Source organism: Eschrichtius robustus, chromosome 20 (genome assembly GCF_028021215.1).
Source record: "Eschrichtius robustus isolate mEscRob2 chromosome 20, mEscRob2.pri, whole genome shotgun sequence".
Taxonomy (NCBI): Eukaryota; Metazoa; Chordata; class Mammalia; order Artiodactyla; family Eschrichtiidae; genus Eschrichtius; species Eschrichtius robustus.
The window spans coordinates 1,763,768-2,025,088 of NC_090843.1; the positions used below are offsets into that span (position 1 = coordinate 1,763,768).

The 261,321-nt window shown below is 47.5% G+C and overlaps 5 protein-coding genes and 1 pseudogene across 15 annotated transcripts; 3 read left to right on the forward strand and 3 right to left on the reverse strand.

Moving 5' to 3' along the window:
• Positions 1–11,135: 11,135 nt before the first annotated feature.
• Positions 11,136–52,103, forward strand: GNA13 (G protein subunit alpha 13). The gene is made up of 4 exons (XM_068530289.1): positions 11,136–11,550; positions 13,939–14,165; positions 41,512–41,562; positions 46,596–52,103. Exons 1-4 carry the CDS (start codon positions 11,268–11,270, stop codon positions 47,166–47,168), a joined length of 1,134 nt encoding a protein of 377 aa, XP_068386390.1. The 5' UTR covers positions 11,136–11,267; the 3' UTR covers positions 47,169–52,103.
• Positions 52,104–76,455: 24,352 nt separating this feature from the next.
• On the forward strand, positions 76,456–84,741 carry AMZ2 (archaelysin family metallopeptidase 2). 8 transcript variants are annotated; one of them, XM_068530060.1, is made up of 9 exons: positions 76,613–76,634; positions 76,998–77,086; positions 77,379–77,468; positions 78,011–78,293; positions 78,608–78,781; positions 78,867–78,995; positions 81,594–81,757; positions 83,094–83,270; positions 84,477–84,741. In XM_068530060.1, the coding sequence occupies exons 4-9, from the start codon at positions 78,011–78,013 to the stop codon at positions 84,648–84,650; spliced, it is 1,101 nt and encodes a 366-aa protein (XP_068386161.1). In that variant the 5' UTR covers positions 76,613–76,634; positions 76,998–77,086; positions 77,379–77,468; the 3' UTR covers positions 84,651–84,741. The 8 variants fall into 8 exon arrangements, with proteins under 8 accessions (XP_068386160.1, XP_068386166.1, XP_068386167.1 ...); XM_068530059.1 differs by lacking the exons at positions 76,613–76,634; positions 76,998–77,086 and adding an exon at positions 76,456–76,543; XM_068530065.1 differs by lacking the exons at positions 76,613–76,634; positions 76,998–77,086 and adding an exon at positions 76,456–76,543 and having other exon boundaries at positions 84,495–84,741.
• Positions 84,742–87,194: 2,453 nt separating this feature from the next.
• Positions 87,195–205,849, forward strand: ARSG (arylsulfatase G). 4 transcript variants are annotated; one of them, XM_068530576.1, is made up of 12 exons: positions 87,195–87,507; positions 132,245–132,916; positions 156,266–156,453; positions 158,864–158,911; positions 159,970–160,081; positions 162,962–163,099; positions 171,840–172,036; positions 173,474–173,554; positions 182,743–182,851; positions 189,811–189,931; positions 195,357–195,447; positions 203,108–205,849. In XM_068530576.1, the coding sequence occupies exons 2-12, from the start codon at positions 132,699–132,701 to the stop codon at positions 203,380–203,382; spliced, it is 1,578 nt and encodes a 525-aa protein (XP_068386677.1). In that variant the 5' UTR covers positions 87,195–87,507; positions 132,245–132,698; the 3' UTR covers positions 203,383–205,849. The 4 variants fall into 4 exon arrangements, with proteins under 4 accessions (XP_068386677.1, XP_068386678.1, XP_068386680.1 ...); XM_068530577.1 differs by having other exon boundaries at positions 87,195–87,340; XM_068530578.1 differs by lacking the exon at positions 87,195–87,507 and adding an exon at positions 95,982–96,060.
• On the reverse strand, positions 98,828–115,673 carry SLC16A6 (solute carrier family 16 member 6). The gene is made up of 6 exons (XM_068530580.1): positions 115,534–115,673; positions 108,554–108,792; positions 106,097–106,240; positions 105,078–105,206; positions 102,208–103,023; positions 98,828–101,020 (listed from the first exon to the last, which is right to left on the reverse strand). The coding sequence occupies exons 2-6, from the start codon at positions 108,783–108,785 to the stop codon at positions 100,770–100,772; spliced, it is 1,572 nt and encodes a 523-aa protein (XP_068386681.1). The 5' UTR covers positions 108,786–108,792; positions 115,534–115,673; the 3' UTR covers positions 98,828–100,769.
• Positions 205,850–206,401: 552 nt separating the features above from the next.
• On the reverse strand, positions 206,402–234,656 carry WIPI1 (WD repeat domain, phosphoinositide interacting 1). The gene is made up of 12 exons (XM_068530581.1): positions 234,489–234,656; positions 229,929–230,011; positions 228,329–228,498; positions 224,292–224,388; positions 218,084–218,181; positions 217,342–217,434; positions 216,583–216,653; positions 215,343–215,450; positions 209,474–209,638; positions 208,574–208,681; positions 207,835–207,953; positions 206,402–207,409 (listed from the first exon to the last, which is right to left on the reverse strand). Exons 1-12 carry the CDS (start codon positions 234,566–234,568, stop codon positions 207,288–207,290), a joined length of 1,314 nt encoding a protein of 437 aa, XP_068386682.1. The 5' UTR covers positions 234,569–234,656; the 3' UTR covers positions 206,402–207,287.
• Positions 234,657–243,940: 9,284 nt separating this feature from the next.
• Positions 243,941–244,693, reverse strand: LOC137754993 (AMSH-like protease pseudogene; annotated as a pseudogene).
• Positions 244,694–261,321: the final 16,628 nt, after the last annotated feature.

The following is a 261,321-nucleotide window of genomic DNA, read 5'->3' on the forward strand; positions in this document are numbered from 1 at the left end:
GGCGCGGAGCGTGGGGGGTGCGTGGAGGGGTGCGTGGAGGAGCGGGGCGTGGAGGGGTGGCGGAGGTAGGTCGGGGAGCTGTCCTTTCCCTTACAACACAGCAAAGCCTCAAGTCACGTTAGAAGTCATGCTTTCCCGGGGAGGGTATGAGGGGGATGAAAAACTAGCCAGGGAGCCGCTGCAGCCTCCACTTTTCCTCCAACATCTGAAGTCTTTAACTCGGCTCCAGCCTGGACCCAGCACCTCAAGGAGTTCCCTAGAATTAAGGAGTGTCTTTCACAATCTCAGAGACTCTGGGCAAAGTCCAGGGTCACCGTGTGATTCAGAGGGTGGAGTGGATGTTATAAATCATATATTTGCTTAAAAAAATAAAAAAATAAAGAACAACAGTCTCCTGGGCCTGGGCTCAGCCATTTGTCTTGGGCAGTTGCTTTCTGATGGGCAGAAACACCCTGGTTCCTTAAACCTCTCAGGGTCAAGCCAGTCTCCCAAGCAGGCAAGCGGTCCCCAAGCCTGCCAGCAATCTCCGCCTCTGTCCTTGCCGTCACACTAAAGAGGCTCGTGGCTTTCCAAGTCCTGTGGAGGCTGGCTCTGAGGAGTCTCCGGACGGTTCCGTTCGCTCTCACGCCAGCCAGGTACTGTCACTGCACACCTGAATTACTGCAGCCACCTCCAAGCTGCTCTTCCTGGCTTGTGCCCCCTCTCTCTCGTCCCCTCATGGACACCAGCGCCAGGTGCACCAGCCTAAAACTGCACATGGCACCGGCCCCTGCTCAAGAGTATTACCGTGCTTCCTGCTCAGCGACGGAATAAAATCTCAACATTGTGACCTGACACCACCATGCCTCGTCAACCTAACCTGGCTGATTCTCATCAAACCGACGGCTCCCACCGTGTCCTGGCCACATGCCGGGCACCTGCCTGCAACGCCCTTCCTTTCTTTGCAAACAATCATTCCAGGCTTCCGTCCACTTCCCATGGTTTGGCCCAGGAAACAGCCACTAGCTCCAAGTAGCTTTTGAACACTTCAAATGTGACTCGTGACACTGAGGAACTTAATATTAAATTTTATTTAAATTTTAATTAATTTAAATGTAAAGACTGAAAAAAAATTCGACTCAGGTACTGGGAAATGTTTAAGTATGTTGGGAACAATTTGGTTTTGTGACTCTATTTTTTCAACTGTAAATTTTATGAAGTCTAAATACAGGCCAGATGTCCTCAATGAAGAATTTAGCATCTGAGTTGAGATCGCTGCAAATGTAAAAACACACACTGGGTTTTGGAGGCTTAGTCCAATAAATAAGAATGTAAGATATCTCTGTAGTAATCCTTATATTGATTAGGTGTTGAAATATTTTGGATATAGTGGGTTCCATAAACTCTATCGTGAAAATCAATTTCACTTTTTTTTTCTAATGTGGCTACTAGAAAATTTAAAATTACGTCTGTGGCTTGCATTATATTTTTATTAAACAGCCATGTTCAGAACTCTAGATTCCTGAAGCAGTGATCAGTAGAGTACATTTAAAACTTAGCACACACAACCTTGTATTTTTTTAAAATCTCTATATTTATATAACAAAATCATTAACCACTTTCAATCCCCAACACCTAGCAGCAAACGCTACATTATCTGACACCTATGTGGGCCAGGCAGTTTGTCAGGTTACTTTACACGTTACCATCATACTGAACCCTCTCAGCAACTCAGTGAAGTGTGGGCATAATTAGCTCCATTTTTCAGATAACAAAAGCGAAGCTCAGAGAGTTTAGGTGGTTTGTGCCAGGATTCTCATGGTAGATGCATGAAGCAGCAGAGCTGGGATGTGATCCCACCCCAGCCCGGCTCGCGCTGCTGTTCTTTGCGACCCCAGCTCACGTCTGATAGGAGTGGGCAGCCATGAAGGATCTGCTGCTGAGAAGGATGAGGGCTCAAGTTCTAGTTTCTCCTGGCCCACACAGGCAAACCCTGCCATCCTGCTTGCCCGCTGTGAGCAGGCCACTTGACTGATGTGCAGAGTGTGACGGTGTGTCCTAATCACCCCCCCCCTCCGTCCCATGCACACCCTTCGGCTAGTTCAAGTCACTTAACAGCTCATAATGTGGTAGTATCTGGCAGTGCCAAGTTAGAGCACGCGGCACGATCTGGGACCCTGCTTCTGACAAGTGGGGCTGAGCCATGAGTCCCTCTGGTCACCGCACACGACCCTCCGGTCCTGGAGGGCTGCAAATCCAGCTGGCCGCCATCAGAAATGCGGGAAAACAATCTGGGAGTAGGCAGATGGTGCCTACTGATTTAAATTACCTGCTTTTAGGGAGCCTTTAGCATACGACATGCTAGATGCTGAAGGTACCAGGGAAGTTGGCTGTGTCCCCTGTCTCGGGGGCCCACATTCTGGTGCAGCGGGTGAGGGAGGGGACAATTACAGTCCACTGTGACCAAGGCTGGGGTGGGGGATGGGGGGTGAGGCTGCTGTAGGACCTCAGAGGCCGGGTACCTTGATCAGCCCGGGGAGACTGAGAGGGGAAGGAAGGGAGGGAGGGAGAGAGGGAGGGAGGGAAGGAAGGGAGGGAGGGAGGAGGGAAGGAAGGGAGGGAGGAGGGAAGGAAGGAAGGAAGGGAGGAAGGAAGGGAGAGAGGGAGGAAGGAAGGGAGAGAGGGAGGGAGGGAGAGAGGGAGGGAGGGAGGGAGGGACGGAAGGGAGGGAGGGAGGGAGGAGGGAAGGAAGGGAGGGAGGAGGGAAGGAAGGAAGGAAGGGAGGAAGGAAGGGAGAGAGGGAGGAAGGAAGGGAGAGAGGGAGGGAGGGAGAGAGGGAGGGAGGGAAGGAAGGGAGGGAGGAAGGGAGGAAGGAAGGGAGAGAGGGAGGAAGGAAGGGAGAGAGGGAGGGAGGGAGGGAAGGAAGGGAGGGAGGGAGGGAGGAGGGAAGGAAGGGAGGGAGGAGGGAAGGAAGGAAGGAAGGGAGGAAGGAAGGGAGAGAGGGAGGAAGGAAGGGAGAGAGGGAGGGAGGGAGAGAGGGAGGGAGGGAGGGAGAGAGGGAGGGAGGGAGGAGGGAAGGAAGGGAGGAAGGGAGGGAGGAGGGAAGGAAGGGAGGAAGGGAGGGAGGAGGGAAGGAAGGGAGGAAGGAAACAATGGGCTGTGGGACGGAGGGCAGGGAAGGAGAGGGAGCAGGGGAAGGAAAAGAGCTGAGATAGAGGAAGATGGCCTGCGAAGCAAAACAGGGAGAACTTTGGGTGTTTTCTCCCACTGCCGGCCAGTCGACAAAAATGGCTGGCACTGGTTTGGGATGGGCATGAAATTCACCAAGAGAGTAGTGTGTCAAAAGAAACATCTCCCTAAGAAAATGCCATTATTCCATGAGAGGATTATGCTGGGAGATAGCGGGAAGGCTTTTCAGAAACACCCCTTAGTTCCCGGATATTGATAAAGTGCCCGCTACTATTTGTTCCCTGGTTTATGGAGAAGATTAAATAGTTAAGAATAGGGCCAGGGAGGGCCAAATCTTTTGGGAACCCAAGACGTAAATGGACACACATCAGAACTCACTGTGCTTTCCCTGGGGAGTTAAATAACTCCCCAATCCCAATTCCTTAATTGGGATTATAACAAATTATCCAAATGTCTCTGTGATCTGCAGGATTCTTACTGAGAAAAGCATCTAGGGCAATAGGTGTCAGTCTTTTAATATCTGAGCACGTCGCCCTTTCTGCCCTCCAAAAAGCACACACAGAGCTCCTAAGTTACAGAGGATGAGTTTTGCTTGCAGAGCCTCACATCCTGCCTGAGGTGGTCCCACGGAACCCCATGTCCCCTTGGAGCTGGCTTTAACTCCTTGGGGTCACTCCCTTTGCTTCCCCTCAGGCCCTGAGCAGAAATCCAGGGTAAGGGAAGAACTGAGGTTTGGGCCAAAGCACGTCGTGTGTCTGTCCTACAGAGCGTTCTTTGACCTCTTGCCCGGGGTGGCCTAGGGAAGGACGGCGACGCCCCAGAACCTTGGCAGTTTCTGCCAGAGGAGCACAGAAGTCCCCAGCCAGGGACTAGCTAAGGGGTGACTTCTACGCGGTATCTCGGCCGAGCATTCGCGTTTCCCCGTGGGGACCCAGTTCAAGGGCCTGGGGAGTTGGAGGTTTCTGAGGTCTAGTTTAGGCCCCATGTCTGTAAAATGGGGCAATTTAGATGGTATCTTATTATACCCTCCCTAGCTCCGGGCAAGAGAAGCCCCCTTGCCCCCGACCTGTGCTTTAGAAGGTCCTGCTCTGACCCTCTTCTGCTGCAGTCCCTACTCACAGGGTGAGGCCAAGGGACCCACCCATAGCCTGTGCTCCCCCCCAGACCAAATGCACCCACCCCTAGGGCGAGGGGTGTCCAATGGAGGCTGCAGGGAGGGGTGTGCACAGAGCATGGCACGTGGGCTGAGGCATCCCCTCATCCCTATGACCTCGATGGCGCAGCTGTTGCTTTATCAGTTGGACAAGCAAATACTTTTGACAGAAGGAAACATGGTGACACAGACTAAAAGCCTGCTCTGTCGTTTTATATAACTCCCCCCCAATACTCTGAGATTATTGCACCCACTTTACAGATTAGAAGACAAAGCCCATGCTCTGAATGCACTGTGCTGACATCTCCACTTGAACCTCTGCCCTCTGGTTGAGGTGATTCCTTACCTGACACTCCTGGTGCTGGTGAAAACTAATAAACCCCGCCCTTCTTCAGAGTTCAGATTTGGGGGACAACCTCCAATATGCATGTATTTTTCTCACTGTTGTTGTCAACAGACCCTGTTGGGGAAGAGAGACATCAGCGTCTGTGAGTGAATCTTAGCACAGGAAAGAGAAGAGATTTTTTTTTTGTTTTCTTCTTTCTTTCTTTCTTTCTTTTTTCCTTTTATTGAAGTGTAGTTGATTTACAATGTTGTGTTAGTTTCTGCTGTACAGCAAAGTGATTCAGTTATACATATATATACGTTCTTTTTTTATATATATTCTTTTCCATTATGGTTTATCATAGGATATTGAATATGGTTCTCTAGAAGAGAGATGTTTCAACCATAGAAGGAAGAGCTCAGGAAATACCTGGGACAATGTTCTGACCAGGACAATATTGCTAAACCTTCAGAAGGTTTTTAAAGAAGTTTGGTGGCTTCGTCCTCAAATAATCTAAAACTGAATCTCTCATGTATGGGCTGAGATGGAGTGCATTTGTTCTATAACTTAATCCTCAGGACATATCGCTAGGTATCAATACTCCCATTTTACAGATAGGAGAGGCAAGGCTCGGATGTGTTAACTGAGTTCTCCCCAAGTTCCCGTACTCTGCTCCCTCTCTGGGAAACGAAACGACTAGCAAACAATCTGATATGCTTCGTATGGTTTAACCAGAAAAGCGGATGACCTCAACTTGCTGCTTGAGGGACTTTTTCCTATTACCATTCTGTGTATTAGCAGAAAAAGGGAAAGCAATCACAGTACAAAACTGCTTGCCACACAAAGAAATGCTCCCTCTTGCTTTTATCTCCTCCCCGTCTTCTCATGTGTGGGTCTGGCATAACCCTCCCACGGATAGGGGACAGGCTGCAACTGAAGCGAGAGAAGGACCTCTGGGGCCGGTGCTCATCTTCCAGACCTCTGACTGTGATTCTGATTCAGCAGTGGGTGCCTTTCCCTGAGTCCTGCCATGAGCTAGCCCTCCTTTTCCTTAGCAGCTGACACAGGAGTTTGGAGACAGATGCGTTGATGGCATTATTTGCTCCAGGGAGCCAGGATGTCATAGTCTGACAAAGGCAACACGGACTGTTTCTCAGTGCCCCTGGGTGAGCCCTTACTGCATGATGGTCAACACGTCCTGGCATTTATACTGAGGCAAAGCCTAGGTCTATAGGCCATGACGTGTGAGGATGCCCGGCCAGCCAGCTAGCCGGGAGCGTGGTTCCTGCTAGTACACGTTCCGAGGGAAAAAAACCACGCAGCAGCTGGGCTGGGAGCAGAGGATGTTAAGATACAGGTATCAGCTGAGATTTTGCACACTTAAACTTCCTTGGAGAAACAGAACTTATGTTAGAGGACCTTTACCTGTTACTGGCAAGGGGCAGCCCACTTACAGGCAATAAAACATAAAAAGTCATCCTCATCTTGAAAAGCTGCAAGGGAAAAGAAAGGCGAGAGATTGAGCTAGGATGTTTTGAGTTTCCCAGAAAGAGCTTCAGATTTCCAAGCAAAGCCTTGTGTTGAGTGTTATATAAATAGACTGCCCATAAATGCGTCCGAGGCAGCAAGCAAGGTGTAAGCGTTTCTACGAGAGCTGGTGTGTGTCTTTCAGACACAGGCTTTTGACTTTGGAGAAGCTGAGTGAGGTCACAGCTGGTCAACACCAGCTCATGGATCTTTCTCGGAGGCTGAGAAAAATACAACCAGTAATTAAAATCATGTTCTCCTTTAATAACAACAGCAACAAAGCCCACCGACAACGCAATTCCACATGCCGAGTTTCATACAAAACTTTCCCCATGAGAGGCTTATTCTGGTAGGGGCACCATCGCATTTCATAACAAAAAAAGTTGCCTTTTCATATGGAACTCACGTTAAGGGAACATCTGGGGCTTCCGCCACCATGTAAATATTGCCAGAAGCGTGGCTCCTCTTTTCTTATTTCTACATCAACCACCTGGAACATTTTACAAACCAGAGCCTGAATTCCATCACAGAACATCTTAGTAGAATCAGCCTAAAAGCTGGTAAACTTTGAGGTGGCAGTTAGCCCGAAAGGGGCTGGAAAAACAGACCAAGCAACCACCCAACAAATAAACAAACTTAACTGTTTGTTCCTTAAATTTGAGATCTTTTTTTTTACACTTGGGCACTCGGGGAACTACCGCTTTTCGGCATATCAGAAAGAGCCCTGGGTTCAGAGTCAAAAGGGGGGATTTCTTAGTTCTGGCTCTGCAAGTGGCCAGGCTGAGGGAGGCTGTGAGTAGTACATCACTTAGACCTTTCTTCCCTCAGTTTCCTCCTGCTCTGGGAGTGAGCTTAATGCTGGGTGTTCCTGTCAGGCTATTGTGAGCAGAGAACGAGATCAAGTAGGTCAAAGTGCTTTGCGGCAGTTAAAACATTACACACACACACACACACACACACACACACACACAACTGTAAGGGATTTGTATTATGGGAGGACTAGGAATTCCCTTCCTTTCCTGGGACAGAAAGGAAGATATGAAAAATCCATGCCTGTTTGACCTGTACGAAAGAATTAGAATCCACCTATTTATAACACTGATGATGAGACAGAAGACAGTTTAGTAACGAGAACTGTGGATGTGTCGTCATCCTTATTAGAAAATAAACACATGGTTTCACCATCCAGTAATGTGACTGGTTTTTAAATAAACATATTTAAAGGGGTGTGGTCCTGTCCTGCATAGAGAGTAGTCACCTTGGCAGGTGAAACACTTATTTAAATTACATGTCCCATCATTCCAAAAAAAATTTTTTTGTTTTTAACTCTTTTTTTGGAATTGTTCCTAGAGCTTCTGGCACATTCTTTCGAACATGTCTGAGGGTGACAAATTTTTGTCCTTTGTGGAAAATACTGATTTTTGTAAACAGCCCAAAGTTATTTGGCATGGAGTTTGGTAAACGGGCTAAGTAATGCCACTTTTTAAAAAACTGTGACTATAAGATAGGAAAACTTTCTTTCAGTTCCAACAGCAAGTTACAAATAGTTGGAGTTCCCTGGTGGTCCAGTGGTTAGGACTCCGTGCTTCCACCCTAGGGGGCACGGGCTCAACCCCTGGTTGGGGAGCTGAGATCTGCAAGCCAAGCAGCACAGCCAAAAAAAAAAAAAGGAACAAATAGTAGATTTCAGGAATCGACAGTATTGCTAGAAAGGATCCTTCATAAGGTGCCCACATTAGAGTAGAAAAGCCATCTGGAAATGCATTTCTACAATTTTAGTCACACCTTCATTATTTATCTAGTTAGACTGTTTGCCACTAGACTTAGAGTTTCCAGAAAGAAAAGAGCACTGCAACTAATTAACTGTTAAATCATTTTATCACAGCTCCTCTGGGCATCTGAACCCCTCATTTGCATATGGATTAACTGGCTAATACAGATGTTTCCAATGAACTCACATCTGGGTCTATTGAAAATGGAGTAGCCAGCCAATCCAATTCCAACCAACAAACTCTATATTCCCTTAAAAAGTTTAGAATTTTTTTTGGTTATGAAACTATCTGAAAATTAGAATATCACTAATATCATTACAACGTAACCTGAAGCAACAGCTAGAGTGGATTTGCTTCTGGTGCAAATAATTTAAACTGTTAGCATTACTTTAAAATAATCATAATCAGGGAATTCCCTGGCTGCCCAGTGGTTAGGACTCTGCGCTTTCACTGCTGAGGGCCCAGGTTCAATCCCTGGTCAGGGAAATAAGATTCCACAAGCTGCACGGCCAAAAAAAAAACCCCCCAAAACCATAATCACACTTTTATTCACTGACTATTGCACAGTGTTAAATGAATCCAAAGACTTTTATGGAAACTATTGTTTTCCCTACTTCATTTTTTTTTTATTGTGGTGAAATTTACATAACATTAAATTCATCATTTGACCATTTTAAAGTGTACAATTCGGGGGCATTTAGCACATTCCCAATGTTCTGTGAATGAACCATCACCACTACCTAGTTCCTAAACATCTTCATCACCCCAAAAGGAAAGCCTGTACCCATTAAGCAGTCACTCCCTGTTCTCCCCTCCCCCTGCCCCTGGCAACTACTAATCTGCTGTTTCTACGGATTTGGTTATTCTGGGCATTTCATATAAATGGAGCCTTACACTGTGTGGCCTTTTGTGACCGGCTTTTTCACGTAGCATAATGTTTTCAGGGTTCATCCATGTTGTAGCATGTGTTAGTACTTCATTTGCTTTTATGGCTGAATAATTGCGTTGCATGGGTACACTACATTTTGTTTATCCATCCATCCATTGATGGATCTATGAGTTGTTCACCCCTTTGGGCTATTCTGAATAGTGCTGCCATGAACACAGGTGTACATTTTTTTCTTTGAACACCTGTTTTCAATTCTTTTGGGTATATACCTAGGAGTGGAATTGCTGGTCCATATGGCAATTGTATGTTTAACTTTCTGAGGAGCCACCAAACCTCTAGCTAATTTTAATGCTCACGTTTTCAAGGTGGCTTGATGACCAGACAGTTAGAAGCAGTTGGACAACTGCAGCCAGACTCCAGGCTGGGCCCAAAGAGGTGTCTTTTTTTCAGAAACACTGATTAGAGCAGCTGGGCTTGATCTGAGCCAAGCTTGTTTCAACAAAAGGTTACAGGCAGGGCTTGGAACAGCTTTCTCTGCTGCTCTACGTGTCACAACATGAGCTGGCAGGGCGGGAATACCTTCCTGCCTCCTAGGGATCCTTGGTTCTCCAATTGTGTTGCACACACTTCTGGAAAAAGAAAAAAAGATGTTACCTACCTAACTGATAGGCCTCTCTCTTCCTGCTTTTGTAGAATTCAAATTAGCATCTGAAGTCCAGGTAGAAATGGGTGTTTGGGGGCCAATGCTATACCCCTGTCCTGGGCAGAGGTCTGTCCTTTCATGGTTGGAGAACAGAGCTTCCCAAACACTAGCTGAGGCTACAGAGAGATCTTGCATCCCAGGTGGACTTTTACCATCTATTTTGCCTGAAGGCACGGCCTAGTGATTCTGACCCTATCAATCCACAGATACTGGAGTTGAACCGACCCTACTTTGTATATTGCAGCTTATCCACCCCTGTGGGCTTGGCCAGGACAACAGGAGATAATCCTACTGTAGGTATTGTTTACTGCAGCCAATTTACCGAGTCATGAGGCTCCTCAGCCATTAACCCAACCCGGCCAGTAAACTGATTAGCACTGATTTTTAAATTTAAACGTGTTCATGAGCCTCTCAGACTGCTGACCTCTTTCTCATCTCAGTGCCTGACACATAGAAGTTTCTGAGCCCCAGAAGCCCCAATCAAGGAGCATTAGGGCTGCACTGCCATAAACAGAGACCGACCCAAATGCCTTTTTCCACTTGAAACTAGAACACTAAGAGAGAAGAAGTTGGCTTCCGGGGTCCTTGCGATGCAGTCTGCCAAGCCAGCTGTCACTTGTCGCTTGTCTCCTGGCAGCCCTTCAGGTGTCCTGGCCTGAATCCGCTATTAAGATAGAAAAAAAGTCCCTTGGCTGGTCATATCCTCTGCAATCTGGCAGGAAACCTAAAATTTGCCGGCTCTTGTCCTCGGTCTGTTTGCTTATCTGCTTCCTTCTAGGGAAGAGCCTGCATCACAGTGTCCGGTGAAGGGGGATTTTCACCATGACCTCACCCTCCGGCAGCTACCGTCCAGATTTCAGCGCGGCAGCTCGGGTGGGAACCCACATCAACGAAACATCAACAATCGCTCCTGGCACATCTCAGAGGAACGGCAAGGTCTGAGAATGCCGAAGGGAGCTGCGGGTGGGGCTGGGGGAGGATGGATGACGTCTGGTCACCGTTCTGGGCTTGGGAGAGCAGGATGTCAAGGAACCCACTTTAAGAAAATGCACCAAAAACTTTCCAAGCTCGCGCTCGCTGTTTGTATAACTTCGAACCAAAGACTTCGAAATTAGGTGACAGCCGGCGGCGGGGAGTAACCAGGAGTAAGAACGGCGGGAGCGGCTGGGGAGCCCAAAGGGCAGCGCCCGCGACCTGGTCTCCGGCCTCCCGGGCCCTCGGAAGTAGCCCTTCCACACCTAAGTGGGTGCAGCCAATTCAAGGGCAACCGAAAGTCCGGCTCCCCAGGTGCCTGCCCCGGGCGGAGGCGCCCGGCCCCGATTGAGGTCACGTGACCACAAGACCCCGCCCAGCCGACCCCTCCCCGCGCGCGCCCGGCGGCGGTCGCGGGCTCGCGAGAGAACGTGAGTCTCCGGCCCGGGGCGCGAGTCGGGGGAGCGGCCGCGGCGTGCGCGCGCGTCCCCGGGAGGCTGCGGGCGCGCGCACGCCCCGGGGCCACCGCCCCTCCCGGGCCCGCCCTCCTTCCCTCCCTCCTTCCCTCCCTCCCCGGCTAGCCTGGCCCACCCTGCCCGGCCCGCCCTGCGAGTCAGTCCGCTGGCTTCCTCCCTCCCCCAGCGCGCTCGGGCCGCCGCAGCGCTCCGCGCCCTCGAGCCGCCGAGCCGGAGCCGCCCGCCGCCCGCGGAGGAGGCGGAGGAGCCGGAGGGGCCCGCCGAGGCGGCGGCGGCGGCAAGATGGCGGACTTCCTGCCGTCGCGGTCCGTGCTGTCCGTGTGCTTCCCGGGCTGCGTGCTGACGAGCGGCGAGGCCGAGCAGCAGCGCAAGTCCAAGGAGATCGACAAATGCCTGTCGCGGGAGAAGACCTACGTGAAGCGGCTCGTGAAGATCCTGCTGCTGGGCGCGGGCGAGAGCGGCAAGTCCACCTTCCTCAAGCAGATGCGCATCATCCACGGGCAGGACTTCGACCAGCGCGCGCGCGAGGAGTTCCGCCCCACCATCTACAGCAACGTGATCAAAGGTGCCGGGGATCCCGGGCCCGGGGGGCCGGGGGCCGGTGGGTCGCTGGGCCCGGCCTCGGGCCGCGGCGCGGGGCCGGGCACCGCCCTCGTTCGCTCTGTGCCTGGCGAAGGACCGGGCCCGGCGGGCGGGAAGGGGGCGCGGCCCGGGGGAGAGGATGCCCGGGGGCGATCCGTTCCCTCCCTTGCCGCCCGGGCAGGGGGTGCGGCGGGTCCCCCACCCCCAACCCCGCCGCTGGCCTCGCCCCCTGCGAGAGGGAAGTGAGGCGAGCCGGGTGCCCCGGAGCGTGGGGTGATCTCTCCTGTCCTCCCTCCGGACGAGCCAAACCCAGACCGTCCATCCTCACCCCACGCCCGGGCGCTGCCCGCCCAGCCTCGCCGCCCCGGGTGGTGGGTGACCCGAGTCACATGGGGTCGGGGCTGCTCCCAACTCCTGAGCCGGGGAGTTCTGGAACCGCCGCAGTCAGGGAACTTGTGCCCGAGACCCTGGTCGAGGGCGAAGGGTGACAGGTCTTGGGCCCTTTGGGGCAAGGATATGAAACTTGAGGCTGTCCTACTTACTGTGCTGCTATCAGGAAAGAGTACACCATACAGTCAGCCTAAAAAAGTTAGCGGTGGTTTTTCGCCCCAGTGTCACGGTCGGGCAGGATGTTTGCCTGTAATCACCATGCAGCACGTTCCACTCTCCTTTTGCTTAATAATTGGGGGCGGGAGGGAGGGAGTACCACACTTGCTTCTACTACTTAAATGAAATCGTGTGTTGATACAAAGAATCTTTGGCCTAAATGTGATGCGGCGCCTGTACAGGTTGAGTCAATGAATTAGTGTTGGCTTAGACCATAGGCTCTGCTGCTGTTTGCGGGTATTTTTAAAATTGAGGGTAAGCTTTGTTCTCAGGTGAAGAACACACAAGAATTTTAGTTCTGGGCTTCTAAAGAATTACAGAAGAGGGGATTTTATTTTTTGTCATTGGAGCAATAATTAGCACTCATTTTTCTTACTAGCAACTATTTTGTACTTTATAAAAGGCATTTTGGCAGAGTTGAGATACAGAGTCTGGTACTTCAGGTGCATGAGGGCTCTCTATTGCATCTGGGTAGCAGTTATATAGGAGCTGGTTATAGATTTCAAGCCTTTCCAAACATCGTTTTTTTTAAGGTTTTTTTTTTGTTCAGGAAGTACTTAAGTCACTCTTTGGTGTCACTTTTTTTCTCCCGGGATTGAGTAGAGGAAAACTGCTTGGGGGGGGGGGGGTAAGGACGGGGGAAGGGCACTGGGCCAGGAGCTCACAGACCACAGCCAGCCCTAGTACCTCTGAAGTTAAGCTGTAAAAAGTGGTTGTATTTATCCTGTTTTCAAGTTTAGAACCAAACTAATTAAGGTCTCTTTCAAGGCCGAAGACTGCCTAGCCAGTCCTTAACCGAAGGTACCTTTGTATCCCCATGCAGCTGAACGATGCAGCTGAACCGAAGGGATTCTGTCAATGAATAGAGCCAGCATGTTAACTGATAGTCAGCCAGGTAAACACCTGGTTCTTCACGTGCACTGGCCCCTACGTGTGACCTACTTCGAGCATTGGTGATGAGATGCAATCACTAGCCATCTGCATTTTTTGAGTTGGCGTGATCAGAAAATTGACAGCAAAACGGTTTTTCAGTTATCCAAACAGATGACCTAATAGTCCTGTGATTGTTAAGAGGGACGAAAGGTAACAGTTTAGTGTTAGAAATAATGGGTTTGATTTAATCTCTGTGAGTTGAAATCTCAGTTTCTACATCTTTTTTGCAGTTGGTCTTCCTCCTTCTAGGGAAGTCTGACTCCATTCTCGGCCTTACACTTATTTGAAGCTTGAGATGGGAGACGTTTCTGAGCTTTGAATGTGTTCCTGGAAGACTCAGGGTTAAGCGGGGTGCTCAGGGACCAAGCAGATCACAGGGTGATAAGTTTGGTTCTTGACGTCTCATAAATAAATGTCTCTTTGAGAGACTCATAAAATCTTGCTTGCAGATCTTTCTTCAGAGCCTGGACATCAGGCTATGCAGCATAATTTCTTTTTCCTTTGCTAGTTTTGGTTCTCTTGTGACTGCCTTCTACCCAGGAGTTATGTTATAAATTAGAACATGTTAAAATCCTTCAGGAGGAGCACTTGTGTTAATTGTATTTGCTTTTCAAGGCTCTAATTTTATGACTGTGAACAACTGTTAGTTTTTTTTTTTTTTTTTACACTCTGAGAAGTTACTCCTGTTTGTCTTGATGTTGGTCTCCAGTTTTGGAGGCACCAGGCCTGGAGTACTTAAGAAGTTTAAGGAAATAATACTAGAATCAAATCTCTGAGAATATCTAATGACTCCCGTCACACTTTTTTTTTTTTTTTTTTTTTTTAAACAAAGGTATGAGGGTGCTGGTAGATGCTCGAGAGAAGCTTCACATTCCTTGGGGGGATAACTCAAACCACCTCAATGGAGACAAGCTGATGGCATTTGATACGCGGACCCCCTTGACGGCCCAGGGAATCGTGGAAACTCGAGTTTTTTTACAGTATCTTCCTGCTATAAGAGCATTATGGGCAGACAGTGGTATACAGAATGCCTATGACCGGCGTCGAGAATTTCAATTGGTAAGAGATTTGGTTTTTTTTAATGTTGTGATTTTATTTTAACGGCATTTATTAATATCTGATTCTAACACACCTTTTTCACTGACTTCCACAATATAATGTATCCAGAATTCTAGCCTCAGAAACTTGGATTGCTCTAGAGATGAGCTTTTTAAACTAAGCAAGATAAAAGTAAGGTAAACCCCACAGGTTTGGTGAAGTTGTTATAATTAGTTGGTCATTTTTCCTTTTTGAAAGTAAGATCATAATGATTTTCTCAGACACTTTCAAATTATTAATTTTTTTCTCCTTTTAGAAGTAATCTCCTCCCAATTCCAGCAACAATATTGATCTTTCTAAAAAACTGACCTTTTACTCTTGGATTAAGAGTTCAGTAACCTAATTGTTCAAATGTGCTCTTTACCTTTAGTCTTTAGAGGTATTTGTTTCATGATTTAGATTAATTTAGTCTATAAAGAGGTTAAAATCCTTAATAATGTTTAACAGTCATGCTTTTTGTATATTTGCATGCTGTGATTTTTTAAGGCTTCTAAGCACATTTTACAAAATGTTCCTTCTTAAAAAACAAAAATAATCTGTTATTTTTTATACCTCTGTTTCACATGGGAATCACCTAGAATTTATTTTACATTTATTATATCTACTTTGTCTTAAACGAGACTCCCGTAAGACTTTGTAGCTATTACACAACATTGAAGAGAGAGTGGAAAAGGATCTGATATAGGTTAAAGATACAAAAATAATGATTGAAATAGATTTTTTTAATCAAGTGTTCTGTAATTTAATTGTGAATGCTTTGATTGTATTCAGGGTTTTATTTGCCAAAGACCGGAAAGATCCCAGGAATGATAGCCATCTAGGCTGTATGCAGTTTGGAGGGAGTTCAGATCTGAAGTGTTTTACTGTAATGTGATCAAAATAAAGTGACAGTTAAAAGTAAAACTGCTTAGAAAGTTGTTTGATGATGTCACTGGCATTAAAGCAATTCGCATTTCTGGGTGTGGCTGCAAAATGCTGTGCAGCCAGCAGTCCTTGCTGTTACAGTTTGTGCTCAGCAGCAGTCTTGGCAATTGAAAGTTCTAGAAAACTGTTCACGTTGGCTCTTGATAAAACTGAGACCTGAATCTTTACTTTCTCTGAATTATGGCCCCGGTGTGTAACATACAGCCTAGCACTTGATTATGTATTGTCTGGTATAGTTCTCTTCTTTGGTGTGTGTATCTTGTCTGTTAATTTATCCATTAATGAGGGGCAAGGGCAATCTCACGTAATTGTTAAAATTGAGTAGCTGGCAGCATTATATGTTGAAAATTATGAATTAACTTGACAAGTGACTGCCATCCACTTCTCCGACTTGGGGTTGATTTTTGTCTTCCACACACCCCTTCTCATCTCCCTTTACCCTCCCTCCTGTTTTTAAGTGCTGCTTATTCTCTTCTAAATTCATTTTCTCAGCAAACCACACTTTTCACTATGAATTTTCTCAGGATGTTATTCGTCCTTCCAGGTCGGGGAAAAAGCATCCATCTGTAATAGCACACACTACATGTTGATTCAGTGAATAAACAAACGGCTGTACTGTAAAGTTCTCTGTGAGGAAGTTCCGTAAGTCCATTTAATTGAAGTTGGACCTCACTGACACTTACTGAATTTGAACGTTCACATCTTACAGTCTCATGGTCATCGTTGTTGAGAAGGCATTCCTGAGGATTTATTCGCCATTAAGAACGAATGGGTAAAACCACTCAGGCTGAGGACCTGCAGGTTCTTGACTTGAGCCAGCTGATGCTTTCAGAGCAGAGAAGGCCTCACAGACAAGGAGAGACGAGTTCCAGAAATACTTCTTTTCTGATGAAAGGTAGAGACACAGGGAAAGAGGAGCAGGGAGAGATCTAGTTTTAACTCCTGGAGGACAGGGATTTTTTTTCCCGTGTGTCTCCTCGGCATTGTTAATGGTACCTGGCACAGGTAGTAGGTGCTCAGTGAGTACGCTGGATCAGTGGCTCTCAGGCTTCAGGATGCCCCGTGGTGCTTGGCGTGCTGTTGACCCTGGGAAGGCACTTCAACTACTCCAGCTTTTCCTCGGAGGCCTCTTTGGTTCCTTCTCCCGCCCACACACACAAAGCCCCGAGTCCTGTCTTTTCTGCCCCGAAAAGTCTCTTGCATCAGTCCCTCTTTTCCACCTTTGCATGTCCTGGTACCTCCTGCTTGGACTCCCAGGTGATCTTGTCCAGACACGGCCAGGTCTGCTCAGCAAGCTCTGCGTGTTCTCCACAGCTTCTGGAGCAGAGTGCAACCTCTCGGTGTGAGTCCGGACTCCAGCGGGCTTGCCTAGGATTCCACTGTCATTAGACCACATCACACACCCTATAACCTCTCCAATCCCACGTGCCCTGGGCTTCTGCATCCGTGGCCGTCTTCACAGAGTCCCTTTGCCCGGGTTCTTCAGGCCCGTATCTGGTTACTGGGTCTCCCCCTTCACTTAGAACAGCACCAACCAGATTTTAATGTGACTGCATGTGGTCCATGGGCCCTTTGCAGCAGATTCAGCCGGAATCATTGCTTAACCAGAACAGAGCAGTTTCCTCAACTCCCTTCCTTGCCTGGGGAGCCTGGGGGGAGCCCCGTGGTCCGCATCCGTGGCAGGCCGTAGGCCGTGGGGTGGCTTTGCTCCGGGGCCACTGTGCCGCCGGGCCCGACCTCTCTTGCGGGGAGCCTTCCCTTGTCCTCCCGCTGGACGGGGATGCCTTTCCTTAGCCTGCCTGCCTGCCTGCCTGCCTGCGTGCCGACCCCCATCTAGTGCCTCACCTGGTGTTTTAGCTCTTTCGTTTGTGTTTGCTTCTCCCTCTAAAGCAGAATCTCCTTTGGTCTGCCTTTTTTTGGTCTTTTTCTGTCTCATTAGCATAGGGCCTGACACATTTTATTTCCTCATTTTTTTTAGACGATCTGAATTATAATATTCTTCTAGAAAAAAAGAAACAGTCCTCATTTTTTTCCTGGGAAACATGAGTGTTTCTGTATGCTAGTTTGTTAATTTTCCAGGAGATGGGAAGTTCTTGTATTACAGAATCAATTTTTCTTTTTTATGTTTAACAATGTAGTATATTCTTGAATCTTGGATAGAAAAAGTAGTCATTGGGGAAATGAGAGGAATTAGCAGATAAAATAACAAAAATTAGCCTTTTTGGTTTCAACTAACCCTTGATTATTAAATTTATTAATGCAAATTTAAATGCAAAAAAATGGAGGCAGTTTTTAAGCCTCCCTACGGCCTTTTTGCTTAAGATGAATGACCGCCCTTTAATCAGTTTTTGGGACGTGGGTAGGGTAGTGATATCACAGCTTTGGTTTTTAGTTTTTAGCAGGCTGTTCGTTTGTTAGTAATAACTTTGGGTGCAAACATGAAAGTTTTCTTTCCCTAGTTCCCAAAGGCAAACATTTCCTTTTCTGGTTAGTCTCATTGTGGGTAAGCTAAATAGCTTACTGTGGAAAAAGAAAAGTCTAAAGATTCACGTTGTTGTTACAGCTTATGGTGCCTTTCTCGTTTGTATAAGCTAGCACACTGAGGACAGTATATCCTAAGAAGTGGTCTCTTCTAGGTCTCAATTAAATGTTTGTAATGCTCTGCCTCGGCTGTACATTCACCATAGCCTGCCACTGTACTGAGGAGATACCCTCTCTTTAGAAAAACTCACGTGACGGTAACTAGGGAATTTGCTAACTTAGAGGACTAAAGAGATGGCTGGGAAACAATGCAACTGGGGATGTGTAGCAGGAGTCACTGCCGGTTAGATTGTTCTGGACTGTGTGACACAGTTACTTGTTCAGGAATGTAAGCAGAACGCATAGCCCTGGTTACACAGGACAAGAAAGTGTGTGGCCCTGGGAGGAACACTGCTGCTTTCTGTACACACTGTAACGTCGTCGGCATTAATACAGTTCCTGTGATGGCCAGGCTTTTCTTCGCAGTTCCTGTGACTGAAACCATTTTCTTTGTTATCGTGGTACCTTGGGTTAGACTAAATTTTTCTTACTCAAGTAGTACAGCTTGTGCTTGAGGACAGTTACACTTCTCCAAGCTGGTGAGCTAGTTTTCTCATGAAGGCAGTGCTTCCCTCAGTCTGTGTAACAAAGTAACTACTTAGCCTCTTGCAGTGGGCTGAAAAAAGCAGCTGAGCCTCAGTAAAACGGGAGCTTCCCTTTGGGCTGAGAGATTTGTTTCTTTGTTTGCACTGCAGTATGGATTTGAAATACTGTAGAGTTAGAGGCATTTGTTTGTTCTTTAACACTAGATAGGATTTGCTTTAAAGGGTGAATTACTACTTTCAGTTGTAAACTATTTTCAGTTTTCTGTTGGAGAAGGGTTTCGTCCATTTTCTTTATGAATAAAATCATAGAAGGACTTTGACTTCAAGTTGCTAAAAACCTCCTGATTCTAGGCTTAGGGTGAAATATTTCAGCCTGTATAACAAGGATTATATGTTACATTAGGAATTGTAGAGATTTTTAAATTTAGGTCTATAGAATTTGTTCTTGGTAAACTTGATCCAGTGTCAGAATGGTTCCATGTTATCCAAGCCTTGGAAACCCAGAGCTGTACTACTGTTTACATTGAAAACAAAGAGGTTGTTTTGGCATGTGCTTATAGTTTTAATATAACTTTGTGAGATTTTGTGTGTGTGTGCATGTGTGTAACACATATACATGCACACCTAAGTAGATCTCTTGATTTGTTATATCAAGTTGATGTGTTCATGTTTACATGATTTTATTTTTGTGGGATATCCGAACTCTGGGTGCTGAAGAGGAATTGTAAAATACTGTGCTGCTTTTTATATTACCTTTTTTTTTTTTTTTAATTTTATTTATTTATTTATTTATTTATTTTTGGCTGTGTTGGGTCTTTGTTTCTGTGTGAGGGCTTTCTCTAGTTGTGGCAAGTGGGGGCCACTCTTCATCGCGGTGCGTGGGCCTCTCACTATCGTGGCCTCTCCCGTTGCGGAGCACAGGCTCCAGACGCGCAGGCTCAGCAATTGTGGCTCACGGGCCTAGTCGCTCCGCGGCATGTGGGATCTTCCCAGACCAGGGCTCGAACCCGTGTCCCCTGCATTGGCAGGCAGATTCTCAACCACTGCGCCACCAGGGAAGCCCCTATATTACCTTTTATTGCTCTTCTTTACTAGAGTGTGGATCTAACTCAGGAGAGAGACTTGTGAGCTTGCTTTTAAGAAAAGCATAATGGCCCAAGGACTTCGTGCATTGCATGGTCCCTGTTCTTCTTTCACAGATACGCAGCAGCCCAACCAATTTGCCGTATCTTGTCATATTAGCCCAAAACAGGTGCCAGCTTCTTTCTCCAGAAAATTACTTCAAGTGCTGATAATTAATTACATCACTTTTTAATACCTTATGTTTTACAAAAATTGCTTTGTACTTTTCAGAGTACATTAATTATTTCTACCACATACACTGTCTTTTAATCCTTAAGTAAAAGAAAACAAACGGAATGTGGGCTGTTGTCCTCATTTCACAGATTAAAAAATTCAGAGGCAAGGGGGTTCCTTCAGCTCCCAGAGGTAGTAAACGATGACAGGATAGACCCTGGCACCTCAGCCTGCTGATTGCCCGTCGGCAGAGCCCCGTTTCGCAAGCCCTCCAGCGCTCTTTCCTCTTCTGAGCAACACTCTGCACTGATAGTTAACACTCCCCTAGTTAAGTTCTAGCACGTTATTTTAAATATATGTAAGGATTTCTTACAAATACATAGCACTGCACCGGTACGCACACAGTTGTTTTTAATATTCTGAACTTTCCATAGTATCCTTGTGCCATTCCTTTTTTACTTTATGAACTCAGATTATAGTTACAATGGTAATGGTAATAATCTTAAATGTAATGGTAAATATACTAAGTTAGAGAGATACAGTTTATCCTAACCACCATACATCAGGGTGAAGGCTGTTTGAATGTTCACCTCCTTGAAAACTAAGTACTAGTGCCCTCAACTGATGTTTCATCAGTGAACATGGTTTTTAACGTACCCTGAAACATAGAAGTTTAATGGCAACCAGTTATCTGAAAAGCAGCCATATATCTTTTGCAGGAAAGTGACGTTTTGAAATGGGCACGTATCTGGTATACAGTTGCCCAGATTTGTTCTTGGTTTGGAGGAGGTATCAGAGCACTCTTATTGTTATTTTTATGAATTCCTTTGCAGTGTTTCTCATGTAGTTGTCACATATTTCATTCTGCTTATGAGCATGCCAGATTGTAGTTTGTTGCAAGTTTTTGTTCCAGTTAGAAAGTACCTATTTCTGGAAATTAGCAGCGATTTTTATTTCCTTTTTTGAAAGTATTTTGTTTTTTTTCTAGCTGTATGACAATTCACTTCAGTCTTTGTTGTGAACTTCTTTTTTTTTTTACGAGATGCCTTTTTTTAAGAGATTTTGTTACATCCACATTAGCAGAGCATTATTAGAATGAGCTGATACGGATCAAGGAAATAGTTTTGTTTTGAAAACTAGACTTCAGTGGCCTTGGCTACATTTACCAGTCTCTTTCAGCGATGGTAGTTGTTTATCTTAATCTTTCAAATTTAATCTCTTCTTTTGGCAAAACGAATAAAAAACATTTTTAAATCACTGCAGTGGGTGAACTTTTTCCTACACAACTAGTCTACAATAGAAGCAGAATACTTTAGTAGAATTACCCTTCTCTGATTTATTTTGGTTTTTGGTCTAAGTCATAAGACTTGTATACTTGGTTTTGCTACATGGAACTTTACTTTGTATCTTCCAAACAAATTAGAAAATAACCGTGTTCAAATCTATTCATTTATTTTCCATACTGTAAAACATTATTACAACTGGTTTTAATGTGGGGACCTTAAAATGTGATGTGGTTTTCTGCTGTGCTGTGCGATAAAGTGGAACTAAGTGGCCAGACAGAACTCGTGTTGGTTCTGCCTCTCACTGTGTGAGATTGAGCGAGTCCCCCAGGCTCTCTTTCTCTTTCTGCGACTGTGAAATGGGGATGATTCAACTGCCGTTGTTAGTCGTTGTAGGGATTACATGAGGTAATCCATGTAAAGCCTTTGACACAGTGCCCGACACACATTAATCATTTTATTATTGTTAGCCATTAACAGCCCTAGTATATGCCATATCCACAAGCCATAAGTAGTTTCCTAAGAGATAGAGTGCTGTAAACTTTGATTTGATTAACTCTGTGAACCTGATTTCCCGTATAAAAATCCTGAATTGTAAACAGTGCAGAATATGACTTACAGTCTCATTAGACCGTTTGGCATCTCTCATGAAGGCAGCACCAAAGAGAGGTTTGAGGTTTTCATTGCTAACGTCAGTTCTTGTTTCCTTTCCAACGTCACTGTGCTTTGTTTCCAGATCGAAAATTCATGATGTGGCTCTTCATTTCTTCATAGTACCTTTTTAACATTTTGTGAAAATGGGGATGATATGTTCTCAACTTTTAACATTAGAAACATTAACCCCAAGTATCCCACCCAGCGTGACGTCCATTTGAAAGTCTGCTCTCTACTTATTTTATATTGACTGTTTTTCTCGTACATAAATTACCATACTGACCCAGATTAGCTAATTTTACCTTTATCTTTCACTATATTGACTCTATAGTTTCCGTTTCCTTGACAAATATACAAACTTTTTAAAAATGTTGCTTAATCTGTCTTCCTGACAGCTATAGCAATGTCAGTTCGGAAAGCCCTTTGCTTATGTATTTATTTTAAACAAAAAGCATTTTATAAATGACAGGTTTATATCTTTATGGTTAGTCCTTGTATATATTTGTAAATGATTTTTAAAACACAATTTTAAGGAATCAAATGTAATAATGACAATTAAAATGCTTTGAAAATAAGGCAGCCTATAGATGTGTGGTGAGACTCACCAGTACTGATCTTTCCCGTTTGCACTGTGAGATTTCTAGCCGGAAGTATTTAATTTGGATAACGTGCTCCTGAGACGCTTCAGATGTGTGGTCTGAATTAGCCAAAGTTGTCTTCCTGCCGGCGGCGTCGTGAGGTCACCGCGGCGAGGGCGCAGGTGCTCTGTGACTCTCGCCAAATGTGCCGCTTTCTGTCTTTCCCTCCCCCTGCTCGGCTGTTTCTGGCGCCCCTCCCGCTGCACACGTGTATCCTCTTTCCCTCTTTGCCGTTTCCTGTGCCTCTGGCCTGGCAGAGGTGTTGTGAGGACTCACGTTGAGGAGGGTATTTGGGCTTCTTTTCCAACCTAAAAAATTCCTTATAGTCATAAAATACTGAGTCATTTTTTTTTTAAGATTTCATGTTACTTTTTGAGAGATTTTAGAACTACTGACCATTTGTTAAAAAAAAAAAAAACTGAAAACATTAGTCTAAAAGAATAATGGAGCAAAATAAACAAATTTCAATTTTACTCCCCTAAAGAAAACGAAATTTTAATTTTGCCATTTAAAAACAGTGCTAGCCAGCAAACAAAACTCTTGTATTATCACCCCCGTCCCCCAAAATAACCCAGTGTCTTTGGGTTCTTTCAACAGCTGCATTTAGCCTGTTAATAGGACATTTCTCTTCTCCCTTCTAGAAAGGTTAAACAAGAAGTGCTGGGGTAATGAGCACTGTCACGGGGGTGAGAGACTTTCGCTTTCCTTTTCAATATCCTGGTTACCATTTTTTGATCCCTGGGTAATCTTTTAAAAATTATTTTCCTGTTAAATAGAATGAACTGCCTCACTAGAAATTGTATAGAGAATCTGTCCTCTTATATCATGTGACTTGCATTTAGGCTTCACACTGTGTAGTGCGGTGGTTTCCATTTATTGATATTAAGTAAAAGAAAAACTCACAGAAGCCGCTGGCAGCGAGTAGTGGCGCTAGCTTCTCCGGGTCGCCAGCGAGTCGCTCATGAGGGGTTTCCTGGCCAGCTTGGCTTCGCGAGGCCTCGCAGATGAGAGGATGCACACACCTGTACTTCAGGCAGGTAAACTTGTCTGCTGTTCAGACGTCCGATGGTCTCTTAAATTCATTTTTAGTGATTCTTTTTAAACCTAAATAATTAGATGCTTCATATTCACAAAGCTGCAAATACCATATATCCTAGTTGAAATATTTTTAAAAGAGTAATGTGATTTAGCCTACTGAGTTAAAATATTGCAGTACAAATGATTTCCCATTTTTAACTGGTACTGACTTGCCACATTTGCAGTAAAACTGCCTTTATTAGCTACAGCTTCAAAAATGATGGGGACACTGAATCGTCATATAGATTATATACATTCAAGTCTAGGCTAGGGTAAGGAGAATTATACTTAACTTTTTTCTTGACTTTTTAAACTGTTATGTTATGATCAAATGTTGCAATCAATTTTAAGATGGCGTTACAATCTAGTAAGAAACCAAGGTTCCCATCTCTTGTATTTTGCACATTTGGCCTTAATGTAAGATAGCTTTCTTTTGAAAAAGGTGCTTTATTAAAAAAAAAAAAATTCATTCTGTAGAACTTTATTCTTTTGATAGGAGTATACATACATATCCATTTGATATTTTTATATGTAACTATTTTATACTATGCGCAGTTATTAAGGTTTAGGGCATCACTTCAGAAGTATCCGTTTTTCATCATGATAATCTGAATTCTTTTCTTCTCAAATGTGAAAACTGAAGAGCAAGTGTAAAAGAGCAAGAAGGCCTTGGGTAGCACGTTTCAGGAGACATATTCCTCTTTAGCAAGAGTTAAACCTTAGTGAAATCATGGTACCTGGCAGCTTTCAGCAGCTGTTCAGGGACATGTTACCGGCCACCTGTTAATGAGTCAGGTGCTTTTCTGCAGGCTGGGTACTTGCTAGCGAACCACATGAGAGTAATCTTTGTTGCCGTTGATCTTGGATGCAAACAAGTAAATAATCCCATCTGTGATAAATGCTCTGGAGGAGGAGAAGAGGAAGCAACAAGAGAGCAAGAGGGCAGTCAGAAGAGGTGACATTGAAGTTGAGACCCCAGGGGTGGGAGAGGGTCAGCCAGGCCAGGAGAGGGGAGAGTTGCACAGGCAGAAGGAGTGCCGCGTGTGCAGGGCCTGCAGTGGGCCGGGGCTCGCCTGAGTGTGGGAATCCGAGGGAAGGGAGGAGGGCCTTTGCGCTGTCCTGGGGGCTGAGCAGCCCCAGAGCTGGGAGGCTGCTGCAGAAGGGGCCCCTCCTTGTCAGGTGGTGGCCGTGGAGCTGCGTCGGGGACACTTGGGAGGGGAGTCACGGGGCTGCCGACGGGCCGACTGAGGGGAGGGAGAAAAGCATGAGTCAAGAGTGACGTGGATTTCTGGTTTGACAGCCAGGTGGGCAGTGGTGCTTCTTGCTGAAACGAAAAGACCGTGTGAGAAGGAAATTTGAGGGGGAAGAGTAAGGCTTTAGTTTGGGTTTATTAGGTTTTGAGCTCTCTGAGACATACAGGAGGAATCAAGTAGACAGTTGGATATATATGTCTGGAATCTAGAACAGAGCTTTGGGCTAGAGGGAGAAATTTCAGAGCTGTTTGTATTCAGGTGATATTTAAAGTCTTTAGAATGCATACAGTTACTCAGGGAAAGGGTGTAAAATAAATTAGGGCTCAGGAAAGAGTCTTAAGGAACCTTCAAACTGTTTGAGACTGTTTGGAGGAGGAGATGCTAGCGGAGATGGCCAGAAAGGTAGAAGGCGTTCAGGAACGTGTAATGCCGTGGGAGTCAGGAGAGGGTTTTAAAGCAGAATAAATGGTCAGGGGCACCACGCGCCGCTGAGAAGTCTCGTGAGGTGAACACAGACGTGGTCATTGATTCTGGACGACGGGAAGGTTACTGCTGACTGTGGCAGGTGATGTGAGGGACAGGAGGTGAGGAAGTGGAGAAGGTTCTCTTGAAATCAAGCTGACTGTTCTCATTTCCCTTCTGCAGTACTTTCAACCCACCTGACGTACTAGGTTGGGTTTTCTCAAGCCTTTTTAAAGTTTAAGAGTATATTGTATTTATATTAACCAATTTCTTTGAATCTCGCTCTCAGAAGAAGAGTTAATATCAGTTAATGATAGTGTTAATCTGTTAGGCCAGGCAAACACAAATAATGTTTACTTGAGACCATTGCTTATGCAGCGAGGGCAGTAACTTAGCAGTGATGCCGCGTGGCGCTCGTTTGCTCCTTCCCTCCTTCAGCAAGCGTGTGTCGAGTATCTGCCCACACCGTGTGCTGGGATGAGTAGGCCCTGGGGCTCAGGAGCTGCCTGGCTGGCCTGCCTTCATGGAGGCTCTCGATCCAGTGAGGAGCAGATAAGTCACCCAGCGGTGGCTGCAAATGATACAATAAACGGAGTAGAGTGCTGCATTTGTAGCCTCTCTTCCAAGAGTGCAGAATCAGCAAGTGTTTACTGACTGAGAAGAGGCCTAGGAGGGCAGGTAGGCCAGTTCGCTTGGCTTTGTACATTTCGTACATTTCGTTTTGTACATAAAACCCAGGTCCATCGAGGTTAAGGTCGTAGCTAGTTTGGGTGTGAGAGTCACAATTGCTGCTGTGCTTCCCTGTGTCCCTTAATAACACACTTAACCCCGTAGTGACTTAGAAACAGGAATTGATACTCCAGCACACGTTACGAGCTGTTACCCACATTCATCAACATGTAAAACATTCACAGGCTGCATGTCTGTCTTTGCTGTCTGACCTGATTGATCGGAGGTGAGGGGTGGCGTGCGGAGCTTCTCTGCTGCCGAGCGGAGCTTCTCTGCTGCGGAGAGTTTGGGGTGATGGCTTGAATGTGAAATCCATCAAAGTCTGGGTTTTCCTGTCACCTGCGGTGTGATATTAGGCATAGAATTACTTTGTTAATTAACGTGGATTATTGCGTAATGTTTGAGTTGTGGGGATTTCAAGATGGCATTGCAGCACATCAGCCCAGAGCAGAGCTTTCCATCTGGTGTGCGTTCACAAGGACTTCTGGGTGTTAAAAAGTGCTTGTATGAGCCCCTCTATTTAGATAGCAGGGGAATTGAAACTATATTTGGGAAGTTATGTCTTATGTTGGAAAACTGCACATTCTTTTTTTTTTTTTAACAATTGAGGTCATTTCTTTTAGAATTCGAGACATTTCTTTATATGCTGTTGGGATTGTGTATGATTGACCCTTTTCAAAAAAGTATTTTAACTTTGAGGAATTTTTCAGGGTTCAAAACTCTAAGCTTTTTAGTGTTATCATTATGTGAAAACTGAAAAACAGGGAAGTTGTTTTTCTTTTTGTTTTTTGACTTGAAATAGGCTCCAGAATCTAAATTAGCTTTTTTTTTTTTTAATTTAGATTTTAAAACATGTGTATGCCCATTGTAGAATATCATCTAGTTAACCACCATACCTGCACCCCAAGACATCTGTGTTGACAATTGGGTGTATTTTCTTCCAGTATTTGAATACGATATTGGCTGTTGAGTTAAACTTTTCTGTAGTTTCTGTACAATTTTATATCCTGTTCATTTAATGTTGTGCCATTAGCATTTCTTGGAGGAGGTGATTTTTCTCAGAGGACTGGTAAGGCATTCTTCTAGAAATGGATGTGAGTTTTTGACTTATATGGAAAATTCTTTCATCTATATGTATTTATGAATAGTAGGGTGGTAGATGGTAACATGGAAATAAATACTTCGGTAAATCATACCGTGTTGCCGCCGTGGTGAGCGGCAGCTTACACCATGTCAGAGCTAGCCCGCCTCTGCAGTGTTAAGCTCCTTCCTCACACTGAAAAGGTGTATTTAATCTTTCAGGGAATAAGATTTTATAAAGAAATGCTGACTGCCACTCTGAAACCTGTATTTTAAAGAAGGGGCTGTAATTCTTATATAGGGTTTTGAAAATAATTGATACTTTAAGATAACAAAGTTGAACACCATATAAGTGTAAGACATAAGCACCTATAAATGCTTATTAGACATATGGCCAAACTCTTTTTTCTGTCTCTCCAGGATGAAGCATTTTAGTAAAATAAAGGCCTTCTTTTTTGTGACATCTGTAGTAGAATTATTAAACTGCATTTACCTTTTGGGTTATATGTCAGTTGGAATTTGGTGGGACTACAGGAGTACTCTTAGAAAACTAAGATCATTAGCTTTGAATCATTTTGGTGATAAGTCTAATTAGAAAACTTGATATAAAAAAGAATTTATTAATTTGTGAGCAGTGGCAAGAAAACGGCAATTTACAAAATAAAGTGCTAACTTCTTTCCAAAAATTTGTGATTACTAATATTGTGCACTAGTTTGTTTTTATAGCTTATATGCAAGAAAAATCTGAAACTAACTGTTTAGAGGTATTCTTTCTGAAATTCTGTTTAGGCTATTATAAACTATCTTAGTTTGGAGAGGTATTTAATTTGAAAAATATTTTCAAATGTTTGGATGGTTTTTAATGTAACTGACTAATTTTGGCTCTTTCGGGAGTTTTGAGTGATGTACATAGAAAATGCCAGCAAGAAATTTGAAAGTGCATTCAGTTGGAGTCTACTTAATTTTGACCTATCTACAGAACAAAAGAAAATAGCTTGTATTTCTTTGAATATAAGTAAACACTGTCTTTCTCCTCGTGAACCAAAGAACAGGCATGAGTGGTAGTACTTTATGCTTCAGTGATAAAGATGACAGTATCCCCTTATTAAACATATGCTGTGTGTCACTTCAATACCTTACAATGTTTTTGTCCAGAGAAAAATGAATAGAGAAAGTCATTTAAAAAAAAAAAAAAAAAAAGGTAGGTCATCTCAAAGATAAGAAATAGTAAAATAGGTCCTTTGTGAAGACCAGGCAGAACAAGAATGTTGGAAGGGCAGGTGAATGAAAGCAGAAGTGAAGCTGTGCATGGCGAGAGCCTGAGCACCAGGAGGAGAGTTTCATGCCTGCCCTGTGTGTGGAGCTCGCCAGCCTCTCCACTGTATTTTATTTTGAAATAAAAACTAAGGAGGAAAAGAGACCCAGAACCCATCCAGTAAGAAGTATTACCTTCTGTCTCTGTTACTAGCCACGTCCTTATTGAAATGAGGAGTCTTGATTCATTAACCAGCTTTGACCTCAAATGTTTCCATTTTGTACCTTACTTATATTTGACATTTAATTTTTTGCTGTAAACCTTATATATAAGTAAATGCTAGACGGAAAGGCTTATATTACACAGAGTCTATTCATAGAATATTTAAAGCCTCCTTATTTAGATGTGGCTTCACCAGGATATTTGCAGGGCTGAAATTACAAGTGTATACAAAATATGAATTATTGATTAAAAAAGAAAAACAACCCTACTTCTAGGTCACTTTTAAAAGCAAGTTAATTAGTTTCCTATTGAATAGATGTTCTCCAAATATATGCATAGTGAAGCCTGCCTAATGAATATTCAGAGAACATTTCTACCTGGCTTAGTTTTGGGATTATAAGACTGATGAAAATTAAAGGCACGTTATAGGTATGCAAAAACCTTACTACGGCAATCAAGGCAGCACCATATGGCAGTTCAGTTCACAATTGTAATCAGTTTAAGGAGTAAACAGAGATTTGTAATTTTATGTCTTGATTCTTTTTCCTCTTTGAATATTCCAAACTTGCAAATGGAAGGACTTAAAGTGCATGGCAAGGGTGTGAACCACTTTAAACCGTTGGATTTAGCTATTTTAGAACACAGAGCTCTGTTTTGTAGTTTACTAGTACTTCAGGAAGTGTTTGCTGTTTGTAGTACTTGGCTAGTGGTTGCTTCTCTATATAAAGAGAAACTGGATATTAACTTCGAGTTATGCCATCATTTTCAGAATCACATGTATACTTACATTTCAAAAGAGAATCTCTCACTGCTTAATTGTCTTGGTAATATAGATTTCCTTTGAATTTTAATATTTCTTGTACTCTCAAGAAATATGTTTACTCTTAAAAAACTATTTTAGGTAATGCTAATCTCATAACTAAAAGGGCCTCCACACATAAAAATGGGATGCTTTTTTTTTTTTTTTTTTTAATTTATTTTTGGCTGCATTGGGTCTTCGTTGCTGCTCACAGGCTTTCTCTAGTTGCGGCAAGTGGGGTCTACTCTTTGTTGCGCTGTGCAGGTTTCTCATTGCAGTGGCTTCTCTTGTTGCAGAGCACGGGCTCTAGGTGTGCAGGCTTCAGTAGTTGTGGCTTGCAGGCTCTAGAGCGCAGGCTCAGTAGTTGTGGTGCACGCACGGGCTTAGTTGCTCCGCGGCATATGGGATCTTCCCGGACCAGGGCTCGAACCTGTGTCCCCTGCATTGGCAGGTGGATTCTTAACCACTGTGCCACCAGGGAAGCCCGGGATGCTTTTTAATTCACTTATTTTTTTCTAATTGACTTATTTTTTCACAGTGAATTTTCTGCCATTTATAGACTGACCTAATCAGCCTGCAATTAAATTCCAGGCATTTTACAAGATTAAGCAACGGTAGTTCATTTTAGTAGCAAACTAAACTCCACTGCATTACTCATAGTTTGCATTTGATTGAATTTGGTTGCCTCTTGTTTCATTCCAAAGTGTAATTTTCACCTGTTCACCAGGTAAAAAGAGAGTGCTCCTCATTCAACACTTTGCATTGCTTTATTTACCTGTCGCGCAAAGTTTCGGTGTCTGTTGCAGAAGCAAATTAATTTTATAAGTTTAATTGAGGTTTTAAGTTCCTTAGGGTCCTATTGCTAAAATATAAGTAGCAGTTCTAATACTTGTTCTCATTTGTGCTTTTTTTAGCTGCTTAGCAGTGTTACAGCTAGAGTACCAGGTTCATTAATGTTTAACCACAAAAATCTCTGGGAGTTAAGCTTTGAAGGCTGTGGACTGTGTTGGACATTTGAAAATGGGCTCTAGGAATATGGAGAGGAAGGCTGCTAGAACGGTAGTAACACAGGAAATAAAGTGTGCCTGAATCACCAAGTCAGTTTTTAAAAAAGAGAAAGAAAGCTATTTGGGCTTCCCTGGTGGCGCAGTGGTTGAGAATCTGCCTGCCAATGCAGGGGACATGGGTTCGAGCCCTGGTCTGGGAAGATCCCACATGCCGCGGAGCAACTAGGCCCGTGAGCCACAACTACTGAGCCTGCGCGTCTGGAGCCTGTGCTCTGCCACAAGAGAGGCCGCGACAGTGAGAGGCCCGCGCACCGCGATGAAGAGTGGCCCCCGCTCGCCGCAACTAGAGAAAGCACACGCACAGGAACGAAGACCCAACACAGCCAAAAATAAATAAATAAATAAATAATAAAAATTGAAAAAAAAAAAAAGAAAGAAAGAAAGCTGTTTGTGGACTTAATTCTGCTGTTCATGTCACAATTCAAATATGTCAAATGGAGGCCTGATGCTTTTCATGTGAGACCTAGTTGAACTCAAGTAAATATTGCTTGAAACCTACTTTTGTAATAAGATGAAGCTAAATAAGTTTCTGATCTGGATTCTTAATATTCTTGGCATTTTTACAAAGCTTTAAAAAAAAAAACCCTAGCTGATTTGATGTGATCAGTATCAAAAGGTAAGATTAATATGAAATCCAGTTTTGAATAAAATCTGCTGTCTGCCGAGATCTGAACTGATGCCAGAGTCGGCTCCTCAGGGTCGCATCTCGTGGGCCTTGTGGGAAGTCTGGTTTGGTAGAATTGCGGTAGGCCTGGGGATCTTTGTCTTCAAGGATCTCGTTAGGTGGTTCTGATGCACTGCTGAGATTAAGAACTGCTCGGCTAGCACAGGAGTCAGAAGACTTTCCGTAAAGGGCTAGGTGGTGTGATATTTTAGACGTCACATGCCAAGAGACAAAAATCAGCGTAACAAGAGCAAGTTTGCACAGATTTTTTTATTGACGAAATTCAGAACATAATAAAGTTGTCTACGGTTTTTTGTAGTATAGGTTTACTAATGAGAAGAATTGTATTCTTTTGGAAGGGGGATAACATTTTGCTTACGTAGGGTTCAGGGTTTTGGTGTTCCCTGTTATCACAATCAGGTGCAAATGTTCATCCATTAACGATTTTACACGTTCCACCCTTGGAAGTGTCTTTGCACACAGATGGGTACTGCCAAGTGAGCATTTGGGGGGGGGGTTTGTTTTGTTTTGTTTTTAATTTTCATTTTATTTATTTATTTATTTATTTTATTTAATTAATTTATTTTATTTTTATTTATTTATTTTTATTTTATTTAATTTATTTATTTTAGTAGTTGCGGCGAGCGGGGGCTACTCTTCGTTGCAGTGCGCAGGCTTCTCATTGCGGTGGCTTCTCCTGTTGCGGAGCACGGGCTCTAGGCACGCTGGCTTCAGTAGCTGTGGCACGTGGGCCCAGTAGTTGTGGCTCACGGGCTCTAGAGCACAGGCTCAGTAGTTGTGGCTCATGGGCTTAGCTGCTCTGTGGCATGTGGGATCTTCCCGGACCAGGGCTCGAACCCGTGTCCCCTACATTGGCAGGTAGATACTTAACCACTGTGCCACCAGGGAAACCCAAGCATTTGGTCTTAATTGAGCATAGACTTTGCTTGGAAGACATTTAGAGAATTCTGTTAGCTTCTTCCCCATGTTTGCCTCTGGGCATGTCATTTACATTGCAGGTTTACCATTTCCAGTCGTTGCACAGTTAAATGGATTTTGAAGTATGGACTTTTTTTTTTTACACACGTGTATTACAGTCTGAAAGATGTTGCTGGAACTATAGTTTGATTTTAGAAATGTATATCTGCTGCACATTTGCATGAGAATGGAAGCCTACTGTTTTAACTTGACAGCAAAGGAAGTGTATAAAGCAGTTGGACATTGCTTATGATTCCAGTAACACTAATTGTCAAAATGATTTTACCACAGTATAAAGTTTGCAAAAAACTGTTTTGCATTTTAGTTTTGGATTGAATTCATTATGAAATGTAATCAAGTCTTCCCTAAAGCTGATTTTGAAAAGCCATTCAGTGTTCTGCATTAATGGTTGAAGGTGGTTCTTGTTCGGAAAAAATTCGATTTCATCCATTAGTTCAAAAAACCTCAGTAAAAACTTACCTCTGCTAAGACATCGAACTGGTGTAATAGGGCGAGTCAGCATATTTAGCTTCTGTTTCTGACAAAAATTCATGGAACTGGTGATGGTCAAGTCCATGAGAGTGAATTAAATTCATCGTTAACAATAGTGGTTCAGGGGGCTTCCCTGGTGGCGCAGTGGTTGAGAATCTGCCTGCCAATGCAGGGGACACGGGTTCGAGCCCTGGTCTGGGAAGATCCCACATGCCGCGGAGCAACTAGGCCCGTGAGCCACAATTACTGAGCCTGCGCGTCTGGAGCCTGTGCCCCGCAACAAGAGAGGCCGCGATAATGAGAGGTCCGTGCACCGCGATGAAGAGTGGCCCCCACTTGCTGCAACTAGAGAAAGCCCTTGCACAGAAACGAAGACCCAACACAGCCATAACTAAATAAATAAATAAAATAAATAAATAAAAAAAAAATACTGGTTCAGTAACAGTATAGATTTAATGTATTTCCTACAAAGTCCCTGCTGGTGAAGAATACATGATGTAACCCATCTTCACAATCTGTAAATTTGTCCCTTTTCTGCTCCACACATTTTTACCACCGTCCGTTGTAATACACATCCCAGTTCAGGTTGTGCTGATTTAGTGTTTTCTCAGCTTCCTTGAAAATATTCTCATCTGTAGTTCTTCCACACAGCCTATTCATACAGGCTTATTCTTCAGTCACTTCACCCTTGGCGTTGATCCCTTGAGTAAACAACCGCTGAGCAGTCCGTGGCAGTCCTTGCTTGGCTAACAAATACGAACTCCTTGGAAACTTGTCAGCTATCAGCTACAGTCTCATTTTCACTTTTTTCCTCTTGTGAAGAAATTCTGTGATGAGCTATTCCATTTAAAATTTTGTAATTTTTCTGACTGTTGCTTTTCTGTAGGAGTTGGGATTATTTTGTAGAGTGCTTAATCTGGTAGTATTGATGTCCGTGTGTACTTTTAGCGCAGCTGTAGGGTCATTGCATAATAAACACAGGGCTTGGCCATCTCATTTGATATCAAAATTATCCACATTCCATTGTGCCTTAAAAGCGTGACACATGAGGTCCTCTTTTCTGCTTGTTTTGGTGGACGTGCACTTGTAATAATAAAAAACAAAAAGTCATGATGTTGCACTGCTGATGACACTTGGGACATTTTCACGTTACAGCTGCGTCCGCGCCGTTCGTGGTGCAGAGTGAAGAGCACCACGCGTGGCCTGTCCCGGCTGCTTTCCTGGCGGCGGCCGGGAAGCAGCTGTAGGCAGTAAGGACGTAAACCAATGCGCACGGCTGTGCTCCGGTGTGGTGTTATTTATGGACACTGAAATTTGAATTTCATATCATTTTCAGATGTCATGAAGTAGTCTTTTAACTTTTTTTTTTTTCCCAACTACTTAGATGGGCCACACAAACACAGACAGTGGGCTGGGTCTGGCCTGCACGTCATAGTTGGAGGACCCTGGTCTAGAATGTATGAAATGCAATAAAGGAGTGATCCAGTGGCTCTCGACCAGCCTTTCCTTCTGCCACCGTAGGCATTCGCCGTCGCTCTTGTGCTGCTCCTGCAGCTCTGAGATGTGGGTCATTTCTACAGCTCCTGTTACAGATTACCAAATTGCTTTCTAGAATATGCATGCCTTGCTTTTAAAATATCTGAAGTTGGGCCTTATCTCTGTAGACTTTAGAAATTTAAATAAGACTTTGAAGTTAAAATCTCTTCTAGGTTGTACAAGTAGAGTTGTCCCCTTCTTGTTGCTGTAAAGCTGCCAGTAAATGCGTATATTCTTCTAAAAAAGCAGATAATTTCTTGTGTATTCTTTGGCTATCTAGCTTAAATTCCACATCCTTTTTTTTTTTTTTTTTTTTTATTTATTTATTTTTGGCTGCTTTGGGTCTTCATTGCTGCGCACAGGCCTTCTCTAGTTGCGGCGAGCGGGGGCTACTTTTCGTTGCGGTGCGCAGGCTTCTCATTGCGGCGGCTTCTCTTGTTGCGGAGCACGGGCTTTAGGCGCATGGGCTTCAGTAGGTGTGGCACGTGGGCTCAGCAGTTGTGGCTCGCGGGCTTTAGAGCGCAGGCTCAGTAGTTGTGGCGCATGGGCTTAGTTGCTCCGCGGCATGTGGGAATCTTCCCAGACCAGGGCTCGAACCCGTGTCCTCTGCACTGGCAGGCGGATTCTTAACCACTGCGCCACCAGGGAAGCCCCTCCACATCCTTTTAAAGTGGTACATTCTAAATCCTGTCCTTTATATATTTCAGCCGTGCAGAAGAGGGTGTTGAGTAAATCTGTCACTTGTTTGATAACTGTGCAAATAAACTGCCAAGTCTCCCTGTGATCACGCATTTGTTTAATAGAAGTTATTTTCTAATTTGTGTTCTCAGCTTTTCTGTTACCTTCAAACTCAGGGCCCCTGACCCATTTTGTCTCTGCAAGCAAAGACAATCTTTCTAACACATGACTCTTGTAAATGGGGACAACATTGAAGCCATTCCTAGTTTAGGCTCAGCTCTGTAAAGCTGACACAAATTACGGTTCATAGAACTACTGGGATTCAATTCAGAGGGATGCTGGAGCTAATTAATTTCATCTGTCATTTTATTTTTATCCTTGAGTTAAGTTCACCAGGGTTCCCTGGCTTTGTCAATAGCAGAGCCTGTCTTGCGAGTAGAACCCAGGCCCACTGGCTGCTCTGCCCTTGTTTAGGCAGAACCCAAATATCCACAGGTTAAAGAAATATGGAAAACTTGCAGAGTGCCGTGCCACTTTGGACTCTTCAGCCTTGCTTCAATAACCTAGAAAGTTATCTCAGTATTTCAAACAGAGAAAAAAGAACTCTTTTAAGGGATGACCTAAAACATCTTAAACTTAAAAAGTCGTAAGTGCGAAATGGCTTTTCTTTGGAATTTTATTAAAAATTCCCTTCAGTAACATAAAACATACTGAGGAGAGTTACAATAGCTCTCAAGTCATAACCAACAGAGTGAGTCTTAAACCCATGGTCTTTCTTGCCCGATACATGAAATTGTTTACTTCTGTGTTAGCCAGGAGACTAAGCAACACAACCTGAATAATGAGTCACAACAAAAGTGACTTTAAGGGTAACAGGCATGTAGATAAAAGGAAAGAAGAACTTAAATTTAAACCAGTTGTACAAACTGAAATTGTTGCCTGGGGCAGAGCGCTGGTGATTATGCATTGAACCACGCGACTTCCTTGTTTTACTGACGGTTAAATTGAGGCCCAGAGAAGTCTAGAGACTTGCAGATGGCTCAGTGTTAGGGAAACGACTAGATTTCGTGTTAATATTAGACAACCAGAAGATTTCGATCACCTCTGAACCGGTTAGGGAAAAGGATTTGAGGGGAATCATCCCCTGGTTATTCACACTTCATTCACCAGACACTTGGGGAGGAAGGAGCCAGGCCGCCAGGTGCCAGGCACCAGGCACTGAGCAAGGTGTCGGATTTGCATGAGGGCCTAACGCTCAGACAAAAGGCCAGGGCAGAAGCTCTCGGTTACTGAGAACAGAGATGCCATTATTCACTTTCTATGTCCTTCGTGGTTCAATTGCAAATAACACACATTTTATATTTTTTAGTTTGGTGGTTTTTTTTGTTTTTTGAGGTTGTGAAAGATTTTTTTCTCTCTCTCTCTCTCTTTTTTTTTCCAGTAAAGGTCTTTAAAGCTACTGTAAGAAATTTCCCCTAAATTACCTAATTCAGAAAAGTATTCATCCTTTTATAGCATGTGTGTGTTCGCATATGCACATGTGCGTTTGCACGCGTGCGTTTAAAACTGCTTTGTTTCAGAATAGGTTCATTTGGCTAAACTTCTTCTCTTAACAGTAAGAGTTACCACCACGTGCATTAAAAGATGATTAAGATTATTCTTAAGTCTCCCACTTTCAGTTTCCTCACTAATGCAAAGATTAGTAGTATCACCTATGATGTAAATAGCTTTTTTTTGACTGAGGAGTTATTTTAAACCAAAATGTGTTTTTCATAGGAATAATATTTTAAAGCATTTATAGTCCTTGAGTCCTGGCCGAGTGATGGGGGAGAAGGCAAAGGGCACTTTATTTAGGACTTAAAATATTAGGGATAATCCACACATTTAAATATGTGAAATGTATTAAAATGTTTTTATTTAGATTTTATACAGTCTCAAGTGCACAAAGGACTTTGTAAATTACACTGATGAAACTTTCTTCAGTAGAAGTAGAAACTTAATAACAGGAACATGTGCATATTTGTGTTATATTATTTGATTTTGGTGAGATGATGAATTCCTAATAAACAAAGGTATGTAATAATTTGAACCCCAAAGATCTAAGATCCCCTCTTAGGGAATGCAGTTAAATCGGGAAGCTTCAGTGAAAAGAACTTTTTAAATACTTTTTTATATTTATATTGTAATACCAAGAGAAGAACAAATAGGGATGATTTTTCCTTTTTTACTTTTTTGAAAAGAGAATATAGTCACTCACAGAACTGCAAAGTTACCTTGTCCATATTTTAAATAGCAAAAATCAAAGCATATGTAATGCAGAACTATTCTTATCATAAATCCCCGAGTCCGCATTTATTAATGGCATTAAGAATTTTTTGGATTACAGATAGATAATATAATGCATGTACTGTTTATTACATAATCTCCACACTTCTTTTTTTTTTCTATTTATTTACTTATGATTATTTTTTATTGTTATTATTTTTTGCCTGCGTCAGGTCTTAGTTGCGGCACATGGGAGCTTCCATTGCGGTGCTCAGGCCCTTCGTTGTGGTGCGCGGGCTTCTCGCTAGCTGTGCTGCACAGGTTCCAGGGCGCCTGGGCTCTGTAGCTGTGGTGCATGGGCTCCAGGGCGCATGGGCCCTGTAGTTTGCGGCACACGGGCTCTAGTTGAGGCACGCGAGCTCAGTAGTTCTGGCACACGGGCTTAGTTGCCCCACGGCATGTGGGATCTTAGTTCCCCGACCAGGGATCGAACCCGCGTCCCCTGCATTCATTGCAAGGCGGATTCTTTACCACTGGACCAGCAGGGAAGTCCCTCCACACTTCTTTTGCAGCAAAACATTTGAACAGTTTCACTAAGTAGGAGAAATAAAGACTATGTAAAGAGTCTTAGCCACTTCAGGTCAGGTTTTGCTGCCAAGTGAGTGTAGGGGTGAGCATACAAGCAGCGTGTGGTAGGGTAAGGGGTTGCGGAGCTTAGCTTTGTCAGCCCCTGCTTTAATTTAGCTCTTAATGGCATACATATTTCATACGTAGCGATTATATCGAAATAATTGTTACCTGATGACTTACACTATGTTGTTATGTTAGTGTGCCAAAATTTATTAACTCATTCCCGTAGTAAGTGGAAAAATGAACTTCCAAATCTTGCTATTATAGGTAGCATCAAGTAAAATATCATTTTGTTTGTGTCATTTTATGTTCAGTAAATTCCTTAGAATGTGCAAAAGTTCATTGAAAGTTTTATGAAGTGTACTACTCATAACTTTCTAAAAAGTTTGTGTGAATTTGCAAGGTCGCTAGAATGAGTATACCAATTTCCCGATACCCTCAGAAATGATGAGTTCGGTGTAAGCATTTAGTTTTTAAAGGGGGGAAAGAGGTTTGCTACTTTCGATAATACGTTCATCTTAGGGTTACTTTAACCTTCGTTTATTTGACCATTAGTTAAACAGTAATATTAATTGAAATAAATTTTTGTGTAGTTGAACCTTTATTGTCAATTTGGCCATGGAACGTGTCATTTTCTCTTTTACACAGAGCTCCTTTGCTCTGGGGTCCCTAAAGTGATAAACATCAGCCAGCACAGTGTGGGGCCTCTGAGAGTCTGCATTCTAGCTTATTACAGAAGCATCTGTAAAACACTCTCCTGTGATCTTGGCTTATTTATCGTCCTCATAGCTTCACTATTCATATACTCAGTGTTGTAACTGTTGTGTAGGAGAGAATCAATAGGACCTGTGTGTCAGTGAGTAGTAGGCGTATTAAAATGTTGGATCTCTTTGCCTTAGTAATTCTTCTGAGATCATTAAGAATGTAATTCAAGAGCACATAAAGCTGTTTACACAACATTATTTATTTTTAAAATATTAAAACCTTATTTAAAAGGTGGAAATAACTCAAATATCCAACATTAGATTAGCGGTTTTAGTTAACTTTTTAGCATATAAGTACTGGGAATTATTTTGACCATTAAAATGTACTTAGAGTTACGTAAGTGAAAAATAAGGATGCAGATTTGTCTATATTATTTCAACAGTGTTAAATATACAAAAAGTGATTGGAAGGCAATCTCTTCAAGCGTTAACTGTAGTTATTTTTGAGCTGTGGAATTAATGATTATTGCCTGTTTCCTTCTTTCTTCCTTTTTCTAATTTTCAAGTTTTCCACAGTGAATTTTACTAATTCTAATATCAAGAAAAGTCAATAAATGCAACATATAACACCAGTCAAAAAACACCCTTTTGAAATGTTTTAAATTTCATTTAAGGTATTTAACATTATGTAAGTATTCAATATGCACATTACTGAAAGGGTAACAGTTCTGTAAGTCTTACTCATACAGAAACAGAGTGACTACTTTTTATCACATTTGTCCAAGAGACTCTACCGTGCATACTTCAGTGTAACAGGATTGGTAATATTCGTTTGAATTTTACTTTTTAAAGTACTTTAAATATATAACCTCATTTGGGTTGTGCAAACAACTCAGTAAGTAAATATCGATGTTATTTAAAGATTAAGCCCAAATTCCCTTTGGCCTATATATGTTATCCATCATAAAAACAAAAATATTATGTTTTTCATTAAAATGGATGAAATAATGCAAAGTACACCTACAGGCTTGACCAAATAATCTCTTCATTACCCCAGAATGAATTTTTTTGAAACTTTTTCTTTTCCCTTCTCTTAAAAATCATCTTTAGGTGCTATAAACACTGTACGAATATTCCAGGTCCAGAAAAAAGCAGAATCATCTGCCACTGCTGCTTTGCAGTCACGAGGAACTCACAGCCAGGCCTGCCCACCCCACCATACCCAGCACAAGCACACACACCTGTGTACGCGCTCTCCACCATGTGCTTTAAGGCAGCAGTTCGCCAAGTGCGGTCCGTGGACCACTGGGGATCCCAGAAACCCTTTAAAAGGAGTCTTCATGTTCAGCACTCTTGAGAGTGTCACTTAAGATGTTCTTTCCCTTCATGAAGCTGACACTCGCACCGATAGCACAGAATAGCAGGGCTGCAGCTGCCAGCCAGTGCCTGAGCGCAGATGGGGTATCAGCCCCAAACACACTACTAGTTGGCGTATTCGTCACTGCTCTGCATCTGCAGTTTAAGACACACACACCAGTTTCACTGAAGATGATCCTTGATTAAGCAGTAAAAATTGTTTTAGATCTCAGTTTCAACAGCTCTGTACTACTCTGTATGATGGCTTGGGTGGCACCCTGAAAACGCTTCTGCAGCAGGACCGTGGTCTCCGGGGAAAGCCCTTTTGTGACGGGTTGTGTCGGGAGCTGAACTAACTGTGTTTTTCATGGAACACCATTTTTACTTGAAAGAAACAACCAACTTACTCAGACTTGGGCATTTGACAGGCAGTTTTTTAGAAAATGAATGAAGTTAGCCTGCCAGTTCAAGGAAAATAACAGTATTTGTTGCCATTTATAAAATTTGAGCTTTCAAGTGAAAATCTGAATTTAGGAAAACTTGTATCTGCCCACCACTGTTAGGTTGTCAACTTCCCAAGCCTTAAGGCTTCTTATGAGATCATTATGATATTAATGAATATGATTTTCTTACTGTTACGTCATGAAACATGCCAACATTTGGAAGATCTGTATACTTAATTGCCCACCACGTTCCGTGTGGTCAGCGCTTGGTGTTACAAAATTGTGGGTGGGTGAAAGACCCATTCAAAGTACAAGATAGACCAGTGAATTTTAGTGTCTGTAACAAAGTGCAAAAAGGTCATTGGTAGGCTTTCCATTCCACAGGGACGTTACTTTTAAGAAACTACCATTTGTCAAATTCTGGTGTAGAAACAAAAATATCTGCAGTTACAAAGGTTATTAAAATGCTCCCTTTTCCAATGAGCATTCTTTGTGAGGTCAGATCTTCATGTGCTACAGGTGAAACGACCTGTAGTAGCAGTTCAGATGCAGAAGCAGAAGTGTCTCACTGGCTTTTATTAAGCTACACGAAAATACATTAACATGAATGGGTTTATTATCGATATTTTTAAATGAATTAATAAGTAAAATATTTGTTACAATGTCTCAGTTTTACTTTCTAATGTGGTAAGTATTGGTAGCTATAACCCACTTAAACAACGTCTTTTCGGGATCTTGAAGAATTTTAAGATGTATGCAGGGATCCAGAGACTAAAATTTTGAGAACTGCTGCTTTAAGGCCTCGTGACTCAAACTGTGGTCCCAGAAATCACCTGAATTGCAGAAATTACGTGCCCCGCCCCTGCCCCCTCAGAACCTGCAGTCAGACAAGATCTTCAGGGGATTCTCTTCTGTATGAAAGAAGCACTGCCTTCTGGAGCTCGGGGTAGCAGTTTCGGGCAGGACAGGTGCTGTGCTGGTAGAAACCCAGCAGGACAGGGAGAACCCTGGGAGACTTAGGACACAGCCCTTCTCTCTGCAGCCGGGTTGCTCTCACCTGCCTGTCCTTTGTGCGAGTGTTTCCTCTCAGGAATGTATTCCCATATGCACTTTAGACGGTGGAAATTGCCTGAGGTCTGATAGAAATCTGGGCTCAGAGAGAGTAGGCTGATCACTCAGGTAGAGAAGACCTGTTGGAGAGGTGAAGCCTGCAGCGTTTTTCAGGGTTCAGGAGCAAAAAGGCGTGTCTGTCTAGGCACTTGCCTGTTAGGTGTTCTCACCTCATCCCTGCTTCGCTCTTGATATAAACTTGATTGAAAAATGTAGACAGAAATAATCCCACCTGAATTGTAGTTGTATGTGTATCGCAAAAGCAGTTTTCACCTTTTAATTAACATCTTCCCTTTGGATACACAGATATATCGGAACACGTACATGTGATCCTGTCCTAATGGATGGGTGCTTGGGATATCGCTTCTGTAAAGACTCTGTGAACCTCACCAGGCTGTAGCACTTTGCCAGAGGCAGACATTTTATACGTCTTTAGTGGGGTTAGCTGCTCAGTCTGAGATTGGTGACTAAACAAAGTATGTTTGGATTTGGATTAAGTGTACAACCAGACAGTTTAATATAAACTGTTGTAACAAAGTCTTCCATTTCTAAGCCCTAATAACTATTTATTTTCTTCTTGTTTTCAGGGTGAATCTGTAAAATATTTCCTGGATAACTTGGATAAACTTGGAGAACCAGTAAGTTTTCAGACTGAATGTTTATGTTTATTGCCATTTGAAAGCAGTAGTTAGGATAAGGAAACTTAGAAAAATTATGTATTAAGCTATTTCCTTTTTCCTGGTGGCAGTATGCTGACTGTTCCTGCTTCATTTTTTCTCCCTCTCCTGTCCTGACCTCTGCCATTTCCTTGAGGAATGCCCTGTCCACTATTCTGTGAAAGTAAAACTCTTTATGGAAAGAAGTTTATGCTTGAAAATGAGATGGCACATTAACTAGCCTACGTCAGTGTCTTTTGCTTTTCTGTAAGTGGAAACTGAAAGAACGCGGTGGGCTGATTGATTTCAGAACTTTTCAGCAAACGGTATTTTCCAGTTCAGGACCCCCACGTGTTGGGTTGGAGGGTAGGAGGCTGGATTCTCAAGGCCGTGATGTGGGAGGAGTCGCCCTTGCAAAGGAGCTGGACCATCGGACTGTCCTGCAGTGCATCCCTTGAGGCCGTGGCCGACCGGTGAGGGCTGGTGCTGGCCACTCTCCGTGTTGGACTTGTGCAGAGACTTCACTGGAAGGAAGCTTTGTGCTGCTTAGAAAATGCTTGAAAGCCATTGCCCTAGCGTCAGTGGTGACCCATTCAATTGAGTATAGCTTCGTATGCCTCCTCTTAAACCAGATTTCTGTTGTAAAGTTTAATGTGGTTTTATGGGTTCTTTGAGATGTTTAACTTTAAAAATAAAACAGAAGGAAAGCACAAAATGAAACCTTTTGCAAGTAGGAAAGTAGCATATGTGTGTCTAGAACGCTATGTTTTGCATTTTCCCTTATTTTTTTGTATTTTGCTAAATTGCACTTGTCTGCCGTTCAGTCAGTATGTGTTTCTCCTACCTGTTTCGTAGACACAGGTGCTCTAGAAGTTAGGCTCTCTGTATTTGTCTGTTTTTGTTCACTCAATCCACATCAGTAAGACTTTGTATTAAGACTTATTTCATTGTCACTTTTCCATGTGGTCAGATTGCAATAAGCCTTAAGAAAAAGTTAAGTATAAGCCAAATGGAGAGAAGCTTTAGTAGATAAACTAATTTTTTAAGAGTTATTTCATGTTTTCTGATCCAGAGAGTGTGCATTTGACCCGTTCTTCTCAATTTGCCTTTTCGGATAGGCCTTCCTTGAGCAAACCATTCAAAGTGGGTCCCCTCCTCTTGTCTTCAGCTTCAGCTCTGGCTCTTTTCAGGCTTCATTGTTCTTATTACAGTTGGTCTCTTCATTTATAGGTTTTGCTGGTCTTTCCCCCGCCTCTTTCCCTAAGGGCAAGGACCTCGGGTCTTGGTTGTGAAGGGCTGAGTTCTTGCTGCCCGGTGACAGTGCCTGGTGCCTCGTAGGCACTCAACAAATAGCGTCAGAACGAGTGACTCGGAGCCAGCCCCAGTCAGTTTGTACAGGCTGCTTAGAGTCTTACGTTGAGAACAGTTTTGAGGCCACATCTGGAATAAAAACAAAAAAGTGCCGTGATCAGTAGGTAGTTGTAAAGGCGAGGAGAATAAGTGTGGGTGGCTGCAGACGGGCCGCCCGTTCTGTGCACATCACACAGGCCACGGGATTGCGTTTGCTTCGCCGTCTCTGACCGAAGCTCTAGGACCATGGAACCCCCGCGGTGTGCCAAGCCCCGTGACCCTCTGGGAGGTGGAACCACAGGGGTCAAGGACAGGGCTCTGCAGGCAGACCACCAGAGTTCCAATCCCAGTTCCATCGCAGGCTGTATGACCTTAGGCATCTCTAAATGTTAGTTTCTTCATCCATGTCATGGGCATAGTAAGAGAACCAACCTCGTCGGGCTCGGGGGTGATTACATGAAATAAACCCCATGTCTCAAAAGTCTGCTCAGGCTGCCATAACGAAATACCACAGACTGGGTGGCTTAAATAACAGACCTTTATTTCTTGCAGTTTTTGAAGCCAGAAATCCAAGATCAAGTTGCTAGCATGGTCGGTTTCTCGTGAGGACTCTTTTCCTGGCTTGTAGACTGTGGCCTTCTCGCTGTGCCTTGACGTGGCCTTTGCTCAGCACACACACGTGCAAGAAGTGTATGGCCTCTTCTTTTAAGGCCACCAACACTTACCTGATTAGGACACCGCCCACATGACTTCATTTAACCTTGGTCGCCTCCTAGAAGCCCTGTCCCCAAAGACAGTCACACTGAGGGTTAGGGCTTCAACCCATGAATGCAGGCGGGGGTGTGCGTGGACGGTGCAGGGACGCAGTTCAATCCACAGCTCCCAGTAGGGTGTTCAGATTGGTGCCTTGCGGTTGTAATAACTGCTCGTCGTTAGCTGTTTGGTTCTTTGACCTCCGTGTTTAAGGAACGCATTCTAGTCAGAGACAAAACTAACATGCATAAGACAAGCAGAGGGCGATTAAATGAGACCGATGGTGAAGACGGTACTGGTTCATGGATGGAGAAGCTGGTAGCCCGTGAGAGGACGCGAGCCTGGGCGGCCGGGGGCGGCGAGGAGACGCGCACAGCGGGCCATGCCCGGGGTCCGGAGGCGCGTCTGTCTGACAGAAGTGCGTGGCTCTGACTTACAAGAACGGACGTGAGGAAGGCAGCCGCCAGGGTCTGGACGAGCTGTCGTTGCGCCATCACACATCACGCCGACTGGCCGCGCAGCGCTACCAGGACATGAGGCTGGTGCGGCCCTCCACGCTGGGCTCTGGGGAGCCCGACAGGGGGAGCAGAGGCTGCCGGGCCCGGAAAGCAAGGAGTAAGGAGGGTCGTGGAAGCCGGGTCCACGTGGATTGGTCTGATGCAGGGAGGGGTGGTCTCGGGGGGCTGAGAGGTGGACCCAGGAGGCGCGGAGGACCAAGGGGGGCAAGATGGTGATCCAGGCTGAGACGTTAAAAAATGGGGGCGGTGAAAATGAAGAGGAGAAAGAAAATGTGAGGAAGGTTCAAAGAAGGAGCAGCGGGATTTGATACAAAGCAGGAGGTGACGGAGAAGGTCCACCGTGACGGGGAGGCCTGGGCGCTGGCGGGGCGGGACGCGGCGGGAGAGCGCCCCGGCGCACCGGGGGCTGGCGAGGAAGACGGCGCGTGTTCTCACTGAAGAGGCCGCGTCCGGGGAGGGCTGTCGGGGGCGCACGAGTAGGGGCGCCGTCGCTGCCGAGGTTTCCCACTCTCGGCAGCAGTGGTGGCAGTGGGAACTGCTAGACAGTAACACACGGGCCGAACCCGGTTCTTAAGCGCTTCACCCACGTGCCGTGTTTAGTCCTCACAGCTCCCCTGTGGGTGCTGTTGTCTGTGTTGTTCACAGGTGAGAAAACTGAGACGCAGAGAGGTTACGTGATGACTTGTCCCAGGTCACCCAGGTAGTATGTGGGGAGCTGGCTCTAGAATCCAGTCCTAATCACCGTGACTCTGCCAGACCCTTGAGTACTTGATTACCTCGTCCTGTGTTTGCGCTTTATATGAATTAGCCCTTAGCTCCTAACTAAGGCAATAATAAAGAGCTTTTTATTTTTATGAAATTAGAAAATTAAAAATTACCACTCGGGGCTGGCATGTTTCTGAGGCGGCTGGCACACACGAGCACTGTGAACTGGTCCCCACCTTTCTGGAAAGCAGTTGGACATTAAGTGTCATGAAAATCTTCACAAGCTTTGACTTCATCACCATCTTATTCCTGGTTATTCAGTTTCAGGAAATAGCCCAAAAGGGGAGAAAAGAAGAATGTGCATGAGAATTTTAACGGCAGCATTTATATTAAGCGAAAGATTGGAACCAACCTAAATGACCACTAGTAGGGGAATATTTATGTAAATGATAGCACGTTAATCCATTTGATGTATGTTGTGCTCTTTTAAAATGAAATGCAACCGTATCAGCATGTGAAACAGTTCATGATTAAATGTTCAGCCAAAAGCTGGGGGCGGGCAGAGAATCGGGGCGGTGCTGATTACAGGTGAGGCAGGTGCGTGTGCGTTTACGGGAGCTGGGGGGACACGTGCGAACCCCAGCGTGTTTCATTAGAGCCCTGTGGGCACTTTATACATCGCGGTGGGTTGCAGACAACTGAGAACTGCTGACTGTTTTTTTTTCTTTTTTTTTTTTGATTCTTAGCTACACTATTTTAAGGAGATAAGTATCCACACTGTAATGAAATTTCAAAATCATAGTGTTTGGAAAGGTATAAAATGCAGCATTGTGAGTAACAGTTGGCATTGTTTTAAAATCTTGCCTTGATTTAAAAAAATTGTGACCTTGGTGATGAGCATTTGAAGCCTTCCTGTTCAGTATTATCAAAAAGCTCCATCAAAGTTCTGGAAAAATACTAAGCTGAGAAGAAAGAACCAGTTTCACTGCCCAGGGGCACTCACCGTCGGCGGCAGCCGGGGGCTCAGGAGGCCAGCAGCTTCCGCCCGTCCGTCCGTCTGTCCAGGGTCTTGGTGTAGACCCTCCCTCCGAGGCACCGCTGTGTCCGGGCACGGGTGCCGGCAGAGGGGAAAAGCTGGGGCCCTGCCACGGAGACGGCCCCCCGCAAACAGCTGGGAAGCCCCGCAGGGTGAGCTCGGTCAAGGGGGCAGAGCAGAGGCCGCGTCGTGCAGTGACGACACAGGCGGCCCGGGTAGAGCTGTCGGTCCTGCAGGCGGGGGCGCGGAGCAGGGGCCGCGGGGGGCGGAGGACCTTGACTGGGGGCCCCGCCGCTGTTGACGGAGGGGCGAGGAGCAGTGACCATGGCCGTGGACACGCGGCGGCGGGCGGGTGCTGGCACGGTGGGGCGTCACGCGTGGACGGACATTCGGGTCGTCCGGCGGGGCTGAAAAGATGATAGGCGCCTTCATTTGCAGCGAATTTTGAACCAGTGCAGACACTAACATTGCAGTGTATCTTGCTGTTTTATGATGAGAATCACAATAGCATTGATGCTTTAATGTTACCAGGAGATTGTCATTTAAAAGATAATTTTGTTTGCGTATCCATTCACTAGCCCAGTTAGTCGTACATTAAAAATTCTCATTACTCCTGGATTACTGAGTAGGAAACGATTTTTTTTCTTTTCCAGGATTACATTCCATCACAGCAAGACATTCTGCTAGCCAGAAGACCCACCAAAGGCATTCACGAGTACGACTTTGAAATTAAAAATGTTCCTTTCAAAATGGTTGATGTAGGTGGTCAGAGATCAGAGAGAAAACGTTGGTTTGAATGCTTCGACAGCGTGACATCAATACTTTTCCTTGTTTCCTCAAGTGAGTTTGACCAGGTGCTTATGGAAGATCGTCTGACCAATCGCCTGACAGAGTCTCTGAACATTTTTGAAACCATCGTCAACAACCGGGTTTTCAGCAACGTCTCCATAATTCTCTTCTTGAACAAGACAGATTTGCTTGAGGAGAAAGTGCAAATTGTGAGCATCAAAGACTATTTCTTGGAATTCGAAGGGGATCCCCACTGCTTAAGAGACGTCCAAAAATTCCTGGTGGAGTGCTTCCGGAACAGACGCCGGGACCAGCAGCAGAAGCCCCTGTACCACCACTTCACCACGGCCATCAACACGGAGAACATCCGCCTTGTGTTCCGCGACGTGAAGGACACCATCCTCCACGACAACCTCAAGCAGCTCATGCTCCAGTGACGCACAGAAGCCTTGCGGCCTTTGTATCTTTCTGTCTCTTTGATTGTTTTCGGTTTGTTTTGTTTTTTTAAATAGAAGTTTACAACAGGAATTAGAAAAATCTTGATTCTGTGTTTAACTTCTTGGGAATCTCAGTCCTTCCTCTGCGGCCTTTGGTTGTGGCTGAGAGCTGCTGAGTAACACACGGCCGATACCTGCTGAGGCCTGGCTCTGATCTCCTTCGCTCCGGCTTCCATCGGGGTGGAGTCGTTTCCTGCCAGACCTCAGCACGGCATCCCTCAGGCTTTACATTCTTCCGCTTTTCGCACTGAGTTCTGCTGTAGTGCCAAGTATGGAAGGTGCCCTTGATGTTTGTAGGTGTGAGGTGAAGAGTGTTCGGCTCTGGAACGCGTAAGGCACCTCTGTTCGCCCTGCGGTGGCCGCCACACTTGTGCCCAGCTTTGTGGTGGCCTGTTTTGAAAGGGCCGTTGGAAAAATGTGTGATCTAAGGAATGGCGTTCTGTAGCTTCACCCAGTTTTAGCCTTCACGGTTTTCTGATTGCTTATATACACAACAGTTGTTTTGTTTTTTAAATTTCTGTGGTTTCTGAAGGCAGTATTCTGGCGTGTTTAAAGTTTCCATGAGGCTCTCTGGTCTGACGGTAATGAAAGCTCACAAATGGTCCAGGGGGGGCACAAGGCAGGCGCGTGCCGTCCGTAGTGTTCTGATTAAAAGTCATGAGTGAAATGTAATTTTCCCTTTGCATATTTAAATAGCATGTAATCAGTGTGCCATACGGGAAACATTCTGGCCATAGCAGCAACTAAAAAAGTGCAAGCAACCTGATAACAGAACTTTCTAAATAAATACACCCTTTCCCAAGAATATTATGTGTTTTACTCTCAGACTTTGAAATCCTGTCTCAGATGATGTGTCCTTACGGTGGGATCACTGCTGCACCATCACAAACATCGTTCTTTTGCTCTCCTGTCTGTTCCCATCAACTCCAGACGGTGGCATTTATGGGATTTTTTTGTTTTTTTGGAGCTTGCCAAGGGCAGTATTTTCCTGTCACACTATTCACTATTATTTGAGATTCTTATTCATTCTTGGTGTGTCTCTAAAAGAGTATGTATGTGTTTGCAACATTATTGTTTATGAAATTCCAACTTTCTTGAGGTACATTTTGAAGGTTTCAAGGATACTTCCAAGAATAAGTAGTAATTTTTTTAGTTCATACTGAAAGGTGATTACATTTGACCTCCTCCACCACTTACCAAATTAAAATGTACCCATGAAGTAGCTTTGCAATTACAGATACATGCATAGTGAACTCGGAGTGGCTGGGTTGCAGGACTAAAAATACTGCCCTGTAGGTCGTATGTAGTGTCAGAATTGGATTAGAGAAACACATGTACAAGACTGGTGACAGTTTGGAAAGTCTGACGGCTTTTCTTCCTTTCCTGAAAATTGTGATTAAGACTGTGATATCTTTCACTTTACTGTATAGCTGACTGTGTTCTCAGGTATTTTATTGGCTAGAAAGTCCTTGAAAGATTGGTCAACATTCTGGATCACCCAGCCTTTCCAAGACAGTGGCTCTGGGTCTGTCTGTCTGTCTAGTAAGAATAGGGCTTTGCAGTGAACTGACCAAGGATTGTTCTCAATGTACCTGACTTTCCTTGCATGTGAAACTCCACCATCATTACACCCATAACTGCCAGTGTTTTCGTGTCGTCGTAACACCTGAGCTACTGACACGTAGCCCTATGTCATGATGCAGGCGTCCACAGTACAGCAGAGTTGATGCGCGTCAGAATAGTTCTGTATCTAGTGCTTCTTACCAGAAAGAGTGCGTTGCTTAATCCACAGAGAATCATTTCAGGGCTGAGGGGTATCTGAGTGTGTGCACAGTAACATGGAGGCTTTGGTGGAAAGTCTGTGTGTAAATTTAGCAAATGGTCCTACCGAATGGCCAAACATCATTTCACTCCAGTGTAAGTATAAAGAGGAAGGATACTCTCAGTTAAGTTATATTTCAGATCCGTGATATGAACCATAAATACTGCCTGACAGAGCACCATTTTGACTACCACAAAGAAATGTTAAAACACCAAATAGATAGGATATTACTTTGGGCATTTGAGATTTCCTTTCCTGATGTGTGTGAAGTCTCAAAGTCAACTTTCTTTTAAAATAAAACCTAGCCTATATTTTGAGGCAGTAAATTACTTACATTTAATGGCAGGCTGGTTTAGACACTCAGTGGAACTTTAAGTTTCAATTTGAAGGCTTTAGTCCACATGTTTTATATACTGTACTTTTAAACTGTTTGAAGGAGTCCTATACCTATAGCATGAAAACCAGATCCTTTTGAAATACCACTGTGTGAAGAGGGAGATGAAATTTAGTGGACAAAGTTGAAAGGGTGCTCATAGTTTTCCCTATGCCAGTTTCCCCCCAGTCTCTAAAAATGTAATTTGGATTTAAAGCTGTTCAGTGTGTTTGATTTTCTAAGTCTTCATGGTTATGATTTGGAATAAAATGTGCCCAATTCTCTATTACATTCTGTTCTTAAGTCTGAATGTCTTCTTGCTTAATTCTTAAGAAATGTCACACAAGTGTCTTCATTGATCTTGAAGAAATTTATAGTATACAGAGTTGCCTTATAAATCAAAGAACAGCACAGATTTTTGCCTTGATTATTTTATAGGGAAGAGGTTTTGTCAAATGTTTTTCTGAAGATCCAAATAATTTAATGCCTCTGTCACTTAAATATTATTTTTAATAACCCGTATCATTGCTTGCTGCCAAATATTATATTGCATTGAAATCTTCTTTTCAATTGTATTGTCTGGAAAGGGCATTTGACAGCTAGAGCACAGCAGCAACCAAAGAAGGCAATGTGGAGTGAAAATGATTTGGCTTGGTTTGGTTTGGTTTGGTTTGAAGCTGCGCTGGCGTGTATTTTACATGGTGAAGGTCCTCTGGTTAAACTCCCAAGAGAGGTTGTTGAGGGAGGCCCTGGTTCAGTTGTTGGCAGTGGTCAGTATAAAGTAGAAGAAAGTGAGATTCCCTTAATACCAGAAGTGATTAGAAGTGTTGATTCAGACTCACAAAAATCATATGCCCCAGAATTGTTTGTAAGCGGGAATGAGTAAATCTGAACTTCCAATGTATACCCAAATACTTGTATTTATGCTTTTGGTAAAATGTATTTTCAGCATTAGTACACATATCCGGTGTTATGCTTTATTTATATGAAGAATAAAGTTACCAAGTTATGTTCTGTTATGTTCTGAAACTAAAATCACTATCTGAGAAACCCTCAAATTGGTGCTTTCATTATATAATGATACATTTAGACAAAACCCCAAACCAAGCCATTTGAAACAAGATTCTCTTCATTGCAATTTGTAGCAATGTTATTTCTGTATATGTAATGAGAAGGCTAAATATCAGTGTTAACTCTTAATTTCTTGTTTGAATCCATGAAATCATGCCTGTAAAGCTCAGTCAAACATTTGTAATAAACTCCCTAATAAATCTAGAGACAGTCACTCTGTTACCTTTTCATTTCTTTTAGTTTTAATTGAGGGATCAAGAACAAATTTTGCATGTCTTTTTTCAGTTGGAAATCTGACTTTCTCTCTCTTTCCCATCATTTCAATACATAAAGTTACATTAATTACAGATGATCTGTCCATGTGTTTGTGCTGCTGGACAAAAAGTACTGTTTTTTTTTTTTTCTTTTTTTTTTAGTGATAGGACACAGATTGGCTTTTCAGTGTAGTAAACATGAGGAAGGGAGGGACTTGTACGTGAGTGGTGTGTACATGTCCCCCTGTTCCAAATAAAGCAAGTGATAGTACATACTCATTTTATGGTACGAGGTTAGGGCTTAATAAATTTATAGAGAGATTAAAGTGTCAGTCTAAACCGGAACATTTTAAACAAGTTGAACTTTATGGCCTTTTCAAGTACCATCGAGTTGATACTAGCCTTAGGCTGATAAGTGATTATTAACATAATTTGAAGTACCAGTGTTTGTACCACTAGCATTCTTATGTCTGTACTTGAATGTATAGTTAGCATTTAAATAACTCTGTTCATTCTTGTGGCATCTAGGTCTAACCATCTGATTTCAAATGCCAGAGCTCATATGGAACAAAAAAGTGTTAATGATAGGGCAGTAATTTCTGGGTTGATAAGAGATTTTGCGACCTTTCCAAAACCACATTACCTTTGATAATGATGAAAATGTCCAGATGGATGGAAGTAGGGACCCAGTATGCATACATTATCAATCAGTGAAGGTCATGATAGAAGTATGCTACTTGTTCTCTGATTTGGGTTTGTCTTTGGAAAGCTTGTTTATAATATTTCTTGCCATAGTAAAAGGGCTGCATTTGTTCTCAAATCATGCCTATTTGATGGCTCTAGGAGAAAAACAGAGAGGGGGCAGGTAGGGGTTAATTCTTGGAAAGTATATGTAACAGTGCAACAGACGATACCATTTACCCTTTCTTTACCTCTTACTTGAAAGCAGAATCGCAAAATGTTTAAATGGCTTTTCTCTACTAGTCTAAAGGTGGAGCTCATTTACCACGGAAGCCTTATCAAAAAGTCTATTTCATAACAACCTCATAGATACTGTACCTAACAAAACATGATTTGTATTAGCTCTGTATGAAAGTATTTGTGGCTTAGGATTTTTTATACATATATCTTTTTATAACTTTCCTGGAACTGAGCACATTATCTGATACTGTTGTAAATTTTTTTTCTGTCAGTGCTTTAGTTCAGGATTGGCAATAAATTATTTCTACAGGAGGTCTGAAAGTGGAAAGAATGGTTTGATTTGATAAAATGAGTTGCTAGTCATCCAGGCTTTTTACTTTTGTACATATTTTGCAAAAATTTTGCCTCTTGCTATTAATATTTGCTTTGTAAAAATTACTGACGTTTAATAAACATTTATAAACTATTCCATACTATGATGTTATTTAAATCTGATTAAATGTCAAGTGTAAAGCAGACACTTAATATTTGAAAGCAGAAGTTTCACCCAGTGACTGAAAGCACAGAAATCGCTCTTTTGTCAGATCTCCAGCGATACTTTGACTTAGTCTATAAACGTTTCCTCACTGAAGACGGAGATGTGGGCTTCAAGAACGTTCCCAAACACTTGTTTTGACGTGGGAATGGGGAACACCCACTTTTCTCTCTGCTCCTCTTAAAATCGCTGAAATTGCACTAGGGTGTCTCTGGGCTCACGGTTTGTCCACCTGCAGGAGTAATGCTGCTGTGTCTTTTGTCATCAAAATAGCGTTTTAAAAACAAACCAACATGTTACCACTCCTTTTCTTGTTTCAAGAAACTTTAAGATGATGATTTACAGAAAAATTGCAAAGATAGTAGTTTCCCTGTACTCCACACTGTTGGCAATAGTTTCCCCATTTACCGTCTTGCATTGTACTAATTAACATCTTGCATTATACTAATTCACCATATTGGTTCAAAATTAATGAACCCATATTGATAATTTATCCTTAAGCCCATACTGTCTTCAGATTTCCTTAGTTTTTCCCTGTTGCCCTTTTCTGTTCCAGAATCCATCCAGGACACCATCTTACATTGATTTGTCCTGTCTGTCTGAGCTCCTCTCGGCTATTACAGTTGCTCAGGCTTTCCTTGTTTTTGATGACCTCGGCTGTTTTGAGGAGGAGGAATGCTGGTCAGGTATTTTGTAGGTTGTCCGTCCGTTGGGATCAGCCTGGTATTCTCCTTGTGATTAGACTGGATTCTGTGTTTTGGGACCACAGAGGTAAAGTAACCACTCTCATGAAATCACGTCACTCATCTTTTCCCTTTGCAACTTCAGCTAAATTAGAAGCTGTTAAATAACGTTTGGTATGTTTCTACCTTTTCTTTAAGTGGCGTTTATGGGAAGCTGAGCATGTGCTTTTCTTCCCCAAAGCAGAATGAAGGGCCCTTTCCCACAATCAGAATTGCAAAGCAGGTGTGAATAAAGTTCAGTGGTGATGGCTATAATCCAGGACTGGTTGGTTCCAGGCCTTTCTGGCAAAATAAAAATTGTGTCCAAGGCCTCACCTTTACAGTGGGATTTCACTCTTGGTCCCAAGAAAAACAGAAAAATTGGGGCTTAGAGGTATTTACAAATCTACAAATACCTACAAATTTGTAGATTGGAAACAGGTCATAAAATTAGCCTTTGTTAGACTTAAGATCTTTTAAAATGGATACTAAACTCACTTGAGCATTTGAATTCCCCAAAGGAAACCAAGAAGTCTTTACCAAAAAAAAAAAAAAAAAAAAAGCTTTTCTTAGGCTATTGTTGGAACAAGAGAATATTGATTTGTCGGCGGAAACAGCTAAAAAACTATTGTCCACTAAAGTGCTGGGCACCATCACAGAGCCTTGGCATGAGATGCTCTCAAAATGACCTGTTCCATTGCCCACAATGTGGGTTGTTGAAAGAGAAAAGAGACTTTGGTCTCTTGAGAATGCAGGAAACTTGCAGTTCATAGGTTAAACCAGAGGTTTGTTTGGTGACGGGAAATTTGGCAAATCCTCAGAAAAGGAATGACTTGGGCATTGTTTTAAAAGACATATTGTAACTTTCCCTGGGAAGTGAGTGGGGCCCCTGGAATACAGCATCGCAGCTAGAGGAAGGGATATCTACCGAGCGCTGTCACCTACACTTCTCAAGCATCCATTTTCCAAGTCCACCAAGATGACCGAAGGCTCAGACAAGGGTTCCATACAACGTAACTATTCAGGGCAGAGGGTTAAGCTTCTGTGCTGGCCCCAAGGATACAGAGGGAAGTTATGTCCAGAGTGAACATTTATACTGAGTGGAGGTGTGTTGATTTATCTTTTCCCCATGAAGCAACATGATAGGGAAACAAGCTACAAAGTCTTTTTAAAAGTCGATCATTCTTTTGTAATTAAGTCCACGGCGGCTTTAGACTTGGGCTTGATTTCCCTCCCCTGTCAAACGTGCAAGAAGAGAGAGTTAACTCATAAGATGCCACGAGGTCAAACACCACTGACCTCGGGAGAGGAGAAGTCGAGTTGTTTTCTTTTTCTTTTATTCTCCATGGAAAATCCCAGTGCTTGCCAACTTGGGGATTTAAATCACTGGTTTCATTTAAGGCCGGAATGAGTATAGCGAAACTTTATCCCGAAAAAAAGAGCGTCACGGCGCCCAGGGCTCAGCAGTACTGAGGAAATTCCACATTCGAGCTAGTGTTGTCCAGGCTGCCCTTGCATTTCTGCAGCAGGTTATAGTTTGGGGGAAGATGCTATAAATCGGGGTAAAGGAGGATGACGTTCCAGACCAAGGGTGGATGCCCAACTTTATGGCAATAATGAGCGTCAGCGTAACACAGGTGCACTGGACAGCGTAGCCCTCTCGAAAGCGCATGAAACAGAATCATGTTCAAACCCCTGTCCAACATTCAAGGCATCAACCGCCCTCTCCAGCCAGCCTGCGCGTCCGGCTTCCTTCACACCAGCTGAACTAGGTAGCTGTTCTCCCCACGTCTCGCCTCTCTGGTTCTCTTGGCCGTGGGCCAAATCCTGCTCACCCTTTAAGGCCTGGCTCTGAGGAAGATGGCAGGATGTCTACCACCCCGAGGCTGGAGCCGTTTCTTCCTCTGTGTGCCCCTCCCACCCTACCCCTCTCTTCAGGGCACTTACTGTAGAGCGATTTACGTTCACGTCTTAATGCTTCTGCTCGACGGTGACACGAATCTGACATTGTTACACAGATGCTTTTGCTAAGCTCCCTGTGTGCCCGGCTGACATGTCTGACTGTTCCCAAGAGGCACCGACACAGGGTCTGCTCCTTAGAAGACACTGTCCAGTTGTGACGGGAGCCTGAGTGGAACCAGCCTGAGGAGGGGTGGCGAGAACTTGGCCCTCCCGTGTGGACAAGTGGCCCTTGAGTGGACGGTCACTAACTTAAGAAGCTGAAGATTAGACCAATTATCTGGGAAATAAGGAGCTTGAGCTCAATGGTGTCCACGTTCTTTACTACTTTCAGATTCTTGAAAACCTTCTAGAATATTCCCACTTGCAACAAAAATTGTTCATAACGTAATATAGTATTATAGTCTATAATACAAAATTCCGGGAATTCCCTGGTAACCCAGTGGTTAGGACTCAGGGCTTTCACTGTCGACGGCGCAGGTTCAATCCCTGGTCGGCGAACTAAGATCCCGCAAGCCACTCGGCGAGGCCAAAAATAATAATGATAACACAAAATTCCTATGATAAGGTCTTCAAATTTTCCTGAAAAGAAAAAAAGTAAAGAGGGACTTTATGGGGAAATTTTTAAGTACGTGTCTTTGAGGACCGTAAGGGGAACTCAGTAGGTTTTTGGAAAGGTGACCCCCCCAGTGTATTGTTATTTTTTTCCTGCACTCTTTTCCTCATGGGGAATGTCCTTGTAACAGGCCATAGATATTCAAGACTGTGGTGTTAGTCTTTCTGAGGTGTTGAAAGTCAGGATCTGATAGCCTCCAAAACTCACTGGAGCATTCAGATATGTGAAGGTCAGATTCATTCATTTTATGGTCATTATCTTAGTTCAGCCTGCTATAAAAAGTACCATAGACTGGGTGGCTTACAAACCACAGAAATACATTTCTTAGCGCTTGGGAGACAGGGGGTCAGAGACCAGGGTTTGAGCAGAATCAGGTTCCAGGGAGAGCCCTCTTCTGGTTTGCAGACTTACCCTCACTTAGCTGGCCTCTTCCAAGGGCACTAATCCATTCATCAGGGCTCCACCCTCATGACCTAATCACCTCCCGAAGGTCTCACCTCCAAATACCATCACATGGGGATTACGGCTCTGACATATGAACTTGGAGGGGATGTAAATGTTCAGTCCATGACAGTCATCATCAGGATTGGTTTCAATCCAGCTTGATTTCCGCCTTTTTTTCCCTCTAAGAAGGACTTGTTTTTTGTTTGTTTTCAGTGATCAGTGCAGGGATAAGAATCCAGCAGCTCCTGAGTATCTTCTGTCTAACACCTTTTTTTGGTATAAACTTTCTCCATATAATACCAAAAACTTTTGGTAAAAAGAAAAAAAATTGCCCCAATCTTACTAGGCTATCACAACCACTGTAAATAATTTTAATGGTTCTGTCTAGTCAGTTTTCCCTATATATGATTCATTAACATGTCATTAGCTTAAGTCCCAATGATAACTGTTTTATTTTTTTTTAATTTTATTTATTTATTTATTTTTGGCTGCGTTGGGTCTTTGTTGCTGTGTGTGGGCTTTCTCTAGTTGCGGCGAGCGGGGGCTACTCTTCGTTGCAATGCGTGGGCTTCTCATCGCGGTGGCTTCTCTTGTTGTGGAGCACGGGCTCTAGGCACGCAGGCTTCAGTAGTTGTGGCATGCGGGCTTCAGCAGTTGTGGTGCACGGGCTTAGTTGCTCCGTGGCATGTGGGATCTTCCCAGACCAGGGCTCGAACCCGTGTCCCCTGCATTGGCAGGCGGATTCTTAACCACTGCGCCACCAGGGAAGCCCACAACCAACCCATTTTAACCCGAGAATACATTAAGAGGGTTAAGAGGGTTTCAGTCATTCACTTGCTAGTAAGAATTCATACCTGCTTAGTTTGCTTTCCATCTAGCCTTTGTCTGATATCAACTGCTCTGAGGAAATGGAAGTCTGATTGGTCGGGAGGTTGGGAAAGGTGGGGAGTTTGAGGTCTCAGAGCCCCCCAGCAGGACAGCAGCCCAGAACAGATAAGGCAGATTGGGGAGGATGCTGTGATCCAGGGGGTTAGGACACTGGACCTGGATGCCTCGAAGGAGATGGGAAGATGGAAAAGAAAGTTAACCTGTGTTTAAACTGTGCTCAGAGCCAGGGCTCTATGGGGAGAGCAGGAGCTGACTTGTTTTCTCTCTCCTGCACTGCAGACAACCTGCCCTCAAAAACTCAGAGCCCAGGTACAGCAGGGGTTGGACTGTGTAATGACGCTGAGAACCCAGGCACTCTGGGAAGACAGTTTCTAGGGGAAACACATCCTGCATCCCAAACACCCAGCTTATAAATGATCTTCTGGACCCTGTCCTACTTGCAAACCAAGGCTTGATTTGCCCGTAATGGGCCAGCTCCGGCAGTGCCAAGGGAGAGAGGCCATTAGCAGAAATGAAAAGCAAACTAAAATCTTTTAGTCCATTAGGTTAAAAGGGGATTTTTCTAACTTTTATTATTTATGATTTGTGACTTCAGTTACTGTTTCCCGGAACAAACAAAATGTTACAGTTCTACTTCAACTTACTGGAGCAAATAGATGCTTATCATCAATCACACTGCAAATTGCGAAGCAGTCCGTCGCCACGGCCTTTGGTGCTGTGGCCTCTTTCTGTAGTTCTTTGATGTCTTGTCAGGCAAGTTATTTTCTGAGCCTCAGATAGTTTCCAAAAAGCTGCCACAATCTGTGTGTATGTGTGTGTGTGTGTGTGTGTGTGTGTGTGTGTGCGCGCATGCACGCATATATATACACACAAATGTGTGTCTATATCTATCTATCTTGCAAATGAACATAGTAAACTCAGTGAAATGAGCAAACGCAGACTTTGGTTTTTACTTTAAGAACGTCACTCCCTGAAAAATAGGAACTGGGGTCCCAAGGATCTCCTGTGGGTGGCATTTAGGACTCCTTGGGTGGGAGCTAAGAAAGTGAGCAGGAGGGGAGGAAGAAGGCCGGGTCCAGTGACCTCGGGACCCCTGGAGGATGCCGCAATCCCACTCCCACCCCGGCCACCCCACCCACTGCCCCGGCCTCTGCTGAAGGCGGTCACACAGTCTCCGTGCTGGAGCTGCGTCTGAAATTTACAGTTTTTCTTTCACGTTCCCCTTTTTCAGTCTCCAAGAAGGTGGGGGGGAGGGGATGAACGAGACACAAATGAAAGAGGAAGTGTCTCAGCACTAAGGAGACATCCAACACCCCACTCGACCAGTGACCTCGGTGGAAATACCGAGGACATCCTCTGTGTCCTCTTAGACCTTCTGGGGGCGAGGGCAGCTGCTGCCCAGAAGCAACCAGCTTCCCCCTGGCCAGGTCATCGGGGTCACCTGCCTGGAGGTAGAAGAAACTCTGGGGTGGGTGCGTGGGGCGTTGGGGCCGGATGTGCCCGAGGCGGGGAGGCCTCCTGGCCCCCGTGTGACCCTCAAGGCTTCTTCCCCACGAGCTGCAATCCACTGAGCTCCCGACGTGGGGAAACCAGGCTGTGCCCACGGAGGTGCCATCCGAGGGGGACCATGAGTCCAGCTCGCTCTCCAAGTCGGACAGCTGCCCCCCCCACCCCCCATGAGGGCAGCTGGTGCTAACTTAGGGACAGGGGAGGACTGACAGCCTCTGAGGGAGAGGACAGATGTGAAGATGGAGGGCAAAGGCTGGTGCAGAGGAAACAGGAAAGCATCGCCAGGGTGATGCCTGAGTGGTGAGAAAGCACACATTTCTTACGCCATGTAAAAATACGTTTCTACTGGAGGCCACGTAGCGAAAGACAGTGGTGAGACGTGCTTAGAATAGACACATTCGAAAGGACAGGAGAGTACACAAAGGAAGAAAATCACTCCTGGTTCTGCCCAGAAATAACCTGGGTGAACACTGGCTGAACCTTCAGACTTTTTCATGCTGTGCGTTTTCCAACATAATTGCAATCATCCGAGACCTCCAAACTGGTACAGACTGGCTTTTCAATCCATTTCTCTCTTTTTCCAGAAAGAATTCTCTGCCTCTGAGGATGTTCATCACAGCATTGTTTATAATCTGGAAAACCTGAAAAGCGAATGTTCATCGTTAGTGTTTCAGTCAAGCAGTTATAATCTCCCAGTAAAATAGAATGCAGTCATTAAAAAGATTGATCTCATGCTGTGATTCACATAGAAGGATGTTGCCAAGATCTGGCTGAATTTTTTAAAAAGTTTTCAAAACAGTATATATCACTTGAGCCCATTCATATAAAAACGTGGGTGTCTGTGTGTGTAAGGATGTTTGACAAAATATTAATAATGGTTCTCTCCAGAAGGAGGGCTGTCTGGCTGTTTACTTTATATATTTTTTGTACCATTTACATATTTTTTGCAAGGAACATTTACCAGTTTTATGTTTTTTAAAACTATTCATTTTGAGAAAAAAATTTAGGTAAATCTATACTTACTGATATCAAATATATCCACTATAAAGTGAGTGAGGGAACTCCCTGGTGGTCCAGTGGTTAAGACTTGGAGCTTTCACTGCCATGGGCCCAGGTTCAGTCCCTGGTTAGGGAATTGAGATCCCACAAGCCACATGGCACAGCCAATAAATAAATAAATAAATAAATAGATAGATAGATAGATAGATAGATAGATAGAGAGTGAAAATGAGAGGAGATAGAAAACCTATACACAATATGGTACCTTTTTGGTATTTAACATTTCTATACACAAATTGGCATACTTTATATATATAATCTGCGAGTACAAAAATATATACATTACAAAGGTTAAGTATGAAATTTACATATCCACTTTACATGTGTATAAAAGCAAGTTTGTTTTTTTTTAAATAAATTTATTTATTTTTGGCTGCGTTGGGTCTTCGTTGCAGTGCGCAGGCTTCTCATTGTGGTGGCTTCTCCTTGCAGAGCACGGGTTCTAGGCGCACGGGCTCAGTAGTTGTGGCGCACGGGCTTAGTTGTTCCGTGGCATGTGGTAGTTGTTCCGTGGCATGTGGGATCTTCCTGGACCAGGGCCCGAACCCGTGTCCCCCGCATTGGAAGGCGGATTCTTAACCCCTGTGCCACCAGGGAAATCCCTAAAAGCAAGTTTAAAAACTTGTTATTGTGGGTGCTTTTTTATAAAATCATGACACTGTGTTATATCTTAAACAATAACGATATTTCCACTGTGAGGGTGGGCAGTATTTCGGGCTGAGTCTTGGAGGAGGAAGACTGGCCAGTGCAGGACAGTCAGGAGTGAGGGAACAGCACGTCCCCAAGGAAGGCACAAAGTCACAACAGAGCGGGCGCGTTTGTCAGCCTATCGCCCCTGGCATCTGAAACCACGGAGCGCTCCCTCCTTCTGAAATTTCCTCCTGGCTTTTCTGGGTCACTGTCTTCTCTGGGCTGCAGTGGCTCCAGTCAACCAAACAGGCACTGGGGGCCCTGAGGGAATGAGGCACTGGACAGTGGCCTCGGTTGTGTCGGGCGGGGACTCTGTAGAGAACACGAGGATTCAACCGACCTCGTTCGTAACATCCTGGAGGCTCAGGCCTGGGCACCACGGGAGACAGAACCTAGAATCTGGGTCAGTGGACTTGCGCTCAAGGTGAGACACACCCCCTCCCCGCCATGGCCTGTCTCAGATGAGATACGCTACCTCTCTGAGCCTCAGTGTCTTTATCCATAAAATGGGACAATAAGAACCTTACCCCATAGGGTTGCTGAGAAGGTAGGATCCAAAGAAGCTGATTCCAGGAAGGACAGACAGCCTGACAAAACCCCAAAGGCCAAAACGCCAAGCCCTGACATTTCAACAGGTCAGGTTTTGCTAAAAAGCCCGTGCTCACGACAAGTCCTTGTGATACATCCTCGTGGTCAGACGTGTTGGTCACAGGTTCTAATTATGGAAACTCTCTGACAAACAGCCTGTTGACATGAGTCACCGGGTGGTTTAAGTCTCAAGGCCAAGGTCTCTCCTAAGAATGGTTTGCAGATATGTACATTCTTGGGAAAAGACAGCAGTGGTTCGTAATCGTTTTCATCCAGGAGGATGAATTTACAGTCCAGAAAGTAACAGCCTTCTGAAACACCAGGTGGTAAATGTAACGCCCCAGGGTCTCCCTCCTCTGACTTTCCTGACTTTCCTTCTCTCGTATTTGCTTCTGTTTGGAGTCCTTTCTTTTACGTACACACCTCTGTTGATTCAGGATCCGGCCTGGTAACCTGGGTAAATTATTTCAAATGGCAGTTCAAATAGCTTCAGTCCACTTGTAAAACACAAACGTGAGAAGAGTTTCCTTAAAGTAGGGGATTCCACGAAGGGGCCTCAGAAAGGATTAGGCTTTGGTCGATGGGCCCAGGTGGGGAAGGGCATGAGGACGTTACTTTCTCTCAAGGGCGAATATTTCTCCTTCCTAAATGTATGCATTTCCTCTCTGGAGGCTTCTTGAACTTGTTTTCCGAATTGTCACACTGAAGGCTCTTCTCTGCGGGATTCTGTGGCCTGGCTGTTAGAAGCATAGACATAGAAGATTCCCCAAGACCTGGCTGAATTTTCTTTTGAAGTTTCAAACAGTGTGTGTGTGTGTGTGTATATATATATATATATATATATATATATATATATACACACACACACATATATATAACTTGAGCTTATTTATGTAAAAACGTGGGTGTACCTGTGTTTCAAGAAGTTGTTTGCCAAAAAAGAAGCAGATCTAGAGAACAAACTAGTGGTTTCCAGTGGGCTCTGGGAGGAGGGGCAGTATAAGGGTGCGGGAGGGAGAGGTGTAGCCTATTGGGTGTAAGACAGGCTCAAGGATGTAGGTACAACACAGGGAGTATAGCCAATATTTTGTAATAACTGTAAATGGAAAGACCTTTACAAATTGTACAAAAAAATTTAAAAATTGTCCTGAAAACATGTTGGCCAGAATGTTAATCATGGTTAATAATCATGGGAAGCAGCCACGGGTTTACGTCCCAGCTGTGCCCCTTATGAGGGGTTACGAAACCTCTCTATTTCTTTGTCTCTGAAGCTGGATAGAGAGTTAGTGTGACGATTACGGAGCATAAAGGAAGCACTCCATCAATGCTGCCCTTGGACCTTGAAGAAACGGATGCTGCCCTTGGCTGTAGCAGAGACCCAGAAAACAGAGGGCACTAGATGAAATAAAACACAACTTACTGACATTGGACGTCCCATGGGGGTGACCCGGCGCGTGGAGAATGGATCAGAGTCAAGTTCACAGAGAGAATGGGGCGGAAAAAAAACCAATGTCATTTAGCTGCCACCCTCAGAGGTCATAGTTCCCAGGTCAGCACATTCACTCCCCATGAGGCACAAGAAGCCAAATTCTAACAATTCTTCCTGGGAAACCCGGGGAATCCGTTGGACGACCCCAGTGGCCCCTGCCACCCAGAGACATGAGGGGTCAGAGCCGCCCCGGACCTCAAAGTTGATTCTCCTGGACAAACTTGGAGAGAGTGACCAAAGCTTGTCTCTTTGACCCTCCACTTTCTGACTGGCCCATTCCTAAGCTATGTTACAAGAGAAGGTTTAAAGTGGTTTTGTCAATATGCTTTTCTCGTATTCTCCAATTACATCGTCTTGCTGAAGGACCCATGCTGACTTCTTAAGGTGACTTGACTTTGCTCGAATCCGCACGTGTTAGTTTCATACGTTAACTCTCCAGGTAGGGTTGCCAGATACGAGACAGGGTTCCTGGTTACATTTGAACTTCAGATCAACAACGAATAATTTTTCATGTATGAGTATGTCCCAAATATTGGATGGGACGTACTCAGACTAAGAGATTATTTGTTGCTGCTCTGAAATTCTAATGAACTGGGCATCCTGTCTTTTTCTTTGCTGTACATATCTGGCAACTCTCTGTCCATGGGAGATCTTATTTCCCTCCACCCAAGTACTAGCCAGGCCCGACCCTGCTTAGCTTCTGAGATCAGAAGAGCTTGGGCTGGGCATATTCAGGGTGGTATGGCTGTAGGCAGTCCTACTCCTGGGCATATACCTGGAGAAAACCATAATTCAAAAAGATACATGCACCCCAGTGTTCACTATAGCCCTATTTACCATAGCCAAGACATGGAAGCAACCTAAATGTCCATCAACACATGAAAAATAAAGAAGATATGGTAATATATACAATGGAATACTACTCAGCCATGAAAAAGAATGAAATAATGGCATTTGCGGCAACATGGATGGACCTAGAGATTGTCATACTAAGTGAAGTAAGTCAGACAGAGAAAGACAAATATCACATGATATCACTTATATGTGGACTCTAAAAAAAAGATATAAATGAACTCATTTACAAAACAGAAGCAGACTCACAGACATAGAAAACAAACACATGGCTGTGGAAGGGTAAGTGGGGGGATAAATCAGAAGCTTGGGATTAACAGATACGCAGATAATAATAGATTGTTATTATGTATATATAAAATAGATAATCAACAAGGACCTACTGTATAGCACAGAGAACTTTGCTCAATATTTTGTAATAACCTGTATGGAAAAAGAATCTGAAAAAGAATGGATACATGTATATTTATAACTGATTCACTTTGCTGTACACCTGAAACTAACACAACATTGTCAATCAACTGTACCCCAATACAAAATAAAAATTAAAAATAATAAAAAATAAAACAAACAAATAAAAATCTTATTTCCCTGTTTCCAAATTCTTGGAGGGGGTGACCTCGGGGATGCTCCTATAACAAATACACGGTCCTGGAAAGGTAAGCACGGTCATTCTTTACGCACAAAGACACATTTCCACACAAACAGCAAGTATTTGCCCATGCGAGGCCCGGCTTTGCTGGGTGGCTCCAGGAAAGAAGAGGCTGGTGGATCACAATCTTTGCCCTCAGGGAGCTCGCAGAGTAGACCATAGTGCAATTAACCACAAAAACCAGAGCAGAGCACAGGAGCCCTGCGGAGGTCTCCACGCCTTCCCAGTTCAGAGGAGAGGACATGGCATTGGCTTGATGGGGCCAGATGGAGAAAGACTCCTTGTTGGGGTGGCATTTGGATGCTCCTTAATGTCACTGAGTGGAAGGAGTGACTTAAATGCATGCAAAGTCGAGGGAGAACACCATGCATACTTGGTGGCTTCTTTGGGCAGAATATAGATGACATCAAGAGACAAAGAAGGGGAAGTAAGTCTGGAAAAAGGAGGTGAGGTTCAAGAACCACACAAACAGAAAACAAGCCAAGGAAAGAACCCAGAGTCACCCCCAACTTTTTGTGCGTATACTTTTCAAATAAGGAAGTATTCCCAAATGTTCTCTTGGGAGAGGAGGTGGGGGCTTACCTAGTCCTTCGAGGAGAAGGTTTCATCCCATCGAGAGTGAGTTCCTTTCACAAAAGGTTGCTCCTGTGGGTGAACTCATTCCTGGGGTCCAGCGAAGGGTATGAGAGAGAATCAGGTCTGGCCAAGTGACGTCTAGGCAAAGGTGGCCATGGAAGACCACATGGATATCGCTCACTTGACAGATTAGATACAGTCCAGAGAAGCTGGCCAGGAAATGAATTTCTGAAAAGTAAATTTATTTCCCAATTTTTCAATTAAAAAACGAGCGTCCTGGGCTCTCAAACCTAATTTGCTCATTTCTTATGTGACCTTTAATTAGCAAGTGTGTGAGCTAAAAACCCTGGTGAGACTCAGTTTTCTCATCTGTAAAATGGGAGTGTGGCCCAAATCACTACGTTTTCCTCCGACTGACCCAAAAGAAAGCTCTTGGTGAGGGAGGGGTTGGCAGGATTACAGGCCCGCTCGGAGGGCCCCAGGGCACCTGCAGTTCCTTTAGTCCCTTCTTGATAAGACAATGTAGATGAAGCAAGTCCTAGGAGCAAGCCAGCCCACAGGAAGGGTACTGAGGGGGAGAATAGCCCTCCATCCGCTGAAGAATGAGACTGCACCTGGAAAGATAAGGCACTTAGAGTGCTTGTGACAGTGAACACTACAGGCCTGCAATGGACCACACCTCCTGGTATTCATGGCCTCTCGATGTGCAAGGTACCCATCCTTGAATCTGGGCTGCTTCAAGCAGTAGCACGGGACAGGGGTGACTCTGTAACGGCTCTAGGCCAACATCTTAAGGAAGCTCGGGGGATTCTGCTTTTGCTCTTTTGGGAGACCTGAGCTACCACGTAACCTGCACCCTGTATCCTGTTGGAGAGGCCACGTGGAGAAGGAGAGGCCCTGGGCTCCGTGGAGAACTGAGGACCCAGCCGGACGTTTGCCCCTGTTACAGGCCACCCTGTCACCCCTCCCACGTCCCCACCCGACCTCCACTTCTGGGTCACCTGACACGGGAGCGGAGCAGCCCCTCAGACGTTCCACCCAGACAGAGACCAGCCACCCAGTGGCCTTGTTTAAATTCTCGACCCACAGATTTGTGAGCAAATAGCATCACCGCTATTTTCAGCTCTGATGTTTTGGGTGCAGCACTGGGTCATGAAATCCCACACTCACAGGAAAGGTACACCATCCCCCCCCAAAATATGTCAGGAATCTGTGCTGTCCAGCTGGTCGGGTTTCTCAGGGTCAAAAGAAAGGATGTGTAGAGTTTAAACCACAGGCAGGAGCACTTCCTATTGGGGACCAAACAAGAATTCCCTGAGGGCCCCAGGTTCCTGGACGCTGGGCTGGAAATGGGTGACAGCCCCCGGGGGGTTTCTCAGCTCTTGCTCAGACCATCCCTGGGCTGAGGGACCCGCCCAAGCTTTGTTCAACCCTGGCTGTGCTCCCCCAGAGAGACAAGGACACGGGGAGCTGTGTTCCGGGGAGGTTTGGTGGGGACCAAGTCGGGGGTCCCTCACCTCCTGGGAAGCAGCAAGAACGAAAAGAGATAGGAGGTGGGGAGGGGGGATGGGGGAGGTGGGAAACCACCCCACTCAGCAGCAGAGGCAGCTCTGGGGGCTCCTTCAGTCACCCCAGGACAGGAAGCAGGACAGAGAGTGGCAGGAGGGGACCCACCCGGATGGGGCCTCCATTCAGGGCCTGGACCGGGGGCCAGGGCTTCCCAGGCAGGGGCAGGCCTGGGGCTCTGAAGGCAGCTTACACTTCCACGGGGTCAGGAAGGGGCAGGATGCTGTGTGCCCAGGGACACCCCCGAAGGTGCAGAAATAGGAGCATGCTGCCTGGGACAGGCGGACAGGTGAAAAACGAGAAGGCCAGGCCAAGGTGGCATAGGGACCAGACTGCGATGGAAGGCTGGGCCTGGGTCTGGCCCATCACTGACTGTCCAGCAGCTGGCACGCAAGAGATGCTCAATAGATGTTTGCTGAATAGAGCCACAGAGAAAGGACGGGGGATCGTCCTCAGGAAGAACCTGACCAGGATGAACAGCTGTGGTCGGAGGGCATCTCCCGGGCCACGGGCTCTGGTCCAGCCTGGGCATCACATCGCCAGGTGACGTGGGCAAGTTGCCGCCTCTCTGCAGGGCTCACCTCTGTGTCTGTGAATCCAAGGTGTTAGGGGAGAAGCTTCCCTTCTGCTCAGGGACTTGGTGTCCCTGAGATCTGGTGACTAACGTCGAGTGTGGATAGGATGGTGTCAGGAAGGGAAGGCGATGGGAGGATCAAAGACAGTCCTGAGGAGGGGCATGGAGAAAATAAGGCAGCTGTCAGCAGAAACCGGAAGTCAGAAGGGAGAGCTGGGCTGGGGGGAAAAGGTGACATGTTTGCCATTAGGGAAGTTTAAAGGGGACAAGGGCACATCTTCAAATGGGCAGTGGAGGCCAAAAAATCACAGCCAACTAGAACATTCTCTCCATGGCTCCCCAAAAGACAGCCAAGTCCTAATACCCCCGAACTGTGAATGTTACCTTACATGGAAGAAAGGTCTTTGCAGATGTGATTAAGTAAAGGTCTTGAGATGGGAGATTATGCTGGATTATCCGGTGGGCCCTGAATGCCCTCATGTGTGTTCTCCCTCTTTTTTTTTTTTTTTTTGGCTGCGCTGGGTCTTCATTGCTGCGCGTGGGCTTTCTCTAGTTGCGGCGAGCAGGGCCTACTCTTCGTTGCGGTGCGCGGGCTTCTCATGGCGGTGGCTTCTCTTGTTGCGGAGCACGGGCTCTAGGTGCGTGGGCTTCAGTAGTTGCGGCATGCAGGCTCAGCTGTTGTGGCTCGCGGGCTCTAGAGCGCAGGCTCAGTAGTTGTGGCGCACGGGCTTAGCTGCTCTGCGGCACGTGGGATCTTCCCGGACCAGGGCTCGAACCCGTGTCCCCTGCATTGGCAGGCGGATTCTTAACCACTGCACCACCAGGGAAGCCCCACGTGTGTTCTTATAACAGGGAGGCAGAAGGATATTTGACACCCAGAGGAGAAGGTGATGTGAAGACGGAGCAGAGAGACATTTGAAGATGCTGGCCTTGAAGACTGAGGGATGCCGGCCACAAGCCGAGGAACGACGGCCGCCCCCAGGAGCTGGAAGAGGCAAAGAGCAGATTCACCCCTGCAGCTGCCAGAGGGGGTGTAGCCGAGAGACAGTGTTTTCAGACACCCAGCCTCCAGGACTCTGAGACGAAAGACTTCTGTTGCTTTAAGCCACCAAAACTTTGCGGTAATTTCTACCAGCAGCCACAGGAAATGAATACACTGGGCGTCCCCTCAATCACGGACTCTTAACTCACCGCCAGGTCCCTCACCTGGGCCCCAGGTTAAGTGCTTTGGGTATGTTATCTCTCACCCCTCTGAAGTGCCTGTGAGGCAGGAACTGTTAGAACCCCTGCTTCCCAAAGGAGGAAGCTGAGGCACAGAGGTCGGACAGCCCTCCAGAGGTCGCAGAGCTGGCGAGTGACACAGCTACACAGAGGTGGGTGACTCCAGGGGTGCTCCTCTTAGCACTGTGCCAGTCTCCGTCCCAGCTGAACTCATGCTCCTAAACACGCCACCCATGCAAGCTTGCAGGTCCTGGTCATCATGGAAGTGGTACCTTCTTCCTTCAGTGCCCTAAGTTATAAAGCTACTACGTATCACAACTGCACTTAGAGCTTGCTAGTCCCGTAATGGGGCTTTGAGCATCTATGTCCTGAGACATGTCACAGGGCAACAAACTGGGACCCTGAGAGGCGGTGGCTTGTTCACCGCCTTAAAGCTGGTCCCTGAAGTTAGAGCCAGAGTCAGAAGCTAATTCAGAATGTTCCCACCCAGCACCCCGGATATATTTTAGGAGCAAATTAAGCAGCTGAAATGTGAGAAGAAATGCTGGCTTGGTTACACGACCCTCGCTATCTAAGGCAGACCCAAGACCATGCTCCAGAACAAAGATCTGAAGTCAAACACACTCTCCTGACATACGTGTTCTGGGCACGTGAGGTGTGATGCTCGCCGCCCACCAGAAGGTGCAAGGGAAGTGGGACAGGGCACTTCCCGGACGACTGATTGCACGGGGTGGGGGACACCTGCCAAAATGGGCCCATCAACTGGCTGATTGATGGCCCATCAGGATGCCCTCCTACTGGGCGAGCAATTGGATTAACCAGAGCAGCTCCCTGGAGTGAATTGGAGAATGTGGAGAGGATTGACGAGAGACAGACAGACAGACGAGACAGAGCAACCAATCTCCAGAGCTACACTGCATCCTGGAAACTTTCCCGGAAGAGGCGTGCATACCCTCACCCCCCACCCCTGAGGCAGCCTCAGCGACTCTCCATTCTTCTGGGTGGATCTGAGCCTCTTGGGTAGCTCACAGGGCACAAAACAGAGGCAAACTGACACAATTAGCAGTATTCGCCCCAGTTTTTGTTTTGCATGTTTGCATTCAGATGAGTACATCTTTTTTCTTTTTTTGGCCATGCCACGTAGCTTGCGGGAGTTCCCTGACCAGGGATTGAACCCAGGCCCTCAGCAGCGAAAGCTCAGAGTCCTAACCACCAGGCCGCCAGGCAATTCTCAGATGTCTACATCTTTAATTCCTTTTTGAGGTGATATTCTTTTTTTAAAAATTTATTTTATTGAAGTTTAGTTGATTTACAATGTTGTGTTAATTTCTGCTGTACAGCAAAGTGATTCAGTTATACATATATATTATATATTTTTTCATATTCTTTTCCATGTGGTTTATCACAGGATATTGAATATAGTTCCCTGGGCTCTACAGTAGGACCTTGTTGTTTATCCATCCTCTAGATAATAGTTTGCATCCGTTAATCCCAAACTCCCAGTCCGTCCCTCCCCCACCCTCCTCCCCCTTGGAGGGGATAGTCTTATAAAATGCCTTCCTGAACTAATTTTGCTGCCTGTCACCCTAGCGAACCCACCTGGGCAAGTCAGATTTGCAAGGGCGCCCTCTCTACTGAGACAGGTCCCAGGAGGGCCCTTAACGGAACCAGCTTCAGGCAGAGACCACACTGTGTTCCTCTTTTTTCACGCTCTAGGGGCCAAAATGAGATGGGGCAACCTGGGACCCCGTTTTTTCTATACACTCTTGTCTGAATTAAAAATGTCCGAAAAATGAATGTTAAACCCTTCACCCGTGGAGGAATGTTTAGTATCTGCCTGAACACAATGCTAACTTGAAAAAATACCTATTTTGTGCTTGCCCATAGTAGAAATAGAGCTGAACTCTATGGGTCATTTGTCACTGATGTAGTACGGGTTTATACCTGTGTGCTCAGCCGATCGCAAGATCGGGGTCCGCGTGTACTGTGCTCATGGGTCCCATTCATATAAGGCTGAACTTCACCAACGGCACCCTCCTCCCCGCAGCCCGCCAGTATTGACAGGACTCCTCTCTCAGGGGACCTTGAGCTCAGGTGTCACCTTTGGGTGACAAAAATGTCATCACAGACTGAGAATTTTACACATTGGTTTCTGGTTTCTTTGGGGGAAAATTGTCAAGGTGAATAACAAAGGAAGCAAAAAGGAGGGCAAGAGGGAAGAAGGAAGACGAAGAAAGCCAAGTGAGTGAAAAGAATAACATTAAAAAGACGAAATAAAAAAATAAAAAAGATAAAAATAGTAATAGCTCCCCTCAACTCCCACCTGGTGCCTGGCCCTGTAGCAGTCTCTCACAAACGTACCACACAGGTGTTCTAGATGAGGCTCCCAGTGCCCAGAAAGGCCAAGGCACCTGCCTGAGGTCACACAGCTTAGGAAGCACAGAAGCCTGGATTTGAATCCAAGTTCATTTTACTTCAAAGCCCATATTCTCGTTTATCAAGCACAGAAGCATCCTCTAGTCAGTCCTTAAAGAATCTTACAAAATAGAAGGAAAAAGCACGGGAATTCTCTGGAAAAGTCATAATTTAGAGTTGAAAGGTTGGGTGAAAATGTAACGAGTATGTCCTGGGCTGGCACTGGCAGTTTAGACCTCTTGTGTTTTTGAGCAAAGAGGCCATTAAATAAACGAATCACACAAAGGCTGGAGGGAAAAGCACAGCCCCTCGGGGCTGCCTGGTAACCGGGCCACGTGAGGACCGTGGCTGAGATGAGAGCATCTTGATGTCATGGAGTTGGCCTAACTCAGCCCTGAACGCCTCCTGGTACAGACCCTACTCAAGTCTCGGCTTTGAGGCGGTTTAATACCACCCCCATGAGACTGTGATCTCTTTATTTTTTTCCTAACTTCTACTATGAAAGATTTCCAAACATACACAAAATTTAAACTAATAGCACAATGAACAATTCACATTTTGCTATTTGCTGTATCTCTCTCTCTGTCTCTCAGAGACAGTTCCTGCTGCCACCCGCTACCCCCCACCCCGTGAGTTCAAGGTCTCAGTGCCTTTGCACGTGCTGTAGCCTCTGCCTAGAACATCTTCCACATGCTCATCTTGTATCATAGCCTCCCACATTTTGTTCCCCGTACTGGGCAGTGAACTTCTGGGGTGGGGATGGTAAGGGAGCTGTTTCTCCTCTTTACTTCTAGTGCCTGACAGGAGAAGGCCCTCTCATTTCTACACTGTTCAGTCCATCCAGCAAGCAGCCGTCCTGCTCCTCGTGTCCAGATATGTCATCTTTGAAGGCCCAGCCCAAGTACCTTCTCTTCCACAAAAGCATCCCTGAACTGCATTATTATGAACTTTCATCAAATCTTTAACCGTGGTCATTTTTAAGTCTTTTGTCATTTACAGACAGTTCTGGGTGTACTCTGATGATTTTGCAAATATGTTCCTATAAAAGGGTTTCATCTTTAAGAAATTCATGGAAAAGACTCTGACAAGTACAGGTTTCTGGTAACTGACTGTACTGCTGAACTGAATGAATAAGCATTTTCAGAACTCTAATGAAAAACTGATGAGCTCATAAAAGTGCTAACAAAAGATCAAGATGAAAAAAAAATTAATTACATGGGACTGAGTGAACTGATGAGGATGAGTATAATTTTTGTGACTTTCTGTCTGAATTAAAAAAAAAAAAAATCCCACAAGGACTCAGAGGCAAAGAATATACAAATCAATTTTCACTGCAAAGTAAAGGAGCTGTTACAGTGGAGGATTACTGGACTGAATGTCAATATTATGACATAGTATGAGTGTGTTTCATGTTTGGTAATTGCAATCATTGTTGCTTTTGTTGTGGTCATCCATGTACAATGCTTGGTGTCAGTCTATTTACCTCTTGTAAAAATAAAATACAGTGTGTGTGTGTGAAAAAAAAAAAAAAAAAAAGAAATGCTATAGTTGACAACATAGTGTTACATAATTGAAATTTGCCAAGACAGTAGAACTTAAATGTTCTCACCAAAAACAAAACAAAACAAATAAACCCTAAATAGGTGGAAAAAAAAAAAAAAAAGCATCCCTGATTCCATCTAGATGGAAGTAATTGCCTTTCTCTGAAGGCCCCGTAGCACTTTATCAAGTCCTCTCGAGTGGTCGTTATTACTGTGTATCTTGGTTTAATTATTTATGCACCTATATTTGCTCCCCCACTAGACTGTGAGCATCTTAAAATCAATTCCATAAGTGGATCATTTTTCTTATCACCAGAAGAATCTAGCGCATAGGTGACATAGTTGACATTTAAGAAATTCAGTTAAATTGTACAGATATTTTTTTGAGCGTTTATATGGGCATACAGAGATGAATGAGGCAGACACAGCAATCTCTGCCTTCTGGGAGCTTACAGTCTATTCTAGAAGTCAGACTGGAAAGCAAGTAATTATGATGTGATGATGGGGTGAAAGGAGAAATAGATGAACCGTTTCAAAGCAAACACAGGGGATTTCCCTGGTGGCGCAGTGGTTAAGAATCCACCTGACAATGCAGGGGACACGGGTTTGAGCCCTGGTCCAGGAAGATCCAACAGGCCGCAGAGCAACTAAGCCCATGTGCCACAACTACTGAGCCTGCGCTCTAGAGCCCGCGAGCCACAACTACTGAGCCCGTGTGCCACAACTACTGAAGCCCACGTGCCTAGAGCCCGTGCTCTGCAACAAGAGAAGCCACCACAATGAGAAGCCCGCGCACCGCAACCAAGAGTAGCCCCTGCTCGCCGCAACTAGAGAAAGCCCGTGCACAGCAACAAAGACCCAACGCAGCCAAATATAAGTAAATAAATTTATAAAAGAAAAGAATATACATATATATATACACATTTATATGTGAATCACTTTGCTGTACAGCAGAAATTAATACATTGTAAATCAACCGTACTTCAATAAAATAAATTAAAAAAAAAAAGTAACACAAGAAAATCTCTCAGAATGTAAGGATAAGTATCTCAAGATTGAAAGGCCTGGGACTTCCCTGGTGGTCCAGTGGTGAAGACTCCCGTGCTTCCAATGGGGGCACAGGTTCGATCCCTGGTTGGGGAAGTTCTGCATGCCGTTGGCTGTGGCCAAAAAAAAAAATTGAAGGGCCCAATGAGTGAGCAACAAAATGAACGGGGGAAAATGTCTCAGGCCAGGACACATCTTTAAAAACTTTACAAACTAAGAGTTCTTCAGCACTCTAAGGATAGAGAGAAAATCGTAAGATCTTCCTTAAAAAAAGCAGGTAACATACCAAGGATTAGGAATCAAAGTGGCGTTACTGGAAGTGAGGAGAAAATGGAAGAGAGTTTTCACAATTCTGAGAGAAAATGATTTTCGACCTAAAATTCCACACCAATCCAGGGACACTCTCAGTCAAGGATGAGGGTAGAATAAAAACATTTTCAGATAAGCAAGATTTCCAAATATTTACCTCTATGCATCTTTATTCCCAAAGGTTCTGGGGGATGTGCTACAGCAATCAAAGGAGTGAGCCAAGAAAGAGGGGGACAAAGAGTTTAAGAATTGAAGAGACAGGGGATCCAACAGAGCAGAGTGTAGTTCCAGGGTGATACCTATGTAGCAGTCCTAAAGGGGACCAGTTCAGACTGAAACAGGGGGATGGAGAGCTCCAGAATAAAGATTGCCAGAAAAAAAAAAAAAAGCAACTAATGTGCTATGTAGAAAATATTATTGGCAAATGTATAACAGAGATGATGACGTATTTTTAAAAAAAAATTAGATCATATGAAACTAGGCTAATTAATCTTTTATCATTTAAAACAGAAAGTAAACTAAATAATAGAAATGAAATGATTATGAACTCCAGGCAAAAACAGAGTTCTACAGGAAACAAAGCATGGTCATAGTACACTACTTGACTTTGCAGTGAACAGTGTTTGCGTCATCGTAACATAAGCACTGACTAGAGAGTCAATCGAAATTTGTGATGTGCCCACATCAAGAGGAATGGGAGGGGGGGAGTGTGCGGATGAACAAAGAAGTCAAGTCCCCATCTATCATGGCAATAAGTCAGTAGATGCTACCTTTCATCAACAGATCAAGAAGTCTCATTACACACACACTGTGTACACATATGGAGATAAATACCAGGGAAAACAGCTGAGGAGCTGACATCAGGAGCCTCTGGGAAGCTGGCCAACGGGCTGGGGGCTACCCCTCTTCATTACAATCCTTTTCTTACTATTTGGCTTTTAAAGACACGTACTTGGAATATTTTCATAGATTTAGTAATTTTTAAATAAAATCAAAGAAGTAGGAAAAAGAACTATAGTTGATTGTTAATGCACAAGGATCTCTAGTGGAATGTCAGGGTGAGTAAAATTCGGAGATGGTAGGGAAGATGGACTGGGGAGAGGGTGAAGGGGTACAATTAAAATGAGAGTCCATACTGGTATGTTTTAATTGTCCTGTGGTTATTTATGAGAATTTACTTGGTTCTAGAAAATATATACTGAAGTATTTAGGTGTAAATGGACATCATGTCTGCAACTTACTCTCAAATGGTTCGGGGGAAATATACTTATATTATATTATATTATATTATATATTATATTATATTATATATAATAGAGAGAGAGAGACAGAGACAGACAGGAAACATAAAGAGAGACACAGAGGGAGAGAGAGAGACAGTGAAAGTAAATGAAGTAAAATGTTAATTGCGGAAACTGGCTGAAGATTACATAGGGATTCTTTATACTATTCTTGCCACTTTTCTGTAAGCTTGCAATTCTTTTTTTTTAAAGAATCAATTTTGTTTATTTTTGGCTGTGTTGGGTCGTCGTTGCTGCACACGGGCTTTCTCTAGTTGCGGTGAGCAGGGGCTACTCTTCGTTGCAATGCATGGGCTTCTCATTGCGGCGGCTTCTCTTGTAGAACACGGGCTCTAGGCGTGTGGGCTTCAGTAGTTGTGGCACGTGGTCTCAGTAGTTGTGGCTCACGGGCTCCAGAGCGCAGGCTCAGTACTTGTGGCGCACAGGCTTAGTTGCTCTCCGGCATGCGGGATCTTCCCGGACCAGGGCTCGAACCCGTGTCCCCTGCATTGGCAGGCGGATTCTTAACCACTGCACCACCAGGGAAGTCCCAAGCTTGCAATTCTTTCAAAATACAGTTGACCCTTGAACAACATGAGGCATCAGGAGCGCTGACCCTTTGCAGTCGGAAAATCTGCATATAACTTTTCAGTCAACCCTCTGTATCCTCAGCTTCACATCCATGGGTTCAACCAACCGAGGATCTTGTAGCACTGCCGTATGTACTTAGTGAAAAAAATCTGTGTATAGGTGGATCTGTGCAGTTCAAACCCCTGTTGTTCAAGAGTCAACTGTAAACAGTTTTGTCACTTGATCGATAAGAAAAAAGTATTGGAATGGTTTTCATTTTACTTTGAGTAAAGTTGAACCCTTTTATGTTAATGGATCATTCAAAGTACCTGTTCTTTGCTCGTTTTCATGTCATGATGTCCATCTCCTTCCTACTGGTTTGTAAAAGTCATTTAAAAATCCTTCATCTGCCATATACTTTGCATCTCTTTAACCCGTTCTGCAGCCTTCTAATCTTGCTACAAATTTTCTTTTTGGACAACTTGTATGATTCTAAATATGAGAACCTCTTCCAGAGGTTGCTTTGCAGCAGTAGGACAGGGGCTTGGAATGAAAAACAGGATTTAGGAGTATCTTTGAGTTAAGGCTGAGAGGGCAGGAGTCATGTCTGGGGCTGGCTCGGGGGGAGCTGGGCGTCCCTTTAGATGAGGTCGTGAATAAGGGTTTGAGGAAACAGGATTACAAAGGGCCAGATGTTCCCCAGGTTCCTTCCTAGGAAGCCGTCAGGACAGAGGGGCTGGTGAGCGCGGTGCGAACCTGGGGAAGAATGACGGGAGCTGGACAGAAAGGAGCGAGTGGGAGGCGGGGGCTTCTTCGGAGGCCCCCGCCTCGAAGGGAGGGGGACGCTGATGGCGCGGCGCTGTCGCCTTGGCAGCACTCGGTGGCCTTGGCCAGCCAGACCGTCCACGCGTCCCGACGTTGAGATGAGCGCTGGCCGCACGAAGGGGTAGCACACGGATGAGATGAGGGATCCTCCGCTTCGATCCCGCGACCTCCCAGGGCTGAAGGGGGCCTTCGGGATCGCAGCTGTCCCCTCTCGTCCCGCACACAGAGGCCGCAGAGCTGCTTCAGTCCTACCGCCCGCGGGCGCCTCTCCTACTTCCCAGCCCGTCTCCAGCGCCTGGAGACACCAGCGGGCGCATCCCGGGAGAAGAGAAGCGCCGCCGAGCCGCGTGTCCCGGACGCCCCCTCCGCGCCGCCCGCCAGTGGGCGCATCCCCGCGCCGGGCCGTGAGTCCACCTGCGGCCGCCGCGGACTCGCTTCCGCGCCGGTGGACTCTGTCACGCCGAGGGCTCTGCTCACACCCACGGCCAGCCGAGCACGTGCACGAGCAGCTGACCCCGCGGCGCGGGCGCGGCCGGGGAGCGGCGCCCAGGAGAGCGGCGCCCCCGGAGGGCAGGGCGGAAAGGCCGAGCGCGGGGCTGATCTCAGCGCCTCGTGGCCCCCTCGTGACCGCGCTTCGCTCGAGAACCTGGGGCCACGGCGGCCACTAGGACTCGAGCCCCGCGCCCCCGAGACTGCCTCGCGCGGCCAGGCGGGGCACAGAGCGCAGCGTGGGGCGCGACGGCCGGACGTGGAGCGCGACGGGGGCGGGGCATGGAGCGCGGGGCATGGAGCGCGGGGCAGTGACAGGGCGTCAAGGGGCGGGGCATAACGGAGCGTGCGTGCTACGGTGGGGCGTGGCGTCGCGCGAAGAGGCGGGGCACGGCGTCGGGCGCAGAGCACGGCGCAGGGCGGGTGGTGTCGACGCCCGGCGGGATGACGGTGACGGGGTGAGGGTGACGGGGTGAGGCTGGCGGGGTGGGGTTGGCGGGGCCGGGCTGGAGCCTCCGGGCTGGGGCCTCCTGGCCGGGCGGCCGGCTGGTAGAGGATGGAGACGGTCGCGGTCGGTGGGGAGGGAGGAAGATGTGGGAGGAGCAGCCGTGGCGGAAGCGGGGAGGACGGCGGGGGCGGGTGTGTCTCGGGAGAGCCAGGCCAGGCTTCCTCGGGTGGAAAAGACGAAGCGAGAGTCCTCGGGGATCCCCCAGGCCGCCCCCTACCGGGCCGGGTCGCGCTGGCGCGGGGCCGAGCCCAAGGAGCGAGTTGCTATGGACACCCGGCGGGGGTGGCCGTCCGGTTCCGGTCCCGGCGCGCCGGCAGCTCTCGGGCCCCCATCCCCCGAAGTGACTCCCACCTGGGAGGCCGAAGGAGGCCTCCTGACCTTTGACACCGCCTTTTTACTGTTAGGCTGAAGGCGCCACGCGCTCCCTCCCAGGCCCGGACATGCCGGTCCTTGTGAGACAGAAACTTGAGAGGGGGCCGTCCTCTCCCTGAAGGTGGGTGGAACGACAGGACGTTGTCCTGGAGGAGAAGTCGCATTTCGGCCCATTGTGGAGCAGTGAGGACGAGCCTCTGCTCGTAGGAGAGCTTTGACGAGAGAGAGCTTCGTTTTGGGGATTTCTTCCACACTCTGGAACTCCACAGAGTTCAGCTGTCCAGCCAGGACAGCCATTCGCTTAAACTTTCCCATCAGTTGTCTATCGTTGAAGTGGAGGAAATGTAGATAATTAGAAAATATGATAGTTCCAGACAGTGACGTCCAGTTCTTTCCTTTCCTCACTCACAAAGCCTCGCGGTGGGACAGCGGTCTGACCCGTTCAAAGGGAAGGATGAAACCTCTGCGCAGGCACGCGATGTGAATGGAAGAGGCCTGTCACGGTGGGTCTGGCTTTTAGTCACCTGGTGTCTTCCTCAGGGTGACACGACCCGGAGACGATGAACTTCAGTGGCTGAGATATATTACCAGCCCGCAGTTAAGTTACAGAAACGGCAAGATTTACGTTAGTTCTCTTTCCATTTGGTCGTGAGCATCTTTGAGTCGCACTGGAAAGGATGGGTATTTTTCACGTGGCCCTAATGAGTCAGTTCATAATATTATTACCCAAATGGCAGAAGGAAATGGGAAATCAGGTCGTGTCTTATGGTTACCACTGGGTTTTATAATAGGAGCAGGTTCCGTAAGAGATGGAGGAATGAATTTCATGGTTGTCTTTTCACTCTTTCAGAGACCCTCCCCCGAGAGATTGATTAGAGATGGGCAAAGCAAACAGTAATTTGGAGTGATCACTCCAAGGCATTGGCAATCAATCAGTCATTCCATGCTAGGGAGCAATAAAAGATGTCTGTGGAGGACGTACATTGATTAAAGTCACCAGTGTGGATATGCATTTTACATTTGACTTCTTGTGTCTTTCTGGTAGATGCAAACAGTACGGCACTCTGAACACACACTAAGGACAGCTCTCATCTCAAAGAACCCAGCGCTTGTGTCACAGTATGAGAAGTTAGATGCTGGGGAAAAGCGTCTGATGGACGAAGCCTTCCGGCCAGACAGTGATCTCTTTGGACCCATTACTTTGCATTCGCAGTCAGACTGGATAACCTCCCATCCTGAGGCTCCCCAAGACTTTGAAGAGTTTTTCAACGATCCTTACAGAAAGACGCCTTCTCCACAGAAGCACAGTATTTATATACAGTGCATTGGTATGTATTGGCTTTGGTTTGGTTTTGCAATGGTGCTGTTGCCAGGGATAGTTTGGCTTGTCGATCTCATTCAAGCGGGCAGTTTTTATAATCATTTTTGACGTTCATTCCCAAGGTGGAAGTTTTGTAGCCAAACTGCCTTAAAAGAGGATGTTTTGTTTCTTTCTAATTCGTATTCACCTCAGTGAACGATAAAGGTGTATTGAAAATTTGCAGTTGGTTTGTGTCTAATTCCAAATTTCTAATTCTAGACTGAGGTAAAGGCTATTTTAGTCATCTCATAGTCTGTCTTTAAATTTTCTTCCATATTATAGGATTGCTAGGAAACACCAGAAGTATCAGTGAAGAATATGTGAGATGGCTCAAGGGCTACTGTGAAGCATTTTTCTATGGCTTGACGGTAAAACTCCTAGAACCAGTTCCTGTCTCTGCAACGAGGTGTTCCTTTAGAATCAATGATAACACGCAGAACCTACAGATTCATGCAGGTGAATTAAACAGCTTCACGATGTGAATTGAGCTATACGTATATGTGTGTGTATATATATCACATGCGCGTTTCTTTTTATATAGGGCAGATCCTGAAGTTCTTAAAAAAGAAGAAACCTGAAGATGCTTTTTGTGTTGTGGGAATAACAATGATCGATCTTTACCCAAGAGACTCCTGGAATTTTGTCTTTGGACAGGCCTCTTTGACAGATGGTATTCCTTTTTGACATTGTTGGTAGACACTTCCTCAACTTGAGACTATTTGAAGATTTTGAAAGAGGGAAAAAATTCCAGCCAATTACAATTTTGATACTTAAGACTGTATAGTGTTTCTGGTGTGGCATCCTGCCGTAAGGGGAAGGATGCTGTTGATAGACCCCTTTGATCTGGGTTTCTCCACAGGTTGGCCGTTCAGTGCCTGTGTGACCTTGAAGCTAATAATACCTATTTCACAGTGTCAGTTTGAGATAATTTACATAAGAGTGCTCATCCGTAAGAAGTGTGTACATATGCCTGGCACATATATAGGCGTTCAGCACAACAGGTGGTAAATGTAGGTAATTCAGTGGCAAGGTGAACTAAATAAGTTAAGGATGTTTGAATTGCCATTAATATAAACGAAAATCTTGCTAATTGTTTTTCAGCTCTTTTAGTAATCTTGCACAGATGAGGTAGCTGTAGACTGATTTACAAGTGTGCTTCATATCCAGTGTCTCAGGACATTTTGTTATTTTATTTATGGTCAATTTCAGTCTTTGACTTGAAATAAAATAAACTTTGACTCATTGTGAACCCGCTTGATAACACTGGGGGTGGGAAAGGATCCAGAAGCAAATCATATTTTTGCCTATTTTGTGTTTTTTTTTTTGCCTTCTCCCCACCCCTCTGTTTTTGCTCTTATTTTTCTACCCTTATCCCCCAGGATCTAAAACAGGTTTGAAGGGGAAAAGTCCAGTAAACTAAGGGGCATGATTGTCCATTAGCGTTCTAGGGATGGGGAGCAAGTACCAGGGCCTGTATGAGTACAGAGGTTATAGACTGGCTGTTACATCAGCCCCAGGGTTTGCTGGGGTGGGAGCTCTCGCTAACAAATGTTTCTTCCTATTAGAGACACTCCTCTCCTCCCCGTTCATCAGAGGTGGGGGCCCAGGGTGCCGTGGAGCCTCCTCTTCCCTCCCAGCCCTTCATCCTCTCCCAGCCCTTCATCCTCACTCTCCATTTACATTCTTACAGCGCCAGACCCCCTGCCCCCATGACCTTACTAACACACGCTCTCGCAGACTTGGGTCACTGCTGTCCCCCTGAGTTTTTGTACGAGTTTTCTATCAGAAATTTATATGAGCTCAATCTTTATTTCCCCTTTTATTATTAACCTGATAGAGATGGAACCATTAAAAAAATTTTTAAACAATGTGTTTATCTAGATATTGTTAACGAATATATCTTAGGCGTTTGAGGAGGTCAGGAAGCACTCCCCCCAAATGTTTCTATTTCTTTTTTTTTTTCTCAGTAAGTTTCTTAAATATTGTGTGACGTAAGAGAAGATGTAGTAGGAGAGCAGGGTTGATCTGCCGTGCAGTGAGACAGTATCCTACTACAAGTGACTTCATTCTCTCCAAGTTTATAAAGATTGGTATTTTAAAATTGAGAAATATTTAATTACCAAAGGAAATAATCTGTTGGTAGGATTATTAGAAGAAAAAAATGTTCTTGCTGAAGGTACTATAGTGAAATACACCCACACTTGTTTGGTCAGAGGAGGTCACTTGTGACGTGAGTAGGTTTAGTTTTTTCTTAACTTCCAGAATGCTCTCTTCCCCTAAATCTCAAATAACCAAGGTGGGGTGAGGTGCATTCTTTTTGAATCAAATTAGGTTGGACAAACTTACTGTGAGTTCACTTCCTTAACACAAATGTTCCTTACTACTTTCGAAGAGCAACTGAAAGAGGCATACATGAAAGCGACAATGTAAACAAGTGGAATTATAAAGCAGTCAGTGCCCTTTAGAATGAGTGGTGCGTCAGTCTGTTGTCTGGGCAGAGGGGGTTGAAACTAGCCTAGGTGTCACAGGAAGTCAGTTACAGGGGTGTTTGTCCTGGTCACTGGCACAGCTGCAGAGAGAGTTGTGCTGTGTTTACAGGGGGGGAGGACAGGAGAGGTTCTTCTGTCTGAAGGCAGGGTCCAGACATGGTCACCAAGGCAGTGGGGCGGTGGCCGGATGTCTTCCTGTATAGCAGGGCACAAGGGAAGGACTGGACCCTCAGTGACATGCACGGCACCGAGATCTGTTTACCGTGATCTTCCAGAGTGAGGTCATGAGCCTGCAGTTCAGTCACTCTGTCGCTCTTTTTGGAGTACTTGATTTGGCTATTTAAGAAAATGACTTCTTTTTTTTTTTTTTTTTTTTTGCCACTTGGCTTGCGGGATCTTAGTTCCCCAACTAGGAATTGAACCCGGGCCCACGGCAGTGAAAGCGCAGAGTCCTAACCACTGGACCGCCAGGGAATTCCCCCCAAAATGACTTTTCTTTTGTGGGGAAAAAAACTCTCTGGAACTTACAGTTTCTCAAGAACTTGACGTCAAGATCATTGAGTTTTACAGAGCAGAGCAGATTGGATAGCGGAAGATTCTGATCGGGAAATCTGGGGCAGAAGTTTCCTTTGGGCAAACCTTAGCCGAGCTTAGTGGGGCTGCGGGCACTCACTGGGACCGATGGGCACTCCCCAGCCAGGTGCCCGAGCGGGCTCTTTTTTAGTCTTTTCTTCAGGAATCTTCCTCTTATTCTGTCATTGTTTGTCCTCTTTTCCTAGGTGTGGGGATATTCAGCTTTGCCAGGTACGGCAGTGATTTTTACAGCTCACACTACGAAGGCAAACTGAAGAAGCTGCAGAAGAAATCTTCAAGTGACTACTCAGTTTTTGATAATTATTACGTTCCTGAAGTGACTAGTGTTTTGCTGCTTCGGTCCTGTAAGGTGAGCCGTTCAAACCGTCCCCCAGGAGTGTTTCTTTTTTTTTTTTTTTCTTCAGGAGTGTTGTTTTAAGAGATCTCGATCCCCTGAACTTACGTATCCGCGGTCCTTAAGGTGGTTTCATAAATGAGTTTGTGTCATTTGTATACTTCTGGTGGATATTGCTTGACTGAAGTTACCAATAAAACCAGAATGTAAATGGTACCTTCATACTGAAATGTACAGTATCTGTGACAGTTTTTTGTCCTGTTAGTTACACGCGGCCTTGGCTGTACCCGTCTCCTGACCATTAGCTTAATTCCAGAATTCTGGGCGGGTAGGGACGCCGTGCTCGTCAAGTTGGGCTAACTCCCGGGGGCCTGCGGGACCCCTGCGCTCTGGCCCCTGGCGGGGAACGGCCTTCCCCTTGGGCTCCGGGCCGCCTACTGCAGCTGCTGGTTCCTCGTGGCTCCCCCTGCCCTGCTCTGTGGAAAGCCTGTCTCCTCGTTTCCCCCCTTCTTCATAGCCAGACGGGCTTTTCCGCTTTCACCACTGCTGTGTGTCGGGGTAGAGAACGACACCTGATGGAATGACGGTTTCAGAGTACAGCCGACCCTTAAGCGACATGGCTTTGAACTGCATGGGTCCGCTGCTGTGTGGTGTTTCTCACTGACGCCATAGGTACTGCCCTACCTCAAGGGCCCGCGGAACTGCGGATGCAGAGGGCTGACTGTAAAGCCAGAGCAGGTTCTCGACTGCAGGGGGGTCGGTGCCCCACCCCCGCTTGTTCAGGGGTCAGCTGTACGTTCCCTGCATTAATGTGCTTGTTAACATGCAGTTCAAGCTCCTCCCCTCCTACCTACCAACTCGGCATCTCTGGGGGAAGGGCCTCAGAATCTAAATGTTAGCAAGCACCCCTCTGGTCCAGAGCAGTGGTCTCAACCAGGGGTGATTTTGCCACCCAGGGAATATTTGGCCGTGTCTGGAGACATTTCTGGTGGTCACAGTGGGGGAGGGCATGCTACTGGCATCTAGTGGGTAGAGGCCAGGGCTGCTGCTCAACACCCTACCGTGCTCAAGACACCCCGCCCCGACCCCGCCAAGGAATGATTCTGTCCAACGTGTGAGTGGTGTCGAGGTGGAGAAGCCCTGGTGGGGAAGTAATGAAGCCCAGAGAGGAAGGCAGTAAGACATTCAGGGAAATGAGGGTCTAAGTCTTTGGGCAGACTGAGGTTTTGGTGGTGATGGTAAGGGAGCTCATTCCTGTGAATTGGTTTCTTGGAAGAGCATGCAAAAGAAGGGGGTGTACCTTGTTGCCGATGACCGTGGCGCTGTAAGCCTCCATGTGAATGTCTTGCAGACTTTAACCCATGAGATTGGACATATCTTTGGACTTCGGCACTGCCAGTGGCTCGCATGCCTGATGCAAGGCTCCAACCACTTGGAAGAAGCTGACCAGCGTCCCCTCGACCTCTGCCCTATCTGTTTACGCAAGTTGCAGAGTGCTATCGGCTTCCACCTTAAAGACAGATACAAAGTAAGTGGGGGAAGCCATAAAGGGGGAAGTGGTTATTTAAGTAGCAAACTACCATTTTCTATTAGGCCCTTCTCTGGAGGTGATTTATCAGAGGAAATTAGTGCAAAGGTAGGCAGGAAGCTGTGGTTTAAAAAAAAATGCAAAGAAATAAGAAATCTTTCTTAAAAACTTCGACTTGCCTTACACTTAAAATTCAATGAGAAATGGTGGCAGAGGTTTCTGTGTCTCCCATTCGTTTAGGGCCAGAGAGCTTGACTTCGCAGAGCAGAATAAATATTGATAAGCGAGGCAAAGTTCATGCTTAAAAATTCTATGAAGGGACTTCCCTGGTAGTGCAGTGGTTAAGAATCCGCCTGCCAATGCAGGGGACACGGGTTCCAGCCCTGGCCCGGGAAGATCCCACATGCCGTGGAGCAACTAAGCCCGTGAGCCACAACTACTGAGCCTGCGCTCTAGAGCCTGCGCGCCTGCAGCCCGTGCTCCACAACAAGAGAAGCCACCGCAGTGAGAAGCCCATGCACCACAATGAAGAGTAGCCCCTGCTCACCGCAACTAGAGAAAGCCTGCACACAGCAATGAAGACCCAACACAGCCATAAATAAATAAATAAATAAATTTAAAAAAAAATAATAATAAATTTACATTTAAAAAACCCCAAAAACTATGAATATGTGGAAGTGATTTATCTTTCCACATATGGGACAAGGGTATGATATTCATTAGGAGGAAGGCGTGATTTTTAAGAAGGAGGGAAAGTAATCTCGATGTGCAAGTGAATGTGTGTCCACAAACATAGCGACTGCAGTCCATGTCTACATGTGTGTCTTCACATATGTATATGTGCCATGCCTATGTGTACACTTAACAGGTGTATACATATCCCCGTCAAATTACAACCACGGTATATAATGCCTTGTGGAACACTTAGCAAGTTGAGAAAAGAAAATAATTATCGTCCCACCTTCAAAAAACTGTGAGGACTAAGTGTAATTCTTTCTAATCTTCTCTCCTGTGCATCCTCATGACTGTCCTGGGTGCTCACAGCTGGCATGTTTCTGGTGCGTGCCCTTTGACAAGCATGGTCTCACCTTCATGACCATCTTTATCAAATGGAACATCTCCGTGGGGTAGCATAAGTCACCGATGTAGATAGGAAGCTAATGTTTTTCTCTTGCCGAAGTCTGTTTTGCTGGGATTTGTTAAAAGGTGAACGTGTTTTTCAAGGCGCTGGTGAGGTGGGTTGATGCCGAGTCCACTGACACACCTACAGTTTCTCCGGAACGTAGCCGTGAGGATCCTCTGAGTTTGCCCAAACCTGTGGAAGCCTTTAAGGAATGGAGAGAGTGGATAACAAAATGCCTTGCTGTTCTTCAGAAATAAGAACCTTCAAATAGGAGTAATTAAACACTTGCACTTTATGCTTTCGTTTGGGTGGAGTACTGTACTGCATTGGAATAAACTGTTACACTGATTCTGCGCTGTGTCAAAGTAACAGAGTGGAATTTTTTTTTAAAGCACTGGAACTTCAAACTGAGGCTCATTTACAATGATAAAAACTCGAAACTCTTTCTCTTCTGTCTTAGTAGCCTGGTCTGTGGCAGCAAGCACAACATTTCCATTCTTCAGATACATTTATGTCTCCTGAGAGAGCTAGGGCCAGCAGTGAGTAGTAAGTAACAAATCCTGTAAAAATAGCTCTCCCCATCCTGAGAAAGGATTGCCAAGGAACATAATTTCCAGAGGAGGATTTCTGGTGGTTTTTAGAAAGAGGAGCTCCGGGTCTGCTGACCGGGCCAGGTCACTTTCTCCATTCACACCCCTCTGCTGTTCTGCAGACTTTTCCGCCCTTGGGCGCTGCCTTACCTCTTCTTTTCCTTTGCTGACTGTTAGCTCATCCCTGAAAGCAGCAGCAGCTCGCTTCAGTTCTAGCAGCTTAAACTATGCCCTCCTCTCAAGAACATTTTCCAGTGAAAATGCCCGTGGTACTTGCACTACGCCAGCCTTGGATGCTTGTGGGGACATTGCAGTTCTCAGCTTTCACAGAGAGAGCCCTTTGTGAGGGGTCTTGCAGATAATTTGTTGTAGTTGTTACCGAGTCCAAGGTTGTACCGCTGGCCGGCACAGCAGGCCAGTAAGTCGAGAGGCGAGTTTTGGGGGCAAGGAATCGTGACCTTATTCAGAAAGCCAGCAGACCGAGAAGATGGTGGACTAGTGTCCCAAAGGAGTTAGAATTCAGGCTGCTTTTATACCAAAAGGGGCGGGGGCGTGGTTGGTTGTTGCAAACTTCTTGGTGTCAGAATCCTTTGTTCTTGCAGCTGTCCCCGTAGGTCAGGTCACCATGTTCCTGTAAACCTCCAACAAGATAAATGTTATTCTGTTCTGCAGCTTTTCCTCTGTACATGAATGAAAAAGTGTTACACCCTTAAAGGTCAGAGCCTTGAGAATGGGCTCTTCTGTATATTTCAGGCTCTCGGCAACATTCTTCAATTGGAGCAAAAGCTGTAGAGCAGGAAGGTTAAAGTGAAAGATACAGATCCAGTATGGAGTCAGGTTTGTTCTTCCCTCTTACATACTGGTCCTTACGGTTGTGAGTGTTGCACTTTTTCTGTCGCATTGTTTCTTTGAGGGAGAGTGTTGGGTGGGGTTCCCCGTGGGTGTGCCAGGAATGCCCACCACAGCCTGTCTGGCTGGGAACATGGGCTGGATTCCCACCGTAGGGAACAGGGCGAAGACCTCAGACCTGAGAGCCTGCCTCAGCTGCATCCGCGTCTCCCGGAAATCTAGAAATTAGAGCAAATCGCATGACTGCATGCTGAGCAGAGTTCCCACTTCTCCTTTAATCTTGAGGGTGAAACTAAAGGTAATTTTTTAACGTCGATGCCTAAATCCTTTCACTGTTATTATTTATTGCAGTATGATTTAAAGCACATTTTAGAACCGAATCAACGGTTTCTCTTCCATTCACTCTCCTACTCAATTAAACCTCCCTGAGTCATTTAGAAAATGGTGGTTTGCTGTTAAACCTAACTGGAGGGCAGACGCTTGGTCATTCTGATACTGCAGAGCGAACCCAGTGCAGCGTGGACTTTGATGGATTGTATTGCGGGTTGTGTGTCTTCCTGGAGTTGTGTGCTTTAGCTCTTCTCCACTCCCGTTCAGTTTCCTTTCCTTTTCCTGCAGGGTAAGCACAGCTTTAGTCCTGTGGTCGGCGTTAGTTACAAGCCTAAAAGAACTCAGATTTGGCTGTGTGTGTCATTTGGGGGTTACAGTTATTTGGTCAAGATAGAAGCCTGTTTGCACCGCCTCTGCACTGTGAGACCAGGAAAAAGGTCTATTGAAACAAATCATTCACTCTTGTCACAGGTTGGACCAGCAGAAGTTTTAGGTCATGGGCACTTACTTAGAAATCATCACTGAAGTGTGTATAACCAATTACTGCATTGCATTTACTTTTGGAACATTTCTTAGGGTTAAATTACAAAAGATAATTTGTTTCCTGCAACTAAATTTATACACTGTAGGTAAATCTTTGTAGTTTTTAAGAATGATTTTCACTTAGTGACAAACAGAAACCTACGCAGCTTTTGCTCTGCAAATGCTGGAGGAACAAGGTATTTGGGAGTAAAGAGAGTAATTTTCCACGGGTGAACACCATTCTAGAAGACTGAATCTGGAGAGTTCACGGTGGCGCCCAGGGTCTCAGCAGTGTCTCTCGGGTCAAGGGAAGGGTTACTTTTTCAGTTCAGGCTGCAGAGACTAAAGCGGGAGGCCAAGCGCGGACCCCGCCCCACAGCAGAGATGCCCGCCCCGCAGCAGGGATGCCCGCGCCGCGAACGAGCGCGCTCCCATACCGGTCCCCCGACCCCCCTCCTCCCTCTGTCCCTCCTCCTCCCTCTCCCCCACAGGAAGCGCCCGGCAGCTTCCGCCCGGGGCTCCCCCCGTCCGGACCGACCGGACCGAGGGGCGCAGCGGGCCTCCCTGCTGCGGGACCGGACAACCGAGCGCAGCGCAGCCACGTGGGCCGCAGGCGGGGCTGGAGGCCGGCGGGCGAGGGGCGCGGGCGCAGAGCCGTGAGTGCATCCGCGCGGACCCAGCGGTGCCGAGGCCTGTGGAGCCTTAACCTCATTCCTTGCCTCGGTTCCGATGGGTGATCAGAGCGGCTCCGGCCGGTGTAACACAAGCCACTGTGGCAGGGCATGTTTCTAGGAGCCCCGTGAGAGCGTGCAGAGAGAAGCAGGTGAAATTAATGTAATCATGTAGTCTGCGTACTCCAGTACGTCCCGAATATTACCAACGGGTGATGGGTATAAGACTTACATATTTTGCATTCCTTGCGTGTGTGTGGTGTGTGTGTGTCTGGGAATAACTAAGACCTAGTCTTCTGGCAGGTTTGATGTTTATAATACGGTATTGTTGTCTGTGTCATCCCTGTACTGTGCACTAATCTCCAGGATTTATTTATCAACTAGTTGCGAATTTGGATCCTTACACCGCTTCGCTCTTGTTCGCCCTCCCCTAGCCCCTGATAACCACCATTCTCTTCCCTATTTGTATCAGTTCTGCTCTTGTAAAGCTCACGTGTATGTGATGTCATACAGCATTAGTCTTTCTCTGACTTATCTGAGAACTTCACGTTATTTTCACCTACTAAGTCTTCAAATTCCGCATGTATTTTACTGGGGCAGCGCCTCTCAGTTCCCATTGGCCGCATTTCAAGTGGTCAACAGGTCCCACGGGTCCTGGCTGCTGTATTGGACAGGGCGGAGCTCAATTAGGACCGATTTCTAGTCTGCATGGAAAGATGTCCCTATGAAGCTGAAGTAACAAGGGAGTGAGGCTTTTGAAAGGAAAAGGTCACGGGGTCTTTGGACAGTGTGTACATTCAGGCTGAAAGGTGGGGAACACTGTAAGGGCCTCCGGATTCCCTGTAGATTTGCTCTGGGGTCTTGGAGTTATTCCCTGTGGCGGATGGTTTTTTACTCTCTCCTCCCATTGCCAGGGGCCTGGTGCGTCCTTTCCACTTTTGGAAAGCAAAGTTGGGAAGTGTTTATGTGCAAACAAGCCCGCAGTAGCGAAGTAAACTCTTGTGTAGTTAGTTACGCCAATGGCAGAAATGGGACCAGATCTCCCCAATTTCAGGTTCTGCTCTGTTGTCACCGTGCTGTGTGACCTCATAAGAAGTAAAATACCACAAGCCAGACACCTAACCAATTTTTTTTCACATTGTTTATAGAAGAGCTTATAAGATTAAACTTCCTTTCAACCTCTTTTCTATTCAAGTTGGGCCATCTGGGGTTGCTCAAAGTCAGAGAAATCACAGTGCTTTGCTTTAGCACCAAAAAAAAAAAAAAAAAAGAGAGACTCAATATATAGAAAAGCACTTGCTACCAGTTGAGCCACTGGAAAAAAAAAAAAAAGCATCGTGAGGGAATTCTCTGGCGGTTCAGTGGTTAGGACTCCGTGCTTTTGCCGCCAAGGGCCCGGGCCAGGGAACTAAGATCCCACAAGCTGTGTGCGGTCTGGTGCGGGTGAGGGGGGAGGCATCATGAAAAAAAAGTCTACTGGAAAATAGGTTAAGTTAAAACAAATTCCACACCAGCAGTATGTTCAAACTCACAGCATTCCGTTCGCATTCAGTCTCCCTGTATCTGCAGGAGGATTGGTTCCAGGACCTGCCCCTGCCCCCAGTACCAAAATCTGTGGATGCTCAAGTCCCTGATATAAGATGGTGTAGTATTTGTATATTACCTATGCACATCCTCCAGTATACCTTAAATCATCCATAGATCACTTATAATACCGGATACAATATAAATAGTTGTAAGTACAATGTAAATGCTATTTAAATAGTTGCCAGGAGTGTGGGAAATTCAAGTTTTGCTTTTTGGAACTTTGTGGAAGTTTTTTTTTCCCAAATGTTTTCAGTCCTCGGTTGGCTCCTCAGATGTGGAACCAGCAGTTACGGAAGACTGACGTACCTACCCTAGTGGTGATTTCTTCCCACTGTTTGTTTAGTCTCTGATGGATTTATGTTTTCTTCCTCAGAGCTGACCTGCCCATATAGGACCTTACTGCCCTTTGAGACCCATCTCAGATGTTGGACCAGCGGAGTTTTTTTTAACAAATTTATTTATTTAGTTTATTTTTGGCTGCGTTGGGTCTTCGTTGCTGTGCGGGGCTTTCTCCACTTGCGGCGAGCGGGGGCCACTCTTCATTGTGGTGCACCGGCTTCTCATCGTGGTGGCTTCTCTTGTTATGGAGCATGGGCTCTAGGTGCGCGGGCTTCAGTAGCTGTGGCATGTGGGCTCAGTAGTTGTGGCTCATGGGCTCTAGAGCGCAGGCTCAGCAGTTGTGGTGCACGGGCTTAGTTGCTCTGCGGCATGTGGGATCTTCCTGGACCAGGGCTCGAACCCGTGTCCCCTGCATTGGCAGGCGGATTCTTAACCACTGCGCCACCAGGGAAGTCCCTGGACCAGCAGGGCTTTTTTTTTTTTTTTTTTTAACATCTTCATTGGAGTAAAATTGCTTTACAATGGTGTATTAGTGTCTGCTATATAACAAAGTGAATCAGCTCTACATATACATATATCCCCATATCTCCTCCCTCTTGCGTCTCCCTCCCACCCTCCCTATCCCACCCCTCTAGGTGGCCACGAAGCACTGAGCTGATCTCCCTGTGCTATGCGGCTGCTTCCCACTAGCTATCCATTTTACATTTGGTAGTGTATATATGTCCATGCCACTCTCTCACTTCGTCCCAGCTTACCCTTCCCCCTCCCCATGTCCTCAAGTCCGTTGTGTACATCTGCATCATTATTCTTGTCCTGCCCCTAGGTTCTTCATAACCTTTTTTTTTTTTTAGATTCCATATATATGTGTTAGCATATGGTATTTGTTTTTCTTTTTCTGACTTTACTCTGTATGACAGACTCTAGGTCCATCCACCTCACTACAAATAATTCAATTTTGTTTCTTTTTATGGCTGAGTAATATTCCATTGCCACATCTTCTTTATCCATTCATCTGTTGATGGACATTTAGGTTGCTTCCATGACCTGGCTATTGTAAATAGTGCTGCAGTGAACATTGGGGTGCTTGTGTCTTTTTGAATTACGGTTTTCTCGGGGTATACGCCCAGTAGTGGGATTGCTGGCTCATATGGTAATTCTATTTTTAGTTCTTTAAGGAACCTCCATACTGTTCTCCATAGTGGCTGTATCAATTTACATTCCCACCAACAGTGCAAGAGGGTTCCCTTTTCTCCACACCCTCTCCAGCATTTGTTGTTTGTAGATTTTCTGATGATGCCCATTCTGACTGGTGTGAGGTGATACCTCATTGTAGTTTTGATTTACATTTCTCTAATAATTAGTGATGTTGGGCAGCTTTTCATGTGCTTCTTGGCCATCTTTATGTCTTCTTTGGAGAAATGTCTATTTAGGTCTTCTGCCCATTTTTGGATTGGGTTGTTTGTTTTTTTAATATTGAGCTGCATGAGCTGTTTATATATTTTGGAGATTAATCCTTTGTCCAATGATTCATTTGCAAATATTTTCTCCCATTCTGAGGGTTGTCTTTTCGTCTTGTTTATGGTTTCCTTTGATGTGCAAAAGCTTTTAAGTTTCATTAGGTCCCATTTGTTTATTTTTGTTTTTATTTCCATTACTCTAGGAGGTGGATCAAAAAAGATCTTGCTGTGATTTATGTCAAAGAGTGTTCTTCCTATGTCTTCCTCTAAGAGTTATATAGTGTCCAGTCTTACATTTAGGTCTCTAATCCCTTTTGAGTTTATTTTTGTGTATGGTGTTAGGGAGTGTTCTAATTTCATTCTTTTACATGTAGCTGTCCAGTTTTCCCAGCACCACTTATTGAAGAGACTGTCTTTTCTCCATTGTATATCCTTGCCTCTTTTGTCATAGATTAGTTGAGCATAGGTGCATGGGTTTATCTCTGGGCTTTCTATCCTGTTCCATTGATCTATATCTCTGTTTTTGTGCCAGTACCATATTGTCTTGATTACTGTAGCTTTGCAGTATAGTCTGAAGTCAGGGAGTCTGATTCCTCCAGCTCCATTTTTTTCCCTGAAGACTGCTTTGGCTATTCGGGGTCTTTTGTGTCTCCATACAAATTTTAAGATATTTTGTTCTAGTCCTGTAAAAAATGCCATTGGTAATTTGATAGGGACTGCATTGAATCTGTAGATTGCTTTGGGGGTAGTATAGTCATTTTCAGAGTATTGATTCTTCCAATCCAAGAACACGGTATATCTCTCCATCTGTTTGTATCATCTTTAATTTCTTTCATCAGTGTCTTATAGTTTTCTGCATACAGGTGTTTTGTCTCCCTAGGTAGGTTTATTCCTAGGTATTTTATTCTTTTTGTTGCAGTGGTAAATGGGAGTGTTTCCTTAATTTTTCTTTCAGATTTTTCATCATTAGTGTATAGGAATGCAAGAGATTTCTGTGCATTAATTTTGTATCCTGCAACTTTACCAAATTCATTGATTAGCTCTAGTACTTTTCTGGTAGCATCTTTAGGATTCTCTATGTATAGTATCGTGTCATCTGCAAACACTGACAGTTTTACTTCTTCTTTTGCAATTTGTATTCCTTTTATTTCTTTTTCTTCTCTGATTGCCATGGGTGGGACTTCCAGAACTATGTTGAATAAAAGTGGTGAGAGTGGACATCCTTGTCTTGTTTCTGATCTTAGAGGAAATGCTTTCAGTTTTTCACCATTGAGAATGATGTTTGCTCTGGGTTTGTCATATATGGCCTTTATTATGTTGAAGTAGGTTCCCTCTATGCCCACTTTCTGGAGAGTTTTTATCATAAATGGGTGTTGACTTTTGTCAGAAGCTTTTTCTGCATCTATTGAGATGATCATATGGTTTTTATTCTTCAATTTCTTAATATGGTGTATCACATTGATTGATTTGCATATATTGAAGAATCCTTGCACCCCTGGGATAAATCCCACTTGATCATGGTGTATGATCCTTTTCATGTGTTGTTGGATTCTGTTTGCTAGTATTTTGTTGAGGATTTTTGCATCTATGTTCATCAGTGATATTGGTCTGTAATTTTCTTTTTTTGTAGTATCTGTCTGGTTTTGGAATCAGGGTGATAGTGGCCTCGTGGAATGAGTCTGTGAGTTTTCCTTCCTCTGCAATTTTTTGGAAGAGTTTGAGAAGGATGGCTGTTAGCTTTTCTCTAAATGTTTGATAGAATTCACCTGTGAAGCCATCTGGTCCTGGACTTTTGTTTGTTGGAAGATTTTTAATCACAGTTTCAACTTCATTCCTTGTGATTGGTCTGTTCATATTTTCTATTTCTTCCTGGTTCAGTCTTGGAAGGTTATACCTTTCTAAGAATTTGTCCATTTCTTCCAGGTTGTCCATTTTATTGGCATAGAGTTGCTTGTAGTATTCGCTTAGGATGCTTTGTATTTCTGTGGTGTCTGTTGTAACTTCTCCTTTTTCATTTCTAATTGTATTGATTTGAGTCCTCTCCCTCTTTTTCTTGATGAGTCTAGCTAATGGTTTATCAATTTTGTTTATCTTCTCAAAGAACCAGCTTTTAGTTTTATTGATCTTTGCTATTGTTTTCTTTGTTTCTATTTCATTTATTTCTGCTCTGATCTTTATGATTTCTTTCCTTCTGCTAACTTTGGGTTTTGTTTGTTCTTCTCTAGTTCCTTTAGGTGTAAGGTTAGATTGTTTATTTGAGATTTTTCTTGTTTCTTGAGGTAGGCTTGTATAGCTATAAACTTCCCTCTTAGAACTGCTTTTGCTGCATCCCATAGGTTTTGGATCATCGTGTTTTCATTGTCATTTGTCTCTAGGTATTTTTTGATTTCCTCTTTGCTTTCTTCAGTGATCTCTTGGTTATTTAATAACGTATTGTTTAGCCTCCATGTGTTTGTGTTTTTTATGGTTTTTTTCCCTGTAATTGATTTCTAATCTCATAGTGTTGTGGTCAGAAAAGATGCTTGATATGATTTCAATTTTCTTAAATTTACTGAGGCTTGATTTGTGACCCAAGATGTGATCTATCCTGGAGAATGTTCCGTGCACACTTGAGAAGCAAGTGTAATCTGCTGTTTTTGGATGGAATGTCCTATAAATATCAATTAAATCTATCTGGTCTATTGTGCCATTTAAAGCTTGTGTTTCCTTATTAATTTTCTGTTTGGATTATCTGTCCATTGGTGTAAGTGAGGTGTTAAAAGTCCCCCACTATTACTGTGTTACTGTCGATTTCCTCTTTTAGAGCTGTTAGCAGTTGCCTTATGTATTGAGGTGCTCCTATGTTGGGTGCATATATATTTATAATTGTTATATCTTCTTCTTGGATTGATCCCTTGATCATAACGTAGTGTCCTTCCTTGTCTCTTGTAACATTCTTTATTTTAAAATCTATTTTATCTGATATGAGTATTGCTACTCCAGCTTTCTTTTGATTTCCACTTGCATGGAATATCTTTTTCCATCCCCTCACTTTCAGTCTGTATGTGTCCCTGGGTCTGAAGTGGGTCTCTTGTAGACAGCATATATATGGGTCTTGTTTTTGTATCCATTCAGCAAGCCTGTGTCTTTTGGTTGGAGCATTTAACCCATTCACGTTTAAGGTAATTATTGATATGTACGTTCCTATTACCATTTTCTTAATTGTTTTGGGTTTGTGTTTGTAGGTCCTTTTCTTCTCTTGTGTTTCCCACTTAGAGAAGTTCCTTTAGCATTTGTTGTAGAGCTGGTTTGGTGGTGCTGAATTCTCTTAGCTTTTGCTTGTCTGTAAAGCTTTTGATTTCTCCATCGAATCTGAATGAGATTCTTGCTGGGTAGAGTAATCTTGGTTGTAGGTTCTTCCCTGTCATCACTTTAAGTATATCATGCCACTCCCTTCTGGCTTGAGATTGTCCTCAATTCTTTTCATTCTTTTTTCTTTACTCTGCTCTGCGGTAGCTATTTCCACTATTTTATCTTCCAAGTCACTTATCTGTTCTTCTGCCTCAGTTAGTCTGCTATTGATTCCTTGTAGAGAATTTTTAATTTCACTTATTGTGTTGTTCATCATTGTTTGTTTGCTCCTTAGTTCTTCTAGGTCCTTGTTAAACATTTCTTGTATTTTCTCCATTCTATTTCCAAGATTTTGGATCATCTTTACTGTCACTACTCTGAATTCTTTTCCAGGTAGACTGCCTATTTCCTCTTCATTTGTTAGGTCTGGTGGGTTTTTACCTTGCTCCTTCATCTGCTGTGTGTTTCTCTGTCTTCTCATTTTGCTTAACTTACTGTGTTTGGGGTCTCCTTTTCGCAGGCTGCAGGTTTGTAGTTCCCGTTGTTTTTGGTGTCTGCCCCCAGTGGGTAAGGTTGGTTTAGTGGGTTGTGTACGCTTCCTGGTGGAGGGGACTGGTGCCTGTGTTCTGGTGGATGAGGCTGGATCTTGTCTTTCTGGTGGCAGGACCACATCTGGTGGTGTGTTTTGGGGTGTCTGTGACCTTATTATGATTTTAGGCAGCCTCTCTGATGATGGGTGGGGTTGTGTTCCTGTCTTGCTAGTTGTTTGGTATGGGGTGTCCAGCCCTGTAGCTTGCTGGTCATTGAGTGGAGCTGGGTCTTAGCGTTGAGATGGAGATCTCTGGGAGGGCTTTCGCTGTTTGATATTACATGGCGCTGGGAGGTCTCTGGTGGACCAGTGTCCTGAACTCTGCTCTCCCGCCTCAAGAGGCACAGGCCTGACACGGGGCCAGAGCACCAAGACCCGTCAGCCACACGGCTCAGAAGAAAAGGGAGAAAGAAAGAAAGAAAGAAAAAAATAAAATAAAGTTATTAAAATAAAAAAGTTTAAAAATTATTAAAAATAAAAAAATTAAAAAGTAATAAAAGAAAGAAAGAAGAGAGCAACCAAACCAAAAAACAAATCCACCAATGATAACAAGCACTAAACACTATACTAAAAAAAACCAAAACAAAACAAAAAACGGACAGACAGAACCCTAGGACAAATGGTAAAAGCAAAGCTATACAGACAAAATCACACAAAGAAGCATACATATACACACTCACAAAAAGAGAAAACGGAAAAAGAAATAGAAATATAAAAAAAAAAAGGAAGAGTGCAACCAAATCAATAAACAAATCTACCTATGATAATAAACTCTAAATACTAAACTAAGATAAACATAAAACCAGAAACAAATTAGATGCAGAAAGCAAACCCCAAGTCTACAGTTGCTCCCAAAGTCCATTGCCTCAATTTTGGGATGATTCGTTGTCTATTCAGGTATTCCCCAGATGCAGGGCACATCAAGTTGATTGTGGAGATTTAATCCGCTGCTCCTGAGGCTGCTGGGAGAGATTTCCCTTTCTCTTCTTTGTTCGTACAGCTCCTGGGGTTCAGCTTTGGATTTGGCCTCTCCTCTGCATGTAGGTCGCCTGAGGGCAGACAGGACGGGGTTAAAGGAGCAGCTGATTAGGGGGCTCTGGCTCACTCAGGCAGGGGAGAGGGAGGGGTACGGAGTGCGGAGCGAGCCTGGGACCAGCAGGTTTTGAGCACAGTGCTTTCAGGCCGTCCAGCTGCTTCATAGAAGCACCAGACTCTTGAGTGTAATCGTAAATAGGTACCATTTTTTTTTTTTTGCTCTTGAAAAAGTCAATGAAAAATGAGGCACTCATTAACTCATCCCTTCAGCAGTATTCTTGGAGCATCACCTACAATGTGCCAGGCCCTGCTCGAAGCCTTGGGAATATAGTGGCGAACAAAACACTGCTATGCCTTAATGATAATAAGTGAGTAAACAATACTTTTATAACATCAGAGTAAAGGGGTAGAAACAAGTGTTGTTTTGGATAGGATATTCAGGCATGCCTCCTCAGGGGGGTGACTTTTGCGGGGGGGGGGACCAAATTGAAGGCTCATGTCATGTGCACATCTCAGGGAAGCGGGACCAGGCAAAGGGAACCACGGATGCCAAGGCCTGAGGCGTGTGATTTCAAGGAACAATAATAAAGCTGGTGCAGTGAGAGCCGGGCAGAAAGTACTAGGCTCAGGCATGTGGTCGTGTACGTTCATGCTTTAAAAGGATTGTTGCAAGGCTTCTGTCTGGAAAACGAAGGCCAGGGTGGGCTGGGGTACATGTGTGGCGAGAGCGGAAGTGGGCAAACCTGCTGGAAGACGATTGCAGTGATCGAGCGAAGATGACATTGACTCGGATCAGGGCTGCTGGCAGAGTTGGCAAAGGCAGTCAGGTTCTGGATATATTTAGAAAGCAGAGCCAGTAGGATGTGGGGAGGAGGATCAAGGCTTCTGCTGAGAGACAGGTTAAGGTGGCGTTGCTGCTCTCACACAGTTGGGAGATGCGCGGTGAAGTCGGGACTTAGCAAGAGAGTCCCCAGTGTAGAGAAGGTAAGGTTTGGGTCGAATTCTAGGGGAGTAAGTTGCTAGGATGGTCAGCGTGCTTGTTCTCTTCCTGAGTTGCTGGAAAGGTAGATAAATAATGTAAATTCATGGCCACAATTTGTTATTTTTTCCCCATAACCTTGGGTGAGCTATATTTTAAAAGCCTTTATAGATAAAGTGTTCTGGGGTATCAGTTTTGCTGTCCCATTTCCCCTCTAGGAGATCCATAGTCACTGTGGTCATTGTGATTTGGCCGTGAGAGTTTTTCGTTCGTGAAAAACGAAATTTTGCAAGTTCCTGACCTTGGCACTTCTCTTGTTCAGCACCCTCAGGTGGTCATGACGGACACTGAACACCAGGGGGAGCTGGTTCCCTTACTTATGCAACAGAGTCTGGCCCACCTGTTGGAGACTGTAGGCCTCCCGTGTATTAACCATAAACCTGAAACCCAGGACAGCTTCTCTTTTTGCAGTGAGGTGTATACTCATAGGAGTGATCTTTTAGCGTGTACCATGTCTGAATTGTCTTTAAATTGGTCGTTTTAATTAACACTCATAACCATTTAAAATTTTAAGGGCAGTGGCTTCTAAACTCTAAGTGTATTAGTGAGCCCCATATCTGGGAGCTTTTAAAAATAAGGATTCATGGGACTTCTTTGGTGGCCTAGTGGTTAGGACGTGGCGCTATCACTGCCGTGGGCTGGGTTCAATCCTGGTCGGGGAACTGGATCCCAGAAGCTTTGTGGTGCGTTGCGGCCAAGAAGAGAAAAAAAAAAAGAAAGAAAGAAAGGATTCATGATCATTTCTGATTTAGAATATTTGAAAAGTAGAGAAATCTAAATGTAATAAATACCTCAAGTGACTTGAATGGATGACTCGGCCATGGAACTCTGAGTTAGAATCTATATTTTATCACCAGGTATTGAGCTAAAGGAAAGGCAAATAAATGTGCAAAAGCTACCCTACACATTATTAGAGTGGAAAATTGATAACCTGGTTAAAAAGCTTGGAAACATTGTTATCTGTTAAGGATGCGTTTGTCTTAAAAGAACACATGATCTTATCTCATTTTTACAACTGGAATGATTTTATTTTGGGAAGGGAAGTGGTCTACATTTGTAGTGAAATTACTTCATCAGTAACGTGGAAGCCAAATCTCTTTAATCAAGGCAATGAAACCTGATAATGTGCTAGCAGCTGTTTGATCTTTCCTATCTTTGGCACCTGTGATCTAAGGCTCACTTTGACCACGATGATCCTTTCCCATCAGTTAGGACAGCTAGTTTACAGTTTTGCTACTGGTGGTACCTGTCCGATCAGTGTCCCAGGTGCGTGGAGCAGGCCCGCAGGCCCAATCCGGTCCACTGCCGATTCTTCTTGACCTCCTGCAAACTAATAATGGCTTTTACATTTTTATGTGGCTGAAAAAAATCAACAATATTTCATAGTATGTGAAAACTCTATGGAATTCAAATTTCAGTATCCATAAACTTTTATTTAGACAGCCATGCTCATTCATTTACATTTTGTCTATGGCTGTTTGCGCCCTACAGAGGCGGAGCTGAATAGTTGTGACCAAGCCTGTGTGGCCCGCAAAGCCTTAAATAGTTACCATCTGGACCTTTGCAGAAAAAGTTTTTGCAGACCCCTGGCATGGGAAGTCCGTGCTGTTTACTTACAGGTTAGAGCAGTTCTTAGGCCTGTTCTGTAACCACGTATGGTTAGTCTTAACTATTTTCACTTATTACTTTTGATAGGCTGAGCTATCTCTCTGTGGCCACCAGGATATCATTTCATTCATTTATTTATTTTTAAATTTTTTGCCATGCTGTGTGGCATGTGGGATCTTAGTTCCCCAACCAGAGATCGAACCCGTGCCCCACTGCATTGGGAGTGTGGAGTCTTAACCATTGGACCACCAGGGAAGTCTTCATTCATTTATTTTTCATTTATGAAATAATGATGTTCAACTAACACGTCTTGGAAACGTTTATGCGTCTCCAGTGCAGTTAAAAGATTTTGCACAAAAGGTTTTAAAAACGTTATTTGACATGAATCTTACTTGAGTTTTTATAACTTTAACTGGATCCAACAATGAACGCCAAGGAGTCAATAAAAAACCGCATCACTCTCTTTAAATAAAAAAGCCATATATTTATTGCAAATCTAGAAGTACCAGAATGTCACAGAATACAGAACAAATCAGCAATCCTGTTTTCGTTTTCTGCCAAACATTTAAAACCTTGATTACTGACATACTGAAATTGGCATACATTTTTTTTTCCATGCAATTAACAGAATGGACGTCTTGAGCAGATCGCTCTGAAACCAGATATAAATACTAAATTGTATTGAACATTCATAGTAAAAAATGCTGTAAAGTGCTGAAGTCATGAAGTCTGCAAAAGTGCCACAAGCTCCAAGTCCTTCTCTGGTAGTGACAGAGATTTGCTACATCCAACTTGTTCTAGGTGTGTCTGTTTTTGACAGACACGGTGTCATTTCCTCCCCAGCTCCTCCCCAGAGTTTTACAGATTGTCCTATTTCTATGGCTGATCAAACACTATACAAAAACGTAGCAGGTGGTGATGAACTATGCCACTTTCATTTCAGTGCAGAGAAATATTCAAGCTTGTGTGTACCTGTAACCAAACTAGGCAAACTAGGCTTGTTATATTTTTTTTCCCCCTGAGTTGTCATAAATTAACAGTAAATGAATAAAGATGGAGCAGCAGTACTGACCGTCACCTGTAAAGTGAGATTCAGGACATTATGAGTACGTAGCCAACCTGTTAACCCTCATACTTGCCCTTTTACAGAAAAATGTGCACATGAGAAATACTATACATGTAATGTAACTCCAAAAAAAAAAAAACAGTGACCAGTTACCCCGATAACTCTGGTAACATAGAGCAATCAAGGTTTATATGATATAACTCATGATGGTAAAATAAATGTCTCTGCTGTCCCACGTGAAATACAGAAATGCTTCAACGGTGAGATTAAAAAAAAAAAATCAGAAATGCTTCAACAATTCAATGAAATATAATTCTGATCAAAGAAGATCCTCAAGTATTCTTAGGTGATAAAACAAACCACTTAAAAAAGCTACGGCGATTTATTTGCTCCTCATCGTTGTGGCCCCCTTTAAATGACGCACGTCGTCTTTCATCAAACTGAAGAATCCTTACAACTTGGCCTTTTACGAGAGTCACTTTACAAGTTAAGAAGTATTCTTTCAGGCATGTAAAGGATTGCAGAAAGGGGGTAAAAATTCTGCTTATGTCTCAGATTTTCTTTCTTTTGATCACTTTATTCATTCTAGAATAACTTAATAATAAATAGTGGTTTAAATTAAAGACACTACAATCACATATTTCTGAATAATTAAAAGGAATAGGAAACACATTTTTGAATGCTGTGCTGTGTATTCTGTATTGAAATACTTCTGGTAGTGACTGGCCATAAAAAGAAGTGGTCATCTTCACATTTATGAAGTTCAAGTTACATATATTTTTAAAATTTCCGTTTACTAGCCAAATGTTTGGTCTCAAACTGTACTTCATTTCCATGAACTATGTGGAAAATTCAGAGGCCCTAATTTGTTAATGGAAACCTCAGTATTTTTCAAAGGGTTTTAAACAATTTGTTCATATTTCTGAAAATGAGAAATGTTTTAAATGATGTAAGATTCTTTTTGGAATGGCCAATTTCATTTCAATGGCCTTGGCCAGATGTCCTTTTCCAAGATAGTAGTTTATCACATGTGAGAGCTCTTAAAACCACTTTGCCAATTCATGTCACTCTTTTAAAAGCGGAATGCGAACCCGAGAGTCCTGTGCATCTTCGTATTGCTACTGAATACAGCCAGGTTGATGTACGGAAAGGGTGTTCAGTGGTTTTTGTTTTGGCTTAAAAAACAAGCGAAAAGGAAAACTTACAAGAAAAAAAAGAAGGATGTTGGTAGTGGTGTTCACGCATACATTCCCTTTAGAGTGTAGTCTGGAAAGCGGGTGGGTGGTCCACGTCTCTGCTGCCCTGGGTCCCCTGTCCCCCACCCTCTGCAGCCCCCAGGGAGGCTGGTGTGAATGACAAGCGTGTCACACGGGCTCCGTTTTCATAGGAGCTCTGTGCTCAGTCTTCCCCAGGTCCATTTCAAGAAAGTCTTCTGGGATGTCTTGTAAAGCTTTCGCACGGTGACTCTCGGCCTTCCCTTCCCCGGCTCGGGGCCGGCGGCACAGCCCCCTTTTACAGGGTCTCACGAGGGCGAGGCACACAGCGGCCACCAGCATCCCAGCCGCGCAGGAGTAGAAGGCTCTGCTGTAGATCCTGCTCTGGTCCACCAGCAGCCCTGCGGGAACATCGGCACGTTAGCCACGAAGACCCCACCCCCCGGCTCCCCCAGACTCAGCCACTTCTCAGGCTCTCTGCCTTCCTTGTTCTGTCTGGGGTTTTTTTGTTTGTTTTTTTTTTTTTAAGAAAAAAACACGTGGAAGGTAGGAGTCTTTTCTAGACGGGAGAGAAGATGTAGACAAACATACAGCCTACTTAGCACCTGAGAAAATTCTGTCACTCAGATGTTCTTCGTGGGCTGATCTGTCCTAGTTGACAATCTAAAACTTGGGAACGGTGAGATGCCCACTTCTTTGGAAAGCTGACATCCTCTCCTAAGAGGAAAGAGCTCTATTATTTTCACTCGAGTTCACTTCAGGTATCTTTTCACATGGAGTAAGATTTCTAATCACAATAACCTCAAGGACTTATTTCAGGGCTAAGATGTAAAACAAACCTATGTCCTTCCTACAGGGAAATATTCTGTAGTGATGAGTGAAGTTCTCTGCAGAGTGCAGCTCTAGGTTCAGTTCCCTAAAACCCCTCCCTAGGAGGGAAGCTGGCTTACGGAAGACCCTTGGTTCTGTTATCCCAAAAGTCAGAGGGTAATGAGGTCAGAAATCCAAGTGTTCCCCCCGCCAAGCATTTTTCAAGGCCAACTGGTAGAAAAAGCCCGGGCAGCTTGGTCTGCAGACCCAGGTTCTAATCCTGACTTGGTCACTGATTTACCATTGGGCTGTAGGCTGACATTCTCTGGCTTTCACTTTCCTCATATTTAAGTCAAGAGAGGTGGCTCGGGTAATCTCTATCCCAACACCTCTAAAATTCTCTGCAAGTATAAAAATCAATAGTTTTTTTTCTCATTCGACTCAAATAGGAAGCTGGCATTAATAAAAGGACAGCATCCTACAGGTGGAATCTAAACTGTGACACAGATGAACTCATCTACGAAACAGAAACAGACTCACAGACTTGTGGTTGAGAGGACAGACTTGTGGTTGCCAAGGGGGAGGGGGATGGGGGAGGGATGGAGTGGGAGTTTGGGGTGAGCAGGTGCAAACTCTTAGATACAGGACGGACAAACAACAAGCTCCTCCTGTAGAGCACAGGGAAGTATATTCAATATCCTGGGATAGACCATCATGGAAAAGTAAAGTATTGTAAAAGGATAGCAGACAAGGGTTTTACTTTGTGTATTTAACTTACCTGCAAGGGGCGGTCCAGCCAGTCCCGCGATGCTCTGGAAGAAGACGTAGACGCCAGCCGCTGAAGACATCTTCTCGATTCCCACAACGTCGTCCTCAGCGAGCAGTGGGATGTGGGTCCCTGCCACCGTCCCGACCATAATCCCGGAAAACACGCTGCAGGACATGAGACCCCAGAATTCAGTGGCAAAAGTGAAGGCGAACAGGGACACGGTCAGTAAGACGACGCAGATGAGCTCGATGTAGATCTTGCGGATGGGCTCTCTGTTCAGGACCAGCCCAGCCCCGATCCTCCCGAACACTTCTGCGATCGCCATCGCGGACAATAAGAGAGCAGCGCGGTCCCGGTCCAGGCCCAGACTGAGGCCCAAGGGGATGATGTACAAGGACGGGGCGAAGAACCCCAGGGTGACGAAGAGACCGAAAAACGCGTAGCAGATAAAACTTTTCTCTTTCAAAACGGAGAAGTCCAGCAGCGGGGCCTTCTGGCAGCCGGGCGTGGAGCCGGGCTGGCCCAGGATCTGCTGCAGGTCGGCCGTGGGCTCGAGCTCTACGGTCGTGTGACCAGGCACGTTTTTAGGTGAGGTAGTTAGTTCTACTCCTGAGTCAATGGAATCTATCGAGGTGCGGGTTTTCTCGTTCTCAAGCATGTATTGCGCTTCTTTCCGATTTTCGTGGGCGGTGGTTTTGGGGGTCCCGGGTCCTCTGATGATGATGGGTCTGAGCAGCGCCCCGCAGACCACGAGGTTGAGCTGCAGGAGGCCCACGAAGAGGAGGCTGTATCTCCAGCCGATGGTCTCCTTCAGGGCCGTGATGGCTTGGGTGGGCAGGAGCGAAGGAGAAAGAAAAGCCAAGGTCAGAAACGAACTCCAGACCGGGGGGTGGGGGAGTGGGGTGGGGGGAGAAGAGCGAGAAGAAACGCGGACTGGGAAACAGGTAAACAAAAGTTACTCGGCCGTGGGAATGCAGTCGACAGGCACTACCCTTTCTTCTAGGTTTGGGGGCTGTTAGGACTCGAGAAGGAGGAAGATGCACGTTTTCAGCCCAGGCCTCTGAAAGAGCTCTGGTGGGTGCCTTCCGCCAGGCAGAGACTCAAGAGATGAACTAAGTCCGTGACCCTCGTCGAGGTTCGGCAGACAGCCGTCTGCGGGCCAAATCCAACCCCCGCTGCCTGTTCTGGATGATAAACCTTGACTAGAACACAGCCGAGATCATTCTTTAATGTCGTCCACGGCTGCTTCTGTGCTGTCACCACAGAGATGAGTGGATCCGACAAGGACTTGTCCATGAAGCCTGAAATATTTCCTCTCTGGCCTCTTCAAAATAGAATTTCCACCCTCTGAGCTAGATCGTTCTCCATCCACTCCTTCAACCCTTAGTGGTAACAGATGAAGGAGAAGATAAACTAAGAATCTAAAAGCTCATAGGATTATCCTGGAATTAAGACAGTTATTTTGTGGCTACAGTACAGTCCTGTGCAGTAACTATATTGCCACAGTTCTCCGCTTTCTACTTTGTGGAATGTTCTAACTACCTTCCTGCCAGCCCAGAGGCAGCCCGGAGGGGAGGACTGGACCCTGGCTGGGGTCCTCTGGGGGTTGAGGGGTGTCAGGCCAGAGGGGGCTTCAAGCCCCCTAGTGACGATAGGATAACGCAGGCCCCACGAGACCTTCAGGAATTTTCGTCATCATCCCACAGAGGTGAAATGATGTTCATTAGAATTTCATTTCACTAGATTCTCATTCTCTGAGAGCTGACAGTCAGGTATAAGAGACATGGTAAGTTGGTTCCCTAGAAAGAAGATCAGCTTAGCAAGACAGCCCCGAATTCCGGGGCAGGGGGTCTCCATTTACCTTTGTAGCATGCTTTGCTCACACTTCTTTTCCCCCTGTTAATATGGAAAGCTCAGAATTGCAAAGTCTTTCAGGCTTGGGTATTTCAAAGTGCTTTCCCCGCCTCTGGCAATGATCGGTCTGCTCTTCTTTTCTCCAATTCACGTTCCTTGAGTGCCTGCCTACCAGGTGCCAGGGATGTGCTAGGGAACAAAGCCGACCAAGATGCAGTTTCTACCTTCAGGGCGTTCACACGCCACTGATTCTCCCCTCAATGTTTTGTTCTGAAAAATTTCAAACGGACGGAAAAGTGCGAAGAATGATACCTGCCTGCCTGCCCGCACTTCAGTGAATTTCAACAGTTAACGTTTTCCTCTGTCTGCCTATTTATAGGCAAGCATACATTAATTTTTCTGAACTATCTGAAAAGCTTCAGACATGACATGTCACCCCGAAATACTACTACATGTATCTCCTTTGAACAAATCTGCCGTGATCCACTGACACATTCACCAAGAAACGGCAGAGTAAGAGGTTAATCTGTCTCCAAGGTGATTTGTCTACCACTGGCTAGTGAAATTCACAGGTTCTCGTTAAGATAGGGAAATAAACCAGGGATAAAAATCTCCCTGTGAGATTATCCACACACGGTTAACGGTTAACGAAAGGGACTTTACTAGCACAATTTAAAGCCGCAGTGAATATGGCTCTTTTGACCAAGGAGAGAAATAGAATAATAGGAACAATCCGAAATCATTAAATCATCTATTTTGGAATGGCTGTTTCAAGCCTTACCACTGAATATGTGCCATTGTATATTCCTATTTATGTAAACTTGGACCAGTATGAAAATGTTTGAATTCCTAAAATCGGGGTTAGGGAAGACAGAGCCTGAAAATGTGCTGGAGAAGAGAAGACAATTAACCTTTCCTTCTGCACGCAGTCGAAGCTGTCAATCTATTAACTGACGGTTGGCAAAAATTAGTGTAGCAAGAAGAGCTAGTTCACGTGAACACGTAGACCGTAGTCATCCACTTACCTGGTGCAAAAGCAAACATAGCGAAACATTCTCCTGTAGAAGCAACAGCCGTGACCACAGAGCGTCTTCTGTCAAAGTACTGTGACAGAATGGTGACAGTTGGGAGAAAGCTAAAGCAGTATCCCAGACCTGTGATGGAAAGTCAAAAACGATAGAAAGGACCACATCCTCATTGATGCCAGAAGAATGCATTCAAAGATCTGGGATTTTTGTGTTCATATTTAAAATGATAAGTTCTGGGAGCCCAGAAATTCATTCTGGAAAATAGTGCTGTAGCAAAAAAAAAAAAAAAAAAAAAAACAGGTTTCATCAGAGGTCTGGAGAAACTGCAAGAGCTGTTTTGGAAAGCTAGGAGTTAAAAAAACAAACAAACCTGTTTTCTTTTTTTTTCCCCTACTTTTCTGCAATTTTTTTCCCCCCAAATTTATATAATCCACAATGGACAGAACTCTTATCGAATATAGTTTTTATACATGACTTCTATTTGGAAATAAATGAGTTTTGGTATGTGTAGAAATATATGAAAAGATTTAAAGTGTTTTGAAAGGGAAAAAAGTTTTCTCAGACCCCTAAGAATAAGTCCAGCACAGACCCCTCCCCTACAGCTCAGGATCCTCACAGCCCGACTTGGGAAATCTCAGCTAAAGAAATTCAAACCTTACTTTGTGAAAATGATGTCTTTTGGCTGCAAACTATCACAAAAGAGAAGTTCTCTTTCTCATTGGTAAATATTAAAAAAAAAAAAAAAAAATCAGAAAGTCCTGGGCATTGAGAAGAGGTTCCCAGGGGAATACCCTGGAGCCCATACAGCCCAGTTCAAAACGACTGATCTGGGACATTATTAATTTTAAAGAAAAAAAGAGAAAGGGAGAAAGAAATACACTTTGGATTTTATTAATTTTAAAGAAAAAAAGAGAAAGGGAGAAAAAAATACACTTTGGATTTGATTCCCTCCCCCCCCTCCCTTGTTCTAGAAGCTAAGTCTCTGGAGAATGAGGGAGCCCAGGAGAAGTGCTTACCAGAGATGATGCCGATGGCAATGTACATGTGGTAGACCTTCTGTGAGAAGGAGGCGATCACCATGCCCACGCTGACCAGCAGCCCCCCGACCATCACCACCAGACGGTGTCCAAACCCAATGCTCAGGACAGTGGACACAGGAGCTGCAGAAAGAGCAAAACGGGGTCTCAGCTCCCAGAGGCAAAAGCCTTAGCCTCCCTAGGACTCCTTTTTTAAAAAAATTTTTTAGCATCTTTATTGGAGTTTAATTGCTTTACAATGGTGTGTTAGTTTCTGCTGTATAGCAGAGTGAATCAGCTCTACATATACCCTAAGATTCCATCTTGTTTAATTTTACATTTTCTAACGTTTAGTGAAGTGTAGTTGGTTTACCACGTTGTGTTAGTTTCGGGCGTACAGCCGAGTGATTCAGTTATACATACGTGTATATGCACCCGTGTTTTAAAAATATTCTTTTCCCGTATGGTTTATCCCAGGATGTGGAATGCAGTTCCCTGTGCTACACAGTGGGGCCTTGCTGTTTCTCCATCCTGTATACACTCATTGGCACCTGCTCACCCCACCCTCCCTCCCCATCCCTCCCCCTCCTCCTTGGGAACCACACGTCTGTTCTCTGTGTCCGTGAGTCCATGGTAAGATTCCATCTTTTAAGCCTTGAACATGGAGGTGATGATGTAAGATACAGAATACATTTTGTGCAATGGTTCCTTAAGTCAGTTCAGGACTTATTTTACTATTTGCACAAGCTGGACAATATATTTTGGGGGCTCCTTGAAGAGAAATCAAGAGTCATAGTATAAAACATATCTTTCGTCTCCGATGAAAGATTTTGACTCACCAGGAGCCCCTATAAAATTGGATATGCATTAAATTTATGTTATTCTGTAATAAAAATGGGCTTTTCCTGTGATTGTACGAGCCTTTTTTTTTTTTTTTCTATACTCGCTGCTTTGGATTCTTTTTTAAAAGGCTCCGTTTAGGGTCAAATTCCAGCTAAGTTCCATTTGACTTTTTTGCAAGTGGTATGAAAGTATGGTGAATTCTGTTATGCATACCAAAAGGAGGCTAGCTATGGGATAGATAGTTCAAAGTGGCTGATGAATTACAGTTGGCGTAGCTTCTGTGCTCTGTATCCTCCAGGACCTTTAAATCTGGAAGATGAGCTTCCTAGTTAGATGCTACTTAGGCTCCCACTGATACTGCCTTGAGTACAATGAGATAAGGGAACCCTCCAGAGTTGGGGGGAGGAAGAATTTTGTTGGGGTTGGTGCATACCTATCTCTTATGTGAGTTGAATGTAAACTAATATATTAATATAGCGAATAATGAAATCACTAGGATCATTTTTAGGCAGTGTGTACCTCAAGGCATTAATGACTAGAATAACAGCATGAAGAACAATTATCTTCTGGTATAATAGTATTAGCTGGAAATTTCTTGTTGACTATATTATCTTTGGTTAGAAAACGGCTAAAAGTTCAGCTTTGGGATTTTCGTTTTATTTTGGTTACCAAATGTAAAATTTTGGTTCTAATTCATGTAAGTTATCTTTCCATGAAAGTAAACATCCTGCCAATTAAGAAATTAAGTATCTTAATACTCAAACCGGAACTAGGAGTACTTCCATGAACCGTGTAGGAGAGGGTATCAGGGCTAACGGGAGAAATTCTGACTTTACCCGGTAGCAAAGAACAATGGAGCTACCTTTGTGAGACAGTATAGGGCTGAAAACTAAGTACCTTTAAAGACAGGCTTAGAAAACTTCAGAGGCAATGGTTCCATGACAGGATATTAGGGTAAAGTTAGGGAAGCTGAAGTTCAGCCCCGTTAACTGTCAGCGGTGAGTTCAATGGCCTTGCTTTCTCAGAAGACCCTGGCGCGGCCCCTGACAGATGGATGAACCGTCATGAGACCTCAGAGATGTGTTGAATTAGGTCTGAATGGGACCAAGTGAAAATTAGTATGTTAAGAATTATACTACAACCCCATTCATCTGATGCTGTTGGATCTGGGAGCTGGGCAGACTGATTAGCCAGTGAAGTCCTTTAGGGAAACAGGTGTTTGGAATTCAGAATATCCTCTCTGGACAATATGGGTAGTTTTCCCATATACCCTTTTACACCTTCCATCTTTCTTCTTCATGTAGCCACATTTTCATGTTCCCAACCTGTTTCCTCAGCTTGTTTTTACGAGATCAGGACCCAGGATGCCAAGAACTTTTAATGCTGCTTCTTTAGGAAATGACCACATTCCCATTGAACCGGGGTTTGCTATTGTCCTCAAAATAATCTACAGTATCCTAAGAGAGTGCATACAGTAGGTGTTTAACACATGTGCATTAAATGAAGGCAGTCAAGTCTGGCAAGCAGACTTTTTCCTTCAGCGCCTCTTACATAATTAGGCAGACTGAAAGAGGCATATGCTTATATAGCTCTTAAGCTGGAAGATGTACTAACCTGTAAATGTTAAGACAAACACACAAATGGATATTATCCATGAGATCCTGCTATTGGATTCATCAAAACTGTCCATTAAGTCATTGAAGAAGACACCAAATGACTTGATGATGCCATAGGTGAAGACTTCAACGAAGAAAAAAGAAACAGCTACCACCCAGCCCCATCCTCCATCAGGCACTTGAGTATAAACATTGGCTCTGGAACAAAGCTGTGATTTCTTTTGGGGCATTCTTAATCTAAAAGAAAAAGTTAAAAAAAAAAAAAATTAGACCAGCAATGGCATGAGGGTGGATGATTCTAATACTCAACATAACAGATGAGAACTACTTACTACCTTTCTTAGGTTGATGAATATTTAAATCATGTGCAGTTAGTATAAAGTCTTTGAATAATAGTATCTATCTATCTATACATCTGTGTCATCTTTTATCTATCATCACATTTATATCATTATCTGTCTCTGTCATCTATCATTTTATCTATCCATCTTTATCTATCTATCTATCTATCTATCTATCTATCTATCTATCTAATGAACTAACTATGTTTGTATTGTATATGGAGCCCCTAAAGATTCTGGGAAGGAAGACTTCCAAGCTATGGCAGTTAAATGGAAAAACTAACCAAAAAAAACAAAGAATCTGGGCAGAATATTTAGAGGCACTTTGGAGGACAAAGAATGGCCACCAGACCAAGGATCAGTGCTGACCTTGAACCTGAAGACAAGTTAGGTAAAGGAAGATTGAATTGACCGTAAGGAATGTGGATCAGAAATGAAGCCTAGGAAGAGAGAGGCTCAGAGGCCACCTTGCAGGGGCAGCTAAGTGCTGGAGACGTCCTGTATCTCTGCTTGATGCCCCTGGTCATTCAGACCATCCTACTTCCTACTCAGCAACATTCTGATTATGGTCTGGGGTCCCATATGGCTGTACCTACGGGAACGGAATGTGGCTACAAATTAAAATTTGGGGATTCTGTCTTCTGGGTGTTGGTTTAGCATGAATGAGTTCCTCAAAGTCAGTCACCACGTGGTATATGAGAAATGGAATTTCTCCACACAGGACCAGTACTCTAGGATATAGTGACCAAATAAGGCACTACCAATTTGCGGGGTCTGGACAGCCAGGGAACTTAAACCAAGTTACTCCTGACCTCGCTATGCTTTTCCATTCAGGTTGCAACAAACATCAGAACATCAGATCCCTGTGCCGTATTGCCACTAAGGGGAAACAATATTTAACACTGGAGGCAGGGTCGTTTAAGGCTTCTGCGGCGGGCTTAAGCGCATAAAACGCGGACATTTTCAAAACCTCTGCAATTACATACACTTTGAAATAGTGATGTGTGTTTTTAACCCAACTAAAAATTAATACCTATAAATAACAAATGAGTCTGTGGTCTCCGCGCTCTTAATGGCAACGCACCTTGAGTTTAAGAATTCTCTACCATTATGCAGTTGTATCCAGGTGAACTTTCAGGATGCGTGGGTGGCCTAGCCTCGAGTTGTCGTGCTCACATACTAAGGCAGGTTTTATTGAAAATGGAGAGCAATTGAGAAATAACAGGACAAAACCTCATCTAGCCAGTAGACTTTCCAGTTTCTGATACGGGGATCCAGTATTCGGAACCTGCTCTGAGAATCTTACAAAGCAGCAAATCTGACCTAATTTCATATTATTCAGCCTATTGATAGCATGGTAGCCTAGTACTCTGAAAGGACTGTATACTCACTTTTTACTCTCTGTTGGCTACTTGGTTGCATAAATAGGGCATAAGATGCCTTAAGACGCTATGCTCCCTGCAGCAAAGGCCTCTGCATTTTGATGTGTGTCAACGTGTCATGCCTGAGAGCTGAGGGCAAAGGCGGGAAGAGCACTTAAGTGGCTCTGGGTGTAGGGTAACAATTACACACCAGTTTGTCATTCATGTTCCCAACACGGAAAGCGGCTGATTTAACATGGGAACCCCGAGCCCTCCAGCAGCTGAGGCTTTTCCCAAGTCCCCTCCTCCGTTAAGACTTTCAAAGTTTGCTCCCAAGATGAGGCAGCTGGGGCAGAGGAGCCGACAACGGTAGTGGGCTTAAGATTGAGAAGGAAAAAAAAAAAAGTACACGCCAGTGTTGGCTTTGGAACCGTGTTCAGCCCTAGGGAGCGGGGTAGGAGGGAAGGAGGGGGAGTGCGGGGGGGAGTCCCCAGCTCAGGTCACCCTCCCATCTCGCCCCCCCTACTGGGCCACTCCTTTGAGCTTCGCCTTGGAAGCCCAAGGCTCCTTCACTGGTCTCTCAACTGTCTGGCACGATCGATCTTTCTGGAATGCTGCATCGTCATGACATTGTTCTGCTCGGACTTTTTCAGTGGCCTTCCTCTTTCTGAAGGACAGAATCCACGAGCTCAGCTTGACTTTCAGAGTCCTTCCTAATTGGAAGCCCCTGCCCCCCACGGATCTCGGCAGCCTTCATTCTTCCTGCTCTGTCACTTGCCTGGCCAGCCACCTTGCCTGTGGCCATGCCCCTTCCCAAGGCTGGAGGCCCCCCTCCAGCTGGCGCCCACGAGGGCCTGCTCCGTCACACCCTCCTGCTCTGTAGGCTTCCTCTGATCCGCTCAACCAACCGAAGGAGCCCTCGTCACGTGACAGGCACCCCTTAATAACGGAGTACTGTTTACTTGCATGCGTTTATCCTATTTGCTCAGTTAAACTGTAAGCTCACGGAAAACAAATCTGGGGCCTATTTCTCTTTGCATCCCTTCCCCCCCGCCCCAGGTACCTTGCACACAGCTTTAATTAATTCTTTCCAACAAAGTAACTGCTGGGTGCCAGGGCCTACGCTAGGGGGGACAGTGAAAATAGAGAGATGGCCTCTGCCTCCATGGATGAAATTGTTTGTTGATGATAATGATAAGGAACCTTAAGACTGAAATCCCATCACGTTTTAAAACCATTCAGCCATGTCCTCCCGGAGCTCAGGACATTTCTGACAAGCAGTGGCGACTAAGTCCAAGGCCACATTGGCACGATCTGACACAGAAGGGTGCCCATAAGATCTTAGCATTTTAAGAGAGGGCTTGGGGCCAACCTGAATAAAAACACATTGGGCTAAAATTGATAAAGGCCCCAAAGAGACAAACAGAAGCCCTCTCTAGCCTAAAATCACTGCAGGACCAAGACACAGAATCTTTCTGTTGGGTTGCATTTTAGAGGATCAAGACCAGACTGCAGTTTTTGTACAAAGACGAGGTTTCCTACTATCAGAAGGCCCTGGGTGAGGCCAGCGCTTCAGTTCTGGTGATGGGTGCCCATCTCTCTCTTTCTTTGCCTGTTGCCGTTGGTGGTTTGAATGTGCAAGATGGGTGGGGCTGGAGGCCCCGGGGTGGGTGGAGTTAGAATTACAGAACGTTACAACCAAAATGGGATTTGGAGCCCATCTGGGTCCATCTCCTCTTTGTAAAATCCCACTCATTTTGCAAAATGGGGAAACCGACCCCCAGAGAGGGGAAGGGACTGGACCGAAATGGTCCAGCATCTGATCTCCTGTCTCCCCGGGGCCCCGCTGTATTAGGATGCAGAACAACATTCTGAAGCCCAGGGAGGGGACGTTTCCTATAGAGATTGTGAGGACTCTTTCACCACGTCACTGTGTGACCCGGAGAAAGTCACTGCACCTCTCTGGGCCAGAGTGCCTCACTCGTCAAATGAAGAGGTTGGCTTTGGGAATCCTTAAAGCTCCCCCAGCTTTGGCAGCTGACACTTCGGTATTCAGCACTGAGTTCTCAACCACCTGATTGCTCAGGTTAAACCTACTGGCCCAAGGAGAGCTGGGAGCCGGGAGGAAAAGTGCAAGTGCCAGGTGGTTCTTGCAGACGTGGGTGTAAAGGAGCCGGACGTTGGTTAGATCCGATCTAGGACAGCTGGCTCGAAGATGGCAGCTGTCTGACTGCTTTCCTTCTGTTTACTCTCTGAGCTCCTTCTGGGTGTTCAATTCCTTTGTTTCTTTAAACTTTACATCTGGGCTACTCCCCTGGAGCTAGATCCAAATATAACTCTCACCTGCATTCTTAGGTTTGGGGAGGACAGCTTTTTTATTGTTTTACTGGGATCATCATAAAAGAAAGATGACACCCCAGAACCCACTGATACTCCCAAGTTTACGCCTTCATCATCCTAAAGCATCCTATGCCCTGGTATATTGAGCTTTGAAGATCACAGTACAGAATGATAATAGAAGAACCGGGTTTCTGTAACATACGGTTGAGGACGCCTTGCACACAGGGCAGTCGCCAGCTCTTTCCAGACCCAGTGCCTGGCAGTGTGTCTGGCACATAGTATGTGCTCAATAAAAGTTCACTAAACAAAGTATTCGTCTTGGGGCGCTCCTGAAGCAATGCACGGCTCTAGCCTCCTAAAACCCAGTCATCAAGTGAGGAAGTCCCTGCTTGCAGAATAAATCCTTCCCCTGGACTCTTTCCTTTCCGCCATCCCCTCAGCAGGCCGACTGGCTTAACTAACGGGTTGGCCTCTACAAACGAAAGAGAGAAAGGCCTGTGGCTTCAAAGGCTCTAAGAATTCCAGAACATGGAAATAATCTGTTTTGGTTTTATGGGCATGTGAATTTCTCTGACGTGACGGGATGGGATATTCGTTTTACTGTGTGGGGATATAGCCAAGCGAGGAGCGACCCCACAGCCTTGGGAGAATCACCTTGCTCCTTGATTTTCAGTGTCAAGAGGTGAACAAGGGAGTTGAACTAGACGGAGGTGATCTCAGATCTCTGCCTGCCCTAAAAATCTACATTTCTCTGATAGCCTTTGACCCCCACTTGCTCCAAGTTACCCTTTCATCTTTCTCAATTCATTTTTGAGTCCTTTGACGCAAGGTCCACAGGTCTGTCTTCGTGAGGCCCTTGTGCGTTATGTGTTGAATTTCTATTTACCATTAACTGGCTGCACACTCATGGGGAAATGACTTTGTTCCTAAGTTTCATCCTCTAAAAGCAGGGGTGAGACACGGAGGTCTGGAGGGTAAAATGCTGCGATTCGGAACGGGGGGTTCCTGGCAGCCATGTCGCCTTCCCCCTAATGTTCTCCCAAAGGAAGCAGAACGGACAAAATGCACTGGGTCGTTTGGAGTGATTTCCTATGAGCATTTGGTTGTCTAATCTTAAATAAACGAGAATCCTGCCAAGGCTTGGGAATCTGCTATAGCTGGGACTCCCTCTGCGATTTGATTTCTTGAGAAAAGCTGTCCCCTGGAGGCACGAAGGACGCAAAATACTGGACGTGATAGACCGTCAGCGTGCCAGTCCAGGGTCAGGTCAGAGCAGGGTTCAAAACGCAGGCTCTGGGTGGGCAGCGGTGGCAGCTGCTGGTGTGGCTGGTGTGAACAAAGCCTCAGCGAGCCACTGCCAATCGCCATTCTTCTTAAAGGCGTAGCCTGGAGAACAGCTTTCGACAAGTTGTTTCCAGCCCTGGTTGTCAAAACCAGTCTGTATTTAGGTGAAGCTCACTTCAGTTCTCTATTTAAAAAAAAAAACAAAAAACAAAACCCCCAAACCTAACCTGGACGGCAGCCTCAGCTGCTCTGAATCCCTGGAGAGCACCGATTCACCCCCTTTTACAAGATCGTGATGTAGAAACCTAACCCCTAATTTAAGTGTCGTCCTCAGGAGTTCCACCGAGCAAAGTCCTTTTTGGGAAACCACAGAAGGAGAACTCAGGGTTGGTGGGTCTCATAGAGAAGGAGCTTTTCCACTTGGCTGCACTGTTTATATACATACTGGAACTATCTTGGACACTCTTAATGATGAGAAGAGGTATTTCTGTATCCACCAGGCAGGATGTATTGTTGATCGCCCCCCCCCCCCCCCCCAGTGACAGGGACTGGTGCTTGGACATGGGGAGATGCATCACTTCGAGATCTCTGCATAGCACTTGGGATTGTTTTTGCAAACAAGACCCTCCACCCAATCCACTTAGTATGATTTGCAAAATAATAAGATTACCGAGAAATCCCATTCCCCGGGGTAGAAACCGTCTCCTTTGAGAAAGAGCTGGCTCGGTTTGTCTATAACCGTGCAAACAAAACCAGCTTCCAGGATGACAAGGTGTCATTGCTTGCTCTTCCCCGGTTGGTTCCGGGGAGCTTTTCTCTAAGACTGACGCCCCCCGTGTTTGGTGACATGTTACATGCCACCTAACAAACTTCTATCACCTGTCTGCTGGGAGAGTGTGGCGGTCTAGTTTAAAAAAGAAACAGAAGGAAATAACCCATTTCCTCTGCAAAACCATCCTCCCTGGCCACAGCGCCGCTCAGCTACCCGGGCGCTTTCCCGTGGTTGGCAGCCCTGGGAACCTTGGAAGTTGAGCGGGACCAGCCGTCAGCCGCTGACGGCCCTGACGGTCAAGGTGGACGAGCTGCTCTCGGCGGGGACATGCCTGCCTCCCCGTCGGCCGCCCCGGGTGCGTGTGTCAGGCGGGGGGAGGCCGGGAACCCCGCTTTCCCTGGCGCTGTCTGCGGGGTCGCCCTGCGCGCGCGCGCGAGCCTGGGGACGGTACCTCTGACATTTCGCTCCTGTGACGCGCGGGCAACTTCATGCGGAAAATCCATGCAGGGGGCTCAGCGCGGCGCCCCCCTCGCCCGACAGCCCGGAGCCCCTCGCCTGGGCCGGGGGGCACCCAAAGGCCAAACCTGCCTTTACGTGTTTTCCGGACACCGACTGTACCCGGGCCACCGACAGGCAACTCTCGGCTGCCCGCACTGGTGAGAGCGCGCCATCCCGGTGGCCCCGGGCATTCCCAACTGTCAGAGAAGATTCGGGGGAATAACCTATCCAAAATGTTAAGCAGTTAAGTGGTTTCCTCTTCCTCCCTCCAACCTACCCCCCCACCAGCCCCCAAAAGCTCCCAACATAGCTTAAAAATAAAAAAACCACCCACACCCCACCATCAAACTTTTAAACATGTAAAATGATAAAACCAACTCACCAAGTTAGAAGGGAAGAGAATAAACCCCAAAAGGCTCCCAATAAGGCGGAGACCAGGCCGCCCCCTCCTTATAAGCCGCTCGGGAACACAAGAGAGGATTAACCCCTTAGGGCGTGGGCCCGAGCCTAGGGCAAGTTGGCTCCGGCGGGCGAGCCCCGGGCGCCCGCCCCGCCGCGCCCGGCTCCGGCCCCCCGCCCGCTCCCGCGCCTCGGGCCCCCGCGCCGCGCCCCCCGCCCCCCTCCCCGCCGCCCGCGCCGCGCCGCGCCGAGCCGTGCGTGCCGCCGTCCGCGCCCCGGCCCCGCGTCGCTGCCTATCGCTTATCCTATACCGGCTGCAGCCGGTCTCCGCCGGCCTCGGGGGCGCGCCGCCGACCATGTGCTGCGAGCGCGGAGCGCCGCCAAGGAGGGGGCCGGCCCGGCGTGCGCGCGCCGGCCCACGTGGACGAGGCCGTGCCGGGCCCGCGCCCGCCCGGGGCCCGGGCCGGGGGTCACGGAAGGTAACGGCCTCGCCGTGCCAGACCCCAGACCGGCCGTGGGGTCCCGCGGGGCCGCCCCCCACCCGCCCCGGCCCCGCGCATCCTGGCGCGCCTGGCCCGACCGGACCCCGGCGCTCGGCCGCACTGTAAGCGGGGCGCGCCGGCACCCAGTCTGCGGACACGTCCGGCCGGACGTGCGGGGTCCCCGGGCCGCCTCCCTTCCCGCCGGCCCCGCCCGCGCCCGGAGGGCTTGGGCTCCCGGCTGCGGCGGCTCTGCGCCCGCCCCGGGCAGAACAGGTTCCTTCCAGTTCGGGTGTGAGCTGCGCGCGCAGCGCCGCGGACCCCGAGTTCCTCCTCTCGTGCCCGCTTCCCCCGAGTTCGTCAACTCGCGCACCCCAGCGGTTCCCCTTGGGGGGGGGGTGTGGGCCCTAGGAAGCTCGCGGCCGGCTGCCACGGGCGCTTTGCTTTCCCCCCTTTGCTGCAGAAGCGACAGCATCGCGTTGCGCGCGAGGGATGTGGGCGAGCAGCCGGGCTGAGTCAGCATCCCCGGCCCGGGGCGCGCGCGCATCCTCCCCGCCAAGCGGGAGGCGACGTCCACACAGGTGCCAGGCTGCAGAACTCGCGGGGAGCTCCGGTGGGCGAGGGACCCGGACGTCGAGGGGGTGCGTGCCCCTCGTCCCGGAGTCCCGGACCGCAGGGTCACAGGGGGCTCATTAGATGATGCTCGGGAACCTCAGTAAGGAGCTCGTCACGGGGACAAAGCCGTGTGTCGCGTCCCAGGCGTTTCGGAGCCCGCGGGGGCACAGACTCGGCCGCCTGGTGTCCACCTCACGTCCCCAGGGCCTCTTTGAGAACTGCTCGGAAGCAGAAAGCCTTATTCCCCGCGTCCCCCTGCCGACTCTGGCACCAGCCGCTCCCTGCATTGGGTTCGGAGAATGTGCTTCTGATGTGAGAAACTCGGGAGAGCCTACTTTGGGGGTGCGTGTACGGAGGGTCGCCACCGGGAGGAGTCGGCGGTCTGAATCATAATAAAAAGCCCTTTGCGGTCGCTGCCTGATTTCCCCCGTGATTTTGGCATCGGGTCTACTGGGTTAAGTGCCATTTTGTGCTGTTAACAAGCTCTGGCGTGGGTTAGGGGAGCAGGTGTGTTGGCGCAGAGTGCCTGCTTACGACCGGGACGGTACAGCCGGGGGCCACTGATGAGCTTTGCAACCTTGCCCGAGAAACCTAACCTCCTGGAGCATGAATTTCCAAATCTCTAAAATGGGGACAATCATGGTATTCCCAGAATCAAAGGATTTAATTGATGATGCCGGTGAAGGACGGATCACAGCGACTGGCGTTGTGTATGGTACGCCCTGACTAGCCAGTAGCTCTTATTGTTACTGCTGTTTGTGGCTTTCCAAGTCCAACAGCTGACTGCAGCACACATCCTGCACGCGGTCCTTTTTCGAGCTGTTCTTCCAGGACTCCACACGTAATGAAATTTAGAATGTGACTTTAACCACCGGCATGAAAGCACTTAATGCTAAAATAGGAATGCCTGTAAATATAATCTTCCATGTTTAGGATCTTACAGTGCCTTGGGACCTGTCCCTGCTCTGAGTGTGGAAATGTCATATTTAACATGACACAGCACATTACTGTATTGAGATCTGCTTAGGAACCTAGGTGTGCAGTCCATTAATTATAGCTGAGTGACTCCAAGCAAGTCACCAAAGATCTTGGTGCTTCAGCTTCTTGGTTTTAAAAATTAGACAGATAATGCAGAAAGCCCTAGGGGTGAATGAACGTTTGGGAAAGTCGCATCTGAGTGTTTGACCAGGTGAGATGAGTAGCTGTTGGAGGAGCATGGCTGTAGTGATAATAACAATAATAATGTAATGCTATTTTATTCATATTAATTGTACCTATTAGTATTTTTTTTTTGCATTTTTGCTTTGTTCCCTGTATTAGGTGCCGTTCATGTGATCTAATTTTAAGCCCATCAGCAACCTTCTACAGTTGACACTCATCTCCATTTTACAGATGAGAAAAGTTGAGGCACAGAGCACGGAAGGGATTTTCCCCAAGGTTCAGACACACTGGCTCTTTTTGCAACTGAGAGCTCTTCCAAGTATGACATTTGCCACCTGCGTTTGGATAACAGCAAGCTGTCTGGAAACCCAACCTCTGTCCAGTCTTGCCAGCCACAAAGCAGTGACATTTGTCCACCGTGGTTAGAGGCTGGCTTCACCTTGTTCCCTGAATCCTAGTGAGACTAAGTGTGAAAACCCCTGTTTTTCTCTCTCTTCAAGGGAAAGCAAAGGAGGGGAAAGCACGGCATTACCATGCTAATCAATTACCTCCCCCCCCCCAACCCCCCGAAAAAAGAAAAACAAAACTAACTCTGTTTAGTTCTAAATACGAACAAAAGGACCTTTACAATCTAGAGTACAGAACCAGAAAAATCAGGAAATTAAGTTCAGGGTTCAGCTCCCCTCTTAGCCTCTTCTCTTGTGTCTGTCGCAACCCAAGTGGCGGCAGAGCCCCTAGGGCCCTTCGTTTACAGGGGGCAAGGCTATAATGATGCCTTTAGAAAGTCCCACAACATCTCTGGAAATGCGTTGGCTCCCGAGAACTGTCCCCACTGCTGTCTCTTTTCTAGCCCTCCTGTTTTGGCTCATTTGCATGAGAACAGATTCCTTTGTGCAAACTTGGCCTGCCTGGTCTCTGTGGACGTTCCGAGTCCTTCTAGTCTTCATGTTGGGTTGCTAGGCAGATATGACCCTGGCTTGCAAATAAGCTCCCTGCATTTACCAGCCTGTGAGAACTTCAACTTGGGGTAAGTAGGCTGAAAGGCATCTTGTCTGGAGCTCAGGGAAGTATAAGCCTGCTTTTAAGGGCTGGGTCTTCAGAGCAGCCAAGGAAGAGGGGGAGCCCTGGAGGGGCTTGTAGGGAGGCCTGGACGGCCTGCCCACCTGCCCACTCTCCTCCTTCCCTGTCTCTGCACCACGTGCCTGTCTTACCATGAGTATTCGATGAACTCAAACTCCTGCTTTAAAACTTTAATATCTGCTTCTCCGGACAGCACAGAACTTCACAGACTTTTCCCTCTAGGAATCCTGACTTTCGAGGCGGAGGTGCTGGGTTTATCTTGAGGTTTATAGGATTTCCCCCAACCCTGACATTTGATGGTTTGAGGGAAGGCAGGGCCCTTCAAACAGAAATGCATGTTTTGGGGAGAATTTGAGGATTTCCCAAGGGGAAAATCTGTTCTGAGGCACAGTTTTGGGGGAATCACTTTTCAGAACATCAGCTCTTTCTTGAAGCTGATTTGTCTGAGAACCCACCATGGGGCAGGCCCGCTGTTGCTTTATTCCTGCCTGGTGGGCCTTCTCTTGCTTAGCCAGAGCCAAGATCTCACTAGGGTGCCCTGCTCTAGCTGTAAACACCTCTGGGGGGAAGATCAAAATATTATGTCAGGGAAAGCTCCTTTCTTCAAGTCAATATGTCCCATCTCCCAAGTGCATCTTGTTAAAGATGCATTTCCAAGAAAGTTACCTTGTGCTTAATAATAATTTGTCAAAATTTATAATATACGTTGTTTGATTATAAACGATTACTTACAGTAGTAATGATAGTGGCTCGATCCAGAAGGGATTTTTTTTTTTTTTTACACTTGGAGCAAAGCATAAGCAATTAAATTTCAATTTCTACACAAAGTCTGTGTTCCAGAAAAGTAGGATAAGGTAATTCAGTACTTCTGAACATAAAGTTCTAGTATATTGAGATAGAATGGAAATACAGTTTTGAAAAAAAGAGAGAAATGATAGAAAATTTCCAACCTAATGAGAACTCTTCTCAAGTAATTTTTGAATGAATGATGGTGAGAATTCCCTGACGGTCCAGTGGTTAGGACTCGGCGCTTTCACTGCTGGGGCCTGGATTCAATCCCTTGGATTGGGGAACTAATCCCTGGGTCGGGGAACTAAGATCCTGCAATTGCTCTGGTGTTTATAGGACATTGGATACATTGAAAAGCGTGGTTTAATAGTTTTGTTATAAAAGTCCACATTTATGGATACAATTGAAGTGATAACTTTTGCAGCTGTTTAGAATTGGGATGAAACAATGAAGGTAACTTAACACTGTGAGGGTTTTAGGGGCTGAATGTTTGTGCCCCTCACCATTCAGATGTTGAAGCCCCTCCCCCTCCCCCTCCCCCTCCCCCCTCCCTCTTGCAATGTGACAGTATCTGGAGGTGGGGCCTTTGGGAGGAATTAGGGTTAGATTAGGTCATGAGGGTGGGGCCCATATGATGGAATTCTTGCCCTTATAAGAAGAGGAAGAGAGAGAAATCTGTCTGTCTCTCTGTGTCTCTCTCTGTGAGCACACACTGAGGAAAGGCCATGTGAAGGTGCAGTGAGAAGACAGCCATCTACAAGCCAGGAAGAGAGCCCTCACTAGCACCTGACCATGCCGGCACCCTGATCTCAGACTTCTGGCCACCAGAACCAGGAGAAAATACATTCCTGTTTTTTAAGCCACCCAGTCTATGGTATCTTGCTATGGCAGCTTGAGTTAATACAGAAGGGGTTTTTTGTTTTTCCAGATTCTTTTAGAGGATACCCAAGCAGAAACATCTGCAGGCCAATGAGGAGGATCCTTATTAGCACGAGGACAAGAAAGATGTGGTTCCCTGCCCTCCCGGATAAGTTCTCCCTGGAGAGAGAAAACAAACCCAGGAGTCACCATAGCGGGCTGTGAAAGGCAAGGGAGGGGGGCTGTGTCATTGAGAGGTTTGGTGGAAGATGCTGTAAGTGGTAAGGTGCACGTGAACGTGGACTCCAAGGCCCGACTGGAACCCCAGGTCTGCCCTGGTAGCTGTGTCACCTTTGGGCGAATTAACCTCTCTCTACCTCAGTCTGCTCATCCGTGAAAGGGGGATGGTAATAATAATAATACCTCCCTCGGAGGGTAGTTGTGTGGGGAGCTTAGTGCTGTGTTGCTACGTTAACTGAATTAACCTGTGTAAGGGGCTGGGGGCGTTGAGGGAGATGGAGCTCGGTGGGCCTAGAACGGGTAGGAAGGATCTTGCAAGCACTGGCAAGGCGGAGGGGTGAGGGGTGAAGAGAATGAGAGGAAGGTGGTAGTGGGGGGGAGAGCATGCTGGTTTTGGGGACAGGGAGGTCACATCCCCACCCAGGGTACCAGGGGCCTCTGGTGATCTGAATTCTCTCACGTCTGGTTACCATTCTGGGCAGTGTTGGTGTATCACTGTGTGCATTGCGTTCACTCTGGAGTCACTTTTACTTGGATGTCAACACTGGTATTTGTCCTTTTTTGTCCTCATTGTTTCCTGCTCCTGTAGTTTTGTCGTCTTCTCGCTGCTTATAAAGAAAAAAAGTGAGAGAACAATGGCCTTGAGGAGGCCTCTCTAAATGATCTCAAGCCTGTTGCAAAAGTCCTAAAAACAGAACAAAACAAAAATTAAAATTCCCGGAAGCAAGTAATTTTAATCACATTGCTTTCAGGAACAAATACATGTCATATTAGACTCTTATGGCACGGTTGTGAGTCATGAAGTTTTGGAAAGTGCTGGGTGTGGGACCACTGGGTTTTGTCCCCACCAAATCAGGCTTCCTTTGGATAATTGTGGAAGTCCCACCCATCATGTTCCTCAAAGTCCAAGGAATGAAAACCTGCTCTCCTGCTATGCTTCTTGCCTAAAGGGAGATGCTGGCTTTCCCCATCTTGTCTAAACATGCACAGCCTGTCTGGCTGCTCCCTGGAACAGGACACACTGTTAAGCTTCTATTTTAACCCTGTCAGAGCAGTGCATCCGTGCATTTCCAGGCGGCTAGCGGGATGAGGCAAAAAAGCTAGAAGGATGCTGCAGGACTGTGTTAGGGGTTTGAGGCAAGGAGGGACCCTGCCCTGCCGTGGTCGGTGGAGGGCTCTGGCCTCTGTGTTGAGCTCAAATGCTTAGTAGGGATCCGGGGCGGGGCTGGGTACAGGGAACATCCATCCAGCCTTCCACCCCACGTCCATTGCTCCTCTGTCCGGACAGCCTCTGCTCATACAGCCCACTCATGCACACTGGCGAGTGCAGTAGTTTCCCAGGCCACAAAGCCACACCTCGGAGGATGTGGTCCATACTCTCAAAGTGTTTACTCTCTAGTTTAGGAGAGAGGACACATATGTGATTATCACCTAAAGCAGCACCTCAGCAAGGGCGCTTTTGCAAGTGAGAATCTCAGAGGCAGGGGAACTGAGAAAGGTCATCTGAATTTAGGGAAGTGATGAGATGAAGCTGGGTTTTCAGGGTGGAATGGAGGCTCGGCCATAGTGGTTCAGGTCAGATGCACTCATTTGGCAAATATGGGTTGAACACTTCCTGGGTTGGGTAACCGGATTATGCAGTGTGTGAAACAGATAGACATCCCTGCCCTCGTGGAATTCACATCTTAGAGTTGTGGTGTTTTCTTGTTGGAGCAGTTAGCTCAGTGTCACGGACAGATAATCCTTTTGGATGTTTCTGATATTAAAAATGTAATTCCCACTTTCTTTTTTAAAAAAATTTGTATGGGAGTATAGTTGATTTACAATGTTGTGTTAGTTTCAGAGGTACAGCAAAGTGAATCTGTTATACATCTACATATATCTGTTCTTTTTCGGATTCTTTTCCCACATAGGCCATTACAGAGTATTGAGTAGAGTTCCCTGTGCTGTACAGTAGGTCCTTATTAGTTATCTATTTTATATATAGTAGTGTGTATATGTCAATCCCAATCTCCCAATTTATCCCTTCCCCTGTTACCCTGGTAACCATAAGTTTGTTTTCTACATGTGTGACTCTATTTCTGTGTTATAGGTAAGTTCATTTGTACCCTTTTTTTTTTTTAGATTCCACATATAAGCGATATCATGTGGTATTTGTCTTTCTCTGTCTGGCTTACTTCACACAGTATGACAATCTCTAGGTCCATCCATGTGGCTGCAAATGGTATTACGTAATTCCCACTTGCAATTGGCATCATCAGCAAAGGACCATTTCCCTCACAGCCCCTCTACATCTTGACCTCGTACTGTTACGTTGTCCAAAACCAGATTTGCTGGTAGGCAGTGTACTCCAAGGACCATGCTAGGTGTCACCAGAGTCTGCCCGGGACAGAAGGACCCAGCTCAGGTCTCCCAAAACAGCACCGACAACCATGGGATTGTGTGACCAGGAACTATAGTTTGGAGCTTTGGAAATGCAAATCAGGATGACTCTTCACTTTCCCTTTGGCCTTGTTGTAACCATATTGTTTGTATCTTTTACCTTTTCTGGGTTCAGAATCCAACAGCCAAGAATGCTGACAGACAGCTATGACAAAGAGTCAGCCAATAGCTGCAGGGAGTCTGGTTTCACCGTCTATACTCGGAATAGTTTTGCTTAATATTAATTGTAGTAACGCTTTGGCTTTGCATGGTACGTTTTTCAGAGTATTCTCATGTTTGTTATCTCTTTATCCTCAAGCCATTTGAGAGAGGGGAGAATAATAGTCCACATCTCTGAGCACTTATTGGGAGCAGGCACTCATGTTGGGTTATTTCATCCTCATGTTGGGTTTGGGGTGGAGGAGCTCTTCTACGGCTCTGTTTTTCAGGTAAGTGGGGAAACAGAGGCCCAGAGAAATTCCATAACCTATGCAAAGTCACAGAGCTAGGAAATGACTCTTCTGGATCCTGGACACATATTCTTCTGCAGACAGGCCATCACATCCCCAAAGCCAATTCTCCAAAAGGCAGATTTGCCAAGTAACTACTTCACTTGATTGAGCATTTTTTTTTTTTTTGGCCAGACCACGTGGCTTGCGGGATCTTAGTTCCCCGACTAGGGATCGAACCCCGGCCCATGGCAGTGAGAGCACAGAGTCCTAACCACTGGACCACTGGACTGCCAGGGAATTCCCTGAATTAAGCATTTTTTTCCCCCAAGTTTTGGTCTTATCCTTACTTCTGCCCCTGCTTCAGCCTCAGAGGTTCTCAGATAAAACTTAGCTCGGGGACTTCCCTGGTGGCGCAGTGGTTAAGAATCCACCCGCCAGTGCAAGGGACACAGGTTCGAGCCCTGGTCCGGGAAGATCCCACATGCTGCGGAGCAACTAAGCCCGTGCGCCACAACTGCTGAGCCCGCGTGCCACAACTACTGAAGCCCACGTGCCTAGAGCCCGTGCTCCGCAACAAGAGAAGCCACCACAATGAGAAGCCCGCACACTGCAAAGAAGAGTAGCCCCCGCTCACCGCAACTAGAGAAAGCCTGCACGCAGCAATGAAGACCCAACGCAGCAAACATAAACAAACAAACAAATAAATTTATTTTAAAAAAAACCAAACTTAGCTCAAATCTCTCTTAGCAGGCTTGGGCTGCCGTACCAAAATACCACAGACTGGGGGCTTACACACAGAACTTTGTTTCTCACAGTTCTGGAGGCTGGGAAGTCTAAGATCAAGATGCCGGCTGATTTGGTTCTTGGGGAGGACTCTCTTCCCGGCTTTCTCACAGCTGCCTACTTGCTGTGCCTCCATCTGTGAGAGAGAGAGAGAGAAAAAGCTCTCCCCTGTCTCTTCAAATAAGGGCACTAATCCCATCATGAGGGCTCCCCCCTCAATGACCTCCTCTAACCCTGATTGTCTCCCAAAGGCCCATCTCCAAATACTATCCTATTGAGGGGTAAGCCTCCAACATAGGAATTTTGAAAGGACACCATCATTCAATCCATAATGGAATCTAACATATTTCATTGTAGAGGTGCAACAGATCTGGGGAAAGGATAAATCTGCAAAAATAGAAAAGACAGTAGGTAGCATTTAAGAGAAAGTTTTCCCTCTTCTCATGCAAAAATGACACAGGAAAAAACGAAGCTTTGACACATGAACCCCAATCAGTCTTCTTTTTCTTTTTTTACAAATTTATTTATTTATTTATTTTTGGCTGCGTTGGGTCTTCGTTGCTGTGCACGGGCTTTCTCTAGTTGCAGTGAGCAGGGGCTACTCTTCGTTGTGGTGCGCGGGCTTCTCACTGTGGTGGCTTCTCTTGTTACAGAGCACCGGCTCTAGGCACGCGGGCTTCAGTAGTCGTGGCTCACGGGCTCAGTAGCTGTGGTGCTCGGGCCTAGTTGCTCCGCGGCATGTGGGATCTTCCCGGACCAGGGCTCGAACCCGTGTCCCCTGCATTGACAGGTGGATTCTTAAACCGCTGCGCCACCAGAGAAGCCCCAATCGGATTTTTGATGATACTAACAAATGATTGTTTATTTTAAAAATGGGGGCTTTACTAGGATTGCAATTATACCCTATTTTATTTTTTAGTTTTTGAATGTTTTTTAAAGCCTTTATTGAATTTCTTACAATATTGCTTCTGCTTTATGTCTTGGTTTTTTGGTCGTGAGGCATATGGGATCTTAGCTTCCCGACCAGGGATCGAACCTGCACCCCCTGCATTGGAAGGCGAAGTCTTACCCACTGGACTGCCAGGGAAGTCCCTGTGATTACACTTTAAAATAATTCTTATAATTTAGAGAGCCACATAGAAATGTTTGTTGATGAAGTTGTATGATAGCTGAGATTTGTTTCCAAATAATCCAGTATAAGGGGAGGATAAGGGAAAGACAAGTAGGAGGGGAGACGGGTAAAACTAGACTGGCCCTGTGTTGATAACTGTTGAATCTAGATGTTGGGTAGGTATGTGTGAGTTTCTCAACTTCTGTATTTTGACAACTTTCATAACAAAAAGTTTAATAAGTAATAATAAACACTGCTTTGTAAAAACTCCTTAAACATTTGGCAAACAGGCTTTAAGGGAGTGGATTTCAGGTAATTGACTGTAAGCCCTTTTCATTGGATCGCACCCCTCATGATTTTTCTTCTCAAGTGGAGGATGGAGTTTTATAGGAAGGATGTTACTCAGAGGCCCATCTACTCTCTCTGTTTTTCTGACCTGTGTTCAAGGACCCGGATATAATTTCTGCAGGGCTACTGGGTTTTAGATGCGTGGTGTGATGTCACCTCTGCTCTCCCAAGTTGGCTCCTGCCACATGGCTTCCTTCTGGGACAGTCCCAATAAGTGGTTCCAGCCTAAAGCCAGGCAGGATGTCATCTGTCCCTGTGGATGAGTTTCCTGGCATCCCTGGGGTCACAGAGGTTGATATTCCCAACAGGGTGTGGCTATAGGTATTCAAGCTTAAAAATTTTTTTTTAAATTATCTAAGTGGAGTTGCTCTCCCAGTTTGGATGGAGGTATTCAAAGATTTCTTTTGCTCCAGTTAGAAGATAAATGAGTCGGGGGATGTAACGTACAACAGGATGACCGTAGTGAACCTGCCGTGTGGAATATTTGCAAGTTGTTAGGAGAGTAGATTCTCAAAGTTCTCGCTACAGGAAAAAAGCATTTGTTTTTCTTCTCTGTCTCTCTCTCTCTGTCTCTCATTTTCTTGTATCTATATGAGATGATGGATGGTAACTAAATTTACTGTGGTCATCATTTCACAATACATGTATGTCAAGTCATTATGCTGCATGCGTTAGACTTACACAGTGCTGTACATCAAAGATATCTCAATAAAATGAAAAGAAATAAAGATGACAGAAAAAAGATTTCCTTTCCATCCTCTGTTGAGCTAAGACTGAGGCCCCGTACATATGCTCTAAGAAATCTTTCCGGGTTGGGCCAGCCCCAAACTGACATGTTGGGGTCTAGAGGCAAAGGGAAGGGGCCTTGAGGATGTTTATTACACATAGACGTTAAATGACCATCTGATGTTGGCCACCAAGGTAACTGGATTCTCCTCTGCCCTTGGGCTTGGATGAGGGCGAGGCAAAATTGAAGGAGGGGCTCACCGTCAGGGCTGCGCTTACACGGTCAGGGCTCCTTAAGTTCTGCGCCCTGGGCACTTGGCTTGCCTCACCTGGACTCACCTGGGCTCACCTGGGCTCACCTGGGCTCACCTGGACTGCGGCAGTGGACTCCTAATCTCCCAGTAGAGCAGCCAGAGGGATCCTGTTACGCTGAGTCGGAGCTTGCTGCCCTCGCTCAAATCCTCTGGCTCCGGGGAGGCTGTCTTCCTCCCGATTCCAGCTAATCAGCGCCCTTCCTCGCTCCGAGGCTGCTCCTGTGGCTTCTCGGCTGCCCTCACGTGCCCCAGCCCTGCGCCCTGCTGGGCTCTCTGCCCGCGGTGTCCCTTCCCGTCCCGACTGAACCTCCCAGCGGTGCAAAGCTTCCTCCCCTTCTCTCCTGGATCCACCTAGAAAGACCACCTTCTCAGTGAGGCAGTCCCTGCCCTTCTTCTTTAACTCGCACCTGTTCACCGGCTCGCTCTCCCCAATCCCCCTCCTGTGGTGGTTTGCTCCCTGATGCCTTTCCTGGGTCCATGTCTTCCCCTCCTCCCCCCAGCAGGTAAGTGGCAGGAGGGCAGTGGGTTCTGCGTGTTATTCACCGCTGAACGCACAGCGCCCAGATGGAGACCTGTGCCTCGGTCCCCGTTCGCTGGGTGGATGACTGAAGGCACGGGGTTGGAGGGGGGGATCATTCCCGACAGACGTGGGCAGCTGGTGCCCTGGGACCCCCGCGTGACTCCTGGCTGCAGCCAGCGCCCCCAGTGACCGTGGTCCGACTGGGCGGGTGAAACCACAGAGCTCTGCAGCCGGAGCTCACACTCCCTCTGCGCCTCTGTCTTTCTTGGCCTCAGCTCATCCGAAGCTTTGTCTTTGGAAAACCAACAGAGCCCTCTGCCAGAAAGGTCTGCCCGACTGTCTTGTTGCTTCAGCTGTTTGCAAGGCGCTCTTGCGGGCTGCTTGGCCACAGGGGGCCCACGGGGAACCAGGGTCAGGTGATGGGCAGCCGGCCCGGGTGTGCAGCCTGCAGAGCACATCTTCGGGGCAGCTCCTGCTTTCCGAGGCTCAGCCCTTCTGGCCCACAGCCCGCCTGTGAGTCGTTTCCGTGATGAGTACCCTTCCCCATCAGCAAGCCCGGAACCCAAAGGGAGGCCCAGCGGCCTTGCTCTACGGCGGGGTCATGGAAAAGAGCGCAGACCATCGCAAAGCTGATTGGCAACCAGAGCTCCTGAGGGCACGGGCAGGGTTGGTGCTCGCGCCCAGCAGAATGCATCCCAGTCGGCTCAGATGGACCTGCCTTGGCGGTGTGTGTGGAGCGCCTTCCAGCCCCGTGGAAAGAGGGGTGAAGGCTTTGTTTGTCACACGCTCCCCCTTCTTCCTAAGGCCCCAGGAGTGCTCCTTGCCTGTGTCCACGCTCCCTTCTTTTATTTATTTGGCTGCGTCGGGTCTTAGTTGCAGCGCGCGGGCTCTCTAGTTGTGGCACGTGGGCCTAGTTGCCCCACGGCATGTGGGATCTTAGTTCCCCGACCAGGGATCGAACCCGTGTCCCCTGCATTCATTGCAAGGCGGATTCTTTACCACTGGACCCCCAGGGAAGTCCCCACTCTCCCTTCTGAGATGGGGAGTGTGATGTGTAAAGAAAGTTTGGGAAAGTAACCTCAGATAAGACACTGAGCCCATAGTCCTTAAAAAAAGATCTTTAAAAAAGATCTTGGATCTTTAAAAAAAAAAAAAAAAAAAGCACAACGACCCAGCTTTATTGAAGTAGGATCGACAAATAAAAACTATATACAACGTGATGTTTTGATATACATATACATTATAAAATGATGACCACAATCAAGCTAATTTAACACATCCGTCACCTCACATAGTTACCTTATAAGTTTTTTTGGTGGTGGAAACATTGAAGATCTACTTTCTTTGCAAAATTTCAACTATGTAATACAGTTTTACGAACTCTAGTCACCATGCTATACATTAGATCCAGTCACCATGCTATACATTAGATCCCCAGAAGTGATTGATTCTTTTTTTTTTTTTTTTAATATTTATTTATTTATTTGGCTGTGTCGGGTCTTAGTTGCAGCACGTGGCATCCTCGTTGCCCCGTGTGAGGTATTCGTTGCGGCATGCGGGATCTTTAGTTGTGGCATGCGAACTCCTAGCTGTGGCAGGCATCTAGTTCCCTGACCAGGGATCGAACCTGGGCCCCTTGTGTTGGAAGCGGAGTCTTAGCCACTGGACCGCCAGGGAAGTCCCAGAAGTGATTGATTCTATGTAACTGTTTGTTTGTACTTTGACAAACTCCCTTCCACCTCCCCCACCCCCTAGCCCCTGGCAACCATCATTCTCCTCTCTGCTTTTGTGAGCTCTACTTTTTTAGATTCCACATATAAGTGAGATCATGTGGCATTTGTCTTTCTGTGCCTGGCTTATTTCACTTCCCATAGTATCCGCCAGGTTCATCCAGGTTGTTATGAATGGAGAAGAATCGCCTTCTTTTTTAAGGCCCAGTAATTCCGTTACGTGTGTACAATGCACACAGCACATTTTCTTTACCTATTCACCCATTACTGGACACTTGGGCTATTGTGAATAATGCTGCAATAAACGTGGGGGTGCCAGTGGCTCTTCAAGATATTAATTTCATTTCCTTTGGATATAGACCCAGAAGTGGGATTGCTGGATCATATGGTCGGTCTATTTTTAATTGGAGGAACCTCCATACTGTTTTCCATAATGTCAGCTTGGATCTTAATCAAGGTCTGTGGCTTGAAGTCCATTCTTTGAATGTCTGACTTGCTTTTTCCCTTTAGTTAAAAACAATAAGTGGGGAAAGGATTAAGTGTCTCCCTGGAGGTGTGGGCGTGAAGGCTAGGGCCATGGTGTACTGGCTAAATTAGCTTACTTCCATGCCATAAAAATTTTAAGTATTAATGATTCTGTTTGAAAACCTCAGAGGAATGTTTTATCCACAGAATTCTTAAGAAAAACAATCTGTTTACTTATGTTCCCACCTTAATTTTAACTTCCTTCTTAAGTGGTTTTTTTCTGCGCCCTGGGGCGTTTTGTGTTGGGTCATTCTGCAATGCATTGTGGGTGAAGAATGAGGCCGCTCTGGTGTTCCAAGCTAAGTAGCTTTAGGAAGAAAAGCTCCCTGCCACTGTTGCTCATGGTCAGAAGCCAGTAGAATAAGGCAGGTCAACAAGTGTTTGTTAGGCACCCTGCTTGTGCAAAGCCTCTTTCTTCTAGAAAGGGAGAAGTCTTTGGGGCCTCAAGATCAACAAATACCAGTTGAATCTAATTGAGTTTGAAATAATAACTTTCCTTTTGGAAAACAGAAGAATTTGCGTTGCTGAACAATTGATTCATTGCCCTCCAGATGACATGACTGTTGACTCGGAATTCCTTTTATTTTGATTAAGTGCATAGCTGCCTATCCTTTTGACTTTATCTGGATCTTCCAGAACTTACATACCTCCAACCACTCCCATCCATCTGGGTTGGCCACTGGGTTGGCTGGCTGGCTTGGTCGGCTGTGCATTCCTTCCTCAAGGGCAGGGATACACAACTGGAAATGGCATCTGTCATAACCCCAGCCCTACTAGCACCTGTATATATTAGTATTACTGTTATTTTTTGAAGAATGTGACTGTTCATTTATTTATTTATTTATTTATTTGGTTGGTTGGTTGTGCTGGGTCTTAGTTGTGGCAGGCGGGCTCCTTAGTTGTGGCTGGCGGGCTCCTTAGTTGTAGCATGCGAACTCTTAGTTGCAGCATGCGTGTGGGATCTAGATCCCTGACTGGGGATTGAACCCGGGCCCCCTGCATTGGGAGTACGGAGTCTTAACCACTGCACCACCAGGGAAGTCCCGCATCTTTATATATTATAACTTGGTTCTCCTTTAATGGGTTGGGTGTTCCATGGAGGTTTTTAAAATCTGATCCAGAATTTCAAGTCTATGTCTCCTTACTAACCTAGTCAATTTAGGGCTTATAGGTGAACTAGGGGTAATATGGTTTTATTCTGTGTTTCCATTTGCAACCTGCAGTTGAAAGCATAACCTTCCATTTCTGTCTTTCAAAACTCAGCCTGATTTATTGTTTTGTGTTTTTCCGCTGAGGCTGAATCATCTCTAGCTAGGTCTCTAGTTAGGTTAAGTATCAGTTAGGTTAATCACCTCCAGTTACGTTAGTTTTCTTCTCGGACCAGAATCTGGATATTTTTTCCTAAGCATCTTGCTACTCAAAATGTAATCTAGAGGCTATGTTAGAAATACAGACCCCAGGTCCCAGCCTCACCTACTGAATCTACATTTTAATAAAATCTCCGGCTGATTTGTATGTACATCTAAATGTGAGAAGCACCGGTTGAGCATGTTCTTAAGATTTTCTTATTAAAAATTACATGGTCAAGATGTAAAGGGACACATTTCCGTTAAACATTTTTTGGACATTTTTTCCTAACATTTTATTATGAAACATTTCAAACATACAGCAAAATGGAAAGAGTTCTACAGTGAGCTCCCTAGACTGTCCACCTAGATTCTACCATTAACTGATTTTTTTTTCCTTTCCTTTTCTTCCCAGTTAATTTCTATCAAGAATTTTATAGAGAGGGACTTCCCTGGTGGTCCAGTGTTTAAGACTCCGAGCTCCCGCCGCAGGGGGCCTGGGTTCAATCCCTGGTCCAGGTACTAAGATCCCTCATGCCACACGGTGTGGCAAAAAAGCAAAAACAAAACCAGACTGCTCCTTTATTGGGGAATTCCCTGGCGGCCCAGTGGTTAGGACTCAGCACTCTCACTGCCGAGGGCCCAGGTTCAATCCCTGGCCGGGGAACTAAGGTGCGGCCAAAAAGGAAAAAAAAAAAAGAATTTTATATAGAAACGCTAGTTTACAGCATGACTGTTAGAAAGAATCATGTCTTGGTAATAAGGTAATAAGGGTCTCACCCTTTCTTCTAGAATCCTTGATGGTTTTGACAGGGTCGCACTCAGTTTGGGAATTTCTTGTGAATCAGAGAAGCACAGTGAGGTAGGAGTCGGGCACCAGGGGGATTTCACAGAGTGCGGTGCTGGTCCTTGCCCCTCCGTCCGGAACACGGGGCCTCAGAACGTTCTCCTCTATACGGTGAGCGGGTTATGAGAGATCATCTCTACTGTTGCTTCCAACCCTGTAATTATAGGTCTATTGCAAATATCAGCATCACTGTTTCTCAGGTGGAGAAAGCAATGAACCTGTTCAGTAGTCGAATAAGAAGGAAAACATCTGTCGGCCTGGAAAAGTGATTATTCCCTAAGCTACTGAGTAAAACACAGCTGCGCTGGCAGTTTTAACTCTGTTTTCTCATCAATTTCTGTTCTTTCAGGAAACCTTACAGACACATGAAGCCTTCAACCATCTGGAACTCAGAAACTCGACTGGGACTGACTGTGGCTTCTAGACTGTCCAGGTGTTCTGCAGATGTGAAAATTTATCCCGCTCTCGCCAGCCGGAGCCCCGAATGGATGCAAGGCTTGTGCTCCGGCTCTCACATCTCTGAGCACAGAGGGGTCATTTCCTAAGTGGCCAAAGAGCAGTTGTTGACACTGAGGTCTGATTGCTGCACACGACCCGTCACCTTATGGGGCTGGGCTGGAGAAAGCCAAGTTCAGGGTTGTGAGTTTCCCGACTCTCTTGAATCACGATTCCAGACGGGGGCCTCATTTCTGCAGCGCCCACCATCCCTGTGGGCATCACCACCACCACCGTCACCGCCAGCAGCTTCTTGCCAACTCCACCACTGCACCACTCCACACAGCTGGAATCCTCCCCTGATCGCCATGGCCTGGCCTTTCCTAAAGGTTTTGTTGGTGGGGGTGAGTTTCCTGGGATGTCTTTATCCTCTCGTGGATGTTAGCTTCAGTGGGGAAACAAGAGACCAGAAACCGAATTTCGTGATCATTTTGGCAGATGACATGGGGTGGGGTGACCTGGGAGCAAACTGGGCAGAAACGAAGGACACTGCCAACCTTGATAAGATGGCTGCAGAAGGAATGAGGTGAGTCCTGAGATGCCAGGAGATGCCAAGCCAGCATCTCTTTGGATATTTTATCCTGACTCTTTTGGGGGGAGGGGGCCGCATAAAGCACTTAAAGAGCAATTGATGGATCCATGTTGATTTAATTAATTGATGGATGGATTTGGTTTGAAGCCAGTACAGCATCATGAAGGAATCCATCCATCCATCCATCCATCCATCTGTCCATACGATAACTCTTCTTTATTTGGCCACGCTGCACGGCTTGTTGGGATCTTAGTTCCCTGATCAGGGATCGAACCTGGGGCCCCGGCAATGAGAGCACTGAGTCCTAACTGCTGGACTGCCAGGGAATTCTGATAACACTTATTCTGTGTGTGTCTGTGTGTGTGTGTGTGTGTGTGTGTGTGTGTGAGTATTAGGAGCTGGGAACACAAAGGTGAACAAATAACAATCCTTGCCCTCAAGCTCTCATAGTGGAGACAGGTTGAAAGGAAAGTACAGATTACAATCTAGTCCGAGAGGCTGCATCAGGAATTTTTGGAGTCTGTGGGGAGGGTGTGGACCCCAGCCTGGGGGTTTAAGGGAGAAGGTGCCCTTGAAGAGTGACTGAAAGTCAGCGGGGGCGCATGAAGGCCAAAGGACTTTCTTATCTGTGAGCGGACAGGACTTACTGGTCCATTTAAGGCGCACTTAACGCTAAGGGACCACAAAAGGGGAGGAGGTGTATATCTGAACTGGTCGAAGTTTTATGAATATTTTAGATCGGTTTTCTTCTTGGGCTGACGTTGATCTGACTGGCCCGCTCAGATCCCACCTGCCTGGGTTAAACCCCTCCTGTTGGCTCCGTGGGAATCATCCCAACCGGCTGGTTAGGACAACACATGGGGTGTCTCTGGAGTTTCAGCCACTTGCATCCTTAAGCTGGGAGCTTTCCCCTGAGATAGGGACCCTTGGTGTCCCTGCGTCTGGTCTCACCCTCTCCAATCCGTCCTCCTCACCTCAGCCAAGGTGAACTTTCTAGAAACACTTCTCTGCTTCCAATCCTTCAAAGGCATTTGGTGACCCTAAGAATAAAATCCAAACTCCAAAGAACAGTGTACAAGCCCGGCCCATCCTCTGCACCGGTCCTCTGCACTGGTCCTCTGCACGGCCCCTCCTGTCTGATGGCTTCTTTAGCTGTTGCCTCCCTCTGTTTGGGCCTCACCTATGTGATTAGTTCTTCTTCTTCTTCTTTTTCTTTAAATTTAATTTTTATTCTATATTAGAGTATAGTTGATTTACAATGTGGTGTTAGTTTCAGGTGTGCAGCAAAGTGATTCAGTTATACGTATACATATACCCATTCTTTTTTTTTTTTTTTTTTACTTAAAAAAAAAATTTATTTATTTATTTTCGGCTGTGTTGGGTCTTCGTTTCTGTGCGAGGGCTTTCTCTAGTTGCGGCAAGCGGGGGCCACTCTTCATCGCGGTGTGCGGGCCTCTCACTGTCGCGGCCTCTCTTGTTGCGGAGCACAGGCTCCAGACACGCAGGCTCAGTAGTTGTGGCTCACGGGCCTAGTTGCTCCGCGGCATGTGGGATCTTCCCAGACCAGGGCTCGAACCCGTGTCCCCTGCATTAGCAGGCAGATTCTCAACCACTGTGCCACCAGGGAAGCCCCTACCCATTCTTTTTCAGATTCTTTTCCTACACAGGTTATTACAGAATACTGAGCAGAGTTCCCTGTGCTGTACAGTAGGTCCTTGTTGGTTATCTATTGCATTGATACATATAGTGATTAGTTCTTCTTGATGCACTTTCCACTACTCCTGTTTTAGTTTCTACTCACCATCTGGTTCCTAACTCCACATGAGGTCCTCAGGAACCCTTTCTTGGATGCCTCAGGTGTACCTTTGCTGCTCTCCATGGTGACTGCTTAGCCACTTGTGTTGGGTTCAACAGCGTCACCCCCAAATTCATGTCTACGCAGAGCCTCAGAACGTGACCTTATTTGGAAATAGGGTCCTTGCAAATGTCATTAGTTAAAGAGCTCTGTGATATCCTACTTGATTTAGAGTGGTCCTAAATCCAACGACCGGAGTCCTTGTAAGAAGAGGAGGGGACACAGAGGGACGTGCAGCAGAGAAGGTGACGTGAAGATGGGGGCAGAGGATGGGGTGATGTGCCTACAAGCCAAAGACACCACCAGAAGCTGGAGAGAGGCCTGGGACGGACTCTCCCTCTGAGCCTCCAGAAGGAACCAACCCTGCTGCCATCTTGATTTCAGACTTCTCGCCTCCTGAATCGTGAGAGAATACATTTCTATCATTGTAAGCCACCCAGTTTGTGGTAATTTGTTATGGCAGCCACAGGAGATTATACACTGCCCTTCTAGCTCTGGGCTTCAGGAAGAAAAATGCCTTGTCTCTTCTTCCACCCTTGTATTCCTAGCACGGTGCCCGGCACTTAGTAGGCTATTCAGAAGTATTTGTTCGTCAGTAAATGAGCTTCAGGAGTTCAGGGTGCTTTGAAATGTCACCCCAAATTTTGCATGTCAGATTTTTTTTTTCTCCCTAGGGTTGAGCTTTAGTGCAGAGCATTTAACAGATCCTCAAAGGGAACTGGGTTGCCAAGTGCTTAAGAACTTCTGCTTTTCGTGTCGAGTGGGTTTGTGGGGAAATATCTGGCCCATTATTTAAACCGCGATTTGTGAGCCTCGGGATTCTTCTTATGAGCTGTCCCCACCTGCACGCTCTCAGCCTGAGCGGAAAGGGCATCTCGGGGACCAGAGGCAAACACAGTTGGGTGGGCTCTGCTACTTTTTCCTCCCTGGATGAAAATATTCTCTCCATCGGAGCCTTGTGACTGTGGCCAGGCAGACAGCCCTCTGGCCTGAGGTTGACGGCTTTTCACCCTGTGCTTTGTTGACAGGAAAGCAAGCTTCCTGTGAGGCCAGGGATTGATTCATCACGGGCTTTTCCCTGCCTACTCACCGCCAGTGGGGAACCATGACTTTCAGAAAGAACGCTTATTGCCAAACAGGGGCTAAGGGTGACTTGAGAAACTGTCTTTTCTATCGTCTCCCTTTTATTAGTGTGTTCGTTTCCTAGGACTGCCGCAACAAATTACTACAGATTAGGTGGCCTGTGTGAAAAAGAATGAAATATTGGGACTTCCCTGGCGGTCCAGTGGCTAAGATTCCGCGCTCCCACTGCAGGGGGTGCGGGTTCGATCCCTGGTCGGGGAACTAAGACCCCACATGCTGCACATGTGGGATCTTAGTTCCCACGTGTGGGGAAAAAAAAAAAAAAAAGAATGAAATAGTGCCATTTGCAGCAACATGGATGGACCTAGAGATGATCATACTAACTGAAGTAAGTCAGACAGAGAAAGACAAATACCATATGCTATCACTTATATGTGGGATCGAAAACATGACACAAATGAACTTATCTACGAAACAGAAACAGACTCACAGACGTAGAGAACAGACTTGTGGTTGCCAAGGGGGAGGGGTGGTGGGGGAGGGATGGAGTGGGAGTTTGGGATTAGCAGATGCAAACTATTATATAGAGGATGGATAAACAGCAAGGTCCTACTGTAGAGCACAGGGAACTGTATTCAATATCCTGGGATAAACCATGATGGAAAAGAATATGAAAAAGAATATATATATATATATGTATAACTGAATCACTTTGCTGTACACCTGAAACTAGCACAACACGGTCAATCAACTAGACTTATAAGAAAAATTAGTGGCCTCAGATAGGCCACTAGTCATATTTATCCTCTCAGAGTTCAGAGGCTGCAAGTCCCAAATCAAGGCATAGGCGGGGTTGGTCCTTCTGGAGGCTCAGAAGGAGAGTCCGTTCCAGGTGTCTCTCCTGGTTTCTGGTGACTGCCAGCAGCCCTTGGCTTGCAGCCTCACCCCTGCATCGTCCACCTCCACAGCTCACATACCTCCCTGCGTGTGTGTCTAAACCTCCCTCTTGTAAGGACACCAGTCATTGGCGTTAAGGCCCATCTTAATCCAGTATGACCTCATCTCAACTTGATCACGTCTGAAAAGACCCTATTTCCAAATAAGGTCACGTTCACAGGTTCTGGAATGACATGAAATCTGGGGGGACACGATTCAACCCAGAGACGTTACTGCTACACGTATAATTTGTACTACACCCATAATACTATAATTAGCCATTATACGACCCATATCTGTGCCTCTGCTCCTAACATAGTCTGAAACGCAGCACCTACTCATGAGATGTTTGTTGCTTTGAAGATTAAGCATCCTGCTTAAGAGGGCAGGCTCTGGTGCCACATGGCTTGGGTTCAAATCCCAGCTCTAATACTTTCCACCTGTATGACCCTGGACGGGCCACCTCATTCCTCAGAGGTTTGCTTTCATTTTCTGCAGGGGGGCAATGGTAGCACCCACCTCATAGGATGTTGTGAGGGTTAAATGAAGAATTAGCTATGTAAGCATTAGCACAGAGCCTGGCACACCGTAGACGCAGATAAATGTTAGCTACGGTTATTTTTGTTATTGTTATGAGAAACAATATCCATCTGAATGGTCAGTGTGAATTTGCTACTCTGCCTATGGAAAGGTCTAAGTGATAACTCATGGAAGGAGGAACGGGGTCCAGGGACAAACCCCAGTAAATCTCTACGTGGACCGTGCACGCCGGGCCAACAGCTGTATTTGAATCAACCCAACAGCTGTGACAGTAACTAACCCGTACCAGTGCTTGCAAGGCACCAGGCTCTGGGCATCGCCCCGTTCAGGTCGTTCTACCACCTGATGCTTCTCTTCTTTCACAGATGAGGAAATCAAGGTAGTAACTCACCCAGAGTTAGCGAGTGGCTGAATCAACGTGCTCTCACTCTAGAGCCTTATCGTTAAGGGCTGGGAGGTTGAGGTGAATTTACCGAGAGTGTCCTTCAAGGCCTGGGCTGGCTTTGCCACAAAGAGGGAAGGAGACCGTCGAAGGAGGTGCAGATTAGAGCCTCGATAGTTCCCCTCCCTCTGGAGCTGACAAAGGACCTCTGTGCCGTGAAGGCGGAAGAGGCAACTGAGAGACGTGGTTGAGATGTCAGTCACTGATGCAGCCGTTGGACAGGAGACTCCGCCGGCCGAGAGTGTGTGGTTGCCAAGGCTGCAGATGCCTGCGATCTCCCCCTGCTGGCTCTGACTTCATCTCCAAGCCCCTCCCCACGTTCCGTCTGCCTCAGGGCCTTTGCACTGGCTGTTCCTTCCCTCTTCCTGGCAAGCTCTCCCCTCAGGCTCTGAGTGGCCGGTCAGTCTCGGCTCCAGTGTCACATCCTGGAGGAGGCCTCTCTGACCTCCCTAACCCTTCACCAAGCGTGTCTCTCACTTTTTCTCCTGATTTGTTTCCATGACCCATATCACCACCGACATGATCTTTGTTTACTTCTTTATTGCCTGTCTCTCATCCTGGAACGTCAGCCCCCTAGAGGAACCATCTAATCTATCTTGTTCATGGCTCCAGTGCTTAAAACAATGCCTGGAGCATGGTAGGTGCTCGACAAAATCTGTGTGCCTGGGTTCGGACTTCTGGATCTAAGCTTCTGGACAGGCAGAGGCGAGTTAACCGCAGCGGGACTTGGAAGCAAGCTGCCCGACTCTGTCACTTACTAGCTCTGGGACACCAGGCTCGTGACTAAACTTTGCTGGGCCTCAGTCTGACCATCTCTAAGATGGGACAGTAGTGGCATCATCGTGGGTCATTTTGAGGAGGAAATGGGTTAAGTCATGTAAGACAGCAGCAGGTCCCTGGTAGGTGTGAGCTCTTATGTTTCCCCTGAACCTTTGGCTCTGCTGCCCTGCTCTCCTCCCATTCCCCCTCCCTTGGCTGGAGGGTCAAGCATGTTGGCTCAGCTTTTGTTCCAGAAGCTCCTCCCTCTGTCTGTGCTGGACCCTCATCCTTCCCCAAGCTGGGCCGTGAGACTCAGCTGTCCTCTCGGAATCTGCTTGATTCTGCTCATTCCTCCACCAAGTCCCCAAGTCATTTTTCTTCCTTCCTCCCTTCCTCCCCTCCTTCCTTCCTTCCTTCTTCCCTTCCTTCCTTCCTGCCACGTGGCACGTGGGATCTTAGTTCCCCGACCAGGGATTGAACCAGGGGTCCCAGCAGTGAGAGCGCTGGGTGGGAGTCCTAACCACTGGACCATCAGGGAAGTCCCCGTTCATGTTTTTTTCAATCTATGGTCGATGCAATTTGCCAGTTTTGTGGTCAGAAGAGGCACCATTCACAACATAATTATGATGTCATCATGGTTGCAAGAAAAAGGAATCCTTGGGGAAAGAAAAGCACAACTTGGGACTTCCTGGGCGGTCCTGTGGTTAGGACTCTGAGCTCTCACTGCTGGGGCCCCGGGTTCAATCCCTGGTCCGGGAACTAAGAACCCACAAGCTGCATGGTGCGGCCGGGGGAAAAAAAAGAAGCAACATTTTCAGAGCCTTGGTTTTGGGGTCCCTTTTCAGACTTCCTAAACTCCAGTTCCACGGAGATAGAATAGGGGTTGCGGCCTAAGACCCCATGGCCTTGAACTCGTTTCCAGCAGCTCACATCGGAGAGCGTCCACATCACACATCACGTGGGGGAAACTGGGGCCCAGAGAGAAATGAAGAGTTTTTACTATTACAGTCAGCTCTCTGACATGTGGGTGCAGGTTATCCAGCTTGCAGATTCACCACATTAAACAATTTATGATGATGATGATGAACAATTTTTTTTTTGACTAGCATTTTTCGGGATCCACTTTAATGAGGTCCAGTTTACATATGATCAAATGCCCCCATTTTATTTTTATTAAGAAAAAAATTCTATTGATTGATTTAATCTTTGGCTGCGTTGGGTCTTAGCTGTGGCGCACGGGATCTTTGTTGCGACACGCGGGGTCTTTCACTGTGGTGCTCGGGCTCTTCACTGCGGCGTTCGGGCTTCTCCATAGTCGAGGCGGGCGGGCTCAGTAGTTGTGGCACGGACTTCATTGCTCCGCGGCATGTGGGATCTTAGTTCCCCGACCAGGGATCGAACCCGCGTCCCCTGCATTGCAAGGCGGATTCTTAACCACCGGACCACTGGGGAAGTCCCAAATGGCCCCGTTTTAAAAGTACATTTTGGTGAGGGTTTTTTTTTTTAATTTATTTTTTATTGAAGTATAGTTGATTTACAATGTTGTGTTAATTTCTGCTGTACAGCAAAGTGATTCACTTATACATATACATACATTCTTTTTCATATTCTTTTCCATTATGGCTTATCACAGGATGCTGAATATAGTTCCCTGTGCTCTACAGTAGGACCTTGTTGTTTATCCATTCTATATATACCAGTTTGCATCTGCTAATCCCAAACTCCCAGTCCATCCCTCCCCCATCCTCCTCCCCCGCCTTGGCAACCACCAGCCTATTCTCTATGTCCCTGATTCTGTTTCTGTTTCATAGGTATGTTCATTTGTGTCATATTTTAGGTTCCATGTATAAGTGATATCATATGGTATTTGTCTTTCTCTTTCTGACTTATTTCACTTAGTATGATAATCTCTAGTTGCATCCATGTTGCTGCAAATGGCATTAGGTCATTCTTTTTTTTTGGCTGAGTAGTATTCCATTATATATATGTATGTACCACATCTTCTTTATCCATTCATCTGTCGATGGACATTTAGGTTGTTTCCATGTCATGGCTATTGTAAATAGTGCTGCAGTGAACACTGGGGTATGTGTATCTTTTTGAATTATGGTTTTCTTTGGATATATGCCCAGGAGTGGGATTGCTGGATCATATGGTAGTTCTATTTTTAGTTTTCTGAGGAACTTCCATACTGTTTTCCACAGTGGCTGCACCAACTTACATTCCCACCAAGAGAATGGTAAACAATTTATTTGTGAAACACATGAAAGCTGCCGCATCTCTTTCTCAGGGGGCATTGCTGTTTGGGGCTCCCTATGTCCAGAGATGGCCCACATGTGCACTGCAGGGCAGCAAGGCCTCCTGCCCTTGTCAGTAGGTTCAACAGCAAATGTGTCTCGCCTTTGACGTTGTGGGCTCCCGTTTTGCCAGTGTCCTGTGCAAATCTGAGCCGGGCAGTGCTGTTGAACATTTGCAAGTTTAAAAATGATATGATAACCAGAAGAAAATCGAAATGTTGGAATTTCAGTGAAAATGCCAGGGACTTCGTAATCCACTAAAACCTAAACTTTTCAAGCACTTAGAAAACTTGCATCACAATAGGGGTTAGAGGAGTGCATTGCTCATACTTTAAAAAAGAGAAAAGGACAAATACCCTTCATGGGCATCTCAGCCAGCATTTCAAGTGGTCTGAACAATGTTTAAATCTCTGCGAGAACCCAGTGGATGAGCTTGATAATGCAGCACTAGTTTGGGTCTTGCCCACAGAGCATCCAGGGAAAGGCTGGTGCTAGTTTTGAAACAGGAGGGAAGGGGGTAGGGCAAAACCTTTAAAAGAATCACATAGTCCGAGGACACTACATAAACTGATTAGAACCAAATAGGTCCAAGATGGCAGACAGGTCGACTTCCACTTGACCTTGAGCCTCAGTATACACTCACTGTAACACATCAGCAAGCTAAATGACACACCCACAGGTGCAATGACAGTTCCAAGGCAGACAAGTCGACCTCCACTTGACCTTGAGCCTCAGTATACACTCACTGTAACACATCAGCAAGCTAAGTGACACACCCACAGGTGCCATGACAGTTCCAAGGCCGACCATAAAGATCAAAAAGTGGGCAGTGGCCCAATTTCTGGAAATCCCCACCCCTTCCCCAAAATAACTGGAATACTCCTCCCACTCATTAGCCTATGAAATTACCCACCCCTATAAAAACTGACAACCCCATACCCTGGGGCTGCTCTTGCCTTCTGAGATGGCCCACACTCTGGAGTGTGTTTCTCTCTAAATAAATCCACTTCTTACCTATTACCTTGTCTCTCACTGAATTCTTTCTGCGATGAGACATCCAGAACCTGAGCTTCATTAAGTCCTGAGACCAGGTGTGTGATCTCGGTTAAAAGAACGTGCGTTCAAGTCCCAATGTGAGTTGCGTGGTTTCAGTTTCACCTGTGATGAGCGAGCAACGTATTTCTTGAAAATTCTTGGGTTGAGAAGTAACTTGAATAAGTCTCCTGGCTGGGTGACTGGGTTCAAGCAATGCCTTAGGCTGTCCAAACTGGGGTTTGAGGACCTGAGCGGTTATGAGCCATAGGTGTCTCGGAGGGAGGAGGATGACCAGTGACAGTGGGACAGCAGTGGCCCCACCGGCGAAGCCCAGATACCGTCCACTCACTTAAGGTGTCTGCCAGGCTGGCTCAGAAATGAAGTTGGCAGTGTATCGTTTCTTTTTTAATTTTATTTTTCTTTTTTCTTCCAGTGCTACTGAGATACAGCACTGTATGCGTTTAAGGTGTACAGCATGATGATTTGACTCACATCATGAAATGACCACAGTGAGTTCAGTGAACATCCATTGTCTCACAGAGATACAACGTTAAAAAAATAGAAAAACATTTTTTTCTTTGTGATGAGAACTCAGGATTTTGCTCTCTCAAAATACATAACGTATATAACGCACAGCAGCGTTAATTATATTGATCATGTTGTACATTGTATTCCTGGCACTTATTTATCTTGTAACTGGAAGTTTGTGCCTTTTGACCCCGTCATTCAATCTTTGGCACACACTCCCTCCACCCTGTAACCACAAATCTGATCTCTTTTTTCTGAGTTTGTTTTTGAAGTACAATTGTTACTGAATGCAAGCTTGTGTGCCCGGTGCCCAATGAGGCCAAACCAACCAAAAAGTTCAGATGCCCAAAACACAGGGAGGCCAAACCAACTGAAAAGTCAGAGTTTGGAGCAGAAAAAGGTTTGTTACAGGGCCAAGCAAGGTGAACGGGTGGCTTGTGCTCAAAAAACCCGAATTCCCTGATGGTTTTGGGGGAGAAGTTTTTACAGGCAAAATTCGGGATGAGAGCTGCAGGGCGTGTGGCTTTCTTCTGATTGGCTGGTGGTGAGGTAACAGGGCAGGGCTCCAGGGATCTGGTGCTCATCCTGAAGTTGTCTAGGTGTGGGAGTTCCTACAGAAGAGCTGGAAGACATATTGTTATGTATATTGTTTGAGGGAGAACCAGGACCTGCCCCAAGGCTTCACTACTCTTTCTTGACTGCCCCTCCCTTGCTTCTGCATCCCCTCCCTTCCCTGATTAACAACTATTTGAATCTGACCTTTGGAACTCAGGGAGGGTCAAGGAGGCTGGATGAAGCCTATTTCCTACAAACAAGAAATGGGGGACATGAAAAGGCTTTTGTGCCCAGGAGTGCCCCACGGGTTCCTGCTTGTTTTCGTAATTCACCTACAAGCCTATGTTATTTCCTGGTGCACAGCAGAGCAATTTGCTATTTCTGTACATATCGAAATGATCAGCATGATAAGTCTATTTGTCATCTGTCACCACACAAAGGTATTACATAGTTAGTGATTATTCCTCACACTGTACTTTTCATACCTGTGACTCATTTATTTTGTAACTGGAAGTTTGTCCCTCTTAATTTTCCTCACCCATTTCACTCATCCCTTCTCCCCTTGGGCAACAACCTGTTTGTTCTCTGTATCTATGACTCCGTTTCTGTTTTGTTATGTTTGTTCATTTGTTTTCTTTTTTACATTCCACATATAAGTAAAATCACACAGTAATTGTCTTTTTCTGTCTGACTTACTTCACTGAGTATAATATTGTCTAGGTCCATCCATGTTGCTGCAAATGGCATTATTTCATTCTTTTTTATGGCTGAGTAATATTCCACAGTGTGTATATACCACATCTTCTTCATCCATTCATCTGTCGATGGACACTGAGATTGCTTCCATATCTTGGCTACTGTAAATAGTGCTGCAATGAACATAGGGGTGAAGGTGACAGTATATTGTACATACGTTTCCTTCTGCAAATTGATGTGTAATCTGTTAACTGTGTACCTTGATTTCTCTTCCTCCCTGCTTCACGCCTTCTCTGCCCTCATTTTAATTTTGAGTCAAGTCCCGGCAGCACTGAGAGTTCTAGGCAGTGGCTGAGCCTGGAATCAGAGATCAATGTTCACCCCGGGTAGGTCAGAGGCTCCAGGCGCTTGAGGCGGTTTCTCTAAAGGGCCCCCGTGAGGAATGAACTGAGCTGTCAATGCAGTCAAAAGCCGGGTGCGACTTCTTTTTTCCGAATTGACTTTTTGCAGAAATTCATGTACTATGTTAACCTCTCAGGACTTTCTCAGCCGTTCTGCCGCCTTTGGGATTTTGCAGGAGCCAGGCTGGCGCTGGAAACTGCAGGGGAGTGAGGTCTGGTAGGCGCCCCGAGAGCGAGGGCAGAAAGAACTTTCTGAACGAGACATATCAGCAAGAGAGAGACCCTCCCCCCACCATGCCATCCCCTTACAGCTTTGTCCACCCCACCCCCTGACCCCATACAGTAATTCAGGTTTGGGGTGCAGGACCCTCACTGGGGAGAAATCCTCTTGTCTGTGATCTTCACCTCTGAGCTGTTTGCTCTGGGACGTCCCATCCTGTCTTCCCCTTGTAAATGCTCAGCATCACGGGACAGGCAGTTTTACCTCTTTGTTCTTGGGTAAGTAGGTCAAATAGACATAAAAATCACGTGATGCCCACCTATCCACTGGGGCAAGGCGAAGACTGTGGGTTTTATCCTTGTGTAGCAGACGGGGACCTGCAGGAATGTGGTGATCTAGGTGACAGCCAATCTCAGAGAAGAGGAGCTGAGATATTCTCCAGTGAGACCTTGGTGCCAGCCTGCTTCGCAAGTGTCGGTGCAAAATGGCGTGTCCAGTGGCTGCCATTTGTTCTGCTTTTAAGCCTCCCAACTACAGTCATTCAACAGCAAATCTCTACTAAGGGCAGGTCATGAGTCACACTGGGAGACCTCAGCCAGCTCTGCCCTTAAGAGGGTTACAGCCTGCTGGCAAAAAAAAAAGACAGGAAAGCCATCCTTTAGAAGGAAGAGCAGGAACTCCTGACGTCTCTCCCACCCCTGGGGCTTTTATAAGCTGAGTTGGACGTAATTGAATTGACATTCCGGGGGACAGAATTAGCACATTAAGAATACATCGGTCACAGGCGCAAATGAGAAAGGTCCATGCTGGGCTTCTCACCTTTTGGACGATAAAGCTCGGGGCAAGAAGCATGTGAAGGATAGTGCTGTGGGACCATAGGAAAGAAAGGCCACTTCTCCAGAGGGAAGCCAGGAGGGACTCCATAAAGCTTATTGGTTAGGACCTGAACGCTGAGCCCTTAAGGGTGAGTAGGAATCAGCCAGAAGGGGGACGAGAGAGTTTTGTAGGCAGAGGGAAAAGAAAGGGCAAAGACCCAGAATTGAAAGGTGCCCATTCACTCAACAAATATTCGTAGAGGGACCCCAGCCTGCAGGCACTGTCCTAGGTGCTGCAGATGCATCGAAACAATAAACAACCCTCACTCTGTGGGGTCAGGCTGGCATTCTAGTGGGAGAGGACGGCTGGGATAGGGCATTTTAAGGCTGGACCCGTGGACTGAGCAGCTGGCGAAGGGCATCCTGTGTGTCCTCAGACGTCTGGGGGGCCCTGAGCGCTGAATTCGTCGGCTGCATTTGGGATGGCCTGCTCCACTCGCTAGGCCCGGCCCGTGCTGGTGGCTGGGAGGGCAGGGGGCGTGTTTCCAGGATGGCTCAGCTCAGGGTTGTGGCAGTGGGCAGAAGTGTCCCATCTAGGAGGCCCTGAGATGCCTGTGTATCCATCTCGTTGTTGCATATCTTGTTGGTGTCCTTCCTCGAGAGTGAATGCACACATGTCCACTGCAAGAGTGTGGAAAGGAAAGGGGAGACTTGCCAAGGATTATACCAAGCTTGGCTGGCAGGAGCCCTTTTATTGAAAAGAACGAGAGTAGGAGTGGATGGTTGGATGGATGGATGAATGGATAAATGAGTGAATGAGTCAGCAAAACACACCAAGTTGGCTATTTGCTGCCACATTTCTTTTAGCTTTTTTTGTTTGTGGTTTTTTTTTGGTGTTTTTGGCCGCGCAGCTTGTGGGATCCTAGTTCCCCGACCAGGAATCGAACCTGGGCCCCCTGCAGTGGAAGCGTGGGGTTCCAACCACTGGACCACCAGGGAGGTCCCTGCTTGCAGTTTCAAAGGGCCTTCCTATTGGTTGTCTTAATGGTCTCACTTAACATCCTTCCCATTTAACAGAAGGCAACGTGGAGGCTGAGCTGAGCTGGTCCGTCTAAGTCCTACTCCAGCCTTTTCCAGGTCTCACTACCCACCTGTGTCCCTCTACACGCAAAGGCCTCAGCAGATGATTTAAAAAACCCATTTCCACCTCCAAGCCTTTAAATTATGAATGGAGCACAGACAGCTTTTATTCCAGTCACATAGCAATTTAGAGAGTGGCCACAGCAGACCTCATCCTTTGTTTTAAATTCCTTATAAATGAAGGCTGGACACGCTTCGCTTCGCAACGTTATATCTCTCCGAGGCTTTCGGGGCGGCGTTTCCTGCGCTCACGTTCCCCGATTCTAATATGCGTAATTGATGCAATGGCGAGTTGCTTTGGTTTCTGTCTGGCTGTGTGTTAATTTGCGTTGCTTTTCCTGCTCACGGGCTGCTGTAATGTCTGGCTCTGTATTTCTAGCTTCGCTTTACAATGTCGTTTCAGACTTTAATTAGGACCCCTGTTGGTGAACGGGTCTGAGCCTGCCCAGATAGATTTGGGGAAAAACAAAGGAAGCTTTCCAAAGAGCAAGACCATTTTATTGCTTATTAATTAGTCCCTGCCCAATGCAGGCAGGGGCGGGGAGGGGGGGGGTGACACGGAGGTCAGTGCATCGAGCTGTGTGGGGTGTTGGTAGGTATTTTGGAGAAGGAGGTACAGCCAGGGCTCTCTAAAGACCTGGAAACAAAGGACATAAGATTGTTCCTGAGAGTTAAGCTACGAACTTTAACACAGAGTGGGGAAGGAACTGAGCCCTAAAAGCATCAGCTTAAGCGATTATGTGGAAAATGGACTAATGTGTCTTTTCCAACCAGATGACGGGGGCCTCTCTCTTCAAGTTTTGTTGGTTCATTCACCAGATTTTGCTGGGGCGGCCCTGTCCCACCAAAGCACTCTGTTTGGGGCTGGAGTTGCCCCTCGAAGCCCCACCCTCGTAGAACCTACAGTCTAGGGAGGAACTCAGAGTTACATCTTGCCATAGAAATATGCTATAGCATATAGCTATATGCTAGCATATAGCTATAGCATATAGCAAAAGGATGGCATTAACGTGTTCAAGGAGAGACCATGCTTAGCACAGGTGGTAAAAACAGGCAGGCACGATGGTATCCAGGAAAGGTATTTTTGGCACTGCCCAGGTGTATCAGTCAGCTTGGGCTGCTGTAACAAATACAACAGTCTGGGTGGCTTAAACAACAGACGTTTATTTCTCACAGTTCCGGAAGCTGGGAAGTCCAAGATCAGGGTGCCAGCTGGGTCAGGTTCTGCTGAAGGCCCTCTTCCTGGCTGGCAGAGGGCCATCTTCTCCCTCCATCCTCACGTGGCAGATAGAAAGCTCTGGTCTCTCTTCCTTTTCTTATAAGGACACTAATCTCATCATGGGGGCTCCACCCTCAGGACTTCATATAAAGGGAATCACCTCCCCAAGGCCCCACCTCCAGATACCATGATACTAGGCAGAAGGGCTTCCACATATGTATTTTTTGGAAGACACAAGCATTCAGTCAGTAGCACCAGGCAAGAAGAAGTGGTGGTCACAGCCTTTGAGCATCCCAGCCCCACTGGCAAAGGTCAATCCACGGTGGACAAAAGTCCCCTAAGCTTAGCACACAAGGACTTTTTCTATGACCCATTTGAACTCCCTTTGTGTTCATTAACTCCACACTCCCCAAGGCAAACTTTGGATTCTGATTTCGTGTGCAGGAAGAAGACACACTGACCTTGCTGATGCTTTGGTTCCTCTGTCTGCCCTTGGACGTCAGCTGGGAAGTAGGCATTCCGGTGTCCCTCACGAGCTCACGTATTTTGTGTGGGTGTGAGTCAGGCTGTCAGGGTTGGCACCAGCAAGAGTGAGTCTCAGAACTGTCCCAGCCCAAGACCAGTGACTAGTTTTAAGGTAGTTCCTTCTGTGGACCAGCCCGGCTGCAGCCAGCCTTCTCCCAGATGGAAAGGGACCTGGGAAGAACATGGTATTTGGGGCGGGCTGGCCTGGGTTCAAGTTCTAGCTCTGTCATTTCATAACGTGTAGGGGTCTACGGTCTTTGATACTGAACAGGGATTAGACAGAGTAAGGTGCATGTTCATGCCAGCTGCACGGTCTTGGGAAAGCTACTTACATTCTCTGCTTTACCTTCCTGATCTGTAAAATGGAATTCTGATGATTTGAAATGATATATGTAGTATGATTAGGGTGGTAGCCACATGATAAGTGGTAGCTATTTTTAGTATCCTAAGACAAACATACACAAAGTTACTGGATATTTATACTGTATTTATTTATTTTTTTATCGAAGTATAGATGATTTGCAATCACTTATACGTGGAATCTAAAATATGGCACAAATGAACCTATCTGCAGAGCAGAAACAGACCCACAGACACAGAGAACAGACTGGATACTTATACTTTGTGTGCATCTATAGGTCTCAGCTTACACGAAACTGTCTTGAGGAGCGCTTGACCCTCAGAGGCCCCTCACAGGCTGGGATTACCCGCCTCTGACTCTGAACCATGTGCAGCTTGAGGGCAGAGATTGACCTTCTTCTGTTACCTGTTGCGTTCCAGGCCCCTATCCTGTTTCAGCTACAGTGAGATAGCCAGGAGTCCCTGGTTGTAAACAACAGAAGTGCAGCTCAACCAGCCCAAGCACAAAAGGGAACAGCTTTGGCTCATGAACTAAACTCTGGAGAGACTCGGTCTTCCGTCTGGCCTTCTGAGCCAGTTGACCCATTCTTTCAGGCTCCTGGTTAGGGGGAGAGGTGAGGCCCTTGTCCTTCTGGGATTATATCATTTTAGCTTGAGATTCGAGGCGGGGAGAAAAAGCTATTCCTCTCTGCCTGGTTCAGAAAATGCCAGTTTGGGATTCTGAATAGCCCTGCTCAGGTCGTGGGCCCGGTCGTTGAGGAGAAGGGTGTGCTGCTCCGATGGGCCCACGTCGGGGTGCGTGGACGTGAGGGCCGGGACGGGCACCAGCAGCCCCAACGGAAACCCCTCTAGTAAGCGCCCAGATACTGTCAGATGAACGTCTGCATTCAGGCTGCCAGGAAGGTTCAGGAGCTCCAGAGGTCAGAGTCAAGACCCATCTTTCTGGGGAATAAGGGAAGACTTTGTGACAGTGGGAGGCTTTGAAGGTTAGGTAGGGATTTGGAGGGGCGGGAAGGGAGGCCGGGCCTGCTGGCTGAGATACGGCCAAGTCGGGCATGGGGCTGGCGAGCTGCACGTGGGGTGCGGGATGGCAGGGAGGGGGATGGGAAGTGTTCCAGGAAGAAGAGTCCTGTCGGGCTGAACTTCGGGGATTTGTAGGCTGGTGTGTTCGTTTCCAGGAGCTGCCGTGACCAAGCACCACAAACGGAGGGGCTTAAAACAACAGAAATGTGTTCTCTCACACGGTTCTGGAAGCTGGCAGTTAAAGGTCAATGTGCTGGTTGAGTCACGCTCCCTCTGAGGCTCTAGAAGAAGCTCCTTCCCCCTCCACCGCCTGGTAGCCCCAGGCGTTCCGTAGCGTGTGGCAATCCAACTCTAGTCCTTGTCCCCTCAGTCACTTGGCCATCTGCCCTCCGTGTCTTCACCCGCAGGTCTCCTCGCTGTGTCTCTCTCCTCTTTTCTTTTTTTTTTTTTTTTTTAATTTTATTGAAGTATAGTATAGTGATTCAGTCATACATATATATATATATATATATATATATATATATATTCTTTTTCATATTCTTTTCCATTATGGTTTTTAAAATTGTTTTATTTTATTTATTTATTTTTTAAATTTATTTTTGGCCACGTTGGGTCTTCGTTGCTGCGCGCGGGCTTTCTCTAGTTGCGGCGAGCGGGGGCTACTCTTCATTGCTGTGCGCAGGCTTCTCATTGCGGTGGCTTCTCTTGCTGCAGAGCACGGGCTCTAGGCATGCGGGCTCAGTAGTTGTGGCTCGCGGGCTCTAGAGTGCAGGCTCAGTAGTTGTGGTGCACAGGCTTAGTTGCTCTGCAGCATGTGGGATCTTCCTGGACCAGGGATCGAACCCGTGTCCCCTGCATTGGCAGGTGGATTCTTAACCAGTGCATCACCAGGGAAGTCCCCTCCATTACGGTTTGTCGCAGGATATTGAATATAGTTCCCTGTGCTCTACAGTAGGACCTTGTTTCTCTCCTCTTGTTTTAAGGGCACCAGTTACATTGGGTTAAGGACTCACCCCACTCCAGTATAACCTTATCTTAGCTAATTACATCAGCAATGACCCTGTTTCTAAATAGGTCACCTTCTGAGGTATAGGGGTTAGGATTTGAGCTTATCTTTTGGGGAGGACACAGTTCAACCCATAGCAGGCAGGCAGGCAGGCAGCAGCGGCTCAGGGGCTGGAGAGGGAGGTTGGACCTGTGCGTGGTGAGTTACAGTGGCCAAGCAGAAGGAAGTCACTGAAGACCGGGAGCCGGGGGCCGGCATGACCAATCCGTGGGCAAACCCGGGCTGGAGAGAGCGTACCTGGCTTCTCGGAAGGTCGCTGAGGTGATTCAAGTGGGGGGACAGCAGAGGGACTCGGAGGTGATGCCAGGTTGACTGGAGGGGGTGGACGCGGGCTCTCGCAGGGAGGATGCATGTTGGGGCCGGGGTGACCTGCGAGGTACGCACTTGTGGAGCGAATAGGATGCCCGAGTGGTCCAGCCAGGAGCCGAGTGCCACCACCCCTAGGATTCCATCCGTTTATGCCTGGCACGCTGCTCGCCTATCACACCTGAAACGCAGTTCTCCTCCCCATTTAGCTAGTGATGGTAACAATCACGCAGACTACGATGAATTAAAAAATCTACTCTGACCCCGGAGCACCGCTAAAGGGCTTGATGCATATCGTGCCATCAGATCCCTCACATAACCTGGTGAGGTTGGTCCGGCTGTGCCCACTTTGCAGATGAGGATGCTGAGACCTGGCTGGAGTTACCTGTCTTGTCTCACACTAGAGGGAGCCGGGGCCGGAGAGGAACCCACGCCTGTTTGCCCGCACTTTTATCCCTCCTGCCCTCCACCTCCCATACCTCACTCACTGTGTCTCTCTGACCAGGCTCGTCGTATTTTGTCTGGTTACCCACATAGGTCTTGACCCTTCTGCTAAAGTGTACGCCTCTGATGGAGAGGGCTGTGGTCCCCTCCCCGTCGTCCTTCCGCCAGGTATGGCTGGTGGAACTAAGACCAGCAGCTCAGAGTGAAGGGTTTGGGCTGAGCGGTGCTGTGTGTGTGTGTATCTGTTGAGAGGCACAGACGGGTGAGGGCAGGAGTGAATGTCCACTGGGAGCGTCTCAAAGTCTGGTTCCCGCAGGGAACCCGGCGGAGGAAGCCCTCGTCCCCCCAGATGGGAAGAACCATCTCACCGGTGGAGTGCAGGACTCCAGCTGCCCAAATCAGAGAACCCGCCTTCCTGAGGTCGGGAACCAGCCCCCCGGGGGGGCGGCGGTGGGAGCGGGCAGACAGACGCCGGCTCTCGGGGACTCCATTCTAGAGGGGCAGCCGGGCAGCGAGCAAGGAGGCCAGTCCATGAGCAAGGTGAGGTCCGAGTGGGTAAAGGCTCAAGACAGAATAGAACAGCGATGCAGTGGAGAGTGGTCAGGTCAGGAAAGCCCTCCCCGAGTAGGTGAAATGAGAGCTGAGACCCGGATGAAAAGAAGGGGCCCGTCCTGCGGAGACCAGAACAGAGCCTTCCGGACGGAGGGGCCGTGCAAAGGGCCTGAGGCAGGGACAAGCTCGGGGTGACCTGGGAAGGGCCGCTCTGGGTGGTGTGGCTGCGGCGGGAGCCTGGGGCGAGGGCAGCGACGATGATGTACAGGTCCAGATCCCCCGGGGCGTGGCGTTCCCACCTTTCCGCATGCTGTCAGGACCTCTGCACCCCGTCCCAGGGAACTCCACCCAGGCTCCTGGCGGTTGGAGGCGGCCGGCGTGGGACTCCAGCAGGGATGCCTGGCGCCCCGCCTGCAGGGCTCTCTCCGTCCTCCGCTCTAACGGGATCGCTCCCCTGGGACCGTGCAGGGCACGGATGCCCAGGAACCTCCAGTTGCCCGGGGCCCCGCCTGGCCGCCCCTGGGGCTGGGAGGAACTGGATCGCCGAAAACCTACTAGCTTTCACTATTTGGCTGTATCTGTGTGCTCCAGCTCCCTGCTTGAGAAGCTCTGCTGGAGAGCCTGTAGACCACGACCGTGACTTGGGATTTACCTAAATTGCAATGAGAACTTATTTGTGGGTTTCCAGCCAGGAGTAATGTTAGCTGATAAACAGTTTTTAAGATTGCTTTGGCTGCCCCATGGAAAATTGGGAGAGGAGGAATTGGGGGCAGGAAATGTAGATGGGGAGCAGGGCTGCCGCGTACAGCTGGGCGGGTTGCGCGCCATTCAGCTCCGGACCATGGTGTGGATGGTGGGTTACTGCTCTGCTGTCGCCATCTTGAAATGCTTGGTAGGTTTTGAATGAGGGCCTTTGCATTTTCATTTTGCACCGGGCCCTGCAAATCGTGCAGCTGCTCCCGCTGTTGTGCATAAAGAGGTGACCCCAACAAGCTTGGGTCAACCCATACAGAACTACACCTGCAAACCAGAATGAGTCCAGGGACAATGGGTGCTCATGACTTAGAGAAGTGCCTGGATTCTAGAAGCTTGATGAGCATTAGCTGTGAGAGTAATAACAGTTGCCGAGTGTGTAGTAACGTAGTAGTAATCTAGTCCTAGTAATAGTCATTAGTATTATCTTAATTAATTTATTTTTGGCTGCGTTGGGTCTTTGTTGCTGCGCTCTGGCTTTCTCTAGTTGAGGCGAGCAGGGGCTACTCTTCATTGCGGTGCGCGGGCTTCTCATTGCAGTGGCTTCTGTTGCTGTGGAGCACGGGCTCTACGGCGCGTGGGCTTCGGTAGTTGTGGCTCACGGGCTTAGTTGCTCCGCGGCACGTGGGATCTTCCCGGACTAGGGCTCGAACCTGTGTCCCCTGCACTGGCAGGCGGATTCTCAACCACTGCGCCCCCAGGGAAGCCCCAATAGTCATTACTATAAGGAACATTTAGGAGTGTGAACTAGGAGGCGGTTTGTGCTTTAATCTTGGGAGGAAAGGAATGGAAGAGGCTGGGTACAGATGAACGTTTTCTTGGGAGAAAAGTATGAACATTGACGTGCAGCTCAGTTTGGGATTCCAAGGGTAGCGGTTGCCAGCCACATGCAGCATCCAGAACCCTGGATTTTGCCCCAGGAATTGAACTCCCTGAGGCCCCAGCATGTGGGCAGTTGGGGCTGCTTTGAGAGAAGCCGGTGCCTGGGCAATGACCCAGGGGACCAGCCGTCGATGGGCAGAAGGGAGGCTGCACGTGCTCCTTCCGGCCCCAGGGGACAGAGAGACAGGAAGGAGGTGCCGGCAGGGGTGTGAAGCCAGAGTCGGGGGCCCTGGAGCTCCCTGGGGCTGGAGGGAGGCCTCGCCCAGCACCCGCGCACCCAGCATGAGCGCTGGAGCACTTAGCTCCCCTGCCCTCATTCTGTCAGATGCAGGCATCGCACGTCTGCTTGAGGAGCATGGCTCCAGGGCCGGGCCAGCGCTTTCAGGCGGGCATCGCTGGGACCTCTCGGTGCGTGTCACTGCTCTGTGAATTCACCCATCCTCTGGGACCGAGGCCCAGGTCTCTTCAGCAGAGACTCACCATGTTGTACAAAAGCAAAGAGTACGGTGGCATCACCCTCTCCACAGGCGCTGGGTGGTGCCCACCTCGTGCTGGGCTGAGGACTGAACGGTCAGGAGAGGATGGTCCAGTGGGAGACAGAGGCTGCTCTGGTGGTGAACTGCTGGGTAACAAACCATCCCCGAAGTCAGCAGCTCAAAACAACAACCATTGTATCACGTCTCATGATGCCGAGGGTCAGGAATTCAGGCATCTCTCGGTTGGGTGATTCTTTACCACGTTGTGTTGACCAAGGCGGCTCTGGTGAAATTCAGCAGGCAGATGGCTGCGCTGGGAGGTCCAGGGTGGCCTCACTCACACGTGTGACGTTTAGACGCAGTGGCCTCAGCCGGGGTAGTTGGCCGGAGCACCTACCGATGGCCTGTCCAGCTGGGCAGTGCTGGGGGAGTCGATTTCTCACCCAGCGGCTCACAGCGTGTTTTGAGGGAGGAGATGGAAGCTACCAGTCTCGTAAGGGCTGAGCCCAGAAACTGGTGCAGTGTCACCTTCACATCGTTCTGGGGGTCAAAGCGCTCACAGCATCAAGGGCGGGGGGACCTCAGACCCCGCCTGTCCCTGGGAGGCCTGTCGAGGGATTCGTGGCCATCTGGAAGCTGCCCCAAACAGGAAAACGAAGAATTAGAGTTCAGTGTTGTAAAGGAGATGCCAAAGGCCATCTAATCACGTAGAGAAGAGGGGGCCTTGATTCCGCGTGGGGTGGGGAGGTGCAGATTGGTTGGGGGAGGGGAGAGGCGGGGGGGATGACCTGGGGGGTAACATCTGAGTCTTTGAGCGGGGTCTTGAAGACGACTGGGACTGGTCAGTGAAGATAAGGCGGGACACTGAGGGGAGGGCTTGGGGAGTGGGGGAAGAGCATGGGCAAAGGCACAGCGGACAGGAGTAAGTGGGGGGCTGGGAGGATGTGAGGAGGCAGCTCAGGCAGGAGGGGGGCAGCAGCTGAGCCCCGAGAAGCAGGCAGAGAGAGATTGTGTTTTCCAGTAAGAGACTGGTGTGATCCGATTCCCACTGTGGAAGGACATTTGCATCAGTGTGGAGGATGATTTCGGAGGCGGGGAAGAATGGGTGAAGGTGGTGACGACTTCTGGGTGTAAGTCATGAGACGTGATGCACAGCATGGGGACGAGAGTCGACAATGCTGTCTTGTGTATTTGAAAGTCGCTAAGAGAGGAGATCTTAAAAGTTCTCATCACAGGAAAAAAGTTTGTGGCTATGGGAGGTGACAGATGTTAACTAAACTTTACTTTGGTGATCATTTCATAATATGCACTTATATCAAATTATGATGTTGTACCCCTGAAACTAGTGCCAGGTTATGTGTCAATTATATCTCACTAAAACCAGAAGAAAAAGAATAGAAACATTCTCCCACATGGCCGTAATCCTGAGAATGAGCGATAACCCCCTAATATCATTTTATATCCAGTTCATATTAAATTTCCCTCCCTAATTAGCCCTCAAATGTGTTGCCAGCTCTTTTGAACTGGGATCCAGTAAGATTCATGTATTGCCCTTGGTTCTATCTCTTTAGTCTTTCCTTATGTAGAATATCGCCCCATCCATCCCATCGTTCCCTCAGATGTTGACTGTTTGAAGAGATGGGACTGGTTGTCTTATCGAACGTCTAGAGAATGGTTTGGTAAAGTCTTTTATCGTGGGGTCATTTAATTTGGTCTTGCATTCGCTTTTTTTTCCTGTAATGTGGAAATTAGGTCCAGGGGTCTGACTAGATTCAGGTTAAATGTTTTGGGTAAGAATCCTTGGTGTTATGAATTCATATTGCATCGCATCAGGAGACACATGAAGTCAGGTTGCCCCTTCATTAGTGACATTCAATTTACTCACGTTCCTTGAGGGTAAGAAAATGGCTAGACTCCTCTGTTTCTCCATAGTGTCTGAAAAAGGGCTGGGCTTACTGTAAGGAGTAATAGATAGCCAGCTCTTGTATCAGCAGTGGTGATGTTCTATAAAGTCCCTGTGAACACTGAATCTGTGAGAGCCCAAACAAGAAGGTCACCTTGTCCAACCTCGGCTGGAAATGTACCGATTTTCACAGGTCTGCGTATGTCCATGAACTATCCCTTAAGAGCCACGAGTATTGATTTTGGGGGTTACAGATACATTAAGTGAGTAGGTGAATTCAAAATGTGGAATCTGCAAATAAAGGGGATCCACTCAATATGCTGGATCAAAGCCATCTGAATTAGCTGTGTGACCTTGGATTAGTCGCATAACGCGTCTCTGGGCTTCATTTTCTTTACCTGTCCCACGACTGGGTGACCCTGGAGCTTTTCCCCAGCCCTGGAATCCCAGGAGCTGAGACCCCGGGAGCTGAATTTCTCTCGGCTTGGCTCTCTGTGGCCGGGCAGACCCCGTCGCTTTCCTTTCCGCGCAGGTTTGTGGATTTCCACGCGGCCGCGTCCACCTGCTCGCCCTCGCGGGCCGCGCTGCTCACCGGCCGGCTCGGCCTCCGCAACGGCGTCCCTCGCAACTTCGCAGTCACCTCTGTGGGGGGCCTTCCGCTCAACGAGACCACCTTGGCCGAAGTGCTGCAGCGGGCTGGCTACGTCACCGGGTTGATTGGTAACATGGCCTCCACCGCCCGGACCCCCGTCCTCCCTGCATTTACTGTGGCGGCTGCTTTGTGTCTGCAGGGCTGCCGTGCGCTGACGCCTCTCCTGCTCGTGTCTGCTTTTCTGCTCATTTCTTTTTTTTTTTTTTTTTTTAATTAATTAATTTATTTATTTATTTTTGGCTGTGTTGGGTCTTCGTTTCTGTGCGAGGGCTTTCTCCAGTTGCGGCGAGTGGGGGCCATTCTTCATCGCGGTGCGCGGGCCTCTCACTATCGCGGCCTCTCTTGTTGCGGGGCCCAGGCTCCAGACGCGCAGGCTCAGTAGTTGTGGCACACGGGCCTAGTTGCTCCGCGGCATGTGGGATCTTCCCAGACCAGGGCTCGAACCCGTGTCCCCTGCATTGGCAGGCAGATTCTCAACCACTGCGCCACCAGGGAAGCCCCTCTGCTCAATTCTTGCTGTAGAAGTTGGGAACGCTTTCAGCTCTAAGCAACTGAAACGACCTACCAGGGGACTAAACTATGTATGGAGCTAGTTTCCCCTGGTCCCCCCTACAGAGGCCAAGACCACCCAGCATCCCGACGGCATCCTCAGGCTGCCTGTGCTTGGGATCCTGGCTCTCCAGGAGCTGGGTCCGGCGGGGTTCCCTCCTCCCTCCACCACGTGAAGTGGCAACGAGGGTCCCTGTGGGGATGTCCTCGGGGCCCCGGGCTCCCCGTTAACCTGCAGGAAGCTGGCATTTCTGGTGCGTCGGCCTGGCTCCTCCTCTGGGTCAAGGAGCCTGACATACTTTTCAGAAGATCAGACTGCAGTGTGGCCTTCCTTGTCCTGGGAGGACGAGACCATTAAGGTCCCAACCGGCACTCCTTTCACCCCTTTCTCTCCGTACCCGGAGGTACGAACTATTCTGAAGCTCTCACTATGGGCCGAACATCCTCACCCGCCCTCTCCCACATCCATGTAAGACTCCCAGCCCGGGGGGCGGGAGGGCTTTGGTCCCTGGGCTCTCTGACCCTAACACTTCATGCAGCGTCAGGGGCACTGGATTCTTCTCGAGCTGGGTTCTATCTCACTTGCCCCTCCTTCTTCATGCCTTTAAATCCCAAGAAGGCAACTGATTACAGATCGACTGTTCACCACTCATGACACCTTTTGCTTTTCTGGGAGAGGATACTGAAGCGTACCTTCTTGCTGAGATCGTGAATTTCCTAGAAGCACGCTTACAGGGAAAATGAAAAACCTGCTGAAGGAATACCGAGTCCATTGACAGCACTCACTGTTTGCTTCTAATCTTGCTCTGTGTTAATGCGTTTGTCCCTAGTTGTACATGTTATCACTCGGCCCTACTTTTCTCCCCCTCCTGTTATTTTCTATTTCCTGGTGATATAATTTTACACGTTTATTATAATTTTAGAAGTAATTTTAAAATTGTACTATAATTTTATATTTCCATGTCATGCTGAATCTACGCATTCCACATAACGCTTAATCCACTTCCCTCAACTTTTTATTACATTTGTTTTCAAACCTACAGACCAGTTGCAAGAAGGGACTCCTAGACCCCCATATACCCTTCACCTCGATTCACCGTTGTTCGTTTTGGCCACAGGCATTTGTCTTGAAAAGATGGTTTGGAAGTATTGTACTGAGGCCACATGAGATAATTTACTGAGTCAGACTCCTGTGGTTGCCTGTTCATTTCCGTCCTTGGTGGTGTTTCACGCGGCCGCCGTTTCGGTCTTTGCACCGCATTTTTGATTCCTCCCCTCGCCTCGTGGGTGACTTCCCTGGGATCTTCACCCAGAGAGCAGGTCAGGGAGTTCCAGCCTCGCCTCGCGTCCCCCAGTGAAGGCGTTCACAGAGCGAGGAGGAGCGGTGCGGCTGAGGTTCCTCATTGCTGGCCTGCGCTCGGGCGGGCGGCAGCAGGGAGGTGGTCCCCCGCTCAGCTTCTGCAGAGGAGGAGGATGAAACCAGGCGGGGACGGCATCTCTGGGACTGTCTGGGCTGTGCACCTGCTCCTTGGGTCCTTTGCAGGGCCCCAGGCAGGAGGGCCGAGCAGAAGGTGTGGTGGGCCCTGCCGGGGAGGGGGGGGTTGCCGTGGGCACTGCACCCTCTTTGGGGGGCAGAAGCCCAGCCTGCTCACTTCTCTGGGCTCCCGGTGACGGCCCGTCGTCCCCCTTCCCTGCACGCGTTCCTGCCTGGGTCATGAGTCATCCTTGCTTGCTTTCTGTCTCCCTGGGGACTCCCTGTCGGTCCCAGAGAACGAGGCTTGGCTGTCACACAGCATGTGAACCTCTCTTTGCTTGTCCTCGGGAAAGGGCAAAGCTGGTGGAGACCTGGGTGTGTGATCAGCTCCGCCAAGGGGCTGGGAGCGCCCACGGGGATTCCTCTCAAAGTCTCTCTCTCTCGTTTTCCTCCAGGCAAGTGGCATCTTGGGCACCATGGCTCTTATCACCCCAACTTCCGTGGTAAGAATTCTTTGGAGGACTGGTTACCTGGGAAACAGAAAATAAAGGCCTCTGTGTTAAAGGACTCTATGAATGTTTAAGCCATCCTGCCCCCGAGGGACATCTCTCCTGAGTCAGGACACCTTCGTTCGCAGGGTCACTTGGGTGGGTTTGAGGTGCCAGGGTTGCCTCTGTTTGCACATCCCTCTTGCCCGGCACCTTTCCCGGCCCCCCTCTTTGGTGCCTGTCTACCCTTCGGGCTCCCCCAGCGTGAGGCCATCAGTGTTCTCCTCCACCCAGTCCTTCACGTGTCCGGGAACACTTGGCCCCCGAGAGGCCCCGTGTGGTAAGAAGTAAAAATTGTTTGATGGGTTCACTGAAGCAGGGGCTCATGGGGGAGTAGGGAGTTCTGTGGGAAACTTCACACTGAAGCTTGTCCTGGAGAAGAGATGGGATGAGGGAGGGTCTCAGAAAAAAGTCAACGCAGGGATTTCAGGTCTCAGTTTGACCCTCACATCCTCCCTCCAATACCCCTCCCCCCTCTCAAGCCCAATCCTGCCAGCGCTCCGCGTCCAGCTGAGGTGCCAGCTCTGCTGAGAAGCACGATGAGATTCCCGTCTCAACCACATCCCACCCCCAGCCTCCGGGGGTAACGTCCTCTGACCCCGCTCGTGGGCTTGCTGATAATCCATCTCTCAGAGCTGAATCTCTACTTCTTACCCTCCCCCTCTGGAGGGCAGAATATATTCTTTTATCCCTCAGAGCGTCGTGCAGGTAGTAGATTTTCACCAGGTATTTCCCAGCGGTGTCCATCATCGCAGTGGGAACGGGAGGTGTTCAAGAATTTTCCCCACTTCCTTCCACGCAGGGTTAATGCTAATCACAAGATGTCTTGCAAATCTAGTCTTGCAGCCAGAACCCAACAAAGTGTTTTCTTTGCGTACTACAAAGGGATATTAATCAAATCCTCTTTTAATTACATACTCCATAACACTGCAGAATTAAATCATGGAAAATTAAATTTCTGTCCTGGGTGTAAGAATGCAGGCTCATAGCCTAACCCGTTCCTTCTCTTCCAGGGTTTGATTACTACTTTGGAATCCCGTACAGCCATGACATGGGCTGCACTGATACCCCCGGCTACAACCACCCCCCTTGCCCGGCATGTCCACGGGGCGGTAGACCGTCAAGGTAATCCTAGCCAAGGCATCGGCTCTGGGCTCCAGAGCAAGGTGAAGTCCTGGGGGTGTGGTCCATCAGAAGGAAATGAGAGAGGCCCACGGGGAACAGTTACAATAGCAAAAAGGGATCGAGTACCTGGGACTTCTCTGGTGGCGCAGTGGTTAAGAATCCGCCTGCCAATGCAGGGGACACGGGTTCGAGCCCTGGTCCGGGAAGATCCCACATGCCGCGGAGCAACTAAGCCTATGGGCCACAACTACTGAAGCCCCTGTGCTCTAGGGCCCTCGTGTCGCATCTACTGAGCCCGCATGCTGCAACTACTGAAGCCCACGCACCTAGAGCCCGTGCTCCACAACAAGAGAAGCCACCGCAATGAGAAGCCCACGCACCACAGCGAAGAGTAGCCCCCGCTCGCCGCAACTAGAGAAAGCCCGCGCCCAGCAACGAAGACCCAAATGCAGCCAAAAAAAAAAAAAAAAAGATCGAGTACCGTTAGTGCAAATTTAAGTGCATTATTTGCATGGAGTGCAAGAACACTTTTCATGAAGATGAGGTGAACAACATTTTTTTTAATTGGCATTTTCCAGGTTCCTTGGACTGTTTAGCTCAGCTGGGGAGAGGCTGGTGCGACCCAGGGTCTCACGCAGGTGGCCTCCCTCCTCTGCCTGCTGGCTTTGCTCCTGGACCACTCACCTGGCCCTGACACTGGACATAAGGAAGGAGACAGAGAAAAAGTCCACAGGGCTCCCTATAAGCCCCACCCCCGCCCTGAAATAAGCCAGTGTTTCGACATTGGAATGCTGTGCAGGCACTCAACAGGATGTTTTAAAAACGTATTCAGTGAAATGGGAAAATGCTCACAATAGAATAGTAAGTGAAAAAAGCAGGAAACAAATCATCTACACTGTGACCTGAACTACCTCTGTATTTATGCCTTTAATAGCCCTAAAGGAAATACGCCAAAATGGTAACCATGGTTCATTCACTCTGGTTGTGGCATTAAGGAGTTTTCATTTTTTTCCTCTCCCGTATTTTCCAAATATTCTGTAATGAGCGTGCAGTACGTTTATTATCAGAAAAAGGTAATAAACCTTATTCAGGTAATAAAGCAGCCCAAACCAGGTGCTGTGCTGTTCAGACGGTGTACTGGGATTGTTTATAACGGTGCAGGTGTCTGAGCCGCCCGGGGAGAGCATGTCTCAGGGGCTTATTAATAACATAATAGTATAATAATGGCCATTTGTTGAGAAATTGTTACATTCTGAGCACTCTGCGCGCTTATCCGTGATCCACCGGACCACTGAGTGAGGCAGGTGTGTCTCCTGACTGTCCAGGGAAGGAAGCTTACCTGGTGGCCCAGGTCACAGTGGAGTCATGAGAGGGAAGGATGGAGAGTCCCGTCTGGGTCTCTGAGTGTGGAGCCCAGGTCCCCTCTCTCCTGACCACTCAGAGGGTGGTCGCTGGACCAGCGGCGCAGGCATCATCTGGACGCTCGCTAGAAATGCAGGTGTTCAGACCCCTCCCCGAGGGCTGCCTTTTCACCAGATGCCCAGGAGATGCAAGAGCCTGTTGGCAGTGGGACGAGTGACGTCGCCATGTGAGAACCTGCCACTGCTCTCCTCACCGCCGGGCGCCTGGGGCTCACACCTGTGGCACCCCTGCCATCTCGTGCTGTGATGACCACAGCCGCCTGGTCCCTTTTCCATCTGTGTTAAATCAAATAGAAGAAAAGTGTTGGCTGAAGGAGGAAAAGGGGGAGAAGGTTAGGGATGATAGAGCAGCCACAAGATCATCCAAAGCTGGAAGATTGGACACGAATGATGAGGTTAGCTTTGTGACACCTGGGACAGCGCTCTTTTTCTCTTTTTAAAAAATTGTGGTCCTTGGTGATTATTTACCCGTCTGACCTTGTCTCTTAAGCTTCCGGCACAAGTCTGTGTGCACATAGCTGTGTGACGGGGGCTTTCATTTCTTCCCAAATTCTTCCCTGCAGCAGGAGGACAGTTTCCCTACCCAAGAGGCCCCCCGTGACCACCCTTTTCTCTCCATTGTTCTCAGCTTCTCTTCCGGTTCTCCGTGGCCCTCAGGACAGAGGGCTTGAGTTTTTACTGCATTCCTAGTATGCTGAGTAGTGTGAATGCTAACCGTTCCTTATCCCTGTAAGGGGCCCGGGCAACCCCGCACTTTCCATACGGAAAGTCAAGCTCTGAGAGCTTAGGTAACTCACCCAAGATCACAGCCGGGGTCATGATTCAGCTGCTCTGCTGGGCCATTCGTATGTCAGATGCATTTCCATCTGTAAGACCAAGGGCTGAGTTTGTTTTTTTCCAGGAGATACAGTTGGTTTGACCCTCACTTTTTCCAGTTGCTAAAGTTTCTCCAAATTCTCCAAACATGGTTTGAAATTCCAAAGTTGTTCCTAACCATCTGTCCTCTTGTCAGATGTCTTGTCACACAAAGTCCTGATTGTTGACTTGGGAAAATACCAAGCATTGTACCCCATGGACGGAAGTCATGATTTAAGGGGGTCAGTGGAAAAAAACAGGGCTACTGATTGCCTCTGGGACTCTGCTGTGTAATGTAGTTTGTTTAACCTCAGTTTCTCCGCCAGCAAAATGGGTATAATCATATCCCTAGCTCAAAAAAGTCGTGAGCTTTACAGAATGGCCAGGCTTGTCCAAGGAGCATACACGTCTATTCAAAGGGAATAGAAGAAGGTATTATATTGGTTTTGCACTTGGAGGAAATGGCAGACTGGAAAAATCATTTGAGGCCAAACTATTAAGTGTTTGGTATTTATGAGCCTCAGTGCATTAAAGCGTTTTGTTTGACTCCATGACTGCTTAGGTCGTGGGAATGAGTGCTCTACCATCTGTGATTTCCACACAGGAACCTTGAGAAGGGCTGTTACTCTGACGTGGCCCTTCCTCTCTATGAAAACCTCAACATCGTGGAGCAGCCCGTGAACTTGAGCGGCCTCGCTCAGAAGTATGCCGAGAAGGCTACCCAGTTCATCCAGCGGGCGAGGTGAGCCCCCCAGGGTTGGCCACCATGGCGGAGTTCCATTGCCTGACAAAGATGCATGCGTGCGTGTCTCCTGGAAATAAAGCTAGAAAACAGTCTGTCCTGGGGTCTCCAGGCCTGGGTTACAAGTGCCTCAGGTAAGTTCCCAGGGTCCCTGCTCAGACCACACTCTGCCATCATTGTCAGGTGTCCTCTCCTGCTAGCGTATCACCTCCCTGAGGGCAGGGTCCATCCACTGTCTTCTGGGCATTCAAGGTGTTTGTTGAGTTCATTAGTTGACAGGCTATGTTCGTTTCTTACGGCTGCTGTTACAAACTGACCACGAACTTATTGGCTAAAACAATAGCAATTTATTCTCCTACAGATCTGGAGGCTGGATGTCTGAAATGCGTCTTATGGGGCTAAAATCAAGGTTATCAGAAGGGCTGTTTCCTTCTCGAGGCTCCAGGGAGGATCGTTTCTTGTCTCTTCCAGCTTCTGGTGGCTGTTGGCATTCCTTGGCTATGGCGACATCATTTTTTTTTGGCGGCACCACTGGGCTTGCGGGATCTTAGTGCCCCAACCAGGGATGGAACCCGGACCCTGGGCAGTGGAAGCATGGAGTCCCAACCACTGGACCACCAGGGAACTCCTGGCCACATCATTTGAATCTCCACTTCTGTGGTTCGCTTGCCTTGTCCTCTTCTGTAGTCAAATCTCCCCCTGCCTCCTTCTTATAAGGACATTTGTGATTACGTTCAGGGTCTACTGGGACGATCCAAGATAATCCCATCTCAAGATCCTCAACTTAACTGCATCTACAACGTCCGCTTTGGGGACACTCAAAGATTCCAGGGATTAGACCCTGAGTATCCTTGGGGGCCAGTTATTCAGTATAACACACAGGGGTCCAGCATCTACAGGGCCCAGGTAACCTGAAGCGGGAAGCAGGCTGACTGTGAGGCAGTAGGGAGTGGTGGGGCCTGTGGTGAATTTGGAGCACCTGTCCCATCTAAAGCCACCTGCTGCTGCTTTGTGGGAATGGGGGCCTGGCTTCTCAGGCCTTTCCATTTCTCAGGAAAGACAGGCTACCTGGCCCTTGGCAAATCTCCTGATCGCTAACTGTTAGCAACCACTAATTGCAAATAACAAAAAGCAGAAACCCCAGAACCATACCACAGTGGGTCTCTAGCAAGCTGTCTCTGTGCAAGAGCTGCTGGTTTACAGCCTCTGTCAGATCAGAGATCAGCACAGAGAGTAGATTGTGCGAGACCACAGTCAGTTCCCAGATGACATACACTGACCTTGGGGTGCATGTACATAGGTGGCGGGGTGCAAGCCCAGACACACACACGTGCACACACACGGTCACCCCACCCGCTGCCTCTCTCATGTGCACTGGTGCATCTTTTTTTTTTTTTTAAAGATTTTTTTTTAAATTAATTAATTTATTTGTTTTTGGCTGTGTTGGGTCTTCGTTTCTGTGCGAGGGCTTTCTCTAGTTGTGGCAAGTGGGGGCCACTCTTCATCACGGTGCGTGGGCCTCTCACTGTCGTGGCCTCTCTTGTTGCGGAGCACAGGTGCCAGACGCGCAGGCGCAGCAGTTGTGGCTCACAGGCCCAGCTGCTCTGTGGCATGTGGGATCTTCCCAGACCAGGGCTCGAACCCGTGTCCCCTGCATTGACAGGCAGATTCTCAACCACTGCACCACCAGGGAAGCCCAACACTGGTGCATCTTTCTCCCAAGATTGCAAACTCCCTCTCTCTTTTTTTTTAGGCCGCGCCACGCGGCACACGGGGATCTTAGTTCCCCAACCAGGGATCGAACCCGTGTGTTGGGAGCATGGAGTCTTAACCACTGGACTGCCAGGGAAGTCCCAAGACTGCAAACTCTTCAAGGGCCGGGGAACACTTTCCAACAGGTCCTTTGGTATTTTCCATGGCCTTTGCCTAAGTGGGCAGGAGAACGTGTGCTGCACACCTGTCTACTTGTGCAGAATTAAAAATAGACTCCACCTTGGGATAACTGATCTCATCATCTCCTTGAATGTGCAAGAATTCCCCCAGCCCCTCGCTCCACCACGCTGGACTTTTCTAGGGAGAAGGGCAGCTGGGAGGGTGGAGGTATAGCCATGTAGTAGATCCATTTCTGGTTGATCACACGACCTGCTAAAAGCCCACATTCTGAGAGCAGCCCCTTAGGGCTTCAGAGATTGCATCTGACCAGTTTTTCAGGGCTTTCTGAGAAACACTGTTGTGTTGGTTTGTTCATTTTTGTTTTTTCAGATGGTTGATATGAAAAGTGCAAAGCCCCTTCTCCCACCTGGGGGTTTGAGCACATATATGCTCCCTGGATGGCTTTGGGCCCCGGTGCCCTATGACAGGTGGACGGTCTGTGGCTGGTGAGGAAGGTCTACCCCAGCTTTTGCAATGAAAGCCCGGTGTTCTCAGGGGACGGTAGCGGGTGGCAGCCGGCTGGGGACTGATTAACTCTGAAGAGGACATGGTGCTGTTCATCTACCACTTAATTAACCAGTTGAAAGACAAATCAGCGAACAAACTCTTTATCACAGGAAAGAGGGGAAGAGTTTGCTAATTTATTAATTAGTTATTAAGTGAAAAGTCACATGAATCTTGTTGGCTTTTTGCTTGACAGAAAATAATCCTCAGGCATGCTGATTTCTTTAGGATTTGACTTGCCAATTCATCCATGATTTTTGAAGTGTCAGCAGAAAAGCCCCCAGATCTGTGCCGTTTTCTCCGCCATGACCCCTTACACCACCTTGACTTGTTTGTCAAAACTACGGGGGGTCCCTGGAGTGTGGTTTCCTGCCCCTGCTAGGCAAGAGGGTCTTCTTTGAACGTTTTTCCTTGGGGCTTCACTTGAGTTTAGACCCCTAACCTAGCAGTGATGCTGAAGGCTAATTCTTAAAAAAAAATTTTTTTTTAATTGAAGTATAGTTGATTTACATTGTTGTGTTAATTTCTGCTGAACAGCAAAGTGATTCAGTTATACATATATATACATTCTTTTTCATGTTCTTTTCCATTATGGTTTATCCCAGGATAGTGAATATAGATCCCTGTGCTCTACAGTAGGACCTTGTTGTTTCTCCATCCTGTATATAATAGCTGACATCTGCTAATCCCAAACTCCCAATCCTTGTCTCCCCCACCTCCCCTCCCACTTGGCAACCACAAGTCTGTTCTCTGTGTCTGTGAGTCCGTTTCTGTTTCATAGACAGGTTCACTTGTGCCATATTTTAGATTCCATATACAAGTGGTATCATGTGTTATTTGTCTTTCTCCTGAAAGCTAATTCTTGATTTGAGTTTTTTAAACAGCAGGCAAAGCTCCGAATTGGCAAAAAAAAAAAAAAAAAGGAAAAGAAAGGAGGTAGCGGATGGCCTGGGCGTCTGGGCTTCAGGGTCATGGAGCTGGCTGGTCCTCTGCTCCGTACAGGGTCTAGGACGGCACATTGAACCTGAGTTGGGAATACAGGGCTTGATGGGCAGAGCGTATTGGGGTAGGTGTGAGGTGTAGTTGAGGATGTTTGAAATCGGAGTGTATGGTCCATATTCCAGGGAATTCCGCACTTAGAACTAGGTCCTGGAGAGGCACAGAGGACAAAGAAGCCCCAGCCTTCCTGGGATGGAGCCCGGGACCCACATCAAGGGCTTGATTCCTTCTCCTCCTTGACTCAGCCCCTCCCCCTGCATTGCTCTCCCCCTGCTGGTCTAAGCCTCCTGCCCCTCCTCATCTCCATCCTCACCATCTCCCACCTAAAGCGCACCACCTGCCACCCACCTCACAGCTCCGGGTTCAGCCTGAAGATCATTCTGTCCTCCTGACCCCTTCTCTCTTCTTTCTCCTGTTTGGGTGTTCCGATGAATGACGGGTGAGGACATGGGTGACTGCACGCACTGCTGGGCAGTGGGACGGCCGTCCTCCTCCTGCAGCCTCTCCCTCTGCTGTTCTGTCCGCCTTGAAGGGCGACCATGCACTGTCCCCCTGGAGCCCCCCCGTGTTTCAGGCCACACTGTCTCAGAGGTGCCTCCCCTCTCCCCCTCACCCCCGACCAGCCTGGGTCCCCTGTTATGCTCCTCCACAGAACCCCGTATTTCTCCTCCATCATCCCTACTACTTACTATACATTTGTAATAATGATCTGATTCATTTCTTAGTTACATCTTTCTCTCTCCTGTTTCCAATTGGATGTGAAGCTCCAAGAAGGTGGAAATCCTGCTTCTGTGTTTGTAGCTCTCTCCGCAGTGCCTGGGGCTTGGTTAGCGCTTAATAAGTATTCATTGAATGAGTGAATGAAGAGTGAGTTGCTTGATCTGGCGCCAAGCGTGTGCCGGTGTTGTGTTGGGAATACACACGTGGATTAGATCTGTTTCGGCTTTCAAGCGTTTCCCAGGCTAGTGGGGAAACGGATAATGTTCAAAAGCTGGCTTTCGCGTAGGCTGCATTATCAATACTGATCAGTTCTCTAAGGGAGGGGCAGCAGGGGCCAGGGAAGAGGAAGCCACCTATGAGCCGGGAGCAGAGAGGGATCTTGATGGCTTTGGAGTGGGATCTTAATGGATTAATGGATTAAGTGTTTGCAGGCAAGATACCAGGCAGGGTCCTGCTGGGAGAGGAGTGAACAGGTGCAGGAGGACGTGAGGTGGCCCTGGAGTGGGAAGGACGGCAAGGCTGGGAAGGCCGCGGATGCCGGGCTGCGGGGTTTGCACTGCCCGCGGGCTCATGGAGCCCCGGTGGGCTTCTGAACCGGGAACTGTCAGGTCCAGTCTGGGTTCCAGAAGGTTCTCTGTAACGCTGAGGCCCAGAGGGTGACGGTGAGATTGGGGAGGCGGGGGCGAGTGGCTATTGCAGCGATGCGTTCCAGAGAGACTCCTGGACCGGTCAGCCCCGGGGGCCGCTGCGGGGGGAGCCGAGGCCGCCCGGCTCGAGAGCAGCCCTGCCGCCACCTCCAGGCCTGGCTCTCCTGCCAGGAGCCCACTGGGGACACTTCCTGAGAGGTGGGCATCCCTCACTTGCCATTTGCTATTTCAGGTCAGGAGATTTTCTCCAGACTTGGCTTCCCCAGGTCTCAGTCTCTGTGCATCTCCACACCGCTGCCCCACCCCCCCTCTGCTGGAATGTCCCCTCCAGCGTCTTAATCCCTCTGATATCTTAACCCTTTTTGTTAAATCTGAACATGTTCTTCTAGCCTCCTTCTGTGCTGGTGAATAAATACACACACACACACACACACACACACACACATGTACGTATATATCTATATTTAAATAAAAATGAAATCATACTGCCTTATAACTGGCCTTTTTTTTTAAAGCACCAAGTCTCCTCCACTTTTTTTTTTTTTTTTTTGGCTGGGCCGCGTGGCTTGTGGGATCTCAGTTCCCCAACCAGGGATTGAACCCGGGCCACGGAAGTGAAAGCCCAGAACCCTAACCACTAGGCCACCAGAGAACTCCCCATCCTCCACTCTGTATTTGCCGTTCAGCACAGGGGTGGCTCGGGGGATAGATGCCCCCAGGGAGCTAGTTTGTGTGGTTCCTGCAACGTGCCATCTTTATGAGTTCTAGCATGGTGTCGGGATGCAGGGAGAGAGGTACTGCCCTGGGTACCACGGATGCTTACTACTGCAGACTCGTATTATTCATACTTATTAATAAAAGGTACCACTTACGAAAAGCTTACTATGGCATTAAATACTCACAGCTGTATCGGGGAGGCATAGCTATCCCCACTGTGGAGACAGAGGTGAAGTGAATTGCCCAGGGTCACACGACCATGAAATAAAATTCCAGGGATCCAGATGCCGGTCTCCAATGCCCGTCTTCCCTCACTTTCACAGCCCAGGGTGCTAACAGGATTTTGATAATGGGTGGGAGTTTGCAGGATAATGATGGGGGTGGGAAGAGGGTGGGTGATGGGACCGCGCCCCCAGCCCATAGGTGGCGATGAGCTGATAAATGTTTAACAACCAGCACTCAGGAAAAAAGCTCTGATTTGCCCATTTCTGTGGCGTAAATACTCTCACTGCGGCTGAATTCAAGATACCAATGAGATGTCGCTGACCGTGGGGTTGGGGAGAGATGTGCGGTAGGACCGCATCACACGGTATTCCCACTGCACAGATTCAGTGGCCGCAAAGTAAACTCCAGGGCATAGATAATAGTAAAGTGTGGTAGAATAATTAGGATGTGATAAATCGTGCAAGTTTATTACCTTTGGTTTTTTTTTTCAGTTGATTTACAATGTTGTGTTAGTTTCTGTTGTACAGCAAAGTGAATCAGTTATACACATACATATATCCACTCTTTTTTAGATTCTTTTCCCATATAGATTCTTTTACAGATTATTGAGCAGAGTTCCCTGTGCTATACAGTAGGTCCTTATTAGTTATCTATTTTATATATAGTAGTGTGTATATGTCAACCCCAGTCTCCCAATTTATCCCCCCCACCTTTGTTTCTAATATCATTTATTTAATGGTAAGTTGATTTCATTTAATTTTTAATGGCAGCCATGTTTAAAAACTGGCCTGCAAAATTCCCGAAATCTGCAGCAGCTCCACCCAGCATGCTGCTGCCATGTGGTACCCACCTGCAGATTAGGACAAGGGGTCCCCGCTGAGTGTATGCTGACCTGTGCCAGAGTGCCCAGCTTGGCCAGTGGATTGTGGGCTGGCATTAAACTCCTATTCGCTCTCTCAGCAGGATGTCCTCATGCTGAAATTGTGCACAACCTACACAACTGTACATGATCGTCTTTGGGAGATCAGGCAACAGACACTCTAAATCAGCACCATGCAATAGCGCTCTCTGCAAGGAAGAACATGTTCTCTCTGTGCTGTCCAGGATGGTAGCCACTGGCCTGAGCATTGGAAATGTGGCTCAGGCAACTGAGACACCAGATAGAAGGATAGAGAAAGAGATAGACATAGATAGATAGATAGATAGATAGATAGATAGATAGATAGATAGATAGACAGATAATAGATATATGATAGATGATAGATAGATGTAAACTATACATAGCATAAAATTTTCCTTTTCAATATATATATATGTATAACTGAATCATTTTTCTGTACACCCGAAACTAACACAGCTTTGTAAATCAACTCTACTTCAATTAAAAAAAAATTTTTTTAACATCTTTATTGGAGTATAATTGCTTTACAATGGTGTGTTAGTTTCTGCTGTATAACAAAGTGAATCAGTTATACATATACCTATGCCCCATATCTCTTCCCTCTTGTGTCTCCCTCCCTTCCCACCCTCCCTATTTTTTAAATTTACCTTTTTAAGGGTACAGTTCTGTGGTTTTAAGTACATTCACACTGTTCTGCAACCATCCGCACTATCCATCTCTAGAACTTTTTCATCTTCCCAAACTGAAACTCTGTACCTGTTAAACACCAGCTCCCTGTTTTCCCTTCCCTGCAGCCCCTGGCCCCCACAGCTCTACTTTTTGTCTGTATGAAGCAGACCACTCCAAGTATGTCCTATAAGGGGAATCACACCATATTTGTCCTTTGGTGACTGGCTTATTTCACTGAGCGTCATGTCTTCAAGCCTCATCCATGGTATAGCATGTGAGACACTGAATTCTTAGCTTTATTTCATTTTCGTGAATTGAAATCAGAATAGCCACTCATGACTTGTGGGCATGGACAATACAGCTCGTGAAATGTTGCAGAGGAATTGTTGATTAGAATGGGGAAGGAGCGGCCCCCTTCTGGGACGTGCATCTTCTGTCCTTCAAAGAGAGCTGAGTGCAGTACAGTCCCAATCAGGGGACTTTGGGAGTTGGGATGCAGGGGCGTCTCCAGGGCGAGGTTTGGTGCAGAGCTGAGGCTGGGGGACTCAGAGAGCTTGATGTGGGGTGGTGTGACTTGGGGGCAGCCAAGAACGCTCAGGCCAGTTTGAAAGTCAAGTGTCCAGGTGGCCTGGTGTAAAAGAGCCGTGCTTCTGTCACCACCCTATGGACTCGCCTGAAGTTCCCCCCTTGCCCTCCCTGTCTCCTCTGAAAGACCCACCACAGCAGTGGGCTGTGGGAAGGGGCTCCCTGAGGGTCCCTGCTGCTGCCCTTGACCCTGCCCCTGGCCTGGGAATGCAGGTGGGGAGCAGGCAGGAAGCAGAGGCCCTCCCAGGGGAACCTGCAGGATCAGAGCAGGGGCAGCCGGGAGCCTGGCCTCTACCAGGACCTTGATCTAGACGTTCCCAGCTATGGCCTTGGAATTCCCTGTGGTCCATTTCAGTCATCCGTTCATCTCCTAGAAAGAGCCAAGGCTGGGAATGGAAACGATGGCCTGGATGCTGCGAAAGAGCAGCTGAAACTTAAAAATATGTTTGCACTGGACGTTAGAATGAAGCTGCCAAGAGCCAGGGCTATGCTCTCAGCCAGACCTTAGTTTAAGCCCAGACTGGGTCGCTTACTAACCTTGGGTAAGTCTCTCAGTTTCCCTGAGCCTCTGACGCTTCATCCGGAAGAGGGAACTTGGGGGGTTTTATGAGGATGAATTCAGGCAACGTGAGTCATGTTTAATAAGCTCTCGGTAAATGCTAAAGGGCAGAAGCGAGTATTACAATTACTCTCAGTCTTTAACTAGCTTTATCCCTGCATTGCCTTTGCAGGCTGTAGACGGATGTGTACTTCCTGAGCACACAGGGTGGGAGGGGTTCTGGGCTCTTCTCTGAGGCCACGGGACCCTCCTGGAGAGTCACCTCCGGCTCTCTCGTTTCAGTGCCAGCGGAAGACCCTTCCTGCTCTACGTGGGCCTGGCCCACATGCATGTGCCCTTGTCCAGGAACCTGCTGTCAGCAGAAGCCGGGGGTCGAAGGCCGTACAGTGCGGCTCTCCGGGAGATGGACAGCCTCGTGGGCCAGATCAAGGACAAAGTTGACCTCACAGCTAAAAACAACACATTCCTCTGGTTTACAGGTGAAGTAGTAAAACCCAGCCAGCCTCACTCGGCTCTAATGGATAACCCCACACACGCCCCACTCCAGAGCAGAGTCTGGGCGAGTGACCCTCTTCAGCTGGGCAGGGGGCTTGCCTGGAACTTGGGGCCCTGCTCGCGTTCGTTGGCCTGCGTGCTGAGCACCCGTCCACTGGGGCCACCAGGGCTGTGCCCCTGGAAAGGCTTGCACGGGAGAGCGGGTGCCCTGCTGGCCCCTTGGGTGCTGATCAGGGCCATCTGGGTATTGCCCTTAATTGTTAATGAGTGACTTTGACATTGTGGACCTCTGTAATCCTCGGGCAATTCCATGAGTCCTTCTCTACCGTCTTCCCCCATCCCAAAGGTTGCCACCGGTCAGCAGGTCACGTCTTCTGGCTGAGTGGCGCTGGACTAGTGAGCTGTTTAAAGGGCCCACACAGGCATCACTGGTCTCGGGTCCCTGTCTGGAGCAAGAGTGGTGGACCCTTGGGTTTGAATCTCTACTCTTGAGAAAGTTACTTTATTTTGTGTTTGTTTTTTATAAATTTATTTATTTATTTTTGGCTGCGTTGGGTGTTCGTTGCTACCCGCAGACTTTCTCTAGTTGTGGCGAGCGGGGGCTACTCTTCATTGCATGGGCTTCTCTCATTGCGGTGGCCTCTTTTGTTGCGGAGCACGGGCTCTAGGCGCACGGGCTTCAGTAGTTGTGGCTCGCGGGCTCTAGAGCGCAGGCTCAGTAGTTGTGGCGCACGGGCTTAGTTGCTCCGCAGCATGTGGGATCTTCCCGGATCAGGGCTTGAACCCATGTCCCCTGCATTGGCAGGCGGATTCTTAACCACTGCGCCACCAGGGAAGTGCCGGGAAAGTTACTTTAACCTCTGTTAATCCTCTCCTTCCTCGTCGGCAGAATCGAGCTAACAGTCAAATCTATTCCGTAGCACGTTGGGGCATCAGGAGGTGATGTATGTGGAGCGCTGTGTAAATCACAGGGGCTCAAGAAAGAGTTGCTGGGGCTTCCCTGCTGGTGCAGAGGTCAGGACTCCGCGCTTCCACTGCAGGGGACACGGGTTCGATCCCTGGTCGGGGAACTAAGATCCCACATGCCGTGCGGCCATAAAAACCCCCAAAAAACAAAAGGAAAGAAAAGAAAAAGTTGCTGGGCTGAAGATAATGGTAATGGAATTGCTGAGCCCATATCCAAAGGCAAAAGCCTCAGTGTGGGGCGAGCTCGGGGCAGGACAGCCCACCTCTCTGAAAGCCCATGGGAGGCAGCCCCCTCTAAAAGGTCCTTCAAGGGTAGGGTTGCATTTGTTTTCACAGGTCCTTTTTCTCTCCAGTCCCCTGCTGTGCACAGGGATGTGGGACCGGAGAGAGAGAGAACCGGGTGGAAGCATCCTCCAGCCTGTTGACTGCTGCGTGTTGCTTCTTTTGGTTTCTAGGAGACAATGGCCCGTGGGCTCAGAAGTGTGAGCTGGCAGGGAGCATGGGACCCTTCATTGGATCGTGGCAAACTCGTCAAGGTAGAGGCTCACAGCTGGGGTTGGGGCATTTCCCCGCGGGTGCTGAGTCCAGGCTGGGGCATGAGATCCGGCCTCTGGGAGGACCAGTTTATAGCCGGGTCTTGGGACATCATTGTGAAATAGGGACGGATTACTCACAGCCACTAGCTCCCAGAAAAGAAACAATTTGGAGTGGAGAAAGTTCATGTTCACCCGGGGGTGGGGTTCCCTTTCCTTCCCTCCCAGGGCATCGGCCCGCTCCCTGACAGGCCAGTCCAAAAAATACGCTTCACGTTTACCTTCATCCTGATGCCCTTGCTCTTCCTCCTTCCTTTCTTTTCTTTCCTTTTTTAAAAGTCATCCCTCCATCCATCCAAACATTAATTCATTTCATTCATTCAAGAAATATTTAATGCACAACTATGCAAGGTTTCTATATGCATTATCTCTAAACCTTAGTGAAAGGCAGGTAGTAATCACTCCATTTACAGCTGAAGAATGAGAGAGGCTAAGTAACTTGCCTAGGGTCACACAGTTTGGGAGGACGGAGCCAGGCTTGCTACCAAGTTAAAGTTGGTGATCTTCCCACTACACCGTACTGCCTGTCTTGATTTAAACATCCTTCAGCCCTCAGCTCAGCGCCCATCTGCTGGGAAGGTTTCCCCAAGAGGACTTCACTCTCTGAAAGAGCAGTCCTGCTGGGGACAATTCGGCAGTATGGACCAAAGTCTTGAAAAATATGCATGCTGGGCGATGCATTAATTCCTCTTTTAAAGAATTTGTCTTCAAGAAATAGTAAGCCAAGTGCACAATGATGTGTGTAAAAGAATGCTCGTTGCAGTAGGTTTTTTTTGAAAAAAATAGTTAGACATAACCGAAGTGTCCAGCAAGAGAGGAGTGCTCAAAGAAATTATGATTCATGCATTTAGAGAAACACTAAGGAACCACTGAAAATGGTGCATATGATTGACCTGGAAACAGTTACATCAAATACTTTTCAGTGAGTAAAGCAGGTCACAAAACCATATGTAAAGTACGATTTTATTGTATAAAACTAAGTGCATGTATTCTCGGAAAAATCTTGTGAGAGGCAACAAAAGGTATTGATAACAAAAGATTAGCAGTGATTACCTCTGGGTAGGGAGGAAGGGTTTAAGTGTAGTTTTTCCCACTTTTTTTTTTTTTTTTAACCAATTAAAAAAATTTGTTTTAAATTTTTTTAAATTAATTTTTTTTTAATGAAAAAAATTAAAATAAAATTTTCAGAAGGTGCTTGTATCCGAGGGGTTCAGAGGTGGACTTGGCAAGATTACCCCCTGGGGCTGGGTTTGCCCTGCTGTCTGGCTGGCTTCTGACCTGTGGCCCCAGCTGTGTCCAAGTCAGAGGACACGAATTCCCTTTCATATTAGTCTGGCAGAATATTCGTAGTTACCTAGAAGCTAGAATTTTCGTGTGTCCCACGGCTAGCTGTGAGAAGGAAGTGCTTTACCCTGGCGTCCCTTGGATCAGATCCCTTGAGAACTTTCCAGGTGAGTGGCTGCTGAGTTGTGGCCACATCTCGTGTGTGGACATAAGTGGTGGAAGTCAGGAAAACGGGGTGCTGCCCAGTGACCAGACGACTTCGTCCCACTGGGTGCTGGCGTTCCTCTATGCATGGATCTCTCTGGCCCATCCAGTTCAAGAGCGCTGTAATTTAGTTCTGGTTCCTGGAGAGCTGGACCAGGAAAAGATGCTAGGACCAAAAGTGGTGGAAATGTGTCCGGTAGCTGCAGCCACAGCCTAGAGAAATACAGTGCCAACTGGGAGTGGTTTTTTTGCATTTGCTGATGATAATTCCTCCTCTCTGTACCTGGGGTACCCTCGGGCCAGGCTGCCGTCTTCAATGCTCAGTTAGAAGAGCCTGGAATCATTTTTACTCTCAAGAGTAAAAGTCCTAAAGGCACAGAGACCAAGGTTGAGGGGACAAAAATCTGTCCGTAAGTGGTTCCTCTGTGGGGATCTTTCTGTTTCCTAAGAAGACGACCTCTGATCTCCTATCTGAGGACCTACCTTGTCCTTTCTCTTCTCCCGCTTAGGAGGCAGCTTTAAAATAGTGAACCAGTTTACGGGTGTGGACTGTAGCCCATTCTTCGCGGGAAGAACTTTATGAGAAACACATGTATCAGCAGGGCAGAATCCTCCTTTCCTTCTATTTCCTTCTACTTGTTGAGCACCTACTATGTGCCAGGAACTGTGCTCAGTGCTGGGGACACAAAGATCAACAAAGCCCCGGCTTTAAAGAATGACGGTCTAGAGCAGTGTTTCTCAGACTTTAACGTGTAGATGGTCCCCTGGGGATCCTGCACCCAGTAGGTCTGGGTTGGTGACGCAGATGTCGCATTTCTAACCAGCTCCTGGGTGATGCTGGTGCAGCTGGTCCAGGGACCACTCGGAGAGCCACCAATTTGGGATATCCACATCTGGCGTCCTTCGAGTCTAGAACTTTCAGATCGAGACCAGGGGGTTATCAGGTGAGGTCCCAGGACCAGCAGCATCGGTACCCCCTGAGAACTTGTTAGCAATGCAGATTCCAGGGCCTCACCCCAGACCTACTGAATCCGAAGCAACGTTGGGGATGGTGTGGACCAAAAGGAGTGCAAGCTGGTGCAGCCACTGCGGAAAACGGTACGGACGGTCCCCCCAAAATTAAAAGTAGCGCTACCACGCAATCCAGCAATCCCACCGTTTATCTGAAGAAAATGAAAATACGAATTCCAAAAGATACATGCACCCCTATGTTCATTGCAGCATTATTTACAATAGCCAAAATATGGAAGTGACCTAAGTGTCCATCAGTAGATGAATGGATAAAGAAGAGGTGGTACATGTATATAGAGACATTTCTATTGAGTAAGAGACGATAAATAAAGGGAAGTGAGTGGCGGTCTGCAGGAACCTCCCCGCGTTCAGACAGTGCCAGGGGGGCCTCAGCGAGCTCTGCTCCAACTATCTTGTTGGCCAAATGAGGGACCTGGGGCTGAGCAGGGCAGAGGGCTTCCCCGGGGCCAGCCATCGACTGAGGGGGCCACATGGTCTGGCCACCAGCCGGCTCATTCCTCAACCCACGTTATCACTATCCTCACGTCCTGTTACACCCGACTGACTGCTCAGCTGTCTGCAACGTCCTGTCCTACTTCTTTGCCCCCTCCGTGGTTGTCAGGGAGAACCTCATCAGCCCCTGTGACAGTCTGAGTCTTTCTAAATCTATGGGAGGCAGAGTGGAGAGATGGAGAGAGGGCTTTGGAGGCGTGATTCTCGACTCAGCTCAGGACCTGGTGCCCGGCGGCCCCTGCCCCTTCCAGCCCTGCGTCCTCCTCAGTGAGGGCAGTGGAGACCCGCCTCGTGGGACGGTGCAGGGCCAACTGGGACACTGGCCAGGAGGTGCCTCGCCTCTACTACCCCCATACAACTCCATCTCTTCACTCCCAGCCGAAACAAACTGGGTGGGGGGGAGGGTTCCCACAAAGAGAATAATTGGAAGAAATGCCCTGAGAAAGATTTTCCTGCTGAAGTACACGGGCACCTTAAACAACGTAAGGATCACTTCCCAAGAGTTCTGGGCCTCTGGTTTGGAAAACTGTGCTCCGAGGCTGGATTTCCTTCATGTCAAGATGACACCCTTTGTAGGGGGCAGGGCCTTGCACAAATGTTGTGTCTGGATGTGGTATCTGTGGGACACAGCACTTGAATTTGTGGTGGGACTGGATCTGGTTACCTTTTTCTTTTCCCAGGAGATCCTGAAGACGCACTTTGCGGAGGGGTAAAACACTTCCCCTTCCTCAGTCTCCAAACTGGCTTCCCGTCAACCTCTCCTCACTGCCCAGGCCACTGCTGGGGGCTCTGGGAAGGCGGGCAGAGCCCTGGGTGGAAGGGGCATGGCCAGGGGGCCCGGGTCACGGGGGAGGGGCTGGGGGTCCCTCTGGACCACCTGCTCTTCTTCGAGCAGGTTCCTTGTCAGTGGGATGCCTGTGTATCCTGCTGTAAACGGGGCCAGTCTCGGGAGCTGGTGAGAGAGAGAGGACAGTCAGTGTTTTCGCAATGGAGCAGGACAAACAGTACCCAGAGCCCTGCTTCTTTCTCCCTGCAGCCGCCCCGGCGCATCAGGCCACACGCTGCCTTCCCCTGTGCCCAGGGCCCCCGGGCCGCCCCCCACCCCCTCTCCTGGCTGAGCCGCTTTGCTCAGCTGATGTGATGAGGCAGCGTCTCCTGCAGTCATCCCTTCATCCCGTGCTGGAGAGAGGCTGCTGCACCGGGCTTGGCGTGCGTCCTGTCGGGGCGAGGAGAGACCGAAGCGGGGGCCAGCGGGCACAGCAGGGCCGCTGCCGACCCCGAGCCCGTGGCCCCCCGGTTCCCAGCCGCCGGCCCTCCCTTCCCTGCTCCAGACCTATTTCCTCTCCGGGACAGAACCAACACCTTGTTTGTCCCCTAACTGACGGCTCCTCTGTCTGGAAAACCTTTTCTTGTTTTATTTGAAGAGCAGAACTGTTCCTTCCTCCCCCCTGGTGATGAGGAAACATGCTGTTGAATTTGGCATCCTCAGCTTCTAGGAGACCTTGGTTGTAACTTGATGCTATCAGGTGGTTACATAACCTTTCCCACTGGGAAGTGTGCTCTACATCCTGGGCCTTCTGTCCATTTGGGGCAGCGGGTGGAACGGAGAGGGGTCGGGGTTGGGGGGACTGGGGAAGGGAGGGAGGGGCAAGGGAGGGGCTCTCGGCCCCAGCTGGGGGCAGGGCCAGCTACTGGGGACCCAGGGGAAGTCAAATGATGTCCCCTGCCGGGCTTGGAAGTCCCCATCCCCACACTCATGGCCGCCCCAGGGCAGCCAGAGTCCTTGGCCCCAACAGAGGCCTGACTGTCCTGTGTTTCTAGAAAACTAGTGTGTGCGCTCTGGGCAACCTTGGCAAAGGCGTGTATTTATATTTAGAAATGAAGCCTGCTTCTTTAGAAGGTTATAGAACGTGTGCTCCTCAGAACACGCGTGTTCCATCCGAGTCACAAATACAAATGCCTCGAGGGGCCAGGCAGGTAGTGTAAACGAACAACTGTTTGTTTTTGTCCATTGTGGCCAGCATTAGGGACTCGGCAAATCGGATCGAGGGCTCTGTCTAATGACATTCAAATTTAGTTTAAAAAGAAATACGATTCGTGCCAAACCAAACTGTCAGGGGGCTGAATTCAGTGTATGTTTTGCCAGCTTGCAGCTTCTGCTATTTTCTATCTGTAGGTAATTTTGTTTTGTTTTTGATCTGCTTGGGGTTTCTTTGGATGGCATTTATTGGGCGCTTCCGTGGCAGGCACTGTGCCAAGGGACCTTGCTTGGAACTTTGTATACATTATCTTACGTCACTTTCCCACCATCCCGTGAGCCCAGTACAGTCATTCCCCCCTTCACGGCTGAGGAGACGGACGTGCAGTGACATTAAGAATTCTGCTCGAGGCCTCACCGTGAGAAGGCGTCCTCCCATTTCCCTTACTAATACTTCTCAACTTCTGGTCCTCAGAGACTGGTGTCAGAATGACTTGGAGTCAGACCCCACCCAAGACTTACTAAATCAGCATCTCTGGGTGTCCTTCTGGCGGCTCCATGTACTAAGAAGTTTGCCAACCTCTGTATTAGCCACACTGCCTTTCTGACTCAGGCAAGCATCGCATTTGGGTCCTTTCTGGGAAGGAGCCCTATTCCTAAGCGTAGGTCGTGGTGAGCCTTCCTCAGGCTGCCCTTTTCTCCATGCATCATGGAGTGGCATTTTCTTCTGTAGCCAGGGAGGAACAAGCAAGCAGTTTCATGAATCATGGTTCTGTTTATGTTTTGGTTGCTGAGGCTAAATATTGATTGCTTTAAGTAAGAGGTTCTGCCTTAAGTAGAGTCATAACTAACCGCAAGGGCACTGAAATGCGCTTTCATGACCATCAGACTTGCGCTTCTCAACAGAAAGCCAAACGCAATGGACCCTTTTGATGTGCCACTGCCACTGATCAAAGTATGAACGTTGCTCTCAACTAACGAGTAGCTTTTGAAATTAAAAAGTGCCTATTTGACTTTGTGGACTTAACCATTGCTCTTACTCACTATAACATGCAGGGTCACATTCACGCTCCGATGGCGCAAAGTTATAAAGCTGTGGGCCATATAAAACCTGTCATTAAAAAGCACATAAGCTACAATTAGTTTCAAAATGCATTGTGTCCACTTTCTGACTCTGCCGCTTGCTCTCTTCACGCTCGGCCTGGAACTGGGCGCGCTCTACATTAACTCACCAGGAGAGCTTTACAAGGTACTGGTATCCAGGCCCCACCCCCGGCCAATTTAAGTCACAATTCTCTGGGAAAGGGACCTTGGCATGGGTATTTCTTAAAAGCTAGTGATTCAAATATGCATTGGGGATGGGAACCGCTGTCCTAAAAGGTCCTAGAAGGTTTAATGGCTGAGGGTGCTGGCTGTGTGGTTAGACTTGGATTCAAATCCTGACTCTAGTGTTTCTTTGCTGTGTGACCTTGGGCAAATTACTTAACCTCTCTGAGCTTCAGCCTCCTCATCTGAAGAATGAGGATAACAGGGCTTAGCTCACAAAGTTGTCCTGAGGATTAAGGGAGATGATGCCGGGAAGCACTTAACATTATAGGTAGGTGCACTTAGCTTGGTGCTTAGGAGGGGCTCAATCAATAGGAGAAATTATTGTTACTGTTATTATTGTGGTTAACGGAGGATGAGTTTCCATTAGTAGGAGCAGGTATCACTGAAGGGCATCAGGGGACCAGGGCCAGCTGCTGTGGGTTTCAGTGTTTGCTGGTGCAGATGAACCACAACAAACACTGTTAGATGTTTCTGATAATCAGATGCTTGGTTATCAGGCATCAACCCTGGGGACCCACAGAGAATGCTGGTCGGATCTTTTAAAGTTGGCCCACCCCTAGCAGTGCCAATGAGATACTGGAATTTGGAGTGGGAAGGTGTCCACGCTCTGGGGGATATATTTTTTATAACTGCTTACCCACACTCTGGACTCTTTTAAGATAAATTCCTTTTGAGTACAAGGCTTGTGGGCATGGCTGGAATATATGATTGTGTCTTTCTGGTAAAGCCAGAACCCAAGGTACAGCCAGGTACCAGCTGCCCAGTCTTGACAACATGGAGGAGGGATTGCTCTCCGCAACCCCCAAGTGTCCACACCGAGCCGCTTCTCTCAGCCAACATTTTCCTCTCTTTGTCCCAGTTCCTGGTTCTTTGCAGGGCACTGTCCACTCTGTTGACGTATACATGTTTTATAACTGGCCGAATTCCTTCTAACCTCTCCAGCTTTCAACTCTCTGCTGAAATAAGGCAAATGCATTGACATATTTTTCTCTGAAAACGAATTAGGAAAGTTAATCGTCTGAAAAAGAACAGTACAAAAAGATTATGGCAAATGAGCAGAACCCCTAGTGGTGAAGACCAATTAGCAGATTTATTAATTAGGGGCTAGTGTACCCTTCTGGAAACACCCTGGAGTCGGAAATGCAATCCTGGTGCCGACTCTGGACTCTGGCACCTGTGGCCCTAACACAGTGCAAGCCCTCAGCTTGGGCCTTCTGGTCGACCCTCAGAGCGATTGGCTTGTTTCTTCGAATTGAAACCTTCGCTTTTCCTTAGCATCTGGCCTCAAAGGCTAAGCAAGTTCGTTTGAATTTTGTGCTCCGTGGACTTGCAAATAAATGGACTCCATATTTTCACCCACCTATTCCCCAAGCTTCCATAGAAACGCCCCTCATGGGTGGTGGTGGGGATTATCTGCAGAGTTCCCGCACGTGCAATGTTAGATGCTCCCTCCCCGCTCCTTGGCCTTCAGCTGAAGCATAAGTCATGCATTCCAAGGCCACGTGGGAGTGCGATTTACGCTTGCTGTAGCTCTGGAGTCTCTGTTCCATATGCGTGAATAATTGGGAGTGGGCTCTAGGTATTTATGGGCGGCGTGGCTCTGGACGGGAAGAAGGTATTTGAGACATTTTGGGCCAAGTCAAAGAGTTTCCCATTCGCCCCCCACACAACTCCACTTGGTTCCGAGAGCCCCCCCCCAAACATAAACGGTCCATAGACATGAGTTGTTTTGTGTATCGTTTCTGACTTCAACACTTGGGGGGACTCCAAAGCTGGTTATGAGAAAATTCCAAGAATGCCGAGCATTTCTGGTGTCATGTGCTGGGCCAGGGACATCAAAGGTTCCGTTCGCTGCAGGGTGAGTGAAAAGTGACGCAGCCTTGGTCTTCCCGGCCCCCTCCCTCCCCATCGTTGTTCCCGCCAGCCAAACATAAGGATGTTGCATGACCGTGGTGTGTGTGAGACACACACAGCATTTGCCTTGGAAGGGCTCTCTACACGCTAACCGTGTGGAATTCCTGGCTCAGCTGGGATGAGGTCGGGGTGTGTGTGGGAGGGATAGGGATGGTCATGGTTAATTCAACGCAACACGTACTCAGGATGTTTCCATAAAGCATGACCTCATCCCTTCCAGCCTGCTGGTCATCGTTACACTGGTGGTCACTTTTGACTTGGTGGTTACAAAAATAATTCCTTTAATTACCCAGTGGAAATTCGTAGATTGCACGTAGATTGTTCTTACCGCCCCCTGAGAGGCAAGAGGTCGGAGCTACCACAACATCGGAAGAGCTCATTCATTCAAAAAAAAAAGGAAAACAAAGAAAGTAAAGCAGAGTGAACAAAATACAACAACAAAATCTATGCCAGATCAGTTGTTGGGCGGATCGAATAACTGTGGGAATTTCCGCCTTTATCTCATTTCAAATAGTTTTATGTTTCCATCCTAAACATGATCTGTAGGAAGACACATTCATTCATTCATTTATTCAACAGATAGTTGTTGAGCACCTACTATGTCTCGGGTGCACAGGACTGATGCCAGTCTGTAAACAAGCCAGACAATCTGAAGTGGCCAAAGTGGCATGAAGAAACTAAGTGACGTGATTCCCTAGAGAGGGACAGACACAGCTAGTTACGCGTGTTGAATCCGGTAAAATAAAAGCACGTATTGAAAGAGATTAACTACATGAATAAAAATAGCTCATTGCTAAAGGAAGTCATTGCTTTGTTGGAATTATCAGAAGCTCTTAGAGAGTCCCCGTGGAGAAGGACTGTTTTCCCAGAGAACCAACTGTCTCCCCTCTTCTCACAGGGGGAAGTCCAGCCAAGCAGACCACCTGGGAAGGAGGACACCGTGTCCCGGCTCTGGCTTACTGGCCCGGCAGGGTCCCCGTCAACGTCACCAGCGCTGCTTTGCTAAGGTACGAGACCCAAATTACCTTGAGATGTAGGAAAAAGTCATGGATGCTTGCGTAGCTAGAGACCTCAAACATCACCTGCCCTGGCCAGGTGTCCCCGGATACTTCCCGAACTCAGATTGTAGCAGCGTGGAGCTGCCTGTAGCAGTAGTGCAGTGGGACACTTTTCAAGCCATCCTCTGGGGGGCCTGTCTCTGGGAAGAGGGCGCTGGGGGCCGTCAGTGCTGGGTCGTGCTGGTGTGCACTGAGGACAGAGGGGCTGCAAAGAAGCCAGGAGTGTCCTCACCACGTTTGGCCTGGGCCAAGCTGACGGGGGTGCGGGGAATGGATCTATTGGGCCCGAAGGATCCCTTCTCTGGGGGTAGGGCAGGTGTCCTGGCGATGGCTCTGTCAAGCATGTCACTGGTCATCAGATGGCACAGGAAAGGGGTCTAGATGTTGATGTGCCCCCGAGGGGAGGGAGAAGGAAACTGGATCCACCGGGCTGGGAAGGAAAGGATGAATCCTTGGGCGAGGATCATCTTCCTACCTCTGGCAAAGAAGCTTCCACAAGGAAGGACGATTGTAAACGTGAGCACATCTCATGATTACTCTGATCTCCTTATTAAGGCAGGCTCAGGAGGCCATCTCCTTGGCACAGAACTTGGCTGTGGTGTGCCATCCCGAAAGCAACACCACGCAGCTCTGCAACCATGACTTATAACGAGGGCTTCTCACTGGCCCGGAGGGCCCGTCGTCTCCGTGGTTCTGCCCTGAATCCATGGACAAGGGGGCCCCTCCGTAGACACAGGTGCTTGCTCACACGCTCAGAGGCCTTATTCTGGTTAAAGACTAATTTCCTAGTTCCAAAGGTCCTTCACCGTTAACCAAGTGGGTTCTGGCCTAGAGAACACAGTCCAGTAGAGGAAAGCAGGCTTCACTGGTTTCCTCTAGCATCCCAGAGGGGAGGTGATGGGGAGAAGGTGGGGAGACTGAAGCCCGGGGTACAGGAAGGGTAAACAGCGGTGACAGCCAAAGTCGGGGGTGAGTAGGCACTGTCCCTGGCAGCCTCTGGGCCCCCAGGAACTCCCTGTCAGCCCCGTACAATCAGGGGTGGGTATGGGGACGGGGTGCTGCCAGCAGACGTGACAACAGCAGCTCCGGCTGGAGTCTGTGATGTCAGGCTGGCCGGGAAGAGGGCCAGGCGGGCTGCTTTTCATGGGCCTGACTTGCTGCAGTCAGGCCAAGGGTTCACGGGCTGGGCTGGACGTGCCGTCTCTCAAGTGACATCACCGGAAACCAAGCTCGTGCTTCTCAGTTGAGAATGGCGTTCTCACCTTCAGTCAACTACGGCTCCGTGATAAAATTGCATCATTTTGTTGATAATTCCGGGCTTCAGAGGTGACAACTGACTTAGGGGATATTTTCGTGAGTGTCCAAAGGAAGCCAGCCTTGGTATGAGGTAACATTTGCTGGGAATTTTACCAGGACACTACTGATACACCAGATCAGCCCCTCTTAGGATATTTTTGGTGTTAAATTAGTCCTGATTGCAGCAAGACAGTTTGTCTCCATACAATTCATCCTCTTGCTATTTTCTCACTTGAATCCATGGAAAGCAAACTTGGGTGGAGCGCCCTGACTGCCAGGGCTCCCTCAGGGTCAACTCTCAGGAGAAGGGTGGTATGATCCCTATTCAAGAAACTGATGCTATTATGCTTCATGTTCTTGGAAGCCCAGGCAGACACTCCCACGTATTAGGTACTTAATCACCTCTTCTATCACTTAGTTTACTACTTTATTCCCCAGAGGATATACATCTCCTTCCAGATCAGAGATAACTCCCTTCAGCCACTCTGAGCTGAGGCCACGATCCCTTAAACCAATATCCCAGTGGCCCTAAGGAATTACGGACACCAGAGAGTAGACAAGTTGATATAAATACTCACGTGAATACAGAAAAAGTAGAAAGGTGTGTTAGGGGGTCAGGGGAGAAGGGGTCGACACTAATCCTATTGGTTACCTTTAGACGTAACTAGTGTGTTAATGATCAGGTGTGCACTGAGGTGACGTGATAAGATCAAAAGAAAGGTCTTACAGATGCCCTGACCCAAAGCCCAGTGACACAACTGCAGAATGGGGGAAATTCATTTATTCAACGGAGATGAATTGTTGGGTCCAGTTATGGGTCAAGCATGGCTCCAGGGACCGGGGATGTAAGAACGGTTACATGGGACAGAAGGCTTCTGTTGTTGAGGAGCTGACGTCCCTTCGGGAGGGCAGCACGTCTGGTGATTTGACCCTAAAATTCTAGAGCGGGGTATCTCAACCTTGGCACTGCTGACACTTTGGGCTGGACCACTCTTTGGGGTGGAGGGTGTCCTGGGCATTTAAGGACGTTTACTAGCATCCCTGGCCTTCACCCACTGGATGCCCATGGCTCCCCCAGCCCCAGTGTGACAGCCAGAACGTCCCCGGGCGGCTCCAAGTGTCCCCTGGGGGGGACAGACTCATGCTGGTTGAGAATCACAGCTCTCAAGTGATTCCTCTTGGTCATGGACAAAAAGGGGCGGGGACTGCTCTGCCTCTGAGCTGGGAGGCCCCCATCTCTGTTCAGAACGGAGGAACGCTGTCTTGGAGGTTCTTGGGGCAAGCCTACAGCGACTCGACGGGCACGGAGGACTTGCAGTAATCTCATCTGAGGAACAGCTAAAGGTCTGCTTCGCCCGGAGAGCGGATGCCCCGCTGGGGGACCCCGAGGCTGTCTTCCCATACCCCAAAGGCAGGCAGTTATGTGGAGGGCGATTCGGCTGGTTCTGGGCTGTCTTGAGGCGCAGAGCTGAGTCCCGGGAGTAGACCTGCAAAGAGACGATCCTCACGTCGGTGTCCTTGGGTGTCACCGCCCCCCGGCGAGGCCCAGCCGGCATCTCCTTCCAAGGCCCCCCGCCCGCTGCTTTCCCGTATCTGGCAGTGGGTTATGGGGGGAGACGGGCAGTGGACCCTCCCTCACCCGCACTCCTACGTCACTCGGCTCTGTAACAGACGCGCACGCTTCGGTGTTGGGGCTTCCTGGTGCTCTGGGCTCCCCCGTGCTCCCTGCAAAGTTGCTGCCGGGCCCTGCTGGTCTCCAGGAGGGACCTGAGGCCGGGGGCCTGGGGGACCTGCAGCCTCTCCAGTCTCCGCAGAGGGACTTAGGCCAGGAAGGGGTGGGCGCCGAGCTTTCCCCGGAGGTAACGCGAGCGAGTTTCCCGCAGGAAGGAACTTAACAGCCAGAGGCTGAGGAGCTCGCTCGCCACACCCCAGGACCGTTCCCACTCTTCCACGGCCTGGAGGGGCTCTGCTGTCCTCTCCCTCACTCTAGGCCCGGAGCCCAGGCCCGCACACCCCAGTCTACACTCCAGCAGCCCTGGCCCGTCTCACTTCCCGTCTTCAGATCACACCGGCCACTTCCCAGATGTAACGTCCGCGCTTCTAGGAAACAGCCTCCCTTCCGCCCCCGGCACCCCAGCAGGCACCCCAGTGCCATCGACACGTGCCCTGAGATCCAGGCCAGCCCCTCGCAGCCCTGCAGCTCCCCGCGTCCTCCTCGCAATTGCCCAGGCCCCACACGCAGGTTCTGTTGGCAATTCCTTGGATAAAAACACAAATATGCACACTTTCTCTGAACAGCCTTCAGCGCCTTGGGCTGGCTGAAGCCGCGTGAAGAAAATCTTCTCACGGGGACAACAGAACCTGCAGTGCGTGCCCCCCGGAGCCGACGCACTCAGATGGCTCTCTTTTCCGGTCGCCCTGCCTGCCCGGCCGCGAGCAGGCTCTCGACGGCCCTTCTCGTAACCAAGGCCTCCAGAACCCAAGGCCCACTTGCCCATCAGGGCCGGAGGCGCGGTGCTGGGGGCACACGACCTTTTCATTTTCTTTGAAACCAGAAGAAAAAACAAAAACTTTTAGGTTGAAGAAAAATGGCTTAATATTTCCTCTTTATATATTTATCTTTTTAATTTTTTTTTTAATTTATTTTTGGCTGTGTTGGGTCTTCGTTTCTGTGCGAGGGCTTTCTCTAGTTGCGGCAAGCGGGGGCCACTCTTCATTGCGGTGCGCGGGCCTCTCACTATCGCGGCCTCTCTTGTTGCAGAGCACAGGCTCCAGACGCGCAGGCTCAGCAGCTGTGGCTCACGGGCCCAGTTGCTCCGCGGCATGTGGGATCTTCCCAGACCAGGGCTCGAACCCGTGTCCCCTGCATTGGCAGGCAGATTCTTAACCACTGTGCCACCATATTTATCTTTATGTCAACAGAATTGTAAAATATAATTTTGAGTATTTTATATGGAATAAGGAACCACAAAGGCAAACGGACTGAGGTTCCATGAAAGTCGGAACACGCCTTCCCAGGTATTAGAATGAACTGTGGAAACTTGAAAATTAGGTTTGGGGTTTTTTGGTCTCTTTCCCCAAGGTTTCCAAGACTCCCGGGACCAATTTCTTAGGGAGGGTTTGGAGTAGCGGGGTCCCTTTGGTAGCCTTTGCAGGACTGACGCTTTCTCCAAGTTCACGCAGGGGCCCAGGGTCTGGGGCTGTGTGTCCCGGGAGGATCTCCCTCCTCCAGGGCTCCCCTCGGGGGCTTGGTTTCCTCCTTTACGTAAGGAAGGACTTTCTGGTAGCCTGAGCTTGGACTGGCAAGTCCTGGAGATACAGAAGCTTTTCTCACGGACCCGAGCTTTCCTCTGTGCTCTGGAGGCTCCTGCCCGATTCTGAGACACGAGGACTCCATGAACATTAGACTCCGTGCTGTATAATGAAGATGCCAAACCTCACGATGACGGAGGGGGGAATAAGACGGGAAAAGAAAATGTACCACACACCCCCCAAATTAAGGCAGATCCTGTTCTTCTGGCACCGACCTGACCCCTCTGGGAGGCACGCCTCTCTTAGGGGTGCAACTGAGAGAAAGCGCCAAAGCAGCAGTACCAGCCACCCCGGCCTCTTCAGCCTGCATTGCAGTCCTCCGGGCTGCCTGGTTTGTGGCAGGGACCTTGGACTCTGGACAGGTTTCTGGACTGTTCTGTACTCCGCAAGGGCTTACTGCGTACTTCTTGCCCTTGCATGTGCGTGGGGTGCCAGCTCCTGGAGCGTGCATCGCAAGAGATAAGCCACCGGCTCTGTGGACTGTGGAAGCCAGAGGCAGACCAGAGACGCTCTGTACCGTAGTCGAGGGAGAGATCCTGCTTGGGGCTGTAGACAGAGCCCCGGAGCAGAGGAGAAGGGGAGGCGGGCACGTGGCAGGTCCCTTCCGCGGCCCATCTTGGGGGGCGAGCCTCCGCTCCCAGGACCCTGGGCTGGGGAAGCAGCAGGTGGGGCCTGGAGGCCTCCCCACGAGCCCAGCCTCAGGTGGACCGTCTTTCCCGGGATGTCCAGCCTCGCGCGGGCCTGGCCCTCTGGCTCCGTCGAGTCCCACCGACTCTCCGTCAGCCTGGCCCTCAGATAAACAGCTCTGTTCTTGCCGAAGAGTTTTTGTCTGACCTGAGCACAGCAGGCTGGAGGGAGATGTGCCCTAGAGTAGAGGGAAATGGTACCACGTGACTTCAAAGAAAATCAAATTCACAAAATCCACCAACGTGTTCACAGTGGCTGCCTTCGGGTGAGGGGCTGTGTGTGTGCTGCTTCTTCATATTTCTGGATGTTATGCTTTTTCCCACCCTGAACACTGACTATTTTGTAACAGGAATAAAAGAGCTAAATGAAAGCGGATGGAATGTGTCACACATGACGGCATTCTAGACAAAGACTAGCTATTTGCGACACGGAGACCCAGGGTGGGAAAAATGAAGTAAATGTTCTCTTGCAGACACCTGTCACACACTGTTCCCTCTCCGCGGGTGGCAGTGGCCTAGGTGGTGACAGGTAGAGCCCCTTGGTTCTTTTTTTTTTTTAACTTTTATTTTATGTATTTATTTTTAAATTAATTTTTATTGGAGTATAGTTGATTTATAATGTTGTGTTAGTTTCAGGTGTACAGCAAAGTGAATCAATTATACATATACATATATCCACTCCTTTTTAGATTTTTTTGGCATTTAGGTCACCACAGAGCATGGAGTAGATTTCCCTGTGCTATACAGTAGGTTCTCATTAGTTATCTATTTTATACATAGTATCAATAGTGTATATGTCAGTCCCAATCTCCCAGTTCATCCCACCACCCCCCTTCCCCCCTTGTTAACCATAAGTTTGTTCTCTACATCTGTGACTTTATTTCTGCTTTGCCGATACGTTCATCTGTACCGTTTTTCTAGATTCCACATGTAAGCAATATTAAACGATATTTGTTTTTCTCTTTCTGACTTACTTCACTCTGTATGACAGTCTCTAGGTCCATCCATGTCTCTGCAAATGGCACTATTTCATTCCTTTTTATTAGAGCCCCCTAGCTCTTAGGTAGGTCTGCAGGGATGTCCCTGTGAGTGATTCTAACACAGACATCCAGTGAGCACTCTGAGTGCCAGGCCCTCTACGTGCATTACCTGTGTCTTTCGTCCACACTGCCACCCAGTGAGGCAGGTACTATTATTGTCATGCCCATTTTATTTTTATTTTTTTGGCCACACTGCGAGGCTTGCTGGATCTTAGCTCCCTGACCAGGGATTGAACCCGTGCCCCCTGCAGTGGGAGGGCGGAGTCCTAACCACTGGACTGCCAGGGAAGTCCCCTATCATGCCCATTTTAGAGAACAGAAAACTGAGGGCTAGAGAGACAGATGGCCGAGCTGAGATTGGAGCCCAGGCAACACCTGGCTGCAGAGCCTGGGTGCTGCTCCTGTAGGAAATGCAGGTGGGGCCTGAAGGCGGAACAGGTAGGCAGAGGGGGCGGGCTGCATGGGAGGCTGCCGGGGCTCGGGCTGGGCTGGGCTGGGCGGCTCTTGACCCCAGCACGGCCAGGGAGAGAGCCTGGGGACAGCCGGGGCCAACACTGTCTCGATCTTCCTGCAGCGTGCTGGACATCTTCCCCACCGTGGTGGCCCTGGCTGGGGCCAGCCTGCCCCGAGGCCGACGCTTTGACGGTCTGGATGCCTCGGAGGTGCTGTTCGGCGGGGCGCAGGCCGGGCACAGGGTAAGTGGAGGTGGCACGTGTCCCACCTGGGCTTCTCCAGAGGCGGGCCCCCTGCCCCTCATCGGGGCCTGGCTGCCTCTGCGCAAACAGAACCATCGTCAGAAGATGCCTGCAAGTGGCCACTGGAGATGCAGTTTGTCAGCCGCCGAGGGGTGATTCCTTTGGGATGAACGTGTCCTTCCGCTCCCCCCTTCTTCCCGAGTCAGTCCAGTTCATCAGTGCAGATTTCTGTGCGGCAGTTTTGGTGTAGGGTGGGCGTCCGTTGGGGCTTATTCCCTATACCGAATGACTTTTTTTCCCCTCACCATCATTTAATTTTCTGACACGCCCTAGGCACGCGGCACATTTTTGTTGGATGGGGTGCATGACCTGTGTCTGTGCGTTGTGTATCGTGGGGCTCCCCCACCAAAACGGAGCTTCCCAAGGTCAGGGAGCTCACCATGGAATTCTCAGAACACCCAACACAGGGTCTGGCGTCCGGCCAGCGTGCAGTAAACGAGAACTGGATGAGTAAACAAATGAACGAAAGATGCCCTCCCTGGGTGGCAGGGCCGGTCCTGGAGGGCTCAGCACACACACGGCCCTCCAGCCCCCAGGGTCCCCTCTTCGGGGTGCTCTGAAGCCCTCGGTGGCAGCGACAGCCAGGAAGTGTCAGGCCGGGTGGCCTTTCCCTGTCTTTCTGTGTGTTTTACTTTTGCCAAAAGGAAGAGGAAGTGGGAGGAGGGAAGGAGGCCGGCGGAACCCGGAGCTCTTCTGGAAGGCCCTGTGAGCCCGGCTCCTCGGTTAGGGACCCACACATCAAAGGGTTTATTTCTGGCTTTACTGCAGTCACATGGAAGTGAGTCAAATGTCCTGGGGCAGTTCCTGAGGCTGCCCTTCCCCACGGCCGGCACACTGGTCCTGAGCGGCCACCAGGGCTTCTCCACGATGCTCGGAGTGGCCCCTGGAGCAGGATGGCTCCTCCCGGCCTATCTGACCCCCTGGAGCTGCAGACCCTTCCAGGCCGAGCCCTGCCTCCCGCAGGACAGCCAAGCAGGAAGGTGGCTTCCGCCTCTGGCTGGGAGTTCGCAGTATGTGACCCTGGGGGGTTATCGACGACGTCAGCAGAGAGATGCTCCCGTGTGTTTATGACCACGGCCGCGCGCAGAATGATCGGGGTCACCAGGAAGCGCTTCAAGGACTGTGGGCTCCTTGACGTTGTCCGTCCACGGGGGGAGGCCAGCTCCCGGGCGCGGAACTTCCGCTTCCAGACGGCAGAGAGCTCGCCGTCTTCCTCAAGCCGCCGCTTCCCGCGGACCCACGGAGGCCCCGCTCGGGGCTTCGCGGCTGCTGGTCTGGGCCCCCAGGGGACTGGGCCCAGGGACCGGCAGGAGAGCCAGATACGAGCCGCAACACCGGCTGGGGTTTTCGTGGGGACGTGTGATGTGTGTGGGATACCCCATGGCCCGGGAGGGGACAGCTGCCACTCGCCGCTCGCCCAGAGCTCTGGTGGCACCTTCCAGGGTAGAGGCACGTGGGCACTGGCACCTGTGGGCCCGGCCCAGCCTCCCAGAAGACTGGACTCCTGCAGCGTTAGTCCAGACACCTTAGAGGTCAACGTAGGTCGCCGCTGGCCCCGGATTCAGCCGCTACGGAGACCGGAGTACGTTGTCTCGAGTCTGCTGATGGAGGGCCAGGAGGGAAAAATATACGAGTGACTGTAGAAATATACATACCTATGCACACATATACACGTGGGTACACACACACGAGCACACATTCGCGTGCTTTTTGTCTTTGGTTTTTGGTTTTTGGTGCAGCTTGCAGGATCTTAGTTCCCCGACCAGGGATCAAACCTGGCGCCCCCAGAGTTGAAGCGTGGAGTCTTAACCACAGACCGCCAGGGAAGTCCCTTGTTTTTGTTTTGGTATTCAGTAATCATTTATTGAGTAACTATCACGTGCAAGGCACTGTATCATTCTGGGACATCCAACTGTGTATAACAGCCTTAAAGGTTAGACTTAAACATTGCCACCTGTTTGGAACATTCCTTAATACTCAAATTAGAATATATTGATTAGTTCCCACAGCATACACATATATATTTTAATAAACACAGCTGTGTTCACCCTTAGGTATATGCTGGGCTTACAAGATTCGAGTATGGGTTGGTTTAGAAAACCATTCCAGTTTCAAGAAGCTCAAAGTAACTCCTAGACCGTCATCTCAAAACAATATGCAAAAAGTCTCAGCGGTTGGGTTCTTCCCTATTTTGCAAACGAGTAACGGAAAGTCGAAGAGCTGAAACAACCTAGGGCCACGTAGCCCTGGCACCCTCCCCGGGTCCTGCGCGGAGAGGTTTACAAGCAAATGCTGGGCTGTAGGTCTTCCTGCTGAGCGGTCTCACCACCCACTTCATGGACAGCTAGGGTCGCTGATGCCATGCTGGGTATTCCTGCACCTGCAGACTGTTCTGCTTCTGATCCGGAGGGGTCTGTGTCCAGGCAACGAGGGCAACCACAAAGGGGGAGAGGGGAGCGGGCAGGAGAGGGTGCACAGCCTGGGGGCAGGCATCCCACTCTAGGCTCGCCTGCTTCCCGGATGGAATTTGGAGGTTGCAGCACCACTGCTGGTCAAGTCCTACCTCAGCCCCAGGTTGCCATGACCGAGTCCAGAAACTGTCAGCCCAGGGAAGGCTTCTTAATGGCTCTGCATCTGTGCTGTCACGACCAGTCTGGGGCTGTGTGGTCATACAAGGCTTGGTCCATCCCTGGAGACCATACATTGTAGAAACGGAAGTCGGGTCTTGGTCTCTGCACCGCTGATCACTTCTCTTAGGGATAAGGGAGGCCCCCTAGTGGCAAAAGATGCTGTCCGGAGCGGCTGGCACGAGGCTGACGGCCTTTGGAGACCTGCGTCTGTGCACCCCGACCTGAAGGGGTGGGAGACCCCTCCTTCTGGGGTGGGCACCAGCCTCCAGAGAGGTAAGGAGATGCTCCCTGCTTGAAAAAGCAAAACAAAAGAAAACAAAGCAAACAGGTAAGAAAGGCAACCAAGAAGATGCAACATGTTTGCAGAAGATAAAGTTATCTTTGAAATTCGGACCGGGTGTCCTCTGGAGAGGAAATGTCTTCAGCTGTGATTCATGTGTAAATTTGCCAGCCTCCTTCCTATGTTGATATAAACAAGAACGCCATAATCAGTCTGCTCAGAGGGGAAAAGAAGGGCATATACGAGTTCTCCAAAATCCATCCGCCCTCCTGAGAGCTCTTGGATTCTGGAAGTGGCGCCTGGTAACACCAAATGAATATCCAGCACACGGCAGCCCCCGCCTATGGAATTTCTGTTTCTGTTACCGAGCCATAATGTCAATGGCTCGAACCCGCGGGCCTGGACTCCCATCTCCTGGATGTCTGAGTACATCCTAGATCTGTTGACAATAGATTTCCCAAATCCCCCACTTCCTGCCCTCTCCAGAAGGAAACAAAACAGCCTCCTGTGGTGAGAGGCTTGGCTTCCTTCAGGGTTGGAAGAAGTGAGGGTTTTGAGTTACGACTTCTCTTCCTGTTTGGAAGGAGCCTGCTGTCATCACGCCGGCTGGGGACCTGGCAGGCCCTGTCACGAGAGCACGGAAGCAGCAGGTGTGGGAGGAGCCCCACCCTCGCTGGCATCCTTTCAGAGCCGGGAAACTTGGGGGGACAGCCGTTTACCGCTCCAACAGATGTTTCTCATTTTTTTTTTTTTTTTTTTTAGCTCCATGGAAACTTTGAATCACGTAAGCGCCTTTCCAGTGATATATATCGGTCATGATTCATACCAAGGCGGTCTCACGTTTCCAGCCCAAAGCCACCAACTTACCGAGGATGCTGGTCATTTATTTTCTACCACACCTTGTCCTTGGGAACCCTGAACTAGGTGTTTCCATTCTGGAGGGTGATACTTTTTATTTTTTGGGGGGGGGCCACGCCACTTGACTTGCAGGATCTTAGTTCCCTGACCAGCGATCGAACCCGTGCCCCCTGCAGTGGAAGCGTGGAGTTGGAAGGTGATTCCTTCATTGATGACTTGCTCGGTCTGAGTGCGGTAGGACGGAGTCAAAGGTGATCTGTGTTTGGAGGGAAGGCCGTGCCCAGTTCTGGAGAAATCACACGGAGACGCCCTCACGTGAGAGTCAGAGAGTCGACTGGATGCTGAAGAAGCCGTTTTTCAAAGAGATCCAAGGATCACCACCAATCTGTGTCAGGCTCCCTGGGAATATTTCTAAAACATGCAGATCCCAGGCCCCGTCTTGACCCTGAGGGGTGGGGCTCAGGCGGGGGCTGGCCTCCTGGGTGGGTGACCACTGCTGTCACAGAGGGACCCGCACTTAGAAGGACCCTGTGTTTGCTTTAAAGCACATGTGCTGTGGCCACCTTGAAATTCTTAATTTGTGTGTGTGTGTGGGGGGGGGGTTAGTAATTAAAAGAAAATAGCTTTTTAAGAAATTTATTTTGGGACATCCCTGGTGACGCAGTGGTTAAGAATCCGCCTACCAAGGCAGGGGACACAGGTTCGAGCCCTGGTCCGGGAAGATCCCACGTGCCGCGGAGCAACTAAGCCCGTGCGCCGCAACTACTGAGCCTGCGCTCTAGAGCCCGCAAGCCACAACTACTGAGCCCACGTGCCACAACTACTGAAACCCACGTGCCTAGAGCCCGTGCTCCACAGCAAGAGAAGCCACCGCAATGAGAAGCCCGCGCACCTCACCGAAGAGTAGCCCCTGCTTGCCGCAACTAGAGAAAGCCCACGTGCAGCAACGAAGACCCAACGCAGCCAAAAATAAATAAATAAATGAATAAAAATTTAAAAAGAAAAGGAAATTTATTTTGCTGAAGTATAGTTGATGTACAATGTTGGGTTAATTTCTGCTGCACAGCAAAGTGATTCGGTTATACACATATATACATTCTTTTTCATATTCTTTTCCATTATGGTTTGTCACAGGATATTTAGTATAATTCCTTGTGCTATACAGTTGAAATTCTTAATTTTTGGACAAGGTTTCTCTCATTCTCATCTTGCACTGGACCCTGCAGATGACATGGCTAGTACTGGCCTAGGAATCCAAGCAGAGCTGTAACCCACTCCGATTAATTGACTAGCAAAACAGCTCTTTCACACAGGCTCCCGGGAGTTGGATGGTGTAGACCACAGGCCTGTGTCTGTGTTTGGGGCTGGGCTGGGTGTCAGAGGGTGGGTTTGGCGGGTGATGGGGAACAGGGACGCTACAAAGAAAGTAATGCTGAGGCTTCCCTGGCGGTCCAGTGGTTAAGATTCTGCCCTTCCAATGGAACTAAGATCCCGCGTGCCGCGCAGCGCGGCCAAAAAAGAGAAAAAAGAAAGTAATGCTTTCCAGGGAGCCTCTAGCATGGTTTTCTTATTTGTAAGCCCTGCCCCCCTTTCCCAGGTGCTGTTTCACCCCAACAGTGGGGCGGCCGGAGAGGACGGAGCCCTTCAGACTGTCCGCCTGGAGCGGTACAAGGCCTTCTTCGTCACCGGTGAGTTACTGAGGGGCCCTGTCCCACCCGGACTCTCGCTCAGGCCTCCAGGATGATGTGGGCTGCCCCCTTTCAGGGTGCTCTCAGCATCTCTGATGGTGCCACCCCAAACCCGGGCCCAGGAGGAGGGCTCAACACGCAAGGGCCCTGCCCAGGCCCTCTGCACCTACAGGTACGCTCATAAGGCCTTTCTGCTGTTCGCCTAGGTCTCCAGCCAGCTCAGAGCTGGTCCAGCACATCCACAATGTCCAGTTTTTCACGTGAAAAACATTTCATCCCACGGTTATGCTTTCAATGCCAGTCTGGCTGAACATTCAGTGGGAGCTTAGAGATATTTTGAAGCAAGAGACTGTTTCAGAAAATAGATGTTCGAGGTCTATTTAGCAAACCCAAGTCTCTCTCCTTCTTGGCTCACCCTGTGACCGTCTTAAACGTATATTTTAGAAAGGTGATAGCAGATCAGCATGGTTCTCAAAGTCTTGCAATGGCTTTTTGCTTCCAACTGAATTCGGACTCCCTCCACCCTGGCTCCCTGTACTTTCCTAGTCTTAGTTCTCCAAGAGCGACGGTCCTTTTCCTTGGCCTCCAGATTAAAATCCCTCTCAGCTTTTAAGGCCACCTGCATTGTAGAACTTCTCGTCTTCCCAGCGGGGTAGGATATGGAGAACTCCGGTATTTACCACACTCTGCCATATATGCCAGTTATTTAAGTACATCTTTTATTTCTTCTAGTAGCTTTAAGCTCTCTAAACTCAGCCTCTGTAAGCTCTTTAATCATTGTTGTCTTGACATGCTTGGCACAGAATCTTGCATCTGGTAGGAACCCTAACACTTTCTTTTAATGAATGAAAAACAAGCTCCCCCCAACGCCCCACACCCCCCCAAAAAAAAACCCTCACCCAAATCTGGGATCTGATGTGGATTCCAATTTGATTCAGTTATTTATTTTTTTTAACTCAATTTCTTTTTTTTAAATGAATTTATTTATTTATGTATTTATTTAATTTATTTATTTTTGGCTGTGTTGAGTCTTCGTTTCTGCGCGCAGGCTTTCTCTAGTTGCGGTGAGCGGGGGCTACTCTTCGTTGCCGTGTGCGGGCTTCTCATAGGGGTGGCGTCTCTTGTTGCGGAGCATGGGCTCTAAACACACGGGCTTCAGTAGTTGTGGCTCTCGGTCTCTAGAGCGCAGGCTCAGTAGTTGCGGCGCACGGGCTTAGTTGCTCCACGGCATGTGGGATCTTCCCAGACCAGGGCCCGAACCTGTGTCCCCTGCGTTGGCAGGCGGATTCTTAACCACTGTGCCACCAGGGAAGTCCTGATTCACTTATTTAAGGTTAGAGCTTTCCAAAGAATTATATAATAAAGAAGAAAAATTTATTTGCCCTGAGGGTGAACAAGTGACCCCAAAGAAAACGTGGCATAAAAACCAAACAAGTTTTTTGAGTTCATCACTTGAAGGATATTAAAAATGCCACAAGAATCTTCGACTTTCCAAGACCTAAAGTGCAAACCAGTGAGATGTTTGTTATTCTTTCAGATGGAAAGTGTCTAGATTACAGCCCTTACATTACTCTATCTCAGAGGTATGGTCTCTCCAGGCTGAGTTAATTTCAGAAGTCATAACCCAGCCAGAAAGCCCTTGTCTTCACAGTGCTGGGATCATAAACGCTACTATGAAGTAATAGGACTGTTTGAAATGATCACAGTCAGACAGGAATTATGATACCCAGGGGAGGTCTGTTCTTCTGAGGCATCACCGAACTCCCAGGAAAGTTAGCAAGGGAAGAATGGAAATCTCAACAGATGGGAGGCGAATAGGATGAAATAGGATGAAGCCTGGATGTGCTCTGATTCCTCCTTTCCCCCATCCCCGTCCCTGAAAATCTGCGTGCTAATTACATAAAACTGCTTTGGGTTAAGTGAGGTGAACTGACATCTACTCCATTAGATCAGAGAAAGATGTGTGTGTCCCTCTATGATGAGGGTGTGATTTTTGGGGTCGTGAACTAGGAGCAGCTTTAAAAGGCAGCTAGTCTGTTTTGGTGTGTGGCCTAGAATTAAGTGATCTTATTGTTTTTTCCTTTTTCAAAAGAGTAATTGAGGGAAACTTTACACACAGTGAAAGCCACAGACCTAAACGGCATGATTTGATGAGTTATTATAAATGTATATACTTGCATAAGGACCCTCTTAATGCTGTGAATTACATCGATTGGTTTTCAGATGTTAGGTCAACTTTACATTCCTGGATAAATTCAGTTGTGATGTATTCTTCTTTTTATATATTGATGGATTTGATTTGCCGAGATTTTGTCTGTGATTTTCCTTTCCTGCAATGTCTGTGTCGGGGTTAGGTATCAGGGTTTTGCTAACCTTGGGAAATTAGTTGGGAAGTGTTCCCTTCTCTGTTTTCTGGAAGGGGCTATAGGAGATTGGTATTATTTCTTTCATGTCTGATTGAATTCATCTGTGAAACTCTTTGGACCTGGAGGTTTCTTGATGGAAAAGTTCTTGGTTATCAATTTAATTTCTTTAATAGGTATAGGGCTATTCAGATTTTTAATTTCTTCTTGTATCAGCTTTGGTAAGTTGTTAAAATAATTTGTCCATTTCATCTGAGTTGTCAAATTTACTGGCCTAAAATTGTTCATAATATTCCCTCATTATCCTTTTAATTAATCTTTAATGAAGCAACTTTTTTTTTTTTTTGAAGCAACTTTTATCTCTGTTAATTTCCTTTATCGTTTTCTATGTCATGATTCCTGCTTTTATTTCCATTCCTTCTTTACTTACTTTACTCTCCTTATTCTAGTTTACTAAAGAGGACATTTATATAATTAATTTTAAACCTTTCTCATGTTCAAATATAAGCGTTTATAGCTACAGTTTTCCCTTTAAGCATTGCTTTATCTGTATCTCCCAAATTCTGTGTTTTACTTTCATTATCTAGTTGGAAATATTTTCTAGTATCTTGTCTAATTTCTTCCTTGACTCATAGGTCACTTAGAAAGCTGTTGCTTAATTTCCAAATTTTGGGGGCCTTTTTTAGCTCTCTTATCTTTGTCATTTCTAATTTAATTTTATTGTGATCAGAAAACATACTCTGGAAGTTTTCAGTCTTTTGAAACTTACTGAGACTTAATTTTATAGCCCTGCAGATGGTCTGCCTAGGTGAACATACCATGTGGAAGTGAAGCAAATGTGTATTCTGCAGTTCTTGTGTATAATGTTCCATAAATTTCAATCAGGTGGAGGTGTTGATAGTTGTTTAGATCATCTATATCCCTCCCGGCTTTTTGTCTAGCTGTTCTATCAATTATTGAGAGAAGCGTTTTAAAAATCTCCATTTAGGATGTAGATTGTCTATATTTCCCTTTAGTTTTGTCTTCCTTAAAAACTGACTCTTGATCCTTGTGAAATATCCCTCGTTATCTTGGTACTCCATATCGTGAAGTATGTTTTGTCTAATGTTAACATAGCCACTCCAGTTTCCTGTGCTTACTGTTTGTGTGATATATCTATTTTGTTCCTTTCAACTCAACTGCTTTTATATTTAAAATGCATCTCTGTAGGCAGGAAAGAAAGGAATCTTGCTTTTTCACCCAGTTTGATAAGGCTCTGCTTTTTAACTGGAGAGTTTTGACCATTTGCTTTTCTCTATATAAGATCATTTCATCAACAAATAGAGGTGGTTTTACTTTTTCCTCCCCAGTCTGCATGCCTTCTGTTTCTGGGTCTTGCCTAATTTCTTCTGGCTAGAACCTCCAGTACAATGTTGAATAAAAGTGGTGACAGTGGACATTCGTGTCTTGTTCTTGATCTTAGGGAGAAAGCTTTCAGTCTTTCCTCACTAAGCATGATGTTAGCTCTGGGTTTCCCACAGATAATTTTTATCAGGTTGAGGAAGTTCCTTTTTATTCCTAGTTTCTTGAGTGTTTATATCATGACAGAGTGTGGGATTTTGTCAAATGCTTTTTCTGCATCTACTGAGATGATCATGTTTTTGTCTTTTGTTCTATGAATATACATTGCTTTACACTGACTGATTTTCATATGTTGAACCAACCTTGCATCCGTGGGATAAATCCCACTTGGACATGGTGTATAATCCTTTTTATATGCTGCTGAAATCAGTTTGCTAGTATTTACCGAGGTTTTTTTTTTTTGTATCTCTATTGTCTGCAAGCCAGGGAAGAGAACCCTCGCCAGAAACCAAATTTTCAAGAACCTTGATCTTGGACTTGTAGCCTCCAGAACTGTGAGAAGATAAATTTCTATTATTTAAGCCACCCAGTCTATGGTATTTTGTTATGGCAGCCTAGGCTGACTAAAATAGCATTTTAAGGCTTCTCCACGTCTTTTCATGGCTTGAGCTTATTTGTTTTCAATGCTGAATAAAATATTCTATTGCCTGGACATACCACAGTTTATTTATGCATTCACCCACTGAAGAAAATCTTGCTTGCTTCCAAGTTTTCGCAATTATGAGTAAACCGTTTTGACAGTTATGCTGTAAACATCCACGTGGGGGTCTTTTTGTGGACATAAACTCATTTGAGTAAATAACAAGAAGTGTGACTGCTAGATCGTACGGTTAGAGTGTATTTAATTTTGTAAGAAACCACCCAGGTGTCTTGCAAAGTCGTGGCACTGTTCCGCATCCCCCCCAGCAGTGAACGACAGTTCCTGCTGCCCCACAGCCTCAACAGCATTTGGTGTTGCCACCGTTTGTCGTTTTGGCCACTCTAATAGGTGTGTCCTGGGGTCTTATTCAGTTTGCAACCACTGATGACGTACAGCGTTGCGCACCCTTGCATATGCTTGTCCGCTAACTGCGTGTCTCCTTGGGTGAGGTGCCGTTCAGGTTCTCCTTCTCACCATCCTGATTGTTGAGATTGAAGAGTCCTTTGTGTATTTTGGATAACAGCCCTTTATCAGATATGCCTTGTGAAAGAATGTTCTTCTCATCTGTGGCTTGACTTCTTGTTCTCTTGACAGGGTCTTACCCAGGGTCTCTGAGCTTCCTTGATCTGCGGTTTGGTGTCTGACATGAATTTGGAGGAAATCTCAGTCATTATAGTTGCATAGATTTCTTCTGTTCCTTTCACTCATTCTTCTCTTTCTAGGGTCCCCGTTACACTTTTTGTAGTTTCCTCACAGTTCTTGGATATTCTGCTCTGCGTTTTGCAGATTTTTTCCCCTCTTTGCTTTTCGACTTTGGAAGCTTCTTTTGAGATACCCTCAAGCTCAGAGATTCTGTCCTCAGCCGTGGAATCTACAAACGAGCCCATCAAAGGCATTCTTATTCTTATTTCTGTTACAGTGTTTTTGATCACTGGCGTTTATTTTTTTCTTTTTTCTTAGGATTTTCATCTAAAAGATGACTCCCACCCCCCATGGGGTTTTTAACTCTTAGACTCACCCACACTGAGCCTCGTGACATTTGTTAATCACAGTTTGGGTTTTCCTACCAGGGCACTGGTTCCCAGAGGTGCCTGCTTGTGGGTTTCTGCTCTGGTATGTTGTGATTCTCTGTATTCACCTGTCTGTCTCCAGTTTGGGGGGCAGAGGTTTGCCCTGTGACCTCACTTCTCTGATGGATCTAAGAAGAGTCACTGACTTTTTAGTTTTGTTCAGCTTTTTGCTTGTTAGGATGGAGGGCTGACTTCCAAAGCTCCGAATGCTGGACCAGAAACTAGAAGTTTCCTATTGAGTCGTTTTTAAAAACTGGACATTGTGTGTGATGCATTGTAGAGATTCTGACTTTCAGTCTGAGGAGTGTTGACTTTGGTTCTCACGGGCAGTTAATTACTGCCTAATCCCCTTAAACTTGAGGAGGCTTGATTTTATGCTTTGTCAGAACTGGGCTCTGTTGGATTTTATTCTTAATCTTAGGTAAACGCCTTCATTCCGGGATACAGTCTTTACTCCTAGCATGAACCTTTTGGGACTTCAATGGAAAATATGAAGTGTTTATCAAGCCTTCCTAACTTAACAGAATTCACACTCTAAATTCTACCTTCCCTGCACTGGGTAGCGCAGAAACGCCTGCTGGGCTCTTCAGACTTGTAGCTGTTGCTAGAATCTGTGCATGCCCAGCTCAGGGGTCAGCCAAGGTTTTGAAGGGAGTTTATTTGCAGATCTTAAGCCTTCCCCTCTCCGGCTCTCTCCTTCCCAGGATTTTGCCCACCAATTTTCATCCGTGGTGGCAGCTCTGAACTCTGTCCCCTGACACCTCATGCCAAAGAGACCGCAGCCCCCTCCTGGGGCTTTAGCTGCTCCACGCTGCTCTGACTGGGTGGGTAGGGGGGTGTCCCCAGGGGAAAACACTTAAACACAGACCCCGCCCCATGCGGCCTCCTGCTTTCAAAAATCAAAATTCCTTTCTGCCTGCGTGGATGATTTTCTGGTGCCTTCAACTGGTTGGTTTTTTTCCGTATGTTGCCTAGAACTTAAAATTGTCATCTATGGGAGGATGAGTTTTATGTGAGCTACTCCACTATTCCCTTAAGTGGAAGCCTTTAATTTTTGTAAGAGGAGTCAGTCCCCACCTTCGCTTGACTGATTGCCAGAGCTCACGTCACCTCTGTTTATTGGCAAAGAAGAAGAGCCAACTTCAACTCCAAACACTAGGCAACGACTCTCTCTCTGTTGGACAAACTGAAATCCATCCCAGGAGGAGAAGCAATACCAGAGGGCTTCCTGAAGGCGGCGTGATCTACCCATTCTTCCCTCTCAGTGTTTCACACTTTACGTTTCTGTTCAGATTGGCCCAGAGTGAAAGCTGCATCCTCCCGTGGTGTGACTGTGGCTCCTTCGTGGAGATTTGCCTTTACTGAATTGCACTTGGGCTTCAGGCTCTCAGCTTGTAGCGGGGGGTGGGATAGAAAGTTGTCAGCTGGACCGTCCTCATCACACAGCTGTGCTTTTCGTAAGGATGCTGTCGAGCGTTCCATCCCACAGGGTCCCCTGTAGGAGGGGCCGGTGGAAAAAATTCTCTCACCCCTCAGGGCTCTGCTTCCCCCTGAGCGGCTGGTGAATGTCTACCTTGTTCACGTTTCCCTGCTAAGGGGACCAGAGGCAAAGGAAGTGTTCAGGATTGCCTGTGTGTCCCAGGGCTGTCCTCTGCCTGAATTCCTTTTGTTGATATAATTATATTGTATTTACTCCTGTCAGAAGCCTTAACTACTTTTTGTACGGAAAAGGGGGGGAAAAAAAGTCATCTGAATCATTAACAGCCAAGGAGGCTGCCATTGCCCCAAATGTTTTCGTCACCCGTCTTCGGGGACCGCCGTAACAGCCAGATTCTAACTCAGACAAGAAGCTGAACCGCAGCCTAAAGGGAAACGACTTCCCTGGCCTCCCTGCCTAATTTGCCAAATTGAGTGTCCTGTGGACTCAAGAAATCAATTTTCAAAAGACACATCACATTTGCTCCCAGAGGGTAGAGGGGGAAGATACTTGAGTCAGTGTCTTAGCGGCTCTGAGGCAAGTCCCAGGAGCAGGTCCAGATGCTTCTGGATGACAGAGCATCACGGATGCTCGAGGCCGTTGCTCTGGCAGGGAGCGCGGTCGCTGCAACACTGGAGTCCTGGTGTGTTTGCACTCGCTTGTACTCTGGCGCTGGGCTTGACGGGGTCTCTGTTGTCACCCGCTCCAGGTGGGGCCAGAGCCTGCGATGGCAGCGTCGGGCCCGAGTGGCACCACGAGCCCCCCCTCATCTTTAACCTGGACGGTGATGTCGCAGAAGCCGCGCCTCTGGAGCGGGGCAGTGCCGAGTACCAGAGGGTGCTGCCCGAGGTCAGAGCGGCTCTCTCGGGGGTCCTTGAAGACATTGCCGGCGACAACATCTCCCGGGCGGATTACAGTCAGGACCCTGCCGTGGCTCCCTGCTGTAATCCCCGCCAAACCGCCTGCCGCTGCCAGGCCGCGTGACGGAAATCCCGGGAAGCGAGACGGGCGGGCTCGCATCCCGACTGCGGTTTTGCCCACTTCGCAGTGATGTGTGCTTTAAAAGTGAGGCTCAGAAGTTTGTTTTGAAGCCACCACTCCGTGTCCCCCGCTGTCCCTTCCGCGTGCCGGCTTGAGGGCATGCCGAGCCCGAGCTGTAAGAAAAGGCACCTGGGCTTTGGAGTCAGGAGTCAGACCAGGTCCAAGCCCCAGCTTTTGAACTTGGGCAATTATTTAACCTAACCCGCAGGCTGATCTTGAGGATGAAACGGGTGATACGTGAAAGCGCCTGCCTGGCACGTGACGTGACACCGAGCAGGCACTCGATACGTTTTAGTTGCCGTTTTGTTTTACACGCGCCCAGTTCTGCCGGTCGTTTGAACAGAGGCGCATCCCGGCTGGCGTCTAGAGCAGCACCTCGCCGTCTTCCACAGGCGCACAGATCACCTGGGAGCTTGTGGCCGTGCACACTCTGACCAGGTGGGCTGGGGGGCCTGAGGGGCTCCGCGTCTGGGAAGCTCCCCAGGGGATGCTCCCCTGAGCAGCACGGGGGGTGCAGACCTGACAAGGTGAGAGCTGCTTCCAGGTCACGAGCAGCAGGGCCCACAGAAGTCCGCGGCCCTCCCCACCTGCCACCACCCCGTGCGACAGGTCAAACGCGGCTGTATTTTAAAGATTTTAGGGGTGCTTCCTGCTTTCTGAAACCACAAAGAAGTAAAGTTTTAAAGCCTCAAAAGAGATTGCCATGGTTTTATTATCAGTGTCCTAAATGGGACTGAAAGGTCATAAATGATTTATTCCAATCACTGCAAAAACCTTTTGCCTGGCTAAAATAGCCTCTCTGTGTCATAGACAAGAAATACCGTTCAGAGAGATTCTCCTGTAAGTACGTTTTTACGCAGCACACGCTTTCGAAAGGATGCTCTTTGTAATATAAAATTAGGGTTATAGACCAAGATGGTTCGTCCACGTGGACGCTCTGGCTGGGACACACTTGCAACAACGGCAGGACATGGGTTCGCAGCAGCTCCCGCACCCACCGGCCACCGGGGCTGAGAAGAGCCTGCTGGGCAGCCAGCCGCGTCCCGGGTTCCTGACCCCCCATTCTGCTCACACAACCGCACGCCTTGCATCCGCCTTCCCGGGCGTCTCCAAAACCGCCTGGCAGGGGCGGTCTTGCTGCTCATCAGGACTGCTTCGTTTTGCCCTTCTGATCGCCGCGGCACAAGACTATCTACCGAAATCAAAACAGAACGGCCTTACTCTTTCCGGGAAGGGGCTGGCGGGCAGGCTGCACCGCCAGCAGACCTGTGCCCACGCGGGGGCAGGCTGGGCCCTGCAGAGCTTTCCCGCCTGTGTCCACAGGCCGACCCTCGCGTGTGGTCAAGGAAGAGTCACCCGTCTTCTTTAGGTGTAGACGAGGTGGCACAGTTTCCGAAAATACTTTTTGTGAAAATGTATGTGTGTATTGATATGTATATGGGTTGCTTTTTGTTTTTTGTTTATTTTTTTTAAGGCTCATCTTACTTGTAAACACAGACTGCTAAATCACCATGAAAATGTCAGTAAATACCCTTGGTCCCAAGAGTAAGACGAATGTCAGAATATATGCAGACTTGTCAAGGTTGGCTTGTTACTGAAACCAAAGCTACTCCCTTCCTGAATACAGCATCTTTCTAAGGGACCAGAAATGATCAATTCTGTTTTCTCTCATCGTGCTTGGAGCAAAGTAAATCCCGAGGAGATGAGAAGGATCATACCCAGGTTAGTGTCAGTGTATTTGAAAAAGAAGACCAGCACTGATGACCCAGCGAGCCCCTCCGGAGATTATCCGAGCAAAGCTAGGCTCGTGTCCGGGAGAAGCTGAGACCCCAAGACCCGTCAGGATCCCGGAAGGTGTTAAGGAATGTGGGGAGAGATGAGGATTCTGGACAGATGTTTGCAACAGGCATGACAGTTCAGAACCGAGGCAGAGAGAGGAAGTTGCTTAGCGTCTCCAGCGGACTCTTACTGCCAGTGAGGACATGACTAATATGGTCCCTCTTGCGAGAACATCCCGGGGGCACTCAGGCCCCTGATCCTTGTGCGCTGAGATGCAGAAGCCCACCCGCTACCCCATCGCTCTGCCTGCAGGCATGAGGGCAGGGCTGGGGTCTGATGGTCTCCGAGACCCCTACCACCGGCGCTGCGCACGGGGGCTGCTCCGAAATTGCTAGGGCCTAGCGACCGTTCTGGGGAAGCTCGTTCAGTGATCGACACTCAATGGCAGGAAGCCTTCCTTCTACATAAATAAAAATCGACGCAGTTTAAACCGACTTCCACTCATTTGGTCCTTACGAGGGAGACAGGACGAATGGCTTGTACCAGGCTTCCTGGCACCGAATAAGCAAACAGGCCTTTCATTTTAGTGCTAGTTCTTAAGCGTCTCCAATTTTTTTTTTTTAACTCCAAATGATCTGCATGGTGTACGTATTATCTGATACAGGTTTTCTTTGGCAAGGGATCACCTTCTGAATGCCGATATCCAAATTCTGTAAATACAAGAGGTTTCGAGGTCTACTCTGATTACAGTTAAGTATCTAACAATCTAATAATCTTTTATAGCAGTCACAGACTTTTACCAAAATTGCTGATTCCATTAGATTCCACATGTATACCCACTGCATCTGACCTGCTCTGGTTCCCGGAAGATACAACTTCAGATAAATGACCACCAACTTTTGGGGGGGACAGAAAAGCCCCGCTATAGCGAGTAGGGGCAAGAGAACCCAAAAGCAAAACAACTGGTCTCTTGGGAGGTCTACTGGGAGACGTTTTTAAATGTATAATTAGTATTTTTAAGAATGACTGCTTTCCACCCCTAAAATGTAAACTTTACTGGTTGGCACTGTATTTGACAACCTATTAAAAGCCAGAAATGCCAATCTTAAGCTGCAACCCACAGAGCCCTTTGGGAAGCCAGGAACACGGCCCTGCAGTCCTGCACGAAGGGTCCCACAGCAGCTTTTGTTTTTCTTTTACTAGACTTACTAGATTGTCCTATGGATCTCTGCAAGAGAAAGCCAGACCCGCACTCCATCCTTTGGCAAATGGAATCCAACTGACCCAGAATCATGACCAAGAGAAAACACTGCAGCCCAAGATCTATGCCCAATGGCTACTTCTCTCTGCTTCCAGGAGGGACAGTCAGCTGACTCTCCAAGCCTTGGCCTAAACACTGCTTCCATCTCGAAACGACTTCAAGTGGACCGTCTGGGCTGTTTTCCGACTGAAGCTCATAAGAGGGGTCCCTATGTTGCCCTGAACGGAAGCTTGAAGAATCAGAAGCAGGGGGGCAAGCTTCTCTTCACCCCAGGATGCTGAGAGGAGGCACGCCCAGCGCCCGGCTAAGCCTGGGCGCTCGCTGCCAGGAGGGCTGAAGCAGGGTGCTGGGGACCCCGGCCAGAGGCGCCCAGGGGGCTTCCCACCGCCGCTCCACTCTCCGAGTGGCTGCTAAGTAACAGGGGTCGGCCCCGCCAGAGCCGGAGGAGGGCGAGCGCCCAGCCCTGTCGGAGCGTCACCTTCAGCATCACAAGAGCAGCGATACTCTGCTCAGAGCACCTCAGGAACCGCGGGAAACTAAGAGCTTAGGCGGACAAGTTTCTCCCTGTGAGCAGCAGAGAGTGCTAAAGAAGCAAAGGCAAGGGGTCCGGGCCTCTGAACGCGGGGAGGCCGCCAAGGCTCCCTGGGCGAGTACGTGGATACCCTACCACTGTCGGGGGGGGCTAGTCTGGGGGCCTGAGGCTTCCCGGGTGTTAGGGGAGGAGCAGCTGTTACAGACGGGACAGCAGGGAAAGGACTCCGCCCCGCGCACAGGCGCGGCTTCTGTCTACGCGCGCGGACTGGCGCCCTTAAGGGTTCCCGACGCTCACAGGCGGGAACTCGTTCTCGTCATCGAGACACACTGGCCCCGCCGCAAACTCGTGTTCGGGGATGACCTCTCCTCGGAGCGCCCCGCCATCCTCAGAATAACCTGGAAACCAACAGTGAGACGTGAGAGAAGCCACGGGGTCTGTTCTTAGGCCGTGACCCCGGGGCCGGGCCCCAGCAAAGCAAGCACCCGGGGACCCACGGGACAGACTGTGCTTCCGACGAGTCTGAATCCTCACCGTTTACGGCCCGAAGCCCCTGGACGGCTGGTCTCCTCCACCCGCCTGCCCCCGGCTCCTCCAACTTTCCACCTGATTACAAACCGTCCAGGAGGCAAAGGGTTCCCACTACTTGTTGGGGAGGCGACCACTGGGGGCTCTGCCGGCCCTGTTCTGGGACCCGCGTTTAAGGCTATGCCCACGGCCTCATCTGGAGGAGACACGTGGTTCAGGGGGAGCGCTCCGTCCACAGGCAGTGGTGACGGGAGAAGAGGGCCGCTGTCACACAGGTCCCCCCGTGCCCGCTCACCTGGCACCGTGGAGGCTGCAGATGGGCTTGGTCTGGCTACAGTTGCTGCATAAGACTGAGGTAATGAAGGTCTGAGGTCATTTTCTTTATTCTCGTCGGCAGTTCCTGAGCCAAGCAAGCTAATTGCAGCGATGAAGGGGGGGAAGGAAGAGACAAAGAGGTCACCTCACGCCCAGGACGCTTCCAACAGGCAGAGCGCCCGGAAGCCCGTGCTGGGCCCCTGGAGTTCAGGGCATACACCTGTCAGTTCCCTGCCAGGTCAGCGTGGACCAGCCTGACCTTCACCTGCCAATCACGGGATTTCTCATCTCTGGCGTTTAGTAAACCGAGATCGGTCCTGTGCTCCTCCTGGCACGCGCAGGCAGGGGCACCCGGGAGCCCCAGGTGAGGGGGCAGTGGCAGCTCAGGGCATCCTGTCCGCAGCAGGAGGTCGCCCTGCCCTTGGCCGCAGAGGTCAGGAGAACATCTCAATTCAGTTTGGTACACGGCTCTGAGCGCCTGTTACGTCTGAGGGACCCCGGGAGGAGGAGGGCCCAGCAGGGAGATCCCATTTTGCATGCTATGGAGCCCCACGTGAGCCCAGCACCGAGCAGGGCCCCCTCTGGCTCTGCCCCTGGGCCCGCCCCTGAAGGAGGAAGGGAAGCCAGAGCCCTGAGGCTGGTCGCTCTTCTGGGCTGAGGGGCGCGCACAACACAGCCGGCTCTTGAAAGGCCGGCTTTCTGAAAACTGGGCTCTTCACCTGTGGGTCTTGATTAAGACGCAGTCTCCTCCATCCTGAGGGTCCAAGTTGTAGATGTAGAGGTGTCCACTGGATGATGCCACCAGGAGCCTCGGCAGCTTCTGGATCCTAAGGGCCAAGAAGACATGTGCTGGGACGACAACGTACATGGTGGCAGACCCGCTTCCAGGGAGGAAGCCCCCCCCCACCCCCGGGGGCATCACCGGCGTCTTGTCCCGATATCCACGAACCCGCAGCCCGCTGACCCCCGAGTCTGGGTTTCTGGCGATTTCCTCGCGTTGTGTCCTAGGGATCTAGCTTGAGGATGACTTCTTGTCTTTGACCATAATTGTGTGGGTGAGACAAAAGGATATGCATACACCCTGCTGCTCTGTGAGGTTCCCCTGCCAACAAAAGCGTCCGCCTACCTGCCTTATGTGTGTCTCTGCCTTTAACAGCAGAAGGAAGGACGCAGGTGCAAAACTGGCCCCCATCTTTGCTGGCTAGTTTTACAAAATTTTTCAAATGTTCGGCTTTAATAAACACTTTTTAATGTCTTAGATAAAACACCTGTCGACCCCATAGGTATCTGGACCTAGACTTTGGAACTAGAGCCTTTTTACATAATTCCGTGAAAATGGGAACTGTCTTCAAGACAGTGTCACTGGAACGAGAGGGTTAAAATTCCCATGGCAGCTTCCAGCTCAGCTTCCCAGCCCCCGGAGAAAGGGTCCCACCGGACGGGAAAGCAGCTGGCCGGCCGCGGGGTGTGCCGCGGGTCCTGACCTTGCGTGCCCTTCTTGGCTCCCTTCTCTTGCCTTTCTTTTAAACCTGTCTGTGTGTCTGGGGCAAGTAAACCTGTGCTTTGGGGAAGCAAATCTGTGATGGTTTGTGCCTGATGAGGGGTGGCGCTGCACGTACGTAGAGAGGGTGCAGATGTTCCTGTGCCCAGAGAAGCCCAGGCGCCCGGTGGCAAAGGCCCTGTCCTGGTTCATCATGTCGGACACCTGGGTGGGGAGGTAGTTGGTCGCAGCCATGAACATCTTTCCCACGTAGCTGGTCCAGGTCGAGGGCTCCTCTGGTTGGCTGGGGAGCAAGGCACAGGCGAGGGTGAGGCTGAGCCGCCCCCTGGCAGCCGTCCAACATCCCCGGCCGACGCCGGGAGCCGCGCTCACCGCAGTGGGAAGGGACTGTGCCCTGGCATGACGTTCCGCCCACCCGAACGCTCGGGACGTGCCATCCCGGCCGTACCCAGAGGGCGTCAAGGGCTCGTGTGTCCTTCGGAAGAGCCATTGCCCGGCCGTTAAGAGGTTCCCGGTGCGACGGCCTTCCTGCATTAAGCGAGCTCAATCTGACCATCAGTCTGATTTCTAGGTCCCTGGAAGGGGGCTGGGCAGCGAGTGAGCTGGAATCAGTCCCTGCACTCTGTAACCTAAGCCCCGGCCTGTTCTGGGCTCACGGAAGAAAAGAACAGGCCGATCTCAGCGTCAAGGCCTCCCAGCCAGACTGCGTGGGAAGCAAACCTCCGGGCACAATGCTTGGACAGGTGTTTGGTTACAGCCCTCGAGCCACCTGGGTGGGTGCTGGCAACGCACAAAGGTGGGGGGAATTCAGAGGGACCCGGTGTGCCCCCTGCAGTCCCCGCGCCCCATCCTGGGGTCTCTGGCAGACAAGGGGGACGGCTCTGTGGTGAGACGCGGGTGGGCAGGGTGGACACTCGCCTCTGAGCCGAGCGGCCCGGCGACGACCAGGGTGGCCGCGTGCGCCCCAGGCACCCCGGCCGAGAGGCCGCTTGTCCCGGGGACGCGTGCTGGCGAGGGACACGGCCCGCAGCTCCGAAGCCCTGGGGCTTGTTCCTGCCTGTGGCCACCTGGACAAACCTCCCTGGGCCTCGAGGGTCTCGTCTGGGGGCGACGGGCGCTTCCAGGCTCCCGCCGTCCCCCTCACCTCCTGAGCGTCGTGGGACACACCTGCGCGGCTCGCCCTGGCGCGCTGCGCTGAGGGTGGGCTGTCACCGGGAGGTACCGACCACACCCAGGTCCTGCATCCGAGGCGGGGCGCAGCACAGATGTAGAAGGGAGGAGGCGTGAGTGCCCCAGGACAGGGCCCGGGCCGGGCGACTCCCAGACCGCAGAGGAGGGAGGGGTGGAGGGCGCTCCTTCCCCCCTCACATCCCGCCGTCCTCACTGGGGACGACGGGGACCATCAGGGTCCCCTGCCCGTGAGAACTAAAGCGGCAGCGCAGCGTGGGGCTGGCGCACGGCGAGTGCTCTCTCATAAGAGGGCGTCTCTGGGGCTGGCGGGACTGAAGAGGCTTGGGGGGTGGTCGCCGGGCTGGGCCCCGAGGCAGGTCTGTCTCCGAGCGGGGTCGGGGCAGCAGGAGGAGGGCCCATCAGATGCTCCGGACACGCGTCCGAGAGTCAGGGCCACACTGGGCCGGCCCAGGGGGCAGAGGCAGGGAGGCCTCAGCTCAGGCAAGGTGCGGCGAGAAAAGCCTCGATATCATACGGCGCTTGCTGTTCTTTCTGACTCACTTCGCTTAGTCTGACCATCTATAGCAATCTAAACTGCGACCCAGATGAACTCATCTACAACACAGAAACAGATTCACAGACACAGAGAAGAGGCTGGTGGTTGCCGACGGGGAGGGGTGGGCAAGGGATGGGGTGGGAGGGTGGGATGAGCAGAGGCAAACTCTTGTGTACAGGATGGAGAAACAGCAAGGCCCTACTGTAGAGCACAGGGGACTGCCTTCCACATCCTGGGATGAACCAGAAGGGAAAAGAATATGAGAAAGAATGTGTGTGTGTGTGTGTGTGTGTAACTAAATCACTGAGCTGTACAGCAGACATTAACACAGCATGGTAAATCAGCTCTACTTCGGGACTTCCCTGGTGGTCCAGTGGTAAAGAATCCGCCTTCCAATGCAGCGGACGCGGGTTCGATCCCTGGTCGGGGAACTAAGATCCCACATGCCGTGGGGCAACGAAGCCCACGACGTGCCGCAAATTACAGAGCCCATGTGTCCTGGAGCCCGCGTGCCGCAACTAAGACCCGATGCAGCCAAAAATCAAAAAACCAAAGAAACACTATACTTCAACGTGTATCTGATATCTCTACAGTGATTGAGAAAACAATAATGCAGATTAAATTTTTAAGTGTGTTGTGTCTGTAGCCATTAGTTGTGAATGCCAAAGACAAAGAAATAATATTCCTGTAGTTGTTTGGGAAAAGGGAGGGAGGGAGGGAGGGAAGGAGGGAGGGAGGGAGGGAGGGAAGGAGGGAGGGAGGGAGGGAGGGAAGGAAGGAAGGAAGGAAGGAAGGAAGGAAGGCAGGCAGGCAGGCCTCGAATGCCAGGCTGGAGGATCTGGGACTTTACTCCTGAGGGCAAAGGGGAATGAAGGTGTCTGAAGACGCAGGGGCAGGTTCCAAGGATTAGTCCAGCAAGAAGACGTATGATGGTCAGAAGAGGCTACAAGGAGTGAGACCAAGGAAGGGAGGCCCGGGTCAGGGCGGTGGCCAGAGAGGTGGGAGCGAGGCAGAGGCAGAGGCAGAGGCGTCTCGTGCGGTACGAGTCATCGCTTCATGGCCAGGGCGGGCTGGGGGGATGTGGAGAGTGACGGAAGGTGTGTTCCTGGTGACCTGAGACGGACAGAAGCAGGTGAGCCTGGAGGCGGAAGTGAGCCCAAGTGGCCACTTCCCACCTTAAGCACCAATAAGAGACTCGGATGGAGATGTGACCAAGGCAGCGGCGTGGGGTCCCTGGATCCCGGGACCTGGGGGTGGCAGGGCGCCCGGCTGGTTCTGCCGCCACGGGGGCCCGAACCCAGCACGACTGAGGACGGATTAAAGCTCCGGCAGAGAGTGGGGCCTATGGTGTAGAGGCTGTCCGAGAAGGGATAGAAACGTCCAGAAGACAGATGACATCTATTTAAAAGCTTAGAGGGCGAGCAGCGTGCTTTGGGGCACGCACACGCGGGGGCGGATGCTGGAAGGGCTCCAGGCACAGTGAGGAGCGAGGGGGGGCAGCATCTAGTGTTTCACGCCCCTGCGGGGCCAAGGTTCCAGAGAGGACGCGAGAGCAGCCCCTGGCCAGTGGCTGGAGCCAGGGCCCAACGGTCACTGGGTGCCCCGGGAGGGAGGGAGGGAGGGAGCTCCAGACGGTGTGGGACAGAGGCCGGCACCATGTCACACACACACACAGACACACACACACACAGAGACACAGAGACACACACACAGACACACAGAGACACACACAGAGACACAGAGACACACACACAGACACACACAGAGACACAGAGACACACAGAGACACACACATAGACACACAGACACACACACAGATACACAGATACACACACAGAGACACACACACAGACACACACAGACACACAGACACACACACACACAGACACACAGACACACACACAATGGGGGCCGGGTTCTGTATCTCCCTGAGCGGGTGGAAGGGCTCTTCCCGTGGAAGCCCCACTCGCGGGGGGGAGCCGGTCTCTCGTGGTACCAGGCGAGGCCCAGCAGAGGAGGCCACACCTGGGACACGGAGCTGAGCGTCGCCGGAGTCGCCTCCTGGCGGGGTGAGATGCGGCGCTTTCACGCGGACCCCGGGTTTGGAGACGGAGGCCGGCTCCAGGCGAGACGCGGAACTTCTCTGAACCCGTTCCCTCAGTCGTGAGGCTCCCAGCCCGCCTGCCTTCTGGAAACGCCTGGGCAGCGAGGGGCCGGAGAGTGTCGGGAGGCTCCGCGGGACCCGGACAAGCGGCCCTGCTGCTGAGGCCACCACCGCCTTCTGGGCGTCCCTGAGCTGATCGCTAACACTTCACGTTTCCATTTCCTACAGCGACCCTAGGGGGGGTGTCAGGAGACACGCGGTGTCCGAAGGCCCCCTAGGAAGGTGTGAGCCGTGTCCTGGGCTGCGCGGGGCAGGGTCTGGGCCCCAGGGGCAGGCTGGGTGCCGTGGCACTGCCACGGCCGAGGCCTGGGTGGAGGAGACCCTTCACCGCTTTCCCGGGAGAAACGGGCTGCACCTGCACTGGTGCCCACACGACAGCGGGCGGAATCCCTAGGAGGGGCCCCAGGGTGCCACGGCCTGGTCCCCGGAGCCTGTGCCAGCGAGGAGGCCGCAGCCCCGTGACTGTGTCGCGTCGTACGGCCCAGGTGACTGTGGGGGGAGATGACCCAGACGGCTTTAGCCAAAATCGCACGAGCCTTAAAAGCAGAGGGCTTTCCCCAGCCAGAGGCAGGAGGGAAATTCAGAGGAATCAGGAGCTTGAGAAGGAATCGGCGCGACCTTGCCGGTTTGAAGGCCGTGTGAGGAGGGACGAGGAGCCGGAGGCCATCGGGGGGGCAGGGGCTTCGCTGCTGCAACGCGAGGGCCTGAATTCCTGCCGATGACCAGGACGACCCGGAACGGGGAGGGCCCCGAGCTCAGGCAGGCGGCGGGCAACACCTGCACCGCAGCCTCGCGACCCTGAGTGCAGCCCGAGCCCTGCCACCCCGGGCGGCCGACCCTGCCTGGCAGCACCACGGGGCCGTGAACGCGTGCTGCTTTACGCCATGAAGTTTGTGATGATCTATTGCAGCGGCAACAGGAAACAGACACGCGCACCCCTGGCTGCAGCCCAGCACACGCTTTACGCTGTCGACCCCACTCCTCTCCTCTCACGGGCACAGCAGCGGCCCTGGAAGGATCTGCCAGGCCCTCAGTGCTGGGGGTGACGAATACACGCAGACCCCGGAGACGCTGCGGGGTCAGCTCCAGACCCCAGCGATAAAGCATGTCGCACACGTGCGTATAAAAGTGATGTTTACACTATCCTGCAGTCTAGTAAGCGTGCAGTGGCATGATGTCTAACAAACAACGTGCGGGACTTCCCTGGTGGTCCAGTGGTTAGGACTCCGTGCTTGCATTGCAGGGGGCATGGGTTCAGTCCCTGGTCGGGGAACTAAGATCCTGCATGCCTCACGGCACGGCCAAAAAAGAAAGTACAGTACTTGGAGCCAGATTACAGAGATTCGTATCTGAGCCCCACCTCAAAAAAACTCAATTTGATAAAATAAAAAAAAAATGTGCATTCCTTACTTCTGACCATCATGTGGGCCTTCAGTGAGTCGTAATCTTTTTGCAATGGTAACATCAAAGATCACTGATCACAGGTCACCACGACAAATAGAATAATCATGAAAAAGCTTGAAAAATGTTGAGGGTGATCAAAACGTGACACAGAGACATGAAGTGAGCAAAGGCTCTGGGGAAAATGGCACCGATGGACTTGCTCGAGGCAGGGCTGCCACAAACCTTCAGTTTGTAAAAAACGCAGAATCTGCGAAGCACAACAAAGCTCGAAGCGACAACACGAGGTTGGCCTGTGCATCACGGTATTTGTAGCGAGACTAGCAAACACTCTCTAGCGTTTACTCCGTGCCCGGCACGACGCTGCGTGCCTTCAGTCCAGGCACTCACAACAGGCCTGAGAGGCGTATATGATCATTAATATTTTAGGTTTGGCGGACGAGGAAACAGAAGTACAGACAGATTAGATCACCTGCCCGAGGCCTTGCCGCTCACACGGGGCAGAGCCGGGCTGCAAACTCAGGAGGGCGACCCCAGCTCACATCACCTAGTCTTTGCTGACACTCACTCCCCATGTTGGTGGGGACAGAACGAGTAAAGCCAAGTCCGTGGCGTTGACAGAGAGAAGAAGTCACGTGCGCTGGCGGGACAACCAGGATCTGACTCCTTTAGTGTAACGAGCGTTTCGTGTCCTACCTGCTGGCGAGGTGCTCCAGCTTGAAGATGTGTACAGTCTCCGTGTTGCTTGAAGCACAGAGGAGCTGCGAGTCCATGCTGAAAGCCAGAGAGCTGATCGTCACGTACCTGGAAACACAGCCACACAGGGATGGGTGAGCCCGGGGAACGAGGGTAACAGCCTGAGAGTACAAAAGTCAGCTCCACGTATATATGTAAGAAAACCTACATGTATCCCGAAGAGTTTGAGCACAGGCAGACCTCGTTTTATTGGGCTTCGCTTTAGGATGCTTCGCAGATACTGCGTTTCTTTTACAAACTGAAGGTTTGTGGCAGCCCTGCCTCGAGCAAGTCCATCGGTGCCATTTCCCATACAGCCTTTGCTCGCTTCGTGTCTCTGTGTCACGTTTTGATCACCCTCAACATTTCTCAAGCTTTTTCATGATTATTCTATTTGTCGTGGTGACCTGTGATCAGTGGTCTTTGGTGTGACGACTGCAAACAGATTACGACTCGCTGAAGGCTCGGGTGATGGTCAGCATTGTTTAGCAATACAGCATTTTTAAAATTAAGGCATGTACATTTTTTTTTTTTTAGACTCATGCCATCATCGCACACTTAACAGACTGCAGAATAGTGTAAACATCACTTTCATAGGTACGAGGAAACCAAGAAATGTGCGTGACGCGCTTTATGGTGATACTGGCTTTACTGCGGTGGTCTGGGATGGAACCCACGCCATCTCCGAGGTCTGCCTGTGTTTTCTAAAATCCCTTCGACACTGTATCATTCATACTTTGAAATTAACATCGGAAAGAGTCACACTGGGTCGCTTCTCAGGTGAGAAGAAACCAAGCATCGCCCCTTCCGGTCCCGTTGGAAGTCTTCCGTCTGCGAGCCCTACAGCAGATAGGACCCAGACCATCACACTTCTCTATTTCGCGGGGGGGAGGATCCGCAGTTACTTTCGGGCTGTGACTCCCTCGCCCGTCTCACTTCTCCGCGACGGGCCGCCCTGGGGCGCGTCAAGAAAGGGCTCCCCAGGCTGGAGGCCCGGGTCACAAAGCCCCCTCGGCTCTCAGGTGTTCTGAGTGCTCAGCGGGGCCTCTAGTCAGTCACCTGAGAAAGGACCATCATCCCCCCTCCCGGGCAGGGCGAGGGGCGCACACAGCCCCTCTGTCCTCTCCCCGGACGGCTGCCAGCCGTCCGCCGCAGGACCCCTGTGCGTACTCTACAATGGGTTTGTACGACGAGCACAGACCTTTTCATGCCTCTCCGAAACTCATAGAGCTTCTGCCCATCGGGAACCGAGAACACCCGGATGACAGTGCCCTGGAAGAGAAAGCAGGTAGGCGTTTCGCACCATGAATGGCTTCAGGCAGACACGTCCCTTTGGAGACGAGCTTGTTTGCTTGGCTTTGAGCGTCTGTCTCAGGAGAGGAAGCAGCCAGGGCTGTGCACAGAGGCTCTTCTGCGTGCATGCTGCATAAACCGTTCTTGGAAGGCGAGTAGAACAGCCTCTGTCTCCCTGCCCCTCCCCACCCGAGCCCAAGGCGCTGGCGCGCCCGTTCAGTCTGCTCTGGCCCCCGCAGACATTCAATCTCTGCCCGTCAAAAATACACCTGTTTTCCGTGGCATCTGAAATTCAACTCGATCACCTTCCCTGGTTATTCCAGACGGAAGATGTCAGTCTCTCCTGCTGAACAGCCAAGCATTTTGTTTCTACTGTGTTTATGGAACGCGGCATCTCTCCGTATCTGTGATGATGGGCACGCACGTTTCTTAATCAGACCGCAAGGTTCTGGGCAAAGCGGCTTGTGCCCTGCACAGCAGAGGCCCTTGGTCGGCCGAGTTAATAAATGCAGCGCCTCACGCAGGGGCCGGAAGGCCTCCCTCCGGAGTGAGGCCTGAGCGCTGGGGTCACCGGGCCCCTTCTACCAGCTCTTTGGGGCCCAGCGCCCCCGGCACCCCGCCCCCCCCTTCCCCCAGCAGGAGGCGGGCGAGCCCCCGAGGAACTCACTTTCTCGGAGGCGCTGGCCAGTCTGGAGCCTGAGGCGTTGAAGGCAATGGCGGCCAGCGCCCCCTCGTGGGCAGCAATGGTGCAGACTGTCTTCTGTTGGCGGAAAGGAAAACGGAGGTTGATGCTGGGGCAGAGGGAGGACGCTTTTCGTCTCCTCTCCCTCCTCCTTCCTTCCGAGACACCCTCCCTCCTCTGCTGGGTTCCCTGTTTCCCTCTTTCCACCAGGCCGTATGCACAGAAGCTGCACGTCGCGTCCCGGTGTATCTAGAGGCTGCTGCAAGGGCTGCTGCGTTTCTGTCCCTTTTCCTGCCCTCGGGGAGATGGGCGACCAGCCGCGTGGCCAGAGCGGCGATGTGACCATGCTCTCCGTGATGCGGCTCTAGGGCCCGGCTTCCTGCAGCAATCCTGCCCGCTCTGTGAAGCTCGGAGAGCAGAGGGCAGGACATGGGACACGGCTGCACGCTGTCGCAGGCCGCGCCACGGCCCGGCAGGACGCACTCAACCCCGCGATGGCCCCCAGCTGCCACGGCGTCTGTCTGGGCCTGGCAGGCTGCCTTGTGGCTACGTGGACAGACGGCGATGAGGGCAAAAGGCATGACCTTCCCGTCCACACCCCACAGCGGTGGCCGGAGCTGCTTGCGCCTCTGCACTTCGCCCCCCGGCCACCGAGCCCGCCCCTCACCTGAAACTGACCACGCGGCCCGGCAGGGGGTTGGGCCGGCCGGGGTCACCGCCAACTTACCAGGGCGTGTCCGTCGTAGAGCACGATCTCGCCTGTCGTCCGGCTCCCAGGATAGGCCACGTAGGAATTGGAATGGTTGACGGACAGGGCACACAGACCTGGCGGAGAGCAAACCGCACGTGAGAAGCCGGCGTCCACGCCCGGGAAGGGCATCTGGACACGGCACCACCACAGCGCCACCTGCTGGCGAGGGGAGGAGCGGCCCTGCAGACCTCGACTCCCAGTTGATTCTTCTAATCCAAGGACCCTGATCAAGTAAATTCCCGGGACGACCTCGTGATTGGACACTGACCGTGTCCACGCCACAGCTGAGAGGTCGGAAGTTAGACTATTTTAAACGTTTTTCTTCGCACTGTGCCCCAGGGCCCTGAAGTAACATCTACTTCTCTTCCAATTCCGTTACCCTCTGGGCTACAAGCTCCTCACTGAAATAAAGGGCAGCTTGTGGTGGCCTTTCTGCAGGTGATTAAACGTCATTTCAAATTGGAGGGTGGGGAGGCTGGGTGGCTTGAGGGGAGGACCTATTTATAAATTGTTTCAGAGCCAAATGTCCTGCCTCGATAAGGGAAATGGGCCCCTCCAGAGGGGAAATTCACTTGAGGGCAGCGAAGATGGTGTGTCTGCTGTCGGGACAAAGCATAAGAGAAACTTCAGATCAGGCTAAAATGGACCTGACCCTCATCTGTTGGGGGCAGAGAAGAGGTTAAAACAAAAGCAAACGTCGAGAATGGGAACCAAGGTCCGGCCTCCTGCTCGGGCTTTGCCGAGGACCCACCAGGCTGTGCCCTTATCACCTGCCAGGCAGCTGTGGGAGGAGGGTGACAGCCCAGCGCCCTTTCCCGCAGGCTCCCTGCAGCCCTCTCGCCTGTACAGGGTCACCGGGCCTTAGAAGAGACCACTCATGCCTTCTCAGTTTTGCTGAATGTTACACCCCCATGACTTATTTTTTAACTGAAAGTTTGTACCTTTTGACCCCATTCAACCATTTCACACCTCTCTTCCCCCTGACCCCCAGCCTCTGGTAACCACCAGTCTGTCCTCTGCATCTGTGAGCTTGTTTGTTTTGTTTAAAGATTCCACATATAGGTGAGATCATATGGTATTTGTCTTTCTCTGCCTGACTGAATTCACGTAGCGTGATGCCCTCAAGGTCCATCCACGTCATTACAGTGGCAAGATTTCATCCTTTTTTATGGCTGAGTAGTATTCCATTATATCTGTACGCCACACCTTCTTTATCCACTCATCCATCGATGGACACTTAGGTTGTTCCCATGTCTTGCCTGTTGTAAATATTGCTGCAATGAACATTGGGCTGCAGATATCTTTTTGAGTTAGTGTCTCCGTTTTCTTTGGATAAATACCAAGAAGTGGGATTGCTTAACCATAAGGTAGCTCAGTTTTTAGTTTCTTGAGGATCCTCCACACTGTTCTCCACAGCGGCTGCACCAATTTACATTCCCACCAACAGCGCACGCAGGCTCCCTTTTCTCCACACCCTTGCCAACACTTGTCTCTTGTCTTTTATTTATTTATTTATTTATTTATTTTTGGCTGTGTTGGGTCTTCGTTTCTGTACGAGGCCTTTCTCTAGTTGCGGCGAGCGGGGGCCACTCTTCATCGCGGTGCGCGGGCCTCTCACTGCCACGGCCTCTCTTGTTGCGGAGCACAGGCTCCAGACGCGCAGGTTCAGTAGTTGTGGCTCACGGGCCTAGTTGCTCCGCGGCATGTGGGATCTTCCCAGATCAGGGCTCGAACCCGTGTCCCCTGCATTGGCAGGCAGATTCTTAACCACTGTGCCACCAGGGAAGCCCTTGTCTTTTTGATAATAGCCATTCTAATAGGTGTGAGGTGACCTTCAGAGTTGTATATTAAAATGTGAATATTTCCAGAAAGGAAGGAAGCTTAAACTTCTTCAGCTAACATGGAACTTCCTGTAACACCTAATGGAGAGTGAGTTGACACGAGATTCTGACAAGAAGGGACCAAGGATGGTGGCGAGGGCAGGTACACCCTGCCACGTAACCACGTGCCTGATAGCTCTGCCTCTGGCTCGCACCTCGGCCAGCCCACCTGAATGTAGCCAAGGGGCTGTGCGTACCAACCTTTGCAACTTAATGAAGGTCCCCAGAAATGCTGAACATGAGCCCCTTTGGCTTCCTGTGGTCCAATTCTCAGACAAATCCACCCAGCTCTAAGAATGCACTTTATTTCTTGTGAAGCCCTCAAGGAAAGTAGGAAGACTTTGCTATAGGCTTAGACATTCCTGTTCTACTCGTCTTCTGCTTCTGTCACAAGTGTCCCCTGAAACCCTTTATAGGAAGGGAAATGAGCCTTTTCTTTTTTTTCTTTTTTAAAATTTATTTATTTATTTATTTACTTTTGGCTGCGTTGGGCCTTCGTTGCTGCACGTGGGCTTTCTCTAGTTGCGGCGAGCAGGGGCTACTCTTCGTTGCGGTGCGCGGGCCTCTCATTGCGGTGGCTTCTCTGGTTGCGGAGCACGGGCTCTAGGCGTGCGAGCTTCAGTAGTTGTGGCTCGTGGGCTCCAGAGTGCAGGCTCAGTAGTTGTGGCGCATGGGCTTAGCTGCTCCGCGGCATGTGGGATCTTCCTGGACCAGGGCTCGAACCCGTGTCCTCTGCATTGGCAGGTGGATTCTTAACCACTGTGCTACTGGGGAAGTCCCAGCCTTTTCTCTGATATTATTTTATAATAAAAAAGTGATAGTATAAAAGATTTGTAGAGCCCAGAAAATATAAAGAAAGAGAAAAAAAAAAAGCACCCATAATTCTAAAACCCAGAGAGGCTTTTCACTATGCTCAGTATTTGAGTATATTTTCTTCCGGCCTTTTTCTTTTTTTCTTTTTTTTAAATATAAGGAGTTAGGTTTTGATGTGGCTTTTGGACTTCAGACTTGACACACATTTTCATAAATCATGGTCAGCTAAATTCCACTGAAATGGTTTGGCTGTAATCCTTCTGCAGCTGGAGAAGAAAAATGCCTGATTTCCATTCAAGAACCAATGGCACCATTGGCTGGAATTACAAGGAAATCCTGTGATTCTAAATCATTCTTACCTTGGTATTTATAGTATTATATGTCAAAATTAAAGCAAGTTAACAGTGATTTATAAAATGCAGTTCCCTCTGGGTTGATTAATGGAATATGCTTTCCAGTTTTTAAAAATAGAAAGGAGAGAAATCGTCTCTGTACTTACAGATGCTCTATGCTACCATTTACCCCACCTGCATTACATTTTCAGAAAGAGCGCTCGCTGGGGAATAAACGGCTACTCTGTCCCATTATACACATTGCTGTGTGGTGTAGACTGCTCCCCCAATACTCCGTGAAAGCCTGTAAGACCGACAGCATCCCCAAGTTCTGCCGTTCGCGGATTATTTTATGGAGATTTCCACCTTCAGCTGCTCAGGGCACAGACTGCTGTGCTAGCAGGAAATTAACTTCGAGCCCCGTCTGGCCAAACCCTTTAAAGGAAGCAGCCTGCAGTCTTTGACACAACAGGAATGGGCATGACACAAACAGACAGAAGGAAGGAAATTTACAGCCGCGGCCGGTACTGAGCGTGAAGCAATCACAGGACTCTGTATATATCACGTATTCGAAGTTCACAAAGTCAAAAGACATTCAGAATTTGTGTGGCTAAGCCAGTCAGCCAAGAGGCCCCATCTCCCTGTGCACCCACGAAGATTCATCAAATCAAGGGCCAGAGTTTCCATCTTACGGTTTTTTGTTCAGAAAATACATGAGAGGGTGGGAACAAATAAAGGAGACTCCTGGCCTCTGAGGATCTTATCTTCGTGGTTTTGGCCGCTCAGAGTCTGCTGGGGGTCCTTGAGCGAGGGACGGGTCATGTCACTGCAGGGAAACTCTGACCTGTCCCGAGCCTGCCCTCCTGGCTGGAGATGGACATGATGCATGGAACCGGCCGGCGGGTGAGCCTGGCCGAGCCTGGCCGAGCCTCGTGTGCCCAGCAGATGGGACTTTGCTCTCACCCCCTCCCCGCCCTCGGGGAATCCTCCCCATAATAACTCTGTGGGGTAAAAAGGATCGTCCCCATTTTACTGAAGTAGGAAGAGCTCAGGGGAAGCTGAGAGGATGATTATGAATGTCAGGATTTGAAACTGTCTTGGCCTCTCTCTCCAAAGAACGTCAGAGGTGTAATAAGACACACGTTTTGGTCTTTCAACCCTTCCCTGGTCTTTCAGAAGGAAAGGCTAAATCTCTCCCCCAGCCCACTGGTAATGTTTACCTGAGGACACCTCCCATCATCTCTAAGTTGTCTTGAGATAAAACGATTCCCTTTGTGAGGCGCACACATCCTAACAGGAAGCACAAATGGCCCTACACCTGCAAACCTCCTTTCTCCCTGTTTAAACTGCAAAACTGAGGCCATCAGTGCGTTTTCTGAGCTAAGACAAATGGCTGCATTTGCTCAAAGTTAAGAGGAGACGGGCTTTTCGCCGGAGGAACAGGTTTGGCCCTGAAGGCAGGCAGCACCATCCCCTGGGCTGAGCGGCTGAGGGTGTGACCGCAGGAGTGAGGGGGGCTGGCGGCTGCCCTGACCCGTGGGACGCCCGCTCGAAAGGCCGCTGACGGTGCCCGGCTCCCCTCCTTTCAAAGAAACGGAGAGTCACAGGCAGCTTGTGAGCTTTCTGCCCACCTGGCATTGTCCCCTGCCCCCCTGAGATGTCCCCTGCCTGCCTGGAATGTCCCTGCTCACCTGGCATGTCCCCTGCCCCCCTGAGATGTCCCCTGTCCAAAGCTGCCAGGGTCCAGCCCAGGCCCGCGGCGCCTGTGGGTTCTGCTCGGACCCCACTCACCTCCCCCGCCCTGTCAGAAGAGCACATCTTCCTTTCAGCCGTCACCCCCTGGGTCCCAAACCTTCCAAAGACGCCAGGGCCCTTGTGCGCCACGTCCCATGGGTCTGGGGTTCCTGGTCTTTACCTACAGTGCCTGCTATGGTCCCGGGCACGTAGCACGTCTGCAATAAACACTTTTCCAGGTTAGTTCAACCTCTCATTCCTGAAAAACAAAACAAAACTAACCCCCCGACCCCCATCCCCGGCCACGATTCCTTCACTTACCACCCTCCACCTCCACTTGTGAAACAGGCTTTAAAGTTGTTCTCTCACAGAGCTTTCTAACGGCCTCGATGGCTGTGATCTTTTCAAATACAGTACCGTTTTGTCAGGGCTGAAATTTTAAAGCACTGAAGGCAACAGCAAGGGCCATCTGTATAACTCAGATGGAGAGAAGGAAATGAGGCCAGAGGAGGAATTACTGCCCAGCAGGCCGTGAGCAGGTCACCGCCACAGACGCCACCCCTGTGAGACGGGGGTTACTATTCCATTTTACAGGTGAGGAAACTGAGGCTCAAAGAGTCTAGGTGACTGAGGTCGGGCCACAGGGATCTTGAAATACAGTGAAAGTCAACGAATTAGAAAACTGCAGTGAACTGAAGCAATCATTTAACGACACTAAGCTGGAGTGCGATTTACAAATACTGCCCTGAATCATTAGACCCGCAAACTGTTCTGGTTTGGTGGCTCCTGTCCCACCACACAACTTCCTTCTCGTTTACTTCTGCTACCAGGGATTCACAGAGTGTCATCGTCTGCCATTTCAACCTGACCAATCCCAGCTGCTCCCATTCTTAAATCAGGAAAATGTATTAAACAGTGTTACATCTGAGAATTTAATACAGTCCAACCTCCTAGCATATCACCCACGTAGAGAGAATTGTCTGTAACGTAAGAAAACACATTTCTTTTCAGTTTGGATTGTCTGTCTCCCGGTCAGGTAGAACCCACTTTTCATTATGACGTCTGCTCTATACTGAACAACCAGCAAAGATAACTAGGGGTGAACACCTTGCAACGTCAGATGCAGGACATCTCCTACATGTCTGCCTAAATGCTTTGACACGTTTGCTGAGAACAGGGGCCAGGGGAAAGGAGTTTCTCCCAGGCTACAGGGAAGGTCACACGGCCTTCCTGCAGGACGCATGGCCTAATAAAATCTGAATCTGCCGCCGTTAAGACAAAGCTTCAAGGCAAACACCACAAAGATGTATAAAGCAATGAAGGACAAACGCTGCTTCGGGTTTTCAATTTGGGTGGAGACACAGCTGGTGCAAAGGAGCGCCCGGACACGAGATCTGGGGGCACCTGGTCCGGGCTGGGGCTCACCTGTCGGGTTTGGAGGAATATCCAGGATGGTCTTCAAAAGCTTCATGTCTTTAATGTTGTGAATGTAAATGGACTCCTCCAGGCAAACGAGCAGCCTCTGAAATCACACAGACCCATCAATCTATCGGGGCTGATTCCTCGAAAAGGGCCCGACCATCCCGAGATCACTCCTCTTTCCTGTGAATCCTAACTCGATTGTAAGCCGAAAGGGGGAGGAGTTTTCACGCTCAATTTGAAGCTTACGTTACGTGCGCACAGCCTCGTATATATCACCATCCACCTGGACAGAAGCACTGAATACAGGATCTTAGGAAATTCCACTTAGAAATTGAGATTTCCTTTTGATTCTATTTTTTTTTACTTTTCCCTCTCCTCAGTCCTGGGAATCCTGGACACTTCCTGGTCAGACTCCCTTTGCCAGTGAAGACACTTCCGGGTAAACTTTTCGGTTCCCCTTCCCATCAGACAGGCCCCCTTCGATGTTCAGGGCCAAGTCCCATCTTGTCCGGATGTGGGTTCCTTGGCTCCCTCTGCATCTCCCGGGGTTACGTTCCCCCTCCCCAAGTGACGCCAGCTGGAACTACGATCCACCCAAACGCTCGCCCAGACCCACTCGTGCGCCCTCGCTCCAGCCCCGGCGAAGGGAACCCAAGACACCCTCCAGCCCTCACGGGACACCCCGCCCAGCGCCCCTGCCCCGAGGTCCCCCTGGGATGGGCTCCTCTCCCTGCGGCTCCCCCTACCCAGTGCCCGGACACCCTTCTCTTTTTCTTCAAAGGAAACTTGTCAGGTTTCAAGTCTCTTTCTGAGGGCCCCGCGGAAGCAGGCCTCGGGGTTAAGGTGTCAGGTGCCTAGAGGAGCAGAAAGCCCGGCTCAGCACAGGGCAGGTGCCGGGTGCGAGCGCGGGGCCCTTGGGAAGGGGCTTTTGGTGCAGGGGCTACTGCCCCTCCACAGCCCCCCCTGCTCCTGCCGCCTCGGCTTCCTTCAGGCCGGCGCTTCTCAGACTCCGATGAGCGCCTGGCATCCCAGGGGCAAGGCCTGGGCTCTGCCTGGAGACCCTCGTCCAGGGGGGTTTCAACACGGACCCCAGACGTGAGGACCACTGCTCCCGGGCCAGATCCTTTCATCCCAGGGAAAAACTCTTGGAAAGGAAGGGACCTAAAAATACTACTAAGAAGCGGTGGGTTCCCCTTCTGGGAAAAGCCTGCGATGCTGTTTTCCCAGTAAGACTTTTCCCAGCTCAGAATTTTTCGGGAGACTGTCACTTGAACCAAGCGGGAAGATAACATTGAAACACTTTTCTCAGGTTTATTTAAGGCTCTGTGGCCACAGCGCTGGGTGCAGAGGGGTGATAAAAAAGATTCTAACAGGGTCTCCAAATTGATGGCATATATCAGTGCTTCTCCGTAAAATATACAGTCCCTGATTTACCGCACCGCTTTGCCTTTCGCCTGCACTTGCCACGGTTTGGACTAGAGTGCTCTATGCTTGTTGATGTTTGTGGGTTCGGGTTCGCTCCTGTGTCCCCGCCCCGAGCCCCACGTGCGACCCCAGAATTCGGGGTCTTCACCGTGCCCCTTCCTGCAAGGGCAGCCTCCACTCCTAGCTTCTCTGGCCTCATCTGCATCTTTCCCACCAGCTCTTACAGCACCATCTGCTCTGTGGTCCACTCGGCCGGAGGTCACCCCCCCCCCCAAGGGAAACACAGAGGGAACAGTGAGGGGCAAAGAGGAGGCACTTCGTCTGTGTTTCACGTGAGGGCTCGTTCCTGGTGTGAGCGCAACCCTGGCAATGGCTCCCTTTACTAATCAGTCTCCGGTCTCAGCAGAACCCTGGGCTGGCCTCCAGCTCAGCTCATTCCCTGTCACCCTGGCTCTCATCTACTTGTCTAGGTCCTAGAAGTAAAAACTCCTTTTGTCAACTAGAGAATTATTTACAGCGTCTGCCCTTGGAGGCTTCCATCCAATCAATCTCCATCTGGGTAACGAGGGCCCCTCGGAACAGATGGTCAAAGAACTGTGGACATTTACAAATCCAAATACATCTGGTTTATTGTCTTTATTCCACAGAATACCTTTCCTCTATTAGTAGAAGGGGATTAACAGCAACTAAAAATGAAACAGATCACAATTACTGAATATTCTTCCTTTCTACAGATTCAGAGGATAATAGGGGTTTTCTTTCTTCTTAACTCCCCACACAAATCTTGGACTTTTTTCCTGTTTTTCAGAAAGGAACTGCACAGCCTGAGGACCTGATGAAATAGACAGAGCAGCCTCTATTTTCACGTCCTCTGGGGGCGGGGGGGAGCACCAGGACCCTGGCCTAGCAGGGAGGGGGCTCTAGCAGCCCCGTAGACCAAAAGTGAAGTCCCAAATCTGAATGTTTTTAAGAGAAGCAAACCCCGAAGACTTCCCAGACCTGTTTCAAATCATCTTCTTAGCAGAAGAAATGCTAAAGGAAGAGAGCCCTGCTCGGCCTGGGGTCCAGTTGGCTTGGCTGTGAACAGCGGAGAAGTTCTAGGTGCCGTGATGTTCTTTAGGAGATGCGGCAGGGGAACTTTGAAGTTAATGAGTGTTTTATTGAGGAGAGGGCGGCACCTAAAGGTTAACAGTCCCATTTGCTGATGAAGATATCAGAGCAAGCAAGAGAGACATTATACAAATAAATACCGTGGATACCATTTGCGGGTTCTGATCATTACGGGATATTTGCCTAAACAGTCTTAATTTTTATACCCTGGCCATCAACGTATGCAAAGATAAAACGTCCTGCAAAGAAATTTAATGTGCAACCAAGAGATTTCAGAGACAGCACTGGAGCCAAGAATTGTGCTTAAAAGCCTTCAAGTTGAAAACCCTCAAACTGCCTTTCCCTCTCTTGCCAAGAACTGGGCTTATCTTCTTTATCTCCGGCTACTCCTTGGTTTTAAAAAACGTCGTATTCTATTTCTCAGGCCATTTTCTACCGCCCTGCTTTATACAGACTTGAATGGATAGGCAGTCAAAATAGTGGATCAACCCAAAGAAACAATCTCTTCCTTCTCATAAACTTAAGACAGCACTTTGTCTCATTTGTTTAAAAAAAAAAAAAAAAAAGTAAGCACTTAATAGTTTAGGTACAAAGGAGAAAATGATGTCCTCAGTGAAGGCAAGGACCTCCAGCACCCTGGGAGTATTTAATTGAATACACAGATCTGCTCTGTCATATAAAGAACCGATTTATTTGTTTTTGTATTTAATAGGCAGCCAGGAAACAGATATTCACTGAGCATTTTTCTACCGGACACTGTCTTTTCTACCAGGCCTTACCGTAGTGAGTAAAATGGATACTGTCGCTGCCCTCAATGGATTTAAAATCTAATAATTCAAGGGAAACTCGGCTAATACCCCCAAATGCTTATTTAACAGGAACTTACAGGTTTTCAAAAGAATGTATATTGCACGTTTGAGATAAGACTAACCCTTCCTCCAACAAAGAAAACACCACCAGAAACGTCTTCAAGGGTTAGCCGGGAGAAAGAAAAGGAGCGGCCTGGGACTCGGTCCCAGCAAGAGGACGGGCAGTTTCACCGACTTTAGGGCTTCAGCACTAACCCAGGAGTCCCACGCTTTCTCTCCAGGAGCTTATTCTGACAGGAGTGACCACCAGCCGGCAACGAATGCCACCATCTAGGGCCCAAACAAGAAGGGCGTCCCTCTGGTTTAAGGTGCCCCTGCAGTGGCTCACGGGACAGATTCTGAGCCAGGGTTCCACCCAGCCTGGCTCCAGGGGGACCGCGTTCGCCTAGCCGGTGGCGGCTGTTTGAGAAATCACACCAGGCGGAAGGACCGGGGCCCCGGGGGCGGTCTCACCGCCTAGACAAGTGTGTGCGGCGTAGACTCAAACCACGTCCGCATAATCCTCGGCCTGAGTTTTAAAACCCCCGACAGAGCTGGATGCTGGCGAGAGATGACCATCCCGAGAGGTGCTCCTCTTTGTCCTTGGTCCCCAGCGGCGGGAGCCTTGCGACCCGGAGGGACGCCCCAGCCCCTTACCTGCCGGTTCAGCCTGACGGACAAGACGTTACTGGAGTAGCCGTAGCTGCAGATCTCCGTGCCCTTCTTGAAGTGGTACACGTTCATCTGGCGCGGCTTCGTGCGGCTCACGACCACCACGAGGCTGCTGGAGAAGAGGCGCTCCACGATGCAGACGTCGGGGATGTCATCTGCGGCCGGGGGGGGGGGGGGGGCGCACACGTCAGCCGGCGGCCGCCTCGGGGTCCTCCCCCCCCCCCCCCCCCCCCCCCCCGCCCACGACCGCCTGCTTGCAGAGATTCCCCGCCCCTTCCCTCGACAGTGAACTTTAACCCGTTTCCCAAGTTCCCAAGCCCTTTCCACCATCGGCAGTCAGGCAGACCCCGGCGATCAGAACATAAAGCCGGGCTTTCCAGAACATCCCCCGATGCCCTCCGCGGCTGGAATCACAGCCCCGCCCCCGGGGCCGCTGTCCTGTCTGCAGAACATATCTGGGAGGTTTGGATCAATCCACTCTTTCTCCACGAGAGGTTTCAGAGGGGTAACTACTCTGCCGGGAGGCTCTGCTTTCGGAATTCTTCCGGTCCCTGTTGCTAAAAGGTACAGGTGCCACCATGATGGGGGAGGGGAGGGGGCAGGAACACAGTGAATTCTGTGCCTCGTGCCCGTCTTGCTGTGCTCCCTGACTCTCTCCGGAATCCCTTTCCTGTTGATAATACCCCGGACATCTGTGCTATGACCAGGGAAGTCCTTCTGCGCCCAGGAAGAAGGTAAATCAGTAAGCCTCTTGAGCGCCTGTAGACAGGAGGCCTCCGTGTCTTTCTGGGAACATTCTTTTCACATGCCTGCCTTTCTTGGGCTCCAGCAAGTCCCATAGGGAACAACGCAGGACAGATACAGAGCAGAATCTTCACAAAAATGTTATAATAAAAATAACATCTTACAAATGAATTGGGAGCCTAAGATATTATTTGCCAAGCCACTTTCTTTCCAGGGAATCCAGAGTGTGTTTTCGTCAATATGATGGTGGCATAAACAACAACCTTCCCTGAGACAATGAGAGAGGCACATGTCTAAGCTGGACTTGTTTTTAATATTCACAAGAAGTACTTCAATGTCTTTGATATGGACTCTGTGAATGGGAGACTACTGCTTTATTAAAACGAGGAAAATACTTCCATGACTGAATGAATGTTACCAATATTCTACAGTGCCAATAAAAGGGCAAAAAAAAAAAAAAAAAATCGTAAGTGAACTTTCAGTTCGACAGTTATAAAAACTGATGACCGTGCATATGAGTATACGAAAAAGTGTCAACAGTACAGTTTCAAAGGATTTCTTAACGTAAAAAGAGAATGTTACTTAAGCTATTGCCAAATCTTACTAGTGTTTCATGGTGGTGTTTTTTTTTAAAGCAAGTGGAAACAATGATTTATATTTATAAATTAAACAATGATTTATATTTATATTTAATATTTAAATATTTATATTTATATTTAAATCTGAAAAACTACTGACTCTGTAAGTTTGAGGGTTAGTGGAGGGAAAGCTGAGAAGCGCCCCAGCTTACAGTCTAGAGGGCGGATTTGGTGCCCTGAGATTCTCACACACACACACTTACTGCTTCCATGGACGTGGTCGAGCTGCTCCACAGAACTCAAAGAAAACAGCTTATAACCAGATTTGGTTCCAATCGCGAGGGATCTGTGAAGGCAAGGACAGCCTGGGAATGACAACAGGTACTGGGTCCAACCATAGGTGGGTCTGAAGAGAGACACCCTCCGTCCCTCGAGCCTCATAGGGGACAGATAAACATACAGCCTCAGGAGCCGAGACATTTGATCACTTTCTAGACGGTGAAGCAAGCATGCCTTGTCAGGTGGGCAGGTCCAGTCGAAAGGAAGAAGTCAAAGACAACTACATACAAGCATGAGAAATGGTTAAGAGACCTGAAACTGAATGGGCTCTATCGTCAAATGAAGTGTCAAACCCACCAGGGACCATGCTTTCCCAGCTGGGCAGAAATAGGAAAAATGGCATGTTTGACAATATTCATCACAGTGGTACCAAGAGGTAAATTATTTTTTTTCTTTCCTTCCTTCCTTCCTTCCTCCCTCCCTCCCTTTCTTCCTTCTCTCCTTCCTTCACTTTCTTCCTTCCCTCCCTCCGTCCTTCCTTCCTCCTTTCTTTCTTTCTTGCTTGCTTAAAAAAGAAATACGTGGGGCTTCCCTGGTGGCGCAGTGGTTGAGAATCTGCCTGCCAATGCAGGGGACACGGGTTCGAGCCCTGGTCTGGGAAGATCCCACATGCCGCGGAGCAACTAGGCCCGTGAGCCACAGCTGCTGAGCCTGCGCGTCTGGAGCCTGTGCTCCGCAACAAGAGAGGCCGCGATAGTGAGAGGCCCGCGCACCGCGATGAAGAGTGGTCCCCGCTTGCCACAACTAGAGAAAGCCCTAGCGCGGAAACGAAGACCCAACATAGCAATCAATCAATCAATCAATCAATAAATAAATCTTTAAAAAAAAAAAAAAAGAACTACGTGATCTTAGAAGACACAGTAGGTCATTAGCAGGCAAAATTTAATAGATGCTTCCTTCCATCACTTTCCATGAAAGCATCTCAGATACTTTATACCAGTGGTTCTCATCCCTGGCTGCACATTAAACTCACCTGGGAAGTTTTAAGAAAAATACTGATGACTGTCTACCCTGCTCCTCCAACCCTGTGCTTTTTATTTAATTGGCTTTCTTTCTTTCTTTTTTTTTTTTCAGTTCAAGTACTTTCATGGGCAGCCATGGTTGAGAACTCTGCCTTATCCTCAGCTCCACAAAGCCAGCACTGCCCCCTACCAACAGAGCAAAATCTAAACCTTATCTGGGACAACGGGGGCTAAAAGAATTTTGTCTTTTTTTTTTTTTTTTAAATTTTTTGGCCGCACAGTGCAGCATGTGGGATCTTAGTTTCCTGACCAGGGATCAAACCCACGTCCCCTGCATTGGAAGTGCAGAGCTTTAACCACTGGACCGCCAGGGAAGTCCAGAATCTTGTCTTCTTAAGTTTTCACTCTTCAACCGATAGATACAGAGTGTGCACCCAGGTTTCCTTGGCCCCAGGATGAAAGCAAATGGGTCAGTTTTGTTCGGCAGCTGAGAATTCCTATCCAGCTCTCTCCTGCTTTGCCCTCAGCACCTCAGCGATGACCAAAATCTTACCCAGAGCACCCTCAGAATAAGCCATCGGACCCTGACCCCTGGGAAATGGGATGTCAGGGCTGAAATGGACCTTAAAATGGTCCTACATAGACCTAACAAGTAGTCCAACTCCCTCATTCAAAATAAACGTATGAAAAGGTGAGCTTCGCTCTTCACAGGGAGACAGAGACTAAAATAAGCAGCTTACTGCTACAAGCCTGGATGGCCAAGGCTCTTGTTTCACTAGCCTAAAAAAGAGAAGGTCATATGATTCTCCCTGGAATTTTTTTTTTTCAACCCTAACATTTGTTCTTCCCTGGGATGGCAGTTGACTTTTAATCACAAGGTGGCTGCTTCTGCCGCTTCACCCCCCGCACCCCCCCCCCCACAACCGACCTGCTGAGCAGCTAACCTGGGGGATTAGACGTTTGCATCCGGCAACAGTGCGCTTAGAACTGGGGCTTGGCTTCTAATGACAACAAACTCGAAAGGCCAGCCAGCCGCATCTTACAACTTCAAAATATACATACTCCATAGGGATCACTGCTCCTAAACCTTCTTCCCATAAACTTTTTTCACATAAATATGTGTGCATTTAGTTGCAAACCAAGGTTTCTAAAGCTTGCAAGTAAGGGGAAAAATGTTGTAATTAGAGTCTTATAATATTAACCAAAAGATCTGGCAACTTAAAATAACTTTCAAACATATGCCCTGCTCCACACGAATTTTAAATATGGGAAATGGCAGTGTGATCACTGTTGTGCTTTAAATGGTTGATCAATGACCACAAAAAACTCTGAATCAAGGAATTCAGACTAAACCCTTATTTCATTCATAAGGCCTTTTTGTAGGAAGAAAAAAAATTCTCATCACCTCTCATGAAAATGGGATTTGGGACAAATACGTACCACGAATCAAATGAAAAAACACACCCAAATTGTCTGGCACAGGGCCAAGCATGAAGGATGAGTGAAGACTGCTAAAGGTTAGTTGTCTTCTAACTAACCTTCTCCAGAAAAACTGGGCCCTAAATTTGGCCTATACTTATAGAAAAAGACACGCTGACACTCCGAAATGTATTCGGCAAGGGGCTTGGCTTATTTTAAAATCCAATGTCATACCCTCTGAGGCTCAAAGCAACTGACTGTGACAAAAACTTTGATTTATAGGTGCAACAGAGCTGCCCAGCAGAGCCAGGAAGACAGAACTGACCGTAGGGACTAAGGAAATTAACTTCCCAAGCACCCTACGGTTTTGAAAATAACATTCTTATCCAACTGCTATAGAAAGCTGGGACTTACCTAGAGTAAAAATTAACATCCCTTTAAAAAAATGTAATAAACAATGCTACAAAGCAGAATTGAGAACATTTCCTACTAAGAAGCAAACTAGCTAGCTCCCCTCCTTAACCTGCTTTCAACTGGGAAGGCAAACGCCCAGGCATTTCAACAGCCATCCTCTCTTGCAAAATGTTTCTTACAAAACATCAGAAGTGTATCTAGACCATCATTTTTGTAAACTGTGGCTCTCAACCCATGAGAAAATAATTTAGTAAGTCACGAATGGCTTTAAAAAAAAAGAAACACAAAATACCAGAGGGTATTGCACACATTAAGAGTAAACAGCATGTTGTGAATTGCTTTTCAGTGATATTATACATATATGTGTGTGTGTGTGTGTGTGTGTATATACACACACATCTATATCTGGATATTGGGTAATGTTGTAATATGTATTTCTTATTGTGGGCTGTGGTCAAGGAAAGCTTGAAAGTCCGTCCTCTAACCCAGTTGTCCAGCTACTGGATTACACGATTACACATACAGCTTTTTCGAACAAAGGTATATTGTTTGGCATAGGGTGTTTTTAAACAGAAACACAAAGGGAATGGAAGCCAGGGTTGCTTATGGTACACGATGGCCTTAATTACACCACTGAATGTTCAGTATTAGCATAGCCCAGGCACAGACGGCCAACACACACCTGAAGCCGACTCCAAACAAGGAGCACAACAGAGACTGGTACAGCAGGAAATGGGAAACTGGGAAGAGGTCATCACTGCCTAATGCTCTGGGTGCACATTCCAAAGAGATTATTCCATACGGTGCCCAGAGCTGGCGTCTAACAATCCCATGAAAAGAGGTAAGGGGGCAGGAGTTTTCTTCTAAGGGACATCTTCCAGATGTCTGAAACACAGTTCAGCAACTCCCGGCTCTCTGGCCAAAGTCCCAATGGGAACATCAAGGTGAAACGTTAAAAATCCAGTCAAAAAGCAACAGAGTGGAGCTCGTGCTTCTCCCGGAAGGCAGCCTGGGCCGGGAAAGGGCTCCGGACTCCCAGGAGGCGGCCCGGCCTCTCCGGTGGGCTACGTGAAGACACACTGAGAGCAGTGGAGAGGTTCCTGACACCCAGATCCGGCGGGCGAGGTGCCCTGCGCTGGGGCTGGGACCGGGGCTGGCCTGGCCGCAGGGATAGGCTGCCTCTGAGTCATTGGCCCTGCCCAGATGCCACGTTGAGATGCTCAAGGACAAATGGGAAAGTTTTTCCTGTACTCCCATCTTCCTGGGCCCCAACTACCTCGCCTTGGGTCAGCTTGCAACTTCCCCGTCCTCTCCCATCTCCTTTGCTTTGGCCTCTGCCCCTCCTTCCCCAGACCCCCACTTTGGTCACTACCCCGCCCCCCCCCCGTCCCCCCACGTACCTTAGCCTCCTCCAGCCCCACTCCCCCGGCTAACTCCCTCCTTCTCCCCCGGCCGGGCCCTCCTGGCTCTCGGCCGGCAGCGGGCGATGGGGGTGCTCAGCCCCCTCCTGGAGGACGGGGAGGCCGAGGGAGCGGTCCGGGGACCCGCACCGGTCCGGGCAGCACCGGCCGTCCGCCGAGGCCTCTGGGGGCGTAGGCCCGCGCCTCCTGCACAAGTTGCCAACTGGACGACACCCCCGATCGCGACTTTTCTCCCCCACCTCCCGGCAGGGCAGGCGCCTCGGCTTACGTGCAGTCCTGGTTGAAAGAGAAGCAGCTGAGCGCCTCCTCGACCCCGCCCGAGGGGCCGTCTGCGGCCCCGGCCTCCATCAGGGGCTCGACCCGGGAAGCCGCCGCTCCGAGCGGGCGACAGCCACCTCAGCAGCCCGCTGGCGCCGGCCCCGCGGGCCGGGTTGTCCGCCCCCTCCGCCCCCTCCGCCCCCTCCGCCCCCGGCCCCGCCCGGGCCCCGCGTCGCCCCGCCCCTCCTCGCTCAGCTCCGCCCCACCCCGCCCCCTCCTGCCGGTCCCGCGGACCCAGCCACCGAGAGGGCGGGGTCCCCACTGCCGGCCTCCATTGGTCGTGAGCCCACGCCCCGGCTCACTCTTGGCCAATTGGCGACGGATGTGGACGGAACCGCCCTGCTGGCGACCCGCCCCCAACTCCGAGACACGGCTTGCCATTGGGCGAAGGCGCGTGACGCCAAGGCTGCAGGCCACGTGGCGGTGTTTTCATTGCCAGGGCGGCGGGGCAGCTGGGCCCGGCCTGCAGGCTCCGGTCCGGTGTCTGCGTCGCGGCCGCGGCAAAGCAGACAGGCGGGCGCGCTCGTTCCGACCCCACCCAACCCCGTGTCCTGGGTAACACTCCGTTTATTAAACTTACAGTTTAGTAGAAAGCGTTGGACGCCAAAGCCCCACCTTCTCGTAGAGTCTTCAAGCTGCTTAGAAAACTGTTTCTAACAGGAGGATGCTGAGGCCAGATAGGTAGGACGTCATCTTATCCATTGTCCGTTGAGAACTCTTACCACAGGTCAAGCACCGTGTTAACAATGTGTATTATCTCGTTGAATTCTTACAAAACTTTGGGAGGAAAGTATAATTATGCCCAATTTAAAGAAGCCGTAACTGAAGCACAGAACTGCTAAACAATTCTGCCTGAAGTAACACAATAAATGGTAAAATGTGGTTTTGTCTGATTTCAAGACCCGTGCACCAACGATTCTGCTAGACAGTTTTTGGCAAAACCTATCTGATCTGTAGCTGAAAAAATGAAAGAAAATGTGTATAGGATGTTGTATTTTATGAAAAGGATGAAGTCTTGACGACAGCACAGTAAAAAACTCATGTAATTCGAGGTGAATCCAAACGGTCTGTCTTCCCAAGATGAATACATGTTGCCATGTAGAATTATCAACACAACTAATGAATCAGTAGCTCTGCTAGTTTTGGATGTATATAATTACTGACGAATTTTTTTTTAAAGACTTTCTTTTTTAAATTAATTAATTATTTATTTATTTTTATTTATGGCTGTGTTGGGTCTTCGTTTCTGTGCGAGGGCTTTCTCTAGCTGCGGCGAGCGGGGGCCACTCTTCATCGCGGTGCGCGGGCCCCTCACTATCGCGGCCTCTCTTGTTGCGGAGCACAGGCTCCAGACGCGCAGGCTCAGTAATTGTGGCTCACGGGCCCAGTTGCTCCGCGGCATTTCGGATCTTCCCAGACCAGGGCTCGAACCCGTGTCCGCTGCATTGGCAGGCAGATTCTCAACCATGCGCCACCAGGGAAGCCCTACTGACGAATTTTTAATTCATGCTTTTCAAATTTTGAGACGAAATGATATTTTATTGTTGTTGTTGTACGACTGCATTTCAGACTGGTATAATTCAAATTTTCTATTTTGTGACAAAACTGTGTATATATATATAGGAAACTTGGACCTACAGTGGGTGAGCGAAGAGCACTGTTTCTCTTAAGCTTTTCTGGTTGACTCCTGGTTTTGGTTTTCTGAAATGCAAATATAACAGTTTCTTCTTTCAGTGCTATTATTCTTTCTCTCAACTGATGTAAAAATAGTTCAGCTAACACATCTACAGATGTCGATTGCTCTTTAGTTGATTGTGAGGTGTTGTAAAAATCATCGTAAGGGAAGGAGCTGCCGCTTGGATGCTTTAACTGTGTTATCCTTGTAACGTCTCAGCTCAGAGGTGCTTTCCCTCTCCCCTCCCAGCTCAGGCAAATGCTGCAGTCCTTTTTGTTCTATTTAGAAAGCAAAAAGTCTGACATTCTAGTTGTTAGGTTGTTGGGAGAATTACATAATGTGCACAATAGGTTTTTAAAGTGGAAGCTGTTATTACCAAGAATTTGGACTTTATGGGGTAGAGATGGGAGCTGGTGTTAGTTTTTGAGCAGGAGCGTTTCATGATAAAAGTAGTGTTTTAGGCAGATAAACTCAGCCCGGGTGTGCAGAGCAGATTAGAAGGGAGAAAAGCCTAGACTAATGTGAAGTTTTAGGAGCAAAAGCATGCGAGAAACTAGGCTATAGGTTGGCAGCAAGGTCAGAAAGGTTAGGACAAAGCCAAGAGAGATTCTTTTTTCTTGAAATGTATTTGACATATAACTTTGTGTCAATTTAAGGTGTACAACGTGTTGATTTCGTACATTTATGTGTTGTAACCTGACTGCCATTGTAGCGATAATTAGCACCTCATCACGTCATGCGAAGAGATGTTTTGAAGGGCGCTGTCCAATAGAGGGATAATGTGAGCCACAAATGTGAACCCCAAATGTGATTAAAATTTTTCAAGACGTGTCATTTAAAATTTTCTAGACCCCATGTTAAAAAGGGTAAAGAGAAATGGGCAAGTTAATTTTAATAATATTTAACTAGTTAAATATTATTTAATATAACCCAGTACGTCAAAAATATCATTTTAGTAAGTAATCCACGTAAAATTATTAATCAGCCAGTTTGGATTATCATTATTTTTTAGCATAAATATTTAAAATCCCGTGTGTCTTTTTCACTTACGGTATATCTCAATTTGCACTAGCCACATTTTAGGTGCTCACGTGTTTGGTAGCTATCTTATTGCCCAGTGGACTTCTGAGAGCATAAGCCTCGGGGCATGGCAGCTGATGGGGAAGGAGGGGTGGCAGGGAACAAGAGCGAAGACTTAAAGCCGATTCCATGGTCAGAAGGCGTACTGTGCTGCCTTCAGAAACCAGATGTCTGGCAGGTATTTAGGAAGCTGCATTTAGTTTCAGACACGTTGAGGTGGTAGAACTGAATGCTCATTGGAGTTAAGGTTCAGACCTAGAGATGTAGATCTGGAAGAAAACAGGTCACCTTCCCAGCCCCACTTTTTCCTATGAATGATCTCCCTTGTATATTTCCTACTGGGTTAATGGTTCACATCCCCCAAGGACCCATGTGGAAATAACATCCCAGGGCTGCCTCATCTGGCTTTATTTTTCCCAAGACAATACAGAAATCTGTATTTTATGTAAATGTATATTTATAGAAATATTTATTTCATAGAAACCTGTATTTTTACGTACAAATGTTAAACGCTGACAACTAATTCTTCTTTTTAAAAAACACTATGTGAGCCAAACTAAATACATCAGCTGGCTGGATGTGGTTTGTGGAGGGCCAGTTTATGACTTCTGTTAGAGGCAGAAGGAGCCACTTGGAGAGGTTCCACCCTCAAAAAAAAAAAACAGTCCCAGAAATCCGTTTGGATAAAAGGCCAAGGAAAAGGTTATAAATAAATTCAGAGGTGCTGAATTCATTTAATGCCAGGCTGGTTTTTCTTTTTTTAAGTCCTAGTTCTCGTCTAGGTTCTATAGGAGTGGAAACTCCTGATTTGAATATCAGGCTTATGGCATCTTAATCCTTCCACATTCTTGGAACAGAGATTTCAAGGCTAAATATCAGAAGCAAAGGAATTTTGGGGGAGGGGCAGAGAACACAAAGTTTACTGAAATGGGAACAGGATTTTGACTCTTTCTCTTTTTCCCAATTGTAATTCCTACGTGTCCATCTTTTCCCAGGGAAAATGTCCATTCTTTCTAGGGAAACAGTAAGTCAGCAAAATCTTGGGAGAATCAAGCCAGGGTCTGGGAATCAAACATCCTTTGTAAGATAAAATTGCAGGCCACAATTCAGCTAATGGGAAGACTTCCTATTTGTGTAACAGTCAGGTTGTAATTTAAAGATGCTGACCAGGGCATACACAGGGCATTAACAGGGGAAGTTGGAAATGAGAAATCCTGTCTGATGCAACCTTCCGGTCACTCAATATGGTTGCCTGTGACACCCAACCATCTATAATTAGACTAACTACTAGGTGAGTGAATACCACTCCTGGCTGCTGCTTCCTTATATAAAATCCATTCTATTTTTATGAAATCAAGTCACAGGAAATAATCTCCTTTTTCTCTTCTTGTTGATGTGTTTCAACACTCTGAATGTGAGCTGAGAAAGAGTAGAACCACAACGGAGAAGGGTGTATGGTAGTACGTGGAGAAAAGAGGAAAGGAGGAGGGGCAATAGAAAATAGGTAAGCCTTTGGGGTTGGGGAGAGGGAAGGGCGATGGGTTGTGACGTGAAGGAAGCTCAAGAAGTTAGCCCCACAGTTCTAAGTAGGAGAGGAAGGAACAGGCTGTAGGGTGATTTCTGGGAAAGGAGATGGTCCCATGGGATTGGCAATCAGGAAGTCCCCGGCCAAGGGTCTGGTTGAGCAAAGGCACACCTGGGCTTTCTTGTTACTCACCATGGGCACCCTCTGTGTGGGAGAGTGGGGCTGCAGTGAGTGAACAGCCCCTGGGATGTGCCTTTGTTCCCCAAACGGAACCATTATTTCTGGTTTTTTTGCTTGAAAAAAGGGAGGGCAGGGAGTAAAAATTAACAACCTTTCTAATATTCCTTGACTTACGTATTTCCTCTCAAGGGTAAGAAACAATGATATTTCACTGAAGAACTGGTGTCTTTGTCTTCACCCCCTCCCCGATCTGTCATATTTTGGCTTCCAGAATAATCTTCCTAAAACACCAAAGCAAATCACAAGTTCTCCATAGATAGTTGCTGGTCAACTGACATTCACAAAGACAGTAGCTTTCTATGCCTGCATTTGCAGACTTACCTTGAGCAAATGGTCTATTATTCAACACAATGTGGGGAGGTTCAACCATCGAGTTTCTGTTCCCTGGGACATCTGAAGACCAGCCGAGATTACAGACATGGGTTCATCAGATCCGCCAATCACCCTGGCTTAAGTGTTAGAGTATCTGGAAATGGAAAACAAAGCTTTATAGAAAACTTGGCTTGAAGCCTCATACAGCTTCACGTAATGCTCACTACATCTGTTCTGTCCAGGACATTTTATCCCCATCATGCAGTCATGTAAACCCATCTTGAGAGACGTTGGATAAGTTTCTCAGGGACCCAGGAGATGTTGTCTTCACTCAGTTCCCTCCACTAGATTCTCGGGTCACCATTTCATGCTGCCTCTCGCATTGCTGTGGCTCAAGGTTGGAAACAAAGCTGGAATCTTAAGCTCTACCTCATTGGCTAGAGAGGCAGGGCAGAGAGGAAAAGACAGGATTGTGCTAAGAAGGCCATTGGTCAAGCTCAAAGGGGAGGCATGGAGTCCTGCAACTTTTCAAAAAGGTCCAAAGCTTTGCTTACGTTTGCCAGGGTACTACTCCAAGTAGAGTTGGCCCTCTGTATCAGTGGATTCCGCATACGTTTGCCAGGGTACTACTCCAAGTAGAGTTGGCCCTCTGTATCAGTGGATTCCGCATCCATGAATTCAACCAAACTTTGATCGAAAATATCCCCCCAAATTTAAATAAATAAGGAAATAAATTCCAGTTCCAAAAGGCAAAATTAGAATTTGCCACGTCAATAACTATTTACATAGCACTTACATTGTATTAGGTGTTATAAGCAAGGTAGAGATGGTTTGAAGTATTTAGGAGGGTGTGCCTAGGTTATGTGCAAATACTATGCCGTTTTACATAAGGGATTTGATTTTGATATGGGGCAGGGGTCCTGGAGCCAATCCCTGCGGGTACCCAGGGTCGACTGCACTAAAAATATCTTTTGCTCCCAAGCAAAGTGTTAACCTGTGCTCCTGGGTGGGAGTGGCTAGTTGATAAATGATGCTGTAGGACTCTGGGTTTCTTCCTGGTCTAGAGAGATGGCCTAGGGAGTGGTAACCATTCCTTGGAATACTTGTCTCTAGGAAAAAGGTGATTTCCGAGGTCTTAGGACGGCGGGGCGACGGCTAAGAATCCAACGGATGCGTGGTGAACAGCGCCATCTAGCGGTCCACAGTATTTGGTTCCAGGCTGGTGGGTGGGTTTTGAAGGAAAGACTGACTTCAGGGGAAAGATCTGGGGATTTGATTCTAAAGCTTTGGAAGAAGACTCCCCGAGGCTCCCCATGTGTTCTTCCAAAACCTCTTTACTGTCTGTACATCGAAAACGCAGAGGCCCCACTCCCCACTTCCTGTGCTGGAGGAGACGTTTGGAAGGGGTTTGCATATTCACTCATTTGAAAAATCTTTATCAGGTGCCTATTATGTGCTTGCCACGGTTCCAGGCCCTGGGGATGCACCACGGGACAAAATCCTTAAAAATCCTGCCCAAAGATCTAAACAGACATCTCTCCAAAGAAGACATACAGATGGGCAACAAGCACATGCAAATGTGCTCCGTATCACTAATTATCAGAGAAATGCAAATAAAAACTACAACGAGGTATCACCTCACATGGGTCAGAATGGCCATCGTCACATCTACAAATAATAAATGCTGGAGCGGGTGTGGAGAAACGGGAACCCTCCCACACTGCTGGTGGGACTGTAAAGTGGTAGAGCCACTATGGAGAGCAGTATGGAGGGTCCTTAAGAAACTAAAAATAGAACTACCATATGATCCAGCAATCCCACTCGTGGGCATATATCCTGAAAAACTATAATTTGAAAGGTTACATGCACCCCAATGTTCATTGCAACACTATTTACAATGGCCAGGACATGGAAGCAGCCTAAGTGTCCATCAACAGAGGAATGGATAAAAGTGTGGTACATATGTATTGATACAATGGAATATAACTCAGCTGTAAAAAAGGATGAAATAATGCCATTTGCAGCAACATGGATGGACCTAGAGATGATCACACTAAATGAAGTAAGCCAGACAGAGAAAGACAAATATCATATGATATCACTTATATGTGGAATCTAAAAAAAATGATACAAATGAACTTATTTACAAAACAGAAACAGACTCACAGACTTTGAAAACAAACTTATGGTCACCAAAGGGGAAAGGTGGGCGGGAGGGATAAATTAGGAGTTTGGGATTAACATACATACACACTACTAGATATAAAATAGATAAACAACAAGGACCTACTGTACAGCACAGGGAAGTCTACTCAATATTCTATGATAAGTTATACGGGAAAAGAATCTGAAAAAGAATGGATATATGTATATATGTAACTGAATCACTTTGCTGCACACCTGAAACTAACACAACATTGTAAATCAACTCTACTCCAATATAAAATAAAAATTAAATTTTAAAAAATAATAAAATTTTAAAGATTTTTTTAAAAATTAAAAAAGTCCAGCCCACATAGGCAGAAAGACCACAAAGAAAAAAATAAAATAAAGTGGAGAATACCTGAGATGTAATGAGTGCTGAGAAGAAAAATAAAGCAGTGAAAGGGCCTCTGGAAGAGTTGAGGAGGGGGTTGATTTCACGGAGAGAAAGCAAGGAAGGCCTCCCTGGCAGATTCCCTTTGAACAAAGGCCTCAAGGAGAGGTGGGAACGGTTTCCGCAGGCCCGTGGGGAAAAGCATTCCAGGCAGAGGGAAGGGAAGTGCTCATGAAACACAGCGGAGGCCAGGGTGGTTGGAACAGAGAGAGGAGGGGGCAGAATCCGTAGGCAAAGAGGTCAGAGTGGAAATGCTCGGGGTGTGGGAGAAGTATGAAAAACCACTGGACGTTCTGACTTACATTTGAACAGAATCAGGCAGCTGTGTTGAAATAAATGGCCGGTGTTTCGGGAGATTCACAAGTCACCTTAGCGTGTTCAAAGCTCCCGAAAGCCCAGTATTGTGTTTATTTACTATTGTTTCACAGGCTTATTTAGATCTCTTGTTTTCCAGGAACACCCACTAACTTGTGGGACTTGAGAAAGTAAAAATCAGCCCCGATAAGATGGCTCAGATGTTCCCGAGAGTCATAAACACGTCCCGTGCGAGGCCACAGCGCAGCTGCAAAGTGCCTGTGAGTGGCTCCTGTGTTCTTATCACTGCCTCCCTCAGAGGTGCTTTGCTCCTCTCACCCCCGGGACAGAGATTTTGGAGATACCCAATGGTTAAAGCACGCCGCTTCAGGACCACCTCCAACCCTGACCTGACTCCTGTTTCCCCTACCCTTCCCACCTTAGAATCACTCAGCACAAACCCAGGTCCTACAGAAGCCCCTTGCCACACAGCCTCTTACTGAGACAGCCCATCTGGTGTACACCCGCCCTTGCTGCAGTAAGTGAATAAAACCAGCACTGACTGGGTGAACCTGGTGGTCTTTACCTCGAACGGTTAGCAGACCCCAGTGTTTTGTAGAAGAAAGTTGGAGAAAAGCTGGACAAAATGATTACTTCCTACAGTGAAATTCCTTGAGTCTAAAGCTGAAGCGTCGCATCCCACCTGAAATGTCTTATGTACTCGTTGGAAAACAGTGCGCGGTCAATGAAAGGGGTGAGGACTGTCAAATATTTTTAAATTTTGTCAAATATTTTAAAAATAGTGAGTGGGTATTCTTATCATTAGTTGTCTCTTGTCTGTCTGGTCCCTCCTGCTGCTAACATTTTTGGCTGAGCATTTGTGCTACAGACCCTCTTGGCTTGACTGGGGGCTTCATACCCACCCCTCCTACCCGGGGCATTTTTCAGACAACACTCGGATGTCCAGAGAAAGAGCAGAGTGGTTCTAGGCAAACACGTCCACGTCCACACCTGAGTCACAGGGAGAGTGTACGCAAAGGTGATTCGCAAAATCGGGCTTGCACCTTAGAAAGCTCATTGCAGAAGTCGAGGATGGAGCAGAGGCAGAGATCAGGCTGGAGGCTTGTCCATCAGTCCCAGCTGGAGGTGATGAGACCTGAACTCAGGTGACAGCTCGGGAGGAGGTTAGAAGTTTCAGGACTCAGTGGCCTATTAGACCAGATGCTGGTGTCCATTGTGACAGCACCAAAGTTTCCTTGTTCCTTTCCCATACTTTTTCTGCTTTTAGTAAATGGTCATTTATGTTTTCTCTGATCTTAGGTTCATGGGGTGAACTACATTGATTAATTTTTTTAAATTGAGGTGAAAGTCACATTCGGTTAACCCTTTTGTTTGTTTGCAGCACAATTTATTATCTGGTCATAGTATTTGGGCATATTACTAGACATAGATTTAACACCATTGTGACTTCTCTTGAGACAGAACAACCCCAAAAGAAAACTTCAAAATGTGCAAGAGCGATAAATACCAAACTTTCTGATCTACAAATGTGTACATATAAAATGCCAGCCATTTCTGGAATCATCCAGCGACCACGTGTTCACAGCTAGGTGTCTGGTGTTGGCAGTGCTAATTGTTGGAACATGTCACATGCGTTGGCCCCAGTTATTTTTATGTCATTTACCAAACATGTTTGCAGGGACGGGACAGCCTCGGGCCCTTGGTGGGTGAAAGCCCTTCTTTTTACAAGCAGAAACCCCAAGCAGCTGGGTGCTCTGGTGAGCCTGAAGGTGTCACTGTCTTTATGCTTTGGTGAACAGTCAAATGTCAACAGCCTCTGGCGACCAGGGCAGGACAAGACTGCAGTTTGGGTCGAATGTGTCTGGATCCATCCTGTTGACCCTAAACATGGAATAATTCTTCCACTTTCTCCGTGTCACAATAGTCTGGTCCCGCAGACTGCTTCGGCATGACCACATGGATAACAGTAAATTCATCTTGTGTCAGTTTCCACAGGTTTCCATTCCTCTTGCTGCATTAGATCTGCCAGCTGCAGAATGTGTGGCCAAGAGCTCGTGATAAAACTGCACATCACAGCCCTTCAACCGCTGAATGCTGTGCAGCACTCAGATAAGCAGCTGCTTTAAGGCCCTGTTTAGGGGAGGAGCCTTGACTAGCGGAATTGATCGCATCACTTTTCTTGGGCTGATCTGCAGGTACATTCAGCAAGGAATTGTTCTGGGGTGGGCGAAAGCAGGACAAAGCAGTCCCATGAATCTGCTCGAGAATCTGCTCTCACAGAGCGGGGTCGGGGGAGTGGGGGGCTTGGGGGTGCTGTTCCTGGCTCCCCTTGTAACCTCGGGCTAATTCTTGCTTCTTGAGTTGATCTTCAAAAACCAGAAACTGCTCCCATTCGAGCTTCTGCTGGCGCATCTGAGCAGTTTGCTTCCTTTCTGTCTCTGTCAATCTCACAGGTGTCAGTTTTTTTGAAAATTTCAGCTTTATATTTGTTTTGCTTTGCAAATATTCTTGATATTCCATGTCATATTTCTTTAAAAGGTCCCTTTTCACTTCATCTGTCCTTGGGAATGCAATCTCCTTCAGTTTCTTCATAATATCCTGCTGTTCAGGTACTCCACGTTGCTGGTAATCTTAATACCTGGGAAGCCTTTCTACAAACAAGATAATAAATTGATTATAAAGAACAAAGGCATTTTCCAAGTTTCCTTCCTTCAAATACACAAATGCCATCCTCTCCATTTCTATTCCAGATATAAAGTAGCGCTCCCTCCCAATAGACATGGAAAACAAACTTAACGTTACCAAAGGGGAAGGAAGGGAGGGGATAAATTAGGAGATTGGGATTGACATGTACACACTACTACATATAAAACAGATAACTAATAAGGATCTACTGTATAGCACAGGGAACTATACTCAACATTTTGTAATAACCTATAATGGAAAAGAATCTGAAACAGGATAGATATATATATATATGTATGTATGTATTACTGAATCACTTTGCTGTACGCCTGAAACTAATACAATATTGTAAATCAACTATACTCCAATAAAAAAAATAATTACCAAAAAAAAGTCGTGGCCTGGAGTGATATTTTCATTGATGGTAACATTACAACCAAGGTTGCTCAGAACATGGACTCACTCTTCTGGGCTGAGGGAAACATCTCATTGTGAGGCATAGATAGCAGCTACTTTTTCCCCAGAATTCACAGAGAATTTCTGATCCGTGTTGTCCTGTCTAAAAAATGAAGGTGTTCACTGTTTCTTCTCAATTACGTCACCATATTACTTGAATCTCATCAGAAATATAGTGGGCCATAAGAGTTAGATCACCCATTTACTAGGAAAGGACGTAACTCAGGAACAGGCAGATGGAAGAGATGCTTCAGGCGAGGGATGTGGGAAGGGGCTCAGAGCTCCCCTGCCCTTTCCACACGCTACGCTCCCAGCACCTCAACGTGTTCACCAACCTGGAAGCTCCAAAATTAACCTTTTTAAAGTGAACATTTCAGTGGCATTTAGTACATTCACATTACTGTGCAACCAGCCCCTGTATCCAGTTCCGGAACATTCCACTGCTCCAAAAGAGAACTCTGGACCCACTAAGCAGTTACTTCCTATCCTCCCTGCCCCCATCTCCTGCCCATTGCCAGCCTGTTTTCTGTTTCTATGGAATTACCAATTCTGAATATTTCACATAAATGGGGGTCCTACCATATGTGACCTTCTGTGTCTGACCTCTTTCACTGAGCATAATACTTTCAAGGTTCATCCATGTTGGAGCATGTACAGTATTTCATTTCTTTTAATGGCTGAATGGTATTCCATTGAATGTATATACCACAATTTGTTCATCCATTCATCAGCTGATGGACACTTGAGTTGTTTCCACCTCTTGGCTATTGTGAATAGTGCTGCTCTGAATATGTGTGTACATGTAATTATTTGAGTACCTGTTTTGAATTCTCTTGGGTATAGACCTAGGAGTGGAGTTGCTGGGTTATATGATAATTCTATGTTTAAAATTTTGAGGAACTGCCAAACTATTTTCCACAGATGTGGAACCATTTGACAGTCCATAACAATGTACGAGGGCTCCAATTTCTCCACGTCCTTGCCAACACTTGTTATTCTCTGTTTTTGTTTTTTTTAAAATTACTATAGCAGGCCCCATGGATGTGAAAAACACTGAAGTTTTGTGCCATGTCTGCACAATTGCAAACACCTGGGACGTCCAAGTAGCGCTGGATCCCCCAGCTGAGCCAAAGCTGCGCTATATTCTCAAGTTTCCCATATGTATTCTGGGTCACACTCTGGGCAACAAAGCTTTGTGTCATATAGAAAGTCGTTCAGCTGCAACACGTAAATTCAAATGTGAATCCACGGGGCCAAGTCAAGGGACCAATATCTGAAGCAGATCCTGTGCTGCCACCTCTGTCCTGTTCTTTCCATTCTGATCTTTTATTCTCCAGGTAAATCCTCTTGATGCACCACTGATTCTCCAGATATGCTGGGATGCACTCCTCAGATAACCTGGGGTATGGTTGCATCCCAGCTTTGGTTCAGCCCGGGGATCTCTGCTCTGTAGGTTTCTTGTTAGGGTGGAAAGTAGTGCCAATCACAGCTGATACAGGAGGACAAATCGCTTTGGGAACCAGAGCCTTTGGTTCCTTTGACTGTAAAGATGCTGCTTGACATCAAAGAAGGAACGTCTTAGAGGTAGCTGCTACCTGTATCCTGGGCATAGGGTAGAAATATGGGATGGAGAGAGAGAGAGAGGGAGAGAGAGGGAGAGGGAGAAAGAGAGAGAGAGAACCAGATCATTGGTGAAGAGGTAGTGGCTGAAGCCATGAGAGCAGGTAACGTGTAATGGAACATGTGTCAGTTGGTGAAGAACTGGAATGAAATGTCCTGGTTTGATGTTTGGAGTATTCCTTTAATTTTAGTTACACTATCAGGAGGGAGGCTGGCTTGCGTGCTGAGCCGGTCAGGGCAGCTCTAAGTCACACATTGCTGATGAGTGAGAACCTCTGTTATAAATGGAAATGTGAACTGTCAAATGCACCTTGGCTGAAACTAAGTGCCGCACAGGATCGCCTATTTTCCTTATTGATTGCAAATACACGCAGGGAATAAAAAGCTGGTGTGTTTTCCAAAAACACGACTGAGAGTTTTCACGGCTGCGTATCTGAAGTGGGTGTGATTTAGACGTTTCATGATTTCTCTGACACCAGAAACATCCTTTGGTGGGGTTCTAATTTCTTATGGAAGTTTGGTTCCAGAAGCTATTTAAGAGCCTTTAGGAAAGACATCAAGTGGATGAGATGTATCTTAAAATATTGAAAGTGGCAATTTCCTAGGTCCTCATTTCTTCCCTTTCTGGTCTCTCCCCAGGGATCTGCTCCCACACTTGCCGGTTTAAGTCAGCCTCTATCTGCAGTTGACCCTGGTCTGACCTCGCTCTCTGGAATTCTCTGCATGTCAACATGCACTCCGATGGCATTCCTGACGAGCTCTTGAAAGAATCCTGCTTCAGCATCTCCCAGGGAATGGTGGGAGAGGTGTTTTTTAAAAAGAGATTTGTCACACACCAAGGACAGCAGTCATTTACTTTGCACCCTTTTATGCACGGACTATTTGCATGGTAGGCTGTTCATTTCCATTCTCCTATTCTCCCAATCCATGAACATAGTATAGATTTTGAGATCTTCTTGACCCAGGTCTGAAATTTCTCATGAACACATAGCCCAATGCCTTACACCCCCCAGGGATTCTTATCACATTAGCCTGTGTATTTCTTTCAAAGCAGCTATCACAACCTGAAATTATCTTGTTTGTTTATTTGTTTACATGTTTACTGTCTATCTGTTCCATCTAGAAGGTAAGCTCCATGAGAGCAGGGTCTTCTCCCAGCATCTAGAGCAATGCTTGACCACATAGTAGGAGCTCGTGAAATATTTGCTGAATGACTGACTTACAGAATCAATAATTTTAAAATCATATAAAACTTATTAATTAAATTTATAAATTTATAAATTAAAGTTAAGCTTTCCATTAACTCATCATCAGTGTCCTTTTTTGTCTCTCTTAAACAATGATATTGTCCAAATTTAATTGGTATTATGACCAAATGTCAATTAACTATATTAGTGGCTCTCAAAATTTTTGGATTCCCTTGACACTCAACAATTATTGAGGGCTCCAAAGGGCTATTGTTTGTGTGGGTTATATCTATCATTATTTGGTGCAATAGAAATGAAAACTGAGAAGAATTCAAAATATTTATTAATTCATTCATTAAAAAATAATAAACCCATCATATATTGACATTAATACCATATTTTTTTGTTTCCAAAACAAACAAAAAATGGGGAAGAGGGGCTTTGTTCTACATTTTTACAAATCTCTTTAATGTCTGGCTTAATAGAGGACAGCTGGATTCTCATAGCTACTTCTGCATTCAGCGTGTGGTGACATCACATATCGTGTAGCCTTCAGCAAACCCCACTGTGCACTTATGAGAGAACAAGAGTGAAAAAGGTGAGTCATTCCTTGGTGTTATTCTGAAAATAGTTTTGAGTTCACAGGTGCCTCAAGAGATTCTTGAGTGGCCCCAGGGATCCTTGAAGCACATTTTGAGAACAAATGAACAGTATTAACGGAGAGGAATATAATTTTCTTTGCCTTTGAACTGCATCACCTTTAAACACTGTATCTTCCTCTTCAACATCCGTAGCTTAGGTTGGTATTAAACTGCTTGTATTCCTCAAAAATGTTTCATTGCCAAGGGCAGCCAGGATGCATAGTGAGGGATGAATGATGGAAAAGCGAACCAAAGGTCAATGTTTATTGCACTCTGACTCATTCACACAGAAATAGAAACATCAATTATAAAAACATGAGCCTTTGCTGCATGGTCCATATTCTCCAAAGACTGTCTCTACTCTTTATCACAACACTTCCATGTAGGAATTACTAACCTCATTTTATAGACAAAGAAAGGAAAGCTCAGAAAATGTAAACAATGTGTCCGAGGTCACCAAGCTAATGAGTGACGGAGTGCTGACTCTGGTACTCCAAAAGCATTTAGATTTTTACCATCAAATACTAGATTACCATCACATGGGGAGAAAAAAACACCGAAGCAATGAAGAGGTCACTGTATAAGTGAATCAAAGAATTTTAAAAATACAGTTTTTTCTTTCTCTTTCAATGATGTGTAACTAAAAAGAAGTCGATGCTTTTTTTTCTCTGATTTGAAAAGTAATACATCTACAGCAAGACTGAAGACCAACAAAATATCCATCGATAGAAGACAGGTTACATTCACTGTGGTCTGTGGATAGATGGACCATGATGCAGTCGTTAGAAGGAGGAAGGCACCTCTATGGGTACTGATAGGGAACCATCTCTGAGAAATGTTCTATGAAAAAATAAGGTAGCGCAAGGTCTGTTTCTATTTTAAAAATGTGTGTCTTAACGTGCACAAGTCACCGGTGTCTTCCATGAACTCAACGAGAGGACCAACAGGAGACGGCTTATTTTTCTGTGATTCTAGTCCCTTTCTCCCCCATGTGCACACCTCGAGGTATTGTATGGGCAGATCCGTAACTTTTCAGGTCCTTCCAGAGAGTACAAAGTGTCCCTCTCACAGCCAGTTCAAAACCACCATCTCTGCTTTTTCTCCTTCCCCACCTCCTCCTTCCCACTCCATCTCCATCTTTTTCTGAGCTGGGACCAGGAGAGATTAGGCGACTGGGGTGAAGTCTGCATCAGAGACATCCCTGTAGGTTTCCCCAACCCCCCACCCCCCGCCCATTAAGGCAGCATCTCCAAATGCCTCCAGAAGCCTGTCTCTCTCAAGGGCCCCATCTGTGGTTACTCAGAGGGCCTCTCACGGGACCCCCGCACTACCTCCTTCCTGATCTGGGTGATGTGCTCTTTAGCAGACCTCCCATGGCTCTCCTCCTTGGCTTCTTCCCCCAGTACCCATCCACAGCCTCTCTCTTCTATTGCACGGTCAGGTGGCAGGTGGAGCCCTTCAAGTGGCTTCTGCCTTTCTTATCCCATACACACTACCGTATATAAAATAGATCATCAACAAGGATCTACTGTACAGCACAGGGAACTCTACTCAATACTCTGTAGTAACCGATATGGGAAAAGAATCTAAAAAAGAGTGGACATGTGTATATGTGTAACTGATTCACTGTGCTGTACACCTGAAACTAACACAACATTGTGCATCAACTATAATATAAAATAAAAATTAAATTAGAAAAAGAAGAAATGGCTCTGTCTTGACAACTCCTCCAGCCTCTGTTACTCCGGGAGCTCACCAGTCCTCACCTTGACACGGCTGGTGTAGAGACTTCCCCACCGCTACCCTCCCTCCACTCACCCTGCTGGTAAGAAGCAGGCACTAGGCTCTGTATGCCTCCCTCTTTCTCTCCCATCTTCTAGGGGACCCAGGCCAAATTCCCAAGAACTTTCCCGCTGTCTCTGCTCGGACACACAGGGTTGGTCCTGAGAGTCCTCCCAACACAACCAAGCTTCCAACCAGGGCCAGTGACCTAATTTTCAGGACCCAGTGCAAAATGGAAATGCAGGGTCCTTTGTTCCAAAAGCAAGGAAAAGTACGGTTAAAGGCACTAAACTATAAAGCTCTTTCCTTTAAAAATGTTTTATTAGTTATAAATCATAATGGGGATAAGAAAGCTACATGAGTAGCAATGTAACTTACAAATAGCAAAAAATACCATTCTGGGGTCATAATTTTATCTAACGCAATAATCTGCTAATATGATATCTTGATTGATCATTAGGATTTTCTGGCTCACTTTTCTGCAAATTAATTTATTAAGTCATCAAATGTTATACTTTTAGTAACTTCATTTTTAACTGACATAATTGAAAGTGATGTCAGTTGCTTTTGGCAAATGCCTGACTGTAAATATAATTTTTAATTTTGAGAAGGCTTGTTCTGTGGATGCAAGTTTCAGTTGCTTGTGTGATCCCCATAAGTTACAGGAGACATCAGATGAAACATTGAAATCGTTACTGTGCAAATTTACATTTAAACTTAAATTCAGACATACTCAGAAATGCTTAGCATGAAGAGATAGAACTACTGATCTAGGTGCTGATCTATAACATAAATTTACCCATCAGTTGGCCTATCTCTCTTGGATATGCGTTGTTGATTTCTGGAAAGAGGGGGTGATTTCCGGCTTGCTTCCCATTCCCAAAGCCTCGGAGATTAGGAGGAATGGAGTGAAAAGGAGCTTACTCTTTTATTTGTAGGGTTTGCCACTGTTTGTTTTTTTTTTTTTAATTAAAAAAAGTTTTAAAATTTTTGTTTGGCTTTTTAAACATGGGAATATCTTAATTGTTCAATAAAAAACTCGTTAACAAGAAAAGGAACTCTTTAAGCAAGAAATGCGCGGTGACTTACAATCTCAGTACTTGGTTGCTCATTGGTGATATTTTGATTCTTGCTAGTCTTTGCAACACCTTGAATGGTTACATTTTTATAGTACTCTTTTTATATTAGACGTAGCTATCTATAGTTCAGCATCTTCAATTCAGCTAAAAAATGGTAAGCCTGAAAAATTGCCAACTGTAGAGCATTGTCAGATCAAGTCTGCTTTTTCCTGGGGCTAAGTTTTTGGAAAGGTAGGGAGTCATCTGTCATTTTGGTGGTGTTTTTTAAAAAGAGAAGAGGTGTTTGCTAACGAATGAAGAGGATGCCACCAGAAGGTTATTTCCTGCGCTGGACATTCCGTGTGTGCATACAGGAAGAGTCAAGGGCTGGCTGCTCTGGACAGCGGTACCCCAGGGGCTGCGTGGTCTCCGGCTGCCTGACGTCAGGTACGGCGAGAAGGCTGGCACCAGGCAGGCAGGCAGGCAGGGTAGCCCACGGTCGCGTGAAGCAGGGGCAGCTGCAGCAGGGCGTCAGGTGCTTCCTGTCATAGCAGTTCCCCATCAAGGCCTCTCCGCTAGCTCCTCAAATAAAGACCGAAGAACACCGACATGCAAAATCAAACCCCCTGAGTTTTCCTATTTGCTTAAATAAATAAATAAATAAAACATTTAAAGTGTCTTTTTTAAAAAGTTACAAAATCCAAGTCAGATTTATTTCTATTGATTTCCATTTTCATGGAGTATCTTTTTCCTTGCCCTCACTATCAGTCTGTATGTGTCCCTAGACCAGAAGTGGGCCATATACGGGTCTTGTTTTTATATCCATTCAGCCAGTCTATCTGTGTCTTTTGGTTGGAGCATTTAATCCATTTACATTTAAGGTAATTATCGATACGTATGTTCTTGGTGCCATGTGTTGATTGTTTCGGATTTGTTTTTGTAGGTTGGATTTATTTCTATAATGAAAGGATGGTTTCACATTCAAAGATCAGTGAATACACTTAATGCAACTTTAACGTATTAACGGACAAAGTAGGGGAACATAATCCTCTCGATAGATCTTCTGGTCGATTGATAAATTCCAATTCATTCAGGATACGAATTCTCAGCTAGCTAGGAATAGAAGGGAATTTCCTTAACCTAATAGAAAGTATCTACCAAAACCTTCCAACAAATAGCATACTTACGGTATAAACATGGCAAGAATTTCCTAGGAGTCAGGCCTGCATGCCCTGTGTCTCTGCATAGCAGTTAGATAGATGAGATAGTCTTCATCGGTCAATAAAACCTCAAGAAACATAATGCTGAACAAATAAAACAGGCAACAGAAGGATGGGCATAGCATGAAACATCTCCTCTAAATTCTGCTTAGCTTCAGCCCAGCCATTTCGATACATATTCTTGTCATCCTGCTCATGTCAAAACATGTTCTAATTTCCATTATGGTCATATATATGTGTGTGTGTGTGTGTACATATGTACATAAATATTTAAAGGAATGCTAAAAATTTTACTTTTTTAGTATTTATATATGTATATATTTTAGGAATACTGAAAAATTTCTAAGCATGTCAAGTTTTTATTTGTTGTTGTTGCTATCTTTAAAGTGGATTTCAAATTTTACAGAGAACATGATGATGTCATGTTTATTTGGGGGTCGCTTGGTTTTCTTCCAGCTTAATGCATCTGTGTGTGTGCGTGTGTGTGTGTGTCTGTGTGTGTGTGTGTGTGTGTGTGGCCTGGTCAATTCTGGTAAATGTTTTATAGCATTTAAAAATAATCTGAGTGCACTAATTGTTGGGTCCAGAGATCTCTCCATATGTTCATCAGATCAATCTTTGAAATTGCTCAAACCTTGTATTTTCTTGCTAATATTTTGGGTTGCTTGATCCGACAAATACTAGGAGACAGGATGTTAAAAAATCACTTGCTATGGCTATAAATTGTCATCACATTCTATTTAGCATTACCCGGTATTTGTCGCCCAAAGGACTTGTGGACATCTAGTCTGTCACATTGGGGAAAGTAGAAGTGTCTGTTTTCTCCCTTCTTGATTATAAGAGAGATTTTTGCGGGAGAATAGATAATATATGCACATGGCTCATAATTTGAAAGTACAGAAAGACACGTAGAACCCCAGTCTCTCTCCCTGGGGGCATCTAGTGTTACCCATTTCTTGAGACTCCTTCCAGAGATTGCCTGTCTGTCTGCCTTTCTCCATGTCTAACATAGTCATTACCACTTACAGTATAGATGGTTCTCTTTTCTCTACCTTGTTTATATTTTTTATTTATTTTTTATTACTTTTTAAAAACATTTTATTTTTTTATATTTATTTTATTCTATTTTATTTATTTATTTGGTTGCACCGGGTCTTAGTTGAGGCTCGTGGGCTCCTTAGTTGTGGCATGCAAACTCTCAGTTGCAGCATGCATGTGGGATCTAGTTCCCTGACCAGGGATTGAACCCAGGCCCCCTGCATTGCGAGCGTGGAGTCTTACCCACTGCGCCACCAGGGCAGTCCCTCTACCTCGTTTTTAATCCTTTAGAGATGTTCAGTGAAAAAAATCTCACCATATTTGCCTCATCTTTTGAATGGCTGCTTTTTCCATTGTGAGAAAAATATATATCTTTATACATTATATACATTATTATATGTCTTATATCTTATATGTATTATTTAACTATCTCCCATTAACGGCTATTTGTAGTGTTTCTAATGAATATTCTTGCACCCATATCATTCCTGTGTGTATCTGGTGAAAGCATTTCTATGATAAGAGCATATCAAAGGCATGAGCATCTTAAGTTTTTCTGGATGACTGGCCAATTGCCTCAACATCATTTATTGGGTAGTTCATTTTCCCCTCATCTATTTGAAATGCTGTCTTTATTGTAAGTGAAATTTCTATGTGTTGGAGTCTATTTTGATATTTTTCTATTCTGAGGCCCTGATATGTGTGTTTGTGTGTGAGTATTGATGGGCCATGCTTGGTAATAAATTAATATCTGGAGGAGCAGTCCCCCCTCATTATTTGCTAGACTATTGTTAATTTTTCCAAATGAGCCTTAGAATTAGTTTGTCTACTTCTGCAAAACAAAATCAAAACATAAAACAAAACTATAAAACTTTGTGGTTTTTATTAGTTAAATTTAGAAATTTATTTAGGGGTCATCAACACTGCTGTGATGTTGCAGAACAATGAGATGCTTTCCATTTGTTCAAAGCTGCTGTGGGGTCCTTCAGGGCTGTTTCTAGTTTTCTCCATGTGGATCTGTCATGCTTCTTGTTAAATTGATCTGCAGGTCCTTCATGCCTTTGTCACGCAGCTTCATACATTTTCAGGCCATGTGGTTAGGGATGTACCAGTACAGAATTATTACCTCTTTTCTTTTCTTTGCTCTTTTATCATTATGTAATATATCTCTATTTCTAATACTATCTTTTTGTCTTAACTACTGTATTTTTCTCCAATATTAATAGAGCTGTATTAGTTTTTTTTGACTAGTATTTACCTAATATATCTTTTTCCCATTTTTGGCTTTCAACTTTTTAGTGTCATTTTTAGGTATACCTCTTTTTTTTATTGAGATGTAATTGAGATATAACATTACATATTTTTATTTATTTTATTTTTTTATCGACGTATAGTTGATTTACAATGTTGTGTTAATTTCTGCTGTACAGCAAAGTGACTCAGTTATACACACACACACACACACACACACACACACTATATACTGATATATATATGTACATTCTTTTTCATATTCTTTTCCATTATGGTTTATCCCAGGATACTGAATATAGTTCCCTGTGCTATGCAGTAGGACCTTGTTGTTTCTCCATCCTCTATATAATAGTTTAGCATCTGCTAATCCCAAGCTCCCACTCCATCCCTCCCCCAACCCCCTCCCCCTTGGCAACCACAAGTCTGTCCTCTCGGTCTGTAAGTCTGTTTCTGTTTTGCAGATACGTTCATTTGTGTCATACTTTAGATCCCACATATAAGTGATATCATATGGTATTTGTCTTTCTCTTTCTAACTTACTTCACTTAGTATGATCATCTCTAGGTCCATATCCACATTATATTAGTTTCAAGTATACAGCATGATTTGATATTTGTACATATTACAAAATGATCACCACAATAGGTCTAGTGAACATCCGTCACCACACAGAGTCACAAAATTTCTTCTGTGTGTGATGAGAACTTTTAGGACCTACTTTCTTAGCACCTTCCAGATGTACACTAGAGCGCTGTTAACTACAATGGCCATGTTGTACAGTACACTCCACGTTTATCTTATAACTGGACGTTTGTTCCTCTTGATTCCCTCCATCCATTTTGCCTGGCTGGGCAAGCACCAATCTGGGCTCTGTATCGATGAGTTTTTTGTTTTTGTTTTTTTTAGATTCCACATATAGTGGCATCATACAGCATTTATCTTTTTCTGTCTGACGTTTTTCACTCAGCATAATGCCTTCAAGGTCCATCCATGTTGTTGCAAATGGAAAGATTTTCTTCTTTTTTATGGTTGAATAATATTCCTTAGTTTCCTCTTTTAAAAAAAATTTAAATTGAAGTATAGTTGATGTACAGTAATATTATATAAGTTACAGGTGCACAATATAGTGTTTCACAATTTTTAAAGGTTATACTCCATTTCTGGTTATTATAAAATATTGGCTCTATTCCCTGTGTTGTACAATATATTCTTATAGCTTATTTTATACCTAATAGTTTGTACCTCTTTATCCCCTATCCCTATATTGCCGCCCCCCCTTCAATCTCCCCACTGGTAACCACTAGTTTGTTCTCTATATCTGTGAGTCTGTTTCTTTTTTGTTATACTCACTAGTTTGTTGCATTTTTTTAGATTCCACACATAAGTGATATCATACAGTATTTGTCTTTCTCTGTTAATATTCCTTATTTTCTTTATCCACCTATCCGTGGATAGATTCTTAGGTTGCTTCCATGTCTTGGCTATTGTAAATAATGCTGCAATGACCATGGGGGTGCAGATATCTCTTCAAGTTAGTGTTCTCATTTCCTTTGGGTAAATACTCAGAAGTGGAACTGCTGGATCACAAGGTAGTTCTAGTTTTAATTTTTTGAGGAAACTCCATACTCTTTTCCAGAGTGGCTGCACCACTTCACCCCACAGATAACATTATTCTGGGACTGTTTAAAAGGTTAATTGATCAGATCAAGGGTTCCCAGACAACCCAGCTACTATACATTTGAGGCCCAAATCCACTTGAGGCTGGAGGTTTCAGGGGAAATTTTCCATTTTACCCAGAACTCAGAGGAAGACAAGCTTTGTCTTTCTGAGCTAATGGATAGTTTTTCTCCCTTTTACAGGGCGGGTAGACCTTCAAAGACCTCGCTTTCATGCAGGGGTCTTAGTTTCAGTTCCCTGCCCCATGTAGGTCTGAGGCTTCACCTCCCATTTCTGTGCAGGCTATGCAATCCAAGCCTGCTGTTTACCAGCTCTAGTAGCCTGTCTCACCCTACCACTCATAGCGTCAGCTCGCCCCCTTCCAGGTCTGCTCTTTTTGTTTGTACTTTTTATTTGCCATGTTTGCCTGTGTCATGTTTTGGCTCCTGAGGTTTCCCTGTCCTTATTGAGAACTTAGTCATATGTTAGAAACGTTGTTATATGGGATCCAAAATTTCCGGGTGATGATAATCAGAAATTTTCCCTTTTATCATAATCTTCCATCTTGATAGTTACTCATCCATCCAGCCATTCATTCATTTATTCATGTGCCTAATATGTGCCAGGCACTGGTGATACAAAGATGACAAGAATACATAAAACCTCAGGGGTTAAGAATCTGCCTGTCAACGCAGGGGACACAAGTTCGAGCCCTGGTCCAGGAAGATCCCACATGCTGTGGAGCAACTAAGCCCGTGCACCACAACTACTGAGCCTGCGCTCTAGAGCCTGTGAGCCACAACTACTGAAGCCTGCGCACCTAGAGCCCGTGCTCCGCAACAAGAGAAGCCACCGCAATGAGAAGCCCACGCACCACAACAAAGAGTAGCCCCCGCTCGCCTCAACTAGAGAAAACCTGCACGCAGTAACCCAATGCAGCCAAATAATAAATTTAAAAAAAACAAAAAAACAAGAAAACCCAGCGTCACCACACACACACACACACACACACACACACACGGTCACTATATTAGTTGATGGCTGTGTTAATTAGCTTGATTGTTTAATCATTATATAAGGCATACTTACAGCAAAACATCACATTGTACAACTTAAAAATATGCAATTTTTAAATTTGTCAATCATACCTCAATGCAGCTGGGGAAAAAAAAAGACGATAGAAGCTTGAGTTGACGAAGAAAACTTTTTGGAGGGGGTGGAACTTAAGCTGAATCGTGAAGATTAAGGGAAAGGAGACCGAGGTGTATTGAGTGCTCAGTGTGCTGGGCGCTGCTCTAGGTGCCGAGGTACAAAATGGGAGAGAAGCTCTACCTTTAAGTAGTTTCTAAATGAGTGGAGAGAGCCAGAGATGGTCGAGGAAATAGGTCCTGGCAGTGTGGCATGGGCCATGTGCTCCAGTGGGGAGGCATAGACTGCCAGGGGAGCAGAGGAGAGGTCTTCAAGGAGATGTTTAAGTTGAATTTTGAAAAATGAGTGGCCATTCACAGGATGAAGCCATAATGAAAGAGACTAGCAGTTTTGACTGCATACAATTGAAAATTTACATATGAAAATAATAATGGTTGATATTTATTGAGCATTTACTATGTGCCAGCTATAGGTTTTTCAGCATTGTGCTTTATCAGGTTGAGGATGCTCTACTTGGGTCAGTTTTAGAAGCTCATCAACTTAGATAGAAAGGGCTGATCATCAGAATAGTGTCCTCCAATAGAGAACAGACTTGTGGTTGCCAAGGGGGAGAGGGGGTGGGGGAGGGATGGATTTGGAGTTGGGATTAGCAGATGCAAACTATTATATATAGGACGGATAAACAACAAGGTTCTACTGTAGAGCACAGGAAACTAGATTCAATATCCTGAGATAAACCATAATGGAAAAGAATATGGAAAAGGATGTATGTATATTATAAGTGAATCACTTTGCTGTCCAGCAGAAGTTAACCCAACATTGTAAATCAACTCTACTTCAATAAAATAAATTAAAAAAAAAGAGAATAGTGTCCTTCACCAGAATGCAGCAAAGCACTAACAAATCAGTGGTCTAGTTTGTAAGAGACTGCTGAAATATATTAAGACATCACAGATACATCTGTTTTGCCAAGGACTCAAAGAGCAGCCTGAACTTTTATGATTTGCTGGATTCATGGGCAGATGATGGGCTGCCTTTCTGCTGATTAGATTATTTTACCCACCAAATCGTCATGGAGAAATCCTGAGACGAGCAGTAGCTTATGCACACAGTACTATTTGTCTAGAGGCAAAGGTAAGCTCAACAGAGAAGGAGAGTGGGAGACCATGACCAACTTCATTTCCACAAAGAGTTAGATGCCGGGTGACCTCTTAAACCAGCTATTGCTGTCTGCACCAGGATATCATCGTAGATCTCGGAGCGACTGCCATGTCCGTGGATTATGTTGTATTAATACAGCAGTGGGTTTGCTTTGTGAAAGAGGGAGGGAAGAGTAAAAGGGAGAAGACATCTGTTACTTCTAGTGAGTTAAGCCTTCTAAAAATATTTCTTTTTTAGTGTCCACTTGTTCTTTTGACCCTTTGATCTTTTACTCTGGATATAGGGCCTTTTCAACTCCCCCACTTTTTCCTCTCTGTGTTTGTAAAATGGTGATAATGCCTGAACCACAGAAGGAGAGACTTCACTTTGCATCCACATTTTTTTGGAGATGAGAGGTTGTGGGGATAACGGAAGAAACCTTCTGATTCTTCTTGCAAAGACGGAAGAGCTTCATTCGCAAACATTGTGTTCATTCCATTGATTCTCAGGAAACACTCTTGAAGCTCTGTGATCAAGTCTGACATATTTAGTGATTCAGTGAACAGCTGATTGATCAGCGGGAGAGAAAAGATTCTCTCAGGAACCAGCCAACTTTGCAATCAATTTCACATTCATCAGGCTGACGTTGGGACTGGGCAGAGAAGACCCCTCGAGGTTTTGAAATGTCTTCATGAGTATGGAGTCTTGAGAGCGTCAGTGGCTTTCCAGGGGACTGTCCTGTGAGGGTCACTGGGCTGTAGTCTGCTATGATGTCAGGAGATGCACGCTCTTGATTTTAAGGAGATGCTTCTTCTCTGTTTTCCTCTCTCTCTTCCTCTTCCTCTCTCCTCCCTTCCTTCCCCCTTCTTCTCCCCTTCTTCCCCTTCTTCCCTTTCTCCTCTTCCTCCTTCTCTTTTTCTTTCTTCTTCTTTTAAATAAGAGTTCCCCCTCCCTCTTCATAGTCTAAGGATAAATTATGCTCACCATGGAAAGCAACAGCACGGTATGGCTGTTGCTCCAGAATGAAGCTTGAGTTAGAAATCTGGCCCCATTATTAACGAGCTGTGTCAACTTGCAGAAGTCACTCATCTGGTCCACCCCGGTTACCCAGGTGTTAATGGGTGTACTCAGGCTAGTTACAGCCCAGAGCTGACGTCATATGGATTTCACCAGACTTTCATGTTCACACATATGTGCCAGGCACATAGCGAGAGTTCCAAATATTGTGCTATTAATAAAAAATCCAAAAAACACAGACAACTAAAGCTACCTATAATTCGATGGCTGGGAAATACATTTTACCTGCAGGTACACTTTTACCATCTAAGGTTTTCAAATGAAGGTCAACCAGATGAGTTAGTGAATAGTTATTTAGCCAGACACTCTGCTATGTAGTGAGAGGCATGTAGTTGTAATTTAGTCAACGTTTTCTGACTTTCTCCTGAGCTAATCATCTTTCTAGTAGTCATTCATTCATCACACTCTTTCAAAGATATTTTTAGCACTTTTTGTGTACCAGATGCTATTCTAAGTATTGGAGACACAACAGGGATCAAAGCAAAAACTTGGCTCTTGTGAGACTTACGTTTCTGTGTGTGTGAGAGAGAAGAAGGGGGAGAGACTAAACAAACTAGCAAAATATATATAATAAGTCATACGGTGGTAAATATGGAGTAATTGTGTGTAGGATAGGCTTCGTGTTGGAGGTGGGTGGAAGGTTGCATTTGGAATAGGACAGTCAGCTGGCATTTGAGCACAGACCTGAAGGAGGTGGGGCTCGAGCCCTGAGGCTGGGGGGGTAACTCAGCCTTTCAGGTGGACCGAACGCCAGCACCGAGGCGGCTCTGCCTCGTTTGAACAACAGCAAGGACGATGATGTGGCCGGAGGGTGTGCAGGTGGGAAAGCAGAAGGGCTGAGATCAGAGGGCCGTGCAGGCCGCTGTGAGTCTTCTCTGCCCCATTTCCAAACTCACTGGCCCGAGATCTGCTTTGACCAGTGAAACGCAAGAGGAACTGATATGGGTCTTTCCTCTACAGAAGCTTTAGGAGCTAATGCTTCTGTCCCGCTGCCAGGATGTTCTAGAAAGAGGCCACTTTTAAAAACTGAGATCTGGTGTGAAGATAATATGGAACCATATTTTGGGCCAGCTGGTA

Coding starts and splice junctions, on each gene's coding strand:
- GNA13 (XM_068530289.1), top strand. CDS start 11,268: ATGGCGGACTTCCTGCCGTCGCGGTCCGTGCTGTCCGTGTGCTTCCCG. Junction 11,551..13,938: donor CTACAGCAACGTGATCAAAG/GTGCCGGGGATC, acceptor TTTTAAACAAAG/GTATGAGGGTGCTGGTAGAT. Junction 41,563..46,595: donor TGGATAAACTTGGAGAACCA/GTAAGTTTTCAG, acceptor TTTCTTTTCCAG/GATTACATTCCATCACAGCA.
- AMZ2 (XM_068530059.1), top strand. CDS start 78,011: ATGCAAACAGTACGGCACTCTGAACACACACTAAGGACAGCTCTCATC. Junction 78,782..78,866: donor GAACCTACAGATTCATGCAG/GTGAATTAAACA, acceptor CTTTTTATATAG/GGCAGATCCTGAAGTTCTTA. Junction 83,271..84,476: donor ACCTTAAAGACAGATACAAA/GTAAGTGGGGGA, acceptor ATTTGTTAAAAG/GTGAACGTGTTTTTCAAGGC.
- SLC16A6 (XM_068530580.1), bottom strand. CDS start 108,785: ATGCCCCAAAAGAAATCACAGCTTTGTTCCAGAGCCAATGTTTATACT. Junction 106,241..108,553: donor GTTTGTCTTAACATTTACAG/GTTAGTACATCT, acceptor CTCTTTCTGCAG/CTCCTGTGTCCACTGTCCTG. Junction 103,024..105,077: donor TATGTTTGCTTTTGCACCAG/GTAAGTGGATGA, acceptor TGCCCACCCAAG/CCATCACGGCCCTGAAGGAG.
- ARSG (XM_068530576.1), top strand. CDS start 132,699: ATGGCCTGGCCTTTCCTAAAGGTTTTGTTGGTGGGGGTGAGTTTCCTG. Junction 160,082..162,961: donor CGGGGCGGTAGACCGTCAAG/GTAATCCTAGCC, acceptor ATTTCCACACAG/GAACCTTGAGAAGGGCTGTT. Junction 182,852..189,810: donor ACCAGCGCTGCTTTGCTAAG/GTACGAGACCCA, acceptor ATCTTCCTGCAG/CGTGCTGGACATCTTCCCCA.
- WIPI1 (XM_068530581.1), bottom strand. CDS start 234,568: ATGGAGGCCGGGGCCGCAGACGGCCCCTCGGGCGGGGTCGAGGAGGCG. Junction 230,012..234,488: donor TCTTTCAACCAGGACTGCAC/GTAAGCCGAGGC, acceptor TTGCCTTCACAG/ATCCCTCGCGATTGGAACCA. Junction 217,435..218,083: donor TCTACGACGGACACGCCCTG/GTAAGTTGGCGG, acceptor TTCCGCCAACAG/AAGACAGTCTGCACCATTGC.